Source organism: Brassica rapa, chromosome A06, assembly GCF_000309985.2.
Source record: "Brassica rapa cultivar Chiifu-401-42 chromosome A06, CAAS_Brap_v3.01, whole genome shotgun sequence".
NCBI lineage: Eukaryota > Viridiplantae > Streptophyta > Magnoliopsida > Brassicales > Brassicaceae > Brassica > Brassica rapa.
Genome location: NC_024800.2, coordinates 5,484,228 through 5,718,482, shown reverse-complemented (window position 1 = coordinate 5,718,482; position 234,255 = coordinate 5,484,228). Strand labels below are relative to the sequence as shown.

The 234,255-nt window shown below is 33.6% G+C and overlaps 32 protein-coding genes, 3 long non-coding RNA genes, 1 other non-coding gene and 1 pseudogene across 62 annotated transcripts; 13 read left to right on the top strand and 24 right to left on the bottom strand.

The window, feature by feature from the left end:
- The first annotated feature begins 13,079 nt into the window (after positions 1 to 13,079).
- On the top strand, positions 13,080 to 16,256 carry LOC103872135 (protein IQ-DOMAIN 31). Of its 5 annotated transcripts, none has more exons than XM_009150481.3 (6): positions 13,080 to 13,341; positions 13,774 to 14,105; positions 14,217 to 14,408; positions 14,492 to 14,572; positions 14,653 to 15,916; positions 16,003 to 16,256. In XM_009150481.3, exons 2-6 carry the CDS (start codon positions 13,833 to 13,835, stop codon positions 16,032 to 16,034), a joined length of 1,842 nt encoding a protein of 613 aa, XP_009148729.2. In that variant the 5' UTR covers positions 13,080 to 13,341; positions 13,774 to 13,832; the 3' UTR covers positions 16,035 to 16,256. The 5 variants fall into 5 exon arrangements, with proteins under 5 accessions (XP_009148729.2, XP_009148730.2, XP_009148733.2 ...); XM_009150482.3 differs by having other exon boundaries at positions 13,080 to 13,510; XM_009150485.3 differs by having other exon boundaries at positions 13,091 to 13,311.
- LOC103872137 (probable serine/threonine-protein kinase PBL2) lies at positions 16,228 to 21,221 on the bottom strand. Of its 2 annotated transcripts, none has more exons than XM_018659762.2 (6): positions 17,912 to 21,221; positions 17,489 to 17,826; positions 17,263 to 17,398; positions 17,039 to 17,175; positions 16,829 to 16,952; positions 16,228 to 16,765 (listed from the first exon to the last, which is right to left on the bottom strand). In XM_018659762.2, the coding sequence occupies exons 1-6, from the start codon at positions 17,964 to 17,966 to the stop codon at positions 16,302 to 16,304; spliced, it is 1,254 nt and encodes a 417-aa protein (XP_018515278.1). In that variant the 5' UTR covers positions 17,967 to 21,221; the 3' UTR covers positions 16,228 to 16,301. The 2 variants fall into 2 exon arrangements, with proteins under 2 accessions (XP_018515278.1, XP_009148734.1); XM_009150486.3 differs by having other exon boundaries at positions 17,489 to 17,835; positions 17,912 to 21,219.
- A 1,696-nt stretch (positions 21,222 to 22,917) lies between these two features.
- Positions 22,918 to 24,868, bottom strand: LOC103872134 (probable serine/threonine-protein kinase PBL2). Of its 3 annotated transcripts, none has more exons than XM_033273196.1 (6): positions 24,714 to 24,868; positions 24,282 to 24,607; positions 24,054 to 24,189; positions 23,830 to 23,966; positions 23,614 to 23,740; positions 22,918 to 23,505 (listed from the first exon to the last, which is right to left on the bottom strand). In XM_033273196.1, the coding sequence occupies exons 1-6, from the start codon at positions 24,769 to 24,771 to the stop codon at positions 23,156 to 23,158; spliced, it is 1,134 nt and encodes a 377-aa protein (XP_033129087.1). In that variant the 5' UTR covers positions 24,772 to 24,868; the 3' UTR covers positions 22,918 to 23,155. The 3 variants fall into 3 exon arrangements, with proteins under 3 accessions (XP_033129087.1, XP_033129088.1, XP_033129089.1); XM_033273197.1 differs by having other exon boundaries at positions 24,282 to 24,562; positions 24,714 to 24,864; XM_033273198.1 differs by having other exon boundaries at positions 24,282 to 24,418; positions 24,714 to 24,862.
- Positions 24,869 to 29,773: 4,905 nt separating this feature from the next.
- On the top strand, positions 29,774 to 31,818 carry LOC103872132 (UDP-galactose/UDP-glucose transporter 3). The gene is made up of 7 exons (XM_009150476.3): positions 29,774 to 30,217; positions 30,336 to 30,433; positions 30,523 to 30,653; positions 30,731 to 30,761; positions 30,865 to 30,968; positions 31,047 to 31,168; positions 31,244 to 31,818. The coding sequence occupies exons 1-7, from the start codon at positions 30,114 to 30,116 to the stop codon at positions 31,647 to 31,649; spliced, it is 996 nt and encodes a 331-aa protein (XP_009148724.1). The 5' UTR covers positions 29,774 to 30,113; the 3' UTR covers positions 31,650 to 31,818.
- On the bottom strand, positions 31,784 to 34,978 carry LOC103872133 (transcription factor MYB124). The gene is made up of 10 exons (XM_009150478.3): positions 34,590 to 34,978; positions 34,449 to 34,495; positions 34,213 to 34,269; positions 34,001 to 34,073; positions 33,843 to 33,898; positions 33,596 to 33,754; positions 33,220 to 33,514; positions 33,000 to 33,142; positions 32,625 to 32,910; positions 31,784 to 32,531 (listed from the first exon to the last, which is right to left on the bottom strand). Exons 1-10 carry the CDS (start codon positions 34,677 to 34,679, stop codon positions 32,421 to 32,423), a joined length of 1,317 nt encoding a protein of 438 aa, XP_009148726.1. The 5' UTR covers positions 34,680 to 34,978; the 3' UTR covers positions 31,784 to 32,420.
- A 21,073-nt stretch (positions 34,979 to 56,051) lies between these two features.
- LOC103872129 lies at positions 56,052 to 56,857 on the bottom strand. The gene has a single exon (XM_009150474.3). It carries the CDS (start codon positions 56,799 to 56,801, stop codon positions 56,211 to 56,213), a length of 591 nt encoding a protein of 196 aa, XP_009148722.1. The 5' UTR covers positions 56,802 to 56,857; the 3' UTR covers positions 56,052 to 56,210.
- On the bottom strand, positions 56,837 to 58,364 carry LOC103872127 (binding partner of ACD11 1). Of its 2 annotated transcripts, none has more exons than XM_009150471.3 (5): positions 58,260 to 58,364; positions 57,900 to 58,040; positions 57,749 to 57,824; positions 57,567 to 57,680; positions 56,837 to 57,496 (listed from the first exon to the last, which is right to left on the bottom strand). In XM_009150471.3, exons 2-5 carry the CDS (start codon positions 58,016 to 58,018, stop codon positions 57,071 to 57,073), a joined length of 735 nt encoding a protein of 244 aa, XP_009148719.1. In that variant the 5' UTR covers positions 58,019 to 58,040; positions 58,260 to 58,364; the 3' UTR covers positions 56,837 to 57,070. The 2 variants fall into 2 exon arrangements, with proteins under 2 accessions (XP_009148719.1, XP_009148720.1); XM_009150472.3 differs by having other exon boundaries at positions 57,900 to 58,034; positions 58,260 to 58,353.
- Positions 58,365 to 64,245: 5,881 nt separating this feature from the next.
- Positions 64,246 to 67,097, top strand: LOC103872126 (F-box/kelch-repeat protein SKIP11). 2 transcript variants are annotated; one of them, XM_009150469.3, is made up of 3 exons: positions 64,246 to 64,311; positions 64,978 to 65,078; positions 65,401 to 67,097. In XM_009150469.3, exon 3 carries the CDS (start codon positions 65,401 to 65,403, stop codon positions 66,670 to 66,672), a length of 1,272 nt encoding a protein of 423 aa, XP_009148717.1. In that variant the 5' UTR covers positions 64,246 to 64,311; positions 64,978 to 65,078; the 3' UTR covers positions 66,673 to 67,097. The 2 variants fall into 2 exon arrangements, with proteins under 2 accessions (XP_009148717.1, XP_009148718.1); XM_009150470.2 differs by lacking the exon at positions 64,246 to 64,311 and having other exon boundaries at positions 64,980 to 65,194.
- A 1,066-nt stretch (positions 67,098 to 68,163) lies between these two features.
- On the bottom strand, positions 68,164 to 69,496 carry LOC103872125 (60S ribosomal protein L10-1). The gene is made up of 4 exons (XM_009150468.3): positions 69,352 to 69,496; positions 68,651 to 69,152; positions 68,508 to 68,589; positions 68,164 to 68,401 (listed from the first exon to the last, which is right to left on the bottom strand). The coding sequence occupies exons 1-4, from the start codon at positions 69,359 to 69,361 to the stop codon at positions 68,333 to 68,335; spliced, it is 663 nt and encodes a 220-aa protein (XP_009148716.1). The 5' UTR covers positions 69,362 to 69,496; the 3' UTR covers positions 68,164 to 68,332.
- A 445-nt stretch (positions 69,497 to 69,941) lies between these two features.
- LOC103872124 (haloacid dehalogenase-like hydrolase domain-containing protein 3) lies at positions 69,942 to 71,752 on the bottom strand. Of its 2 annotated transcripts, none has more exons than XM_009150467.3 (8): positions 71,522 to 71,752; positions 71,251 to 71,364; positions 71,008 to 71,174; positions 70,841 to 70,916; positions 70,681 to 70,753; positions 70,516 to 70,589; positions 70,341 to 70,434; positions 69,942 to 70,249 (listed from the first exon to the last, which is right to left on the bottom strand). In XM_009150467.3, the coding sequence occupies exons 1-8, from the start codon at positions 71,640 to 71,642 to the stop codon at positions 70,183 to 70,185; spliced, it is 786 nt and encodes a 261-aa protein (XP_009148715.1). In that variant the 5' UTR covers positions 71,643 to 71,752; the 3' UTR covers positions 69,942 to 70,182. The 2 variants fall into 2 exon arrangements, with proteins under 2 accessions (XP_009148715.1, XP_018515009.1); XM_018659493.2 differs by having other exon boundaries at positions 71,251 to 71,361; positions 71,522 to 71,694.
- A 21-nt stretch (positions 71,753 to 71,773) lies between these two features.
- LOC103872123 (protein HGH1 homolog) lies at positions 71,774 to 74,255 on the top strand. The gene is made up of 9 exons (XM_009150466.3): positions 71,774 to 71,996; positions 72,086 to 72,208; positions 72,286 to 72,483; positions 72,627 to 72,705; positions 73,018 to 73,163; positions 73,262 to 73,375; positions 73,455 to 73,586; positions 73,675 to 73,788; positions 73,894 to 74,255. Exons 1-9 carry the CDS (start codon positions 71,943 to 71,945, stop codon positions 73,954 to 73,956), a joined length of 1,023 nt encoding a protein of 340 aa, XP_009148714.1. The 5' UTR covers positions 71,774 to 71,942; the 3' UTR covers positions 73,957 to 74,255.
- A 400-nt stretch (positions 74,256 to 74,655) lies between these two features.
- LOC103872122 (sphinganine C4-monooxygenase 2) lies at positions 74,656 to 76,214 on the top strand. The gene is made up of 2 exons (XM_009150465.3): positions 74,656 to 75,084; positions 75,420 to 76,214. Exons 1-2 carry the CDS (start codon positions 74,857 to 74,859, stop codon positions 75,975 to 75,977), a joined length of 786 nt encoding a protein of 261 aa, XP_009148713.1. The 5' UTR covers positions 74,656 to 74,856; the 3' UTR covers positions 75,978 to 76,214.
- Positions 76,215 to 77,143: 929 nt separating this feature from the next.
- LOC103872121 (protein PHYTOCHROME KINASE SUBSTRATE 2) lies at positions 77,144 to 78,666 on the bottom strand. Its single transcript, XM_009150464.3, has one exon. It carries the CDS (start codon positions 78,576 to 78,578, stop codon positions 77,271 to 77,273), a length of 1,308 nt encoding a protein of 435 aa, XP_009148712.1. The 5' UTR covers positions 78,579 to 78,666; the 3' UTR covers positions 77,144 to 77,270.
- A 401-nt stretch (positions 78,667 to 79,067) lies between these two features.
- Positions 79,068 to 81,173, top strand: LOC103872119 (membrane-embedded CAAX protease MroQ). 2 transcript variants are annotated; one of them, XM_009150461.3, is made up of 10 exons: positions 79,068 to 79,356; positions 79,427 to 79,515; positions 79,660 to 79,767; positions 79,863 to 79,945; positions 80,021 to 80,154; positions 80,237 to 80,286; positions 80,369 to 80,461; positions 80,549 to 80,640; positions 80,730 to 80,836; positions 80,931 to 81,173. In XM_009150461.3, the coding sequence occupies exons 1-10, from the start codon at positions 79,141 to 79,143 to the stop codon at positions 80,973 to 80,975; spliced, it is 1,017 nt and encodes a 338-aa protein (XP_009148709.1). In that variant the 5' UTR covers positions 79,068 to 79,140; the 3' UTR covers positions 80,976 to 81,173. The 2 variants fall into 2 exon arrangements, with proteins under 2 accessions (XP_009148709.1, XP_009148710.1); XM_009150462.3 differs by having other exon boundaries at positions 79,071 to 79,356; positions 79,656 to 79,767.
- LOC103872120 lies at positions 81,036 to 83,887 on the bottom strand. The gene is made up of 7 exons (XM_009150463.3): positions 82,884 to 83,887; positions 82,577 to 82,648; positions 82,269 to 82,336; positions 82,045 to 82,195; positions 81,875 to 81,958; positions 81,706 to 81,795; positions 81,036 to 81,486 (listed from the first exon to the last, which is right to left on the bottom strand). Exons 1-7 carry the CDS (start codon positions 83,094 to 83,096, stop codon positions 81,397 to 81,399), a joined length of 768 nt encoding a protein of 255 aa, XP_009148711.1. The 5' UTR covers positions 83,097 to 83,887; the 3' UTR covers positions 81,036 to 81,396.
- A 245-nt stretch (positions 83,888 to 84,132) lies between these two features.
- On the bottom strand, positions 84,133 to 87,153 carry LOC103872118 (probable apyrase 5). Of its 3 annotated transcripts, none has more exons than XM_009150460.3 (9): positions 86,859 to 87,153; positions 86,069 to 86,684; positions 85,831 to 85,943; positions 85,627 to 85,734; positions 85,294 to 85,336; positions 85,035 to 85,169; positions 84,828 to 84,925; positions 84,536 to 84,732; positions 84,133 to 84,448 (listed from the first exon to the last, which is right to left on the bottom strand). In XM_009150460.3, exons 2-9 carry the CDS (start codon positions 86,664 to 86,666, stop codon positions 84,322 to 84,324), a joined length of 1,419 nt encoding a protein of 472 aa, XP_009148708.1. In that variant the 5' UTR covers positions 86,667 to 86,684; positions 86,859 to 87,153; the 3' UTR covers positions 84,133 to 84,321. The 3 variants fall into 3 exon arrangements, with proteins under 3 accessions (XP_009148708.1, XP_033129085.1, XP_033129086.1); XM_033273194.1 differs by having other exon boundaries at positions 84,185 to 84,448; positions 86,787 to 87,153; XM_033273195.1 differs by having other exon boundaries at positions 84,185 to 84,448; positions 85,035 to 85,157.
- A 274-nt stretch (positions 87,154 to 87,427) lies between these two features.
- On the bottom strand, positions 87,428 to 90,491 carry LOC103872117 (probable apyrase 4). Its single transcript, XM_009150458.3, has 8 exons — positions 89,518 to 90,491; positions 89,115 to 89,227; positions 88,900 to 89,007; positions 88,646 to 88,688; positions 88,312 to 88,500; positions 88,132 to 88,229; positions 87,848 to 88,044; positions 87,428 to 87,771 (listed from the first exon to the last, which is right to left on the bottom strand). The coding sequence occupies exons 1-8, from the start codon at positions 90,110 to 90,112 to the stop codon at positions 87,642 to 87,644; spliced, it is 1,473 nt and encodes a 490-aa protein (XP_009148706.1). The 5' UTR covers positions 90,113 to 90,491; the 3' UTR covers positions 87,428 to 87,641.
- Positions 90,492 to 93,197: 2,706 nt separating this feature from the next.
- On the bottom strand, positions 93,198 to 99,118 carry LOC103872116 (homeobox-leucine zipper protein HAT7-like). 2 transcript variants are annotated; one of them, XM_033273200.1, is made up of 10 exons: positions 96,084 to 96,628; positions 95,846 to 95,932; positions 95,717 to 95,764; positions 95,576 to 95,643; positions 95,394 to 95,484; positions 95,137 to 95,234; positions 94,069 to 94,940; positions 93,882 to 93,974; positions 93,635 to 93,803; positions 93,198 to 93,564 (listed from the first exon to the last, which is right to left on the bottom strand). In XM_033273200.1, exons 2-7 carry the CDS (start codon positions 95,930 to 95,932, stop codon positions 94,466 to 94,468), a joined length of 867 nt encoding a protein of 288 aa, XP_033129091.1. In that variant the 5' UTR covers positions 96,084 to 96,628; the 3' UTR covers positions 93,198 to 93,564; positions 93,635 to 93,803; positions 93,882 to 93,974; positions 94,069 to 94,465. The 2 variants fall into 2 exon arrangements, with proteins under 2 accessions (XP_033129091.1, XP_033129092.1); XM_033273201.1 differs by lacking the exon at positions 95,717 to 95,764 and having other exon boundaries at positions 95,576 to 95,662; positions 96,084 to 99,118.
- Positions 99,119 to 99,578: 460 nt separating this feature from the next.
- Positions 99,579 to 100,445, top strand: LOC103872115 (E3 ubiquitin-protein ligase MPSR1-like). The gene has a single exon (XM_033273202.1). It carries the CDS (start codon positions 99,754 to 99,756, stop codon positions 100,351 to 100,353), a length of 600 nt encoding a protein of 199 aa, XP_033129093.1. The 5' UTR covers positions 99,579 to 99,753; the 3' UTR covers positions 100,354 to 100,445.
- Positions 100,446 to 101,538: 1,093 nt separating this feature from the next.
- On the bottom strand, positions 101,539 to 103,812 carry LOC103872114. 4 transcript variants are annotated; one of them, XM_033273199.1, is made up of 5 exons: positions 103,605 to 103,812; positions 103,439 to 103,561; positions 103,038 to 103,280; positions 102,924 to 102,963; positions 101,541 to 102,845 (listed from the first exon to the last, which is right to left on the bottom strand). In XM_033273199.1, the coding sequence occupies exons 3-5, from the start codon at positions 103,038 to 103,040 to the stop codon at positions 102,094 to 102,096; spliced, it is 795 nt and encodes a 264-aa protein (XP_033129090.1). In that variant the 5' UTR covers positions 103,041 to 103,280; positions 103,439 to 103,561; positions 103,605 to 103,812; the 3' UTR covers positions 101,541 to 102,093. The 4 variants fall into 4 exon arrangements, with proteins under 4 accessions (XP_009148701.1, XP_033129090.1, XP_009148699.1 ...); XM_009150451.3 differs by having other exon boundaries at positions 102,924 to 103,280; positions 103,360 to 103,812; XM_009150450.3 differs by having other exon boundaries at positions 102,924 to 103,280; positions 103,439 to 103,812.
- A 6,066-nt stretch (positions 103,813 to 109,878) lies between these two features.
- On the top strand, positions 109,879 to 113,957 carry LOC103872112 (annotated as a pseudogene).
- A 408-nt stretch (positions 113,958 to 114,365) lies between these two features.
- Positions 114,366 to 115,443, bottom strand: LOC103872111 (photosynthetic NDH subunit of lumenal location 2, chloroplastic). The gene is made up of 2 exons (XM_009150449.3): positions 114,866 to 115,443; positions 114,366 to 114,613 (listed from the first exon to the last, which is right to left on the bottom strand). Exons 1-2 carry the CDS (start codon positions 115,331 to 115,333, stop codon positions 114,515 to 114,517), a joined length of 567 nt encoding a protein of 188 aa, XP_009148697.1. The 5' UTR covers positions 115,334 to 115,443; the 3' UTR covers positions 114,366 to 114,514.
- Positions 115,444 to 115,790: 347 nt separating this feature from the next.
- LOC103872110 (2-oxoglutarate-dependent dioxygenase DAO-like) lies at positions 115,791 to 117,572 on the top strand. The gene is made up of 2 exons (XM_009150448.3): positions 115,791 to 116,680; positions 116,837 to 117,572. Exons 1-2 carry the CDS (start codon positions 116,331 to 116,333, stop codon positions 117,399 to 117,401), a joined length of 915 nt encoding a protein of 304 aa, XP_009148696.1. The 5' UTR covers positions 115,791 to 116,330; the 3' UTR covers positions 117,402 to 117,572.
- Positions 117,573 to 118,490: 918 nt separating this feature from the next.
- LOC117125882 lies at positions 118,491 to 122,265 on the bottom strand. The gene is made up of 2 exons (XR_004448343.1): positions 119,904 to 122,265; positions 118,491 to 119,781 (listed from the first exon to the last, which is right to left on the bottom strand). It is a non-coding gene; the product is annotated as an uncharacterized LOC117125882 (long non-coding RNA).
- Positions 122,266 to 122,484: 219 nt separating this feature from the next.
- Positions 122,485 to 124,319, top strand: LOC103872109 (2-oxoglutarate-dependent dioxygenase DAO). Its single transcript, XM_009150447.3, has 3 exons — positions 122,485 to 122,931; positions 123,374 to 123,695; positions 123,796 to 124,319. The coding sequence occupies exons 1-3, from the start codon at positions 122,528 to 122,530 to the stop codon at positions 124,039 to 124,041; spliced, it is 972 nt and encodes a 323-aa protein (XP_009148695.2). The 5' UTR covers positions 122,485 to 122,527; the 3' UTR covers positions 124,042 to 124,319.
- A 3,429-nt stretch (positions 124,320 to 127,748) lies between these two features.
- LOC117125881 lies at positions 127,749 to 139,436 on the top strand. The gene is made up of 3 exons (XR_004448342.1): positions 127,749 to 127,759; positions 134,566 to 134,571; positions 139,186 to 139,436. It is a non-coding gene; the product is annotated as an uncharacterized LOC117125881 (long non-coding RNA).
- LOC103872108 (2-oxoglutarate-dependent dioxygenase DAO) lies at positions 130,286 to 133,782 on the top strand. 2 transcript variants are annotated; one of them, XR_004448341.1, is made up of 4 exons: positions 130,286 to 130,831; positions 132,837 to 133,158; positions 133,258 to 133,578; positions 133,660 to 133,782. XR_004448341.1 is itself a non-coding variant. In XM_009150446.3 (3 exons), the coding sequence occupies exons 1-3, from the start codon at positions 130,488 to 130,490 to the stop codon at positions 133,501 to 133,503; spliced, it is 912 nt and encodes a 303-aa protein (XP_009148694.2). In that variant the 5' UTR covers positions 130,286 to 130,487; the 3' UTR covers positions 133,504 to 133,781. The 2 variants fall into 2 exon arrangements, 1 of the variants encoding a protein (XP_009148694.2); XM_009150446.3 differs by having other exon boundaries at positions 133,258 to 133,781.
- On the bottom strand, positions 134,548 to 136,329 carry LOC103872107 (probable fucosyltransferase 8). 2 transcript variants are annotated; one of them, XM_009150445.3, is made up of 2 exons: positions 136,183 to 136,329; positions 134,548 to 136,106 (listed from the first exon to the last, which is right to left on the bottom strand). In XM_009150445.3, the coding sequence occupies exons 1-2, from the start codon at positions 136,301 to 136,303 to the stop codon at positions 134,650 to 134,652; spliced, it is 1,578 nt and encodes a 525-aa protein (XP_009148693.1). In that variant the 5' UTR covers positions 136,304 to 136,329; the 3' UTR covers positions 134,548 to 134,649. The 2 variants fall into 2 exon arrangements, with proteins under 2 accessions (XP_009148693.1, XP_033128583.1); XM_033272692.1 differs by having other exon boundaries at positions 134,548 to 136,139; positions 136,219 to 136,329.
- On the bottom strand, positions 136,762 to 139,092 carry LOC103872105 (probable fucosyltransferase 8). 2 transcript variants are annotated; one of them, XM_033272691.1, is made up of 3 exons: positions 138,551 to 139,092; positions 138,073 to 138,477; positions 136,762 to 137,964 (listed from the first exon to the last, which is right to left on the bottom strand). In XM_033272691.1, the coding sequence occupies exons 1-3, from the start codon at positions 138,879 to 138,881 to the stop codon at positions 137,048 to 137,050; spliced, it is 1,653 nt and encodes a 550-aa protein (XP_033128582.1). In that variant the 5' UTR covers positions 138,882 to 139,092; the 3' UTR covers positions 136,762 to 137,047. The 2 variants fall into 2 exon arrangements, with proteins under 2 accessions (XP_033128582.1, XP_009148690.2); XM_009150442.3 differs by having other exon boundaries at positions 136,762 to 138,477; positions 138,551 to 139,085.
- Positions 139,437 to 143,404: 3,968 nt separating the features above from the next.
- Positions 143,405 to 147,381, bottom strand: LOC103872106 (probable fucosyltransferase 8). The gene is made up of 2 exons (XM_009150444.3): positions 145,843 to 147,381; positions 143,405 to 145,776 (listed from the first exon to the last, which is right to left on the bottom strand). The coding sequence occupies exons 1-2, from the start codon at positions 145,949 to 145,951 to the stop codon at positions 144,374 to 144,376; spliced, it is 1,512 nt and encodes a 503-aa protein (XP_009148692.1). The 5' UTR covers positions 145,952 to 147,381; the 3' UTR covers positions 143,405 to 144,373.
- A 4,551-nt stretch (positions 147,382 to 151,932) lies between these two features.
- On the top strand, positions 151,933 to 152,039 carry LOC117126368. Its single transcript, XR_004448936.1, has one exon. It is a non-coding gene; the product is annotated as a small nucleolar RNA R71 (small nucleolar RNA).
- An 18,436-nt stretch (positions 152,040 to 170,475) lies between these two features.
- On the bottom strand, positions 170,476 to 171,917 carry LOC103872219. The gene is made up of 2 exons (XM_033272867.1): positions 170,573 to 171,917; positions 170,476 to 170,516 (listed from the first exon to the last, which is right to left on the bottom strand). The coding sequence occupies exons 1-2, from the start codon at positions 171,915 to 171,917 to the stop codon at positions 170,476 to 170,478; spliced, it is 1,386 nt and encodes a 461-aa protein (XP_033128758.1).
- A 2,607-nt stretch (positions 171,918 to 174,524) lies between these two features.
- On the bottom strand, positions 174,525 to 179,772 carry LOC103872099 (probable fucosyltransferase 7). The gene is made up of 2 exons (XM_009150439.2): positions 177,827 to 179,772; positions 174,525 to 177,749 (listed from the first exon to the last, which is right to left on the bottom strand). Exons 1-2 carry the CDS (start codon positions 177,996 to 177,998, stop codon positions 176,284 to 176,286), a joined length of 1,638 nt encoding a protein of 545 aa, XP_009148687.1. The 5' UTR covers positions 177,999 to 179,772; the 3' UTR covers positions 174,525 to 176,283.
- A 240-nt stretch (positions 179,773 to 180,012) lies between these two features.
- Positions 180,013 to 188,163, bottom strand: LOC103872097 (phosphate transporter PHO1 homolog 3). The gene is made up of 12 exons (XM_009150438.3): positions 186,906 to 188,163; positions 182,566 to 182,920; positions 182,443 to 182,491; positions 182,310 to 182,381; positions 182,079 to 182,208; positions 181,877 to 181,997; positions 181,553 to 181,811; positions 181,352 to 181,456; positions 181,046 to 181,240; positions 180,685 to 180,966; positions 180,466 to 180,602; positions 180,013 to 180,357 (listed from the first exon to the last, which is right to left on the bottom strand). The coding sequence occupies exons 1-12, from the start codon at positions 187,534 to 187,536 to the stop codon at positions 180,258 to 180,260; spliced, it is 2,436 nt and encodes an 811-aa protein (XP_009148686.1). The 5' UTR covers positions 187,537 to 188,163; the 3' UTR covers positions 180,013 to 180,257.
- A 10,473-nt stretch (positions 188,164 to 198,636) lies between these two features.
- LOC117125789 lies at positions 198,637 to 210,466 on the bottom strand. Its single transcript, XR_004448185.1, has 2 exons — positions 204,478 to 210,466; positions 198,637 to 203,744 (listed from the first exon to the last, which is right to left on the bottom strand). It is a non-coding gene; the product is annotated as an uncharacterized LOC117125789 (long non-coding RNA).
- Positions 210,467 to 212,266: 1,800 nt separating this feature from the next.
- On the bottom strand, positions 212,267 to 216,410 carry LOC103872096 (phosphate transporter PHO1 homolog 3). Of its 2 annotated transcripts, XM_033272188.1 has the most exons (12): positions 216,168 to 216,406; positions 215,629 to 216,116; positions 214,723 to 215,086; positions 214,583 to 214,631; positions 214,387 to 214,458; positions 214,167 to 214,296; positions 213,968 to 214,088; positions 213,604 to 213,862; positions 213,216 to 213,515; positions 212,859 to 213,140; positions 212,638 to 212,774; positions 212,306 to 212,526 (listed from the first exon to the last, which is right to left on the bottom strand). In XM_033272188.1, exons 1-12 carry the CDS (start codon positions 216,257 to 216,259, stop codon positions 212,427 to 212,429), a joined length of 2,394 nt encoding a protein of 797 aa, XP_033128079.1. In that variant the 5' UTR covers positions 216,260 to 216,406; the 3' UTR covers positions 212,306 to 212,426. The 2 variants fall into 2 exon arrangements, with proteins under 2 accessions (XP_018508167.2, XP_033128079.1); XM_018652651.2 differs by having other exon boundaries at positions 212,267 to 212,526; positions 215,629 to 216,410.
- Positions 216,411 to 217,647: 1,237 nt separating this feature from the next.
- Positions 217,648 to 233,306, bottom strand: LOC103872215 (phosphate transporter PHO1 homolog 3). 6 transcript variants are annotated; one of them, XM_033272189.1, is made up of 12 exons: positions 232,346 to 233,208; positions 231,444 to 231,807; positions 231,304 to 231,352; positions 231,109 to 231,180; positions 219,623 to 219,752; positions 219,425 to 219,545; positions 219,079 to 219,337; positions 218,869 to 218,973; positions 218,568 to 218,762; positions 218,201 to 218,488; positions 217,986 to 218,125; positions 217,648 to 217,872 (listed from the first exon to the last, which is right to left on the bottom strand). In XM_033272189.1, exons 1-12 carry the CDS (start codon positions 232,974 to 232,976, stop codon positions 217,800 to 217,802), a joined length of 2,427 nt encoding a protein of 808 aa, XP_033128080.1. In that variant the 5' UTR covers positions 232,977 to 233,208; the 3' UTR covers positions 217,648 to 217,799. The 6 variants fall into 6 exon arrangements, with proteins under 6 accessions (XP_033128080.1, XP_018508126.1, XP_033128081.1 ...); XM_018652610.2 differs by lacking the exons at positions 231,109 to 231,180; positions 231,304 to 231,352; positions 231,444 to 231,807; positions 232,346 to 233,208 and adding exons at positions 219,858 to 219,929; positions 220,007 to 220,055; positions 220,144 to 220,381; positions 221,512 to 222,139; XM_033272193.1 differs by lacking the exons at positions 217,648 to 217,872; positions 217,986 to 218,125; positions 218,201 to 218,488; ... (3 more) ...; positions 219,425 to 219,545; positions 219,623 to 219,752 and adding exons at positions 228,880 to 229,242; positions 229,351 to 229,487; positions 229,578 to 229,859; ... (2 more) ...; positions 230,690 to 230,810; positions 230,889 to 231,018 and having other exon boundaries at positions 232,346 to 232,833; positions 232,885 to 233,300.
- Between the last annotated feature and the right edge of the window lie 949 nt (positions 233,307 to 234,255).

Below are 234,255 nucleotides of genomic sequence, written 5' to 3'. Positions count from 1 at the left end.
TTTTAAAACAACACTAAAGATTATAGGCTTCAGTATATAAAGTATTTCAAAAAACTCAATATTTTGTAGGGGTTAGCCCATAGATTTTGAGAAAATTTCAAAAAATATATGACAATATTGTTTTAATGCTCTCGTTGCATCCTGCACTACATATGATGATGTTCAAGAGGTTTGGAGCCTTTGTCGTCTCCGTTTATCAAGAAAATAATAATTTATAGTGGTTATTCCATCGATTTAGGGAGTATATTATGAAGTTTTACTAAATTAATTGATAAAAACAATTGAACGATGCTCATTTACCATGAAAAAGAGTTTAGCATACATTAATACAAATGTAGAATATATGGTAGAAATTTTAAAAACAACACTAAAGATTATAGGCTTCAGTATATAAAGTATTTACCAAAAACTCAATATTTTTGTAGGGGTTAGCCCATAGATTTTGAGAAAATTTCAAAAAATATGACAATATTGTTTTAATGCCTAGTTGCATCCTGCACTAACATATGATGATGTTCAAAGAGGTTTGGAGCCTTTGTGCTCTCCGTTTATCAAGAAAATAATAATTTTTATGGTTATTCCATCGATTTAGGGGGTATTTTATGAAGTTTTACTAAATTAATTGATAAAAACAATTGAAACGATGCTCATTTACCATGAAAAAGAGTTTAGCATACATTAATACACATGTAGAATATGTAGTAGAAATTTTAAAACAACACTAAAGATTATAGGCTTCAGTATATAAAGTATTTACCAAAAACTCAATATTTTTGTAGGGGTTAGCCCATAGATTTTGAGAAAATTTCAAAAAATATGACAATATTGTTTTAATGCCTAGTTGCATCCTGCACTAACATATGATGATGTTCAAAGAGGTTTGAGCCTTTGTCGTCTCCGTTATCAAGAAAATAATAACTTTATAGTGGTTATTCCATCGATTTAGGGAGTATTATTATGAAGTTTTATTAAATTATTTGATAAAAAACAATTGAAAGATGCTCATTTCCATGAAAAAGAGTTTAGCATACATTAATACAATGTAGAATATGGTAGAAATTTAAAAACACTAAACACTAAAGATTATAGGCTTCAGTATATAAATATTTACCAAAAACTCAATATTTTTGTAGGGGTTAGCCCATAGATTTTGAGAAAATTTCAAAAAATATGACAATATTGTTTTAATGCCTAGTTGCATCCTGCACTAACATATGATGATGTTCAAAGAGGTTTGGAGCCTTTGTCGTCTCCGTTTATCAAGAAAATAATAATTTTATAGTGGTTATTCCATCGATTTAGGGAATATTATGAAGTTTTATTAAATTAATTGATAAAAACAATTGAACGATGCTCATTTACCATGAAAAAGAGTTTAGCATACATTAATACAAATGTAGAATATGGTAGAAATTTTAAAACAACACTAAAGATTATAGGCTTCAGTATATAAAGTATTTACCAAAAACTCAATATTTTTGTAGGGGTTAGCCCATAGATTTTGAGAAAATTTCAAAAAATATGACAATATTGTTTTAATGCCTAGTTGCATCCTGCACTAACATATGATGATGTTCAAAGAGGTTTGGAGCTTTTGTGCTCTCCGTTTATCAAGAAAATAATAATTTTATAGTGGTTATTCCATCGATTTATTTAGGAGTATTATGAAGTTTTACTAAATTAATTGATAAAAACCATTGAACGATGCTCATTTACCATGAAAAAGAGTTTAGCATACATTAATACAATGTAGAATATGGTGGTAGAAATTTTAAAACAACACTAAAGATTATAGGCTTCAGTATATAAAGTATTTACCAAAAACTCAATATTTTTGTAGGGGTTAGCCCATAGATTTTGAGAAAATTTCAAAAAATATGACAATATTGTTTTAATGCCTAGTTGCATCCTGCACTAACATATGATGATGTTCAAAGAGGTTTGGAGCCTTTGTCGTCTCCGTTTATCAAGAAAATAATAACTTTATAGTGGTTATTCCATCGATTTAGGAGTATTATGAATTTATTAAATTAATTGATAAAAACAATTGAAAGATGCTCATTTACCATGAAAAAGAGTTTAGCATACATTAATACAAATGTAGAATATGGTAGAAATTTTAAAACAACACTAAAGATTATAGGCTTCAGTATATAAAGTATTTACCAAAAACTCAATATTTTTGTAGGGGTTAGCCCATAGATTTTGAGAAAATTTCAAAAAATATGACAATATTGTTTAATGCCTAGTTGCATCCTGCACTAACATATGATGATGTTCAAAGAGGTTTGGAGCCTTTGTGTCTCCGTTTATCAAGAAAATAATAATTTATAGTGGTTATTCCATCGATTTAGGGGGTATTATGAAGTTTTACTAAATTAATTGATAAAAACAATTGAACGATGCTCATTTACCATGAAAAAGAGTTTAGCATACATTAATACAAATGTAGAATATGGTAGAAATTTTTAAAACAACACTAAAGATTATAGGCTTCAGTATATAAAGTATTTACCAAAAACTCAATATTTTTGTAGGGGTTAGCCCATAGATTTTGAGAAAATTTCAAAAAATATGACAATATTGTTTTAATGCCTAGTTGCATCCTGCACTAACATATGATGATGTTCAAAGAGGTTTGGAGCCTTTGTCGTCTCCGTTTATCAAGAAAATAATAATTTTATAGTGGTTATTCCATCGATTTAGGGAGTATTATGAAGTTTTACTAAATTAATTGATAAAAACAATTGAACGATGCTCATTTACCATGAAAAGAGTTTATCATACATTAATACAAATGTAGAATATGGTAGAAATTTTAAAACAACACTAAAGATTATAGGCTTCAGTATATAAAGTATTTACCAAAAACTCAATATTTTTGTAGGGGTTAGCCCATAGATTTTGAGAAAATTTCAAAAAATATGACAATATTGTTTTAATGCCTAGTTGCATCCTGCACTAACATATGATGATGTTCAAAGAGGTTTGGAGCCTTTGTGCTCTCCGTTTATCAAGAAAATAATAATTTTATAGTGGTTATTCCATCGATTTAGGGGTATTATGAAGTTTTATTAAATTATTTGATAAAAACAATTGAAAGATGCTCATTTACCATGAAAAAGAGTTTAGCATACATTAATACAAATGTAGAATATGGTAGAAATTTTAAAACAACACTAAAGATTATAGGCTTCAGTATATAAAGTATTTACCAAAAACTCAATATTTTTGTAGGGGTTAGCCCATAGATTTTGAGAAAATTTCAAAAAATATGACAATATTGTTTTAATGCCTAGTTGCATCCTGCACTAACATATGATGATGTTCAAAGAGGTTTGGAGCCTTTGTGCTCTCCGTTTATCAAGAAAATAATAATTTTATAGTGGTTATTCCATCGATTTAGGAGGTATTATGAAGTTTTACTAAATTAATTGATAAAAACCATTGAACGATGCTCATTTACCATGAAAAAGAGTTTAGCATACATTAATACAAATGTAGAATATGGTAGAAATTTTAAAACAACACTAAAGATTATAGGCTTCAGTATATAAAGTATTTACCAAAAACTCAATATTTTTGTAGGGGTTAGCCCATAGATTTTGAGAAAATTTCAAAAAATATGACAATATTGTTTTAATGCCTAGTTGCATCCTGCACTAACATATGATGATGTTCAAAGAGGTTTGGAGCCTTTGTGTCTCCGTTTATCAAGAAAATAATAATTTTTAGTGGTTATTCCATCGATTTAGGGGTATTATGAAGTTTTACTAAATTAATTGATAAAAACAATTGAACGATGCTCATTTACCATGAAAAAGAGTTTAGCATACATTAATACAAATGTAGAATATGGTAAAAATTTAAAACAACACTAAAGATTATAGGCTTCAGTATATAAAGTATTTACCAAAAACTCAATATTTTTGTAGGGGTTAGCCCATAGATTTTGAGAAAATTTCAAAAAATATGACAATATTGTTTTAATGCCTAGTTGCATCCTGCACTAACATATGATGATGTTCAAAGAGGTTTGGAGCCTTTGTGCTCTCCGTTTATCAAGAAAATAATAATTTTATAGTGGTTATTCCATCGATTTAGGGGGTATTATGAAGTTTTACTAAATTAATTGATAAAAACAATTGAAAGATGCTCATTTACCATGAAAAAGAGTTTAGCATACATTAATACAAATGTAGAATATGGTAGAAATTTTAAAACAACACTAAAGATTATAGGCTTCAGTATATAAAGTATTTACCAAAAACTCAATATTTTTGTAGGGGTTAGCCCATAGATTTTGAGAAAATTTCAAAAAATATGACAATATTGTTTTAATGCCTAGTTGCATCCTGCACTAACATATGATGATGTTCAAAGAGGTTTGGAGCCTTTGTCGTCTCCGTTTATCAAGAAAATAATAATTTTATAGTGGTTATTCCATCGATTTAGGGAGTATTATGAAGTTTTATTAAATTATTTGATAAAAACAATTGAACGATGCTCATTTACCATGAAAAAGAGTTTAGCATACATTAATACAAATGTAGAATATGGTAGAAATTTTAAAACAACACTAAAGATTATAGGCTTCAGTATATAAAGTATTTACCAAAAACTCAATATTTTTGTAGGGGTTAGCCCATAGATTTTGAGAAAATTTCAAAAAATATGACAATATTGTTTTAATGCCTAGTTGCATCCTGCACTAACATATGATGATGTTCAAAGAGGTTTGGAGCCTTTGTGCTCTCCGTTTATCAAGAAAATAATAATTTTATAGTGGTTATTCCATCGATTTAGGGGGTATTATGAAGTTTTACTAAATTAATTGATAAAAACCATTGAACGATGCTCATTTACCATGAAAAAGAGTTTAGCATACATTAATACAAATGTAGAATATGGTAGAAATTTTAAAACAACACTAAAGATTATAGGCTTCAGTATATAAAGTATTTACCAAAAACTCAATATTTTTGTAGGGGTTAGCCCATAGATTTTGAGAAAATTTCAAAAAATATGACAATATTGTTTTAATGCCTAGTTGCATCCTGCACTAACATATGATGATGTTCAAAGAGGTTTGGAGCCTTTGTCGTCTCCGTTTATCAAGAAAATAATAACTTTATAGTGGTTATTCCATCGATTTAGGGAGTATTATGAAGTTTTATTAAATTATTTGATAAAAACAATTGAAAGATGCTCATTTACCATGAAAAAGAGTTTAGCATACATTAATACAAATGTAGAATATGGTAGAAATTTTAAAACAACACTAAAGATTATAGGCTTCAGTATATAAAGTATTTACCAAAAACTCAATATTTTTGTAGGGGTTAGCCCATAGATTTTGAGAAAATTTCAAAAAATATGACAATATTGTTTTAATGCCTAGTTGCATCCTGCACTAACATATGATGATGTTCAAAGAGGTTTGGAGCCTTTGTGCTCTCCGTTTATCAAGAAAATAATAATTTTATAGTGGTTATTCCATCGATTTAGGAGGTATTATGAAGTTTTACTAAATTAATTGATAAAAACATTGAACGATGCTCATTTTGCATGAAAAAGAGTTTAGCATACATTAATACAAATGTAGAATATGGTAGAAATTTTAAAACAACACTAAAGATTATAGGCTTCAGTATATAAAGTATTTACCAAAAACTCAATATTTTTGTAGGGGTTAGCCCATAGATTTTGAGAAAATTTCAAAAAATATGACAATATTGTTTTAATGCCTAGTTGCATCCTGCACTAACATATGATGATGTTCAAAGAGGTTTGGAGCCTTTGTGCTCTCCGTTTATCAAGAAAATAATAATTTTATAGTGGTTATTCCATCGATTTAGGAGGTATTATGAAGTTTTACTAAACTAATTGATAAAACCATTGAACGATGCTCATTTACCATGAAAAATAGTTTAGCATACATTAATACAAATGTAGAATATGGTAGAAATTTTAAAACAACACTAAAGATTATAGGCTTCAGTATATAAAGTATTTACCAAAAACTCAATATTTTGTAGGGGTTAGCCCATAGATTTTGAGAAAATTTCAAAAAATATGACAATATTGTTTTAATGCCTAGTTGCATCCTGCACTAACATATGATGATGTTCAAAGAGGTTTGGAGCCTTTGTCGTCTCCGTTTATCAAGAAAATAATAATTTTATAGTGGTTATTCCATCGATTTAGGGAGTATTATGAAGTTTTACTAAATTAATTGATAAAAACAATTGAACGATGCTCATTTACCATGAAAAAGAGTTTAGCATACATTAATACAAATGTAGAATATGGTAAAATTTTAAAACAACACTAAAGATTATAGGCTTCAGTATATAAAGTATTTACCAAAAACTCAATATTTTTGTAGGGGTTAGCCCATAGATTTTGAGAAAATTTCAAAAAATATGACAATATTGTTTTAATGCCTAGTTGCATCCTGCACTAACATATGATGATGTTCAAAGAGGTTTGGAGCCTTTGTGCTCTCCGTTTATCAAGAAAATAATAATTTTATAGTGGTTATTCCATCGATTTAGGGGTATTATGAAGTTTTACTAAATTAATTGATAAAAACAATTGAACGATGCTCATTTACCATGAAAAAGAGTTTAGCATACATTAATACAAATGTAGAATATGGTATAAATTTTAAAACAACACTAAAGATTATAGGCTTCAGTATATAAAGTATTTACCAAAAACTCAATATTTTTGTAGGGGTTAGCCCACAGATTTTGAGAAAATTTCAAAAAATATGACAATATTGTTTTAATGCCTAGTTGCATTCTGAACTAACATATGATGATGTTCAAAGAGGTTTGGAGCCTTTGTCATCTCCGTTTATTAAGAAAATAATAACTTTATAGTGGTTATTCCATCGATTTAGGGAGTATTATGAAGTTTTATTAAATTTATGTATAAAAACAATTGAACGATGCTTATTTACCGTGAAAAAGAGTTTAGCATACATTAATACAAATGTAGAATATGGTAGAAATTTTAAAACAACACTAAAGATTATAGGCTTCAGTATATAAAGTATTTACCAAAAACTCAATATTTTTGTAGGGGTTAGCCCATAGATTTTGAGAAAATTTCAAAAAATATGACAACATTGTTTTAATGCTTAGTTGCATCCTGCACTAACATATGATGATGTTCAAAGAGGTTTGGAGCCTTTGTGCTCTCCGTTTATCAAGAAAATAATAATTTTATAGTGGTTATTCCATCGATTTAGGGGTATTATGAAGTTTTACTAAATTAATTGATAAAAACAATTGAACGATGCTCATTTACCATGAAAAAGAGTTTAGCATACATTAATACAAATGTAGAATATGGTAGAAATTTTAAAACAACACTAAAGATTATAGGCTTCAGTATATAAAGTATTTACCAAAAACTCAATATTTTTGTAGGGGTTAGCCCATAGATTTTGAGAAAATTTCAAAAAATATGACAATATTGTTTTAATGCCTAGTTGCATCCTGCACTAACATATGATGATGTTCAAAGAGGTTTGGAGCCTTTGTCGTCTCCGTTTATCAAGAAAATAATAACTTTATAGTGGTTATTCCATCGATTTAGGGAGTATTATGAAGTTTTATTAAATTATTTGATAAAAACAATTGAAAGATGCTCATTTACCATGAAAAAGAGTTTAGCATACATTAATACAAATGTAGAATATGGTAGAAATTTTAAAACAACACTAAAGATTATAGGCTTCAGTATATAAAGTATTTACCAAAAACTCAATATTTTTGTAGGGTTAGCCCATAGATTTTGAGAAAATTTCAAAAAATATGACAATATTGTTTTAATGCCTAGTTGCATCCTGCACTAACATATGATGATGTTCAAAGAGGTTTGGAGCCTTTGTGCTCTCCGTTTATCAAGAAAATAATAATTTTATAGTGGTTATTCCATCGATTTAGGAGGTATTATGAAGTTTTACTAAATTAATTGATAAAAACCATTGAACGATGCTCATTTACCATGAAAAAGAGTTTAGCATACATTAATACAAATGTAGAATATGGTAGAAATTTTAAAACAACACTAAAGATTATAGGCTTCAGTATATAAAGTATTTACCAAAAACTCAATATTTTTGTAGGGGTTAGCCCATAGATTTTGAGAAAATTTCAAAAAATATGACAATATTGTTTAATGCCTAGTTGCATCCTGCACTAACATATGATGATGTTCAAAGAGGTTTGGAGCCTTTGTTGTCTCCGTTTATCAAGAAAATAATAATTTTATAGTGGTTATTCCATCGATTTAAGGAGTATTATGAAGTTTTACTAAATTAATTGATAAAAACAATTGAACAATGCTCATTTACCATGAAAAAGAGTTTAGCATACATTAATACAAATGTAGAATATGGTAGAAATTTTAAAACAACACTAAAGATTATAGGCTTCAGTATATAAAGTATTTACCAAAAACTCAATATTTTTGTAGGGGTTAGCCCATAGATTTTGAGAAAATTTCAAAAAATATGACAATATTGTTTTAATGCCTAGTTGCATCCTGCACTAACATATGATGATGTTCAAAGAGGTTTGGAGCCTTTGTGCTCTCCGTTTATCAAGAAAATAATAATTTTATAGTGGTTATTCCATCGATTTAGGGGGTATTATGAAGTTTTACTAAATTAATTGATAAAAACAATTGAAAGATGCTCATTTACCATGAAAAATAGTTTAGCATACATTAATACAAATGTAAAATATGGTGGAAATTTTAAAACAACACTAAAGATAATAGGCTTCGGTATATAAAGTATTTACCAAAAACTCAATATATAAAATATGGTGGAAACTGCTCATGCCCATAGATTTTGAGAAAATTTCAAAAAATATGACAATATTGTTTTAATGCCTAGTTGCATCTTGCACTAACATATGATGATGTTCAAAGAGATTTGGAGCATTTATCGTCTTTGTTTATCAACAAAATAATAATTTTATAGTTGTTATCATAAGCTGTAGCTGCTCATGAAACTCAAAACAACTCTTTTTTTTTTTCTTTCGTCGCAGTTTCCAAGTTTTCTTGAGAAGTACTATAAGTAATCATGATTGAACGATTTCTATTTTATTCTTAACAAAAGAAGGGGATGGGGGAGCAAATGCGAGTAAGCACATCACATGCAACTGCCTTGTAAATAAGCGACACTGCCAAAAGTATCAACTAATATCATATTCCAAATATGTTTTTGATTTTTCATTTTGCTCTAGTATAATTTACTTTTTTGTTGGGCTTATGGGTTGTGAGAGGACAATGTTTAAACCCAGTACATATCCAACTTAGTTAGGCCCCCATATATCCATCTTTATGGTCCATATAATTAGGTTATTTAAAAAATAATCATCAATACTATTAAAACATAAGCAATTTTTATCTACTTACAAATAGTCTAGGTTGGACAATTATATTTAATTACATTTTCTATTATTCTACTCATATCTAATTTAATTGTTAAATATACATTATACCTAAAATTAAGGAACTAACTAACTAATCTATTATTTTTTAAACAAATGAATTTAATTTATATTAATTCAAAATTCAAATAACTAATCAATTATGTTTTAGTTATTAATGTGATAAATAATTATATATATATATATATATTCATTCGTATATATACAACTATATATTAATCCAAATGCAAAAAAAAAATTGTTCAAAACCCTCACCAAATACATAAAAATATAATTCTTATAGTAGAGTACTAAAATATATATAAATACATATTATAAAATAAATATTAACAGTAATTATATGATGAAACATGTTACTATTGATAGTTTTATGAATATATTTTTTACGGATTACTCAAACAGACATAAAATATATATATCAAATATATACTAATTGAACAAATATATTAACACAAATATATCATAAAACATTACATTAACATAAATCGAAGCCAGAGAGTAAGAGTCAATATTTTAATTGTTTAAAAATAAAATTATATATATAAATTATAAAAAAATTAAGAACTAAATATATTAAAATATATATCAAAATTAAAATTATAAATATTTACATTTCTAATGCGAATAATGAAATTAAATTTTAAATTTAAAATAAGCCATAGACAAAACATCAAAAAGTATCTAATAACTAAATAAACAATTATACTTTTTTTTGAAAACGTAAATCATTAATTTGTAATAGACGTATACACATTATTGCTCAAATCTATTTTATTTTTAACATGCATCCACTAAAATATTAATCCATTAACAAGATGGAATTTTAGTTGGACTAAAATTGTATTAAAATTAGAATATCAATTTCATAATATATTCACTATTCTTCTGAACGTTCATGAATATATATTACAATACTCAAAATATAATAATAAATCAAACCGGATTATATATTGGGTCATCTATCAGTTCAACCGATAACCAGATCTCGGGTTTTAGCGGTTGTTACGGGTTTTATAGAATTTTTAAATAACAGTTTTTTTTAAACTAAAATGGATTACTTATGAACTACCGAATTTGGCAATTTAACTGCGGATCGGATCGGGTTTCAAAACATTGAATATAATGTTTCATTCGTAATATCTAAGTGTAGATACAATTAAAATACAAATTTATATCAAATAAATTTGGAATGTTTCGAAAATAATCCCGCGCTTTGAAAGCGCGGATCAAAATCTAGTCTTATATATTAAAACAGAAGTCACAACCTTGATTCATGTGTGATTTTTTTTTAAAATGGACCTAATGGACCTATTACTAGAAATTTATTTTATATCTTTCAAATTAATTTTGGACTATCTATTAGGAATTGATCACATTTAAATCATGTCCACATCTATACATTGAAACACCACAAACGTCACAATTATTACTCTTCCTTAACACACGATTAACTAACCTAAACCATCTACTTTCAAAACCCAAACCTCTCTGCAAACGAAACATGAAAGGAATGCTTCAGGTTTGTTTCATAGTGTATCTCCATACGAAACTGGAAAAGGATTGTTGCTACGTACGTAAATGCAGTCATATACGTCAATCAAAAGTAGCAGAAATCAATTGACCACCATGATATTACGCTATCAAATGCTTTTGTGTGAGAATTCACACACAACATTCCAACCATAGATTTTAAATTGACAATCGAATAAGCTTATATTGTTTAAAATGAAAATATGAGCACTTGAACATGTTTCTTCCATTATCTGTTACGTTATTTGATTGTTAGTCTTGAACATGAACATTTGTTAATAATTTTATTACTTAATAACCTAAACACAGTAAGCATTTGGAGAAGATGAACATGGTATAGCTATTAATTTAAATATTAAGATATGATAAAAATAATTCATCTTATATATTAAAACAGAAGTCATGACTTATTTTCATGTGTAATTTTTTTTAGTTTGGACGATTCCTAAAAAATATCATATTTTATAAGTTCATTATTATATCTTTTGATATCTTTATCTTTTTATTTGAAATACAAATGAATATATTTAAAATTTTCTAATAAAATCTTTTTAAAATCTTCTTAGAATCTTTTTTAAATTTACCTTCGAAAATTGTTAGTTTTAATTTATCATAAAATAATAGAAATTAAAATTGAATATATTTTTGGTTTATAAACGAAAATTTAAATAAAATGAAATTAATTAATTTCAAAAATACATTTACTAATAATTTTTAAAGATTTTGTTAGAAATAAATATTTATTTCTATTTTAATTTTTTCAAATTTTTTTTCTAATAAAATAAAAATCATGATTTTTTGATGAGTGATATTTTTATTTGAACCATCATTTAAATTTTCTATTAAATTTATATCACTAATGCTAATATATATATAATATTTTTAACTACTTTAATCATAATATCTTTTATATCTTTTATTTATATGAAAAAAAATTCTAACAAATCTCTTGAAAATGATTATAATAAGATCTTAATTGTCATAAATTGAATATAAATATTTTCAACTAATTTTGTAATTAGTAATGAAATGTTACTAAAAGAATAAAATTATATCCTATTTTATCAATTTTATAATAATATCTATCATTTTAAAATAAAAACGTTATATTGAACAAAATATGATAAAATTATTTTAAATTGATAAGTTAACAATTTTATTTTCATAAATATAAAATATTTATGCTAAAAATATAATATGTTGGTAGAACAGGTTAATATTAGTAAACTATATAATACATGTATAAAAATTTAACTTATTTTAAACTTTTTAATATACAATAATTTATTTTATGAAATTAATAAACATTAAAAATTACTAAAAAAATCTAGCGATTTGAACTACGGATCATGATTATAATAAATTAAATACAAAATTGTTTTCATATATGTTGTTTCATACATTAAAAAAATTTAGTTTAGTAATCAAACGCAAATTCAATAGGACAAATATATAATAAGCAATATATATATGTGAAGATTTTAATTTACAGCATGAAAACTATAAAATTATTATATTTGACATAATTATACAAATATTTAAATATGTGAGTAACATTAAAAATATATAATAATTGTGTAAAATAAATATATATATATATATATATATATAAATGTGAAAATATATACCCGCACGGTTGTGCGGGTGGAAATCTAGTAATAATTAAGATGCAGCTATTTTCAACAATCATATAGCTTTATTTTAAATAAATCCATTCATCAAAACTGAAAATAAAAGAACATACATTTTCTACGTACATGTTCTATGAAATAGTTCAAAATCAAATAGAACAATTATAAACTTTATTTTCTTTATGGACCAGTAAAACTATACATCAATTAACTTACAGGTTAGAATAGACTAGTACATCGTTATCAAGAACTGGTTTAACCATCTAAACAATGGATACTTAAGTACTAGACGTCTGAATTTAGGGGACTAACCACTTGGATAATGACACTCGATTTAAAAGAAAAAGAAAAGTTATCAATTATCATCATTCATCAACAGTATGATCCAAGAAAAGTGAGGGTACTTCTGTAAATCCAACTCCATTAACTCCTTTAATTGGGCCCAGAAAGGCCTAGTTTTAAACTTTGCCAACACATAGATCCCAACGACGGCGTTTTCAACCGAAAACTTAATTAATTAGATTCTCTCTCCTTCTTCATCTCAGGCTAATGGGTATCACTGTCAGTGGAACCGTTGAGGAGTCTAATATCCACTGTGACCTACTCTGCTTTTCAGCCTCTTTGGTCATTGATCTTGTTCGAAGACTTTAAAGGACAACCCTCGTAGAACAACAAGAGTAGGTTCGGTACTGATCGTTCATTTTGAGGTTGACGTTTATTTTTCCTTTTTCTTACTCCATTTATTTTGATTTAAAAAAAAAATGTCTGCTTTTGATTTTTGTAGTTAGATCTGGCTACTCGCTCTTGCTCACCATCTTCCATCTCTGATCGCTGATTTTTTTTTTACCACTTTCCTCAACTTAATTGCTTTCAAAGGTTGAGACTTTTTTTTTTTTTTTGCTTTGGTATCTGTTTTCATCAGAACTTTACCTGCTCTGTTTTTTCTTCTTGATTTGGCTCTGCTTTGTTCAAGATCTCTGCTTTTGTTCCACTTTATTTAATGGGCTTTTCCTAGTTTTGGAATTAATACATGATGAATTGGTTTCAGCCTCTACTGTGTTGTTAATTTGCTGTGTAAGGCTTAGCATGTTACTTTGCTTGTGGAAAGTCACAGACTTTGGCTGGTTCTCTCTCTGCAGGTGTCTATATTTAGCAACTTACTTACTTCAAGTTTAGACGCTTCTTGCTCTCTTAAGACATGGGAAAGACACCTGGTAAATGGATCAAGACTTTGCTTCTCGGGAAGAAGTCACCAAAGTCTAATCTTGTTGTGTCGGCGGTGAAGGATGATTTTTCAAACTTATCCCTTGACCCTCCTGTGGCTTCATCACAACCGGATGCAGCAGCTTCAACTGCTCAACATGTTGTTGCCCCAAGCAACGGTGATGATCTTGAGTCAATGAATGAGTTGGATGAACTCAAGCTTGGTCAAGCTGCAAGTAAGATTCAGGCCGTTTTCAGAGCTCGTCAGGTACTTTAATTCTTCACTGTAATGAAGACAAATCTTACTTAATTAGTTGAAACATATAAGGTTCTGGTACTGATGAATTGATGATGATGTATTGGTAAACTTGTAATGAAGGCACGTAGAGCGATTCGGACCCTTAAAGGTATCATCAGGCTGCAAGCAGTTATCCGTGGTCACCTGGTCAGAAGACAAGCCGTTGCTACTTATTCATGTATTTGGGGTATCGTGAAGTTCCAGGCGCTTGTTCGTGGCCGCATAGCTAGATCTTCTTCACAGAATGTGATTCACTGTCAGAAACCACTTAAGGTAGAATCTCTTCATCACTCCTTAGTGTTACTTTAGTTGCCTTATTTGATAATCATCTCATGTAATGTTCTTTCTTCTATTAGGAAGTTAATGATTCTGAACCTTTGCAAGTGAGCATGCATAGCTGGATGAATGATCCTTCAAAATTCATCATTGTCAATAAGGTATTTTTAATCCCTAAACTCTTGATAAACTTGGAGTTATTACCATGCCTGGCATCACACACATTGGCTGTTTGTTTCAGCTTCTGGCTTCATCACCAAACGCATTGCCTCTGAAGATCCAGTATGGTCCTGAGGAACCTAACTCAGCTAACGTTTGGCTTGAACGCTGGACACAGCTGCATGTTTGGTCTCCTCCTCCACGAGCAGCTAAGATTCTTGTTCCACAAACTAAGACGAAGAAGCGAAACTATCAAGCAGTGGTTGATTCAGAAAAGGCAAGGCCAAAGCACGGTGTGAAGAAACAATCAGTCCCAGCTAGTGGAAAGGTCTCTAACCGTTCTTCTACAACTGAAAGTGAGAAACCTAAACGAAGTTCTGTGAGGAAGGCTTCCGCTCTTAGTAAAGATTCCGTGAGAACTGAGAGTGACAAGGCGAAGCACAAGCCAAGAAAGAGTAGAAGCGCCGCCTCAAAGGAGGAGGTTAAAGAAGAAAAGCCTAGGCCTAGTCTCAAAAGGACTTCTCTTTCGAACACGTCATTGAAAGTCACACGTAAATCTGCTGAGAAGAAAAAGGATCCTGTGGATTCTGTTCAGATAGAGCCTGAAGTGAAGGTTTCAGATGTTGTTGAAGTAGGAGACGCTGTTGAGTCTGCTGAAAAGGAGAAAGATGCTGCAGATTCTGTTCAGATGGAGCCTGGAGAGAAAGTTTTAGATGTTCTTGAAGGAGGAGGAGACGCTATTGAGTCATCTGTAAAGGAGATAGAAACGGTAGAATCTGTTCAGATAGAGCCTGAAGTGAAGGTTTCAGATGTTCTTGGAGGAGGAGACGCTGTTGAATCAGCTGAAAAGGAGAAAGATTCTGCAGATTCTGTTCAAATGGAGCCTGAAGTGAAGGTTTCAGATGATCTTCAAGGAGGAGAAAAGGAGAAAGATACCACAGATGAAGTTCCTAAGGAGCTTGATGTCGAAGAAGAAGAGAAATCACCGGAGGAAGATGAACTCAGAACTTCAGAGACCATTGATAAAGGTGAAGAAGACCTCAAATGCTCAGATGTGAAGGTAAGCTCTGAGAATGGTAATATTGCTTCTGATAACTCAAAGCCAAGTGAAAGACGAGTGTCACCGCACAATCAAGATGAAGGGCGTACACATAGCGGGAGGAAAATCCCCAGCTACATGGCCCCAACTGCATCTACATTGCGGCGCCATTCTCTGCCTTCTCCAGCCAATGGTAAGCCGGGTGTTACTACTACTATCTCTCCAAGGGCTCACAAGCTTCTCCTAGCCTCGGCCAAAGGATCTATGAACGGCGACAAATCTGCTTCTTCTTTGAAGAACAAAAGTGGTATGCAAGACCACAAGTCTCTTTAAAGCTAAAAGTTTACTCATATCAATAGCCTTTTTAACTCGTTTTGTTCTTGATTGTTTCAGATAAGTCAAACAAAACCGAGTGGAAACGGTGAAGGTTCAGGCAAAGAGATTTCATCTCATTGTCATATACAATCAAGCTTAATTACTTAGTGTGCTCTTTCTCTTTCGCTGCGTTTTGGTTTGGTTTGGTGAGTTTAGAGAGTGTTTTACTCATTAGTTCATGTTCATTTCATCCTTTTCATATGTTACTTCAGTTTACTCTATGTTTGACAGACACATAAAAGGTTTGAGTAAATAGTTCTTCTCTGTATAAATCTTTTCTTTTACATACACTACACATACAATGCAAAGATACACTTTCATCTCACACGCGGAGATCGACTGTAAGAAGGCAAAGGCGACGCTCCAGGAGTTACGTTCAGCAGAGGCCGATCTTGACTATATCTAACCGGAGATTTCTGCACAGCAGAGGAACAACGAGCTCTTGGAGATTCCGTGTGCTTGGTTCCAGGTTTAGCAGCGGATTCTAGCTGTTCTAATATGGATAAAACCACTGACATTTTCGGTCTTAGCTTCGCCTCGGGGTTTAAGCACTGCAACGCGAGGGTAGCAGCTGCATAAGCTCCCTTTTGTGGATACTGCCCGCCTAGTTTGGTGTCCATTATTCGAAAAAGCTTCCGCTTATCGTCAAGGTACGGTTTAGCCCAGTCCACGAGGCTATACTCCACTCCACCATTTGAAATGTCCATGGCACGTCGTCCTGATATTAGTTCCAGTAGTACCACGCCGAAGCTGTACACATCACTCTTTGCCGTCAATCTACCTGTAGATGATGAAAATGAGCTTTCCGAAAATGTCTCAAGGAACAAAAACACTCGGAACAAACCTGTGGCGACATATTCAGGAGCTGCATAGCCCTGAGTACCCATGACATTTGTGGACACATGTGTAGCATCACCAGTAGGACCTGCTTTCGCCAAACCGAAATCCGAAAGCTTGGCATTGAACTCCTGCATTTTAGACACAAAAACGGTCAAGAGAGTCAAAGAGAATCAATCCCAAGAAGTGGTTGAAGAGAGAGTCTTGGTCTATTTACAGCGTCAAGTAGAATGTTAGCAGCTTTGAAGTCTCTATATATCACTTGTGACTTTGCTTCATGAAGGAAAGTTAGTCCTTTAGCTGCACCTACTGCCACTTTCATCCTTATTGCCCATGTAAGTGGCTGCGCACCACCTGCAAGAAACCATTGACCACGACGGATTAAAGCATATATACTTCAAATCAAACTAAAGATTAGTTTATATTACATTAAAAACATACGTCTAAAAAGATGATTCTCCAAGCTTCCTTTAGGCATGAACTCATATACAAGAAGCCGGTTTTCGCCTTCTGAGCAGTATCCAATCAGTAATACAAGATTTGGGTGAATAAGTTGACCAAGATAGTTCACTTCAGTCTGAAAAAAACAGCAACAAAACCTCAACAGTCAGCATGAGAAAAAAACACACATCAATCACAGCAATGGAGAAGATGAACCGGGGCTTACCAACCACTCTTTATGACCTTGAAAGCCTTCAGGCTTAAGCTTCTTAACAGCAACAACGATACCAGAACCAGGTCGTGAAGCAGCGAGAGTTGTTTCATCAATCCATCCTTTGAATACGCAACCAAAACCTCCTTCTCCTAGTAGACTATCAGGACGAAAGTTCTTAGTTGCGTTCTTTAGTTCGTTGAAAGAGAAATCCTTTAGATTTGGCGATGAAAGTATCTCTCCTTCTGTCCTATGCTGCGTTGGTAATGATCCTAAACTACTGTTCCCCGTGCTGTAAGAACTTGTGCTTAAAGGAACTGTGGAACGGCTTGTATTGCTCGAAACTTTTGAGGCTGAGGAAGCTATAACAATGATCGATGAAACATCAATACAAGTCATAACAGAGAAAATCAAAAAGGCTTTAGAGGAAGTATTTACCAGAATTATGGCTGCTGTTATCCACTTTAGCTGATGAATCTAAGCAATTACCCATTTCAGATTTTTCTTTTAGAAAAAAAACTAGTTTAGAGAAATAAAAGCTGCTTGAAATTCTAGGGCAGACAAAGCTCGTGTTCTTGTGGAACAAGGAAACAGATGATTAGGACAAGAACAGAGCGTCAAAGTAGCAATTACAGAGAGTTTCGCCGGTGTAATGTCTGCTAATATAACGAAAATATTAAACAACTATAAAAGGGAGAGAGGAAGGACGAAGGAAGGGGGAAGAAGAATATAGGAGTCATAAGCAAAACAAATCAATAATACAAAGTCTCCGTGTGCTTTTGTTTTATACTCACGATAATAATTTAGTCAAGTTTCTTATTTTCGAATGTGAGTGAGTCCCAGATTCGCTTTTTTAATTTATGACCTAGCAGCCATGGGACAGAAGACTTTATTAGTTCGGGTTGCCTCATGCTCACGCCACTACGTCCACGACCGTTATTAATATTGTATGAAGAATTATTTTCCAGTAACTGAGTGGTAATTATTACAAGAAGAGAAAGTGGCGGTGGTGGTCGCCGGCAAAGAAAAGTCTTGTTCCCATCTCATTATCTAGTTATTTTCTTCCGTTTTTAGCAGTCAGGATTAATTAGAACATGACAACAATGTTTAAAATTGCGCTTGCGAGTGGTGGATATACTAAAAAATGAATTTTGAGATATACATATATATATACTAAATGAAAATACAAAATAAAATCAATAAGCTAAAAACTATTTAAAATATCACTCAGATTTTTCTAACTATTTATTTGAAATTTTATACTACAAGAGGTTATCCTTGACTCATTAAATCGTGTACTACAGTTACATATTGTTCTGTATATGATTTTCATTAATCTCAACTTATAGGAGTTATGGAATAAACAGAAAAGGAAAGTTCTTTTTTTACTTTGTTGACGTAACAAAATCGGAATTTGTCTGTTTTGCTTGTTGTTTATTGTTTTTTCAGCCAAATACGGTCTTCCTTGACGACCAAAATATTATTTTTATTGGGGGACAATAAAGGCGGCGGACTGCCTATATCGTTGAAATTCTGATGGCTAACTTTTTTTAATAATAACTCTAATGGAGATTTTACAATAATACTTACGGTTTGTCACCGTCGATAATCAGTGGGATTCCCCTCTTTAGATTTTATGTTTTCGAAAAACAAATTAATTATGTTTCAGAAGTTTTGACGTACATTTTCAAATCATGAAATATCAAAACAATAAGTGGGTTAGACTTTTGTTGCATGTGTCTCATTTACTAAAGTGTTGTGCATATAGCACAAGATTATCGTCGTCATTATTCAACAAAATAAGAGGTTAGTTTGAGTAGCAATTTATGAGTAATAAAAGAAAAGTTTTTTTTTTTGCCATCTATATTATTAAAAAGGCAAAAGCCCAAACAAACCATACAACATGGCCCAAACCATAAGTTTAAAAGTAAACGGGCCAAACAAAAACAAAACCCTTTAACGACAAGGCCTCCGGCCCAAACTACCAGTCGGATAAAACACACCATAAGACGCGTGTTAATTAACCGAAAACAGGAGAACATGTGTCATCATCTCAACAATAAGGAAAGACATGCATCGCCTGAACATCTAACCGTCACCGATCTTGATCCAAACAGCGAGGTTACCGCCGGCGAAAACAGAAAGAGACCGCGAAATTCGCCGGACCACGCCGGAATCATCACCCCAACACCAGAATTAACCGGGACCTTTAACAGAACCACCGAAACCACCTCCAACAACTGTATTGGAAGTTACATGGATTCAGTTTCTTCAATCGCACACGATGAAGAGAATCAATCGAAAGAATCGAGATCTCATCCAAGCTCAGGTTCCCATCACCATAACGAACCATTGATAGACCTCGGCCACTCCCGAGGAAACCAAACAAACCACCCCATCTCAGATTTCTCGGCGATCTCCGTCAAAGACGATCGCAATACCATCAGAATCTCTTCACCAGATCCAGACGTCGGATGGTTCCGTCGAAGGAGACGCGAACTACTAGAAGCAAGGCGGGCTACACGCCGTCGAGAAGACCGCCGTGTACCAGAAACGATAATCATAACACGGTGAAGGAACCACCACAACTTTCATCTCTCAAAATTCTCGGAGAGAGAAGAGAGAGAAAGTCTACCATTCTCTTTGTATGGATAACAAAAGAAGTTATCTCGTATAAAGAAATATCATATTATCATCAACGCATGAATAACCAAACTCGCAGTTAACGGTCTTGCAAAAATTACTAGTGTTTTCTTAAATCTTAAATGTGGATATCCATGGCCATGCATTGACCCAAGAAACGACTCGATCTATATTCACATTACTGTTGACCGGAAAACTGAAAGACGTGTGAATATTGAATATTCTTAATTTATCAGGCGCATGTGGACATCACCAATTTGACATTTTTTTCCAGAATTCGCTATAGAAAGTAACCTTGTAAAGTTGACAAAAGTAACCATGTAAAATATCATATTATCATCAACGCATGAATAACCAAACTCGCAGTTAACGGGTCTTGCAAAAATTACTAGTGTTTTTTTAAATCTTAAATGTGGATATCCATGGCCATGCATTGACCCAAGAAACTACTCGATCTATATTCACATTGTTGACCGGAGAACTGAAAGACGTGTGAATATTGAATATTGTTAATTTATTAGACGCAATGTGGACATCACCAATTTGACATTTTTTTTTTCAGAATTCGCTATATAAAGTAACCTTGTAAAGTTGACAAAAGTAACCATGTAATTTTCTTATTATAGTACTCCATCGGGAATGTTGTTATATTTGATATATTAGAGAATGTGACCAAGATACTTGTATCCAGTAATATCACGAAATCTCTTATATCCGCTCAATAGAAGTCAGCTTATACTATACATGTGTAAAATGAGTAATAATCACTCTTTTGACTTTTCAACCAGAAGTGGTTTCCGAAAGGATTATGTTTATCATATAAATTAATTCTTATCCTCCTCCTTTATGAGTTCACTAGATTCTAACCCGCACACTCGTGCGGGTAACATTTCATTTATAGATATAAAATTTTATATTATTTTGTATCTAATAATTTATAATAATATATTACTGTCATTTTAAAAGTAACTTAATAGATTATATATAGTTCTAAATATTAAAATTTAACATATGTTAACAATTTTATTTTTTGTAAAAATTATTACTTAATTTATGAATATTAATCATTTTAAAAGGTGAATGATATTTTAGTCACTTTAAACGGTGAATGATATTTTATTTATATATTTTAATGAAAGTATTTTTCAAAATATATTGGTTTACCAATTCAACATAATTTTAATATTTTTGCACAAAAAACATAATTTTAATATGTAATTCATTAATTACTTCTATTTTAATATAATGTAGAATATACTTATAAAATTTATAAAATTAGCATATAATTTCATTATTTTGTTTATAATAAATTTTTTTAATTAATATTAACTTATAATAATATTATACTACTAATTGCAAAATTAATCAGTGCATTAGTGAAAAGAATATTTAAATTTTTAAAAAGATTTTGTTAGATTTTTTCTCAACAGATTTGGTTATTCCTAAAACTAAAATTTAAATTTATAGTTAAAATGAGAATTTGTTATTAATATCTTTATAATTATTTAGAAATGTTATACATTAAATTAACTAATGTAAACAATTAAAAAATTATTTGAATATATGGACCTAGACTTTTAGTATGACTATTTTGTAGTAGATAAAAATTGTACTTCTCTTTTAATATAGAAGATTATGTATATTTCGAGATCTAGTTTTCGAGATCATATTTGGTGTAGTAAAACTTGTAGATTATGTATAAACTTTGAAATAAATATACTAATGAAGACAAGAGTAATAATAGAAGTGCTTTTCGGAGAAATATCTCGCCAAATCTAGATTTATTTGGCAAGATACTTACTATGTTCACAGATCAAGAGTTATTTGGAATAATTTTGCAAGTATATTTTCGTATGTCATTTTCTTATGTTTTGTACTATATCTCTTTGATGGTATGTAAAAGAATACCGTATGACAATATGAACTTTCTTATGTTTTCTAATATATGTCTTTTTGAAATGTCTATCAAACTCCAAATCACATGTTGTAGTTAATAATATAAAAATAAAACAGATTCCACTAAGGATGTATATAGCAATTGGTGAATAAGATAAATGTAAATGTTTTTTAATATGTTATGGTACCAAACATGTGGTTAGTAAATTAAAATGTAAATCCTTTTAATAAGTGAATCATTCACGTGAATGTGACAAAAACAAAATATAAATCATGCGGAGGATAAATGTTTAAATATGTTGTTACCAAATGGTTAGTAAATGAAAGGGTTAATTAAAAGGTTTAATTAGATGATCTTACTATGATTTTTTTATGGTAAATAAAAGTGGTACTTCTATTTTAACAGAGAAGATGACTTCTATGTTAATTAATTTTACTAGCATTCATAGTATACAAGAATTAAATTACTCAATAGCTTAGGGTATTTATTCAACCAAGTGTTTGGAATCATTTGATTTTTAATGAGCTTTAGATGAATTTACATAAATTTGATATGATTTGTTCAACTATTCTAGAATCTTATATAAAATCATGAGATTTATATTATTTTTTATAACTATGAAACTCTCTTTTTTTTAGTGAATAAATTTAACATTCTTCAAAAAAAAAAAAAAATATGAAACTCTCAAACACTCTAGAATCAGATTTGTAATTGAAACTTTTACCTCTATTTTAGGTCGATTTTATAAAACTTGAATTTAAAATATAAAAAAAGGAGTTATGGAATAAACAAAACGAAGATTTTATTTTTATTTTGTTGACATATGAAAACCAGGAGTTTCTTGGTTTTGTTTGTTGTTTATTCCCTTTTCAACCCATTATGGTCTTCTTTGTTGAAACTGTGATGGCTAATTTTTCTTGATGATAAATTTGATGGAGATTTTACAATAGTCCATATATATAATGTCTGAGTCACGATACGATCGATAACCAGTGGGATTCCCTTCTATTCAAAATTCGAAAATGTTTATTATTTACTCTAAGAAGGCAAAAAGGGAATGCACAAGGAGTTATGACAGCAGAAGTCGATCTTGAGTTGACTATATCTTACAGGAGATTCTGTATAGCAGAGGAAAGACGAGCTCATAGAGATTCCGTTTCAGTGTACTTTGTTCCAGGTTTAGCAGCGGATTCTAGCTTTTCTAATGTGACTAAAACCGCTGACATTTTAGGCCTGACCTTTGCCTCGGGGTTTAAGCACAGCAAAGCGAGGGTAGCAACTGTGTAAGCTCCCTTCTGTGGATATTGCCCGCCTAGTTTCGTGTCCATTATGCTAAAAAGTTTCCGCTTATTGCCAAGGTACGGTTTAGCCCAGTCCACAAGACTACATCTGACTCCATTATTTGAATAGTAGTCCATGGCACGTCGTCCTGATATTAGTTCCAGCAGTACCACGCCGAAACTGTACACATCACTCTTTGCCGTCAGTTCACCTGTGGATGATGAAAAATGAGATTTCAGAAAGTGATAGAAAACTAGAGATTTGGGTTCTTGGTTTAGTCTAGTTTAGTACCATGTAAAGTGAGTTTACAGGAACAAACCTGTGGAGATATATTCAGGAGCTGCATATCCCTGACCACCCATGAAAACTGTAGCTACATGTGTATCATCATCTCGAGTAGGACCTGCATTCGCCAGACCGATATACGAAAGCTTGGCATTGTAGTCCTGCATTCAGACACAATCTCAAACTGTTAAGAGTCAAAGAGAACCAATCCCAAAAAATAGTGGTTGAATAGAGAGTCTGGTCTAATTACAGCGTCGAGTAGAATCTTAGCAGATCTGAAGTCTCCATATATGACTTGTGACTTTGCTTCATGAAGACAAGTAAGCCCTTTAGCTGCACCTACTGCCACTTTCATCCTTATTTCCCATGTAAGTGCCTGCGGACCACCTGCAAGAAACCATTGACCCGAATCATATTGAACAGTCCATATGCTTCAAAACAAACTAAATATTTGTTATATTACACAGAACATACGTCTAAAAAGATGGCTCTCCAAGCTTCCTCTAGGCATGAACTCATGTACAAGAAACCGGTTTTCGCCTTCGGTGCAGTATCCAATTAGTAATACAAGATTCGGGTGACTAAGTTGACCAAGATTGTTTACTTCAGTCTGAAAATAAATAAAAAATCTCAACGTCAGCAAGCAAAAAAGACACATTAATCAATCAGGGCAAGGGAGAATATGAACCGGGGCTTACTTACCAACCAATCTTTACGACCTTGAAAACCGTCAGGCTTAAGATTCTTAATAGCAACAGCGATACCTGAACCAGGTCGTGAAGCAGTGAGAGTTGTTTCATCAATCCATCCTTTGAATACACAACCAAAATCTCCTTCTCCTAGTAGAGTATCAGGACGAAAGTTCTTAGTTGCGTTCTTTAGTTCGTTGAAAGAGAAAGCCTTTAGATTTGGAGATGAAAGTATCTCTCCTTCTGTCCTATGATGCGTTGGTAATGATCCTAAACTACTGATCCCTGAAGGAACTGTGGAATGGGTTGTGTTGTTCGAAACGTTAGACGCCAAGGAAGCTATATATAATAAATGATTGGTCAAACTCAAACAGAGAGTTGCTAAGAACATCAATACAAGTAAATATAACAGAGCATATTGAAAGGCTTGAGGGGAAGTATTTACCTGAATTAGCATGTCGGGTGTTATCCACTTTAGATGATGAATCTAAGCAATTACCCATTTCAGATATTTTAAAAACCTAATTTGGAGAGATAATGCAGACAAAAGCTCGTGCTTCTTGTGGAACAAGCAAACAGATGATCAGGACAGGAACAGAGCTGCAGAGTAATGTCTGCTTAGCCGAATATAGACGCTAATATAATGAAAAGGTTAAACAGTAAGAACAGAGGATCATAAGCAAAACAAATCAATAAAACAAAGACGCCGTGTGCTTTTTGTCAGTGAGTCTTTTTAAAAATATTTTTTTGTCAGCAAGTCTTTTTAAAGAATTTTTTTTTTGTGGGTGAGTCTTTTTTTACATTTTATGATCTAGCAGCCTAGGACAGGAGACTTGTGGAAATTCGAGTTATATCCGGTTGCGTCATGCTCACGCCAGTACATCCACAGGAAGGGACGGTGGTGGGCAAAAAGTCGTGTTCCCATCTCATTTTTCCTTTTGTAGCTGTCAGGTTTAATTAGAACAATCAAACGTTCAAAATTTTGCATGCGAATAAGTTCTTGAGTAAATATTAGATTCAAAATAAATATAAATTAAATCAATAAGCTAAAAACTATATTTAGATATCTAAGAGACTAAGAGAAAGCATTCATGGCTTTTTTACCATTTGTTTTCGTTTTAATTAGAAATTTTATATTCACAATTGTGACGTGAGGGACAAGATGGTTTCGATTGCTCACGTTATACAATTATGTAAATATATATAGCTTATTGGTCTAAATACTTTGATATACAATTATGTAAATAACCTTATATTACTCCATTGCTAATGTTAGGGAATGAGACGAGACCAAGTGACTTGTATCCAGTAATTACGTACTCAAGAGAAGTGAAGCTTAGGAGGAGGATCCTCCCCCTAATCCTTCCCTATGAGTGTTAAACTCTTTTTTTGGAACGTCCGTGGCCTAAATGACCCGGATAAGCACACCCCTTTTGTAGATTGGTTAAATGTTCAAAAGCCCCTTTTTGGTGCCCTGCTAGAAACTCATATTAAAGAACCATCCCTTAGTCCTATTCTTGCTAAGATTTGCCCTCGTTGGAAGTTCTTATCGAACCATCTCTCTGATCCTGATGGTCGTATTGTCCTAATCTGGAAAGATCCTCTCATTGTTCAACCCTTATCCCAGTCTAGACAGCACCTAACCTGTGTGATAACTATCCCCAATCTCCCACCGTTATACTATACTGCTGTCTACGCCTCCAATCTAAGTGAAGAAAGAGCAGACCTTTGGAATGAACTTCTCCAAAATCAGTCCACTTATGATCTGGAAAGCAGAAACTGGGTTGTAGGAGGAGATCTGAATCAGATTCTCTTCCCTGTTGAACACTCCCACCCGGCTGTTGATTTTACAGACAATCTCATGTATCAAGCTCAAGACTGCTTCCTTCAAGCTGGTCTATTCGATCTTCGCTATCTAGGGCCTTGTCACACCTGGACAAACAATCAGCCTGATAGCCCTATAGCGAAGAAACTTGATCGTCTCCTAGTAAACAACAACACCCTTTCTGCTTATCCTCATGCTGTAGCTTCGTTCCTTCCCCAAGACTTCTCGGACCACACCCCATGCCTTCTAAATCTCGCCCTATCCCTCCCTAAAACCGGTACCTACCCATACAAATTCCAAAATTACCTTACCAAACACCCGGGGTTCGCTCAGTTGATCAAAGACGCATGGATTCATGCTGGAAGCGTGTGTCAAACGATCTCTCAGTTGTGTTGGAAGCTGAAACAAATAAAGAGTGAATTAAAGACAATAAACAGAGAGAACTACTCAAAAATTCAAGAGAGAGTCACTGAAACTCACAGTTTACTACAACTTGTGCAGGTACAGGCATTGCAAGACCCGAGCTCCACAAACTTCCAAGCGGAGAGAGACCTACACCAAAAATGGAACTTCCTAAGAGAGATTGAAGAGCTCTATTTTAGACAGAAATCGAGAATAAATTGGCTGAGGGAGGGAGATCTAAATACCACTTACTTTCACAGGATTTGTCTGGTCCGGTCAAGTTACAATGCAATCAGAGCTTTCCTCACAAGCTCAGGAGTATGGATTACTGATCCTGTGGAAATGAGTGATCATGCAGTATCCCACTTTCGCTCTGTGTTAGGCCCAGTCTACTTGCCTCCAGTCATAGCCTCCTCTCCGGAATGGTTTGGAAACTTGCTCAATCATGCGGTTACCCCTGAGCAGTGCACCCAAATGATGATGATCCCAACTCCTGCAGAGATAAAAAAGATGATGTTCAGACTCAATGCAAATAAGGCGCCAGGGCCAGATGGTTTAACCTCGGGGTTCTTTAAGGCAGCGTGGGACTCTGTTGGTGTTGATGTAGTAAATGCAGTTACTCACTTCTTTAACTCGGGATTCCTGCCTTTTTCAGCAAATGCTACAATCCTCTCCATGGTCCCCAAGTTTCCTGGAGCGTCACAAGTAACAGAGTTCAGACCTATCTCTTGTTTAAATACTATCTACAAGGTTATCTCACGGCTGATGGTGAAAAGATTAAAGCCTATGCTACCCAGTCTCATCCTGCCATGTCAAACCGCATTTGTTGAAGGGAGACTGCTCCTGGAGAACACTATCCTAGCTAGTGAGCTCATCAACGGCTATCACAAGAACAAAGGCGCAAAAAAGATTACCATCAAAGTCGACATTGCAAAGGCGTTTGATACTCTTTCCTGGGACTTCCTCTTCTCATGTCTTCAGGGCTTGGGCGTTCCGCAGAAGTTTCTGCACTGGCTTAGTTCCTGCATCTGCACAACAAATTTTATGGTGGGTTACAATGGAACGGTTAATGGCTATTTCAAAGGATCGAGGGGTTTAAGGCAAGGAGATCCCTTATCCCCTTACCTTTTTGTCATTGCCATGAACTGTTTATCTCATATGCTCAATGCGGTTGCTTCCCAATCAAAACTCAAGTATCACTCAAACTGTAAAAAAATCAAACTCACGCACCTGTCTTTTGCTGATGATCTTCTGATCTTCATAGAGGGTAACATAGAATCAGTTCAGTGTGTACTCCAAGTCTTGAAAGAATTTGAGTCTCGATCGGGATTGGCTGTAAGTATGCAAAAGACAAGCTTTTATGCATCAGGTTTATCTGAAGATGAAATAAATAGGATACAAGCATCAACGGGTATGGCTTGTGGGAACTTGCCTTTCAGATATCTTGGCGTGCCAATGAATTCGAGAAAGCTGTCCTTGGCAAGTAGTGAGCCTCTACTGCATCAGATAAAAGCTCGGTTCTCCTCCTGGTCAACAAAAACTTTATCATTTGCGGGAAGATTATTGCTCATCAAAACTGTTATATCAGGAATTACCAATTTTTGGTGCTCCTCTTTCGTTCTTCCTAAAGCTTGTGTGGCAAAAATCAACTCGATGTGCAGTATCTTCTTATGGAGGGGGAACTTAGATGCGCAGAACACTGCAAGGGTCGCTTGGGCCACAGTAACCAAACCGAAGGAGGAAGGTGGATTAGGTGTGAAGGATCTCCTGTTATGGAACAAAGCGTGCTGCCTGCGCTTGGTTTGGCTTCTCTTCTTCAGACCAGAATCGGTGTGGGTCTCCTGGTTCAAGGAAGTTATTCTTAAAGGATCAGTGTCAAACTACTGGACTACAAATCCCTCTCAGAGTTTCTCTTGGCTGACAAATAAACTATTGAAACTTATAGATGTTGCTTACCCTCTTATCAAGTTGCACATTCGCAATGGTCAAAGCTGTAGGTTCTGGATTGATAATTGGAGTCCTTTTGGAAAGCTTCAGGACTACCTGGAAGGTGGGAGATCACGGCTTGGGATCCCAAACAGTGCGACTTTGGCCTCACTACATCGCAATGGAGCCTGGCTTCTTCCTGCCGCGAGAACAGAGCACCAACTTCAAGTCCTCTCCTTCATCACTACAATTCAGTTCACAGGAGAAGAGGATGACTATGAGTGGCATATCTTGGGGAGGCTTTCCAACAAATATAGTACTGGGGATGTTTATAGTCACCTGCGAGGAAATGGTGAGGCTGAAGAGTGGACCAAAGCAATCTGGACCTCACGGAGCATTCCAAGGCAGAGCTTTCATGGATGGTTGGTGGCGCTCAATAGGCTCCCGACGCGAGATAGGCTAAATAGCTGGGGCTTACAGGTTCCTTCTCTTTGCCTTCTCTGTAATAACTGTGATGAATCCAGGGATCATCTTTATTGGGACTGCCCATTCTCTTTTGCACTATGGACTCTAGTAGCTAATAGATGCCGAACTACTCCGCTGCGAAGTTGGGTCTCCTCGCTACATCAGATGTCGACCCTACCTCCTCCGTCAACTGCTCGATCTCTAACTCTCCTTGGATGGCAAGCTACACTATACTGGATTTGGAACGAGCGAAATAAACGGTTGCATCAATCTCAATTTCGATCGGTGGATTCTCTGTTCTCCATCATTGATCACCAATTGAGGAACAAAATCAATAGCTTCAGAGAGAACAACCCTAGACGCTCCTCAGCGATGTTACAACTATGGTTTCGTTGATCTATCACATGCTCCACATCGTCTCTCCTCCCACCATTGATCGTCTCTCTGTTCTTCTACCCGACAAATCTGTCGGCTCACCATCTCCATCTTACTAAAGGGCTCAATCTTTTGGGCTTCCTACTGTGCAAATATCTAAGGTTAATGGGTTCTAAAATATGAGTTTATATTGGGCTGTTGGGCTACTTCTACTAGAACATTAGTGCTTTTGTAAAACGTTTTTATTTTTTCTGCAATTTTAATATGAAGCCAGTTATAAAAAAAAAAAGAGAAGTGAAGCTTATACGTACTATACATGTGTAAAATGAGTAACAATCACTCGTTTCTCTCTTCAAATCAGAAATGGTTCTCTCAAAGGATTGTTAGTAATGTTTATCATATAACTTAAATTCTTATTCTCCTCCTCCTCTATGACTTCATGACTTCGATGTTCATTAATTTTATTAGAATTCATAGTATACAGAAATCAAATTACTCAACAACTTAATTTGAGTAACATGGTGAAATATAATATCAATTAATAGTTACAAAAAAAAACATGTTTTTACTGCATGGAGTTTCATTAGGCATGGGTACTACGAGCTAACTGCGTGATGTTTTTTGGGTAGAGAAACACGTCACGTAGTTCAAGCTTTTATCGCAGATATGGAATACAAGTGTGTGACCTGAGTCACCACGTCAGTTTATCCATCCAATGACATAGTCACACGTGGATGATCTACGTGTTTCTCGCGCCACCGATACTAATAACTTCTGTTTCAGATTGATCTCAAATTAAACCGAAACTACGATTCGTTGCCGGAGTATAGCCGGAGAATTAAAAAAAAAACGATGGAAGGTCAAGGTTCCGGTCTCCGGCGAGTTCTGCTGCTGTCATTCTGCGTCGCCGGGATCTGGGCTGCGTACATTTACCAAGGCGTTCTTCAGGAAACCTTGTAAGTAAATTTTCTCAAAAATTCGAATCGATCACGGTGGTGATGCGTTTCCTTGATTGGATTTGGAACTTATTCTTTGATCCAAAAGGACTCAAAACTTTTATGGTTTGTTTGTTAGGTCGACGAAGAAGTTTGGTGAAGATGGGAAGAGATTCGAGCACCTTGCGTTTCTGAACTTGGCTCAGAATGTTGTTTGCTTGGTTTGGTCTTATATAAGTTAGTTTTAACCAAATGCTTCTACTTTTGTTGTGTATATAGCTAAAAGAATTGGATGATGAAGCTGAAGTATTTATTTTTATGAGTAGTGATTAAGCTGTGGTCCAATGGAGGTAGTGGTGGAGCTCCATGGTGGACTTACTGGAGTGCTGGTATTACTAATACCATTGGTCCTGCCATGGGCATTGAAGCTTTGAAGTATATTAGCTACCCGGCTCAGGTAACTTTATTCCTCTTTAGGTTTATATTTTGATTCTCTGGGGAAATTATATTTGATGGCGACCTTGCTTTATGTAGGTTCTGGCAAAATCTTCTAAAATGATTCCAGGTGACGTGTCTATAAAGAGTGTCAAATACCATTTAATACTTTTAAACATAATTGCTCCTCCACAGCTGTTTAGAGTCAGGACTTGTTTTTTTCTTTCATGTAGTTATGCTTATGGGTTCCTTAGTTTATGGCATAAGATACACTTTGCCTGAGTATCTTTGCACCTTTCTCGTTGCGGGAGGAGTCTCCATGTTTGCTCTGCTTAAGGTAAGCAGCTCTATAATTAGGATCATTAGTTAGGAGTTGTCTCGGGAACATACTAAGCTGTCTTTTGAATGGCTTTAGACAAGCTCGAAGACCATCAGCAAGCTAGCAAATCCAAACGCCCCTCTTGGTTACGGACTTTGCTTCTTGAACCTCGCCTTTGACGGATTCACAAACGCCACCCAGGATTCCATTACCGCAAGGTTTGATTCCTGACATGATGTAGCTCTCTTTTTATTTTTCAAACTCAATGTAAATGTCGCCGTACATTGATATAGGTACCCCAAAACCAACGCATGGGACATAATGCTGGGAATGAATTTGTGGGGAACCATATACAACATGGTCTACATGTTTGGATTGCCACACGGGAGCGGATTCGAAGCTGTGCAGTTCTGCAAGCAACACCCTGAGGCAGCATGGGACATTCTCATGTACTGTCTATGCGGAGCAGTGGGACAGAACTTCATCTTCTTGACAATTAGCAGATTCGGGTCTCTAGCTAACACGACCATAACCACAACCCGGAAGTTTGTAAGCATCGTGGTATCCTCTGTTCTAAGCGGGAATCCATTATCCTCAAAACAATGGGGATGTGTGTCAATGGTGTTTGGTGGTTTGTCTTACCAAATTTACCTGAAATGGAGGAAGCTGCAGAGAGTGCAGAAGAAGAAAAAGACTTGATGCAAAATCTAGAATTTTCTTCAAAAATTTTGTTTTTGGTTTGAGAACTTTTTACTTATATATAATATAACACAAAAGAGGTAGTCAGTCACATTAGCAATATGTAAACCAGTGCACTAGAAGAAACTTATATATATGTCAATCCAAAATCAAAGCATGATTCCACTCATTATGTCTTTACAATAAGTTTTAACATTCTATTCTCTTCTTTCACAGCTGTGAGAGAACAACAACAGAGACAAACAGGTAATAACACTCTGAAAGACTTCTTTTATATCATATGTTGATAGAGAGATTATGTACAGAGATGATGAAGAAAACAAATCAAGAAATCATGGGAAACTGCCTCAGATGATGTATCTGAGTATGACCCTTAAGAGACAAACCAAAGAATTTTTTTTTCTTAGGACAAACTGGTGGTGCCTTCCTTTGTGGATATGGCTTCCTTATGTTTTTAGTAAGAGAAGAAAAAAAAGAAATCTGAAGAATCTGAGTATATGGCAGATTCTTGAGAGCCTTTCTTTGTTGGGGGTTAGAAATGTTACCGTTAACATTCTAGGAACCAACAAAGAAATTTATATAAATAAAAAACCGTTGAGGAGGAAGGAATGCAGATCATGGCATGCCCGCTTCACAAAAAACTTCCAGGCCGATATGGCTGCAGACACCTAAAGCAAAAGTGAGAAAGAAAAAACTACGTCTTCATAGAGACAAAACCGCGGTTTTAGGGATGATGATGGATCAGAGAGATGGTTGGTTGGTTGGTTGGTTCTACAAGCTATGTAGAAGGACTCTTTTGCAAGGGGGTGGTTGTGAAGGATTAGCACTTGGACATGGAGATGAGGACTCGATCCCAAGTGTTTTTAGCAGGAAGCTCCTCTCCTGCAAAAGCAATCAGTCTTTTTAAGACTCAAAATGTCTGATCATATCCTACGTACTCTTTGAATGATGAGTGTGTGTGTGTGTGAGGCTTACACTTTCAGAGAACTGTGGACTTGGGATGCCATCTGCTAGAGACCTGAACAGTGGTGTGACCTGAATAGGGGAGCTGAAGTTTTCTTCTTCGCCCGAGATGGGCATATTCTCTTCAGGATTTTTCAGGACATCACACGTTGAGAGAAACTCCTCTCCACTTTCCTTATGTTCTGTCTGAGGAGGATCAGGCAATGATGGTTGTGTTTTGTCACCAGACTGGTCCAGCATGATGGTTGATCCTGAACTATACTCAGAGCTAGCTGGTGAATCATGGAGATCAGGTTGCCTAAACAAACATCAAAATGAAAATGTTACACAATCAAAACCTTGAGTATGAACATAAACATGATGTGGTAATTGAAAGCTAATATTCACCTCAAAGATGGGTCATTGTCTTCATAAGTACTCCTCAAATCCCCTATAAGGTCCCTAAACTCCTCCAGTTGAAAATCAATGTCAGGGAATCCATATCTCAACAGATCATTTTCCTTGCCTTTATTCAGAAAATCCTGAAGGACCTAAACATATATAACAAGAGCTCAGAACATTTAGCTATTTTCATATTTGTTGAGAAGTTGTGGTTTCTTGGTTTTACCTTCCAAGCATTCTCCATGCTTTGTTCTGTGTTTTCTGCATTCACTTTCTGCGCCAAGGAGCTTAAGAGTTCAGCTTGTTGCATCAAAGCTGTGACTTTAGGATCATCTTTCTTAAGAAACATCCCTTCACCATCACTCTCCTTCACATTGCTTGTTTGATACTGTTCTTCCAAGTTATCAATACCAGTGGCATTGCGCGCCAATACCGAGAATGGAGATCTTGTCTGCTGATTCAGACAAGCCTCAACGTTTCCGTAGTTATTAATCTCTGTAAGCTCTAGAATGTGACTTCTCCTGTATAGAGTAGCCAACAAGAACATGAATTTGTGATTGAAAAGACTTATGTTTTACTAGATCAAAAGGAAACAAACTTACCTTGTTCTCTTGGCAATAGGAGCTTCATTATCGGCTTTTTGGGGTGTACTAATACCGTCTAAGAACAACATTCTCTTGTTGTTTGAGTTGGCCATAGCTTCATGTTTGGCTCTCTTCTTACAAAGTGTTGTAAACCTGTTCTTGACAGCATTATCCGTTCTACAAACACACAGAAGTACATAACATTAAATGAATCACTCTGGTCTTATTATGATGACTTCAAGCACCATTTGAGCGGTTATTCTACCTGCCTGAAACCACCTTTGCTATCTCAGTCCATCTATTCCCAAACACTCTTTGTGCCTAAAAAAATAAACACAAGAGCATCAAGATCAGATATAAAAAACCAAACACCAAATCTGGAATATTATCACATGTAAAATGAAGTTTGTAACTGAATCCTACCTCACACAAAAGCATATCTTCTTCAGGAGACCAACCTCCTCTCTTGAAATCAGAGTTTAAATATGTATACCATCTGCAAACAAAAGATCCATAGCTGTATTTTAAAAAGTAAAAAAAAAACTCGTGTGTAACACTAAAGGAAACAGATTATAATTTTTTTTTTTTTGATAAATAAAAAAGAAGTTAAGCAGACTATAATCTTTTTCACCAACCTTCTTCTGCATTGTCTTGTGCTTTTATCCTTAAACTTTGATGCGATGATCGCCCAACTAATATCATTAAAAACACAATGGAAGCAACAACCCAACATCAGTTACAAAAAAAAAAAAAAAAAAAAAATAACAACAACAACCTAACATTCTTTTTTAGAATCTCTCTTTTTAAAAACCAAAACTTTCTCAGGGAAAAAAAACAGAGGAGTCAAGTGAATAAAAGAGAAAGCTCTCACTTTTCAGTTCCATGAAGAGTAATCTGGTCTCTTAGTATGACATCCTCCTGCAACTCCAGAAACCCATTTCAGAAAACAGAGCACAAAAACAGAGAGATTCAGGACAGACATGTATGTATATATGTATTCATAATCACACACCTCTGGTGTCCAAGTAACAATATGACGTTCCTTCTTCTTCGAATCTTCGTTATTAATATTCTTCTTCTTTTTCTTCTTCGTATCTTCCATTTTTATTCTTCTCTTTCTCTCTGTAAGTTTAGTGTTTTCTTCGACGCTCCGTTGCCTTTTTATAAAAATCCAAGTCCTTCTTCCAATCACACACCCACAAAGACTTTTTCCTTAGAAAAATAAAAAAAATAAAAAGAAAGAAAAAAACAAAACCTAATGAAAGACAAACTCTGAAAAGGAACTCACTCAAAGACTCTCTCTACTATATATCTGCTTTATTTATTATTCTCCACTGGTGAATCTGTGACTAAACTCCTCTGATGCGAAATGTTTTACAGAGATGGAGGTACGTTAAAAAGGAAAATGGGTTCTTCCTATATATATAAGAAAACAAAAATCTCAAGACATGTGTTTGTTTGAAAAAGATTTTTTTTCTTTTGAAGTCATTCACGGTCCATGAACACATCGGTTTTACGTTTTATCAAATTCAAAATGCTAGTAAAAACAAAATATATTAAATTAAAAGAAGTCTTGGTTTTAAGATATTTAAAGAAAAGACTTAAAATAAAAATGAAAACCAACGGATGGGTGAGTAAGTGCGCGGGTATGAAGGAAAGTTTGAAAAAATGAACGCTGAAACCCATGACCTTGTTCTCCATTACTGCCACCCCCTCTTCACCATTTATGATCCATTGTCTCTCTTTTGATTACACTATTTGTTTAAAAATGTTTAAATTTGTAGGCAGCTATTCATTTTCTGAAGTACTATAAAACAAAGAAACACTTGCCATTATGTTACGGTAGTAGTGTCTAGAGTTTTGTGGAGAACATGATTGCTTTTATGGGTTTTCCTACATTGAATTATGATGTTATGTGGTTCAATATGATTGATTTTAAATCATAGGTGTAAACAAGATTATGTATACCAGGAAGGACATTATTTGTTTTAATAAAAGTATGTTAACGTTCTGTAAAAAGAAAAATGGGATGTATGATAACGTTTTAGTTTCAAGTACGATTTTATGGAAAGTAATCTTTAAGTTGTTTGAAGGCCTTTACTCTAATGCTTTCTCGTAATTTCATCAAAAAACTATGTTTATTTTACATTTTTTATTTATAAAAATTAGATTCCAGTTAGTAGAAGAAAAAGCTTTTGACAATAGAAATTAGTCAAGTGGATAGTAACACGAAATGCTATATATACAGAATATACATTTTTGGTTTAAGCTGTGAAAACTATGAGTATGGGTTTGGGGAAAAGAGACAATAACATGTAAAAAAAGAAAATATTTTGGATTTGGAAAAGAAATATAAATCATGATCGAGATTGGCAACACGTCGTTGGTGTTTTGTTAAAAAAGGGTACATGACAACTTACGTGACTCAACGGCCATTATTCATTTGGATCGATTCTTATAATTTCAAATTTTTAAAATTTCAGAATTAATTTCTGTTTAATCTCAATGCATAAAAAGTCATGTACAATGAGCTGTTTCAATTTAATTTAGACCCCGAACAGAAGCGCCCACCAGTCACGACGAATGCAATTAATTTTGGTAACTACTTGCTACTCTCTAGTCTTTGGTCATTTAGTGTGTGTGTGTGTGTCTGTGTATAATTGAAATAAATAAATATAATTCAAATGATTATTCTTTCAAGTCACCACTTTCTCCTGGATTTATCATTATATCTACTCTTTCGAGAAAATAGATTAATTTATTTTAATAGAAATAGATTAGTTATAATATAATGAGCATATTTCATAATTTTATTAGTATACAATAGTATAAAGGAAATCGATTATCACAGTTTCACTAACTGTTCCAGTAGTACTTTAACGAAGATGATCTCTTCCAGTATTTTTTCGAAAAATCATTTTTTGACAGAAAACAGTATACTTAATGATTTATGAACTGTCGATTTTTAATTGGAAAATGAGGGCCAAGCAACACCGTCGGCGCGTGGTGCCTATTTGAGTCAGACAGCGAAGCATTTCTGACATATCACATTTTATGAACAGTGGCTGTAAGAAAAAATGTATATATTTTTCTTACTGTTGCTTAAATTCTCTTTTGTCCACACCCTTTGTGTATTTATATTCGCATTTAGTCGATTCTCCTAACTCTATAGTTTATGGTATCTTCTCAGTGTCTGTTTTGTATTTTACTTTAACAACCAGTGCAATTAAACGACGTATAGTATCGACATACGAGATAAAAAGAGGGGACTTCTTAAAAAGGGTTTATCCAAAGTTAAACATTCTCTTTTGCTGTTAATGGAAATCACTTTTTATAAGATTGATGTGGGTTTTTCTTGTCATAATATATAGTACAGACGTTTAATTTTGGCAAGGGTTATGTTCTTTTTCCACTCCACCTAGTGTATTTTTTTGGGCTAAAAGAAGCTGAAAATATTGACAATTTTTTAAAGGGCTGCTCTTCTTCCTTCCAAGGTGGCTCTGTGTAATCCATGCTGTATATTTAGATGTTTGTCTGTGCATGTATATGTACGAACGTACGTACGCGTTGTATCATTCGGCCATGAAAACAGATCAAAGTACGTCTGTAGAATATAAATATTTCTTTTTTTAGAATATAAATATTTCATTAAAATGAATTACATTTAAAATTAACGTAACTATATCAACGGGACCTATTTATATTAATTAGTTGTTTTAAATCACTACATAGGACATACATAGTATTTGTTATAGAATATGACAGTGAATGATGATAATGTATCGTATGTGTATTATAGAGACGGTTGTAACAAATAAATACACATGTCAATTATATGTCCATTCTCCAAGATTGAATCACATGAGCATTTTTCTCGGTAATTGACATTGCATATCAAGGAAAATTCTTAGGTTTAAATTTTAGAACATAATAAAAGTCTGTCTACAATTAGCTTAAAAGAAGTGTTGTTTTAGCTTATAATACTATTATATCCAAATTTGTAGCATATATTTGGAGAAATTACTAATTATTTAACGTCCGGAGGTCATCATTTCTGAGCTCGACGTCTGTTTCCAGTATGTGGGTTATACTTTCATCTGCCTGCTTGCTCTAATAAATTAAAAGATTTGTCAATGGATCATGCAAATCGCTTTGAAAAAAATTCCTTATTTTATTTTTATTCACATGTAAATGTTTTCAAAACATATTATATTAATCTTAAATTACTGCAAGCCAAATGCAAAGACATTTCTAACTATGACAGTCATTCATCTTGAAAATCACTTCACTCTAGTGACTGACTGCTTCATCCTGTTCACTCCACTACTATGATAATGACTTGATGTACATGCATCATCCACCACATTTCAAAATGCATAATCATAATCATCATCACCATCATACCAATCAAATAAAATTATGTTTACGCGTAAAGGTGGATGACTAGTTAGTTGCATAAAATCGTCAAATATTTTGAAAATGAGGGATAAACATTGATGCATGTCAACGAATACACAACGTACCTTACGTATAAGTTTGCTCGTGATATCGAGATTATATGTTGTTGAATCCATACGACGATGTATAATTTGTTATTATATTCATGGAGATCATCATTTACGTTGCGTGCGAAATGCATGCAACTAATTAGGTTAACAACGTTTGTAGAACGTAGTTTGAACATCCTGTAAAAATCAGCAAAAAAACTAGTCTCAAATAAATATTGCTGTATACATAAATGTTACGGAAAATGGGTCGGTGGTATGAGAATGCACACAAGTACACAAACGATAAGAGTTACAAGAAGCCAGAAAAGGACTAAAGTCTATGATAAATAATGGAACCTTATGCAAAAGCTTCCCTTTCTATTTCACATTTTACACTACAAACCCCATTCACTTTTTTCCCTTTATATTAATCCTACAAAGTTTAATTAAGTCTTTATAATATTCGATGACTTTTTAATTTTCTTTTACTGTTGATTTTTTTGTAATATTTATATTTAAAAAGACGAAACACATTAAGTAATCGGATGCTGATTTTGTATTTGTTTGAATGTGTCTCGATTCTAAGGTGTAACGCGTCATTTGTTCTTTCGTGTTTACAGCATTTTTTTCTTTTGTAATAAATATTCTATATCAAATCAAAGTTTATGTGACAACGTTTGACATGACGGAAATAAAAATAATATGTTTTTTTGGTAACAATAAAAATAATAAGTTAAACCAAGAACTTAACGTTAAGACACAGTAAAAGCATGATTATTGTTGGTCCTTGTTCTTAGTACTTAATACACATATATTTGTATGTATATATTATATAAGCGTATATAATTGCGGTCTAAGAACTTTACGGAAACCCAAACCGAAAGTTCTTTAATTATACAAATATATGTGTATTAAGGACCTAAGAGCAAGGACCACCAATAATCATGCTCTAAGGAGTTTCAATAATGTAAAACTAGCGAAACAAACTGCATCGATTAAAATAAAAAGTGCGTGTACATAAAATCAAGATAGTCATGTTGTAAGTTTGTGTGAAATACTCATATGATAAATGTATACATTATGATGTTAGTAATATGAAAGTCGAGATCAGCTTAAATGTTGTAATTATCAGCTTAAATGTTGTAATTAATGTATACATTATATACCTATTAAGGTTTGATTTGCCTTGAATATATTCAAATATATGGCTTTTAAAAGGGGATAAAGAAAAGTATTCCCTCCACAACACGGGTCGTTCTCAGTTCTTTATGCCATTTTGTGTGGCTTTTTGGATCTACTGTGATTGCGAGTGAACATACATCTTCCATCAGCATCTACAGTCTTATTGGATCAACACCTAATGATTTTGTGTACCACCTATTATCTCTAATATATATAGCTCAGTGACTCAGTGTTATACCCAAGCTAATGCAACTTGACCAAATCTTTCATGTAGCCACATATATAAATATAGCTTGGCATCTCTTTTACTTTTTATTTTCCTTCTTCAATGTTTAATTAATGTACTTAAAATAAAAGTCAGTTATATTTCTTACATCATATATTTATTAGTTCGTTTGAAAAGACAAGACAAAGTCACAAAGTTTTTAGTGTGGCATGTGTACCGGTCTAGAACCGAATCGGACTTGCCAACACTTCTCTCAACTTTGTAATTTACTTTAGACAATAAATCGCTGAATCATTTCGTTTTATTGTAGCCTCCCAAAATTTATGTATCTGATTAACATATATGCCTTTGTATCACGAGCATAAGCATCACTAAGAAGTTAAATTTGAATTTCATATTCTAAACAGTTATATAAGAAAAAGAGAGATAACTTTCTAATACATACAAACCTTTAAAGTACGTTCAAATAAGTGATTGATCACTTATGGGTCCATTATAGTACAATAATACAATTAAATGAGCTAGAGACATTGAAATTAATAAAATAATATAAACACATTATCGCTTCCAAATTATAGTATATTTAGATTGAAGGTATTTTATACTCTATTGGAAAGATTTTATCAAAATTTTATTTAAATTTTTTATCAAAAAAAAGAGCATGGAAATGGGTCCAGTTAGAAAAAACGAGATTGAATGAAAGAAAATTTTCAGTGTTTCAAAAAAAAAAAAAAAAAAAAAGAATGAAAGAAAATTTTCAAGGCTATGGCCAACCCTATGCGGACTTTGCAGCAAATATTTTTGACTAAGTCCCTGACAATATCGCCAGTGGAAAAGATATATTTACAGATACAAGATATATATCATATAAGTATACACAGTAGGTTCACATATATTATTTAGCTTTGTTTCCAAAGCGTAGATCCATCCTTATCCCCATCATGAAAGCAACATTACAATGTATGGTCTACTTAGCATGCATCAAAAGAAAAAGAATTGAGCAGTGGTATCTCATTTTCCAAGTTCTTACTAGCTTAAATATAAAGTTATTTATTTTTGCTTCTTTACGTGAATTAGGCCATTGTGTCTTGGTACCATCGACTTGTTGAGGCAGTTTTACTAGCTAATGTATTACGTAATTATTTAAACGTTAGTTTGTTTTTCCTCAAACATTGTATATTCTATATAAAACGTGAAAGTGTTACAAAAAAAAACGTGAAATTTTCGCTAGCAGATAGGCCACAAAATTGGCTTCTCTTTTTTTTGGGTCAAAGCCACAACATTGGCTTTATATATCTAATTGTGTAAGATATATTGAATGAGTCTATAGCTCTCTATGCAAAGCTACTCAACCTCGAAGAAGACCTTTATTCGCTATTCTCTGTGTTGACACAAAATTAATGATCTTAGCTTAGGGTATGGTTTAAATTACTTGGTTCAACTGCTGTTTCATAAGAGCACCCCCATTGAGAGTTTATGGGAGGAGTTCACACAGAAATCAAGAAAAAAAATAAAAAAATAATACAATCCCATGAACCCCTCTCTTCTAAAGCTCTCTTGGCTGAACCCCTCTCTCCTAAAGTTCATCACTGTAGCGCGGGCCCCACATGTCGTGGCGGCCCGCGATTGGTCTAGTTTTTTTTTTTTTTAAAGGAAAAACCAAAAAGAAAAAGAAAAAAATTTTAATAATAAAAAACTGAAAAGATGAACCCCAAGAGAGGGTTCATTGATGTGGATGCTCTAAGTTTCTTACCTGGAAGGTTAGGTACACGTGCCTCTTATTAGTTACAATTTCGCAATTTAATGGAAAACAGGATATAAACTATTTTCAATATATATATATATATATAAACAAAAAAACTATCTTCAATATATTTTACTGTATTCTTTTTTTTTATAAATTTTTTTTCATATTTAATGTATAAAAAATACATGTACAAAATTTCACTCATAAGTTTTTAGAAAGTTTGGAACAAGAAAGAGAGTAAACACAACTTTAACGAATGATTCAGTTAAGAATCATAATCATCAAGAAATTTGAAGACATTAATCAGTGGTTGTGGTTCCCTCGGCCACGATGGCCTTTACCTCTTCCACCAAACTTCGTTTATCCCATATCTTGAATATTTTGTGTAGGTTTTATTGATCTTCCTTCTCTAGTCAAGTAACTATAAGTCTTTCCAACCACATCTCTCTTTCCCATAAGAAATCGGAAGCTCCGGCTCAGTGTGAATTTGTTGATGGTTGTGAGCAAGAGGAGTGTAAGGACCAATAGGTTGCTCCCTTTTAGAAGTGTAAGAACTTTCCAAAATGATAATTTGTGATGGAATTTCTTCCATAATCTGAGACTGAGATGGCGCAACATTTGCAGCTACCAACATAGGCAAAATGTTTTCATTCTTTGAGCAAGGGACAATATTTACCTCATGCGAATGTGTGAGTAAACCAGCGAAAGCAACCTCGGACGGTGTAGTGTCATGAGACTCAGTAGGAGGCTCTTGTATAATTGGCGGGTGGGGGAGACTGCGATCCTGGTTCGAGAAGGTCAATACGTGCACTTGGAGTGTTTTTGCAGCACTTTATCTATGTCTACGATTGGGATCTCTTCATTGGCAACCTCAGTTTCTTTTGCAGTATGATATTCTAGTGGGTTAGGAGGAAGTAAACATCTCTTCTCTTTATGGCCAAGAGCTCCGCATCTTCCACAAGCACTAGGGATCTAAGAATACTCCACATCGACGAAGAAGATATTGCATTGCTTATCATCAAGCACAATCATGAGCTTCGGGAACTGTTTTGTCTAATTCAACTTCGACTAAATTTTTTGTTTTTCCCATATTTTTGGGTCTAATTGAGGCTTGTGTGTAAGCATTACCTCTCCCAAACCTGAAGCTATACGATTGATGCCTAATCTAGAAAAGCAAGAATTCAGTATATTCTTAAGGGTCACCCAAACCGGTAATGTAGATATCTCAAGGTTTTTTAAAGAATTGACAGGACTCCAAGGGGCCACAAAAAAAGAGACAGTCATCGACATGCCACACACCCTGTTGAACAACCCATTTACGAGTATTTTCATGAGGGATATAGAATAAAAACAATGAATCTCCTAATTTTCAGCAAAATATCTTACACTCCCGTCCCATAACCTATTCAAGACATCATGAATAAGATCCCACATGCGGACTTGAGCACCTATGGAACTGTCCTATTATGTATTGCTCGTTATTCTCCGGTTCTAGCTTAAAAACCTTAGAAGGAATAGTCACCGGAGGAGTGTCATATAGTCGGTAGGTTGGTTCAGCCGCACGATAGAAGTTTCTCGAGGATTGATTCATTCGGGCAGCCCATGGAAACCGAAGGCTTCCATCATCTTTGAGAGTCGGAGGTAGAATTTTTTCTACAGGCAGTTGAGGTGCTGCTTGAACGGAAAACAACTTCCCCTTCTGTTGCTTCTCGCCAATTTTAATTGTTTCACCTAGCTAAGGCCAGAAGGAAGCAATTTGGATTTTTACAGCTTCAGGGATGCCGAGCCTTGGAGTGGCTGGTTCAGAAGGAGTATGTGGGGGGGGGGGAGCGTAGTGGCTTCGATCAAGCACCTATATAACAGACAAAGGTGGTATCTTTTTCGGATTCAACATCATTGTCTTCTTTTTCACAAATCACATCGATAACAGAATCTATTGTGGTAATGTTTTCTCGGAAACTACATTGAGCTTGTAGGTGAAAGAACCAGAAGGAAGATAAAATTTGGTGGTTGCAACGACTAATATTGCAGGAGGTTGAAAAGGTGATGGTTTGAGGAGGAGTGGGGGTGGTTTTAGTTGCAAAAGGGAGTACGGCAGTGGTATCAGTAGCATGAGGAGTAGCGGTGTCAGAAACCGGTGGAACATCAGATTATGTTTCTTTCACCAACGAAGGTGGATTAGCAGGAATGATAGGTTTCAGACTTGCTGACCAGCGTCCTAGATATGGCCATCGAGGGTCCGGGTTAGGAGTCTGTGGCAGCGCAGCTTCGCCTTCAGCGGCTACACCGAAGGACTTTGGTTGAGCTTCAATAATTCGAGAGGGAGGGTCTTGCGGATTCTCGTTGTTTGAATCCATCAGAGAACGAGAGAGAGGACTATGCAGAAGAGGATAGGTGACTCTGGTATCCAGAGAGACCCAGTAGCGGCGACTCTCGACGGAGAACGCCGATGAAACGAGCGGATCTGAATTTTTAGGTTTTCTCTTTGTGAGTTGCGGGTTGGGAGCGCGTACAAGACGCGTGTTATCCAACCGCGGGTTGGGGGCACCGATAAATCTATATTATTGTATTCTCTAAAATAAATAATTCCTTAATAGTTAATAGAGTTAGAATCTATTCTCTTCTTTTTTAGCAACAATTAAAATCTATTCTGATTTCTTTTAATAAAATTTTACAAATTTTGGAATAAAAATAAAGAAATTGTATATAATATAAAGATTTATTTTAGAAAAAAGAAATAAAGATTGAATGAAATAGATTTACTTCTATATACTATTATAAAATTAATATAGAGATGAGTTGAAATTTTTCTAAAGATAAATTAAATTTCACTCTCATAAGTTTTTCAGATTTATATTTTTGGTATTTTTTCTTGATTTATATTTTGTTCTTACTTCTACAAAATTTTCGATTATGTACAAGCATAAGTGCAATATAGTAAGTGAATATGGTGACTACAAATATGTAACTAACTCGATTATGTGGAAAACAATACTAGCATGTATCTTGATTAAAAACACGTAATAAAAAGATTAATCCACCATATATTACTAATTTAGAAACTAAACTAAACTAAGAATAAAGTGGCATTGATGGTGTTAGTTGTTGGAGGGAATGGCTCAAGTTCCCAAAGAGATTAATTATACTTCTAATGAGATGAACGTTCGTGGGGCTTTTCCTTTTATGATCTCATCATGCCAAGTGGGAGCGACCTCCAAATCACATACCATTATACCACTAAGGCAATAACCTCCACGTGGCTACCAACATATATATACATGTAAAACAGATTTACGAGGACAGAAATAAAATTATTAAAACTCAGGGAAACCTACCAACTTTTATACTCTTCCTATCCACTTGATCAAGTTTTTACTTGTTTAGTGTGAATTGGTTTAAGCTAAGCAACTTCTAAGTCTAAGTATATTTGAGTGTAAAACAAATGTCATAAACTAGACTTTGTTATTTTTGTCTTGTTTTTTTTCTGCTTTATAAAGCCACTCGTTCCTATTTATATAATTAAGTTAGTCCTCATCTCCCCTATTTAATAAGGAAAAAGAGCTTTGCTCTAAGCATATAAAATTATTTCAGCATATATATGTGTGTTGATTGGTAACTAAGAATATATATAATTGATATCTGGATGTGAGATTTCAAAGTCGGGAAATGATAATTCGTACTCTATAGCTAGTAGTGTGGTTCGATTGTGACGGTTGAAGACTGACATATCGATATAAAATTGTGTCGTAATTGTATAGTAGATAAAAAGTATGAAATTTGGTACTAGCTATCACTACAAGAAAACGTAGCAGTAACAACGGTGTTTTACGAGGAAATAATTTCCTCGTAAATTTACATACGCTTTACAACGCAATTACGACGAGACATAACTTCGTCGTAAACTCCATGGTAATTTACGACGAAACGTTTTCATCGTAAAGTCAATGTAAGTTTACGACGAAAGTACGTGGAATGCGAAATAGTTGTAAACGTTACATCGACATTACGACGAATCGTGTTACCGTTAAATAAAGGTGAAAACGTGTATTCAATGTGCTTTAACTTACCTAAATTCGTTGTAAACGCGTTGTAAATTTTCTATGTAAAATCCATGTAAAACTTACCATATTTCTCTATATATATGTCATTTCCCACAACTCTCTTCCTCACAACACACAACTCTCTTCCTCACAACACACAACTCCTCATTCAGCCACCAATTACTATTTCGAAGATAACGATAACGAACATGAGTCATTCGTCTGTCTGCCAATTCAGTGGAGCGACAAGGAGAAAATGGAGGGAAGTGCAGTTGGTTTATACTTGAGTGGAACCTCCGATCATCGTCAAAGGTTCCTCTCAAGTACAAACCAGCTGCACTTCCGTCCACTTTCTCCTTGTCGTTCCACTGAATTGGCAGACAGACGAACGACACAGGTTCCTTATCGTTGTCTTAAAAATAGTAAATGGTGGGTTAACAACGCAATTACGACGAAACCAACGAAACCAAATTTCGTCGTAAACCCCATGTAATATTACGACGTAAGTACGTCGAAAAGAAAACTTTACATCAATATTACAACGAATCATGTTACCGTTATATTTAGGTGAAAAACTTATCGAAGTTCGTTGTAAAGTCGTTGTAAAAAAACTATGTAAAATCCATGTAAAAGTTTCCTTGTAAAATCGTTGTTATATTTCAACTACCCAACTCGAAAATTTCTCTATATATATGTCATTTCCCACAACTCTCTTCCTCACAACACACAACTCTCTTCCTCACAAGACCCAAACGGAAAAAAAAATTTAAAAAAAAAATAGAAGAAAAAATGGTCGGTGGCGGTAGTATTTACGAGTTACGAAGTTGGATGTATTTGCACAAAGATTCCGACGGGAGAGTGACGAATGCATTTCTGAACGGGCTAGAGACATTCATGCACCAGGCGGGCTGTACACCGATCACGCAGGAAAGCGGTAAGATGTTCTGCCCCTGTTCAAAATGCAAGAATTCAAAATTTGCACGTAGTGAAACTGTATGGAATCATTTAGTAAACAGAGGATTTACACCACAATACTACATTTGGTATCAACATGGAGAGGGTTATGGGGGAAATGAAGCTAGTAGTAGTAATGCTAATTTTGAGGATGCTCATCATAATGAAGAACTGAATCATGTGCATAATGAACATAATTATCATCAAGAGGAGCAGATGGTAGATCATGATAGGGTTCAAGATATGATTAGTGATGCATTTTTAGAAACAACTACAACAATAGCAGATGGAACTGGAAATGTAGAAGAACCTAATTTGGATGCAAAAAGGTTTGTATCAAATGTTGGATTTCTCTATTGTAACATTTTCTAAAAGAAAGAGTGATGATATATTTGTATCAAATGTTGGATTTCTCTATTGTAACATTTTCTAAAAGAAAGAGTAAGAAGTAGTATGAAATAAGATATGATGTTAGATGATATGTGACTTTGGGGTTTAGGGATTTCATTCTCGGTGTTTAGGGTTAAGCGTCGTAATTTCGTCGTAAATGGAAAAACGCGGGCCTGGTAATTTCGTCGTAAAACGAAAAACACGGGCCTGGTAATTTCGTCGTAAAAGAAAAAACGCGGGCCTGGTAAATTCGTCGTAAATGGAAAAACGCGGGCCTGGTAAATTCGTCGTAAAATTACGTCGCTTTTACGACGAATCCTAATCTATATAAGGAGACGCCGAGAGCGAGGCTGCCTCGCTCATTCCTCCCAAATTCCTTTGCTCTCTCTAAGGTAAACTCTCTCTTCTCTCTTTTTTTTTTTTTTTAAATTAGTTTAGGTGATTAGTTAGGTAACGGAATTAGTTTAGGTGATTAGTTAGGTAATTAGTTTAGGTGATTAGTTAGGTAACGGAATAATATTTTTATTATGTCGTAATTGATTAAATTTATTTTAGTTTTTTTAGATGGCTCCTAGAAGAAAATCCAGAGCACCTAGCTATAGAGATTTGTTTGGCGACGATGGTTCCGGTACATCTTCTTCCGGTCCATCGTCTTCCGGTCCATCATCCTCCACCGCAGTTCCAGACTCTCAGCCTTCTCAGAGAGTTGCTTGGAGTCCTCCTCCACCGCATATGCCTCCACCGCAAATGCCTCCACCGCATATGCCTCCACCTCCTCCTCCAGCGGCTGCACCTGAGCCTGTCCCAGAAGGTGCAGTTCATCCGGATTTGCGTGTGCCTTCATATGCCCCATTCGCGAGATATACGGTAGAGGATTTGCTTGCCCAGCCTGGACGGGAGGGTTTGGATGTTCTAGACCCCGATAGACCCCGAGGAACTTATTGGTAAGTTATTAATTTTTATTACATTAAAATTTAAATTATTTTTATTTTTTAACGGTTAAATTGTTTTCCTTTCCGGTTTGGGGCTAACAACCGTGTTGGCCGGAGCGTTTCGAAAACGATTAAGGGTTACTACGACGGGGCATATCCGAACTGGAGCAAGACTCCAAATCACGTTAAGATCACTTGGTTTAAAATGTTTGCGGTAAGATTTTTAAATTTAATTAAATTTTCACTTTTAAATATGTATATATTTTTTAAATATTATTATTAATTGTAATTTTTCAAATTTTTTGTGTTTCAGCAAAAGTGGCATTGGTCTTTGGGAATCACCGAGATGGTGAAGGCGGAATTCGTTGCAAAAGCAAAGATCCGCCTCTGCAACACAGTCTCCGATTGGAAGGACAAGTGGGAGCTCGACGGGTATGAGGGAAAGCCCACTGAGCTCACGAAGGATGTGTGGGATGGCCTCATCGCCTACTGGAAGCACCCCTCTTCGATCAAAAAGGCCAATTCGTGCTCGGCTTCTCGAAGAACGAAGGATAAAGATGGTAATTTGCCCATGCTTCACAGAACCGGCCAAAAACCACATGCAGGCATCCGTCTAGAAGTTGTAAGTTTTGTTTTTAAATATTTATTTTAAAATATTCAATTAATATAATTTTTAATATTTTTTTTTTGTAGTTGGAGAAGACGGGAGTCTTACCATCTCTGTCTGACCTATTCAAGATGACTCACGCCACATCCGACGGAGTTTTTGTGGATCCTGCATCTGAGAAACTCGCTCAAGCAGTGGCTACTCGGATTGAAGAACGGGAGACGCAACTAACTCAGGAGTCTCCCGATGGATTACCCGTCACATTGTCCACCGAAGAAGCCGACAGAATCTTCGAAGAGGTAGTACAACTAAAAATTTTTGTTTACATTATTTTTAATAACTATATTAATATATGTTTTAATTTTATAGCTGGCTCCTAGAAAGAAGGGACGAATAGTCGGTATAGGCTCTGTTAACCAAGTTGCAAGGGCAACTTCGTCATACACTTCGAGACGGGATGAAGAGACTTCTCAGATGAAAGCTCGAATGGATAGCCAGCAGGTTCGTTTAGACTCTCTTGAGGATTTGCTAGACGTGATGGCCGTGGGAAACCCGGTTATGCAGAGAATGTTGAGTCAGAGACGAGCCGCTCTTGGGTTGCCAGTACGAGATCCCCAAGAGTCCGATCCAACCCGTCAACAGCCGAGCAACCCCACCGACTACTTCGATGATATGTAGTTTTTTTAATATTTTGGTTTGTATTATGAATTTAAATATTATGACTTTTAAATGCTTTTTTATAAATATTTTTTATTTTCATATTTCGTTTTAAAATTAAAATTATTTAAAATTCAGAATTTTAAATAAATTCAAATTTATATATATATATATTTGAGGTTAAAAATAATATTCAAAATATATTATAAAACGAAACGTCGATGTAGGCTCGACGTAAACATTTACAACTGATTACCGTCGAAAATAATTACGAGTCTTTTACATCGAAGATTTTACGTGGTCTTTACATCAAAATGTTACGTGGAGTTTACATCGAAACATTTACGAGGGTGTTACAACGAAAATGTTTACGTGTGCTTTACATCGAATCCATTACGTGGAGTTTACCACGAAATTTTACGTGTCGTTTACGACGAATCTCTGCCCTGCGCTTTACGAGGAATATATTTCGTCGTAAACTTAACAAGTCATTTACGACGAAACGTCGGTTACGACGGGCGTTTTACGACGAAACGTGTTTCGCGGTTCATTCGTCGTAACACCCCGTTTACGACGAAGTTACAACGTATATTGCCCTCGTAAAAAATATGTTTTCTTGTAGTGTATAAATTTAATAAAAGGAAATAAATATTACTGGTTATACATTTATACTAATATATCTATTTGAATATATCTATACCATTATATGTGGAGCCATTTTAAGTTTTCAATTTTCACGTTAAAAATTAGAGTGGTTAAATTATTTGCTATAAATGATTGTAAGTTAATATAATAAAATTAGCCAAAAAATATTTTAAATTTTATTAGATTAGATAATTGATATAAAGCTAATATAAGAAAAGTTTGACAAAAACTTAAAAAACATATTTCAAATAATAAAAGATAACTTATGTATATACTTTGTTGTTATCTGAAAAAAATCAAAATTAAGTAATATAAATATGCATAAATAAATATAATTAAATCAAATGCATTTTATATAAACAAAAGAGAATATTGAGCGGTTTTAAATATTTATTTATTATTAATAAAAGTATATTTACTTATTATTAATAATAAAAAAAATAAAATATCTGTAAATATTCAGTTTAAACGTTTTGAGAATATAAAAACAATTTATCATATGTTGATCTTTTAATTAATAATATATATATTAATAAATATCTGTAAAAAAGTATGATTTTATGTACGAACGAAATACTTGGTAAGTATTACAAAGGGCGCAGAAGTTTGATACAAGTAAGTATTAAAATAGAATCCTACTTTTTATCTATTTAAAAAGTTATCATTTTAAGTTTTGGATCTATTTACCATTCATTAGAAATTAATTAAAGTTAATATCCCTTATAATTTGGTTATACAATATTTATCTCAAACAGTTTCCTAACATTAAACTATAATAATGTTAACAAAAACAGAAATGATTCTTTGATATCTTTCCAAAGTTTAAAAAACTTCTGAATAATAATATGACAAGATAACATTCTTTTGTTTCGTACACAAACAATATTACAAAATAAAAATATATATTTCTAACATATGCTTTACCCTAAATTATTTACTGAACATATTTTAATAATATAAAACACAGTAATCAATTATTTCAATTAAATGAACAAAAAAAAAAAAACATTTCCACCATATCTTAATTAAGCGGAGTATATTACAATTATACCATAATATCTAACCAAACATAACTTAATCTAATTTATTCAAAATAGCAAAATTTATAAAATACCATTGAATCATGAATTCTTAAGTTAAAAGTAACTTATCTAAATGTTCTTATTTACTCAAAAACAATGAAATTTTAAAATTTATAAAATACCTTTAAATAATAAAATGTTAATTTAAGAACATAAAACATGAATATAAATGTATATAAATCCGCGCATAGCACTGATTAAAATCTAGTTTGTTATAATTATTTCATGGCTCTTAAATTTGATACAAGTAATATCGATATTATAATTACAAGGTTCTTATCTACTGCACATATCAGTGAGCACAAAATAGGTCATATTCTCTCTAATAACAATGTTCTAACTTTTTTTTTGTGTGTGCAAAAACAATGTTCTAACTTTTGACCAATTCCAAGTCTAACAATTAATATTTTTTAATTTAATCTCTAAACACCAGCTTCTATATACTACGATTAGGTCGTGCTCGTGGTATTGGGTATCATGCCGCTCCATTGTCATCATTACGCTGCCTTTAATCTTTCACTCGCCACATCGTATCGTATGGAACTCGTGTTTTACTTAACAAAATATAAGTTAAGAAAAAAATCATACCAAAAAACTTTTAAAGAATCTCGGTATGAAAGAAGACGAAGACTTAAACTTTTGAAGACTAATATCAAAAAAAAAACTTTTGAAGACAAATGCTTTACGTGAATCCTTATTGCGTACACCATTAATGGGAGTATGGGACTTACCTAGATTACTACTCCCTCCGTTTTTTTATATAATTCGTTTTACATCTATGCACGTAGATTAAAAAAACCATTAATTTTTTATATTTTCTAAACAAAAACATCATTAATTATTTACCTAATCACAATTCAACCAATAGAAAAATAAAAATATATTACCATTGGTCATACAACATTAATTACTAATAAATTTTACATAGAAAACCGAAAATGACATATAATTTAGAACAAAAAAATTTCTCTACAACGACTTATATTAAAAAACGGAGGGAGTATCATAAACTTAGTAATAAATCTATGGGGCTTTTTTGGTGGAAACACAAAAATATTAATGCGTTTGTCTATTTTCATTAATGTGAACTTATATTTATCCCCATATGTAAACATGAGAGATAAATAATTATATAAATTCGCCACACGTGTGCAAGCAAAAAGCGATTGAGATTTTTTGGGAGGTTTTATTCGGAATTACTGTTAACATATGTAGTTGAAAATATTTACGTTTAGTAGAGGTTAAGTTGCATGGGATTCCTACAATCGCATGGGGCCTCACTTCAGAAATTTGAACCAGCTTTTCTAGAACCCTAAAACTACTCCTCTTGTTCTTTTAAAATATTTTATTCATGTGTCTACAAGGCTACAACGAAAAGCTTCAAGGAATCCGATGTCCATTTTAAATTCTACTTAGGTCTCCGTAATTTAATTTAATTATACTTAGGCCTTAATAATATACTAATGTTTCTTATTTTCATATGTTACTCTAGCTCCATTGCCTCTCCTAAATTATCTTTGTTTTTACTGCCATTTATATATTTTCTTCTTATTTAGCTAAGAGCTAGCATATACGTAGACCGATAGACTCCTTCCGAAATTCGTTAGAGATCTACTATGTAAACCGCTATAGATATCAATTTTTTTAATTTTATACTGGGAAAATAAACTATAGAAAACAAGACATTCTTGCACACTTTAAGGATGCCTGTTAGGATGAGATTTGACTAAAATTCTACTATGCGCCGGCCATTTTCTGTTTACTTTTTCAAAAGACTGACCAATTCAGATTTAACCACTTTCCTTTTCTGGATAAAGTTTTCTTTGATTTGGTTAAAGTTTAACCAGTTACATGGTATGTGCATTCAACGTAAATGAAAAAGATACAGATGTGCACGTATATGTATGTGCAGGCTATTCCCATGCATGTGAAAAAAATGTGACTTAAAGCTTCGGGAGAAACTAGAAAGAGAGGAATCTTGCGTCTTTATTGAAAGTTGAAAGTTGATACAGCCATCTATTTTATAGTGTATTCATAATGCAATACACAATTTCCAACTTTCTATAAACTCACATTGTGACCACCTTTGAAGAATTTTATTGGTGCGCTGTCCCGTATTTGAACTTGGATATCTAGCTAGTCAGATTCAAGCATTTCTGCCATTGTTTGAATAGAGAGTGGTAAATTTAATCTATTGAAGTTAACCATGATATTAGCAAACACTGAAGCACTTGAAGAAAATTATATGATTCTTATTTCAACAGATTACTTGAAATATTTGAATTGCATCCCATTATTAGACATGAATAACTTGTTTCTTATATTTAATATTTCATGGAATATACGTAAAATAATTTATCTTATTACTGAGCTTCACCATATCAGTGATACACATAATTAAATATCTCAATGTAAATCGTCATAATTAAGGAGTTACTGAAAACAATGTATATATAAATTAACCAATAAAATAAAGTATAAACAAGTATTTCATTTGTTTCATAATAAACCTCATTTTAACATTTTTTTCTTGTTACACAAAAAGTATTATTTTAGAATTATAATGCAAATTATATTTTATTTTCATTTTGAAATCAATTGTAAATTGAACTGATTTTATAAATATTTTATTTATTTCAAATATTATTGATCAATTTATAAAAAAAAGATCAAATGACAGTATTAAAAAATGGAGTGAGGAATTAAAAATAAGAATGATACGGTCAAAGTTGGAAATTGTGTACGACTACCTAAGATTTGATGAGAATGTGTCAGACATCAAAGTGAAGGTAAAGTTCTAACTCATCTCTATCAACCTAGCTCATCCACTCACAATCCTATTTAGTATAATCCATTTATTTCTCCAATGTAGGAGTATACTTTAATTACTAACAAATTAATTGGAATCTAATGGAGATAATATATGGTCAAAGAGACTGCATCTGGATTCTCATGTTATGTAAAAACAATTCGAGTGATATTGCCATACAACGAGCAACTGGTCCGACTCATCTCGGTAAGTTCATCAAGATAAATTGATCTGGTTACTGGTGAGAAATAAGGATGAGAATGTTTGAACAAAAAAAAAGAGAGGAGAAAACAGTCATAAAAAACTTAAACTTTTAAACTAAAGCCAAAAAACTTTGAACTCATGTTTGAACCGAAAAATACTTCAAGTTTTAAATATTGGTCATTTTTACTCTTATTTTTGTTGAATAGACCATTTTAAAAACCAAAAAAGTCAACTGTTAAACTTGTAAACGTCTGTTAATTTGCTAAATGACGTTGTTTTAAGAACTGATTAAATATTAATGAAATGATGTGGTTTTATATCTGTAAACATTTAAATCATCCTCTCTTTCGCGAAACCTAAATTTTCTAATTCTCTAATCTCTTAATTTTCTAATCTCCAAAATCCAGAGCCATTGATAATGCAAGGATGGCTAGGACGATAGAGTTACTTTGGTACGTCGTAGTGAATTTGGAAAACTACGATTGAACAACAGAATCAAGTCGGTACTAATGAGAATGATAATGAGGCTGATAATAATGATACTGATGTCGAAGAAATTTTTTTTAAGTAGTATTTAAAACGACGTCGTTTAATAAGTTAACAGACTTTTGCCGTTTAATAGTTGACTTTACGAGTTTCTAAAATGGCCGAGCTAACAAAAAATGAGAGTTAAAAGTTTTTTGGCTTTAATTTGAAAGTTTGGGATTTTATAGGCAGTTTTTTCAAAAGAAAAAAAAGGATGGGAACGTAGAATCAGATCAGCCAATGGATACACGACCAATCTATACTATTATTTGAGAAATTAATTTGCTTATGTGTCATGTTCACCATGATTTTAGGTATTTGGCTTATTATATAATTAAAACGAATTTTATATTAATAATATTATATTGTATTTCATATTACCTAATTGATTATAAATTAATATGATAAATGATCAAAAAATAAAAGTCTATACTATAAATCTTATACATATTATTTTGTTGTTATCTGAAATAATATTTTTATTATAAAACATTAAGATATAAAGAAATTATAATAAATATTAATCAATCAAAAATATTTTTATAAAATATTTCAAATATATAAGTGCTTTTAATTGTATAATTAAAATGAATTATTATTTTAATAATATTGGATTATATTTTATATTACTAAATTGATTATAAATTAATATGATAGATTATGAAAAATAAAAAAAAATATTTTTAAAAAAGATAATTCTTATATATATATTTTGTTGTTATCTGGAAAATAAAATTTTATTATTATAAGAGATTAAGATATAGAATAATTTCTAATTAAATATTAATCAATTAAAAGCTGATTTTGTTTGTGTGTCGTATTCTCCATGATTTTAGGTATTTTAGCTTAATATATAATTTAAAAGAATTGTATATTAATAATAATAGATTATAAGTTATATTAGCTAATTGATTATAAACTAATATGAATAATATATGTTTATATATATATATTGTTGTTATGTGGAAATATTTTTTTATTATAAAACATGGGGAAATTACATGTTTACCACTTTCATGGTATCACTTTTCATTTTTACCACCACTAATGAGATATTTTCAAAAATATCTTTTTTATTAATTGGCAAAAGACTCTTATGCTCTTGTTATTTATATATATAATAAATCATTATTTAAATAAAAATAATAATAAAAATAAAAAATAAAATAAAAATTACATTTTTATTTATGTTTTTGAATTATACTTTTTTCAAATTCGAACTTTTCTATAAATTTTTTTTTTGAATTTTTTTATTTTGAATTTCGTTTTTATTTTTTTTCAAATTTCTTTTTGAAAAACGAAAATTATGTTTGAAACTATTTTTAAAAAAATTTTATATATTTTTTAAGTATTTATATATTTATTAGAATCATAAATTTCACATTCCAAAAACTCTAACCCACCCCTTAACTCTAAATCCTAAGTCTAGATTAGTTAACCCTAAGGGTATAATTGTATTTTACCTTTCATTAAAAGTGAGGGTAAAAGTGGTTAGTGTAAACATGAAAAGTGGTACTATGAATGTGGTATTTGTGGTAATTTCCCATAAAAACATTAAGATATAGAACCATTTATAATTAAATATTAATATATCAAAAATATTGCTAATATATAAGTGCTTTAAAAATTAGCACAATAATAAACATATATATTTTGATTGAAATATTTATCATATATATATATATATATTTGATGTTTGATTTAAACTTTTTGTTAAATCATTAATAATTATTTATTATATTAGTTTTTGAATTAATAAGACATAAATCAAAAATTATTCGTAAGAAGATAATGAAACACCTAGTATAGTATAAATATGAATTAGTTACACGATCTTAATAGTTTGACTAGTTTTTGGTCAAACAAAAAAGTTGCTAGCTTCATTATGCGTGTATACTCCTATAGATTCTTAAAATGCACGGCAGTAAGAAATATCCATGCCGTTTCTCTTTACCCAAACGAAAACTACTCGCTGTTTCAATATGCCTAAAGTAAAAGCGCGCCTATATCGTAAACACGTAGTTCTCCCACATAGAGATAACTAAGATAGAAAGATACAGAGAACATGAAAACGGCTCGAATTCTACTGAACAATCAATAATCACAAAAGATTTAAAACTTTGTTTATCATTTTGCCAAACATTTTTCAGAAGCCTTTAGCACCAGATTCTTTGACAACGGCAGGTTGATCAGCCATGGCTAAGCAGTACTTAGCGATCTCTCTGAACTTAGGAACGCTTCTCAGATCCACCTTCGTCCCGTCTCTCAGCGTGATGATGATGTCACCCCATTCTCCTATGAACCTCGGCACAACCTGGACGTCCTTGATCACCTTGTACGAGAAGTCGCTCCGGTCTTCCCCGGTGAGCCCCGATATCACCGTCACGCGGAGGTTGGTGAACCTGTAACGGAGGTTAAACGCTCGAGACACGGCGGCTAGCGTTAGTGGGAGCCAGAGGATGGTTAGGCCTAAGACGAGGTTGGCCAGTAGATCCCCGTAGTGAGCTCCGCCGTCGAAATAGACAGTTTCTTTCTTCGCTGCGGGTTTGGAATCGGAAGGAACGGCGGCGGAGGAGGAGGAAGCTAGGAGGAGTCTTCTGTGAGTGTGTTTTTGAGGTAATTTGATGGAGGGAGACAAGGAAGAAGCGGGGAAGGAGAAAGTGGTTGTGGAGAGGAAGAGCGATTTGCGAACGACGGAGGTTGCGGCGGTTAACGGCGGGATTGAGGAAGCAGCCATGATAAAGCCTTATTGTTCGTTGTGGAGTGAGCGAGAGAGGATAAGTTCTGTGTTTTTTGCATCCTATCATTGGTACATATTGCGCCACTTGGCCAAAGCTCTATCGAAAGACATAATCCATCCGTATGAATCCACGTGGCACGTCTTTGTCTATAGTAATCGTTTTGATACACAGTTTATAACCAAGCCAGTAAGTTTATTCATTATCACCTTTGCATCACATGCATATTCACAGATGAATACGGTTCTGATCAGTTTGTCGGGTCTATTCACTGCCTTGGTCCGCGGCTACCGAGATCAGAGGCAGCCTTAGCCGCCCGCTCTAACGCACCGGACAGCCAAAGAGCTCCGCTGGAGAAGTAACTGCTATTAACAACGCTACTTGCAGCTGCAGCTGCGGTTCTTCCCGTGGCGGAGACGGCTGATTTGGCTTTGTCTGAGACATGGTACTTCTGGTCGGTCAATCTGACAGCTTCAACCCCAGCGAAGATTTTGTCAGCGAGACCGAACCTCTGGTCTAGTTGAGATACTCTAGCAACTGCCGCAGCTGATACACCGTGGGATTCGTCAAAGGCTTTAGCTTTGGTTAAAGCGTCTTTGCCTAACACAAACCCTGTAGCCAGCATTGATTTCACCACTTCTTGAGCTTTTGTCACTGCTTCTCCCGCGTTGAACTCACCTCGTTGAGGATGAGGCTACATGATTCAAGAACAAATATGAACATGAATTGTTTAGAGGAAAAATGTAAAAAGAGATTGATCATACATGTGAGTTAGCTTCATCTTCAAAGCTCCGCGGAGCCGCGTTCCAGAAGTCGAACTCCTGGTGATGCTGTCCCCAACGAGTGATGCAAACGCGCTGATCCAATATCGTTGCTCCCTAAAGGTATCCAAAGAAATGAGTCCAAAAACAAACAAAAAGTGAATCAAATTCTAAACCACACTCACAGTGAGTAAAACAGCAGTTTCTTGAGAATAAGAATCCTTGAACATCACATAAGCAGTGCACGCTTGCTCACCAGACCTTATAACAAACACAACAGAGATTCATCGTTCTGAATCAAGAAACCAAAAAAATAGAATATCAAATTCGACTCACTTGACAATATCAATATGTTCAATTGCACCAGAGAAGGAGAAGAAGTCCACGAGATCTTTCTCAGTGACAGCTGGTGATAAACCAGTAACTTCCACACCGTATCCATTTTGATGATCCATCTCCTTCTTCACTATCCTGCAACTAAAAGCCCTAAAAATTCATATATAATCCAAGACTGCTACAGATTCATCAAACCTATGGAGCTAGAAGAAATCGAAACGAGTGATAACCACACATAACGACTAAGCTTTTACATGATTTGAAATTTTCAATTCGGTATTGCAAATTCGCATCGAGAACATGAAATCGTAGATTCGAACATCGTATTACTATAGATCTAGAGAAGAACGACGAACTTACCTATTGTTTGACCAACTCGCACGCAGAGAAGCTTGAAAGAGAGAGAGAGAGACGATAGTGATGATCTAACTGATTGATGATGGGAGGGACTAAAAGTGTGAACGCGGTTTGAAATGTTCGAAAGATCTTAATGGGCCGTATTATCTTGTATGGGCTTAGATAATAAACTAGTTTTAATGTATACAGTTACATGTACGGTAGGCCCAAAAAGGGTTGAGATTATTTCCCGAGTCCAGTCCAGCAGTAACCAATCAGCTCATCATCACGAATTGTTAAGTTAACACCCATAATCACAAATTGTTATTAGAAAATTTTAAATGTTAAAATATTCTTTTGTGATATTAATCATACTATAGTCCATATTCTAGCACATAAAAAGAATTCATGAATAAGAGGGCAATTTTCTTATAGCCACTTTTAAGTTTTTATCATAAAAATATTCATAAAAAAAATTAAAATAGTCATTTTTTATTTTGAATTTTTTATTTTTTTTTTCATTTGAAACCATATCCCCAAAACTCTACCATTTAACTCTAAAGCCTAAATATAGATTAGTTAAACCAAAGATAAAAATTTTAAAAGATATATCATAGAAAATTTCTCGTAATAATAAGAGATAATACATTGTAGATGATTGGTTGAACTGTAGATGTAGGAATGTAGTTGTAAGATTTAGGTTGTAGTTTTTATTGTTGTAGCTTTATATTTTTTGTTGTAAAAGAATACTACAGTTCTTAAAGCATTATAAGAGTTGTTTTAATAAAAAAAAAAGTAAAACATGAACAAAAAAAAAGATTGTAAATGCTGTAGCTTACATCATGATTGGTCAGAATTAGTATTTTAAAAATAAATAAAGCTAAAGTCTTAAGTTAAATTTCAACCAATCATCACGATTGTTAGTTTCTACTTATTCTTCTTGAAACTTTGCTTTTCATGTACATGATGGATAAACCTTGGATGTTATCCTTCCAACCGTCCAAACATGTAAAAGTTTTCTCGTGATAATGTTCTTTTTGTATATTGACTTATGTAGCCTACAGATAATTATAAAATTATTCATGTATATGAGAATTACAAAGGAAAAGAAAGTTCACTAAAGGAGAACGAAATCAAAAAGGAAAGGACGTCCGCCTAACATTTGTCTCTGATGTATTGGTAAAAAAACGCAAAGAACATTATTATTCTTGCGTGTGGTATGAGCCGTTGGCTAAATCGATACTTACGTCTCTCTTTCTCCATCTCTCGTTGTTCTCTCCATGGCCACGTGTGTCATATACTTAGCTAGTAAACATTTAAGATTAACTTGAATATATATATACTCAGAAACATTCTTTACGTATGGACCGGATCGTAGATGATTCACGGTTGTATCTTTTGACCAAGCTGTTATGTAGTTTCATGCAAAACAAAAGTTCATGGTTAGAAATACAAAATTATAGTTTGAAAAATTGGAAAGAAACATGAAGAAGGCCAGACTACAAGAAATAGGTGAATATATATGAGTCCAGTAACCATTATCCATCCTTACCATATTTGGTTAAGAACAGAAAATAAAAAGGTTTGACTATACATGGTCAATATACTGATGTATATCCATTCTATTGCTTAGTTTTCGGTGGAATTTTAATTTCATAGTGAGGATCGTCAAATAAAGATTTTGATATTGAGTTGACGTCAATTCGGAGTTCTACAACGTGTTTTATCAATCCTACCTAATTTTCTTAAGTCGTAATTTTAGTTTTGTCCTTAATTGACTCCGTTTAAATTGGTCTATTCAAAGAATCCCAATTCGAGTTGATATCTCCCCTCTTTCCTCAACCATGATTAATATTATAACTTAGTTATACTGTTATCTTGAATGTGATTCTCAGTTCTTTTAAGCTTAGTCGTTGATAACACTTGCCATGTTTCACTAATGTATTTATAACATAAATGTATTTATTGGGGTTAATTTTCTGAATATTAGTTTGTCTGTACATGTTTTCTGGCCGAAACAAGAACAAAATATTATTGTATGTTAATCATGTATTGTTTTTACACGTCTTAACCAAATGGCCACAGATTTAGAGTTAACCAAGAGTACTGCAACTTACAATAACGACAATAAGTGTTTTCTTATGGCGATCCAAAAAATTGACTACGTTGATCAAAGCGCGTTTACTATATAAGAGTCATAAGACATACTATTATTTTACATTATCCAAATAAATGGCATAAATAGAAAAATAGAAGACTATTAAATTACTCGGTTGCATTCATTCTTGCATAAACTTTGGTTTTACGAACAGCTAGCACGTGTTGGAATTATACTTTGATTTGGATGATAAGGCATTGCCAAATGAGGAGAAAATAAAGGTATTAGAAGCTGCCACGTCATATTATACGAAACGAAATCATTCTAAAATAAATTGCTAATACTACTTTTAGATTTTTTTTCTTCCTTTGGCAAATGAGAAGAAACGATATATTTGTTAGCCTAAAATTGTTGGCAATTTTGTCTTTTTTTCCTATAATAGTGATTACAGATGTAGCGTGGGCTGTCCTTGGGATGGCACTCATCAAGTAATTAAATGAGAAAGTAAGTAAATTATTCAATTTTTTTAGTGATTCTCTTTAACGATGTTATATTTATACCCTAACGAAACACAATACTCAGAATTTGGATAACACTTTCACATACATAATTTAGGAATGTTATGTAATCCATCGATTAAGACTTAAATCTTTTCCTCTGTAACATTAAGAATCTTAATACTAATGTGGAAGTGAAAGGAATGTGAACACACGATACAAACAGGTCACGTGGACAGCTCTTCGAACTTCACTTTCAGACGCAAGTCACCGAAGATACGCCCAAAAATACAGTCACCTATTAGATCATTTTTGCAAGAAAATTAAAAAGCAACAAATATCCTTTTTCCAACCAATGTTCATTAAAAACGGAAAGAGAACAGAAAAGCTATGTGAAGATAGATATGATTCATTATGTATCATACAATTTCACTTTTAAGCTAGGTTGCATGGAAATTCGGATGAAAATCTGTTTCACGTTTTAGAAATGTTTTGAAATCAGGATCTCTCGGAAACTTGTGAAAACTCATTAGATATTTGTTTTTTGAAAATCTCATTTTGGAAATTCAATGGAAACTTGCGTTTCCACTTTAAAAACTTGTGATTCTGTTTTAGAAACGTGAAGAAAACTTTTAAAAATAAGTTTTGTAACTTATATCTTTATTTTGAATTAAACTACTTAATATTTAAGTATTGAATTTTAAAATTTTTTATTGTGATTTATGTGTTTAACTATTACTTATTTCATTTTCGTGTACTTCGCATAAAATTGTTATTTGTTGATTTATATTATTAGATAGACTAAACAGAAGAAAATAATTGTACTCGCATGTTAATCATTTATATATATACATATATGTATATGTATACATATGTATATATTTATAAACGTTTTCAAAACGTTTCCATTTCTTAGAGTTTTAAAAATCATGTTTCCACGTTTCGAAACGTTTCGTTTCCGCATATCCTTTTCTGCAACCTATAGCTTTTAAGGTTAAATGCATTTCTGCGATATTGGTTGACCAGATCGAAATATTAAAACTCATAGTTATGGACCTGTGATTCTCACACTTGGTCAACTTTTGAAATTTCAATAGAAAACACGTCCACAAAATTTATGGAATTAGTGCCTATTCTGCATCTTAAATGTCTCTAGACTAGTGATGACAAAAAAAAATGTCTCTAGAGTACTTTTTATTGTGTTTATTAAATCACATAATTCTAAGTGGGTTTCATGAGATTTGTGTAAACACCCAAAAAATTATTTTTTATCACAACCCAAACACATTCTTATTTCATTTTTGGTCAGTAAAGTTCATGCATTTGAACCCTTGGCCTTATGAAACAAACAAAAGAGCATGGACAATAAACACATAATCAGTAGAAGAAGAAATTAAGAGGAAAAGAGGTTCGATTAGATTAGTCATAAGACATGAGTACTCTTTAGTCTATACTCTTTAGTCTTTACCAAGTGATAAAGCACTTTTGCTACCGTCCAAATAATGTTTTAAGATGGCTGCTCACACACGTGGTAGTTAATGAGTGGATTAAAGCTGGCAAGATCCACAAAGTCACAGCTCAGAATAAATTATACTCAATAATCCTTTAGTTGCACGCTATAATCTTTCGGCGCGACTCAAGGTTTGATTTATAAAAAATATATAATAAGTGGGTAAAAATATGAAATATATGCGTCGTACCATATGAGCTTCTAGTAATAATAACAAATGGAATATTTGGTACAATTTGCTGGTCCGTACTCCGTGTTTAACGAAGGTGATAAAAATGATCGACTCTTCATTTATAAAATCCTCAGCCCAATTCTAGGAAACTGTTGGTGCAATTTTTGAAACGTCACTAAAGATCATGCAGAATAGTCCACTGTTAATCCGGGAAAATCATCGTCATTGTTGACGTAATTAATTCTAATGGTAAATACTAGTATATCATTTCTTAACTTGAGGCTAATCTATATCTCTATAATATGCTTTGGAAAATGCCTTGTTTTCAACAATGAAATAAGACTTGTAGCTGAAGAAAATAAGATAAAACACATGTCAAAGAAAAGGGACGACGCATAATATAAGATAAAAGAGCCCACCATATAAGTTTTTCATAGGGGTCAATGGATTAACGCCCACCACATAAGTTAAAGTAACGGCAGTAAATCTCGGTAATATTTGTAATAATAAATAGATAACATAAGTATTAAATTAAACAAGACACTAATTTCATGGTTTATGCGCAGAAACATACTCCCACGTGCTCCGTGAACCTAGATTTACTTTGTCGACAGCTTTCTCGTATTCCTAATTTCTCTGTTCAGCTCTTCTGTTATACTATTACATACTTTCTCGTACAGTTTTTATTGTAATATATACTATTATTCTTTTATTTTTAACGTACTAAAGCTGATGACAGAAAAAAAAAAACGTACTGAAGCTATATAGTATATATATTCGAAAACATAAAAAAGATTATTATATTCGGTGAAAAAGAAGCAATATATTCCTAACAAAAAAACTGCTCGGAATGCATATAATAAAGTCCTTTATTTGCCCTCCAATCCAAGTTGATAAAAAAAGTTTTCCTTCAATCCATATACCACTACTATATTCCACTGAAAATAAAATCAGACGAAACTAATATATCTGGCCTAGAATAGTGTGGGTGAGATAGTTCAAAAGACTTTTTTTTTCTGTGATAGTACAAATGGAATTGTTTGAAAGAGAATTTAAGTGTAGAGTACAGTGGTACTCTGTTAGGATGGAAAATTGAAAATGTACCTTATATAAATAAATCGTATATAAAAATTGTGAGATGACAATAAAGTATTTATTTGAAATAATATAAAACTGAGCAATTCTTTGGCTTCGAATGTTACGAACCGCCCCGTCCCGCACCGCAGTTAACAGTAACAAAAATCTCTACATATCTATATATCTATATGTTTTTATAACCGTTAAAACCGCATCGCAATTAAATCGTTTGTCCCGTACCGTTCAAACGGTAGTTATTACTAAGAGTTTTATTTGTAGAGAAACAGAATATGGAGAAGCTTATGCATATTTATATTACAATTTTTTTTTAAAAATATGACGTGCATATTACAAAGCAATTTAACATCCTTTGACCAGATGAAAAAAAACAGGTAAAGTACTGAAACTTTTAGAACATTTATACTGAACACTAGAAAACAAAACTAGAAACAGTTTCAGTTTATTGATTTTAAATTTTTAATACGTTAACAAGTGTGGAAAAAAGAGAGAAAACTTATCTAAAATTATTTGAACTATATAACGCGTGTAGAAAGAAAAAAACTTATTTTTTTGACATCGGAAAAAGCTTTATTTAAATTAGTGAATTAACTAATACATTTTCATCACTCTAACCCAAAGAATTTAATTTAAACAAAGAAGAGAGAAAAACGTTAAACAGAGAGATAAAGAGAGAAAGTTGAATTTGAGCTCCAAAAAGACTCATACCGCTTAGAGATGGCATTTGGTACCACCCGCCCCGCATTGGCCCGCCCCGCTGCGGTCTCTCTCTCCGGCGGTTCTTTGCGGGTAAGCCCGCCGTGACCCGCGGTACTTAAACCTCTGCCCAAACCCGCCCCGCTTACTACATAGGACATTGCGGGCTGGCCCGCGGGTATGCAAAACATGATGTTTCATTGGGGTGAGCTTGAGAAGATGTTGTTGTTGTTGTTGTTGCACGGTGCAACTTGCTTCGGACGAGGAGATGGAGAGTTCCAGTGGAAGCTCGAGGAAGGAGAGAAGCTCCAGTGGTGGTGGAAAGAAGATGGAGAGAAGCTCTGATGGTGGTCTTAGTCGAGGAGAAGAAGAATCGGTTGGTGGTGCTGCTCCTCTGGTGCTCGTTGGTGGAGTCGTGCTGTAGAGAACCCTGATCGCCATTTTCGTCTCTTGACTCTTTTTTTTCAGGTGTAAAGACAGCAAATGAGGAAGTGGTCGCGGGTTATGTCGACCCCGCAAGACCCGCTGAGCCTAGACCGCAAAAGCCCAAACCCGCATGACACTTACCCGCGAGACCCGCTTTTAAATGGGCTTCGATTACCTTTACCCAAATCCGCCCCGCATGGGTCTTGTACGGGCCAGGCCCGCGGGCTGCGGTCAAAATGCCATCTCTAATACCGCTTCTTCACTCCGATTCGCCGAGAGAGAGACGACAGAAACGGAAACAGAAAATTTATAAACTTTCTTCTTTCGTTAATCCAATCAAATTCAATCCGTAAGTACCTTTCCCTTGTTCATATATAATAATCTCTTCTCTTTCTCTTCCCTTTTTTTTTTCCTCTTCTTCTCCGCTGAGGAATCTTACCCAGATCGAGATCAGCCATCCCCACGGTTTGATTTTATTTAATTTCTGGGTGAATTGGGTTTCGAAATTGGAAAAGTCTGACTATTGAAAGCTGACATTTTTATTTCTGGGTTTGTTATTTGGTGGTTGGATCGGTGATTCTGAATCCATTTAATCGTTATTTAATCGAAAAGGAGAACACTTTGAATCGAATCTGATTACTCTGTTTCTCTCTGCATTGGTGTGATTGAAGATGGTGGAAGATCGGACGTATCTGTTAGCGAGAGTTTTCTCATCATCTCGTCTCTCAGAATCCAAGTGGCTTTACATGCATCCATCTGAAGAACAAGAAGATTCCTCTGCCTCTAACCTCAGAAACGGCGGCAAAAGAGCTTTCGATGACGATGATGATAAGCTCAGACAAAGCAAATCTCTCAAACTCACGAGATTGTCAATTCACGGAAACGCTTCAGACCAACAACAACATGGCGATGGTGATTCCCTTATCAACGACATCGGCAGGGATAACTCCATAAGCTGTCTGCTCCGTTGCTCCCGGTCTGATTACTCCTCAATCGCCTCCCTAAACCGGAGTTTCCGGTCTCTGGTTAAGTCCGGCGACATATACCGACTCAGGAGACAGAACATGATAGTAGAACACTGGGTTTACTTCTCCTGCCAGCTCTTGGAGTGGGTCGCTTTCGACCCCGTCGAAAGACGTTGGATGAATCTCCCGACGATGCCTTCGGGTGTCACCTTCATGTGCGCGGACAAAGAGTCACTCGCTGTCGGAACAGACTTGCTCGTCTTAGGCAAAGATGATGACTCTTCCCACGTTGTGTATAGATACAGTCTCTTGACCAACTCTTGGTCTCCCGGTGAGAGGATGAACTCTCCGAGGTGTTTGTTTGGTTCCGCGAGTCTAGGAGAGATTGCTATTTTTGCTGGTGGGTGTGACTCTTTAGGAAAGATCAGTGACGTTGCGGAGATGTATAACTCCGAGCTTCAGACGTGGACTACGCTTCCTAAGATGAACAAGCCTAGGAAGATGTGTTCCGGCGTCTTCATGGATGGGAAGTTCTATGTGATTGGAGGGGTCGGTGGCGGCGAGGAGTACGATTTAGCGACCAAGAAATGGACTGAGATACCGGAGATGTCGCCTCCGAGGAGCAGGGAGACGCCGGCGTCGGCGGAAGCGCCGCCTCTTGTCGCGGTTGTGAACAACCAGCTGTATGCTGCGGATCATGCTGGTATGGAAGTGAGGAAGTATGATAAAGAGAGTAAGAGATGGTTTACGTTAGGGAGGTTGCCTGAGAGAGCTGGTTCGGTTAACGGCTGGGGTTTAGCGTTTAGGGCGTGCGGCGAGAGGTTGATAGTGATTGGTGGACCTAGGAGTTCAGGTGGAGGGTTCATTGAGCTGAACTCTTGGGTTCCAAGTAACGATAGAAGCCCTCCTGTGTGGACATTGCTTGATAGGAAACATTCATCGAATTTTGTTTACAATTGTGCAGTGATGGGTTGCTGACAAAGTTGAGGTTATTTTTTTGGTTTTGCAAAGTGGAATCAAGATCCTTGGCTGCTTAGGAAGGTTGGAAGTTGCAGTCTTTTCTTATTCATCTGGCTATAAAAGATTTAATTCAAGTTCAATACAAGTGTCTTGGTTTGGTGGTTAAACAGGTTTTACAATAACTTGGTGGAGAAAGTTCAGAATCTTAGAGTCTTTCAGTTTTGTTCTTGTTGTTTAATTTGTGTTTCTAAATACAGTGTATTTTTTTCTCGAAATATTTATTACACAACATTCATTTTTCGGCGAAAGAAATTGTATCCTGTATTATTTCTTGCAAGTAAAATACTCTTTTATTTATTTTTGTTCTCTGTTTTGTAAGTTCTGGACCTGTTGTTGGTTCTTTCTTGGAAAAAAATGTTATGAATATGATTTTGACATGTAAAGGACTTTTGTCAATCTCTATGTAATTAGTGAGATATTAAATCATAAATGTTAAAAATGACATCCAGCTAACATTATGTGTAGCTAGGCTTTACTAATTTCAAATCAATGCACTCTTTATACATGCTAGCTAAAGAGATGTCAAAAGAAAAAGGGGAAATTCCATGTTTATAAATGTTATAAATGAAAGAAGATTTTTTTTTTTTTTTATTAGAACAACTCCATCCAAAAATATGAGGTTTATTGGATGGATATCTAAACTTTTAAGAACTTCAACCAAGATATCCAACATGTCTGGACGAACAGAGAATCAAATGCCTGTGCTAACAAGCAAATTCCAAATGCGGATTCCTATTTTTTTTTCATGGTTATATCCCGAATGTAATACATGATACCATGACTTCTGATTATTATGATTACTAGATAATAATCCGTGTGCATGCTCAGATGAATTTTTTTTATATTTATATTTGTTCGTTAAATAGTTTTAAGATTTTGTAATATTATTTTAATATAGTTTTAACACTAAATATAAATCATTCTCCAACTACAATACTAAGTTTTACATTAAAAATGATTTTATAATATTATATAAATTTATGTTTTTATTTGTCATTTATTTAATTATCTATTTTATTAATAAATAAATAAATAATATTTTTAATAAAATAAATAGTGTTTAGTGTGATGAATAGTAACACACCAAATTTGACATTGAAAATAGTATTGCAAAATGTTAAAACTATTTAATGTGTTGAATAGTACCATACCAAATTTAATGATATTAGTGTGTAATTTTTAGTGTTGGGTTGAAAAAATTCCAATGATCTTAGATCAGAAAAGTTATTCCATAATAATTATACATATAATTAATAAACAAAAAGTTTATTTCTATCAAAGTGTGCAAATAAAACTACTACGCGTGGATGTTGATGGTTTGCGGTGAAGCAAGTTAGGTTATTACTGTTGACAAGTATACATTCCATTTTACTTGACCAATATTAGTTAGTTATCAAATCCTTTAATTTCATTATTTCTGCGGTAAGTACGAATGAAAGGGGATCGCAATGAGAGAAAAAAACTTGCAAAAGAAGGAAACTGGCCAACACAGAAAGAGCAAAATATCATTTCAGAAAGGTTCAGAATATTTAATGTGTCCAACTAAAAACTCTTAAAGAAAATGCTTTTAAGGATAAATAAGAAGTTTAAAGGATGAGCAGATAACAGTTCTGAAACTTCAATAGGTGGCTGGCAAAAATGCAGTTCCTGGCTGACGGAGAGCCAAAGGTCCATGGCATGAGAAGAACTGCAAAAAAAAGAACAAAGACATTGTCAAAACTCAAAAAGAAAAGACGTTTCGATAGTCAAATAATCATTAATGTGACAATAATTTAATGCATCAGTGAAGATACCTTAGCATTAACACCATCAGGAACAACACGCTTCTCTTGCCTCAACTTCGTGAAGTCTGCTCTGTTAAACTTCGTGAAACCCCTGAAAACAAAAAAAGTCACAATACTCTCAAACACAAATGTGAAATGATCAATCTACATACCATTTCCTGCTGACAATAATCTTCTGACGACCAGGGAACTTAAACTTAGCCCTCCTCAGAGCCTCCTGAGCATGGTGACCATGAGCATCCTTACACCTCACAGACAAAAGCACCTGCCCAATCGCAACCCTAGCACACGTCCCCAAAGCCTTCCCGAAAGCGCCTCTCATACCGGTCTGAAGCCTATCAGCTCCAGCACACGAAAGCATCTTGTTGATCCTCAGAACATGGAACGGGTGCACCCTAATCCTCAAATGAAAAGCATCTTTCCCCGCGGACTTCACCATGTACTTGTTGCAAGCGATACGCGCAGCTTCGAGAGCTTCGCTCGAGACGTTCTCCTTCTCCCACGAGACCAAGTGGACGCAGAATGGGAACTCGTCGACGCCTTTCTTCTTCATCCCGACATCGTAGATCCTGATCTTGGGATCGGGGACACCACGGCAGTAGCGTGATTTAGGGTAGGGTTTGCCCTTGATCTGACGGTAACACCTAGCCGGTCCTACAACGATTCAACATTTTAATCAGCTACAGTGTTTGTCGGAATTACGACAGGACATGAAGAATCAACTCGTGTCGGAAGAAAAATCTATTAAGCTAATTAGATATTTGGAGACGTTGGCTTGATAAACAATTAACGTAGCTGAAATGAATAGACAGACATTTTAACATGAACGAATGAGAGAGATTGAGAAACTTACTTCTTCCCATGGCGACTCTCCTCAACTTGAACACAGTGGCTGGCTGGCTGCTGCTCTCGGGAAAATGGCTTTTGATTTATACCATCTGGTATTTTCTAGGTCAACTAGAAGGTTTTATTTTGGGCTTCATGGAAAGCCCATATAAAATATAATAGAGACTTTTACGGCCCATATAACGAAGTTATACTGGAAAGCCCATATAAAATCATATAACTTCGTTATATGATTTTTTTTATCCCTCTCTCAGAAAGAATCAAACGTGGTTTTACTGGATTGAACATTTTACTTGATTGGTGGAAATCTGAAAGAAAATTATGACATTTTTTTATGAAATAAAAACTAGTTTGACGCTTCTTTAGTCTCGTACAATTTGTTCTCCCTGGGATAATTGTAAAATACCGAAAAAATAATAACTATTAGTTTTTATTTCATAAAAAACTTTTGTCTGTGACACTTTCCAGAGTGTCAAATTGATGTTTTGAGTTGTTATGAAATTGTATTGAGACTAAAGAAGCGTATTGATGTTTTTGAGTTGTTATAAAAGTGTTCTGTTCCCCCCTGGGATAATTGTATTGTAACATGCGATTGTAAAGACGGTGGGAAAATGATTTGGTTTTGGTTTGAATACTAATCAAGACGGACGATGTTTTTCTTTTTATTATCCCATTACATTATCAATGCCTAAAATGCACAAGTTTCCTAAGGTGGGTAACTAAAAATACTTTCATGGCAGGACCAATCGCATTAGTAATGCCAGACACTCCATTGGTGCTCCACCACTACCTCCATTGGACCAGAGCTAAACAACATTGGGCATAGGCTCTTTGAAGCTTAGTGTTCTGAAACCAAAATCCGATCTTGTATGTCTGAAAATGTCTGCACATCTTTTCCCCATAACCTGATTATAAAAAGAAAGAAAGAATAGAGATCATGAAAGATTTAAAAATCACCGAGAAGAACAAGAACTTGAAAAGGTATTTGTCCCGTACCAACAATCAATTCCAACAGCGTTTGCACCGCCTTTATCTGCTCCCTCGTCATCTCCAACATGCACTGCTCTGTTTGCATCTACGCTTATTTGCTCTGCGACATGACACATAATATTCAATGTAAGTGTACAAGACAACTCAAAGGAAACAACACTTTCAGTTTAGGATACAGAACCTAAAGCGCATTTGAAGATGCGGCCATCAGGCTTCTCGTATCCGACTTCTGAGGACACAATCACAGCGTCAAACCTGTAACAGTACAACAATCACCATTGTATGGTGTTTTACTATAGCATTCTCAGTTTTCAGGTTTAAGAAACAGAAGATGGCAAGGCTTTACATGTCTATGACATTAAGATCCTTCAATAGCTTTCTAAGGCGGGTATCGAAATTGGAGACAACAGCCATCTTAACTGCAACCACCTTAGCCCCAAATTATCAGAAATAAGCAAAAACGAAACAAGGAGAGAGTTCTACTGCTTCAATGTAAATAATATAACCTCCAGCATTTTTCAGTAGCGACATTGTCTCATAAGCTCCATCTGGGAGATGCCACGCCTCACCATTCGCGTAATACTAAGAGAACAACATAAGCCAAAGAAAGCAACTGTTAATGGAAGATGAAGCCTATTTAGAAAGTGTAGAGCTCAGCTTCGATAATACTCACTTGGTAGACTTCTTCAAAGTAGTCATTATCAGAACAACCAGTAGCTTCCGAAACAACGAGCTTCCAAAACGGTCTCCCATCTCCCTGGTAACGCAACTTCTCAGGCCAAGAAGAAGCAAAAGCTCTCTTGAAACCTTGCTTGATCTCAGCTGGAGTTGTCTTGAGACCTGAACTAGTAGATACAACAACTCAGAGATCATCCGAGACAGCAAAGAAGAAACGAACAAGTCTAAAGAAAGTGACCGTATTTTAGGCCCAAGGAAGCGTAAGTTTCATGGACAGGTTCCGACAACTGCAAAAGAGTTCCTCCAGCGTCAAGTAACAAACCATCATAAGCTCTTTTGACCGGCTTGTCTTCTTCACAGAGACCCAATCAAATAAATAAATTTTTGTGCATCAAGTTGACATTTTGATTATCGTTAATAAGAACCCTTATTGACATAATACACAATCTCAAATTCACTAGAATAAAAAAAATGCATCTCACTGGAACAGAGGAGACTCAGAAACTAACCGGTGCTGAAAGAGAGAGAGGAAGAAGAAGAAGAGCGGAGAGAACCGGAGAATTTGCTGATTGGTCTCAACGCTTCAATTAGATTGCTTCCTCCTCGTGAACATCTCAAACAAGCTTCCATCTTTTCTTCAACCCCAAATGTGAAAGTTTTATTTCTACAGAGATGGTCTATGGGAATGGGAGATAAAAATTCTCCGGTTTGTGTTTGGTTCGCGATCCCGGTTTAATGTTTGGACCGGTTTTCATTTTTCATTTTTCCTTTTCGGTTCTAGGAACCTTCTGGCTCAGTTAGGGGTGTTTGTATTCGTCACAGAAACAAAAACCCTGAGGATTTTTCGCGTTCGCCGGCGGAGACATTGCGCGCACAACGTGAATACTCTCTCTCTCTCAACGGCGAAACTCTTCTTCGGAGACGAGAGATATGGCGACGGAGCTAGAAGAGCTTGTGGAGTTTCTATCGTCTCCTTCTCCTCCTGTAAGCTCCTTTTTTTACACCTGTTACTGAGATGCACCAATTCTAGGGTTTCTGTTGGATTCTGATTATATGAAGAAACAAACGTGCAGGTGAAGAAAGCTGCGGTGGAGATTGTTAGTGGATTAACTGGCTCGGAGGAAGGTTTACAATCTCTATCAAAATATTCCGAGATTCTACTTCCATCACTGTCTCGCCTCCTTAGTGAAAGCAAGGTCCTTTGATTACATAACACTAATTTTTGTAGATTTGGATTAGTATTATTGATAAAGATTGAAACTTTATGAATCAGGAGGTCTCAGAGCCATCAGCTCAGGCTCTTGTTAATCTTTCCCAGAACTCTGAATTGGCTAGGAAGATGATTCAGATGGGTTTGATCAGAGTGGCCATGGACATGTTGTACAAGCCTGAGTCTTGTATCACCAGATTGCTTGTTATGCTTCTAGTGAATCTCACTCAGTTGGATGATGGCGTTGCGTCCTTGCTTCAGGTTATTCATTTATCTTTGTAGTTTATCAGCAGATCTTATTTACATCATTAAGCGAACTTTGTGTAAGAGTGTGTGGGGTTTTGTCTTTTGGTAGTTTAACGGAGAGGTAGCTAATTATGTTAAAACGTTATGACTTTTGTTAGATTGAGGATGAGAAGATGCGTGGACTACATATCATGAAGCTTGTTAGGTCGTTTTGCAGGTCTTCTGGAGAAACTGCTGGTATGCTCTGAGCTCTTTAGTCTTTCAGTTTGTTATGTAATACGATATTCTGGAGTTCTCTCTTTTTGTTTAATATTGATATATCTAATCCCCAGTAAGACCCAAAGGTCTACAAGTCCAATAGTTTACTAATTATAAGTTGGTCCACTTATATTTGTGATTCTGACTCGTTTTATATTTGCACTTAAATCATTTAAGTAGTTTCCAGCGCTCATGAGAAAAGGTTATGTTAGTTGCTTACTGTTAATGTTTATTGCCACATTGTTTAGGAATAATATGTTGTTTTATTCTTTTTCTTTTTCTATGCACTAGATGATCAGTTTGAGCATGTTGGCTCAATCCTAGTGAACATATCGAAAACAGAAGATGGGAGGAAAATGTTGCTGGAGCCCAAGAGAGGACTACTAAAACAGATCATTAGGCAGTTTGATTCAACAAACCAATTGCGTAAGAAAGGGGTACGTTTATAAAAGAGTTTGTCCTCTTTGATGAACATGTTGCTTAGCCTACACTTTGGACAATTTAAACAAGGCTTGTTATGCTTAATGGTTTTCAGGTTGCTGGGACTATCCGTAACTGCTCTTTTGAAGCCAAGAACCAGCTGGAGAATATTCTCCTGATATCAGAGTTTCTCTGGCCTGCTCTGCTCCTACCAGTTGCAGGCAGTAAGGTTTGTTGATTTCGTTTTATAGCTATCTTCTTTATGCAAGGCAACAGCTTCTGACTATTCGGTTTTTACCCTTGCTTAGATATACAGTGAGGAAGACATTTCAAAAATGCCACCTGAGCTTGGAAGTGCGCTTGCCATTGAGCGAGAGCCAGTTACTGATGCTGACATTCGTGTTCAGACACTCGAAGCTATATATTTGATCATCTTACAGGTATAACAATTCTCTACCTCGCCTTCTTTTTTTTTTCTAAAGAAATGTCCGCTGATATTGTCAAAACTTCTTTGGGTTGATGTTGCAGGAGGCAGGACGAAGGGCATTTTGGTCAGTGAACGGGCCAAGGATTCTACAAGTGGGATATGAATACGAGGAAGATTCAAAAGTAATGAGAGCCTATGAGCAAGTCGGTTCTTTGGTATGTTCCACTCTCTACCTCTCTATTTCACTCAATCACTGGCTGACTCTACTCGACTTAAGAAAGATAACATTGCTTGTTCTTGGCTGTCTAATCTTAAACCAGCTTGTTGAAGAATCTGGAGGTCCGGAAGAATCACCATCGGAGCCAACAAAAGCAGATTCTTAAAGGTTAGACTACATGTGTTGTCTCTTTGTTCTTGTCCCCATTGTTTTTGGCTCTCGCAAAGGAAGTGACTTTGTCATGTTTTGCTAACAAAGTTGCCTTCTTTGCTGTGGCACATGAGTCATGACAAGTTCATCTTGTGCACTAGGCTTGTTGTACCCAATAGATTCGTTATTTACTTGTTTTATTTAGTGTTTCATTTTCTCTTGTTTTTGGTGTGATTTTATTTGGTATTAGACATTATATCTTACTTTCGTAAGACTATTTGTTGGTAGTATTATTATTCAACATTTTGCTATATTTTTTTTTACTATTTAATCAATAATATACTCTAATTAAAATATTCAATTTAGAAACTGTAAGTACTCCTTGACAAAAAAAAAAGAAAGAAAAGAAACTGTAAGTACTAAAATAAACTAAAATTAAAAAAAAAAAACAAATTATTACCACCCCACGAGGGCACGAGGGAGCCACCGAATTAGACAGAGAGGCAAGTCAATGATTATGTTCTTCTTTTAGACTTTTATACATAAATCAATATCGTATCTTATAATTTTAATCAGATTATTTATTAATATTAAGATGAGCGCGCATTAAACTCAAAACCAGTTGGCACCTTGACCATTCCTCTTGGGCCACGTGGACAATCCAGAATAGACGGGTCCCACAAATTGAAAAGTCATAATAATATTAGATCTTCCGAGTCTTCTTCCTTCGTCTTCCTTCCTCTCGACGCAGGCAGAAAGAAGAGAGATAAAGAAAAAACACCGTGCGGCGGACGAAGAAGATTCCTGAATCTCTTCGTGTTAGTTTTAGCTGGGAGGAATAATTAGCGAAGACTGATTCGGTTTTCTTCTTCAGGCGGTGTTATCGATTTGTTTAGGAGAACATATATATACATAGATGACGATGGGTTTCGAGATTTCGGATGAGTTTCTGGGGACGTTCGTGCCGATTCTGGTGTATTGGGTGTATTCAGGGATGTACATTTGCTTAGGATCCTTGGAGAGGTATCGATTGCATTCCAAGGTGGACGAGGACGAGAAGAATCTCGTTACCAAATCCGCCGTCGTCAAGGGCGTTCTTCTTCAGCAGACTCTTCAGGCCATCATCTCCGTTATCCTCTTCAAGGTCTCTCTCTCTCTCTTTACCTGTGCCTCTCTTTAATGAAAGGTTGAAACTTTGTGGATGGGTTAGGGATCTATTTATTTAATTGTCCAGAAGCTGATGAATCGTCGTTTTAGATGATCTGATGAATCAGAACTCAGATCTCTTGTTTCTTGCTGTTTTAGATTAAGATCGTTTTGTTATCATTTTTCTTTTGTTCATGACCTTGTGAATGATGTTTCTCTTTATTGGAGATACTATTAGAGGTTCATGATTCTCTTGTTATGGTACAATTTAGATATGTACAAGTTCCTATATTAGCATTCTTTTTACCTGCATTTTTTTTTTTTGGTCTTTAGATAACAGGAAGTGATGATCCAGATGCTTCCACGACGCAGCAATTCTCCCTTCTACTCCTCGCTAGGCAGTTAATCATCGCCATGTTCGTAATCGACACTTGGCAGTACTTCATTCACCGCTACATGCACATCAACAAGTTCTTATACAAGCACATCCATTCCCAACACCACCGCCTCATCGTGCCGTATTCGTATGGAGCTTTATACAACCATCCTTTAGAAGGCCTTCTCTTGGACACCATCGGCGGTGCTTTGTCTTTCCTCTTCTCCGGTATGTCCCCAAGAACGGCTATCTTTTTCTTCTCCTTCGCTACCATCAAGACGGTGGATGATCACTGTGGACTATGGCTCCCCGGGAACCCGTTTCACATCTTCTTCAGTAACAACTCTGCTTACCATGATGTTCATCATCAGCTCTATGGGAGTAAATACAATTTCTCGCAGCCGTTCTTTGTCTTGTGGGATAGGATTCTCGGTACTTACTTGCCTTATTCGCTTGAGAAGAGAGCCACTGGTGGATTTGAGACACGGCCTATCAAAGCGTCCAAAGATGAGTAACTTTTCTTTTTCTTTTTGGGGTTTCTTTATCACTGCTACGTTACTTCATCATTTGCTCGCTAGAGAACTACTGTAACCTCTCTGTGTACTTGTAACTGTGTACATACGATTCCAATCTCTCCTTTTCCATCTGCGGATGTATGTCTCTGTGTAAGCTAGCAGTAACATTCATTTTGTAATATCCAAAACTTCAGATATTCTCTATTGAATCTGCTTACAGTTTCAGTTTATGAGACTTGTGAGGGTCTCATTTATCTCCTTTATTAGTTAACTTCATACGCACACAGTCATTGCTTCTTGCTGTTGTTCTTCTTATCCCTTATACATGAATACTTGGTGACTTTTCTCTATCTGGTTGGTTTCATAGACCAATGAGGTGGTTGTTCAATAATTGATAAAATGTGGACCTTTGAAAACGATACAATACTTATCTTCAGGATCCAATAATACTTTAGGACAGGGTTGAATGTTTTCTTGACAAATCTGAGTTCATCTATGTATGCCAATCAAGTACCTTGTTGTGTTCACTGTGTTGGTTTAAAGATCAAAAGTTTGTTTCATGGTGAGATCTGAATCGTGGATTTGAACTTTAAGCTGTGTTACAATCAATCATCTTCCCAAAACCTAACATTCCCCATGAGTAGGTTACCGAGACATATCATCATCAATGATACAGTTAAGGTTTCTTGTCTTCTTCTTACTTTATCTCATTATCAACCACATGGTCTTGAGATGAGTTCTGGACCAGAAGATTCTGGATTGGCGTCTAAGACATGTTAGGTGAAATGGACACTGTCATTGATTAATTGAGACTCCTCATTATTGGCTCTTTTAGGCAAACTCGTACGGAGTTTCATTAAACCGTTAAATCTAAACCCCTAATCAGGTATATTTCTATTCTTGAGACGGGCACATGAAAATGAGGTGGACCATTGTGTGTTTGTGACCAGTCTCTGTGCTGCATTAAGACATGTCTCTTGAGTCAACAAAAGGCTATAGCTACACATTCAAAGGTCACATGGGATTGCATTCTTTGGTTATGTCTTTTTTTGCAGATTAGAAACAAGTGTCTAGTGTTCACATGGTGCAAGCGATAATTGATGAGTTCTTGGACTCATTTGTTGTCAGTAAAACTTGTGTGTATTTGATTTGAAGTTCTCTATTGATTGAAGATAAATGAGTTCTTGGATCACAAGACAATAAATTTAAATATGGTATTAACAAAACAAATCTTTTTTCACTCGATAAACATTACATGTAAAGAGAAAGGACCTCAGGTTTTTTAGGGCGTCACTAAATATACAGAAAAGGCGATTGCGTGCGAGAAACGGAACTACTGCTTGCTCTCCTCCTTGTCTCGATACTTGTTGGATTAGCTTCTGCAGGGAACCTTGGAACATAACTCGGTGTTCTGTTCATGTTTGTGTACGAATCACCTGAAACTCTGACAGCTTTATGACTCTTGCATCCCAACAATAAACCACCACCACTTCTCGGTTTCTGTCTATGAGGCTCGTTCTCTCGGTTTGATTTGGCGGTTATAGGGATTCGAGGAATCTGGAATGACCGGTGCTTGACAGGACTCGTAGCACATTCAGACATAACAGAGTAATCCGCAACACTAGCCGTTACTACACTCCAAGCTATGCTTACCTCACTTGGCGCATAACAATCCGGTGACTCTGCATCGCTGCTTTCTTGCCTCGCAAGATAGGGTTTGTTCTTCCCTGTTACACTCTCAATCTCAAAGAGATCTGAGCTTAAATCACTCACACTCCCATCTTCTCCTTCTTCTTCTTGCTTAGCAGAGGTTGAGTATTCCCATGGTAAGTTCTTTGAAATGATTCTCTTCTCAATAAGAGGAGATCCAAATATTTCAAGAGACTTCCTCTGCTCTAACATTGCTTCTTGATGTTGCTTATGAAGCTTCATCTCCGCGCTTAGATCTCCAGAGAAACTCAATTGCGTCTTGATCTTCTTCAGACCAGAGGTTCTTCTCTTCTCGTCGACGTCGACGACATCCACTGCGTTCCAGTTAGAACAAACACCTTTGCAGCCAAGATTCAGGAGAAAGCTCTTCTTGTTACTCACCTTTTGGTTGCTAGTACTAGCATCCTTGTCCTGCAAGTAACTGTTGCAGCTAGGGCTGTTGTTGTGGTTCTTCTTTTTCTTGTTCTGAAGCAACAAGCTCTGGCTATTCCAGCTGGATTCAGACCGAAGACTCGGAGTTTCGGAGGATTTCTTGGAGCTTTTCTTCGGACCCGCGAAGATTCTCTCGATTGAAGGAGACACAAGTGAAGAACTGTGTTCGGAATCCATATCTCCGTTGAAGTACTTCTCAGCTCCAAACACACCAATCTCAATATCTTCAGAAGCTTTCTTGCTAACTCCAAGAACATCTTGATCCTCCTCTGGATTGGTGTCCATGTTCATACCAATCTTTAGATTCTTCTGCGTGAGAGCATCTTCCTTGCTTCTCAAGTAGGAGAAAGAAGTAGAAGAGGAAGAGAAAGGACCGTGGAGAGTGTTACTATTATTGCTCCTCGTGAAATCAGAAGATGTGTTTGGTGTTGAAGAAGAAGATGAGCTTAAAGTAACCATTTCTCTTTTTTTTCTTTTTTCTATTGTTATTTTGTATTACTATTTCTTGTGGATGATTTAGATTTGAGTATAAATAGAGGAAACATGATGAAGTTACTGGCTGTCTCTAAAGCTAAGTGTCATTTGTTCAATGGATGTGGGTCAACAACATTAACCATGACAATAGGGCCAATTTGCAAGTGATTTTGTACTAATGTTTGAAATAATATTAAGTATTCTTTTGTCTTGGTTATAAATTAAATTTGAATTTTTTATTAAATGAATAGAAAAATGAGTGGATATCATTCTCCTAAAGAACAAAATTACAAATTAGAAATCACGAGGGATGTATCTATTTCGCTACATACTGACAAAGAAAAAAGAAACATACTGACAAAGAAGCTTTGGAGTTGGTCGTGTAAGCGTTTGGGCCTATATTGACATAATGGGCTTAGGCCCATATTTACATACGGGTTTTTACTACCCGACTTATTTAATCGGACCTTATCCTCTTCCTGATCACTCTTACCAATCTTAGTTGCTTTGGTCGGAAAAAAACAAAAGTTTCGATCAAACAATTCAGATGGTTTCGCAGATGATCTCGTGTTTATCTAAATCTTCGTCTCTTTTCTGCATCTCCGGTTCCCGGAGTTTAATCCCGCCGAAGACTTACAACCGCGGCGGTTTGTGCCGGTTTCCTCCGGGATTTGCAAGCCGCCGGTTATCTACGGTTTACCGTAGGAAATGGAGATCAGCGTGCATTTCCAACTCTGGGAAAGAAACTGGAGGAGAGGGAAAGGTAGCTATTTCTCCGACAAGCTTCCTGTCTGGTTTCAGAAAATATAATAAAAAGTTTGTTGCTTTGTTAGTTACAAGGAGAGTGGCGGATACTTGAGAGATGGGAAGTGCCATGGGAATGGCAGACAGTTTCGTTAACTTCGCTTGCTTGTGGTTTAAGGTACTCTCCCATCAAAACCTTACCTTTGGGAAAAATTAGGTTTTTTTTTAAAGTTTGATAAAAAAAAAACATACAACTCGACAAGTATGGTTGAGTATGAACAACAGATCATCATCTCAGTTTATTAACTATTATCCCAGGCAGTTTTGTGTTGACAGGGTTAACTGAGATGGTAGCCTTACCGTATCTAGGGATCGACGTTCAGAAGCTGAGCTTGGACGACAAGGCGGAGATCTTATTCCTGGATCAAGGGTATTTTTGCCAACAAGCTACTCTTTTGTTTTAAGATAATGTCAACATGAATATGCTTTTATGCTGAAGAACTTTATTTTTAAATACTTTTGTAGTTTAACAACTCTAGCAGTACTTGCTGTTATATTCACCGTTGCTAAAACATTCGAGCCGCTTCCTGAAGACATTTTGCGCTATGGTACTTTCCTTCTTCACTGTTTTCACTTTTTATTTGGCCTTTGATTTTTTTTTTTGTTTTTGTTTTGATATTCAGATTTGAAACAGCCCTTTAACTTGCAAAAAGGATGGCTGGTGTGGAGTGGGATAGGTCTGGTTGGAGCTGTTGGGGCTATTGCGTTAACAGGTGTTGCTTTATCCTTGTTTAGGACAGAGACACCAGAAAGAGAGGTTAGGAGAATTTTCACTATCATAGTTTCTTTCTTCTTTATGAAAATGTCTGATGGATAATTAATAGTAATGAGGTTTTCAGGTGGACTCTTTGATGAAGCTTCTCCCATTAATCGGATCCTCAAACATAAGGTATATTCCGCAAAAGAAACAGCATTTGCGATGTTGTATCAATACTAGAGTTTGATCACAGTTGCATGTAATGAGTGTGCAGCACGTTAAGCTTAGTGGGGATAACTGGAGTCCTTGCTCCACTTCTTGAGGAGACGGTGTTTCGCGGATTCTTCATGGTCTCTCTTACCAAATGGTAAAAAGGTCTTTGTCTTCTTGTCGTTTTGCTTCTGAACAAAAAAAAAAAAAGCTAACTACATTGTTTTGTTGCTCATTTTTTTAGGGTGCCGACTCCAATAGCGATCATCATCAGCTCAGCTGCGTTTGCGCTTGCGCACCTCACACCCGGTGAATTCCCGCAGCTGTTTATACTAGGTGAAAACACACAACTAAAAACAATAGCACTAGCATCTTTCTCGTGTTTATAAAACACCTCTCTGACTGCAAATTTTTCTCTGGTTTAGGATCGGTTTTGGGGTTATCGTATGCGCAAACCCGCAATCTTATTACCCCGATGGTCATACACGGTTTCTGGAACTCGGGAGTTATCTTGCTGCTCACTTTCCTTCAGGTAGAGAACACATTACTATGATGATCACTACAATGTTAAAAGAACAGATCAACTCTTTAAACTTATGTTTTGATTTGTCTTTTGTTTTTGTCAGGTCCAAGGGTATGACATTAAGGAACTGTTATTGCAGGGAAACTAGCTTTGCTCTTCCTTTCTGTCCGCAGTTAACATGTAAAAGCTTCTTGTACGATGCTCGATCTTAGTAAGTTTTGTTTGTATTCGACCAAAGAATTCAAAAATTGATGCAAGAGTTTGAGTATTGAGCAACAGAATGTCACTGAAAAGCTCAATGCTAAAATTACAAAAGAAAAGAAGCAAAAAAAAAATGACATTTACAGTTTGTACATTGCACAAGATCCGAAACTCTGAACTATACTTACACATAATGTTTATTAGATTCGTTTACTTAAGAAAAGAAGAAGCTCTGCACTAAGCTAGGACACTCCTTCCTTGAGCTTTTAACTTGTGATAAAGCCGATTCAGAAGGAACTTCATGTAGACCTAGTGGTTGTCTTGTAGTTAACAAAGTTTGAATTCAATAGTTTCCATCAAAAAGTTAATCAAGGCTCCATGGACAAGTAATTAATCATGGCTCTAGGCTGACGTGAGCTGAGCACCAATGCAAACCTGGTTGCCAAAGCCACTGCTTCCTGTTCAATCAATTTTTGTTTAAAGTAAACCATTGGCTCTGATTGGTAACTTTGCGGAATGGCAATGCGGTTCCGCAAGTATTTGCTAATCAACAAAAAAAAATTGGGAAATGGAAAAAAAAACATGATAACGCAAATTTACTTTTTTGCTTACCAAAAAAAAATCCTGTGTCGAAATGATAAGAAAAGTTTTGTTGCAAGTGTGTCTAAAAAGCTAACCTGTCTTTGCCTTCGCCGATGTAAGATACTAATGGCTGATGCCATGATGTAGCAAGGAAGAAGAAAAGTGGCAGCTCGGAGTAAGAAAAGCTACAAAGAGATTTTTAGTTTTGTGGTTTTGGAGTTGAAACTTGCATAGTCTACTATAGAAACTTGAGATTCAACTTACAGAAAGTATTGAAGAAGTGTCCTCATCTTCACCATCTGCATAATCTGGTATAGTCAATGCGCACCGTAATAGAAGAGTCATCAACTGCAAAAAAAAAAAAAAGCAAGAAAGGGATGTTATTATAGAGTTTACAAGTCAGTAAATAATTGAAACTTGTGGAGAAGGCTTACAATTAGGGCAGATATGCGGAAAAATGCAGCAAGACTGGTATCAGGAGCTGTATGATCATCATACTCAGACTCTAAAATCTGACGTTCAGCTTCTGCTATTGCCATGAGGTGTGGATCATCTAAATCCAAACCTGAGATTGTCCATCCTCCACTACAAACAAACACATTATGAAGTCAGACCAATTATAAGACATATACAATAGTGTTATGAGACTGATCATTACCCAATGTCAATAGTAGTCTCTTCAGACCTGAGTGGAGGTGGAGGAGAGGTATATCCAGCTTGGTATGACTGGATAATACAAAGTTAAAAGGGCGTTAGATTTTAAACTTTACATAGTATCTTTCCAGTTAATGCATTAATTTTGAGTTGAATTCAGGTTTAAAAAAAAACTAAAGAAAAATAGTTGTAATCTGAATATATCTGCAATGTCCTATCTAATGTACCTAAGATTTATTTTCTGGTATAGATTCATCAGGTCTCAGTCTACTCCTCAAAGATAAAAACAGAGGAGAAAATCGTATAAAATACCTGATTACAAATCTCGCATATAGTGTTTCCCTTTTCATTGCACCAACGTTGAACACATTTTCTGTGAGCATACTGTTAAAAACCTACATTCTTTTTAGCTCTTTCATGGATAATCATAGTTTCATAGTAAGGTCTCTCCAACCCAAACTAATTCTCTCTAAAATAGCGTAATTCTATTATACAGTAATTTTTATAGAATATTTTTGCTCCAATGGATTATCTTATAATGGAGTTACTTATAGAAACAAAAGTAGGTTTAAGTTGGAGATGGTCTAAGAACATGAACAAAAGAAAGTGAACAAAGTACCTTGAGGCTGCCATTACAAGCACACGGGCTCTCGAGATTCATAATAGCGGATTCCTCCTGGCAAATACGACACTCCGCCGACCACATCTCCGTAGCAAAAGTATCTCCATCGTAGACATAAACTGCATTATCCTCCTTCACCGTGAGGCTAGACGGCTCCGCGAGAACTGGCCGCATCACTCGATCGACATATACCAACATGTGTTCACTCATATCTTAGTTTTTTTTACAACAAATAAACTGGACAAAAATCGGGAAAAGGTGTGTTTATAGCGTGAAGGGTAAGCTATCTCGTCCTTGATTTAAGAGCAGAAAAATCGGGAGGAAAGTTAGCAGAGACGCCAAGGACTTGTGGGGAAGACAGAATGTTTTATAAAGATTTTTCCCATGAAATAAGCAAATGGAGAACAGCTTTTTTTTATAGCAAGACATGGAGAAGGACAGAAAGAGAGATCACGATGTCTGAACGGCTCATAGACCTTAGTTTTTGTTTAATGAATCATTAACAGTATATATCACGATTTAGGTAGGAAATAGAGAATATACAAGAACATACATACAAATACAAGTTGTTTTATTCAAAGTAGAAAAAACTCAGTCAAATAACTCGAAGCATACATCATATAATCATTTTCTTATTTTAATCCGAAGATGAGTTCATAACAAAACCTTTCACTGTCATCATTTTATGTCTTTTCGATTTTATTTTGCTTGAACAAAATGCATTTTTAAAATATAATTTAGAACTTTTGTTTGATTAGCTATTTTTTACATTGTGTTCATCTTTTTTTCTTTTTATTTAAAAGTATACATGTTGAATATTATTTTAGTAGAATAATAATCTGTTGTTTCAGTAGTCTAGTAAACATTTTTAAATGATAGCTGTATTAGAATGGATAAGGTTAAAGGCAAGATACAAGTTCAACTCAACTACCAAGAATAAGTATTAGATGATTCATTAAAATAAGTAAAACATTTTTTGTTTTACTAAGTAACACTTGGTTTGAAGAATATTATAAAACTCGCATCTTTCTTTTTTAAAACATATTAACGTCCGTGACTGTAAATGTTCAGCTACAAACTTGTCGAGTATATTTATTGTATAGTCCTACTTGCATGTTTTGAAAATTATTGAATGTTTTGTTATAGAAATAGTCAAGTCTTCAATCAGGAAAGATTCAATAAGGTAAAGACATGGTCACGTCTACTATTTCTACATATTATAATCTGACACGGTCCACAAGGATGCTGAATGAAAACAGACGCTCTTAACGTAAAAGCTTTGAAAATCCCATACACAATTATAAGGAGTAGCTAAACTTATTTCACAAAAAGAAACAACAACAAACAGCTTAACGTTAAATACACATAACTTGCATGTTTTATTGGAACACATGAAAATATCTTACATAGTATTATGTATTTGATATACGTAACTTCAGCCAAGCATTTTTCTAGATCTACCATTGTAAGCAGAAATGGTTGTGTCAGTGTTTAGTATAAATGCTCCCAATGCCCAATCTAGTGCTATTCCTTTTTCTCCTGCTTTATTGGCAAACTCGATTCTGCACACAAAACAAACATAGTTTTTGATGATCAAAACCAGAATGATCTAACTGTTCTTGATGAGTTTGTGCAGTTACATATAGTACCTTTCATCATCAAGAGCAAAACCAAGGCTGTCGTGAAGCAATGAGATGATATATGCAGATGAGAAGCAATATCCATCCAAATATTTTTCTTTAGTTGTTGGGTACTTCTCTTTCAACTTCGACCATTCTTCTCCACAGAAACTCTTTCCAGCTGAAATCATTTCAGACAGCCAATCCTTCTCGTCCAACCCAAAGAACTGTTTCAGATAGAAACATAATGTCTTTATGTTCAAATATATTCTCCACAAATTTTGATGTGGACCAATATGAATTTAGGGGATAATATCATTACCTTGGAGGTGTGATAGAAATTTTCTGTAGCTAAAAACTTTCCTTGGAGATCAGGTGTGAATGTTGAGCCAATGGAACAATGCGCATAAGCACAATTCTCTGTACACAACAAAAAAAAACACAGACACGGCAAAGGTGAATCCGTAAGAGATGAAGAAGACAGTTGACACCGAGCAGCAATATGTAGCTATATATATAATGCTCTTACCCTTTCCGTCTTGCAACTTTACCAATGTAGCGGATCTACATGCTGAGTAATTACCAGCAGCTTGAACTGAGTTGTTGTCGTAAATGTATCCTTTTGGAGTACAAGGATCAGTAACTATTCCATCTTTGCTTGCAGCTGCAAAGGATTGAAACAATGTATTGAGTTTTGGGGGGGGGGGGGGGGGGGGGAAGAAGCTTACTTAACAAAATCTTCAAGTTCTGTAGACAACTCATCACTTTTAGGTTTATCAACAACTAACCTGAGTTCTGGAGTGATTTCAATATCTCTTCCTGTGCTTCATCCTGAAAAGGCAACAAAACTTTTAACTTTTTTTTTTGATATGCCATGTCGGTTGATTCGTTGGCCCTAGGAAAAACGCACTTATTGCTACAGAGTGCACTATCTCAAAAGCACTACACTGCCTGATCCGAGTTTGGAATACCTTCCGACTAATACCAGAGGTGGACCGATAAGCCCACGCCCACCAAGTAGTGATAACTTCTTGAAAATTAATAAAGGAAAGGATACTAATCCTTTTTCTTATAGATACCCTTATCAACAAGTTGTAATATTCTCGGCTCTCAGAAGCTACCTGTCCATAGTGGAGGAAGCTGTGACTGTAGATTTTGTAAGAAACGCCTCCATAGGATATCGTACGCGAGAACCCAGGAGGTGCAGTCTCACTTGACACAAATGTCACCTAAACAAATGCACAAACAATTATCATTGTTGACCATTTACCACACATATGATTGATGTCTCACTAATACCAAATCTGAGAGGGCAGAGAATAAACCTGAGCAGAAGCCCCACCGAGTTCAACGATCCCCGTTGTATGCAACGGATCACCTCCTAGAGAACCGAGTGCATAGTTCGCAACCACCCAAGCATACATCCCTTCATCAAATCCTGCATAAATTTTCCAATATATATCGATTAACTAAGCTAATATATTAAAAAAAAAACCTCAAAACATAGATCTAAACAATACCAACAACAACAGTTACACTCTCCTATATTCCAAAAACACTAACCGGAGATAACCGAAGCCCATTCGTCTTGAAACTTAAACCCAGAGGATCTAAGAACACATCTCGTAACTTCAAGAATCTGTTCCTGAACGCTAACATCAAGCAATCTCATTCCAGCCGTAGCCATCAACCTAATCTCACTCTTCTTCAACACATCTTTAGGAACTCTCCCTTTCGCGAACTCCACAAGCTCCTTCACCGACACGCTCGCTCCTTGCGGGTTATCAGCGTACGAAGACAAACCAGGACTCAGCTTCAAGCTTGCGTAGTTCTCCTCACCAAAGTCGAAAACCGGTTTACCAGATTCGAACCAGTACCGGAACACATGAGCTCGTGACCCGGAGCTCCCGGCGTCGATGACTACGCTGTAACGGAACGAGCTTCTCAGATTCCATCCGGAGAAGACAATCATATAAAGAACAAATAGAAACGCCAGCGTGATGGCGACGGAAAGGAAGAGGCCGAGGACTAGCAGGAGAATCGGTTTCGTGGGCTTTGACTCGGACTTAGTGGTGAAAACGTAGGTCGTCGAAGATTTGTGGTGGACAGGTAGCATCTGAACCCTGAGAGTATCCTTGATCTCCTTTATCTCCGGTTTCATTATTTTTTGTTTTCGAACCTGAAAACGGTAATGAGATTGTTTTGTAACAACGTTTAAAGTAGTCGTAACGAAAACTGATGAGCTGATAATGAGATCTTAGCGTATGCAAAAAAACGTAACGCAATAAGCATAATTCGTTTTTTTTCTTTTTCTTTTGTGAATACGACTTTTCTTCGTGCTAGATTTTATAACCTGAGTTAATTATAATCGGTGAGAAACCGGAGTTCGAAAACGGCCGTTTGAAGACAGCCGCCGATGAAGCTCGTCTCGTAGCTACTCTCAGTCTACAGTTTTTTTTTGTCGTAGTGGAGAAGAAGTTGGTCATTGGAGCTACTATTTAAAAACTCTCAAAAAGTACAACTAACATTACTTACTCAGGTCGGGTTAGCTTGTCGGGTCATTTAAAAAAAAAAACGTGAGTAAACACCGAACCGCATACGTCTACATTCACACGTGGTCCAGATCTATTTCTAACGAACAAATGCCTATTTCCATTTTGGCTTTATTTACAGGAAATACCTATGGACAAACTCTGGTATAGAGGAAATATCTATTACAACTTACAAGATAGGGCATGAATGGACGATATTAGTTATCACGTTTCATTGATTACAGTAACACATCAAGATTATTTGTAGACACTTATCTGCAGAGTACTGATTCACCATTTTTCTTCATGTGTTTAGTTATGAATCTGTTCACAGATGTGTTTTTAGTGAGATCTACCTTGAAAGGAAATGAGTTGTCATTTATGTAAAAAATGTTGAAAACTCATACAATACATTGAAAAAAACCTCCCACTCTGAATCAACTTGGTTTCCAATATTTTAACATGTACCTAACTTAAAAAGAGAACAATGAAGACTTGTAATGTTAAAAGACGAGTAAACGTGAATACAAATATATGATTATCATTTACTTTTGAAACAATATTTTTCATTGTAACTAATATCATATATTTTGTATTTGGCTACGTTACTCAAGAAGAATTTTTCTAGATTTACCACTGTTATCAGAAATGGCTGTTGCAGTGTTTAGTATAAACGCTCCTAATGCCCAATCTAGTGGTATGCCTTTCTCTCCTGCTTCACTTGCAAACTCGACTCTGCAGACAAAAAAACATAACATAGTTTATTTAACGAAACCCAAAGCCAAAATAATTGTGTAGTAAGTTTTTTAACCTTTGATCATCAAGAGCAACACCAAGACTGTCGTGAAGCATTGAGACTATATATGCTGATGAGAAACAATACCGAAGCAAACTCTCGTCTTTGAATGTTGGATGCTTCACTTTCAACTTCGACCAATCATCTCCACAAAAACTCTCTCCAGCTGAAATCATTGCAGATAGCCAATCTTTTTCTCTCAACCCAAAAAACTGATTCAGCCAAGAAAAATATTATCAACATTAAATAAATCTCCACAAACACAGATAAAATACTGACGTTCACAAACAATTGTATACCTTTGAGGTGTGGAAGAAATTCTCTGTAGCCAAAAAACTTCCTCGAAGATTAGGTGTGAATGTTGATCCAATAGAGCAATGCTTAAAATGACATTTCTCTGTACTCAAAAGTAAACTCGTTAGATATAAAGAAAACTGACACGAGGAATGATATTCAGCTGTGCCAATAACGCTCTTTACCTTTTCCTTCCTGTAAGATGTTGAATGCAGCTGATCGGCACTTTGAGAAATTACCAGCAGCTTGAAGTGAGTCTGTAAATTTGCTTTCTTCGGGTAAGACTATTCCTTCCACTGTAGAGTTTTTGTCGAGGATGTATCCTTTTGGAGTACAAGGATCAGTCACTATTCCTTTTTCTGTAGAGTTTGCAGCTGCAAGAATTCAAACACAGTGTGAACTTTGAGGGGGAAAGAAGCTAATTTCAACTGCCAAAACTCAAAGCTGCAATGATTAACTCTACAAAAGTTTCAAGTGCAGTCAAGCAGTGATTACTTGACAGAGTTATCAATAACCAACCTAAGTTGTTGAGTGATTCCCATAGTTTCTCATGTGCTGCATCCTACAAGGCAAAACAAGTTATTAGCACCGTCAAACAAGAAAAAGGGATAAAATCATTTGTTAATGTTGCATGTTCTACAACTTGAAGAAATGTATACTCTTAGATCAACAAGCAACAAATAGGAACACAATTACATACTGTTTCCAAACACAAGACTCTAAAAAAGCATGTAAAGTGCTCAAAAGACAAACGGTCTGCTCTAAGAAGTTACCTGTCCAAGGTTGAGGAAGCTGTGGCTGTAGATTCTGTATGAAACGTTACCATAAGTTATCGTACGCAAGAACTCAGAAGGCACATGCTCACTTGACACAAATGTCACCTAAACAAATGCACAAAACAGTCATCATCCCTTACAATCAACTATCTTACAACACAGTTGCTCTATATTCTAAGTTCTCACAAATCTGAAGGGAAGGAGACTAAAACCTGAGTAGAAGCCCCACCAAGTTCAACAATCCCCGTTGTTTGCAACGGATCACCTCCTAGAGAACCAAGTGCATGATTCGCAACAACCCAAGCATATATACCTTCATCAGATCCTACACAAAAAAATATCCCCAGCATCAGCACTTATTCAAACAAGTCCAATACTAATAACAACAACACCTCAACCAAACACTCGAACAGTGCAGCATTGGATCAATCTAGCTCTAATCTTAAGCATCAAAACCAGAACGAGTCAGCTCTGGTGGTAAAAAGGTTGCGGCTGTAACTTCCACCATTGGGATTCAATTCGTGCTAGAGATTATTTACAACGCTTAGGTTCCCTTCAAATAAATGAAAAACACCTTTTTTTTTTTTTTTTAATCTTAAGCATCAAAACACTAACCGGAGATAACCGAGGCCGATTCGTCTCGGAACTTAAACCCAGAAGATCTAAGAACTCTTCTAGTAACTTCAAGAATCCGTTCCTGAACACTAACATCAAGCAACCTCATCCCAGCGGTAGCCATCAACCTAATCTCACACTCCTTCAACTTCCCCTTCGGAACTCTACCTTTCGCGAACTCCACAAGCTCCGCCACCGACACGCTCGCTCCCTCCGGATCACCAGCGTACGAAGACAAACCAGGACTCAGCTTCAAGCTAGCGTAACCGTCATCTCCGATAAAATCGAAAACCGGGTTTCCGGAGTCAATCCGGTACCCGAACACGTGGACTCGGGTCCCCGAGCTCCCGCCGTCGATCACGACGCTGTAACGGAGCGAAACTCTCCGATTCCTCCCGGAGAGTAAAAATGCATAGCAAACGAAGAATATGATTAAACCGATTGCGGCTGAACCGACGGTTATGAGGATAATCGATTTCTTCGGTTTACACTTGGATTTGGCGAGGGGTGATCGTTGGCCAGGTTGAGTATGAAGGTGGAGAGGATCCATATCGGATTTGATTTTCAACCTGGAACGAGCATGAGGTCGTTGCATCAAGGTTTACGGAACCGCCACGAGATCGGACGATGAATCATGAGATCTGGACGTGATGGTTGAAGAAAGACGCACGAAGTTTGGAATACACACACGATAGCGATTTTTTTTTTGTTTCCTGTGGATTTTCGAAGATTTTTTTTATTATTATTATTGTGGATTCGAGTTTGGCGATCGGAGATCGATAGGGCCGTTGAAGATCGCCGCCGATGCCCTTCGTCTCCGTTTTCGAACTGTGAGAGAAGAAAACAATTGGTCAGTGGGGCGCCTTTTTTTATGAAAATTTACACTTTGGGATTAGGTGAGCCTTTAGAAAATCATTACACCTTTTTTTATCACCCAATCAGTTTTTTTTTTGGAAAATTACACTCTATATACATGAAAAAAACTTAAATACACTAACTAACCAAAATTTCTCCCTCTCTCCTACTTTCTCTTCCTATCTCTCTCAACTCTCTCTCCTAAAATCTAATTTTCATTTTTTTTTGGTTATTTGGCAAATAAACCTTTTTTTTTTCTTAGGAAAAACTTGGAATTGGAAAAGAAATTAGAAACCTTTATAACATTAACTTTTAAAATATCTAAAACTTTTAAATGATTGTAAAATGTATTAGATTGTTTAATAATATAAATATTAAGTGCATATGTTAAAATAAATTTCACTTTCTTAAATTAAGATTTACAGTTAATTAAAAACTACTAAATATAATTATATACAAAGAAATATTTTCACCAAAAATATGAAAATTATTCAAAGAATATAAATTATAAACATAAAAGTTTTATTTCAAGAAGTAGATTTTTTTTATGAAAGATGATTATGTGTTGTCATGTTTTTGTTGACTGATGTATTTGAGTCTCCCCAACAAGGAGAAAGCTTAATGAAAGGATACCACACTTGTTAATACTCCTTCTGTTCCTGAAAGAAAGATTTTATATAGTATTTACGCATATTAAGAATATAATTAATGTTTACAATTAAATTAATTATTTATTTCATTATACATTTTCCAATAACTATCAACCAATAGTATTTAATCAATTCAAATATTTTCAATTAGTTTTTCTTAAAAACATACATTTTATCAACATTAACTACTAAAAGTACGTTAAAATTCTAGAAAATCTATCATTTTGGAACAAAAAATAACTCTAGAAAATCTTACTTTTAGAAAGAGAGAGAGTATCAAGTTTTGAACATAACTTAATTAAGAAGGATTCGATTTCCTCACCCATTGGAAATTAGAGAAACATCACACACACTCTCATTCATTAAAATATAGGAACAGACAGAACCGTTGGAAACTACATGTTTGAGGAACAAAATCATCCCAGCACTTTAATCCCAATGAATAAGTAGGAGACGTAAGAGACAAAGAATCATAGAATAGATTAGTTGAAGATCTTCAAATTGGAGTAAAGCCAAAATTGTTTTTCTTTCGCTATGCTACGTATAGGATGAGCACGTTCTATATATTTCTAAATTGTTTTCAGAAAAACCTTCCAGTATCCAAATATATTTTCCCTCCCTCATGAGTCATGCAAGATAAATGTATGGTTCACTTTTAAGTAGACAATGTAAAGTTTTACTAAAATAACTGTTTCATTTTTTAACCAACTAGATATGCGATTTTGAAATTGTTTCACATGGTGTAAGTTTCTTTCCAAGAAATATATATATAAATCAAACCTGAAGCAGTCGTCCAAAGTCGACATACAAACTGGACTCAACCAAAATTATCTAGATCACATGTTTACAAACTAGCTTCGTATCAACTACCCATCCGATGTGTTCCGCTAGCTTACTCGAAACTACCAAGTACCGTTCTCAATTGTCAACTCAATATACATATATATGTTGAGTCGACCGTCGACAAACATCGTTCTCTGTGACGTACACTCAAAATATATATATATATATATATTATTTTTGACTAAAGATTTACATTCAATATATTTCTTCCCAGATTTTATGATTAATTAAGCATATTAGAAATATCCCTAAGAAATATTTTAAGTTTAATATTGTTTACTCTTCAATTGGATCGACTTCCCACCATGGACAAGTACTGCTGTCATTTACAGTAAATCACTAAAAACAATGACCAGAATCATCGGTAAACACGTATCAACGGGAAGTGGGTTGGTAGTGGTTTGATCTCATTATAGTTCCTCGTGCATTTTGATAAACTTTATATGTTCGGCATGTTGCTTTCTTTTCTTTAAGGGTTTTAATTGTACTAGATCATTTGTCCGCGCTACGCGCGGAAAATTGTGTTTGATATGTTACTTTTGATTTTGTTGTGTGGACTAAAAATATAAAGAATAAACATGTTTTAAAGTATTAGAAGTGTAAGATTGAGTATAAGTGGAGTTCGATGCATTGATTTATGTTGTTTGAATGTTGTATGTAGTTTTTCTATGTCATATTGTTATGTAATATTTTTGTTATATTAGTTTGGCTAAATAGCAAGATTGACTTTGGAATACATAAATAGGTTAGAAGATGATGAGATGTTTTTTTTATTAGTTGTGGTTTGTTGATGATGATCTAATTTGTTGTCGAGAGTTTTTCCTCAAACTCATGCATTGAACTGAAATCTTATCCTGGAAACATGATAATAAATTATTCTAATAATTTAAATTTTATTTTAATAGTTTTTATTTGTCATTGTTTTCCATATATAATTAAATATTCCAATAGAAATAACTCAATATCTGAAAACAACTAACAATTTATAGAAATAAAATCGGGCGTAGCCCGGAAAAGTGTAAAATGTAAGCAATAATAAAAACACACATATTATATTATTCAAAATATTATTACAGCAGAAAAAATCAGGTTTAAACTCAAAATCATTTTAAGTTTTGATTTCCTAACTTATTTATTAATTCTATCTTTTGGAGTTGTATTATTCAATTATTGACTAACATTTTTTTTAAAGTGTTAGTAAGAAACTAATCCTTCTAGAAGTATAGAAGTATGCATGAAAAATAAAATTGTTGAAAAAAAGTTTCTAACTTCAAAAAGGTTGAACCTAATTTTTTTTAAAAAAAATCTATTCTATTAAATTAGGAACATGACTTATTGATATATGTTTAGTCCAACAATTAAGAGAAACAAAAATCCAAAAAAAAAACATTAAAGAAAACAATGGTTTTTATAGGTTGTCTATTACTTAGGGGGAAAACAATTATTTGGTATTAATGTGTATAGACTTTGACAACATTCCTGCTAAGAACATGATAGAGGGTTTAGAGTACAGAACTATCCTCTTACTTGGGTAACTACTGATCACCTGCACAGCAAATACTTACTGGAGTTAACATGCAAACACTATCTGTTTTTTGTTTCTCACGGTTGGCGAGTTGAGGTTTGTTTTCTTGGTGATAAAGCTCATTGCTCGTCCTGGATATCCTCCAACCAAGGTCTCTCCCAAACCCTTCACAATCTGAGAAACACAAGTTCTTGATTATTTTACTCAGAAAAGCATAAAAAGGAAGAAAGGTCTTTTAATTTACCTCTTGTGTGTATTTTTGAAGGATCACCAGTGACAGGATTGTTTGTGTGAATGACGAAAGCATAATCACCACATGATTCTTGAACCAGCACCGACATGCAGACGGCATCATGGGTCAACTCTAGTTTTCTACTGACGTAAGCTCTCACGTTCCACTTTGAAGCCCAGAGCTACATGTTGATGTTCAGAAGATCAGTAAAGTACTTGGTTCCTTTCTTACACACAACAAACTCTTAAGAGATTGTTACCTTCTAAATTGCCACCCATGATCGGTTCCAGCTTGATTCATCTCCATGATACGACATTCTTTCACTTCTCAGTTTGTGAATCAGTTCATTTCTCTACCAAAGAGTTCAAAAACTCATCATGTGATGCATCTAGAAAAGCATGAGCAGAGGATGGGAAGAAAAAAATAATTATATGTCTAGTTATTACCAGAGCCTTTAGTGCGCTCATTTGTAAGACAGCTTCTTGAATCTCCTTAAGTCTTGCCATGTCTCCCCTGTTAAGAAAAACTTTAAGGGCAGAGACCTTGTGTGCTACATCCTGAAAAGCGATGGATCCAACAAAAAAAATATTTCTTGCTGCCCCATCTGTTCCAACCACTCTCCAACAGAGTTGTGCAAGAAAGAAATAGTTAAACTCTGATCAGTAACTCGATAAATATCTTGCTTTTTCCGAAGCGTAAAAAATTAGAAGGCTGTATAAAAAAACAGAGCAAAGCTGCGATTTTAAAAACAGAGCAAAGCTGCGAACTTTGTAATCTCCAAAACAGAGCAAAACTGAAAAGAAAATTACATTTCCGTTGTGTTGGTATCTTGCTGAAATGGAGTCATGAGCATCGGTCCAAGCGACGACCCTCTGTTCTGATAAACCCCAGATTCGAGCTTTGACATCTATGGAATCCATCATGGAGTTTCTTATTGTGTGCTAGAAGAGAATCATTATCCGATTTCAAAACATCGAGCTGTTTCTTCAGAGTATCATAGTCTCTTTCAAGCTGCTTTGTCTTCAACCTAGATTTCATGTTCTGAAACCAATTCGCAATCTGCCTAGGCTGCAACCCTAAGGCCTTACCTAGCTGCATCTTCCTCTCAGGCTCCAACTTGTTCCCTAGCTCGAAGATCTTCTCTAATGCCCTAACTTGCTCTAAATTCAGCCTCTTCTTCGTCCCTCCTAACATCATATGGGACCCATCATCTGATAGATTGTCTTCGTCATGGTCAGGCTTCTTTGAGTAAGATGGTGGTGGTCTGATACTCCCGTGAACGTCATTGATCTGTTGATCATGTAGTTTCCTCCTCCTCCTACACCAAAAAAAAGGTTTAACACTTCAAATCATGATTTGGTAGTCTTAAACCCTTTTCATATTGTTATATACATGTGTAATTGTGTGTATATACAGAGAGAGAGAGAGAGAGAGAGAGAGAGAGAGAGAGAGAGAGAGAGAGAGAGAGAGAGAGAGAGAGAGAGAGAGAGAGAGAGAGAGAGAGAGAGAGAGACTTTCCATAGAAGAGATGAGGAGGGCAAGAAGGGGGAGAGGTATGAGAAGGTAAGTGATGAGCATTGTCTTCATGAAGTTGCTGAAACATGAGTCCATGCTGTGGAAAGGCCAACTTTAATCTCAGTCCTTGACTATTAATAATATTGCTCTTTTTCCTCCTCATACATATACATATATAAACATATATGTCACACAAGCACAGAGGATTGAGCTGCTTTTTTTCCTTTTTAACTGAGTTAAGAGTTCAAAAAGTTACTGTAGTTGTTATTATGGAAGATATGAAGACACTCATCACAACCAACTCTCCATAGCCGAACTGTCTTGTCTTTAGAAGCTGAAAGAAGCAACTGCAAAAACCAATACCCAATTCATACGAAAAATGGATCAAGAAATCTCAAAAAAAAAAAAAAACAAACAAAGAAAAGATTTAAAACTCACATTTGAGTCTGACCATGCCAAGTCCAAGACATCTCCAGTATGACCATGGAGTACTTGAAACGGTGTTTCTTCAGTATAAAAAGCTTTCTGAGGGAACAGAAACAATCGGCAATAGTAATGAAGTCAGCAATAAAATCTTACCATTCTTTCATCTTTCCATTTAGTGACGGTAGCCGGATCTGAAAATTTCTGTAAATAAAATTTGATTTGGTATTTATGAGTTCTTGTTAAACTTTTTGAACTTAAAATCTATTGAAGAAGAAAAATAACCTTATTTTTGAAATTGTGTCGCCCATTTGCTGTTTCAAGGTCCACTCCATTGCCTGCTTTAAGCTTTTTGGGGATTATAAAGATCATCTGAGACAATAGTTTGAAGTCTGCAAGTTACAATCAATATAGACTCGATCTTGGTTCGAGATTAGCACAAGCATATGTGTCCAGTACTACAGTATTTATAAATGAAAAGGCAGGAGTAACTAAGCTAATAAGGGGATGAAGGAATAAGAACCTGGGGAACATGTTGTTCTTGACCGCTTTTTGGCCATATTTTCTCCAACGATAGCCACCATCAATAATATCAACTTGGCTCCATAGAAATCAAAAAGTTGACTTTGTGTTTCTTAGAGGAGTCTGAATCGCCGGAGACAGAGTTGGTGGAGGAGACACCGGTTTAGCCGGTATGTCTGATCGGTGGGGATGTGCCATTCAATTTCATGTGGATTTGGCTTCCTGAGAGGATTCTCTGGATTTTGATTGGAACCAGGAAATGGTGAAAAGGTTTATAAGAAATAGATGGAGAGGGAGGTGAAACGAAAGACATTAAAGATGAGAGTAAAGAGAAAGTTTGATTGTCAGTGGTGATGAAGATCGCAAAAAGGGGAAACGGAGAAGATGAAGCGAGTGAAATCGGGTTCACCAGAACCGTGATATTGCTTTGTCACAAGCAGAGGTGACGTGGCGGAGAGCTCTTCTCCTATTGGCTGATTTAATTGTCCTACGTGGACACACTCACTACTCCTCATATAACCCTTTTAGTATAGGTTAGATTAAGACAAAATTAATTGTATGACACGTTTAACGCTGATCGTGGCCAGATCCTCAGTTACTAATTAATTATGATCAACACTTTTGAGTCTTTGACCCTTTCTTACAAAGCATTCATTAGCGAATTATTAAATGTTAGTATGTACATTAGTAGCTAGATATATATACCTGTGAATTGTTTGAACTTGGTTCGCTTGTGCTTGATATTGTTCCTTTCCAATTTTTTATTAAGTAGCATACTAGAAATGAATTTTGTTATAATATTGCACATTGTTAAATATATAAATAGCGGCAATTGCATGCATAATGAAAGGGATACATGTTTTTTTTTAAATAGCTCGTTCCTAATTTATACCAAGAGATATATTATGTTAAAAACCTAAATATTTTTGCATTCTTTTTCAAAACAATAATAAGATGATTAAAGATAGAACGTGCGAGAATTTTAATAGATCACGAGGGCACTAATAAACACCTAATTAATGAAAATGTATTAAGGACAAGCTATTTGTCTTTATTAATTTGAAGCCAAAATGTTTCATTTGTGCATTATTACAAAAACGAAGAGTATACAAAATGGGAGTAAAAAGTTGGTTTACCCTCAAGTTTCTAATGTTTTCATGTTACCTCCTAAAGCTGCAGACTTTGATTTCTTCTACTTAGCTCTTCAGATACGTAATCTGCTTTATCTCAAGTTCATCACTGTTTTTTACAAATATGTACCCCATGAAATTCTAATTTTGATGTTAATATAAGTCAGAAATAAACAGCCAAAGTTAATTTGTTTTGAAACATTTGCGTAGTGGGCAGGTTACAATGATGGTTCGCATCCATCAAACTGCAATCCCGACAGTGAATTTGATCGATCTAAGGTACATGTAATAGTAATATTACTATGTGATTGTGTAAATATTCCTTTTTTTCTTTCAGTTTATTTTGTTTACGTTGTATATATCAAATTCATATTTGAATGTATAGATATCGGATATTGTAGTAGTTTGCGAGCGAAGTGGCTAACACTATCGTGTGCGAGCAACGATGGTTTCAAGTTTTGGAAACACGAGTGGAAAAAACACGGCACGTGTTCCGAGTCCACAATGGATCTACATGACTACTTTGAGAATACTCTTCACTTAGAGATAATTAAGGCCAATCTTCTTCACATCCTCGCAAACTCTGGTCTACATACACACTAATTAATCTAAAAAGTCACTATATCTAATCAATGTATTAATTTACGTATGCTTAATTAGACTCTATATATAATTTTCCTTTTTTTCTGAATGTGTGGTGTAACTATAGGAATCATACCAGACGAGGGATTCTATGATCTTCGAGAGATTAAAGACGCGAAAAAGATGCCATTGGGTTTACTCCAGGCATCGAATGTAACAAATATCCGGAGCTTAACAATCAACTTCACCAGATCTGCCTTTGCATCGATACATCAGGAACTGAGTTTATTCGATTATGACCATATTTGAGTGATTTGTTGTATTATTTTCTAATTTATCTTCTCTTTCCAAACTCCAAATTCATGTGGAGAGTACAATGGAGTAATGTTTTACATGCTACTTAATTTACTTAAAATTTGATAGGATGAGCTATGATATAATAATTGTATGCCTATAAATTACGGTATTATATTCTAAAGCAATATATGTTTCATGAAACCTAATTCAGATTACAGAACAACTTTTGACAGTTAAAAGAGAGCTACTTCCTGTCAAAAGAGAGCTACCTCCTGAACCGGTCTCGGTAGTTTTATAAAATTGTAAGTGTTGAAAGTTAATGAGATGATCCGGATGGTATATACTCTCTTTTGACAGTTACCTTCTTCCTGCTCCTCCAATTTCAGGTATTCGGACTCTTTTTTTTTTTTTTGATCAAATAGGTATTCGGACTCTCCACTTGGGAATTGCCTCTTGCTTCAGTGACAAACGGTTTAAAGGACGTATCTGAGACAAGGGTCCAAAATTGTGAAGGAACATGGAAGAAGAATAGAGTAAGAAGAACGATACCATTTACGCACTATTCGAATTGGAAAGAGAGGGCACGAGGTTTTAGACGAGTTCCAAGACACTGAACTGAAGTAAAGAGATAAAAGTCAACGCAACCATGGAAGATACCAATTCGCGAAGTATCGAAAGTCAAACAGCTGTGCAGAGATATGAAACTTTAGTACATTTTTTTTTTTTGTCAACATGAAACTTTAGTACATATATTAAACAAACATAGAAAATGGAAAATTGGGAAATTTATGGGCAAGTTTTAAAATAGCACTTTTAAAAATATTCTAAAAATATCTAAATACTGTATTATTTTTTCAAAGTAAGACTAATTTGATTTAAGAAAAAAGCTAAGCTACTTTAATTCTTAAATTCTATTACATTTTCACTTTTAAATTACCAAGCCACAAACACAAATCATTAAAACTCGAAATCCAAATATAAATTTTTTTTGAGTAAATGTTATTATTATATTTTGAGTTGATTACAAAGTGTCTTAGAGAGTAAAAAATTCTTTAATTATATATTAGTTTTGTCATAAGATATGATTTACTGATATGCAAAAGTATATCTCAAGCCACAAACACAAATCATTAAAACTCGAAATCCAAATATAAATTTTTTTTGAGTAAATGTTATTATTATATTTTGAGTTGATTACAAAGTGTCTTAGAGAGTAAAAAATTCTTTAATTATATATTAGTTTTGTCATAAGATATGATTTACTGATATGCAAAAGTATATCTCTAAGTTTAATTATATTCCCAGCGAATTTATGTTGACCAAACTTGTAACGTAGATGAGAGCCGTTGTAAAAATATCTAGTCTTTGTTTCGTGTCCCTGTAATGAAAGAGGATAAGATTTGGGATAACAAAAAAATTAAATATTTAAACACTGATTGATTGAACAAAAGTGGTTTCTAGATTCTTCTGTAACCTTCGTATATTTCCTTTTTGCCAGCTTCCTCGTGAACACGGTAAAACCTTTCGCTAACATATATAAATCTCTAAGCCTTTCTTCGTCTGTTTGCATCTAAATTCTTTTCAGCTTCCTTCTCTTTCGTCTTCTTCTCAGTTAAAGATCCTTTGTTTCACTCTTACGATCTTTGTTTAGGTGTTTACGTGATGTCTTCGGAGGCGGAGGAGTTTGCAGAGTTTTCGGCTTTGTTCGAGAGGATGATCCGACGAGGCGAAGGTCTCTCTCGATTCTTACCTCTGATCTTAGCTCTAGCCGGTGAAGCCGACGAGGATACCGATCAGACGGCGACTCACAGAGAGATCGTCATCGATCCGGTGAACAGGAGAGTGGTGATGATCAGATCGGCTTTGGGGGAGTTCTTGAACGGCGACTTTTCAGAGAAACAAGGGAGGTCGCCGGCGTCGAAATCGTCGGTGGAGAGCTTGCCACGTGTCGTGATCGGGAAAGATGAGGAGAGAAGAGGCTCGTGTCCGATCTGTCTCGACGAGTGGTCGGAAGGTGACGTGGCGGCGGAGATGCCGTGTAAGCACAGGTTCCACTCGAAGTGCGTGGAGGAGTGGCTAGGGAGACAGGCCACGTGTCCGCTGTGTAGGTACGAGATGCCTGTTGAAGAAGTGGAGGAAGAGAAGAAAGTAGGGGTTTGGATTGGGTTCTCTGTTGGTGCCGGCGGAAGGAGAAACGGAGAAGAAGACGGAGGAGGAAGAAGCGAGGGTGGCTCGAACACTCGAGATGAAACAGAGGCTTAGGTTTTAGTTTTAGAAAGGAACTTGTGTATATTCTTTTCGTTTTTTTATGTCTTTCCAATTTCAATAAAATGATTGGTTGATGAACTTGAATATCCAAGCGTATGATTCGTTTCAAGAAACTTGATTCATTGCGACAAAGAAACAAAACAAAACAGAGATTGCATTCAATGTATAGGCTTAGATGTTGGTTGCTTTTCTTGGGAAGCATCATTATTGGGGTTCTTAGAATCAAGTTACTATTTCTTAATTTTTAACTAAAAAGTTAAAAAACTGTTTTTTAAATTAATACTAATGATGCTCTAAGAAGATTCTTTGATATGTTTCCAGCATTAAAACCGTAGCTTGTAGGCTTTGTTCCTTGCGATTCTTTAAACGTTGAGCTATCCACAGCTCTTCACCGCTTCACGCCATTCACTTTATAATCCTCATCCAAGACAGATCCCACAACGCAACCCCCCATAACAATGATTATAAGTTCTTCCGTTGAATTTACAGAAGCTGCAGGCTTTGTTCCTTGCTTTTAAAGTAATTAAATTTGACTGAAGGATTCTCTCTAGGATTAATGATGTTGAGCTTGAGCCTCCCTTTGGATTTAGGGAACACTGAGATCCTTGTTGTGGTACTGTTAGTTGGAATAACATAACAGTACTTTTAGTTTCCTCAATATAACAGTAATCTAAATTACTATTTTGTCTATCTAGTTGACTTTGCTCCACCTTTCATTTTCACATTTATTTTCATTTTTCCAATAATTTATTTTGAACAACTAATTTTATCCTAACTTGATTATAGTATAGTGTTTACAAAAGAGAGATATTTTTTTTACGATATTAGAGAAAAAAACTACTCCCTCCGTTTCATAATAGATGAAGTTTTAGTACTTTGCACACATATTAAGAAATTATATTTTCTAAACATAAAATCATTAAAATATAATTTTAAACTAATTTATTTAATTATAAATAAAAATAATAAAAACACAATTGGTTACACAGTTTTTGATAAAGTTAAAATTACATAGATATGTGAAAACATCATCTATTATGAAACAAAAATAATCACCTAAAACATCATCTATATTGAAACAGATGGAGTATTAAGTTTATTCAAGTCACAAAATAACATTTTCATTCATGAAATCAATTACTTTGTTTATGGTTTTGATGTTCCTCATTCTGCACCATATGAAAGGTAATTTTAATCTTCATCAGTTAATTTATCAAAATTTATTTCGCTACAATTGTTGACAAAAAAAAATCCACTACAATTTAACAATCTCTTGCGGTCGGTATACACAGCAATAGAGTTGGATGCTGGTCCGGAAAGGGGAGGAGTGTGATTTTACCGGTCAATTCCTCGGAAAATGTGGCAATGACGAACCCAATATGTGCGTAAAAAGGATGAACACATATGCACATGTCGATATGATTTGCTAGGAAACTGTAACCACCACAGTCGAGTTTACCCAGCTGTCTAAATATATTGGTTTGGCAAAATCCTACACAGCTGTGCATACAAACCGTATTAAAGAAACTTAACGATTGGATAATAAACCGGTTAATTAAGATGGTCGCCACTAGCCAGCAAGTAGATGATTACAAGAAACAAAACAATCAAAGCTCTAAACAAATTTGCTTACAGTTCTCCAAAATGAATACTTTACAATCCTTTTGTGATGATACTTGTCAAAAGGTCAAAGAATCAACCTTTTGATTTCTCTGCTTCTTTTGCCAGCTACCATTAAACCTTCTCTTTCCCTCTAGAATGCACAAACGAAACTTGATTAGTAAAATTTTCCATAAATGAGCCCCTTCTCTTGACTTTTCTCGGAGAATCTTTGCTCGAGCTTCCTCTCAACGAGAGGCTTTTCCTCATCCTGTTCCTGTTTATCATTATCATGGTGTTTCTAGGCGGCACATTAACAGCACTTTCAACACAGTCACCAACTTGAGCACAGGCCCACTGTCTTGTAGATGATGGCCCATCTTCACAAAACGGTTTAAGCCTAAACACAACGTTGTGTGACTTGTCCTGCTCTCCTTCCTGTTTGGTGCATACTGGACAAGGTGGATCATTCCGGTGAGCCTTTGGAGTTGATTGGTCAAGACATTCAGCGTGAAAGACGTGTTGACACGGAAGCACTCCTGTGACTGGCATGTCTTGGTTTCTTACGATGGACCGTGAACCACAAGGAGGTTTCTGCGAGATGTATCTGTTACACAAACCGCATACAAATGTACTTGAAGCTGCTCGTTGCGCTTTGGTAGAGTTATGATTATCCCAAGCAAGAACAACATCCATAGAATCAATGCTGCTTGTTCTCCCGCTGCTCCAACTGCAAGCATCCGCAGAGTCAGATGTTGTTCCTCTAGCATTACCAGAATGTATAGGATGAACCGGTTTAGACAAGAAAAATCGCCGGTTTGAGAAGTTGCGGTTAGGTTCAGAGTCACCAATGTCAGAACAAGACGGTAGTTGCTTAAGAGCTTGATCTGCAGAGATAAATTAGAAGCAAAAAGTTAACAAAAAAGATACACATAACGTGAGTTTTAGTGAAGCAAAAAACGAACCTCTTCTTGTAGCAGACTCAAAATCATTCCAATGAAGAGTCTGAGAAAGGTTGGGAGTAGGAAGAAGATTAGCGTTTGATGATGTGGAAGAAGAAGAACCATATAAGCTAATACCATCGGTTAAGCCAGGGACATCCCATCTCGATGAAGGTGGGGAGAAACTTGTATTAGTCCTCCAATAAGGCTCATGAGCGCCAAAAGAAACGTCACGACTTGCAGAAGAATCTGACTTATCTGATTTGGCAGCCACACAACAGAGCGAACCCATCTTAACCAAACGCCTCTAACTCCATAAACTAAGAGACTGTTTTATGCTGACTCAGATTTTTGTTTCTTGTCCTTTAGCTTAGCACAGCTCTGAAATCAAATAGCACCAAAAGTTTCAAACTTTCAATCATCAAAACAAAAACTCTAACAGAGAATGAATCTACCAAACCTTGCAATCTCTCAATCATCCTAGGACTAGTAAAGATCTGGTCTTTAGTATTCGAGTGACAGTAAATAAAAGGGCTTACTGCTTCGAAACTCGGAGAGACATATCTGGAAAGAAGACCACTGTTGTCGGAAGAAAATGAGGCTACTTGCCGCGAATTCGATCGAAAAAACCCTGATTCTTGGAAAGGGGGAGATTTTTGATACTGCTTCTTCTTTACTGTACTGTTTGTAACTTTTTAGTTTTACCTTTTTTTTTGTTTTATCTATTTAAATTCAATTATGAAGCAAATGTTAAAATGAAATAAAAGTCTCCCAGCTGTATATATAGCAAATCAGTAATTAATGTGATTCAAAAGTTGAATGCATTTTGGTTGACATAGGAAAATTCGGAATGTAATTAATTTTTGGAGGAAAAAATGAATTCGTTGGCGTTTTAGTCAAGGAAAAATTAATACTTCTTCTACATTTAAATACGCATATGGTATTGAAATAACATATTCTTATAATTATCGAGGGACATGCATGCATTTCAAATGGTCAGCCAATTTTCTGACTGGAATTGATGAAATAAGGATAAGAGAGATTCACATTGCAGCTTGTTTGATTCTCTTTGACTAAAAAAAATTAGGTAAATTAGGCCTAGCTTTAGTCTCTCTCGATATTTTGAACAGCCACTTTTACATTATTTCTCAGCCGGTTATATATTTTGAAGATATTTGGACGAGACTACCTATATGTAGTATGTGTGATGTTTATGTTCTGTAAATGCATTACTATAATCTTTTAAAATTTTATAAAAGCTTTCGTATAACAACATACACTTTATAAGTTTTTTTTTTTCTGAGAAAGGGTTTACACTTTATACGTTTATAAGATGTTTAAAGAAAACTTATAAGTTGATATTTAAAAAAAAAAGATTCAAAATTTAAGGAATTATTTAGATGGTTTCAAGAAAATATTTAAGTGTTTAAGAGACTAAAAAAGCCGTCAACTTGATGAATAGTAAGGAATGAACATTTTTTTTACCCCAGAACAATAATTGAGATGTCGAATATTTAGCAAATTGTGAAAGACCACAACAAGTACTACACATCTCTCTAACTACCTTTACACCAAAAAAACCACAAGAAGTAGTAAGTAACCTCTCTCTAACTCTCTGAAAGTCCGTCTCGATACATGCATAGGCTGCTTCAGAAAGTATGATGGGGCCTGTTGCCTGTATGGAGTGAACGTCGATTCCATTACGTGACGTTGACTATCAAATTTCTACGCATATTTGGTCCCACTAGTTTATACAGCCTATCAACTGGATTACAGAATAATTTAGATACACTAGCTAGTTTGTCTCTATTTGTATATAAACAGATATATGTTATACTGTTATTCTTTATAATTAGATATGAAAATATTCAATCTAGCACATGCTCAACAAAGACTAATTCAAACTAGCTGGAAATTATATTTCGAGAAATATATAATACACATTACACAATAATCCTGTGGAAAGTGGAATAAGCAAACTATGTCATAATAATTTAGTTATTTAAATGGTTGATTAATATTTAGTGGTACTTGATCAAACAAGTGTTCATATAAATCGACAATGATATGTGCAAGACCAGAAAAGCTAGTTTACGCAAAAAAGGCCAGAAAAGCTAAAATAAAAAAATTACTACGTTAATGTCGTCGCTAGCAATGCAAAAGCAAACTATAATGCAAGTTGGACATTAAAGTCCAATGTAGTTGGTGATAATAATAGTTTCGTTAGGAAATACACTTATGTATCAACCTAATCAGTAGTACCATCACTAACCTTTGAAGAACAAATAAAAGATTAAAAATATCATATTGTTTTATAAAACTCATACTAATAATCAACCTAATCAGTAGTACCATCACCAATGAGTATGAGCTGGTTTAGTATTAAGTCCGGTTCTAAATATCGGACGTTTAGCCGCCTAAAACGTCATTTATCCGTCTTGATTTATACCAAATCAGTCAAAAAAAATCGGTTGTCCGATTTTTATCCGCCTAGACCGCCTAACCGCATAGGCGGCCACCTAATCTATTTTTTTTTTATTTTTAATAATATTTTGTATCTATTTATTTGATTTAAATTTTGATAAATATAATTTATATTCATAATTTTGATGAAATTGCACTATATTAAGTTTATATATTCTATTTGTGTGTTTATACAGTCCTAAACATAAAAATGTATTATGTTATACACAATTAAAGATTAACATGTTTTATAACATATTAAACAATCTAAAAATTCTGCCGCGTATAATTTCCGCTTAATCTCCGATTTTCTTTTTAGGCGATAGGTCCAACCGGCCGCCCGACTAGCGTTCCCGAACAAGGGTATTAAGCAATGTAATTGTACTTGGTACGGTTAACAGTAATATATTAATACTATGTTTTATATTGTTAGACTATGAATATATACGTGCCGTCACGTCCCGAAGAAGGGTTAAAAGAGATTAAAGTAAAAAAAAAAAGGGAAATCTGTTTTTTTAGAGCAAAAAAAAGGTAACTATGTCCCTTTAGACTAATCTGTACTACTTTATGTCCTATTAGACTAATTTTTTCGAAAATGGCAGTAATGCCCTTAAAATTGTAATTTTTTGAAAAAGATAAATAATGAGTTCGACAAGCGGGATCGATCGATCCAGATTTACAAGTTACAGTGGATCGCTCGATCCCGATAATTATTCAGAACAAAAAAAAACGCGAAATATATACTGATCGACCTGGTCCATTTCACTCGATCGGCGAAGGTCGATTCCTTACAGATCGACCGATCCACTAAGAATAGATCGATCGATCCCGTGCCCAGGAAAGAATCCCAAATCGATTTTTTTGGTTTTGTATGATTATATCCGGGTTGATTCCCACTTGATTTGAACCGACCAAGCATGATTTCAACTTTTTAAGCTCGATTTCTCTGGGACAAAACCCTTAATTTCCCATTCACGAACAAAGGGAGAGAAAATCAAATTCTCACCCAAAGTTCATTAACCCTAACTCACTCAATTCTCTGATTTGGACGATTATTTGGCCTAACTCATACAATTTCGTGAGCTTTTTACGAATCTATCACTCTTTAGTTCGTTCTGCAAAGGTATGAAACTCTATCTCCACTTCTTTTTAGAGTTTGAAATTAGAAAGGTAAAAGGTAGATTTTTGAGTTAGTTAAGATATTTAGACTTCAATCATGTGTTAAGGTGATGATTAGAGAAGATTTTGTACACAATCATGGTTTAAATCATATTTTCGGGATAGATTTAGGGATTTTAGGTTTTTGTTATTAATAGATATATGTTGTATTGTTTTCAAATTTCAGGTATGGAGTTGGAGTTGCCTAATCGTTTATACGGTGAGGGATTGGAACCTCAGGTTAAGAAGATTAATAACAGCTGCCGACTAAAACTTCTCGAGTTGCTAAAAGAAAAAATGGAACCAGAATTCGATGAAGTTATGAAAGATCCCATTTTTTCACAGATTATGGTTATCCAGAAGAATGATCTGAAGTTTTCGGCGAGGTTGGTACACTCTTTTTTGTGTAAGGAGTTGATGACAAGCAAGAGACATGAGAAGTGGTTCACTTTCGCTAGGAGACCTCTGCGTTTTGGATTGCAAGAGTATCATGCTGTCACTGGTCTGAAAGTGAAGCGAGAGAATAACAGTGGGCTAGTGACATGGAAAGACGATAATGGTTTTTGGAGCAAGCAGATAAAGACAAATGGAAAAATAAATTTGCAGATCATAAAAAAGAAGCATTTGGAAGAGAGCAATACCTGGACTTGGGTTGATAGGGTGAGACTGATATATCTTTGCGTTATTATGGGTGTGGTGATGGGAAAGGATGAGAAGGTGAATATCCCGCATCTGTACATGAAGTTGGCGATGGATTTGGAGAAGCTTCGGAATTATCCATGGGGTCTGTATTCGTTTGATTTCCTTCTGAAGCAAATTGATAAAACAAGGCATAAATTAGAGCAGAAAGAGGGGTATCTGATGGAAGGATTCTTGTTTGGTTTCCAAATTTGGATAATGGAAGCTGTTCCTGCTTTAGGAGAGATTTGTGGCACAAAAGTCAGTAAAGATTTTACAGGTCCACTGTGTGGTAATTGGAGAGGATGTGCAAAATGTTCTTATGAAGATATCATTGGCGTTGAGAACTTATTCCCAGAAAACGTATGCAAATTTATTCAACAAATGATATCACATTATTCAACAAATGATGAATACAGATACCGTGTCTCGCTAGGGGATACACTTTCTCCACTGCCTTCGCTATTGACACTTGTCTATCCGAAATAAAAGCCAAACCATTATCATCAGCAACAACAACTTTTAATTCTCTCATAAACCATTCCCAAGACTGCTCATTCTCAGAGTCTACTATCCCAAATGCAATAGGATATAAATTTGAATTTCCATCTATAGCAGTTGCAACCAGTAGCACCCCTTTGAATTTACTCTTCAAGAATGTTCCATCGACAACAATGACACGCCTCATGACTGTGTTAAAGCCTCTGATCGATTGACCAAACGCTATAAACAGATATCGAAATCTACCATCGACGTCAGTCTTGTAAGAGGAATGTGTACCCGGATTGGCCTCTCGCAGCATGTGCAAATATTTTGGTATTTTCCCATAACTTTCCTCTGGAATACCTCTAACAGCGTTGACTGCATATTCACGGGAATCCCATGCTAAAGATTCAGAGATCTCACATCCATAATCATTGCGCATAATCTGAACAATATCTTTCGCTTTAGGCCCTTCCTTGATACCTTCATATTTATGCATTATCAGATTGCCTATCGTTTTCGCTGAAGCTGTCCTTCCGGCACTGGTTTTGTTTGAAGGTGCGCAGGAATGTACACCGACATACTTCTTAATAATAAAATATGTGGAGCCCTTCAAACACTCAGCTCGAGCACCCCAAAAGCACACCTTATCAGCGCATCTAATACACCAAACTGATTTATTGGAGTTGGTAACTGTGTAGTGAAAGTTATGCTTCATTGCACATAACTCAAACCTCGCTTTCAAAACTGTTTTGTTGAGGAAAAGATCTCCCGTCTTAACCAATTCGACCACCTGACTCTTTGCCAATTTTTCTCTGTTTTCTTTTTCAGCATTGATCTTCTCAGCATCATCATCATCTCTTTCAACCTCGTCTTGCTTCATTTTTCCTTTCTTCTTCTCGTTATGCTTGTCAGCATCATAATCATCTCCATCAACTTCACTTTGCTTCATCTTCCCTTTCTTCTTCTCGTTATGCTTAGCCCCCTTAACAGTATTTGAAGCGGTCCCAATGTCACAAGGATTTCGCTTGTTCTCTTCACTAGTGCTTGCATCAGTTGGCATCTTATTAAGATCAATGTCGATCTTATTTGGATTTCCTTGCTTTGCTTTATAGCTGACACACAATTGAGTTGACTGATGCTTCTTACAAAACCCTAGAAAATTTTGAACTTGCCTTGAGTTTCCAATGATCACTGGTGGACAATTTGATGAATTGATCAATCCAATAGGAAGGTAACTCAACTCCAAATCAGCATCTGTTTCTTCAAAACCAAAATCCTCTATAACAATTTTCTGTAACTCTTCCAGAGAAGACTTCAATTCCAAAGCAAGTAACCTTCCCCCTTTCTTTTTATCAACATTAAAACTCCAACCTGAAGATACAACCAATTCCCAAACACCACATGAAGCATAGACATGAATCATGGTAGAAATAATGTGAAAATTTTGTGAAAATTTTGTGAACAATCAATGGAATATAGAAGACGGCTAAGAAGGTTGCCAAGGTATTTTTTGTCGTTTTTTTTTTGTTCTTTTTCGTTTTTTTTTTTTTTTTTTTTAAAAATCGATTTTTTTTAAAAAAATAAAAGTGAATATTCTCAAATATTTTGTTTCCATATTTTTAGGAACTGATTTCTTATCCGTAGAATACAACTAATATGTAGAAATCAATTTCTACAGTTTTTTAGAATTATAGTAATGTTTAGAATTTGATTTCTACATGTTTTAGATTTATAGTAAATCTGTAGAAGTCGGTTTCTACATGTTTTAGAATTAGATTAATGTGTAGATTTTGATTTCTAAGAATTGTAGAATGCTAGGTTAAGCGCGGAATGTGTATTCTACATATTTGTAGAATACTCCTATTTACGTAGATCACGTATTCTAAATATTGTAGATTCAATGAAAAAAGTAGATTTCGTTTTCTACTTCGTAGAATGTCATTTCTACTTTTTTTAGAACATAATCTGAAATTTATAATTATAACTTTTTTATAACTGGAAAATATACCATTAAGTTCATATATGTATTTTAACAAATGTTACTATTTTTCCAAATTTTTTTTGTTTGTAAAACTATTTATTAAAATTATTTTCATAAATATTAAAGGGTATTATAGGAAAATATGACACAAAATATAGATTAGTCTAAAGGGACATAGTTACTATTTTTTTGCTCTAAAAAAACAGTTTTCCCAAAAAAAAACAACCTGTTACGCTTAGCCTTCCAGATGTTTATATTAATAGACGTTAGCCCCAGTTCTTGTACCTCTCAGCTTTCAAACCCCAAGAACCACCATAGAATCACAAGAGAGAATCAGCTACATTCTCCGGCGAGTTGGACGGATAGATCGCCGATCACTGACCAATTCTTCTGCGGTAAGTATCTGCATGTTCAAATTTATTCTCATTCGGATGAATGTCGGTAGAATCGAATTCATCATGTAAACTGGTTAGTTTTGGTCTGGTGATGTGTCATGGATCTTCATCTGTTGGGTTCGTAATGGTTCTCGTGAGCTCAATTCTCGTAAAAAACTAGTTTCTTGGTATAGATTCAATCTAATGCTATGTTTTGTGAGTTCTTGCATAGTTGACCGCCAAAAGTCAAGCTGTTGTCTTAATCTAAATATACTTGAGTGGCCAAGATCTGATCAATTATACGTCTCTCTTCTTGTATTAATATGAACATTGATAGCATCGATTCTTTTTTTTTCAGTTTCCTGTCACTTGTTGAAATGGCTAGTAGTACTGTAAGGAACGTGCATGGTAAGAGATCTAGTTTCCAATCTGAGTTTAACGGAAACGGAGCAAGCAAGAGAAGAAACCTTCACGATGAGACAGATCGCAATGTCATTGGTTCTGAAGACACCGTGTACCGTTACTTGTGCCCTGTTAAGAAAACTGGGAGCATTATCGGCAAGGGCGGTGAGATCGCGAAGCAGATAAGGTCCGAGACGAAGTCAAACATGAGGATCAACGAGGCTTTGCCAGGTTGCGAGGAGCGCGTTGTTACCATTTATTCCACTAGTGATGAGTTGAATCATTTTGGGGACGATGGGGAGATCGTTTGTCCTGCTTTGGATGCTCTTTTCAAGGTTCATGACATGATTGTAGCCGAGGTTAATGAAGAAGAAGATGATGATGATCTTGGCGATAAACAAACGGTTACTGTGAGGATGCTTGTGCCTTCGGACCAGATAGGTTGTGTTATAGGGAAAGGAGGGCAAGTGATTCAGAATCTTCGTAACGAAACCAATGCTCAGATTCGTGTTATTAAAGATAATCTACCTGCTTGTGCTTTGACTTTGAGCCATGATGAGCTTCTTCAGGTGATAGATACACTCTCACAAGTATTTTTTATTTTATTTTAATTATAATATCAGCTCATGTATTTGTTGGTTATTTTTTCAGATAATTGGAGAACCTTTGATTGTAAGAGAGGCTCTTTATCAAGTTGCTTCACTGCTTCATGATAATCCGTCACGGTTTCAGCACTCTCTTCTTTCTTCTCCAAGCACATTAATGCATCAGCCATTAATAAGCTCTCACAGAAACCATGCTGCTGCACGTAGAGATTTAGCGGATGCAACGGAGTTTTGTGTTTGTTTCATCTGTCCAGCTGAAAACGTCGGAGGTGTGATAGGAAAAGGAGGTGGTTTCATCAATCAGATCAGGCAAGAAACTGGTGCAACCATTAGAGTCACTACCTCAGAAAGTGAAGAAGATGATAGCATCATTTTCATATCATCAAAAGAGGTAACCAAAATCTCTTTGCATATATCTCATACAAATATCTCATTACTGACTTTTTGTTGTGTGTGGTATAGTTCTACGAAGATCAGTCTCCAACGGTGAATGCAGCCATACTTTTACAAGAGCGTTGCAGTGAGAAAGTTGGTAAAGATACAAATGATTCAACAATCTCCACTCGTCTACTTGTGTCGAGTTCCAATATCGGATGCCTCATTGGGAAAGGTGGTGCTGTTATATCCGAGATGAGGAGTGTGACACGCGCTAATATCCGTATTCTTCAAAAGGAAAATGTACCAAAGATTGCTCGTCAAGATGAGGAGATGGTTCAGGTAACTAAACACACACACACAATCCCTTATATATTAATTGAGGAACATTTGAAAAGATGTAACCTCAATTTTGTATTAATTAAAAGAGGCCCCAATGCATAGGTGGCACTCAATTAGGTAGTCAATTACATTCAATTGAAAAATAAGTAGGTCCACATTCGATTTTTATATGTTGTTAGATACATAATTTGGTCAAACTATATGATATAATGATATGATATGATATTTTCTTGCCTTAAATAAAACCTACGGAATTACCATAAATGACTAATATATATATGACAATTAATGAGTTTAATAATAAAGATTTGATAACAATGAATATCTCCTCCATCATTTTTTGTTTAATTTTATATTATTAAAATAAATTAAACAATCAAATTAGCTATAAAAATAAAATTTAGTTTTTTTCGTATATGTTATATTTTGAATTTTTAAAAACGACAATAAATGACTAAAACTATTAAAATTATTATGTTAAAAATTAATGATCAATGGTTTAACATTTTTATTATAAGAAGATACACATGATTTTAAAACCATATGAATAAAAAATATCATTTAATAATAAAATAAATATATATATTAAACACTATATACCATAAGATTACATAAATATTTTAATATTAAAACTTTCAATGAATTTTCAAGAACATTTATAAATTATAAACTTATTAAAGATTTCAGATTGAAAATTTTGTTATCGATGATTTAAATATTTTGTTATAAAACGATATGAACGATCATAGAACCGTATGATTATAAATTCTGATTTAATAAATAACTATACAAAATATACTATTCCTAGAAAAATAGGTTGGTCCATCTTAACTTATATTACACTTTTTATTAAACTAACTATCGAATTGATAAATAACGTACCAAAAAATGTTTTGCACTTTCCTTAAATAAAAGCTACGAAATTACCTAATATGATTAACGTATATGTGAAAATTAATTATAATGAATAATAAATATTTGATAACAATTTTTGTATCTTAGTTCTTTTTTTAATTTTATATTATTAAAATATATTTAAAAATCACATTAAATATATAATAAAAACATTTATAATTTTTCTTATATGTTATATTTTGAATTTTTCAAAACGTCTATAAATTATTAGAAATTTGAAGATCCCCACTCTGAAAATTTTGTGATCAATAGATTATTTTTTTGTCATAATAAGTTACAAATGATCATAAAATTATATTAATATGAACTTTTATTTAATATTATAAGAAGATACACATTATTTTAAAACCATATGAGTAAAAAATATCATTTAAAAATAATAATATATATATATACACACTAATGATTTAAAGCAACAAGATTGGCTGATCAATTTAGTCATCCAGTTAAAATCTTTCAAAAGTATGTGAAAGACTAAAGTCAAAGTAAATATGGATTTATAATAGTAGTTATATTTTACTAACCAAATACCGAAAAAAACCGAACTGAACCGAAACCAACCCGATATCCGGGTTGAACACCCGTAATCCAAATGAATCCAAACTATTGTTTCATTCTCTAAAATATAATAAAAATAATAACTTAATCCCGCGCAAGGCGCGGGTCTTATTCTAGTTCATATTAAATGTAAAGCTAAGCCATTAATAGTCCATTTGTTGGTGGTCAGATTACAGGAAATCCTGATGCAGCTATGAAAGCTCTTACGCAAGTAATCTTACGGTTAAGAGCTAACGCTTTCGATATGAATCATGGACTTGTCTTGCTACCCACATCTTTTCCATACATCTCTCAAGTATCCGGAAGTTCAAAAAAAACCCAAATACGCAAGGGGGGATGGTTCCAAAGATCAAGACTACAGTAGACTGGTATTTAGTGGTAACAAATGTTATGCATTGATCCATATATCAAGATATTCTACTTAAAATTGTATATGATATGTTGTTGCAGAATTTGAATTCCAAGAGAAGAAACCATGTTTCTTAAATCAAGAAAACCCATCTTAGAAAGGTAATGCTTTGGAGATTATTCAGAAGACAAAAGAAGACTGAGAGGGTTACACAGTTTCAGGGAACTTATACGTTGATGCAATTTTTTATTACTTGTTATAATAAAAAGTAAAAAATGGTTGTCTATTGAAATAAAATAAAAAATGTAAACACATCTTTTCGTTTCCTTTTTCTTGTTTACTTTGTTATACTATTCGAGTGTTTTTCATTTCTCTTGTTTGCAAACAAACATTTAACACTTAAACGTAGTCTATAGCTTATATTAAAGGGCTACGGATATGCATATATATAAGGGAATTGCATCCTATATACAACAACAAAAACATAAATACACTTACTAACTAAAAAATCCTCTCCTCCATCATTTCTACTTTTTCTTTCTATCTCTTACTACTTTTTCTCCCAAAATTTAATTTTTCATCTTTTTGGGTTATTTAGCAAATAAACCCTATATATAATGCCAAGCAGAGAATTTTCTATTGGGTGATGTTTTTTTTTGGTAAAAAAAAGATTAAATCTATTGGGTGATGTTGGGTGTACAAAATTACAAATTCATCCTTCCTCATTGTATGTCCTCAGCAAAAAGCTAATTTATGTGTCTTTATATGAATATACTACACTTTTGCTTTACAATTTTATTATACACTATTCAAAGTCCTAAACCGCTTCTTCAGTTTCTTCACGCTTATATATAATGTACTGTAGTATAACGTAATGTAATGAGTACAGAGATTTCATGTGAAGAGAGAGATATACAATACACATACAATTAAGCAAGAAGCTCCACCACGTCGTCTATCGATTTCAATGTCTTCTCGTAGTAGAGATACGACTCGTACACCTTTGGCGTCCGTACGTAAAAATCCAACTAAAACATTTTACAAAACTATTATTGATAACAAAAATATGAAATATCATATGCTTTTAAGTTTGATTTCCACTTGCTTGTTTAGTATTGAATCAATTTTTGTAAATCAACGTTAAATGTGAAACTATTAGTATATCGTTTGATTTACAATTATATAGCTAGTCAATATTATTAAATTTTCAGAAGAAATAATATTTTGTCAACGTTGAACATTATATAAAACGCATTAATCATTAATTAATTAACTTATACCTCACTCATGTTTTCGACTAGCTGGTTTGCCGCTTGAACGTAATCATTCCGGCGACTCTCCGACAAGATGTTCATGGCGTTGGTCAGATCCTGAGACAGATAAGCCTGTTTTAATCTTATGTAGAAGATGACGTACCTCCACGACATATGGTCCAACATCTCCCTCATGTCTCTTAATCCTTCAGCCGTCTGTTTTATACGAGCCGCCGCGTCCTCCGGCGATAAACCTGGCTGGAAATATTTCTCCTTTATGAATGACCTCGTCCCCCATTTCTCCTGTGCTAATGCTGATGAAGTGGGGACGATGACCGTGAGTGTTATAAGCGATGTCAGGGTTCTCCGGCGAGTAAAGCTGTCTTGTTGGGATTCTCCGAGGCAACAAATGACAGGGAATAATGGGTTAACGCGGCGATGGTGATTTGGCCGGCGTAGATAAGGTGGCGGAGTTTTGGTGGTGAAGGAGCTCATTTGTTTTTTCTCTTGTTTTTTTTTTTAAAAAAATATGTAAGGATAGGAAATGGACGGAGCTAAAAATGTTATTTACAACATTGCATGCTATCCCTATATTTTTATTTTTTCAAAATGAGTGAACATGAGCACGTGAAGACTAAAAGCTCAGCTAGGTTGCCTCATGCGTTTTAGTAATGAAACAGCACCGTTAAATATTTCAACACTTAAGAAGTTGGATATTTCAAATACATTTTAAGAACTTTGTGGATTTTGCATATATATGTATGTATGTTAAATGGAATAGTATCTACATTTTGTGTATATTTAAGATTTATTAGGACGTAAAACATACATATACTATTGAGTAACCCCCATGTGTTAACCAGAAAAGAAAATGAATTTCACATCAGGTTATATCCAGCTAGACTTGGATACCGAATTCATGCATTTTGAAGATTTTTATAGAACTAGTTGCTCAAGAAAAGAAAGAAGATTTCTTTAGAACTAGGTGCGTGAAAATCGTTCTTTGTTTTATTGTACGCGTGGAGACATCGGTTACTAACTTTCATTCTTCTAAAGTTGTATAAAGAAGAAAGTCACATTGAGACGTAACTGATGGTTTACCCAAAATAAATCAAAATCATATTGTGTTTTATTTCTTTCAGCCTAATTCATTACTGAGTTTTCTTCAGTTTCAGACATAACTGATGATGTGTAATTAGAAGTAGCAAAAGGGATACGTGTTGTTTATTTAGCCTTATCGTAACGCAAATTGATGTTCAGCTGTCAGAATCGTCACGTTTTAGATCATTAGTCAGTTGAAGATTATGAAAAAAGCCTTTTCTTCTGATTCATTGCACTTGTTTATCGAATTCAGACTACTTTAGTGATTTGATCAAAAAAAATATCTTTTGGTAAAATAATTATCTAATTATTTTCTTTATATAAACACTAGACCTTCGGTTGGTGTTGGGTAGAGAAAATACATCTTTTCAAATTCTCCATATTGAAGAGAATGATGGCGGAGACCGGTGGAGTTATTCCGACGATAGACTTGGAAGAGGTCGTTTCAGATAAGATCCTGAATCAGAAAATCCGTGAAGCGAGCGAGAGATGGGGATGCTTTAGGGTGATGAACCATGGAGTTTCATTGTCTTTGATGTCTGATATGAAGAAGACCATTATGGATCTCTTCGAACGTCCACACGAGGTGAAAGTGCGCAACACTGACGTGTTACTAGGGATTGGTTACAGGGCTCCATATGATATCAATCCTTACTATGAAACATTTGGTCTCTATGACATGGCTTCTCCTCAAGCTGTCAACACTTTTTGTGACCAGCTTGACGCTTCCGCGGATCAAAGGTTTCTCTTTATTTTGCTGGTCTTAAAAGGGTTCATGTATCAACTCGTAGTTGACCTAGATTATTTAGTAAGTGTTTAAAGGGGTTATAGGTTCGAGTCTCGTTGGAAAGGGTTTGTTCTTCTAAATTTATTTACTGATGGGATTTGAGGTTTCAGGGAGATTATGGTGAAGTATGCCAAATCTACTGATATACTTGCAAAGGATTTAGCAAGGAGGTTAGCAGAGAGTTACGGTTTGGCTGAGACTGACTTCTTCAAAGGATGGCCGAGCCAGTTGCGGATTAACAAATATCATTTTAAACCCGAAGCAGTCGGGAAACTGGGGTTTCACCTACACACAGATTCTGGTTTCTTGACGATTCTTCAAGCCGATGAGAATGTTGGTGGACTTGAAGCCATGGACAATGCTTCAGGAAAGTTCTTTCCCATAAGCCCGATGCCAAACACGCTTGCTATCATCCTTGGGGACATGGCTACAATCTGGAGCAACGGACGATTGTGTAATGTGAAGCATAGAGTGCAATGCAATGAAGCAACCGAGAGGTTTTCTATCGCCTCGTTTTTATTAGGACCAACGACTGATTTGGAACCACCAAGTGAGTTTGTGGATGCTGAACATCCGCGACTATACAAGCCTATTAGTCACGAAGGGATACGAAACATTAGAACGATCAAGAAGTTGGTTGATGGAGAAGCTCTCAAGCTTATAACCTATGAATGATAAAAACTTAAATGACAGATTATGATGGTTGTGATAACCGGAAAACTTGAGTATTCTTGTTATGTTTACCTAAGATTGAGAAATAAAAATGTATCTTTGCCCTATCGATTTTCGTAATATATAAAAATGAATAAGTTCACATTGGTATCTTTGTGGACGCAATGTAATACAGCCAATACTTCTATTGATTCTCTGTTTTTGGTCTACTCATTCTTTCCAATTAGACGCTACATGTATTATTAACCCATGCATTGTCCATTATTTCAACGTATCGCATGGCATTAACAAGACAACGCTTTTTATAATTTATATATTCAGGATGGTGGAAGTGTTTCAAATATGATGTTAAGTTTGTATATACTAATATTTTTTGATAATATAACAAATTATACGTATATCAAATGGCCCGTCAAAATCAAGAAAATCTTTGACTCTCTATTGATGATTTTGGTGAAAACGAAATGCGTGTATTGTTTCAGACCCTTTCCAGAAAAATGATTATATAAATTAGAGTGAGTTACTCTCAAAGACACATTTGTCTTTTTTCTTTCATAAAAGGACACATTATGTCTGAAGCACACAATTCATGAAACTAAGATCTTTTTTTGACCATTATGCCCTTTAGCTTTACGTGTAGTTAGCAAAAAAAAAAAGAATTAGTTACTTTCTTCTAGTTAGTTAAGTTAGGAAAATAGTTGGATTATTAATGTTTTTTTCCAAACTGAAATATCTTCTGTCTCTGTCGCAAGCTTCACTTGATTCATTTTCTTCGTGGATCTTCTCACCTTCGACTGCAACTCGTGGCAACCAAGCTTGGCGGCTTCTCTCCCATTACAATCTCCAGCCACTGTACTCCAACCAACAGTTCTCAACCGCAAACCTCCTTTGTTGCGTATGCTTCATATCCTCCGTGATTCACCTGTCTTGAGCTCTCTCTTTTCCGCCGCAGCTCGTCGCGTCTGTCTCAGGCCACCAGACCATCTCCGTCGTCTTGCTCTGCCGACGGTGTCATGCTCGGATTCAAGCCTCGTCGTGCTCATCATCGCTGTCTCTGTCTCGTCACATAAGAGATCAAGCAACAATGGTGGATTTTCAATAATTTTCAGATTTGGTCCTTCACTTTTTGATTTCTTTCGATTGTTTTGCAGAAATGTCCTCTTAAATTAACACCAAACTTTCAGTTGTGCAGTTTAGACCCCAATAAATTTTATTTCTCTACTTCTGCTTCACAATCCTCAAATTATAGTTTTCTACCAATAAAAGGACAACAACTATGTTCTTATACTTGATGTCTCTCTCTTTTATCAATCATGAATAAAATAAAGAAGTTGTAGCATGGATTGGAGACAGGTTTTTGTAACATTTTTTTATGGATACGTCTTTGTGGACGAGTGTTATGTGGACAGATGAATTGTGGACGAGTGTTATATGGATAGACGAATTGTGGACGAGTGTTAACATTGTGGACAGTTTTCTGGTGGATATATATGTTGTGGACAAGAGTCATGTGAATGTGTTCTTATAAACAAGTTTGTAGTGGACCTGTTCTTATGGACAAGCTCTTACAATTATAGTTGTGTAACTATGACTGTTTGTGAACATGTTATTGTAGACAAAGATCGTGTTTGAAGTTTAATCTATCTAGGGTTTGTGTTGTTTGTTTGAAGATAATCCATCTAGAGAACATATTGTATTGTGACGTTTTGAAAGAGAGAAAGGGATTAAGCTTTTTGTGTGGACGCAATTCAATGGACGCAATTTATGTAGACAAGCTTCTGTGGACAAGCTTCTGTGGACATAATTTATGTGGACACAAAAATGTTATAATGTTTTTGTGGACAAGTTTCTATGGACAAAATATATTTGTATCCATATATATATTTTTGATATTTTATAAATTTTTATTTTATTAAATAATATTTAATGGACATAGCAAGTGTGGATATGAGTTGATAAGAAAATTATTCTTACGTAAAGTACATAATTAAAAGTTTGAGACGAAATCAAGAGGATCTATAAGTAAATTAAAGAATGTTGGGGTCAAATTGCAAAAATCCAAAAATGGGAGGACTATATGTGTAAAATAGAGTAATTTGACCATTGTTTCTTTTAGAGCTTTCTCTCTGCAACAGAAGCCACCATGAAGAGATAAAAAACTTAGATCCAAGGCAACTACCTCGAGTTCATCCACGTCGAATCCCAAGTTCATCCACGGAAAATCACGAGCTAATCCACTGAAAAGGATGAGCGACATGTGAATCAAACTTAGATCCAAGACAGCTTTGTGGATAGTTCATTTGTGGACAAGGAAATTGATGGACATGAAAAGGATGGGCGACATGTGAATCAAATGTTGCAGGAGATACATCGGTTTTGCTGTCTGCTTAAGAAGAAAATCAAAACTTTATTTATTTCTTATCTTCTTGTATATCAATTAGAAACAAGGATGAAAGAGAAAAAAAATTTGTAGATGAAATTCTCATAGTTCAATTAGAAGCAAACCTTGGATGTATTCGTCGGCGAAGATCTAGAATCACCCAAGCTGAAATTTCAGAATCGACTTTCCTTAGCTCCCAATCTGAGGTTTCCATGAATTCGAGATTTAAAAAATAAAGTGGTGAAAGATAAAGATTCGACAACAAAAATTAGTAATTTAGAATTATAAAAAAAAAAATCTACAAATTTAGTAAAGTAGAAGAATATTTAGAAGGATACGAAAGATGAGAGATGAAGATGATGATAGATGGAGGCATGATTAAGTTTAGGGAATTAAAAAATATGAAACTAAAAGGTGAAAGTTAAATGGAATTATATTGAAAATAATTTTGACACATGTTATGACATCTTCTTTTTAGTTGAAGGGCAATTCAGACAAATGAACATAAGAAAGTGTTCTCTTAACTCAATATGTCTTTATGTGTAATTGATAACTCATAATGTGTCTTGGAGGGTAAATGTTTCTATAAATTATTCCTCTATGATGTGTTGATGACTCCCATTTTTAATTCTTTGAACCATTTCACGCGATTCACGTTTAGATCATTAGCCACGTAGACTTCAAGCCACGGATAGTTCTTCGAGAATGCTCTTTCCCATTAACACATATTGAAACACAGCTGCTATCAAACAACTACAATGTAAAGCATTGGGAGGCTGTGCAACGTGAGGAATAATTGCAATGCAAAGAAACAACAACGAGGACGTGGATGCTAGCTGAACACCCGCGGTTATACAAGCCTGTCACAGCAGAACCGTGCTTATAGGCTTTTGAAAAAAGCACTTGCCTACGGCCTCCAAATTTTGTAAAAAATTTAGGGCTCTAAATTACAAAAAAATACTTTTACATGGTAGTTAACATATTTTCTTAGTTGGATTTTTATTTTTATTTGAATTTAAATTGGACTTCTGTTCAAAGTAACTAGGTTTGTGATCATTTTTGCTATATTAAAAAAAACTATAAAAATTCTACTTCTAAAAAAATTGTAAATATTTGATTACATTGCTCTTTTCTTTTATATGCTATGAGCTAGATTTATTTTATATATTTATGAGAATTTGGTAAAGAAAATATAATATTTTCAATATATAGTTTATTATAGTTATTTTTTTTTGACAGCAACAACCTACAGACTCATATAGACTCTGTAAATCAAGGCGGCAACTCTGCATCCATGTATATGACGAAAGACGACTGAATCCGAGCACTACGTGCCAAACGATCCGCCTTTGTGTTTTCCGTCCTGGGGACATGAACGATGCTTGAGTTGGTGAACCTTCTTTTCAGAAGCATAATATCTTCTAAGTAGTTTATTATAGTTAATTTAAATGCTAAGATTTACATTTTTTTTTGACAGCTACCAATATTTCAATCAAAAAATTTATATCTTTGTATTTATATTACAAATTCATACTTTTTGTTCATGATTTAAAAATTTTATTTTATAAAATTTTGGTGAAAAAAATTTAGAAAACGTTTATGTAATAATTCAAAACTTTTGAGTGTTATATATATATATATTATTGAAAATATATCATGTAAAATATATTTTTGAACTCGTCTCGGGCCTCCGAAAACCTTCGCACGGCACTGCTGTCACCTATGAAAAAACTAAGAAAGCTTAGGATCACTTTGAAGTTGCATAATGAAGAAGCTCTCAAGCTTACATAGCTCATGAAAGACTGAAATGACCTAACGACAGTATGTTAGGATTTCTCAAAGAATGTAAAACAAAGATGTGTCTTTTTCTCAGCACAAGTGCATGTCTATTCGATTTTTGTAATATATATGTGTGAATAATATTGCATTTGAGTTCTTTGTGGACACGATACTTATCCTGGGTGTCTCCCTTACAGGCTCGTTTTCGAACTCTTTGACTTAGTTAATTGGTTTACTTGGACTCCATAGGCTTTTGCTTTTCTCTTATAAGTTACAAACTAGACGGAATTAGGGACGTTGATCGAGTTTATTATTACAATTTTAATTATTATTCATATATTTTATATTATTTCAAAATTTAAATATTAATAAAAGTTAGATTATAAAATATATACCATTATTTTAAAAATATAAGGTCACATTTGAAAACATGCTTTAATAAAGCCACTAAATTAAATAGGACGGTGGCACTCACCTACCAACCACATGCGATTATGTTAAATGATAGTAACTCTGTGTTGACCAACACGAATGTGCCAACTCGTGCACTTAACATCGATGATGGGTTATTGGCTTCGAACGGTGATCATCGTTCCGCCCCGCCCTGCAGTTAACAGTAATAAAAATCTCTATATATATTATATATTTATACATTTTTATAACTGTTAAAACCGCACCGCAGTTGAACCGCTTGTCCCGCACCACTCAAACTGCAGTCACCATTATCTGTCCAAGTCACGTGAACCACGTTCTTCCTTTTTTGGACACTTCATCATTTAGTTACGATCATAAAGTTTTATAAACATTTTCCCTCTGATTTGCTGAAAGTCCCATCACGAATCCAACTACCTCATTGATTTGATTAGGGAAAAGATCAGTCAGAAAAATCTTTTTGGTGCAGAAGGCAAATCCTGTACATCATTAGTTACGTCATTCTCGCGGAGGATGGTCTTCTATATAAGTTTGTGCAATGGTTGTCCTGAAGACAAAGAAAACAAAACCTATCATATACTTACTGAGAGAAAACATAATGGCTGATCTCAACGAAGTCATTCCGACAATAGACTTGAAAGGGGTTCCGGATGAGAAGCTGAACCAGCAGATACGTGAGGCGAGTGAGAGATGGGGATGTTTCAAGGTGATCAACCATGGAGTTTCTTCGTCTTTGTTGTCTGAGATGAAGAAGACTGTCACAGATCTCCATGAACGTCCACACGAGGTGAAAATACGAAACACTGATGTGATACTAGCAAGTGGTTACAAGCCTAGAAGTGAGTTAAATCCTCTTTATGAATCATTTGGTCTTTTTGACGTCGCCTCTCCACAAGCGATTAACACTTTTTGTGACAAACTTGAGGCCTCTGCTGAACAAAGGTTCGTTTGCTTTTCACTCTTAATTATATGACTGTCGTTTAGAACATTTCTAGTGCATCTCTATATTTAACTATATAATAAATCTACTTCAAACCATTTTTTTACAAAATTTCTCTATATTTAAATAGCAAATAATATTTCTCTATTTTTCAATTTAAATATTAAAATATATTAATACACTATATATAATATATGTTAGAGATCTCTATTATAAAATTACTTTGTTTATATATATATATATATATGAGATGGTCTTAGTCTCTGTTCTTGTTTGTTTGTTTTTATTCTTTTTGCCTCCAAGAATTCTTGTAATCTGTACCTAATCCGCTTTTCGGTTCAATGGTTTTGTTAAATAAATATCCGCGGTTTATGATGGATCATTGATCCTATATGTCTTGATGGTTCTCGGATTTTTGTTTTCTTTTTTTTTTTTTGGTTGTAGAGAGATCATGGTGAAGTATGGCAATGCTATGGATGGTCTTGCAAAATATTTAACAAGGATGTTAGCAAAGAGTTATGAATTAGCGGATCACGATATATGCAAAGAATGGCCGAGCCAGTTTCGGATTAGCAAATATCATTTCAATCCTGAAACAGTTGGTAAAAATGGTTTGATAACACACACGGATCCTGGATTTTTAACAATTGTTCACGGTGATGACAATGTTGGTGGACTTGAGGCCATGGACCATTCTTCAGGAACCTATTTTCCTATAAACACTTCGCCAAACACACTTACTGTCAACCTTGGTGACATGGCTAAGGTAAGAGAGAAAAAAATCATCACTAATAGTTCAATAATGTTTTGACTTTAAACCACAAAAACTCGGTTTTTAATGTTTGTTTTTGAAACTTTCTTAAAAGATATGGAGCAATGGGAGGCTGTGCAATGTGAAGCATAGAGTGCAATGCAAAGAAGCAAAAATGAGGATTACCATCTCCACCTTCCTATTAATACCAATGGATGAAGTTGTTGAGCCTCCAAGTGAATTTGTGGATGCTGAACATCCACGTCTATACAAGCCTATCAGCGATGGAGAACTAAGGAAGATTAGGCTAAGCAACAACATGCATGACGGCGAATCTTTCCAGTTTATAACCCTCAAATAATTATAAGACCTTTATACAGTAAGGCGGTTGTCATTCAAATCAAAATCTATATGGGTGGTGGCTCCAAGAACATGTGTCATACAAATCCAAATCACGAAGATGTTTTGTTTTCCCCTAATAAGAGTTTTTTTTTATCAGAGTTTTTTTTTGTTTGCCAAATTGTATTCCCCTAATAAGAGTTACAAATAAAGATCGATGAATCTCTTATGATTATTATTGTATAATATAATGATTGTATGAGATATCTTTTTAAAAAATTGGAAGCAATATTTTGAGTCTGCATTTTTTTTTAAATAAAAGGTTAAACCCGAGTTTATTAAAGACACAGAGCTAACTCCCGGATGGAGGTACAGCCAACAGATAGACCCTTTTTTAGGCATTTAAATGAGCCGAAAGCAAAGCAATAGTCCATATCCGTGTGGCCAGCGGGATTCTAACCATGGTTTGCCGTATTGGATTTATTTCTCTCAAACACCACTGGACTACCACCGCTGGTTATTCTGAGTCTGCATTTTTTCTTTTAAATGTGAGTCTGTCAAATTTCAGAACGTTGTCAAGTATCATGCATAAACATAGACAAATCGCAAAATATAAGATTTTAATTACAACTAGATTCTTAACCCGCACTAAGCGCGGATTTAAAAGAAGTTAGTGTTTTTGAATGGTTATGCTTCTTATTTTTGGTCTACTATACCTACCATATATGAGTCTTGTTTTTCTTGAGGTTTACTGAATTCTAAATCATCTATTTCTAATGTTTGATTTCTCAACAAAAACAAAATTGAAGGTTTGTATAAACTTTCCTCCAGATTATTATTATTGTTTATTTACTCATTTAAACTCATAAAATACATGATTCAAGTTTATAGATTCATCTTTTTTTTCTTAATAATGTAAAGAGTGTGAGTTTCAAATATCGTTTTAATTAGACCAGTAATCAAGATTGAGTTCATAGTTACATCATTTTCTCTTAGTAATGTAAAAAGTGTGAGCTTCAAATTTTTTTGGTCAACTATGGCCAAGAAAATATGAATTAACAGTGTGCAATAATGGATTAGAGATGCCATGTCCCACACGAGCAAATAAATTAAATATAAATAAAAATGTTTTTAGGAAACACTATTGCTAAAACATTTTGTTAAAAGAATGCATTATCTTAATTAAAAAATATATTCAGATTTGGAACCAAGTTTCAAAGAATATATAGGGAGAATATTCTAATAAATTATTATTTGTCAACCAAAAATATTTTCAATTTTTTTTTTTTTGAATACATTGTTAAGATTTAGTAAAAATAATTTCTTGTTACTAAATATATTATTGGCATCCTATTTTAAAAATGATTTGGATTGATGGATATATATTTATCTGGATAAAATTAGTATAAATATATATTAATTAATAGATGACATTTCACATCATAAACAAAGATCTAGAACATATGAAATATTTAATAAAAATATCATTTTTTTACATTATAAACAAAGCCCATGATTGTTTGCATATGAGCATTGGTCATATTTATTTTGATTACAAGTATATAAGATAGTTTATTTCTCATAAAAGCTAACTTGCAACTGTAGTTTATACATAATGGTTGTTTTTGTTTTGATCATGAGAATGTCCACAAGTAATCTAAACAATTAAAACCATGTTTAAAAGGATTAATAAAAGGATTTTCGTTAGTATAGGTTTAGTCCCATCATGAAAAATGGTTAGACTAGACGTTGTTAATAAAACTGATTTTTTTGTTTGATGTGAGATATTAGAAGTTGAAAAATGAAACGAGAGGAATGACCAGCTTTTGCAAGTTATTTGGAGGATATCAAGAATTTGCAAGAGAATTTCATATGCTCAGAGATTATTCATGTCCCAAGAACGCAAAATACGAAGGCGGATAGCCTAGCACGCAGTGTCAGGATTCAGCCATCTTTCGTCGTTCACATAGATCAACATCTCCCAGCTTGGTTTACAGGGTCAATATGAGTCTGTAATGTTGTCGACAAAAAAAACACTTAATTTTTTTTCTTGAGACTTATATAACAGTTTGATCCCAAATAAGTTTCTATATATATATATTAGATAATGCATAAATGAAATATATATTGTATAACTAAATTATAAGGGATGTTATATCTATTGCTAATGAAATGTGAATAAGTCCAAATTTAAATGACAATATTTTTAAGTAGATAAAAAGTAGGACTTTAAATTAATAGAGTAGATTATTTATACTAATTTTTCGAGCTACAAAAATATGGATATGCTTTTCAAAATTACATGATTGTTTTATGGTTTCCATATTGGCTCATGTTATAAAGTACAAAGTTATTTTTCAATTGTACCCTACTTTATATTCTAAAAACTTGGCAATTAATCATCCCGTGTGGTAGTTGAATACTATAATTGTATCATGGGGGAACATAATCAAATCTAATCAATAGTTGAAGGGCTTAATTATAAAGATAAAGTATTAAATTTTCCACGTGCTAGTCACGTGCTCATCTTCTCTAGATTACCGAGTTTCCTAATTACGACTCGCGAGTTGACTCATCGGTACCATCAGCTAATTCGTCTCTCTGACGAGCATCGACTAGTGACAATCGATCGTAACCGCACCGACGATATTTACCGGAGAATTCTCCGAGCTCAGATAGATTTCAAAAGGTTAAAGAGTAAAGTTTTCGCTTTTACACTTTAGTTAATGGAAGAAAGGGAACTATATAAATCATCCCATATATATTAAAAGAGAAGTCACTTTAGTAATTTATGGTGATGTGTCGCTCATAGGTGAAGTTTCAATTTAATTGTTATAATTTGATTGGTCGATTGTTCTTAATTTTTATTTATTTAATTTAGATTTAAAAATTTAAGGTAAGTCTAAAATCATTTAACATCACTTGCCATATAATATAAAGAATATTACAAATAACAATTTATGGAAACTAATTCTCGAAATTGTATAAAGATTAATAATGTTTTATTTATCACTTTCAATATTTATAAACTATAAAATATAATGAACGAAATTTTATATAAGATAATTATAATAGTTTTATACTCTACTTGATAAATTGTATTCAAATATAATTATATAATAACTATTTTAAATATAATAAAATCCAAACATGTTTATTAATATTATTTTTAAATTATTTATCGTTGTTTAAAGAATAAATTTATCAGAATTTTAAAATAACTTATGAATAGTTAAAAGGTAAGTTACCTTATTTATTTTGCAAAGTAACTTATGAATAATTTTTTTTTCTTGCGCAAGTTGCAAAGTAACTTATGAATAGTTTAAATGTAAGTTACTTTATTTATTTTAAACATTTCATGCCCAAGTTATTATCACATTTATTAAAATTTTAAATGCCAATTTACCTTAATGTTTCTAAATTCTTAATTCGTTTGTAATGACTTACCTTATTACAATATAAAATTCCCTGTGAAATAGTTAATAGGGGGATAACTTTCTTTAATCTATTTCAATATTTATTGTGAAAAATAAATATAGCAACGTCATTTATTTTTATTGTTTACAGATAAAGTTGAACAAAATATTCATAAATTTTGATTCGATTCATTATTCGTTTTGATTTGAACAAAAAAATATAGATATTTGTACGAAACAAATCAAATACTAAAATACAATATCCAAAAAAATAAGCAAAACACAAATACCAATATTTTTAGGAACACATATCTAATTCGATCTGTTAAATGCATATATATATATATGTAAGGAATTATATATATATATATATACGTTATATATATTATTCTTTATATCAGTTTTACAATATTTTTGTGAATTAAATTTATTATATTAGTACTAGAATTTAGAAAATTAAATAATGTTTTATTTTTGTAATAAAATGTTATTATTAAATTTTTCAATTATTTTTAAAATTTTATTTTATTTATGGATCAAATCGATATTCTAAAACATTTCGGATATCCGACTCACCGAATATCTAGGTGGCTAAGGATCGAATCGACCTGAATGCTTCCAAATACCCATATATTCGATCTGTGCCCATCCCTATTTATGAATACAATTTTATTTTCTTTATATGAAAAATGACTAATGTCAAGGCCTTTTTATTTTAAATTAATTTTAATTTTATCTTTCATGTATTATTTTGAACAAAAATGGTATATAATATTAATTAACAATATCTTTATATATTTGTCAACTATTTTTATAAACTTTTTACATACACATGCATGTGCACCTTGATGTGAGCATCTTGTAACTAAGTATTCACCACAACTGAAGTATCTAGTTTTTTGAAAGTTGAAATATTTTTTCTTAATGCTTCTTTCACTATCGACCAAATTGTAGTGACATGATTTGTCTTAATAATTTTTTTTTTAATTAAATTAGTATCTGTTTAGAAACTATAATATGAAACTATTGGTTCCACATGACGACTATCTAAAATTCATAACATGAAAATAAATAAATAATATTAGTTTTTAGTTTTTACCCGAAAAAACCAAAAAATTAAACATTTTAATAGAATAAACTAAAATAAATAGTAATTTAAAATAATAGTTATATTTTAGAAGATTAAAAACGAGAAAAAAAATTAAAACCGAACCAATATCCAGATTAAACAGATTTAATGTTTTTTTATTAAAAATAACGAAACTAATAATCACATTCTGTGCAAGGCGTGAATTATTACCTAGTATATATTAAAAGAAAAGCATTGTAATAAATGCATTCACACTATAATAAACATGTGATACTTCACAATGATTTGATAATAAGTATGCTAACGCTTACACACTATATTCATAAATATGTTCACACTATGTATTTTGCACTTTTATAGTATAAAACTCACATACATGGTTCTAATAGAACTCTGGATGTTTCGGTTCGAATAAAAATAGATAATGAATCAAAAGCCAAATTATATATATATTATTTTTATTTGTTTACGAATAAAGTTGAGCAGAATATTCATAAATTTTGATTCGATTCGTTATCCGTTTTGCTTTGAACAAAAAAAATCTGGATATCCGTAAATCTACGAAACAAATAAATACTAAAATATAATAACCAAAAAAGAAGCAAATCACAAATACCAATATTTTTAAGAACATATATTTAATTCGATCTGATATATGCATATATATACATATATGTAAAGAATTATATATATATATATATGTTATATATATTATACTTTTTATCAAATTTACAATATTTGTATGAATTAAATATATTATATTAGGTACTAGAATTAAAAAAATTAAATAATGCTTTATTTTGTAAGAAATTGTTATTATTAAAATTTTCAATTATTTTAAAATTTTGTTTTATTTGCGGATCAAATCGGATATTCCTTAAAATTCTAAAACATTTCGTATATTCGAGTCACCGAATATCTAGGTGGCTAAAGATCGAATCAACACGAATGTTTTCAAATACCCAGATATTCGATATGTGCTCACCCCTATTTACGAATACAATTTTATTTTCTTTATATGAAAAATGACAAATGTCAAGGCCTTTTTTATTTTAAATTAATTTTAATTTTATCTTTCATGTATTATTTTGAACAAAAATATCATTTAATATTAATTAACAATATATTTATATATTTGTCAACTATTTTTATATACTTTTTACATACACATACATGTACTTTTTGATGTGAGCATCTTGTAACTAAGTATTCACCACAACTGAAGTATCTAGTTTTTCGAAAGTTGAAATATTTTTTTTAATGCTTCTTTCACTATCGACCAAATTGTAGTGAAATGATTTGTCTTAATAGTTTTTTTTTTAATTAAATTAGTATCTGTTTAAAAACTATAATATGAAACTATTGGTTCGACATGATGACTATCTAAAATTCATAACATGAAAATAAAAAATAATATTAATTTTTGGTTTTTATTAGAAAATACCAAAAAATCAAACATTTTAACCGAATAAACTAAAATGAATATTAATTAAAAATAATAGTTATATTTTAAAAATTGAAAACCAAAAAAAAAAAATTTTTAAACCGAACCAATATCCAAATTAAATAGATTTAATATTTTTTTATTAAAAATAAAAAAACTAATAATCACAGTCTGCACAAAGCACGGTTATTATCTAGTGGGATATTATTATCTGTAACGTGTTTCACGTTCTTCCCTTTTTTGGACACTTATTCATCATTTAGTTACGATCATACAGATTTATAAACATTTTTCCTCTGATTTGCTGAAAGTCCCATCACGAATCCAACTACCTCACTGATTAGATTAGGAAAGAGATCAGACAAATAAATCTTTTTGGTGCAGAAGGCAAATCCTGTACATCATTAATTACGTCCTTCTCGCGGAGGATGGTCTTCTATTTAAGTTTGTGCAATGGCTTGTCCTGAAGACAAAGAAAACAATACCTATCATATATATACTTACTGAGAGAAAACATAATGGCTGATCTCAATGAAGTCATTCCGACAATAGACTTGAAAGGGGTTCCGGATGAGAAGCTGAACCAGCGGATACGTGAGGCGAGTGAGAGATGGGGATGTTTCAAGGTGATCAACCATGGAGTTTCTTCGTCTTTGTTGTCTGAGATGAAGAAGACTGTTACAGATCTCCATGAACGTCCACACGAGGTGAAAATACGAAACACTGATGTGATACTATCAAGTGGTTACAAGCCTAGAAGTGAGTTAAATCCTCTTTATGAATCGTTCGGTCTTTTTGACGTCGCCTCTCCACAAGCGATTAACACTTTTTGTGACAAACTTGAGGCATCTGCTGAACAAAGGTTCGTTTGCTTTTCACTCTTATATGACTGTCGTTTATAACATTCTAGTGCATCTCTATATTTAACTATATAATAACTCTACTTCAAAGCATTTTTTTTTTACAAAAATAGTAATCTCTATTTTCTCTATATTTAAATAGCAAATAGTATTTCTCTGTTCCTATATGTTTGGGGAAAATCGCATAAAAAACCTTCAAGGTGGCAGTCACTTACACTTTAAACCCTGATAGTATTTCACAAGCACTTTAAACATTCAAAGTGACACTTTTATCAAAAGAAATCTCCAACCTGACTTACTTAAACATCAAGTCGAAACGGTAACCGGTACTGTTCAAAAACGATGACGTGTCGGTTTTATTTTTTTTATTTTTTTAAAAAAATTATTTTATTAATAAAATAAATATTAAAAAAAGAAAATATAAAAATCATAAAAATTCAAAAAAATCATAAAAATCACTAAAAATTCACAAAAAATCAAATTATTCACCAAAATTTTTTAAATTATTTTATTAATAAAATAAATATAAAAATACAATAATATAAAAAATTCATAAAAAATTCAAAACAAATCATAAAAAGTCAATAAAATTCACAAAAATTCATAAAATTCACAAAAAAATTTAATAAAATAATTTAATAATAATCATAAAATTTTACAAAAATATAAGATTCACAACAATATTTATATTATTTTATTAATAAAATAAGTATAAAATACACAAAATATAAATAATCATTAAAAAATTGGGACAAATCACAAAAATTCACAAAAATCAAGAATAAAATTATATGTGGTTTTATAAAAGTGACTAAGGAATAACGTGCATTGAGTGCTATAAACTGGCTACCCTCAAGCTATCATTAGTATACATTTTTCCCTTTAACAATCCTGAACTTTTCCAAATCCAACCAACACACATAGAACATAACATATTAAAAAATATCCAAAATAGTAGTATGGGTTATGATTACTCTGATTTAGATTAGAAAAATTCAGTCAGTCTCTGGGTTATGATTAATAAAATAAATATAAAATAATGAGTTTTTCTAATCTGAATTAGAGTAATCATAACCCGGAGACTGACTGCTATTTTGGTTTTTTAATCTGTTATGTTCTATGTGTGTGTTGGTTGGATTTGAAAAAGTTCAGGATTGTTAAAGGGAAGAATGTATACTAATGATAGCTTGAGGGTAGCCAGTTTATAGCACTCAATGCACGTTATTCCTTAGTCGCTTTTATAAAACCACATATAATTTTATTCTTGATTTTTGTGAATTTTTGTGATTTGTTTCAAATTTTTAATGATTTTTTATATTTTCTGTATTTTATACTTACTTTATTAATAAAATAATATAAATATTGTTGTGAATCTTTTATTTTTGTAAAAGTTTATGATTATTTTTATATTTAATTTAAAATATTTTTTGTGAATTTTATGAAGTTTTGTGAATTTTATTGACTTTTTATGATTTATTTTCAATTTTTTTATGAATTTTTGTATACTTTTGTATTTTTATATTAATTTTATGAATAACAGAATTTAAATTTTTTTTGGTGAATATTTTGATTTTTTTGTGAATTTTTAGTGATTTTTATGATTTGTTTTGAATTTTTTTATGAATTTTTATATTTTCTTTATTTTAATATTTATTTTATTAATGAAATAATTTTTTTAAAAAAAGATAAAAAATAAAACCGACACATCATCGTTTTTGAACAGTACCGGTTACCATTTTGACTTGATGTACAAGTAAGCCAGATTGGAAGTTTCTTTTGATAAAAGTGTCACTTTGAAGATTTAAAGTGCTTGTGAAATACTTTCAAAGTTTAAAGTGCAAGTGGCTGCCACCTTGAAGGTTTTTTATGCGATTTTCCTGTTTGTTTTTATTCTTTTTGCCTCCAAGGATTCTTGTTATGTGTGTACCTAATCCGCTTTTCGGTTCAATGTTTTTGTTAAATAAATATCCGGTTTAGGATGGGATTTTTTTTTTTTTTTGGTTGTAGAGAGATCATGGTGAAGTATGGCAAAGCTATGGATGGTCTTGCAAAAGATTTAACAAGGATGTTAGCAAGGAGTTATGAGTTAGCGGATCCCGATATATGCAAAGAATGGCCGAGCCAGTTTCGGATTAGCAAATATCATTTCAATCCTGAAAAAGTTGGTAAAAATGGTTTGATAACACACACGGATCCTGGATTTTTAACAATTGTTCACGGTGATGACAATGTTGGTGGACTTGAGGCCATGGACCATTCTTCAGGAACCTATTACCCCATAAACACGTCACCAAACACACTTACTGTCAACCTTGGTGACATGGCTAAGGTAAGAGAAAAAAATCATCACTAATAGTTCAATAATGTTTTTGACTTTAAACCACAAAAACTCGGTTTTAGCTGTTGGTTTTTGAAACTTTGTTAATAGATATGGAGCAATGGGAGGATGTGCAATGTGAAGCATAGAGTGCAATGCAAAGAAGCAAAAATGAGGATTACCACCTCCACCTTCCTATTAACACCAATGGATGAAGTTGTTGAGCCTCCAAGTGAATTTGTGGATGCTGAACATCCACGTCTATACAAGCCTATCAGCGATGGAGAACTAAGAAAGATTAGGCTAAGCAACAACATGCATGACGGCGAATCTTTCCAGTTTATAACCCTCAAATAGTTATAAGACCTTTATACAGTAAGGCGGTTGTCATTCAAATCAAAATCTATATGGGTGGTGGCTACAAGAAAATGTGTCATACAAATCCAAATCACGAAGATGTTTTGTTTTCCCCTAATAAGAGTTTTTTTTATCAGAGTGTTTTTTGTTTGCCAAATTGTATTCCCCTAATAAGAGTTACAAATAAAGATCGATGAATCTCTTATGATTATTATTGTATAATATAATGATTGTATGAGATATCTTTTTAAAAAATTGGAAGCAATATTCTGAGTCTGCATTTTTTTTTTTAAATAAAGGATTAAACCCGAGTTTATTAAAGACACAGAGCTAACTCCCGGATGGAGGTACAGCCAACGGATAGACCTTTTTTTAGGCATTTAAATGAGCCGAAAGCAAAGCAATAATCCATATCCGTGTGGCCAGCGGGATTCTAACCATGGTTTGCCGTATTGGATTTATTTTTTTCAAACACCACTGGATTACCACCGCTGGTTATTCTGAGTCTGCATCTTTTCTTTTAAATGTGAGTCTGTGAAATTTCAGAACGTTGTCACGTGTCATGCATAAACATGGACAAATCTCAAAATATAAGATTTTAGTTACAATTATTTATACTAATTTTTTCGAGCTATAAAAATTGGGATATGCTTTTCAAAATTACATGATTGTTTTATGGTTTCCATATTGGCTCATGTTATAAAGTACAAAGTTATTTTTCAATTGTACCCTACTTTATATTCTAAAAACTTGGCAATTAATCATCCTGTAGTAGTTGAATACAGAATACTATAATTGTATGATGGGGAACATAATCAAATCTAATCAATAGTTGAAGTGCTTAAATATAAAGATAAAGTATTAAATTTTCCACGTGCTAGTCACGTGCTCATCTTCTCCAGATTACCGAGTTTCCTAATTACGACTCGCGAGTTGACTCATCGGTACCATCAGCTAATTCGTCTCTCTGACGAGCATCGACTAGTGACAATCGATCGTAACCGCACCGGCGATATTTACCGGAGAATTCTCCGAGCTCAGATAGATTTCAAAAGGTTAAAGAGTAATGTTTTCGCTTTTACACTTTAGTTAATGGAAGAAAGGAAACTATATAAATATATATTAAAAAAAAAAACTCATTTAAGTCTATAACTCTTGTGGGTGATCAAATAGCTTAATCCCAGAAACGCGATCTTCACAACGCCTAACGAAAGGCGAAGCTATTTTAAGGGAATCATCAGTTCCTCCTGTGTCGGCTTCACAACCATACAACGGAGGAGAATGGAAACAAGGCTCCATCGACGTGGCACGACCGCATGGTGGATCAGGAACCGTGTAGTTCTCTGGCTTGTACAGTATCCACGGCTTCATTCCTCCTAGACCCTGAGCAACGTATCCAAACGTAGACCACGCGCTCGTGACAATGTTATCAGCCAAGCTAAGTAGATACATCTCCGCGAGGGCCTTTTGGTTGTGAAGCTTCTTGTTTCTTTGCTGGTGCATTTCTTGGCTTGCCTGATAAACTCCGACGATCACGTCTCCTGTGGAACTCACGCGCTCCCAGTACACTCTCTTCAGGTTGTTAGAGTACTCTGGGTTCAGAGACGTGACTAGCACCGCTCTAAGTTTCGGGGTGGTTTTTTTCGATATATTGACTTCTTCTTCTTGTGCTTCGGGTAATAGTTTCTCTCTTTGTGTGCATGATACGACCTGGTCGAGTACGAGCTGGAGAAACCCTGCGTGATGGAAAACCCGTATCTGAATCCCGAGCCTCTCGTCTGCTCTTGACAAGTAAGCATTGTAGAATCTGGTGACCAAACCCCAAACTTGGTTTGTCGGGTGGATAAGGTACCGTCCTAAATGGTGGAAGACGGTGTCTTTCTTTGGGAACAGCTTGGTTAGCTCAGACTGGAAGCTAGGGAGAGACCATAGAGACGGGACGAAGTAGTTGTCTGATTTAACGATCAGCCAAGGGACTTTGCGGATCAGCGATTGATCTCCTTGGCAGAAAAACATCTGGTCGTACTCCCCGTAGTTGTGAACAAGGTGGAGGTAAAGATATGATGTTTGGAAGCTTTTTATTGAGGAGTTATTAATCAAACGATGATGCTTCAACATGTTACCGAAAGAACGTGGTGACCGCCAGTTAAACCTGTCTATCTGATTTGTCAATGGAAACTCGAGAGGGAGTAACCAGGAAGCATCCGGAAACGGCTCGCAGAAGAGATCGTTTATATCGTTCCGTTGGTCGACAAGGATGACTCTCTCCGTCAAGAGAGCATAGAGAAAGACGGAGACCAGAGAGAGTATTCTGTTTCCGAGTCCAGACAATGGAACCCACACAATGTATTGGCATTGCTCACCGGAGCCGTGTGAAAGTTTGTGGAGGTTCTCTGTTGCCCTCTTGTAAGATTCTGTGCCTGGAGCGCAACGCTTGTGAAGCTTCTCGTAGCTTCTAAGCTTGGAGATGAGGGCTATAGAAGGCTTGTATGGTGAAGGTTTCCGATATAACGAAGACTGGTACCTACTTAGACAAGATTTTTGATCAAATGATTTAGCAAGAAGCCCTCCTTGGAGTGTATCCCTTGGATTTTCATGATTACCTATTACAAGAAAATGAAGGACAGAGGTCAAGAAGCAAACGAGCGGACCCAGAGATGGATAAATGATCGATCGTACCGGTGGTAGTAACATTAGGTGGATCAAGGTCCGAGGGATGGCGACTGAAGATGTTAGAAAATGCAAGTAGAAGCATGGAGCAGACTACAAAGCAAGTGATGAATGTTCTGGTGGACTTCATTCTTGTAAAGAGGTGATGTTTTCTCTGTTTTTTTCTTTTTGTCTGTATGCATGTGTATATATATTATGGTTTCAGTTTGAAAGCAAAGGACATGGACTCACGCTCTGATCTGAAACTAGTTTTTTTGCTGTATTTTAAAGTAGATAATAAAATTAGTTATGGGTTTACAATAAAGTTCTGTCTTTGTAGTGACGAGTTTGGAGAAAGAGGGCCATCAAAAGGTGAAGTCAAAACATCTTGAAAAAGTATTGTTTTGGTTTTATCTTCTTTCCATGTTTAGACTAGCAAACTAATACTTTTAGAAGCACTACGATACTGAAATCTCAACCTTAGAAAACCTCTAATAATAATAACTTATATCTTTTTCAGAAGTACAAAACGCATGGGGTTTTATAACCCTTAGATTTGGAATCACTTTGGTCCCACGTAGTTTCCTCATAAACAAATAATCCAAAGTGTGAAATGTAACATCTCTAGCGGTTTGGGGATAAATCAGAATAGAACGAGCGTCATTTAGAGCGAGGGTTCACAAATTTTAGTGATCAGAGTACTCTAGATACAGAGATGTGACAAGAACAGCCTTAAGTTTCTGACTTTCTGATATATTGACTTTGGATACTTCTTGTGAGACTACATGACGTAATAGTTTCTCTCATAATGTAAGGTTAACAATCTTTGGTGATTATTTTTAAATTTTAGGCAATAATGATGAACTTTGTAAGAATATGCATGAGAGCTTACCAATCAAAACACATCTGTGGAATCAACTAGCTTAATCCCCGTGGTCCACTCCTCACAACGCCTAACAAAACGGGTGCTATTCACAGTCGTCTTAGCTTGACAACCATTGATTGGAGGAGGTCTATGGAAACATGGCTCCATCGACACGGCTCTAACGCAAGGTGGGTCTGGAGTTGTGTGGTTCGTTGGCCTGTAGAGTATCCATGCTTTCAATCCTCCGAGACCTTGAGCAACGTAGCCGAACGTAGACAGGCCGCTTGTGACAAGTTTATCAGTTAGGCTTAACAGGTACATCTCAGCGAGTGCCTTTTGGTCGTGAAGCTTCTCGTCTGTCTGCTGAAACATCTCTTGGCTAGGTTGGTAAACTTGTACCATGTCTCCTCTCGAACTTGGGCTTTCCCAGTACATTGCCCTTAGCTTCTCCGAGTACTCCGGGTAAAGTGACGTGACAAGAACAGCTTTGAGCTTCGGGCTTGTTGATTTATTAGTGACTTGTGATTCAAGTGTAGTCAGCTCAGGTAATAGTTTCTCTCTTTGTGTGCATGATAGGATCTGGTTTATGACATGCTCCAAGTATCCGTCGGGGTTGCTATAAACTCGTACTTGAACACCGAGTGTCTCGTCTGCTCTTGATAAATAGGCATTGTAGAACCTAGTGATCAAACCCCAAACTTGGTTTGTAGGGTGGAGAAGATAGCGACCTAAATGGTGGAAGACGGTGTCTTTCTGTGGGAACAGCTTGATGAGTTCAATTTGGAAACTAGGGATCAACCAGAGAGATGGAACAAAGTATTGGTTTGAGTTGGAGACCAACCAAGGGACTTGTCTGATGAGATTTTGTTCTCTTTCACAGAAGAACATCTTATCATGATCCTCATAATCGTGAATAAGATATAGATAGAGGTAGGAGGGGATGGTTCCTGTTGTAGTCGAGTTAATGGCATCAGTCCTCAGCATTGTTCCGTAACAACGTGAACTATCTAACTGATCCATCAAAGGAAAATCATGAGGGAGTAACCAGGAAGTACCCGGAAAAGGCTCACAGAAGAGATGTCTCATGTCTGTGCCTTGGTCAAGGAGAAGGACTCTCTCTGTCAAGAGAGCATAGAGGAATGCAGAAACTAGAGATACTATTCTGTTTCCAAGCCCGTGAACAGCAACCCACACAATGTATCTGCATTCACCACAAGATCTAGTGTCATGACCAAGTTGTTCTGTTGCTCTCTTGAAGGCTTCTGTGCCTGGGCCGCAACGCTTGTGAAGCATCTCGTAGCTTTTAAGCTTGGAGACAAGATATTCAGAAGGCTCGTAAGGTGATGGCTTGCGGTACAATGAAGACTGGTACCTACTCAAGCAAGAACCTTCATCAAACTCTTCACTAAGCAGTCCTCCTAACAGTTTATCCTCCCTTGGTTTCCCTGAATAACTTGGACCTATACAAGAAAATAGAACATAAACTCAATGGAGCATTACTGGTTAACAAAACCAAAATATGAATGATTTTACTGTTGACGGTCATAGCATCAAGAAGCCGGTGGTTGAAGATGATGAATAATGATAGCAACATGAGTGACCAAAGTAGCAAGCAAGTGACAAATAATGTCCTTAGTTTCATCTTGAAAACACAGAGCTCAGAAAATTTTCCTAGAGATTTTAAGTAGTGCTTGCAGTTCTTATTAAGCGCTATCAAAGGGTTCAAGTGTGACTTAAAAACACTAGTTCTGGTTATGGTAGAAGGTTCTTGTACCTCTTTTATAAATGTGATGATAAACGTGTGGTTGAAGGTGATGGTGACGCTTCTTGTCTTTTTTGTTGGTACAGTCTCTATCCTTCCCATGCCTTTTTAATGTTGGTCCTGCCACTTCCTCATCTAAATTTGAACCACAAGTCTCTTCCCATTGATAATTAAGTAAGCATTGTAGATTTTGATTATACCAAACCTTAAACTTACTTATTAGGCAGGAGGAATCCTCATCAATATTACGATTTTTTTTAGTAAAACGAATGGAGTAACCAAATCTCAAATGAAAAAAACAAATAAAAAACATTTGTGACAACTAAATCTTTATATATATAAATATGTTGGTTTCTCTCCTGTTGAGACACCTCATCTGCCACGTCAGAAAGTCATTCCTCCAGAGATTGCCACGTGTCCAGTTCTCTAAACGCACCTTATCAATTACTCGGTGGGATCATGGGCTTTGACTGCGTGTTATGCGATTGGGCCATGCAAAACTATCATTTCTGCTTTCCTTTCAAGTTCAGTTCTCATTTCGAGTTATCATTACCTGTTGCAAGTTTTCAGTTTTTTCGTTGTTTCTAACAATAATTATCTTTGTTCTAGATTTACCTTATATAAATAAAATAGATATATTTGTTTTGAAAAACACCATTAGGACAGACTATGCATATCACGTTACATCATACTGAAAAAGAGAAACAGATACCATATATACAAAACACTGCATATTAGATAACTGTAAGATAATTAAAACAGCTTACAAATATACAAAAATCATGTATCTATACCATTATTTGCAAAGTAAATTTTTGGAATCGAGCTCTCACGTTAAAAGTTAGAGTGATTAATACCGCTTATATCCTTAATGAATAAAATTTATAAATAAATTAAAAAATAAAAACAAAATTTTAATTTATTTGATTAGATAATTCATTAAAATTAATAATAGTAATAATTATGCAAAATCTGAAAATATAATTTAAAAAGAGATAATTTATGTATATATTGTATTGTTATCTGAAAAGGTCTTTTAGTAAAAAGTTAAAACATAAATTATATAACTAAATATTATCAAATAAAATTCTTGATTATAAGATTAAAAATAGAATATTTAATGTATAAATAAATTAAAAAATAAAAACGAAATTTTAATTTATTTGATTAGATAATTGATTAAAATTAATAATAGTAATAATTATCAAAAATCTGAAAAAATATAATTTAAAAAGAGATAATTTGTGTATATATTGTATTGTTATCTGAAAAATCTTTTAGTAAAAAGTTAAAAACATAAATTATATAACTAAATATTAATCAAATAAAATTCTTGATTATAAAATTAAAAATAGAATATTGAATTATCCAAAATCTAAAAATATAATTAAAAAAAAGACAATTTCTATATATATATTGTATTGTTATCTGAAAAAGTATTTTAGTAAAAGTTAAAAACATAAATTATATAATTGAATAATTAACCCCTGATCTAATTTAAAAATTAATATTGAGTTATTTTAAAATTTATTTTAGTATAATGAATATAGTGTATAAAGAACTTTTCAAAAATTTATGAAAATGTTTAAGTCTGCATGGCGGGCAAAACACCTAGTAGCAATTTATACATAATAAAAATCATTATTTCAGTAAAAAAATAATTTAAAATGAACTGTATTTAGATTGTAAAATATTGTGACGGTTTGTATTATGGAAAATTATACATTAATACATAGTAATGTTATGACCAAACCAATATAGATCAACAGCATCGATTTATATATACAGAATATATGATACCATAATCACTACACTAATAATATACGAAAACGTTAACCATAACAAATAATTATCAATAATTAAACTACATAATACAATAATACCTCTCAAACACACGAAACGGATACCATTACACTTAACTTAATGGAATATAATTTAAGTAGATACGTTCTAAACCTGAGAAGCCATGCAAACATTTAAGACGTTTTAATATATATATTTACTTTTAGATTAGTAAAAAGCCAAATTATTTATTTATATCAAAAAGATCATCATAAATTTAGGAACTTTGCAAGTTTAAATTCCATTAGATTTCAATAACCATATAAACATTTGCGCAGACCGACTACTTCAGATAAATAAAATACATCAACATATATGGAGGACGAGGAGGGAAATAAACAAAAGATAAATGTTCTAATACTCTCTTAAAAGTTATAATTTAATGGTCCTAAAGCCAAACCAAAATTTAAACGGATTATTCATTAAAATATATTTTAACTAAACTTAAATAAGTATGATAAAAATATTCAGATTAAGCTAAGCTTAATTTATTTTTTATGTTTTTTCATAACATGATATATAATTTACAATAATAAAAATAATAAATTTTGAATACTAAAAAAACAAAATCTGGTAGACCAAAAAATTAAAAATTTCATTTTTAGAAAACTGTCTATATTTTAATAATAAATGTATATATACATAATATTGAAATAGTGTAAAATGATTAAAATGATAGAATTTAAAATAAAAATTATTGAAAATTTTGGGCTTAACCCGGGTCGACAATGAATAAAGTGAAACACGATCTATATATATTTAAATAGCTTATCTTGGTTGTTTTATATTGTTTTGTTCTAAGAGAAAAATCTCAGTTAGATATTCTGATTTGGAGCATTATCGTTTGACGTAACAACTACGATATAAATAAAAACCACAACACAAAATTTGTTATACTCTGGTGTTAATATTTTTAATCAACAGCAATTTTTGAGATGAAAATAGGATTATAATCATTGTTCAAAATTGATTATATATATATATATATATATAAATGGTGCATTTACATCAAAACAGCTTTGGAAGAAGTGGAACAAAAATTCAAAAAGGCATATTTTCAAACATCTGTGAAAATAAGATAAATAATATTTAGATAACGGATCCGATTAGTTGGGTTGTAAATGCATAAATTTTGTTGTGAGAACTCAGTTTGTAATTTTTAGTGAAATAGTTGTAAGTTATTTGATCTTGAAAATAATACAATTTTGAACCGCTGATTTAAGAAAAAAACAGTAAAATATATAGGATTATAAATTTAAGCGGGGAGAGAATCCATTAATTACGTAGAGACTAATTGGGAACAAACGTTATAGATGGTTTTAAGTGAAATGAAACATGTCTATAATTTAACCAAATAAATACCATAACTAAAATTTAATTAATTTTTGTTCATTGTGTCTTTCACCTTATATATAATTTCATATAACAAAAAATTAGATACTAAAATTTTTGAATTGCGTAAGAAAGAAGCAAAGAATGATTTAAAATTATTTTATATTTGTTTATTGCTACTTATATTTTTATAATAGATTCTGAAATTTATATATATTAAAATAAATGTACTAAATATATAATCAAAATTAAAATTTAAACAGAAAATCCGGGCGTAGCCCGGGCCGACCCTAGTTATTTATATGCCTTAACATATTATTAATACAGAGGAAACACTTGTAAACTCTAAAGTGTAAGACTCTTAAGCACATGAAACATTATTATAGAGGAAGATCAAAAGAAAAATCTTTTTTTTTTTCAAAAGAAAAATCATGTGTTTTGAAAACCAACCAAGGGACTTTATCGATCATGGTTTGGTCCTTTGGGCAGAAGAACATCTTATCTTCATCCCTTGAATCATGTAATATATCAAGATATATATGCCGAGGGGTTGAGTTTGCGCTGATGGTATGTTTATTCAACATTGTTCTTTAACAATGAGAGTATCCTCTTACGTAACCATCAAATTGCTTCACTAATGGGAAGTCATTAGAGAGTAACCATGAAGTACCTGGAAACGGCTCGCAGAAGAGATCGCTAATGTCTTTACTTTGATCAACAAGAACGACTCTCTCTGTCAAGAGCGCGTAGAGGAAGACAGAAAGCGCTGTTTGATGAGCCTGCTTCCGTATCCTTTTTCGAAAAAACTTTAGGCTCTATCCGTGCGCTCGGGTTGCACAAATCGGGATTTAATTGCGTATTTTTCAGAAATTAATTTTGAGTTTATTCTTTATTTTTAAATAAACTTATATATAATTAATAAGTTTTGTGTAAGTTACATTGGTGTGGTCTGGCGTTACGTATTCTGTTTAGATTGTGAATGTTAACCAAAATGTTGGGCGTTTTTCATGTTCGTGTGTGCAGAATTATATGTGAATTACCAATCAGACAAAAAGATAATTAGCGGTGCCGTTTTAAATGCAACTAGATCGTGGCGCGGGTGTTGGATTTAACTTGCGTTCAATGTAAATTTATAAATCATTGGACGTAAAAAAAAACAAAATTATAAACCATTGATTTTATAAAATGTCCATTTATATTTTTATGTTTTGTAAAATATATTTAGTGTAGAATATATTATATTATAATATAGATATTTGATAATAATTTTTATATGTACGTAAAATTATATTAATAATTTTATAACTTGATGCAATTTGATGTAATTGTTATATTCATATATTAACCTATTTTTTGTCTATTTATTTAAAAATGATTTAATTTTTTACAATAGGTTTTTATGAATTATTATTAATTTTATGATATTTGGTTTTCTTGAAAATTGTATTGTAGCAGATTAATATATATTATATATTACAGTTTGTGTTTTTATTTTCAGCAAAAAGAAATAACAATTCATTGTAATTAATTAATTTAAATTTTTGATTTTAAGTGAAGTGGCAGATTTGTAAATAAGAAAGAAATGTAATGACTAAATGTGTAAATAAAAAAAAAATATTTAATCTGCTATCTGCTATACAAGTTTCCAAACGACAGAATTTGTAAATGAAAAAGAAATACAGTGACTAAATATGTAAATAAAAAAATATTTAATCTGCTATCCTCATTTCCAAACAACTTTCATTTAATCTATTATTTAAGTTTCCAAACAGTACCAAAATGTACTTCAGTTTTAATAATATAGATAACGCACTTGTCTACAGTTAATTTTTTTTTTTTGTTCTGTATTTTGAACAAAACCACACCTTTTACCTTGAACCGCAGTTGCTATCATTTAACCAGCGGATTTTGAAAATTCCGCCGCACACAAGTCAATAAATATTCTTTTTAAAATTAATTAATAATTTGATTGGTTGTTAAAAATTTCATATATGGTAAATTTTCTAATATAAATAATTATTTTTAGTTTTAACTAATCAAACATAATTTTAATTATATATAATAAAACAAAATTTTACTGCTTTAGTGAATAAAATTTTAAATGAAATATTCACTAATTTCTAATCAGATATTCACTTATTTCTATATTTGATATTTATTCAACTAATATTCATACTTAAATGTTAGTTATAATTAATTGTAATCATTGTTACTAACCGAAAAATACTTCAGTTTGAATAATATAGATACAACATTTTAACTTAATAATGTATATCAAAATCGATTAAATATTTTTACTAACCGAAAATTTCAACTTCTTGTAACAAGACAAACCTGACAATGAAGGTTAACAATCTTTGGTGATTATTTTCATATTTTAGGCAACAATAATGAACGTGTAACAAAATGAGAGCTTACAATCAAAACACATGTGCGGAATCAACTATCTTAATCCCCGTGGTCCACTCCTCACAACGCCTAACAAAACGGGTGCTATTCACTGCCTTAGCTTGAGAACCATAGAGCGGAGGTCTATGGAAACATGGCTCCATCGACACGGCTTTAAAGCATGGTGGGTCGGGAGTTGAGTGGTTCGTTGGACTGTAGAGCATCCATGCTTTTAATCCTCCGAGACCTTGAGCAACGTATCCGAACGTAGACAGGCCGCTTGTGACAAGTTTATCAGTTAGGCTTAACAGGTACATCTCAGCGAGTGCCTTTTGGTCGTGAAGCTTCTCGTCTGTCTGCTGAAACATCTCTTGGCTAGGTTGGTAAACTTGTACCATGTCTCCTGTCGAACTCGGGCTTTCCCAGTACATTGCCCTTAGCTTCTCCGAGTACTCCGGGTAAAGTGACGTGACAAGAACAGCTTTGAGCTTCGGGCTTGTTGATTTATTAGTGACTTGTGATTCAAGTGTAGTCAGCTCAGGTAATAGTTTCTCTCGTTGTGTGCATGATAGGATCTGGTTCATGACATGCTCCAAGTATCCGTCGGGGTTGCTAAAAACTCGTACTTGAACACCGAGTGTCTCGTCTGCTCTTGATAAGTAGGCATTGTAGAACCTAGTGATCAAACCCCAAACTTGGTTTGTCGGGTGGAGAAGATAGCGACCTAAATGGTGGAAGACGGTGTCTTTCTCTGGGAACAGCTTGATGAGTTCGGTTTGGAAGCTAGGGATCAACCAGAGAGATGGAGCAAAGTATTTGTTTGAGTTGAAGACAACCCAAGGGACTTGTCTGATGAGATTTTGATCTCTTTCACAGAAGAACATCTTATCATGATCCTCATAATCGTGCATAAAATATAGAGAGAGGTGGGACGGGATGTTTCTAGTCCAGTTAATGGCTCTGTAACAACGTGAACTATCTAACTGACCCATCAAAGGAAAATCAAGAGGGAGTGACCAGGAAGTACCCGGAAAAGGCTCACAGAAGAGATGTGTTATGTCTGTGCTGCGTTGGTCAACGAGAAGGACTCTCTCTGTCAAGAGAGCATAGAGGAATGCAGAAACTAGAGATATTATTCTGTTTCCAAGCCCGGAAACAGCAATCCACACAATGTATCTGCATTCACCAACAGATCTACTGTCATGACCAAGCTGCTCTGTTGCTCTCTTGTAGGCTTCTGTGCCTGGACCGCAACGCTTGTGAAGCATCTCATAGCTTCTTAGCTTGGAGACAAGATATTGAGAAGGCTCGTACCGTGATGGCTTGCGGTACAATGAAGACTGGCACCTACTCAAACACGAACCTTCATTAAACTCTTCACTAAGCAGTCCTCTTAACAGTTTATCCTCCCTTGGTTTTTGGGAATCCTTTGGAACTGTACAAGAAAATAGAGGTCAAAGGAGCATTACTGGTTAACAAACCAAAAGATGAATGATTTTACCGTTGATGGTCATAGCATCAAGAAGCTGGTGGTTGAAGATGATGAATAATGATAGTAACATGAGTGACAACAGTAGTAAGCAAGTGAAAAATAATGTCCTTAGCTTCATCTTCAAACCCAGAGCTCAGAAAATTTTCGTAGAGATTTTTAAGTAGTAGTTTGCAGTTATTATTAAGAGCTATCAAAGGGTTCAAGTGTGACTTAAAAACACTACTTCTGATTATGGTAGAAGGTTCTTGTACTTCTTTTATAAATGTGATGATAAATGTGTGGTTGAAGGTGATGGTGACGTTTCTTGTCTTTTTTTTTGTTGGTACAGTCTCTATCCTTCCCATGCCTTTTTAATGATTGAAGGGACCTCCTGCCACTTCCTCATCTAAACTTGAACCACAAGTCTCTTATCTCCCATTGATAATTAAGTAAGCATTGTAGATTTTGATTATACCAAACCTTAAACTTACCTATTAGGCAGGATGAATCCTCATCAATATTATGAATTTTTTGGTAAAACGAATGGAGGAACCAAATCTCAAATGAACAAACAAACAAAAAAACATTTGTGACAAGTAAATTATTTATATGCCTTAACATATTATTAATACACAGGAAACACTTATAAACTCTAAAGTGTAAGATCTTCTCTTAAGATCTATTAATTTAGAATCCTATTTTTATCTAATGATAAAAGGTTGTCGTTTAAATTTTGGACTTATATAGTTTTCCATTAATAAATTATATTAGATATTAAATTTATAAATCTGAATATTCTGTTACAGTAATTCATTTTGCTTACCAATTATTCGGAAATCAATAAACATAACCGATACTTTTACCCAATGATATTTAATTACGACATACAAAATATCTATCTATAAATATGACATACACAATACAATACTGTATATCTGAAATCATTTCATCATGTGTTATGTCGTTTTGTATTTACCAAATCATCATCTAATGGGAATTATGAATACATCATTTTAGACAACTTACGAATAACATAAACATCAAAAAGAAACTCTTATACAATTTATTGCTACGTATTATCAAGATTTCAATATGTGTTGGTAATTAATAACCGGTGCTCTAAAGAATTGGTTTAACTGAGCCATTGTCTATTTTTGGTACATATAAATTGTCAAATAATTAGAGAAACTAAACTAAATCGGTTAATTGTGAATTTCCTATATTGTAATGAATAATATTATACTCATGTATGTAATTAATTGAATTACCATCACATGTTATTTCTAACCCAGCATATAATCCATATATTGTTACTAAAAATGATAATAGCCGCAAATTATGGTCGATATTTATATTATGTAGTGATGTTAGGAGTTTTCAAGGCTCCTAAGACAAATGTTGTAGTATAAAAGATTGTCGAACCAGTTCTGAAGGATATCAAAGCACTGAGAATGCAAGTACTCACTTAATCTAAGTGCAACCAATGATTTAGATGGGTTTTAAGCTATGACTAAAACTAAAAAGCAATAACAGAATGATACTTTCTTAACTAAGGGAAAAGAGAACTCATGGGCATAGGGATTAGACCTTGGGTGATCAAGTATCGAACTAAGGATGGCAAATGATCAATCAAACTATCAACCTTAAGCCTAGACACAATTCTAAGCAAGCTCTATGTCTAGATGAATGCTCATTTGCTAACATATCTCAAACATCAAATGTCTTTGGTTGAATAATATGAAAGCAATCATTAATAACAAGTCTATTAGCTATCTTAGCATCTTTAACAACAAATGTCTTTGGCAAAGTATACTAAAAGCCTAGGAGAGTTGTCTCGGGCATTTCATCGAACACCTTTCGGGTGAGAAATGCCTAAGGATCAACTTTTGAGTGGCCAACTCAGAAGATGCATTATGATTACTCTACTAGCAAGGAAATATGAATGATCTACACTAAAACATCCTAGCTCTAACCTAATCACCCTTAATCTCCCTAACCCATGAATTCAAAAGATGATTACTCACTAATCTCCATGATTCCTCTTAAACCCATATTGGATTTTAGATTAACCATGTAGAGAAATAGATAAGAAATCAACAAGAACACAAGATGAAAGCAATGAAATCTGAATCAAAAGAGGTTTTTTACTAGTTCTTCTCTAGAAAAGAGATTATCTTGCCTCCCATGGCTTACAAAGTACTTAACTTAGGTTTAGAAAGTGTAAAACATCAAAACAAATGACCAAAAGGCCCCTGAAATAACATAAAAATCGTCCAAGCAAAACACCCGGAGCGACCTAGCATAGTCGCTCCAGGAGGTCGCTCCCGACGCGTTTTTTTGTGTCTCGACGCGTCAAAACGCGAGTGACTTGAGCTGGTCGCTCTGGCTGGTCGCTCTGGCTGGGAGTGACTTGAGGTAGTCGCTCTGGACTGGTCGCTCTGGCTGGGAGCGACCTCGGTAGGTCGCTCTGAGAGGTCACTCTGCGATACTCGACCAGGATGGATATGCCTCTAGTAAATTGATCATAACTCCTTCATTACATCTCCAAATGACTTGAAACCACTTCCATTAGAAAGCTAACTCAATTTTCTGTGTCTCCACAAAATCTTAGCAACAGAAGATTTCTCTAAAGGCTCCATCCATGCTCATCTTTCACCCCCTTTTGGATCATAATGCTCCCAAACATCTCAAATCACTCCATGGCACACTCCAGCACCTAATAAGGACAATGAATGCAAAATGCAACCTAGACATGGCTAAATCCTAATCTATATGATGAAAATGCTCATGGATGAATGGATAAAACAATGTAAATATGCAAGATATCAACTCCCCCAAACTTGTTCTTTTACTTGTCCACAAGTGAACTTTCTAGAACTCATAGGGAGAGAGGTTGAAGGTGGGAGCACATAGCCAAAAGAAACACAACTAGCACACTCTCTTATTACACTCTAGCTTCTCTAGGCCTATCTTAACTCTTTTTGTTCTTACACTCATCATCAAGCATCCACACATTCAAATCAACCAACTCTCACATTCATTAAGCACAAAACATCAGGTGAATTCTTGCAAATGGTCAGTTGGTCCAAGTCATTTGGTTGGGTAAGGGAAGGCTTTTATTCAAGTGATTCAAGAGATTCAAAACATATGATCTTTAAGGTGGTTTACTCTCGAAACAAGTAGCCTTGACATTGCACATAATATATCTAAGAAAGGGATCAACTAATGCATACAATGCTCAATCTCCATTGTTCTACCCTTTTCTCAAACATACAATTACACAATCATTCCCAAATGTCAAACCCAACTCACATCTCTCACCAAAAGATCCTAAGAACTTTAACTCATTCTCTTTGAAATCTACAAGAGATTTTTCAGAACCTCAAAATATTTCTTAGCTCCTAACAACTTTGCTAGCCCCTTTTTCTTTTTTTTTTTTTTTTTTTTTCTTTTTTTTTTTTTTTTTTTTTTTTTTTGGTTGGGGGCCAAGACTTTCAAAACTTGAGCTAGAGGATTCTCTACTTATCCCAACAAAACAATTCACTTAAGCACAAAGAGTCTATTCTTTTTCTTTTTCATTTCTCCCAAATCATAATCACAACACTCACCCCCCACCTATAGCTAGACAATAGAGTGCCCAATCTAGCAAGAATGAAGATCAAGCATTGTCGTTCCCGATACTCTCAACATTATGCACATGTAAGACTTTCCGAAAAAGGCCTCACTCATCAAACAATGAAAGCTTAAAAGGAGGAAAAGGTTTTGGGAGTGGTCTACCACTAGAGTTTGTCAAAAAAGATTGGCATAAAAGATGTGACAACTCAAGTGTGTATAGCCATGACTCAGTACACAAGGGACCATGAGCAAGAAACATTAAGTTCGTTCAGTTCAAATAAGATTGTAGTTGGCTTCAAAGACTGAGTTTCAGCAATCAACAAGTTTCAGGAAGAGTTTTCAAGGCTCGAAACATACAAGTCTTTTTGAGAGGTGCAAAAGCTACTCAGGTGCAACGTAGTGTTCTTTACAAGGCATTTAAAATCATTGCTCCCAATGCAAGTGAATGCAACCTATATGCTCTAGACTCTCCTAGAAATGCAAATGATGCAAACTAAATGATTGTTTTTTTTTTTTTAATATGCAAATAGGTATGCAATGCATGACTCAATGAAACAACATCAAAGCAAACATGATCAAATACTTGGTACCTCCCCCAAACTTGAGTTACACAGTCTCTGTGTTGTCAAGTAGAGAGAGATACCGAAAAGAAGACTAATATGCAAAAATGAAATGGTATATACAAGGGAGTGTGGTGGTTTACCTTCTATAGGGAATGAGTAGAGGGAGATGCTCCCTCCTCGTCGTCCTCAGGTGGTAACTCTTCAAGATGCTCATCAGCAGGAGTGGCCATCTCTTCAATGTAGAAGGCTTGCCCGAACACAGTTGGTTTCCTCATTTTCTCCTTAATGTCAAAGTGGAGGATGTTCTCTTTACCCAAATGGAGATCAATCGTGCCTTCCTTCACATTAACAATAGCTCCTGCTGTAGCTAAGAATGGCCTTCCTAGAATCAATGGGTCTTGAGCCTCCTCACCCATCTCAAGCACCACAAAATCTGTAGGTATCTCATACCTTCCAATCTTCACAGGGAGGTCCTCTAAGATGCCCACAGGGTACTTCACTGAACGATCAGCTAACACCAGAGAGAGTCTACACTTCTTGTACTGAGTGAATCCAAGCTTCTTTGCAACAGACAAAGGCATCAAGCTGACACTAGCTCCCAAATCGCAGAGACTTTTCTCAAATACCATAGGTCCAAGAGCACAAGGTAGTGTGAAGCTTCCTGGATCCTCTAATTTCTCTGGAACATCAAGCCTCTGGATGATGGCATTGCACTCATGGGTAAGAGTCATCATGCCTTCCATCTCCTTCTTCTTTGCAGCTACAACATCTTTCAGGAAATTGTTGTATTGAGGAATCAACATGAAAGCATCGATGATGGGCATTGCAACCTGAGCTTCACTCATTTGCTTCTCAAACAGAGCCTTGTACTTCTCTAGCAGCTGCTTCTTGAATCTACCAGGGAATGGAAGTTTGGGTTCATAGGGAGGAGGAACAAAAGAACTTTCACTTGCTGGAGTTACAACTTCACCATCTTTTACTGTCTTCTTCTCTTCCCCAACCTTTCCTTTACCTTTGGCTTCCACTATCTTCTCCAAGATCTCGTCATTGATCTTCTCATCAACAATCACCACTTCATCATCTATGTTGATGGCAACCCCCTCACCTAGTTTCTCAGCATCCTTGGTGAGGGTTCTAGGAGGCAACTGTTTACCACTCCTAAGGGTGATAGCTTTGGCCTCCTTGGGGTTTTGGTCAGACTTTCCAGGTAGAGATCCTTGCTGGCGATTCTGGTGAGTGTTCATGGAAGCAAACTGATTCTCTAAATTCCTGACTGTAGAAGCAAGGTGTGAGAATTTGTTGTTGAGCTCATTGTAGCTCCCATCAATCTTGGTATGAAGGTTCTTCAACTCATAACCAACATGCTTCTCACTTCTAGTCTGAGACTCCAAGATTTGTTTCAGTAAGGTATCAGTGCTGCTCTCTTGGGGAGCAGAGGAACCAGACGAGGTTGCTGAGACTGATAGTTGCCTTGCTGGTTGTTTCTTGGCGGATAGCCACTCTGTTGGTTGTTTGGATAGGATTTCTGTTGGTAGTTGTTGTACTGAAAGTTGGGCTCCTTTTTGTACCAGCTACCATTGTTGTTAATGAAACACAACTCCTCTTGACCTTCCAAACCCTCAACCTCATTGACAGCAAGTGGATCTTCCTGCTTGGAGTTACCAACAAACTTCAGCTGCTCTTGGGTGGCTTTTTCAGCAATGAGTAGGTCGATTTGTCTTCCAAAGCTTTGATCTCTTTCCTCGTCTGCTTATCATCTGTTCTACTGCCTCTGTCGTGGTCTCCACTGTAGACTGCATCACTCTTTACCATGTTGTCAACCAGCTCTTCTGCATCCTCCTCAGTTCTCCCCAAGAAGAACCCATTGCTAGCTGTATCCAGTCTGGCTCTGTACTTAGGAAGAGCACCACGGTAGAATGTGCTCAGCAAGCTCTCCTTAGAAAAGCCATGGTGTGGGCATTGAGCTTGGTAGCCCTTGAACCTCTCCCAGGCTTCACTGAAGCCTTCCAAGTTCTTCTGTTGAAAGCTGGAGATCTCATTTCTCAGCTTAGCAGTTCTTGAAGTAGAGAAGAACTTCTCCAAGAATGCTTTCTTGCAGTCATCCCAAGTGGTGATGGAGTCGCTTGGCAGAGACTTCTCCCACTGACGTGCTTTATCCCCCAAAGAGAAAGGGAATAGCTTGAGCTTTAAGGCATCTTCGGACACACCATTGGTTTTTGACAACCCACAGTAGCTGTCGAACCTGTCCAAGTGATCAAATGGATCCTCTAGAGCCAAGCCATGATACTTGTTGTTCTCGATCACATTGAGGAGTCCTGATTTGATCTCAAAGTTGTTGGCTGCTACAGCTGGTGCTCGGATTCCCAATCTATGACCATGAATGTTGGGGCGGTCATAAGTGCCAATGGGTCGAGCTGCTCGCTGTTGGTTTTGAGGTATGTCTCCCATATCAGTATCCAATCTCTGCAAGTGAGCCTGTTGCTCTTCTTCTCTTCTCTTTCTAGCACACTCTCTCTCTAAAGCTCTGATATCTGCAGCTCTTGGAACTAGGTTTGATGGACCCCTGCTCCTCAAGTGCATACACCTGTAGATTAAAGGGAGGTGAAGAAGAATCAGTAACAAAAAAAAATAAAAAAATAAAAATGACTTAGTCTCAAGCAAGTGACTAAATCTCAATGTTGAAATCTACTCAGAATTTGGCAACGGCGCCAATTTGATGTTAGGAGTTTTCAAGGCTCCTAAGACAAATGTTGTAGTATAAAAGATTGTCGAACCAGTTCTGAGGGATATCAAAGCACTGAGAATGCAAGTACTCACTTAATCTAAGTGCAACCAATGATTTAGATGGGTTTTAAGCTATGACTAAAACTAAAAAGCAATAACAGAATGATACTTTCTTACTAAGGGAAAAGAGAACTCATGGGCATAGGGATTAGACCTTGGGTGATCAAGTATCGAACTAAGGATGGCAAATGATCAATCAAACTATCAACCTTAAGCCTAGACACAATTCTAAGCAAGCTCTATGTCTAGATGAATGCTCATTTGCTAACATATCTCAAACATCAAATGTCTTTGGTTGAATAATATGAAAGCAATCATTAATAACAAGTCTATTAGCTATCTTAGCATCTTTAACAACAAATGTCTTTGGCAAAGTATACTAAAAGCCTAGGAGAGTTGTCTCGGGCATTTCATCGAACACCTTTCGGGTGAGAAATGCCTAAGGATCAACTTTTGAGTGGCCAACTCAGAAGATGCATTATGATTACTCTACTAGCAAGGAAATATGAATGATCTACACTAAAACATCCTAGCTCTAACCTAATCACCCTTAATCTCCCTAACCCATGAATTCAAAAGGTGATTACTCACTAATCTCCATGATTCCTCTTAAACCCATATTGGATTTTAGATTAACCATGTAGAGAAATAGATAAGAAATCAACAAGAACACAAGATGAAAGCAATGAAATCTGAATCAAAAGAGGTTTTTTACTAGTTCTTCTCTAGAAAAGAGATTATCTTGCCTCCCATGGCTTACAAAGTACTTAACTTAGGTTTAGAAAGTGTAAAACATCAAAACAAATGACCAAAAGGCCCCTGAAATAACATAAAAATCGTCCAAGCAAAACACCCGGAGCGACCTAGCATAGTCGCTCCAGGAGGTCGCTCCCGACGCGTTTTTTTGTGTCTCGACGCGTCAAAACGCGAGTGACTTGAGCTGGTCGCTCTGGCTGGTCGCTCTGGCTGAGAGTGACTTGAGGTAGTCGCTCTGGACTGGTCGCTCTGGCTGGGAGCGACCTCGGTAGGTCGCTCTGAGAGGTCACTCTGCGATACTCGACCAGGATGGATATGCCTCTAGTAAATTGATCATAACTCCTTCATTACATCTCCAAATGACTTGAAACCACTTCCATTAGAAAGCTAACTCAATTTTCTGTGTCTCCACAAAATCTTAGCAACAGAAGATTTCTCTAAAGGCTCCATCCATGCTCATCTTTCACCCCCTTTTGGATCATAATGCTCCCAAACATCTCAAATCACTCCATGGCACACTCCAGCACCTAATAAGGACAATGAATGCAAAATGCAACCTAGACATGGCTAAATCCTAATCTATATGATGAAAATGCTCATGGATGAATGGATAAAACAATGTAAATATGCAAGATATCATGTAGTTCTCTTTGTTTTTTCCCTATTAATAGTTTATCAAACATAAAACTAATCAAACAAAGATCCTAATAATAATTTATTGCTATCATATAAGATGACATTTTAAAATATTCAAGATTGTTAGCATGAAATGTTTAAATTATGTTTTTGACATATACTGGAACACATTCATCCTAATATTTATATGGGCCCTATTTATACATTTAAAAAATAAGATTTATTAAGAAAACAAACAAGTAACCAAACTATAAGTCACACATTATATATTGAATCAAATTTAAATTTAATGAAATTCTAAGAACACTTCTAAGACCATTTTATAAAAATCAACTAGGTGTTTTCTCCGCGATGCGGGTTTAAACATTTTCATAAATTTTTTGAAAAATTCTTTGTATACTTTACTAGTTATATTGTGTTTTCCAAAAAGAATTCTTGCGATCAATTTAGTATCATCTATGCATTGTCTACTCTCGAATATATAAATATATATATTTCTGAACAATTAAATATTAAAATATTTTAGTGGTATAATTTAAACTTGGGTCTCTAGTCAAAAAACAAAACTTGTTTCCAATTTATGTAAAAAATATTTTTTTTTTTGAATGAGCAAAGTTTTAAGGATGATTATTGTTTTAAGAACATTAACTTGTTATTTCGGAACAATTAAATATTATAATATTTTAGTGGTATAATTTAAACTTGGGTCTCTAGTCAAAAAACAAAACCTGATTCCAAATTATGTAAAGAATATTATTTTTCTGAATGAGCAAAGATTTAAGGATGGTTATTGGCAAATAAATGTTTGAGAACTTTAATTTTTTTTTTTGAGATTCTAGTGCTATAATAGTTTAAGGGTTTTTGAAATATTACTAATTAATTGCTATTGATTCGAAGATTTTCAAATTTCATCAAAATTCTTTATTTATTTATGATAATAATTTTTCATTCTATTTTAACAAAATTTAACGTTATTAAAATATAATTTACCTTTTTTATTCATAAGATACAACTTTCAAAATATTTTGGCAATTAAAATAATGGATGTAAGATTTAAAATCCGCTATGCAATTTGGTATTTGAATATCACAACAACAAATTCCATAGCGGTAAGAGTTTCGGTTTTTTTAGCTTCAAGTTTTGAGATTATTTTTTAGTGTTTAGAATTGGTAGAGTTTAGGTAAGGTTTACGGGTTAGGTTTAGGAAGGGTTTAGGGTTAGGAAGGGTTTAGGGTTAGAAAGGGTTTAGGGTTAGGTAGGGTTTAGGGCTAGAAAGAGTTTAGGGTTAGGTAGGGTTTTTAGGGTTAGGAAGGGTTTAGGGTTAGAAAGGGTATAGGGTTAGGTAGGGTTTAGGGTTAAACATTGTTTAGGGTAGGTAGGGTTTAGGGTTAGGTAGAGTTTAGGGTTAGGTTTAGGTAGGGTTTTAGGGTTAGCCTTAGGAAGGGTTTAGGGTTAGCTAGGTTTAGGGTTTAGGGTTAGGTAGGGTTTTTAGGGTTAGGCATGGTTTAGGGTTAGTAAGGATTTAGGGTTAGAAAGGGTTTAGGGTTAGGTAGGGTTTAGGGTTAAATAGGGTTTAGGGTTAGATAGAGTTTAGGGTTAGGTAGGATTTAGGGTTGGTAGGGTTTAGGGTTAGGTAGGGTTTAGGGTTTAGGGTTGGTAGGGTTTAGGGTTAGGTAGGGTTTAGGGTTAGGCAGGGTTTAGGATTAGGTAGGGTTTAGGGTTAGGCAGGGTTTAGGGTTAGGAAGGGTTTAGGGTTAGAAAGGGTTTAGGGTTAGGTAGGGTTTAGGGTAGGTAGGGTTTAGGGTTAGGTAGAGTTTAGGGTTAGGTTTAGGTAGGGTTTTAGGGTTAGCCTTAGGAAGGGTTTAGGATTAGCAGGGTTTAGGGTTAGGTAGGGTTTTTAGGGTTAGGCAGGGTTTAGGGTTAGAAAGGGTTTAGGGTTATGTAGGGTTTAGGGTTAAATAGGGTTTAGGGTTAGGTAAAGTTTAGGGTTAGGTAGGGTATAGGGTTGGTAGGGTTTAGGGTTAGGTAGGGTTTAGGGTTAGTAGGGTTTAGGGTTAGGTAGGGTTTAGGGTAGGTAGGGTTTAAGGTTAGGAAGGGTTTAGTGTGAGGTAGGGTTTAGAATTAGGTAGGGTTTAGGGTTGGTAGGGTTTAGGGTTAGATAGGTTTTAGGGTTAGGTAGGGTTTAGGGTTATGTAGGGTTAGGGTTAGGTAGGGTTTAGGGTTAGAAAATGTTTAGGGTTATGTAGGGTTTGGGTTAAGTAGGGTTTAGAATTAGGTAGGGTTTAGGGTTAGCAGGGTTTAGGGTTAGAAAGGGTTTAGGGTTAGGTAGGAATTAGGGTTAGGTCAGGTTCAGGGTAGGTAGGGTTTAGGGTTAGGTTGGGTTAGGGTTAGAAGTGGTTTAGAAATAGGTAGGGTTTAGGGTTAGGTAGGGTTTAGGGTTTAGGGTTAGGTAGGGTTTAGGGATAGAAAGAGTTTAGGATTAGGTAGGGTTTAGGGTTAGATAGGTTTAGAATTAGGTAGGGTTTAGGGTTAGTAGGGTTTAGGATTATGTAGGGTTTAGGGTTAGTAGAATTTAGGGTTTGGTTTAGAATAATGTTTAGGATTGTAGGGTTTAGGATTTGTTTGTTTTTTTGTTTACGCATTTAGTACTGAGTTTTTCGGATAAAATTTTATATTAATATTATGGATTCATAATTTTTCTTAAAATGTTAAAAATTTTAACGTGATTTTTAATGTTCTTAAAACATAGTATGTATTTTTTTATTAATTTTTTTGTGACAATAAGTTGAATATATCTTAGACCACAAATCATTAATATTCTGAGTCTTACACATTTTGTTTTTCAAGTTATTGTTACTTTTTTTTTTATACAATTCTCTTAATATTTATGTATGCATCCATAATATTTTTTAAAAATGATTTTTCATTAACTAATGTATTTATTGTTTTAAATATATTATGGTTTTCGTGCACTTGATTAAATTTTTTTGGCGTTGGTGGTATTTGAAGTGGTTGAGAACGTGAATGGATATTTACTTTCATAAAGTTTTTGGTGTGTGTTTAAAAATAAAAATTTGTAAAGGCTTTTAAATCATATGAATATAATATTCAACACACTTATATACTTAAAATTCTGAAGTAGGTAATTGCAAATTTGCTGAACTCATAGATTCGTTGCTACTTTATAAATTATCACACGATGAGGTACATATGGTAAAGATCGTTTTGATGATAATGTAACGTCTATATTGTAATGTGTGTTTTTTTGTTTTATCTACTATGTATTAAGAAATGATTAACACATTCAATAATATTAAAGAGTAAAAAGCATGTCAATTGTTCATAGTATAAACCCAAAGTTAAACTCAAGTCCAGCCAAATAAATAAAGCCCAGAGACACGTGTCGGCCTGTCAGATAATGACTTTCGACGTGGATAGCTTAGGAGAGAGGCAAACATATTTTTATATATATAGATTCATTACTAAAATAAATTTTAAAATAACTCAATATTATATTTTTAATTATATAATTAAAAAAAATTATTTGATTAATATAATTATATAATTTATGTTTTTAACGTTTTACTAAAATACTTTTTCAGATAACAATACAATATATATATATAGAAATTATCTTTTTAATTATAATTTTTAGATTTTGGATAATTCAATATTCATTTTTAATTATATAATTAATAATTTTATTTAATTAATATTTAGTTATAGAATTTATATTTTTAACTTTTTACTTAAAGATTTTTTCAGATAACAATACAATATATACATAAGTTATCTCTTTTTTAAATTATATTTTCAGATTTTGGATAATTCTTACTATTCTTAATATTAATCAATTATCTAATCAAAATCAATTAAAATTTCATTTTTATTTTTTAATTTATTTATACATTTTATTCATTAAGGGTTAAACGATATTAACCACTCTAACTTTCAACGCGAGAGCTCCATTGCGAAAATTTACTTCGCAAATAATAGTTTTTAATTATATAATTAAAAAAATTGTTTGATTGATATTTAGTTATATAATTTATGTTTTTAACGTTTTACTAAAATACTTTTTCAGATAACAATACAATACATATATATAGAAATTATCTTTTTTAATTCAAGTTGTAGATTTTGGATAATTCAATATTCAATTTTTAATTATATAATTAATAATTTTATTAATTAATATTTAGTTATAGAATTTATGTTTTTAACTTTTTACTTAAAGACTTTTTCAGATAACAATACAATATATACAGAAGTTATCTCTTTTTTAAATTATATTTTCAGATTTTGGATAATTCTTATATTCTTAATATTAATCAATTATCTAATCAAAATCAATTAAAATTTCATTTTTATTTTTTGATTTATGTATACATTTTATTTATTAAGGATATAAACGATATTAACCACTCTTACTTTCAACGTGAAAGCTCTATTGCGAAAATTTACTTTGCAAATAATAGTATAGATCCCGCGTTCTAACGCGGGTCAGAATCTAGTGAAACATTATTATAGAGGAAGGCATCAAAAGAAAAATAAACTTGATCCGGTGTTTCATTAACCCAATAGTCCGATAAAATCAACTAAGATAAAATAAGAACTATTACAACTCATCAAAAAGCTTAATCCCATCATGCTCACGATCCTCACATTCCCTTACAAAAGGAACAACATTCCCCGAGTAAGTTCCCCAATCAGCATCACATCCATGAGAAGGAGGAGTAAGGTGACAAGGGTCAACAGACGTGGACCGAATACACGGAGGATCAGGAGCTGTGAGATCCTTTGGCTGATAAAGTAACCATGGCTTTAACCCTCCAAGACTATGAGCAACATATCCGAACGTGGACCTTGCGCTCGTGACAATGTTATCCGTTAAACTCAGAAGATACATCTCCGCGAGGGCCTTTTGGTCGTGAATCTTCTTATCCGTTTGTTGAACTCTTTCCCCACTTGGCTGATAAACTTCGATGATCTCTCCTGTCGAGCTAGGTCGCTCCCAAAACATGCTTTTTAAGCGGTCAGCGTACTCTGGATACAGAGAAGTGACAAGAACAGCTTTAAGTTTCTGGTTTGTCGATGCGTTGACTTTTGACTCTTCTTGTGCAACGACTTGAGGTAACAGTTTCTCTCTTTGCGTGCATGACAAGATTTGATCCATGACGTGCTGGAAATAGCCTGCGTCATCGGCGAAAACACGTATTTGAATCCCTAGTCTCTCGTCTGCTCTGGCTAAGTGAGCTTTGTAGTACCTAGTGACCATACCCCAAACTTGATTCGTCGGGTGAAAAAGATACCTAGCCAAGTGATGAAACACTGCTTCTTTCTGCGGGAACAGCTTCATCAGTTCTGGTCGGAACGTTGGACTAAACCACAGAGATGGAACGAAGTAGACGTTGGTTTTGAAAACCAACCAAGGGACTTTATCGATCATAGTTTGGTCCTTTGGGCAGAAGAACATCTTATCTTCATCCCTTGAATCATGTAATATATCAAGATATATATGCCGAGGGGTTGAGTTTGCGCTGATGGCATGATTATTCAACATTGTTCCGTAACAATGAGAGTCTCCTCTGCCGTAGCCATCAAATTGCTTCACTAATGGGAAGTCATTAGGGAGTAACCATGAAGTACCTGGAAACGGCTCGCAGAAGAGATCGTTAATGTCTTTGCTTTGATCAACAAGAACGACTCTCTCTGTCAAGAGCGCGTAGAGGAAGACAGAGGCAAGAGTTAGTATTCTGTTTCCAAGGCCGTAGACCGCAACCCACACAGCGTATTTGCATTCACCGACCGACTTGTTTGCATAATTATCATCATCATGACCAAGATTCTTTGTTGCTTCCTTGTAAGCTTCTGTGCCTGGACCGCAGCGCTTATGAAGCTTCTCATAGCTTCTTAGCTTAGAGACAAGGTATTCAGAAGGCTTGTGAGGAGATGGCTTGCTGTACAAGGAAGACTGATAATACCTACTCACACAAGAAGGTTCATCGAAGTCAGCTGTTAAAAGCCCTCCTATTAATTTATCATGGGGTGTTTCGGATTTACGTGAACCTAGTAATCACAAGAAAATGAAACTATTGAAGTAAAAAATATACCTAAAAGATTAATGATTTTATTGTGTTTTGTTGTTAATTTACCGTTGATTGTTGCAGCAAGAAGTTGGTCGTTGCTTGTTGCATCAAGAAGTTGGTCATTGAAGTTGTGTGAGAATGATAGTAAGATTACAGACCCAATGAGTAAGCCACCAAAGATGACTGTCATCAGAATCTTCATCTTTAAACCCAAAGCCCTGATAACATCTCCGGAAATCTGAAACATGTGGTACATGATTACTTTAGTTTACTGCACGGTTATACTTTTTTTATTGTGATCCAATTAATGGATGGAACTTGATATTTATAAATAAAGATTTTGAATATTCTAATGTGTCAGTGTTAGGTTTGTGTCTATAAACGAGCTCCCTACGTGACTCTACATTTGTTAACGTATAAAAAGTCTTAATTTTTCGATTTATCGATTATCAAGCTGTATTTTAGATTTTAATTAACGTAAGAAATGGCGAGTGAGAGACTTGTTTTGAATTATCAACAAACGATTTTATGTTGAAAACTTGGACTCTATACAATAGCATCAAATGTCATGTACTATATCTATAGTTTACAGGCCGAACACGAGCTTCCTAGAACGGCCAAACTCGAGCCTCTAAAATCAACTAAAATACAGTAGTTTTTTCTTGAATGCTTTTAGCATATGACAACTTGTATATCAATATGACGACTTCGATAGATTTATAGAAAAAACATTATTCGACTAATTCTACATCAAATATTCCAAGTCACGTTGGAATTTTTTGAAGCATCGATGATATAATCAACATTTAGACCCAAAAAAATATTGATATAGTCTTGATCTATCATTTTGTATCAACTGATTTGTTTATTCATGTTTTGGATATACATATAATGAGATGTAAGCTTAAATATGAACAGAAAACGAATAAAAAGTAATAAATACTGTATAAATCATAACGTACATACCTTTTTCCATTGATCTGCTTTTGGTTGAATTGATCTTTCATAATATGTTTGTTCTTCATCGTCTGAATCAAGTGGTTGCTTGGTATCCATAGTGTTCATCAGGAAACAAACAAAAAGCAAGTGTTTTTTTTTAATTGCTTAAAACAAATAGAATTTAAGAAATTTCATGAAGACCATAAACCAAAAACAGAGATTTATTTTTCAAGAAAGAGAGCTTCTTGGTATTAAACGTTCGTATCTATATAAAATCAGTAAATACACGCATTGAATTTATATTAATTAGATATCAATCTGCTAATTACTAAATAAGGAAAACAGGTAAAGGTAATATTGACTTTTTTAACGAAAAGTCTGACAAATTGTTTCCAGATTTGTAACGGATTAAATACTAATAAGTATTCATAGAAAGAAAGCTTAACGGATTACATTCAAAGTTTAAGATATATTTTAATTTAATTTAGTGATATTTATTGACACTTTTATAGGTAAGTTATATTTGATTCCTGGCAAGAGAAAACAAAAAAAGAAGGTAATATCAACAATGCCATTCCACATTTGACCCTTTATTTTGAAAAAATGTTAAATTAATTAAAAAAACAGTTGGTACATCAAGTGCAGCAGTGTTTGAATGTGAAAACTATACAAAATTTTTATCTACTCCCAAGCCAAAAAAGACAGAATGTTTCTAAAGCGCTTTGGATCGGATTGCTGGAGCAGAAACAACTGATTCCTAATGCTCTTGTCTATGCTTTTGTCAAAAGTGGTATAAGGAGTCAGAGACTCCCCAAGCTGGGGCTGATTCCTTTCCCTCCAGATGGTGTGTACAGCAGTTTGAAACGTGTATCTGAGTGCAGAACTGCAGGTTTTTCTCGGTTGATCCATCAGATATGATCAAGACCTATGTCGGTCAGCTCTGGGTGTAGCGTCTCTGCAGCATTCCCAGCAAGTTTTCCCCAAATTTGAAAGGTATAAGAGCATTCAAAGAATAAATGATCTCGAGTTTCCATTCTTGACTATTTACTAAAGAAACTGTTTCATTTAATCAACTAGGGAGAGAGCCCCCGCGCAAGCGCGGGGTCGTGGATGTTATTGTTGTTCTTTACAAAAAAATCTGTAGGTGATGCTGTGTTATGTTGTGGTTTGTGATTGTGTTATGTTGTGGTTTGTGATTGGGTAAGATTTGTATTTTTAGCTAACATAAAACATGAAGAGGGGACCAAATAAGGTTGGAAAGCTGTGGATGTTCAGGACACCACAGTGATACTATTTTTCTAATGTTTCGATGTGATCATGTCATATTGGAATGAGATAACAACATCTTGATCTGCGAGAATCATGTCATAATAATAAAAAATCAAAGTAGAAACTCTTTTCCTATGAGCTATAGTTTGCAGGATAAATAAAAACACAACCATGTTTCAAACAACAAAACACATGATAGAAAATTCAACATTCACTCACTACTGCGTTTGCGGCTTTTTCCAACATTCTCAAGTCCTGGTATTGTAAACATTATCTTCAAGGAAATCATGTAGACACAAAGCATCAATCACACAGATATACATGTTGTATTAAAAATAAAGTCAAGAATGGCACTCCCAAGGTTCTTCTTTTCTTTATAGCAACATATATAATATAAGCTGGAAGAAAAATATACATGTTAAGAGAAAAGCTAAAGAAGTAAATCTATTTGGCAAGATTCAGCATCTGAAAATACCTTCAATTTAAACATTCTTGAGAAATCTTCGGCTGAGCCAGAATTCTGAAAATAATCGGTTTTGGTAAAGATCATAACCTAACCAAGGAAGAAAAAACAAAAGAAGGATTATATTATAACCGGGGAATAATATAATCGAAAGTGAGAGAAGATACAAACTGATATGACAAAAACTTATAACATGAAGCTTAACATGACTAAAGTTACGCCTGGAAACATTCTAATAATTTAACAAAAGATGTAATGTTAGCTGTAAACACAATCAAGCTAATAAGACATACCTCACCAGGAGCTATATTAACTATATGCGGAGTATAGCTTTTCCCAGTTTTCCCTGCTATATGTCAATGTGTTCAAGTATTTTTGTTGCTATATGTCAATGTGTTCATGTGATGCCGCATTTGCGGCATTTGGCGTTTTTCTGTGGTCACTGATTTATATTGTAATTGGAGAACCTTTGTTATTTATATTTGACTATGAGAAGTTGTGTTTTTTTTCTTCTGTTTGTTACGTGGATTTATTAATTGTCTTGGTGGCCTATTAGTGGCGCAAATTTAAACATTTCGATTTTGCTAATAATATTTAATGTTTGGTTGGTTGCCAGTTAAGTAAATACCACGTATGGCCCAAATGAGGTTACAAGTAACATCATGTGGATTTTTAAGGTTACAATTAGAAATTGTGACTTGAATGTAGTATTACTACGGTTTCAGATCACGATGGATCAAAGTTCAGAACATTATCAATATGCAAAGTCCTGGTGTAGGTTCTCTTTTACAGTTTGAGTTGATACTTTATTTCATATCGTGTGAGATAGTTGGGGGTAAATAGAAAGCATAACAAAAGTTTAAAGTTTGAGTTGATACTTTATTTTCTTATAGTCTCTATCATACTATACATTAAGTTCACCATCTATACTTTGTCTTCAAGTATTTGACTAAATCATACAAAGCATTGTATGAGGAGCCTCCACTTGTCAAAGACGCTTTCTTCATCTCTGCACCTTCTTTATTCAGATCTCTCGACGTTTTCCTCTTTCTACTTCACTTCCAGCTGAGTTCCATCCACAATGGCTCCAGAAGCCTCCAACTGCAGGATGTCTTAATTAGTACTTCTATCTGCTGTGCACGTTTCACAATATATCCTCTTTCTGAGACAATTGTACTGACTTCACTCTCTATCCGTCTGATCCAATGATAGAGCCTGGTCGAACGACCCACATAAAAGCTTGGTTATTACACATCCCAAAAGCCATCTCCACAACTTCCTCTTGCTTTCCATTTGAGCTACGATTCCCACACTTAGGGATTTCTAAAGTCTATCAATGACTGACCTCGATTACACATGGACAATTTTTTTTTTAAAATATGATAGAGCTACCCTGACCTGGTGAGCTGGACAGGTAGGTATGAAAATCACCAATTGTCACACGTTCTTTCTTTTTAATGCCCCCATGGTTTCAACACGTGTAAAATCCTCTCTCGCTGCACCCAAGCCAGGTATTGTTTCTAATGCTAAACGGACCTCTCTGTGAATGTTTCAATGGCGGGGATGGTGGTGTCAACGTAGAACTTGGTCCTGAGGGGAGTTTAGATAGAGGTTACCTGAAAAAGAGCAAGTATGTCTTAGTTTAGGTTATAAATGGGGGATGCGTATTGAGAGGACTATATTTTGAGCAGCAGATTTAGCATAAATATATATTCTAGTCAAAATTTGTTTATTTAAAAAAAAAGTATGACGAATAAGTGAAAATCAAAGCTACAAAATGTTTGATGAGGGCTTACGGGTCAAGGAGAAAACAGACCACAACTCGAGTAGTTGCGGTGACGTTAACAGCGGAACCTTGGACACCGTGGTGGTGGGGATGAAACGGATAACAAAAGGATGGTCCGTAGTCTTGTATACATGGTGCATTGCCCAACTTCAAACCGATCAACTTTGATGATCGTACCGTTCGTAGAGAAGCACCGATCAACCGTACTGATTGGCACGAGCAGCAGTGATAAACCCATGATTGACGGAATTCTGCACAGCCATACATGAGGGTCAAGTCGTTAGAAGATCACAAACAGACGAAGGTTTTTTTGGTTATTATAAATTTTCAGTCGAGATCCAGAAACTCCTAGGAAAAGGAAAAGCAATGAGTTATTTATTTTTTCATTATGAAAGCAAAACATTACTGAAACCGTAGAATAACAGAGATATACATATTAACTCCCCCACTCACCTTGTGTACATGGTGAAGAATGGAGCTCTCATGACGTACAAAGTCCATAGTAGCTTCAACCTCCCAAGCTGAAAACAAAATAAGGAAGTTCGTCAAAAATGGTTCACAATCAGTGCTGCATCACAGAACCAGATTAAACTATCGTGTAGCTCGCTTACTGAAACACAAATTCTCCATCAAATAATTCCCATCACGATATAGAAACCAAATCATAAGCGAATTGTTTTCTAAAAATTAATCCAACAGCTAAAGGATTCCATCAGCACAGCAAAGGCTTCAGCTTTTTGATACATGACTTGAAATTTCAAGGAATTATGTTCATATTTTTGCTTAATCATGCAACTTTTACAATAAATTGGAACTTTGTTTTGGTAAGGCAAATGTAACAATTGACAAACGAACGATCAGTTTTTTTTTTTATTTCTTTGGTTCATGAACAGATCTGACCAAGCGGATTTTATCAAATCAAAACACTCATCACAAAACAATCACTACACAGAAGCGTTTTCTTATTTGTCAGTCAATGATTCAAACGTGTATTCAGTGGGAAAAGGTACCTGAGAGATAAGCCTAGAGCTTCGAAGCTGATCGTTCTTATCTTGAATCGGCAGCATCAGCTTCTATCTTCCTCTTCTTATCAACAGCATCTCAAGACCAATTAGGGGGCCTTCCAGATTCGGTCTTCTTCAGCTCGCCTCCGGGAAGAATAGCCGGAGCCGTTGCGGAATATCTAGCAATTCTTTGCCATGCAATCATTTCAGCTTCTCTTTTGGGTATGGGTCAAGAGGGAGAAGCCTCTGAAATATATAGGAGAAAGGAGGGGAATTGAAGAGACGAAATGCCTTTTGATTGTTACAGTAATGTAAAACTTTGATGAAACATGGTGGTGGAAGGCAACAGTTACATCTGAGAACTGAAACGGCAGCGAATGTGAGGGTTTCATTGTGGATGAGGAGTGAGCTAAAAGGATGGCGTATAACACTGATTCCGTAACGACTCAATATACTACTGATTACTTTTTATTGGACTCACATGCCATAATCAAACTTTTTTTTTGATCAACTGTACTTTTATAAACAAGGAACCAGAGTTTAACAAGAAGTATCAAAAGATCAACCCAAAAGCCTCAAACAGATGAGGAGACTAAATATGGGTAACGCAGTACCCCAATATAAACCAGTTACGAGAAAGCAACATCATGTTCAAAAGTTTCTTTGAGCCAAAAAGGATAACTTCTGGCCACATAAGAATGCAACCTAGCTCCAAAAGAAGCACTTTGAGCGATGAGCTTTGCACCTTGATTAGTATCAGATACCTCAGAATGCAGACTCCAGTTATCAATATCAGCCAATGCAATTCTGATCTACGAAGCTTGATATGCAAAAGATGGCCACGCTTTTGGACGAGTCACTGAGCCTATCAAGTCAGTGGCCTCAGAGCCAAAAACAACACGCGATAGTTTTAGACTGGCCATATTGTTAATAGCCCATAGAAAACATTGAAGTTTAGCCTCATCAATATTATCTATGTGAGCTATAGAGTGGCGACTATGCAAGAGGACAACACCTCTATGATTTCTCAGAACCCATGAAATTCCAGCAATCTTCTTTTGTTTAGCCCAAGAGTAAGCAAAATTACATTTTACCCACAAAGGAGGAGGAGGTAACCATTTTTTAGTACCAAATCTCTTTGACAAAGGTTGACATTCCTCAATCTCAACTTCTACCCTCTGAGCTAAAAACCATAGGTCTACATCTTCCTTAATTTTTTTAAGAGATTGTAAGGGACAAAAACCTTTACCTTCAAAAACTAGAGCATTTCTTCCTTTCCAGATATGCCACAGAATCCAAGGAAACATTCGAGCAATTTCTGAAGGCAAGGATTTTGATTTGCTTGCTTTTAGAAGATGATAAAAATTTGAGAACACAGACCTTGAAGAAACTTCTGCAAGCGGTTGAGGGAAAAGCGAGAGCGCCCATATTTGACGTGCAACATCACACGAGAAGAGGACATGATTGATTGACTCTCCCTCATTACCACAAACCTGGCACCTTGAATCCACTTTCATCCCCCTGGAAATAATTTTATCAGCAACAGGGAGGGCCTCAGAGAGCATTTTCCAAATAAAAGTCTTGATTTTTGGAGAAGTTTTTAAGGACCAAACCTCTGTTTTTAGATGATTTAAAGAGGGCATCGCAGAAGCTTCAAACTTAATCCGAGAGTTGGTAATTTGATTTTGCAACCAATAGCCTGATTTCACAGAATACTCTCCACTTCTGTTATGTCCCCAAACCCAGAAATCATCTTTGAAAACAACTGGTCTTGTTTGCAGAATGCACTTGATATCCGCAGGATAAAAAAGATTTTCCAGTTTTTCTCTGTTCCAATCTCTTTTTTGGAAGTCGATCAGATCACTTACCAAGAGATCAATATCAATGACTGGATTCTTTATCAACGGTGCTTTCATATTTCCATCCCTAATCCAAGGCTCAGTCCAAACTTTAATAGAAGAGCCGTTGCCAACCATTCTATACAGACCTTTTTTTAGGAGATCACGGCCGTGAAGTATACTTCGCCAAGCATAGGAAGGCTTCGAAGTGAGAGGAGCTGAGAGAAATTGATCATTTTCAAAATACTTGCTCTTCATCACCTGAGAGAATAAGCTTTGAGGGTTTTGTAGAATAATCCATGCTCGCTTGGCCAAAAGTGCCTGGTTAAAAACTTCAATGTCTCGAAACCCTAGTCCTCCCTCTTGTTTTGATAGGCACATTCTGTCCCAACCAATCCAATGTACCTTTCTTTTATCTTCTGGGAGCTCCACCAAAAATTTGCCATAGCACTGTTCAAGGCTTCACATGTGGACTTAGGAAATCTGAAGCAAGACATCGCATGGATAGGCGATGCTAATGCTACTGATTTGATAAGAGTTTCTTTACCACCTTGAGAAAGTAGTCTAGCAAACCAACCAGAGAATCTGCTCTTAAGAGAATCATGAATATAGGAAAGCATTTTGACTTTAGAGCCTGTGAAACACTCAGGAAGTCCCAAATACGAACCCATACCACCCTCAGTATCGATGCCTAGAGATTGCTTAACCACTTCCTTATCACTATCTTTAACCTTAGTTCCAAAGAAGATGGAAGACTTACAAGGATTAACCAGTTGCCCAGTTGCACCTCCGTAGATAGACAAAATCTTCTTGAGCTCCTCACACTGATCTAAGGTTGCTTTGCAAATAAACAGGCTATCATCTGCAAACAAAATATGATGAAGAGAAGGTCCAGAAGCAGAGAATTGCATCCCTGTGATTTTATGAGAAGCAGAAGATCGATTCAGAAGATGAATAAGAGCTTCAGTACATAGTACAAAAAGAAAGGGAGATAAGGGATCTCCCTGTCTTAAGCCTCTCTGTGGGACAATGAAACCATGAGATTTGTCATTGATCAAGACCGAATATGTGACTGAAGAAACACAAGCCATAATCCAGATGATCCACTGATGATGAAATCCCATGGCTTTTAACAACGCTTCCAAAAACTTCCATTCAACCCTATCAAAAGCCTTAGACATATCCGACTTAATAGCCATATATTCTGATGATAAGGAAGGATGAGTAGATAGGCTATGCGTCACCTCATGGGCCATAATTATGTTGTCAAAGATGATTCTCTCTGACACAAAAGCAGACTGCGAAGGAGAGACAATAAGAGGCAATAGAGGTCGCAGTCTTTGAGCAATGATCTTAGCTATGATCTTGTAGAGAACAGAACATAAGCTAATAGGTCTAAGGTCAGACATGGAGCTTGAGTTAACCTTCTTGGGTATTAAGCATAAATGAGTATAATTCCAATCAGAAGGCAACGAACCGGTCTGAAAGAAGTTACAGACCTCTGCAGTTACCTGATTGCCTATCACATCCCAGAATTGTTGATAGAATAAACTTGACATGCCGTCAGCTCCTGGTGCCTTAGATGGATTGATCGAAAAGACCGCATTCTTAACTTCTGCTGCAGTTACTTCTTTTATCAACTCCATATTCATTGAATGAGAAACCTTCGGTTGAAATCCTTGAAAGATGTCCTGAAAATCTGAAGGATTTGTCGAAGTAAATAGAGACTGAAAATATTCCGCTGCAACAGCTCCTTTAGAAGCTTCAGATCTTTGTTCTCTACCATTCTCATCCACCAGCTTTTCAATACCTTTTTTTGATTGATTTGCTTTAACTGAAGCATGAAAGAATTTGGTATTTTTATCCCCCACTTTTGCCCAGTTTTCTCTGCATTTTTGGCTCCAAAAAGACTGCTCATCGTTATAAGCTCTCATCATTTTTGTCTTCAATTGTTGTAACCGATGGGTATCAGGAGCATCAGATGAATGTTCTGCCTCCAACTGTTTCTGTATATCCAGAATCTTGCATCTTGAGTTGAGGCAATTCTCCTTTTTTAACTTGCTTAAAGCCTTACGACAAAGGCGAATCCGTTGAGATACTGATGCACCAGCCAAAGGGTGAGGACTGTTCCATGCCTGGGAGATAGCTTGTTTAATCATCGGTTGATGAAGAAATCTGCTATCAAATCTGAACTGACCTCTGTAAGAGTTTTGGGAAGCAGCCAAACTCACCAAAACTGGTCTATGATCAGAACCTCTTTTTTCCATAAAAGCTTGATTAGAAGCAGGAAACATTGAATGCCAATCTTTATTTCCAAAACACCTATCAAGCTTACACTGAATCCATTTATTGTTCCTTTTTCCTCCCCAAGTGAAAGCATTTCCAGAGCTTGATAACTCGGACATTTGACAAGCTTTTATCATGTCGTTGAAGGGAACAAAGGTCGAATCATTTCTAACAGGACCACCAGACTTTTCTCCATTGTGTAGGATATCATTAAAGTCCCCTAGCATACACCAACTCCCTTTTCTACAAACTCCAATCCTTGAAAGACGTTCCCATATCTCAGAACGATTTACACCAGAAGGATCTCCGTATACACAGGACATAAAGAACTTGAAAGCATCAAACTGTACCCAAACATCAATCAAGTTCTTATCTACAAACTTTAACTCCACAGCCACGTTTTTCTTACAAAATAACGCCAAACCACCACTTCTACCCAGAGGTTCTACTGTATATACTCTTTCATAACCCAACCATTCTTGAATATCTACCAAAACATCTCTACTGTGCATTGTCTCCATCAAAAACAAAATCTCAGGAAAATAAGTAGACCTAATTTCCCTGAGACGTGAAATCACCAAGTCTTGAGACCGTCCCAAGCCTTGGCAATTCCAACTCATTAGGCTCATAAAAAGTTAGGCAGTCCCTCCAGTGGGACCGCCGTACCAAGCTTCCGCTTAGCCAAAGAAACTCCTCCAACTTGCTCATCTGCCTTTCTTTTATTATTTGAGCCTTCTTTTGAGATGCGTTGCTGAAGCATAGAATCCTTGTCAACGATTTGTCTTTTGTTTCTGGAAGGTCTTCTTCTTGCTTTTCCAGCTCTAAAACCCACTGCAGTGCCTGATGAGCCAGCTTCACCAGCCATAGCTGCATTAACTGATGAGAATTCTGAATAGGCCATCATATCATCAAAAGAGTTATTAGCTGATCCTTCAGAGCGATAATATTGAGGAACAAAGGATTCCTTCCTAATACCTCCCGCTTGAATTGCTGAAGCTAATAATTTGGTATGATAACCTGGAACTTGAGGGTAGCTATTGATGTTATCATGTTTTTCAAAGTCAAACACAGGACCCTTTCCTTTATCAACTTCACTGGTAACACTCGGAATAGCTTCCAAACTAAGAAAAGATTTCTGAGCTACAGGATCATTCCCGATATCTGCTAAAGAAGCCTTAACTCTTTGTTCTCGGATAATTTTTTCTGGACCGGAAGCAGATAGGAGATAAAGCCTCATACCATCAAGAACCTCTTTAGCTATTCTAGGTCTTCCTGTTGAAGGATTAATACCCACTTGATTTTCTTCCAGAACACCAAAGAGAGGATCAGGCTCTTTTAAAACCAACTCCTTAAGCGAGTCAGATATTTTGCTTGAAGAAGGTAGCTGATCGGAGGCTCTCTGGAGAGAACGAAGTTTTATAGGGCATACAGTTTGCTCATGAGTCAATCTTTGACAGTGGAAACATCTCTTGTGAATCCTCTCGTATTCATATAGGATTGAAGTTTGTCCACCACTTGGGAGATTGACTACCTTAGATTTGCGAAGCGGTTTGGAGACATTAAAGCGAATCTTTACTCTGACATAATCGTTTATCTGGGGTTTCGAAGGATCAAAGGCAACTTCCACCACTTCTCCAACCAAATCACCTAAGGCAGCAATAGCTTTAAGCGTATAATGGTTAACAGGAATATTGCGAAGTCGAACCCAGATAAAAACATAGTTGAGGTAGTCTTCTGGAGGTTTTTCAACCCATCTTTCCATCGCCAAGGACCAATCATTAAGACAATGAACGCCCTTTTCATACACCTCAACGAGATCGTGCTCATGCTTGAAGATGAATTGAAATCTCTCCGACGAAAGCGCAACTCCACGGACACGATCGAATTTCTGCCATTTTCGGGGCATTTCTCGTATCAAATTCGACATCTTCTGGCAGTCAGGATTTAAGAACCTTCCAATCAAACTGATCGAATTATTTTGACATGAGCTGTACTGAGGCAGATCAGGAAGATCAAAAGGTTCATCATCTTCATCTAACGTCATCGCTAGGAGAGCTCTATCCAAAGAAGAAGACATGGCCGGTTGAACCGTAGCCTATGTGTTCTTAATTTCTGGGGAAGTAAGAACAAGATAGAAGACCCAACGAGGAAGAAAGGTTTTTTTGTTTTGGATAAGAAGAAAAAAGATCTAAAAACTTTAGATCGGGAAAGAGGAAAAGTTTGTCCTAATCAAAAGCTCCAATCTTTTGAAGAGTCAAAGACTCTGGAAGAGACAGAGAGTCAGATGCTCGAAAGGGAGGATTTTAGAAAGAGAAAACTTCTCTCTAAAACTTTTTTTTGCCATAATCAAACTTATGGCCCAAAAACAACACAAACGATTTCGTAATCAAATAAAAATTAAGTGGGTCCCACAATAAATGAGAAGGTGATGACGTGGATGGGCTCAGGAGAGAGCACAAACTCCCTCATTATAATATAGATTAACTGTAGTTGTAGAATATTTTTTTGTATAAAATAAGTGTCGTTTGTATGATTTTAATGTAACTTATGTTGTTCTTTACATAAGTTAAAAAATAGAATCTATACTATTAAAAGGGAATCATTCCCAAAAATCTACTTATAAAAGGTTGTTACACCCTTTTGTTAACTAATTAGGTTAAGATCTGCGCCTTGCAAGGAATGAAAATTATATATTATATATTTTTACATATTATGAAATAATGAATAATTAAAAATTAAGTAACTATTACGTATATAATTAAATTGGTAGAAATACTTAAATAAATTTTATTTATCCAGACAAACACTTTTTTCTATTTTATATGTTATAAAATTAAGTTTAAATGATATTAACATAGATATATAGTACATTTTTAATATTGACATCTGTTAAAAAATATTTTATACTCATATTATTTTTGATCATTTGTATTTCTTTATAACAAAAATTTTAAATCAATGATAACAATATAAAATTTATGGGATGTTTAATAGTTTTAGTAATTTATAATTTTAAAAACATTCAATGCAAAATTTAAAATCTAAATATTAAGTTGTCAATAATTGTTCAAAATGTTTATCAAAAAATTTCAAATCAAATTCTAAATTAAAATACTTATGTATTTTACATGGTATATAATTGATTTTTTAAAAATATTAATATGCATATATATAATATTTATTAAATGAGACTTCCTACTTTTGTAATTTTGTAATCATTTGTATCTTGTTATAACATAAATTTTAAACCATGGATCACAAAAATTTCAGTGTGAGATTTTTAACAACTTTAGTCATTTATCTTCTTTTTTAAATTCAAAATATAACATATACGAAAAAATCTAAATTTTTATTATATAGTTAATGTGGTTGTTTAATTTATTTTAAAATGAATTAAAAATGATAGAGAATAGACAGATTTTTATCAAATCTTTATTATTCAAAATCATTAATTGTCATATATACTTTAGCCACATTAGGTAATTATGTGATTTATATTTAAGGAACAATGAATAATATTTATGATTAATTTATAGTTAGTTTAATAAAAAATTTATTACATATTTATATGGACCAACATATTTTTTTAAGGATTCTGAGAATGATTGTGGTGATGACATGTGGCTACAAAATATGTTGTAATGTTTCTCTTTTAATATATAGGAGATTATTTTTTGTCCTGCTTTATATTTTTCTAACTATATAACATTCAATGTGTTTAATTAATCCTAACCACTTTTAATTAGTACTCGAGTAACTTCGGTGGACCAAGTTTATAAATCATGTTTTTGGACGTATACTAAGTGGCCCAAAGAATTATACATATGTATAAATCCAATATACTAAAATATCATCATCTATAAACCTTTCTCATGATGTATCTTAATATATCAAAACTATATTGTTCATTTTATCGAACTTTGCCTCTTAAAATCAAAAAGCTTCGAAAGTATATAATAATAACATACAAGCTTTAATTCGGATATTCGAGTATATATTTTGGTATTTTCAAAAATTAAGATTCAGAAAAGACCCAAACTAGATCCGAAAGCTCGAAAATACCTAAAAATATTCAATTATCTAAAATTTTATCTAAAATCTGATCTAAGGACTTGAAACTACAAAAAAATTGCCCAAATTATATTTCTAAAAAATGAAATTTTACCCTAAACTCGAAACCATAACAACAAACTCTAACCCAAAACATAAAAAATATTTGTAATACAAAAATATACTATAATACTCAAATATAACTAATATATACAAGAAATTTCGGGTATTTCAAATATCTGATGGGATCTCGGGTAGGACATAGACCCGAAACAGGATCCATAGGTCAAGTTTTTTTTACCTAATAGGTATTTTAGCCTAGACTTGGCTGAATCGAACCTGTAGTTTTTTTTTCTGTTCTGATTTAGGTTTTGTGAGAGTAAAAACCTCAAACCTATGAAAAACTAACATGTATTTATATATTTTTAATTATACTAGGTGATTTTCTCGTGCTCATGCACATGTATAAATATATTATAATAATTGATTGCTATTTATTTTAAATTTTAAATTAATTTATAATTTGTATTCATAATTTATATGAATATATTATATTACTTTAATTAGACATATTATTTTAGATATGTTATATCTACTCTTTTTTTTTTTTGTTATTACAGTTGATTTAGTTATCATTTGAGTATATTGGATTACATCTATTTCTCTGAAATCAACTATAATTTTTTTTATTCTAAATATAAAAAAATGATTAATTTTCTTATTTGCATTTAGGTTGGTTGATGTCTTAGATATGTAAATATATTTTAGAAAAATTATGTATAACTTAAGATATATTGTGCTTAGAGTGAAATAAAAAATAAACTAAAGTGTCTGATTCCAAATTACATAAATTGATATAACGATAATCTATGAAGTCTCATGCATATATAATTTTTTTACAAAATTACTAATTTGTAACAGTTGGTTAATATTTTATTGAATTTGTTAATATGTTTTGAGTCATTCTATAATTTATATTTTATAAAATAAATTCTTATTATCTTAAATTTATATTCTTATTGTAGTTAAATCTATTATTTAGATATAAGTTGGATTAGTCGAGCTACTCATGTCGTGAGTATATTGAATTTCATATATTCTTTCAAACTTAAACTGAAGTATAATTATTTTTATTATAATTAAATCAAATAAAATTAATATTATTTATCATTTAAGTGTGCATGAAATTTCATAATATTTATCAACATGTTGATTTTTTTAAATAAAAATATTAGAAAATAAAGCGATGATCGATAGAAAGTTACATTTATAAGTGACTGATATATTTTTGCAAGCTCATAATAACATATCAATATTTAGAATAATTAAACTATTTTATAAATTCTAAATAATTTATGCCTTAAATTTATTGAATTGTAAACTGAAATTTATTTTTAATAATATTAAAAACGAGAATTTAGATTTTCTTTTGGTATTTTGATTCTGGTTATATTAATTTCCACAAATATAAAAACATAAAACTTAAAAAAAAATTAATATTAAGAAAGCATATAATTTTAATAATGAAAGAATATAATATATCTACCTCGTTAAATTATATTGTAATGATTTGATCAAAAGATGTTTATTGTTAAAAAAAAATCTTTTTCAATATCTCTTAAAAATAAGCAGCAAAAAAATTATGATTGTATTTGAGATTCATATTATATAAGTAAAATATAATTTATAGATATTTTTTTGCTCTAACTGAAAGATATTATAGTCAACTTAAATATATGAAAAATAAATAAAAATATCAATAATTTTAATTATAAAATATTTTTAGTCAATTAAACATATATCAGTTTATGTTACTTAAAATTATGTTTTAGAAGAAATAAGATTTCTTTTTCAAATATCAAGATTATCTGGTTGATTTGTTTTTATGAAATCACATTATATACAAATGTATATTTTTCATATATGAAAATATAGATATAAAGAAAGTATTTTATTACTTGAAAAGTATTATGTTATTTAAAAATATTTTTTTTAAATAGAATATTACTATTTTGTGAACTTTTCTTTTTAATGAAATCATATTATAAAATGTAATATTTTAGATTCATTAATAGTATCAGTGTAATCAACCATGATGAGAATTAACGTGAGTGCGACATATAGAAAACTGATTTTTCAAATAATATTATACAGATTTTTAAAGAATAAAACTGCGCTTTCAAGCGCGGCTCAAAATCTAGCTCTAATAGTTAAATAAGAACAGAAATCAACATTTAACATTTTTCTTAATTAAAGTGAAAAATCTAGAACTACATCTGTTTTTTAACAGACAGAGCACTTTTTAAGGCATTGTACTATATATACAAAAATTCAGTTGCCCTTACGTACAATATAATTTCATTTAAGCTTCTCTGTTTTCAGTGGAATAACATCTATAACTCATTTTTAGGATCATCAAATAGTTTAAGCCCGTCATGCCTAAGATCCTCACAATGTCTAACAAAAGGAACGACTTTGGCGGAGTTAACTCTCTTTTTAGCTCCACATCCATGAGTGGGAGGGGTAAGGAAACAAGGCTCCATGGATACAGCACGAACACATGGTGGATCAGGAGTTTTACCTCTCGTTGGTTGATAGAGTAACCATGGCTTTAACCCTCCAAGACTATGAGCAACATATCCAAACGTAGACCTTGCGCTTGTGACAATGTTATCAGTTAAACTCAAAAGATACATCTCAGCTAGCGCCTTTTGGTCGTGAAGCTTCTTGTCTGTTTGCTGAAACCTTTCTCCACTTGGCTGATACACTTCTATTATGTCTCCTGTCGAAGTTGGCCGTTCCCAATACATATTCTTGAGGTTATTGGAGTACTCTGGATAGAGAGATGTGACAAGAACAGCTTTAAGTTTCTTGCTTCTTGTTCTTGATGTATTGGTGACTTGTGATTCATGTGTAGCAAGTCCAGGCAACAGTTTCTCCCTTTGTGTACATGCTACAATCTGGTTCATGACGTGCTGCAAATAACCAGCGCGTCTGCTGAAAACCCTTACTTGTATCCCAAGTGTTTCGTCTGCTCTTGATAAGTAAGCATCGTAGGATCTTGTGACCATACCCCAAACTTGATTCGTCGGGTGAAAAAGATAACCAGCCAGGTGGTAGAAGACGGTTTCTTTCTGCGGGAATAGCTTGATTAGTTCGGTTTGGAATGTTGGATTAAACCATAGAGATGGAACAAAGTAGACATTGGCTTTGACAATCAACCAAGGGACTTTATCGATTATGGTTTGATCCTTTTGGCAGAAGAACATCTTGTCCTCATCTCTTGAATCATGTAGGATGTGAAGATAGAGATGAGGCGGGATTGAAGTCGAGTTAATGGTTTGATTCTTCAACATTGTTCCGTAACAGCGAGAGTATCCTTTGTCGTAGCCATCAATCTGCTTCATTAATGGAAAGTCACTAGGGAGTAACCATGACGTACCTGGAAACGGCTCGCAGAAGAGATCACTTATGTCTTTGCTTTGATCAACAAGGACAACTCTCTCTGTCAAGAGCGCGTAGAGGAAGACTGAGGCAAGAGTTAGTATTCTGTTTCCAAGACCGTAAACCGCGACCCACACAATGTATTTGCATTCACCAACGGACTTGTTTGCATAATTCTCATCATCATAACCAAGATTCTTTGTTGCTTGCTTGTAAGCTTCTGTGTCTGGACCGCAACGCTGGTGAAGCTTCTCATAGCTTCTAAGCTTAGAGACAAGATATTGAGAAGGCTTGTAAGCAGATGACTTGCGATACAAGGAAGACTGATACCTACTTAAGCAAAAAGGTTCATCGAAATCTGCTGTTAAGAGACCTTCTAACAGTTTATCCCTAGGTTTGTCGGAATCATTTGAACCTATAACAAAAATAAAATACTAAGTCCAAAGGATGATTAATTCTGAATATGAAAATCCAAAAAAGAACTGATCGTACCGTTGACTATAGCGCCAAGAAGGTGGTGTTTGAAGACGTTTGAAAAAGATACTAACATCACCGACCAAAGTACTAAGCAAGTGCCGACTGTTAACAAAAGCTTCCTCTTCATACTCAAATCCCACAAAAACTTAATTGGAGACTTGAAATAGTTGATGATATACACTGACATGTTGTATCAATTATTGTTAGGAGTTATAAAGAGTTTAGAACTCTTATTGTGACCAAGTCAATGTAAAACTTGTATGTTTATAAATAATATAAATTTGTTATGCTGTGAAATTGGACAAACTCTGAAAGCGACTCCAATAATTTTCTAATGATTATTGATTTATTTCATATATTTATTACAAGAAAAAAAATTGATGTAGGTGACGATATTCCGTGTATTTACAATCAAATTATTAAATTAACGAAGAATTGACAAATAAGAAAGGTTTGTTTAATCAACAAAATATTGCGATGTCAAGATCTCAACAATATATTGATTATTTGTCAATCAGTTTTTTTCTTAATTGTCTTGTGGACAAATCACATTCAGTTTTAGTGTGTTTTTTCCAAGGTTAAGTTTCATGTTATTAAATTCCGGGTGTTGAGATGTTTGTCATATGACTCATACCAAATGGCAAATAGTCACAATAGTATATAAGGTCAATGATTTGTACTTTATTTAGACATAAATAGTGATACAAGTTTATGAAAACCTGGTATTTTGGTTAACCTGCTAACTAAGTTAGTTTACTTAACCAAGCGACTCCCAAACCGTCAAAATGAGAAAACAAAGGGACAACATAATTCTAGAAAAAAATTGCAACTACCATCCAATAAAATTGAGAAAACAAAGAGAAACTTGTAGATCTTTGTGAGACTTGTTGTATGAACATAGCACCATATAAACTTAGGCCTAAAATTGAGTATTTATAAACCAATTAACAACTAAAAACATTTCAATATTCTAGAATATATTTTTATTTAGTGTGAAATCAAGTTTTATATCTCTTATATTAATCCAAAGAGTTTATTTTGCACCCCCATAAAAAAGGTTCAAATACAGTATATGTAACGCTACATATTTTTTTTGTCACGACTCGCTACATATTTTTATGGAAGTCGTCTCCAAATGTATGGAAGTCACTGCAACACTGAAGAAATGCATGATTGTCCATTCCTATTATTACCAGCCGATTCTCCCGCCGGAGAGAGCTGCTGAAGAAGGATCTTGCAGCCGAAGAGGAAAAGTAAGTGGCGAATAAGCAGGCTGAGGGTTGATTAATTATGTACAATTTTCACAAGCAACAGAGAAAATTATTCAAAAACTTGTAAGAGCCATTGATTGTCGAGTTTAATTTGTTCCTTAATTAAAGACTGTTACTTTGTGTGTCTCAGATTGACTGAGATCAATTCTTTTTACTTAAATGAGTCACTCTTCTTTTTGGTTTGCTAAGGCCAATTTAGACAACTCCGTAGCTTTTAAAAGCCTCCCTAGAATGATTCTTCGTATCATTAGTAAAGAGATGGACAACGATGTGTATATGAGTTGGCTGCTAGCCGCCGAGAAGGACTGAATTTTTCTTTCCCGTTTTTGGTCACTTATTTGGTTTGATCTGGAGTTTCTGTGATTTAAGTGAGAATTCAGAGGCCAGTATTGTCTCTGGTTGATCTTAATTAGTGTATTGTGGATCGGTGTGATTGAGAGTCTAATTCAACACAAATCTGCAACTATTCTCATCATTTTTTTGGTTGCAAACTAGGATCAGAGTCCCTTCAGATATGATCATAATCTTAGAAGTTCTATCTTAGAAGTTTGAATTATTCACGAAAATGGTTATTAATTTTTTTTCTTTCCGAAAATGAGTGTTTTATTCATTCATCTTTATTTCAATATTGTCATTGTCATCAAAACACCAACCACCATGAAATCTCTAAATGTATCTAAAATCAACATGTACATCATCATATCCTCATTTTTACACACAAACGATTTCACTTACACTTTCTCTTATTTCATCCAAAAATCTTTTTTATTTCAAAAACTATAAGCTTATTAGACTTATTCAAGTTCATGATTCATGGTCAAGAACGAGTGAGTAACTTCTATTAAGAAGTTATGTGTGTTTGTAAAAGTTAAAGATGAATTTTACCGGATCTAAAAATAAATTAATGAGAAGACATTAAAAAATGAGAAATGGATTAAAGTTTGGTGTTTTTATGTTGAAAGAGATTGAATAGACATAATCATATACAACTGAAGTGAAGAGTTTGAAAATACTATATTTTCTCTACACAATTTAACACTAGAGATCGAACCTTATATTTATGATCCTCCCTTACATTTTTCATGTGACACAAAATAAAAAGTGAAGAACAGAAAAGATAAGACAGCGTAAACAGTTTTGGTAATTAAAGAGTAGATTGACTTCTTCTGAAACTACTAATCGTCTTTATCTTCATCTTTATCGTAGTTGAATGGTAATGGAACGGACTTGAAGGCTCGGTATTTCCCGACATTGTTCAAATGCTCGTTCTCTAACCTGTTTTTCACCAGACCAAGAACAAAACAAAAACAAAAACAAAGAGTTATTAACGGTACAAAACAGATTGTGGAATGATTGATATAAGTTTTGAGGGTTCTTTTCCACCTGAAGAAATTCCATATACCACGACGAATGATCTCAAGACTAGCAACAACAGCAACCATCGTCTGTTTATGCATGAATGAGAAGTTGAAGTCCATAACCGTTTGAATCCATGCAAATCTCAGCAGGACATTCAAAATCTGATACATGTTCTAAACATCAGTTGCAATGAAACATGTCACGATGGAATCAATATACTTTGTTGTTGGTTCTCGGACTCACCATGGCGATGAAGTATACTTTCTTTTGAGGAATGAGGAGTTTATCTCGAAGCCAACGGTTTTTGGATGTCCGCTTTAGAAGACCCCAATCATGGATAAAGTCCCAGTAAGTGCAGAATATGGCAGCTGCAGCTGAAGAGATAGCTGCTAAAACTCTCCAAGCGATTTGACCTTGCTGAATACTGTAAGCAGTTCTCAAGCAAATTGCCACTATAGTCAAGAAGTACTTGAGCCCGTTCCATCCTTGCTCCGGGTTTTCCTCTTCAAACAGCCGTCTCAGGCACTGTATTGCGTACATGTTTATTTAACAAACGAATGAATGCTAGAGTTGATTTTTATTTTAGAGAAAATAAGCTATGTACCTGAAGGAGGCGAGAGACATAAGGGATGACAGCAACAATGAAGAAGAAACCTTTGTACGCACCAGACTTGTTACAAGTGTTGTTTCGGTGTCTGAAGTCGCCCCAACCATAGTAACAGATGTAGAACTCGATGCTTCGTAAAGCTTGAACCTGGCTAGTTAATTGATCTCCCAGGAAGAAATCAGGCAATGTTACCTGCAGGAAGCATAATTGGGGAAAAATGGACGGTTAAAAAGACTTACTAATATTATAATTTGGAATTTACAAGATTTATTTCTCTTTGGTCAATGATCTTATTTGGTTTACTTTGTAAAGAGGAGCGGCCATGCAATGAAACAGACAAGTGAGGAAGAATATGCGATTGGACCGGTAAAAGAAGTTGAATGGCATGACTAAAACCGCAAATATACCCTGCACATGTGGAAAACAAAATAGAAAATAGTTATTACAGTTGCCTGTGTGTTTATGGCTGGTTTGTTTTAGGAAACATAAAAACTCCAAACTTACAAGAAGTAGGATCAGAGGAAGAAGTTCGGTGAATGCTTGATAGTCTTTTGTTACAGGATCTACCTCCATGTCAAGATTTGCAAGAACGCAAAGCAATGCAAGGACGCCAGTGCTGAACGCCACAAGGAGGACTTGTCTGTAACCCAGTTCAGTTCCTTCCTTGAACCCAAATATGAAGGAATAGTTTACTTTGTATCGCCTCCAATAGTATATATTCCCCGCAAACATGATGATGTGCAACACAATAAAACCGAACAAGCTGCAAGAAACGGCATTAGCAATTTAAATGAAAGAAAAAAAAAGACAAGATTACTATCTTCTTACCTATAAAGTGGGAACATAGTATCCATGTATTGCGCCTGGCCTTCCTCCTGCAAGAGATTTCGCGTGCGAATGATCGCAGCAAGAGCCACTATAAGAGAGAATATGCATCCAGCCGAGAAACCTGAAACCAATATCCTCTTCATAATAAGAACCACAAAGTTTGAACTTTAAAAAACCAGTTGATGCAAGTTTCTGAGTTTACCTGTGGAGAATGTAAGTCTGTGTCTCTCTCGTTTTGCTTTAGGCCGTAAAATGTTCATTCCTTTGGTTCGATTAGCATTTGCAAAATGTTTTATGAATGTAGCTTCAACATGCTCCATGAGTCGTACAACCTGTTATAACAAATGATCCAGAGAAGATAAAATAAAAACAGTGGACTCAACAAGGATATATATACTTTTCCTGTTGGTTGAGAATCTCATAAACATCTTACTTCATCAGAGCTTCCCAGGTATGAACTATCAACCATTTTCATGTAAGGCTTTGTTGCATCCCTCGAAGTTATCTATAAAACACAGTTTCAGTCATATTATATATAACCCCAAGTCAAAAGTCTCAAATATTACCTTATCGTACTTCTTCAATATCTTCGAGACCGCCTTTACATTCAAAAAGCTTCATATACATGATTTAAAACCCATCAATTATAGACAAAAAAAGATTATAGAAGTCACCAGTCCCGTGCGCACCTGTAGCTTTTGAGAAGCCGAAGCTTTTGATAAAACACGCTGAAAGCTTCTATGAGCATCTGCTCGGCTTTCTTCAGATTTTCTCTGTTATATATTAACTCGGTCGGCTTTGGTACTTTGAGAATTCCTCTAAACGTGGAACGAGGTGTCTCTACGGTGTTGTTGATCCTCACTCCATCCAGAATATCTAACCGCGCTGGTCTCGCTGCTCTCGTCCTGCTCTTATTCACTTCATCGGGCTCTTCTCTAGCTCCATTATCTTCTGCTTCTTCATCATCTTTTAGTTTCCCAGTCCCAGCTCTGCTCGACTCTCCTTCCTCTATTGTCTCCATATGAGCTTGACTTCCAACTTCCTCTACAAATTTAAATTTTGGTTTGGTAACCATAAAAATGAATGAAATGAATATAAAAAAATCTAACAAAATTTGATTTAAGGAACTGAATTGAAAAAAAAAATTAAATATGGAGGAACAAACGTTCCTTATCAAATTTGTAAGAGAAAAATACTCTTCATTAATTCATCAACTAGATTTTAACCTGCATGTTCGTGCGGATAATTTTTCATTTTATAAAATGTATTTGATATTATTAAAAATATTTTAAATATATAATTTCCATTTTAATATTATATATTGTGTAACCCTATAATACTAGTGTTTATATTTCTTATTCGGCATTATTAATATATAGTGGCTTATTTAATACATTTTACTTTGTTATTAATTTTTATTACTTACTAATATATTTTTGAGTTAGGTACAATAAAATAACAATATGAAATAATCAAATAGATAACCTCTTTCAAAACATGTTTTTTTCTTTAATTTGTACATTTCACTATAATACATTTTTAAAATTTATTTATTTATATTATAGAAAATAAATATGTTTAAGATAATTTATATTTACATGTTGTGTTTAAAAATATCTTTAATATGTATTATTTTAGTATTTTACGGGATTTAAGTAAAATCACTGTTTTGTTTAAATAATATAGCCCTATATTATAGTAAATTTTATATATAGTAGCATTTATCATACTATTTTAGTAAGTTTTATTGATATATGATATTTTTGAATGTTATGATATTAAGTTTTCTTTTTATTATTAATTAAGATTTCTAAATATTAGATTGTTATAATTTACAAAAAATATTTTATTTTTTTGCAATATTTTCTAAAATTATTTTAACAGATTTTGTTATAATTAAAAAATATAATTAAAATTTGATTTGTTATTAATATTTTAAATGAATTATTAAAATTTCATAGTTTTTTAATAACATATTTTTTAAATAGTATATGAACGAAAGGTTATTGTATCTGTTATATTTTTATATATAAACATTTTAAAAAATTTATTATTCAGAGTTTCAAAATAAATAAAAGGATAATATATAGTTGTAGATATAAAAGTTTAGCTCATGTTAATAAATTTATTTTTGTATAAACATATTATATAGTTTATGAATTTTAACACATTTTAGTGATAAGTGATAATTTATTTAAATGAAATTTTTTTAAAAAAATAAAATTTGTTAATTAATTAATTAAATTTAATTTTCTCATATTTAATTCATATAGTACTTCTGTTTTTATATAATACAGAATATAGTTATAGAATTTATAAAAAAATAATATATAATTTTTATTTTCTTGTTTTATAATAAAATTTTAGTTAATATAGATTTATAACAATATTATATTAATAATTATGAAATTAATTAATATGTTATTTTATAAAAATTATTTAAATTTTTAGGTAAGATTTTGTTAGATTATTTTTCAACAGATTTTTTATAATTAAAATTTTTAAATTTACTGGATGTTTATTATTAATGTAAATAATCAAATATGTTATATTAACTATTTTTTAGGATCCTAAATTAATATATTAGATATATTAGGAACGTAGAGGAATGTGGTGAAGTCTATATGTTCTTAATTTGACAAAAAATCAATTTAATTGGTATCAGACTATCAGTTTTGAGAAACAACAAATTTATCATCATTTTTTTCTCTAAAATGTGGTCACCAATTGAACTCTAATACTACATACATTATTTATATTTTTTGTGATTATGATTTTTAATTATTTATATAACTTTTGTTGTTTAAAAAAATATTATTTATTTCTTTTCATTTTACATCTATAATCGCAAAAACTGAAGGAATTAACTTTTGATTTTAAAATGGTATGTAACAGTAAAAATCATTTATCGTGATTGTTACTGTACGCTATCAATCACTACCACACACTACCACAAGCAAACACATTGTTTGCGATAACATATAACTAATCAAATCTCTAGAAGTGTTAAACAAGTTTTTTGCTCAAAACATTGTTTGCGATCAGAGCCATACTTATAGTGTAATCAAAGAGGTATTTGCCTTAAACCTCCTAAAGAATATATAAGTTCTTTTAAGGTCATTAAGAGCATCTTCAGCCACCTATGTTTTGTATATCTTTATTATAAAGTTAAAAATAGAAATATGGTTTCTATTCCAATATATATATATAGAATAGTGCTATTTTTCTCTATAACTTTTAGGGTTTCTAAGGACATCTTCGGTCCATTTTTATTTTAAAGATTTCTATGGTGGAGGTAATATTGTATAAATAGAAATAGGGTTTTTACTCTAATTTGTTCCTCATAAAAGAAATAAATATAACATTTTTTTATTATAGATGAAAACATCAGAGTATAAATTTTGTCTACAAATTTTCTTTATAACAAAGATATTTTAAATAAGTATGGGTTTAAGATGGTTTAAGTATTTTTTTTTTTTTTTGACAGCAAAAAATTTACAGACTCATGTCAAAAAGTATATTCTAGATACACAAAATATCAAATAATAAAAAAATAATACACAACTAAAAGTACAGATGGTCTAAGTATAACAACTAAAAGTATTCTATTTATGAACTAGATCTGCTTTGTTAACAGATACACAATACAGATGGTCTAAGTATAACAACTAAAAGTATTCTATACCATATATTCTGGATACACAAAATATCAAATAATAAAAAAATAAAACTGTGGTGCCTGATAAAACGTTAAGACAATCATTCTTTTTATTTTAAAATATTTTTTTTATTAAAAATAATAAAATTTCTAATTATATAAATTAATTAAAAATCATGATATCATTAATTTATTAAAAAAATTATATGAGTATAACAAAGCAGATCTAGTTCATAAATATAAAATCGTGAAGAAACAAATCCATTTCAAAACTTACAGGAATATTAAAAGTTTGATTTAAGGTGTTGATTTAAATAGACAAACGGGGAATTTTAATTCTGTTGCTCAAAACATTGTTTTCGATCAGAGCCATACTTATAGTGTAATCAAAGAGGTATTTGCCTTAAACCTCCTAAAGAATATATAAGTTCTTTTAAGGTCATTAAGAGCATCTTCAGCCACCTATGTTTTGTATATCTTTATTATAAAGTTAAAAATAGAAATATGGTTTCTATTCCAATATATATATATATAGAATAGTGCTATTTTTCTCTATAACTTTTAGGGTTTCTAAGGACATCTTCGGTCCATTTTTATTTTAAAGATTTCTATGGTGGAGGTAATATTGTATAAATAGAAATAGGGTTTTTACTCTAATTTGTTCCTCATAAAAGAAATAAATATAACATTTTTTTATTATAGATGAAAACATCAGAGTATAAATTTTGTCTACAAATTTTCTTTATAACAAAGATATTTTAAATAAGTATGGGTTTAAGATGGTCTAAGTATAACAACTAAAAGTATTCTATACCATATATTCTGGATACACAAAATATCAAATAATAAAAAAATAAAACTGTGGTGCCTGATAAAACGTTAAGACAATCATTCTTTTTATTTTAAAATATTTTTTTATTAAAAATAATAAAATTTCTAATTATATAAATTAATTAAAAATCATGATATCATTAATTTATTAAAAAAATTATATGAGTATAACAAAGCAGATCTAGTTCATAAATATAAAATCGTGAAGAAACAAATCCATTTCAAAACTTACAGGAATATTAAAAGTTTGATTTAAGGTGTTGATTTAAATAGACAAACGGTGGAATTTTAATTCTGTTGAAAATGGCAGTTGAGTTCTACAGAGATCATGACCTAACTAACAACTTTCAAATATCACAAACTACTTTGTTTATCATTTAAACCGGGGGGGGGGGGGGGGGGGGGGGTCTCAAAGTAATTCTAATCCGGTTCAGGAACTGTCAAAGTTAATTAAACCGTACAGAAAAATGGGACCTCTCGTTGTTTGCTGTCAGAAAAAGTGATGCCAAACTAGACAGGTGTGTGTGTATTAAAGCTTACTGGACTTAGCACCCGCGGGAGAAGAAGCATAGATAGCCGCTGCGGAAGTAGCGATGTTGGAAGTCAATCGAGTGAACTCAACCCCACGTTCCTGCAATCGCCATCTACTCCCTTCTTGATTCTCAACTTTAGCACGAAATGCTATCAAAGCTTCCATCTGTTTGTTAAGCTCCTTCTCCTCTTTCGACACTTTATCAACTTCCTCTTTGTAAAACTTACTCACTTTATTGAACTCCTCATCCAGTCTCCGGAAAAACACCAACTCGTACTCTCCTCCTTTCTCATTCAACATCAGGAACGTAGTTTCATAGCTGCCGTCAGCGTTGGTCTCCACCAGAATCGGCCCAGTGGTCGCCGTCATTTGTAACCCTTCCTCCACGTCGTGAGAATGTCCGTGTCTTTGTCTTCCCTGAATAGAGAGTAAACCGCTAAACGTCTTGTACAAAGTCATTCTCCGGTGTAATCCTCCGCCGTGATGATTATTGGCGCCACTACGAGTAGGTGCATCGGCTGGTTGTCCGAGTTTGAACCCGATGATTTCTTTGAGAGATTTTTTGAGAGAACCGTAATCCATGTAAGCTTGTTGCCACTCTGGCACCATCTGAGATGAAAACTCCTTACCGAACTTCATTTTGACTCTGTCTTAGTTTTTTTTTTGTTTAAGTCTATATTTTTTTCTTTCTGATGAGGACTGAGGAGCAGAGTAATGGTCTATATATATACACCTATTCGTGGGTAGAGAGTGTCAAATTTAGGATTATCATATATTTTGTAATTTTTTTTTGTTTTTTGAAACACTCGCATATTTTGTAATTTAAAACTAAATGGTAATGAACTAATTGAATTTTACATCTAGTATATTATAACTTCAATATTTATTCAACTAGATGTGAAACTTTAATGTCATTTATAGTCTCTTATACTCAAACATGAACAATATTTTAACTTTTAACCGGTCCAAAATATTTGTTTTTCAAGATACAACAATTTGCAATATTTAATTTTACTACAACTATGATTTATACAGTTACCACCACTATATATGGTGATCATTTCAGAATCTGAAACAAATAATTAGACGTTTCCGTATTTTTTCTTTGAGAAAAGGCTTTTTAGACGTTTCAGTATTTACAGTAGCATACATACTTTTAATACATATAAAATGATATAACACTTTTCATGATTTAGAAAGCAAATTATTTATTGCAAAATGTCTATTAACCACGTTGGTCTATACTCCATTAACCAGCGTCGTCTATTTATTATATTCGAGTGGACGACCCTAGTCGCATTTTGTGAAGACACATATCATATGGCAGAGGTCGATAGTATTGTTGTCATTTCATCTGGGAACCAAAATTGAATAGTTAAGACCATCCGCAACGGTCGAAATGGCCATTATCTTAGCGCGAATTCTTAAGCAAAACATAATATAATAATCGTTATATTTTTACTCTAGCTAAGAAAGAGTCCTTAGGCAAGGAGGTTTAAGGATTAATCCTTAAGTGTGTGGCATCACGTGATAGGCTAGCGGAGGGGTGTGTTTCGCGTGGGGGAAAAAGAATCATTTGCTTTCTCTATCACGAAAAAAAAGAGGTCTCACGATATCAAAAGCGATTCGGCGACTGGAGAAGGGTGAAGGTAAATCGGATCTTTCACGTTTTTTTTTTGCATTTGGAGTTGTTGCATGTTGATTCATCTGGTATTAGGGTTCTATCGAGGGGTTTTAATCGATTTCGGATCTCAAATCGAGTTGGGGATTTTTTCGAATTAGGGTTTTCGTTTGGGTTTGCTATTTTGTTCATCTCGCGTCGGTTATTTGTTGTTTTCGTCGTTATTAAGGGTCGGGATAGAGTTATTAAGGAGTGGATTGAGTTCTTTATCGATTTAAGTCTCGGGTATAGGTTTCTAAATCGATTAGTTTTTATTCTTGCAGGTGTTGAAATGGAGGAAGAATTAAGAGATATGAAAGCCCACAAAGATTACTACAACATGCTTCATGCCGTTTCAGATGCGCAACAAGGTATTCCTCAATTCTGCCCCTGTGGAGCACTGACGAAGGAAGTCGTTGATGAAGACGATACATATGATTACCTCCCTGGGAAGAGATACTTCATCTGCTGTGAGTTCGAGGTATTAAGTGTTCTCTCTTACTAAATTTCTTCTTCTTTGAAATGAATGTGCAGTTTGATAATGGTAATTATGTTTTGGCAGAATGACGGGATGCATTTCAGGCAACCATGGGTTACGGGTATGCAACAAGAGGTTGAGAGGTTCAAAAAAGTATTCAACGAGCAGGAAAAGCTGAAGAGAGAATGCGAGGCGCTTAAGGTGAGTGGAAATATAAATTGTAACATGTTTGTGCTGGTTTGTAACGCAACCTGTGTAACAAAAAGATTGGTTTGTCTGATATATGTTCAGGAGCAGGTGAAGATGCTGCATTTGCGTCTGAATGAACTTGAGAGCAGCCATTCGGAGGTTAGTGTTTAAACCTATTTGCGTAACTTTAGCTAGATAGTTTAGCTAGATAGTTTTTAAAACTCTAGGTAGATAGTTTTCAAAACTTTATAGTTGAAACTTTATAGTTGAAACTTTATAGTTCAACTTTATAGTTCAAACTAGTATAACTTTTTGTTGTGATTTCGAAAGTGAATTGATATGTTATAAATGAAAAGTAAACCCGCCATTAATTGTGACTAACTGCTTATTTCGGGGGAAAGCTTCATTTAATTGTCTTTAGCTGTAATGAGAAGACAGTTTCCTACTAGAAGTAAATTCTTTTTCGTAAATAATCCCCTATTTAGAGCCGTTCCCTTTGCTTAGAGTCCAGTAAAACATAGTCTTCTTCCTAAATGGCAAACTCCTCCACAAGTTTTATTAACCTTTTAGCGAGCCAAGGGGTTATTGACCTTGACTCATCGGAACCTCTGTGCGTTAGCAGTGAAGGGGTAGCCAGCCAATGTTCCGATGAGTCTACGGTCAAAGAGAGGAGAAAATGGTCACCAAAGGAGGATATAATCCTCATTGGTGCTTGGCTCAACACGAGCAAAGACCCAATAGTTAGTAACGAACATAAAGGCCTTGCGTTCTGGAAGAGGATAGTAGAGAACTACAACTCCAGTCCTTTACTGGTTGGAACAATCCCCCGCGAACTTGGGCAAGTCAAGCAACGATGGGCCAGGATCAACGATTTGGTGTGTAAGTTTTCTGGTAGCTACGAGATGGCACTGAGGGAGCAGAGAAGCGGGCAAAATGACAACGATGTGATGAAGGCTGCATTGGAGATCTTCTTCAATGACAAGGGCTTTAAGTTCAACTTGGAACATGCCTGGAGAGAGCTTAGGCATGATGTCAAATGGTGCTCCACCTTTCTCGGGAAGGACAGTGGAAAAGACAAGCGCAAAACAGGTGCTTCTGATGCGGGAGGGTCAGTGACAGAGCCACAAGAGAGACCCATAGGAGTGAAGGCAGCTAAGGCTGCTGGTAAGAGGAAGAAAATTGGGAAAGAAGAAGAATTAGGACAACTTAAAGATTTGATGGAGACCAAAAGGCAAATCTCAAATCAGAGTTTGCTTGCAAGTTTGTTTGCTAAAACCGACCCACTGACTGAAATGGAATTAGCTCTGAAAATGAAATTAATGTCTGAGATGTTGTGATGGTTTGTTAACGCTTACTTACTGTTGTTTACTTGTCTTTTTACTCATGCTTACGAATCTCTACTATTGTAAGCTCTCTGTTTCTTGAACTTGAAGTTGTTTTCGGTTTAAAACTATACTGCTCTTCTTCTATCTCGTGTTTCTTATTGCTCTCTGCTCTTCTTCTATCTCATCACTTGATATTTATTTTTGAATGAACTTGATCATCACTTGATCGTTTTCTTATAGCATCACTTGTTTTTTTTTAAAGAACTTGATCATCACTTGATATTTATTTTTGAATGAACTTGATCATCCTTTGATCATTTTTGTTAAAATAACTTGATCATCACTTGATTAGTATTTATTTTTTAAAGAAAACACGTAATATATATAGTTTTATATACCATGCCACTATATGGGTTCGATGATGATAAAAAGTTCTTAAAGAAAACACGTAATATATATAGTTTTATATACCATGCCACTATATTTTTTTATAATTGCACAAGTTTCATTACTTGATTTTTTTTAAGGAGTACCAAATATGGAAGATGAAGTCGATCGCAGATTGAATGCGGCTTTGGATGAAGCTGTCGATGAATATTTTGAAGATACATACAACAACATTGCGAACAACCAAACAAAGAAACAGAGCAAACGTGCATATGTCGAACGCAACCGCGAAGAGGGCCATACCCGACTATGGAATGACTACTAAACAGTGAAAATCCGACATTTCCCCCTAATTTATTCAGACGGCGTTTCCGCACGAACAAGGCAGTTTTCATGCGTATAGTCGATCGCCTCTCGGAAAATTTTCAATTCTTTCAACAAAGAAGAGATGCAACAGGGAGGTTAGGTCTATCTCCACTACAAAAGTGTACGGCGGCAATTCGCATGCTTGCTTATGGCTGTGCTGCTGACGCCGTTGACGAATATCTCCGACTTAGAGAAAGCACAGCACTTTCATGTTTAAGCAATTTCACAGAAGGCGTAATACAATTATTTGGAGATGAGTATCTACGAAGGCCCACTCCAGAGGATCTCCAACGACTACTCGATATTGGAGAGATTCGCGGCTTTCCTGGGATGGTAGGAAGCATCGACTGTATGCATTGGGAGTGGAAAAATTGCCCAACCGCCTGGAAAGGACAGTACACAAGTGGATCAGGAAAGCCAACAATTGTCTTGGAGGCCGTAGCTTCACAAGATCTTTGGATATGGCATGCTTTTTTTGGTCCTCCAGGTACATTAAACGATATTAACGTTCTCGATCGGTCTCCTGTTTTTGATGATATTTTACAAGGTCGAGCTCCAAGGGTACAATATGTGGTCAACGGACACCAGTACGATTTGGCGTACTACCTCACAGATGGCATATATCCAAAATAGTCAACATTTATCCAATCTATATCAAACCCTCAAGGGCCTGAAGCAGAGTTATTTGCAAAAGTTCAGGAATCAACCAGAAAAGATGTGGAGCGTGCCTTTGGAGTATTGCAAGCTCGATTTGCAATAGTGAAAAACCCGGCTATTTTGTGGGATAAGACACAAATAGGGATGGTAATGCGAACATGTATCATACTACACAATATGATAGTAGAAAATGAACGCAATGGATACACTCAGTATGATACATCAGAGTTTGAAGAAGGAGCCTTGAGTAGAAGTTCACAGGTGGATATGCCATATTCTCCCACGCCTTCAAATCTCCGTACTATGCTTGACATACGGCGGCGTGTTCGTGACCCGCACATACATGCACAATTGAAATATGATTTGATTCAAAATATTTGGAACAAGTTTGGTAATGATGAAGATGTTTAGTTATTGTATGTTTACATTTAGTCTTTCAATAAATGAAAAATTTTAATTTAATATTAAATAATTTTAATATTTCAAAGATTCAAATAAAAAAAAAATTCCTAAAGACTCCATATCGAATAACACCATTAGACCTACATTAATGCTTAGAGTCCTTAACTATTTAAAAAAAAGTTATATTATTATAATGCTAAAGATTCCAATGGTGATAATACCATTGGAGTTGCTCTTAACTAGTTAATGAAGATGATTACATGCAACTATGCAAGTAATATATGGTAACTAACGTTGCATGGATTTATTCAACGTAAACCACGTACGTACGTGAAGAATGAATGAAAAAAATAAAATAATAAAAAACACAAGACTGATAGATTATTGATTACTACCGCAATAGTTGTTCAAGTACGTCAAATAGTTTTTTTACCAAAAAAAAAAAAAAGTACGTCGAACTTAAAGTATCATATATATTCTGGATATTTTTATATATATTAAATCTAAAAATAATTAATATATATATAAGTATATAAATCTATTTTGGATACCCAAAATACTTCGGTTCAGATCAGATTAGGTTCCAGTTCTTCAAATACCAAAATTTTAAATAATTCGGATATTTAATCAATTCCGGTTCGGATTTAGTACTACTTATTCGGATTAGGATCGGTTCGATTCTTCGAATTCGAGTTTTTTGCTCAACTCTAAATAGTAACATAAAAAGCAAATAGCATCATATTTTTTTAAAAAATACGTCCGTGCGGGTCAAAATCTAGTTATCCTTATAACATATAAATTAATTGTTATTCACAGATTTAAATTCTGTAACTAAAATTTATAACTCATCTAGTGTTTCGTGAGTATATATCGAAGGTAAATAGAAAAAAATATATAAATTTTGAGAAAACGAGTACAAACTAGCCAATTTTAAGAACACATAATAAGTATCCAAAATTAATATCATGGATCACAATATCGAACATCTTAATACCAAATAGATCAAACTGAAGGAAAATCATCTAAAAGTAAACAAATTCAAGATAAAAATTAAATGTCACCAATGATCAAGAAGATTGAATTTCGTATTATAATTAGTTGGACGGAGGTAAAAATTATTTTTATTTTTTTTTGATAAAACGGAGGTAAAAATTATTTCTCAGACTATTAGATTTTTGTTTAAGTTTATCTTATGCCTTCAAAATTATATTTTTTGTATCCATGTTTCTGTTTTTAGTGTTTATTTGCGTAATTTGTTGTATTTTAAATCAGTTCTATAGGTTTTAAAACTTTTATATTTTCCATTAACTAATAATTTATATTAACTTAAATTTAGAAAAGTGTTCAAAAAACTAAATTTAGAAAACATATAAAATTTTATGATAAATAAATTTAAGAACATAATTACACAAAATACAATTTATTTTTATTTTTGTGAAAACAAATATATTTAATTAAACTACTTAAACACTAATTAAATTAATTCAAAAAGGTGTTTCGTAGTTATAGCATCACACTATGTTAAATGTAACTGTTTCACACTATAACCTATGAATGTCTTAAGTGGACTATGTATACGCAATACAGCGGGATACATTTTGATCTCCATTCATACATAAGTTTTAGGATATTAGTGTTTATAGCGCCTCAAGTGCATAATGAAAAAAGTACAAATGTATCCCTTTAAACAGATAAAACAAATATGCGGGACTGTCAAATCATTAGAACCACGCTGTTTGTTATTTATATCTTAAACGCACATACCTTAATAATGGTGTGGTTAGAAGATATTTTTGATTTTGTATAGTATATACATGATTTACTCATATACATACATATATATATATATATAACTTTAATTTAGAAAATTTTGAAACTATAGAAGTATTAATTTTATTTGCGAATATAACTATGTTTACAATAAATTTATCTTAATAACTATTTATCATTATACAGCTAAATAATTATTATACTTTTGTTGTATTTTAAATTAATGTATTATAATCCATACTATTTATAATTTTTATCATTCAAATATTTGTTCCACAGGGCATATCACTTTATTATCATTCAAACTTTAATAACAACTTGTGTGTCCTATAAAACCACACTACCATATTATCCGCTTAGTATGCATCGTCTGATCCGTTTTTACCAATTTTTTTTGTTTTCTACAAAAAATAATAAAACAACAGTGAGTGCTGTTCAAAATTATGCAAAACTTTTAGACTATTGACTGAATCAAAAAGCCTTTCACATCATCTTAATTTATTCATTTATACTGATAATATATACCACTGATTCCAGTATATATGTATACATATGGACAATATGATAAGACTGAGATGTTAAGGGATCCAAAATTTCTAACAATATCTACTTCTTAATAATAATAATAATAATAATAATAATAATAATAATAAAGCGATAGTGAAAAGAAATCTTAAGTAGATATTTTTAGATAATAAGAAAGTGATATTCAAAACTAGGATTTAATGACATCTCCGATTCCACTCTATTTTTCACTCTAAAATAAAGTTTAGAGTAAAAATGTTCTAATAGTATCCTATTTTTCACTCTATAAAAGAGTAAAAAACAGGTCTACTCTAAATATAGAGTAATTTGTTTTTTTTGTTCATCACTCTATTTTATACTCTAAAATATAATACCATTGGAATAAACTCAAATTCTATTATAAAGCTATTCTATTTTTGAGTAAAAAATGGAGTAAACCATTGGAAATGATCTAAGAAGATGATTTAACGAAGAACTGTAGACTAGCGTCTTTCCAAGGACATTAGATAAAATTAAAACGCTACAGAAAAGATAATATTAGTATGATTCATGCGCAAAAATTACTTTTGTTTAAAAAAATGTAGACTATTAACATATGATTGGAACTTTATAAATTAGAATTTCATTGAATATTTAAAATGTATACGTTTATCAAAAAAAATTTGAATAATAAACAAAAGTTCAAAGATTTTGGTGAGAATATTAATTGAATGGTACGTAGTTACATCGTTTACTCCTTCAATAAGCATGACCACAGTGTTATTATTTAATGTACTCCTTTTTTCTAAAAAGATACACGTTCTAAAAAATTTATTTTAAAAATATATATTTTGTATTTCTAATATATTTTTTGTCAATTAATAATAAAAAATTATAAATTTCAAAAACCTTAATTATATTTCTTGAAGTCTTATTGTTTTAGAAGTATAAGAAATATAAAATGATAAAACATAGTATTTATAACTAAGTTTAATACCTATCATATTAAAATAAAAGTACAAATAAAATATCAACAATTTAATAATTTAAATATTTTTATCCCTTCATAATTTAATAATTAATTTCTTAAATTGATCCTAAACTAAAACTTATTTAATTACACTTCAATGTCACTGAGAAATTACCTAATCATGAGTTTTAGTATTTTTATTTATTTTCTGTCAAAATAAAAAAGCGCAAAACATACATACTTAAATTGATTATCAAATTAATTAATGTTAAAACATAAATTTAAAATAACTAATTATTAAACATGAAAAACAAATAATGATGTATTGATTGCGGAAACAACCTTAAAACCATGACAAAAATTAATTTAGATATATTAATGTTATATCATTAATAGCTAATTAATAAAAATAACAAAATAATTCATATTCTACCACCTAAATCTATTTAGATATCCATTTACTAAATTTAGAATACAATATTGTTTTAAAGCTATATAGGTAAATTTTCATTACTTATTAGTAATAACTAAAAGATAAAAGTCATAAAATGAATGTATTTATATAAGATAAAAATAAAATATAAATTAATATAAAATATAATATTTTACGTAAATTTTCATATAAATAATATCTAAATATATTATTTTATGTATACTTTCATATGGATAATATATAAGTTCAATATGATAAATGTTTGAAGAGTAGAAAGTATATAGCACCAGATTTTAGATAGTTTATAAAATAATTTTATTAAACATTATCATAAATTTTGATCAACAAAAAAAAATAAAAAAAAATTGTGAGGATGTACGGTACATTCTAAAAATGTGGGTGATTCGGATTATAAGAAAAAAACAAGATTAATTAATATAAATTATAAAATTATTCTGTTTATAAATATCATATTAGGCATTTATTTAATGCGGTAAATTTTTAAAATAGGGAATTTTTCTTTAAAATATACATTATTACTTAGACGAATAAATATTTATTTATAAAAAGTAAAACAAATTTTCACGCAGATGCTTGAATCAAACTCTAATATTTTATTAATAAGCTTAAGATTTTTATATGTATTATTTTAAAACACAAAGAATATTTACTAATCAATCAATACCCGGTATAATGACGGAAAGCTAAGGGCTTTTCCCGATAAAAGTATACATTTTGACTTGAACTCGAATCTTATACAACTAAACTAGGCTAGCTAAAGAAAAGTAATAAAATAACCAATTGAAAACTTAGAATTTGGTTGGTCAAATCCTCAAGCAGTGTAGTTCCTAGTGAGCCGTGCAAACATTTTTGGTTCCCAGAAGCGAATCGTAAAATTTCTAGAATAAAAATAATAATACATATACATTATAATAGGGAAGAAAATATAGATAACTAAACTAACAAACAAAATATCAATTATACAACAATATTCTTCTGTGTTTCAAATTTCAAAATTTCAAAATTTTAATGCAAATTTCAAAATTAAAATAATAAGGTTTCAATACTTTTTCAATACAAATTAGAAATTATCATATTTAAGTATTTTTCTATGTTATATAGTTTAATTTAAAAATATTAATATATAATATGAATATCTGGTAAATAAGACTTCATATTCATACGATTTATGATCATTTGTATCTTGTTATTACCAAAAAAAAGTTAAACAATTGATCACAAAATTTTATTTTGAGACATTTAACATTTTTAGTAATTTATAGTTGTTTTAAAAATTCAAAATATGACATATAAGAAAATTTTAATTTTTTTATTATATGATTAATGTTGTTGTTTAATATCTTTTAATAATATAAAATTAAACAAAAAGAGCTAAGATAAAAAAATTATTATCAAATATTTATTATTCTTAATCATTGGTTGTCATATATACGTTAATCATATTAGGTAATTTCGTAGCTTTTATTTAAGAAAAGTGCAAGAATATTCCTTTGTATACTATTGATCAATTTAATAGTTTATTTAATACAAAATATAATATAAGTTAAGATGGACCAACATATTTCTTTAAAAATTCTGAATTTTATTATCATAATGACATGTAGTTACAAAACAATGTTGTAATGTTTTTCAATTAGTATATAAGGATGCCCACAATTTTTAAAAATATTTTGCTGCCATACGCGAAGGTTTCTTTTTTCCACACTGTGGCACGGCATCCTACCACCACGTCATGGAATCCAATTTTTGGTTATTAAAACTGGGACCACGTTATTTTTTTTATTAAGAAAATTTAAAATAAAAGTTCAAAAAAAAAACTTTAAGAAATTTAATAAAATTATTAATTAACTTACAATAATTTAAGGGAAAAGAAAAGGATACTCTAACGTCTTCCCCGTAACGTCGTCACCCATAACACTAAGGATTTCGTGAGAAAAGCATTTTTCTCTGTCGTCATTACCATGTTCCTACGTGACCGTCGGGCACGACATATATATTTAGGAATTTTGTTCTTGACTTACGACTAATCTCTAAGTCTACTGTATATATTTTAAATAAGCGGCAAAATATATAAGAGTCTTATTTGCACTTTAATTCTTAGAGCATTATTATTAAGGGATAATTTGGAAAAATACATTTATATGAGATTTTAATTTGAAATTTACACCATTATTTTTTTATATATGTAAATTGACTAAATTGCCCAATATGGATATTTAAAAGTATTGTAATATAATTATTTTTCTCATAATTTTATTTAAATATGTAAACTAACAATTTCATGACCGGGAGCTTGTGGTCAAGTGGCAAGAGAAAAGATTTGGGATGTCACCACATTTCAGGTTCGATGCACCTGTCATGCGAAACTAAGTTACATTTTCTTGGTCACCTTACACGGATATGAGCTATTGCATTTCGGTCCATTCGAATACCTGGGAGAGGGTCTATCTGTGGGCTGCACCTCACACCCGGGGGTTAGGTCTGTGTCTTTAATAGATCCGGATTTAACCTTTTTTTTTCAAAAAAAAACAATTTCACAAGAATGTGATTTTTATTTTGAAACAATACTACTAGATCTAGTGTTTTTTGAAATAAACAAAATAAGCGTCTTTTTCCTCGTTTATTCTTCCTATTTCTTTTAGTCTCCATTTATGTAAAACATCTTTTATATACTAAATCACAAGTCACCTAGCCAATTAAATTCTGACACATAAGATATGTTTACAATTTTTTAAAAACAAAATAATGTTGAAAAAAAACTGCAGGCGAGGGAAAAAAATTGTAGCAACGGCTTCTATAAACAAAATCCACTAAGAGCACTACACTACACACGATCATCCTTCTTCCACAGTTTTTGTCTTCTCAGTTCCTATAAATTCGACACACACTTGGATATAGCCTGTAATTACTCAAAAGAGACGCTTCCGTGATAGGTATAATATATTAATCATTCAAAAGGAGTAAAGGACATAGCCTGTAATCAAGTAAATTCGATAAGTATTTGAATCTTATCAAATGTTTGCAATCTCTAAATGGAGGCGTGATGTTTGTTAAAAAAATTGTAACTTGAAACAACAATGTCAAATTGTAACTTTTTGCTTTGTTCATATCAAATAATTTTTGTTGGTTTTGGAAAAGAGAAATCAACTTTTTCCATTTCAATAAGTTTATCACTAATAACCTTCAAAATAATGTGCATCCATATATATTATATTTCTAAGAAAATAAAATACTCCCATGCTTCGCATGGGTCAATACTAGTATCTTCTATTTTAGTATCTTCCCTTGGTTTTCCATTTTTATGTCGTATATCCTTTTCTTCTTCTAGTTCTCTATTATATGCATATTTGTTACTCATCTTAATGAAATTTTAATTTTAGGAGGGATATCCTGAAGTCATCGCAGATGCAAGCATAGAAAACGCAAACTAAAAAAATAGGAATAATCATCAAAAATCAGAAACTGCCACTGAAAAACGGCATGAACATGGAGCATAACATTGTTCTTACAATATTAGGAAGTACGAAAACATTCTTCATACGAATGATCTGTCATACACCACAACATCCAAGTATACAAATATGATATCAATTTGTTCATGTGTTTTACAGTATGATCTACGTAAATATGTTGGAAAACATCCAATAAACTAATACCTATTAAAAATAACACTCACTAACAGTTCGTATTGTACTTCAGAAGAAGAAATAAAACACAGTCGGTCTTCATGAATGCCACAAGAACATCGTGACAAATTGTAATTAAAGATGATTATAGTTATATAAAAATCTTAGTGACTTCTTTGGAATCGTGAGTTTTTTGTTTTATTAACTTCGTAAACATCAGTTTCTTAGTCGTGACATGTATTTTTCTCAAATATATAATTATTTCAAACATAAATAATTTCGATTAAACTTATTTAGTTTTTTATTTTATATTAAATTAGGGTTAAACTGTCTTTTCATATATAAGAAAGTGTAATTTTCAAATATAAAAAATAAGGGTGCAATTTTCAAAATTCAAATCACAAATAAGGTATTTTCAAATTCTCACTATTATTAATTACTGCGTTATCATGTTTTTTTACAAAAAAAAAGTTGTTCACCATATCTTTTTGCTAAAATTTTATGTTCTTGTCTTTCTAAATTTCTGAGTCAATTATAACTTATAAATAATAATTAATGGCTGTAATAGTCGCATTGACTAATTTTGACATTTTCATGTAAAAAACAAAATGTTGATTTTTTTCCTCTTAAAAACATTTAAAATATTGTTTAGAGAGTTTTTCAGTTTTTAAAAGCTAAATTTCATACAAAACAAATCTATAATAAAAACAGGATCGACATTTTAATTCCGACTCCGAGATGAAGATATAGTTTGATGGGATGTTCTATATCAGTTCGTAAATTATTAAGATGAAGTAGTTCATGCATGTGTCATGAAGATGGACTATGTTGGAGTTTATGTTTCGTGATGAATGTGGGTTTTCTGAACTAGCAAAAATAAAGATAATATATGTTTGAAGACAAATAGATATTTTCCAAAAAACAAAAAAAAAAACAGTTTGTTTGAAGATAGAATTTTCCATTAAAGAAATGAAAAGTTCCATTAAGTGCATTTGGAAAACTTGGAGAGCAAATTCTGGTCTTGAAGAGCAAGTTATGTGTTGAATGCTATGGTATGACGAAGTGGTTCCTAATAGAGTCTGATGTGGATTTAGTTTAGTAGCGTGAGAGTTGACGATTTGTATGGTAGAGTTAGCCATTACTTGGAGCTCATGGTGAGTTGTGTGTACTTGGGTGATCAAGCGTTTTATGTCACTCGTGTGCGTTGGATGTTGACATACTTGGTGAAGTATTTTTAGAGATATGATGAATTTATTAAAGTCGAGCTTAAAAGAGCGAATATAATCAAGTTCTTTTTGTCACCAAACTCAAATTTAGAAAAATTTAAATTTAAGGACATCCACAACCAAAAGTTAATATATATAATTGAAACTAAGATTTTAGAATTTAAAAAATAAACAACTAAAATTTAGTGCAATACATATTAAACCAAAAAAATATATAAAAGTTTCAAAATTTTCAAAATAAAAAAAAATTCATAAGAATTAAAAATTAAAAGGATCCATGGTGGATTTTGCTTATAAGCAAAATATTAAGGTAATTTTATTTATATAAATGTGAAATTTTGTTTTTTGTTTTTAATTTACATCATGAATTCCTAAAACAATTAAGTATTCAATACTGATACGGATTTAAAAAGTATATATTTGTACAAATATAGAGACATAAAGAAAAAATAACATGGAAAATAAAATATAAGTGCATAAATAAAACATATGTCATAAAATAAAACAAATCAAAAGATTTACACTGCTAAAATAAAGTAAAACAAAAATTCACTAAAATAATCCCAACGAATGAATTATGGAAAATTTCAACATAATAGAATTCAAATATTCTAACATCAAACACTGTTAATCGATCAAACTAATGATTCACATATAAAGCATAACCAAAAAAATTCTAATTAAAAACATAAGTTATTCAAAATACACACTCTTGGTATGGAATACATACTGACCCCTATCCCTTCATTATTAAAAGTGAAACAATTTTTAAGAATAACTTAGCTTTGGTATTTTAATTTTAATTTTTTTTGGAACAAACTTTGGTATTTTAATTACAAGCATGTTATTAGGATGATTTCATAATGTGCCAATTTCACACTTCTCAGCCAACTTTTACAATTACCCTTAATTAACTAAACTTATTACATATAATGTCATTGGTGCTACTCATATTTGACTTCCTGACTGATTCAAACACACCAGTTGTGGTTGCGGGAGTTTGCGGAAGTGGGTGCTGTGACTAACACAACGTTTAAAAATTATTGCGTTTGTGGGTTATTCTGACTGGTTTACCCATAAATGCAATAAAAAATTATTTAAAAATTACATAAATATGTTAATTTTGAAATTTGCATTTAAAATATCACATCAAAATTTTGTGATTAATGATTTAATTTTTTTGTTACAGGAAATACACAAATGTTAATAAAACGATATGATAATAAATATTTATATTAAAATATACTATATATTTATGTCAATATCATTGAAATTTAATTATATACCATATACAATAAATAAAATAATTATTTTGATTTATTTATCATAAAAATATTGTAAATAAATAAGAGGTATATTTTTTTTAATTTATGTGATTACTCTAATCCCATATATATTAGTTGGGAAACAATTGATTACTATAGCAACTGTAAGATGTTATTAATTAGTATTTTCAAAAATCTTACAAGAAATCAATACATCCAAGATTTATTTAGAAGCTATTGAAAACACCTAACGAAAACATGGATTGCACAACAAATTTGCTTTCCTAATCCTACTCCATTTTTCTCTTCGTCATAACACCAACATAGAATAATTTAAAAGTGTCGATTTTGACAATCTAAAACGGTAACGTTTTTTAGTTCTACCCATCGCTTTCCTTAAATGGGCTTACAACCATTTTAAATGATTAACTAAATGGACCACATACATAGTAGATGTGTTTTGGTTTAAAAATTGTTGCATACCAAAAATCAATATGAACCATCATCACTTTCGTTTAAAAGTTTGTTACAATAAAAAATATAAGGTTGAACAAAATAACCTGAATCCAAAAAATCGAACTAAATCCAATCCGAAAACGTAGTATTGAACTTTAACCAAAATTTGGCCAGATATCTAAAGAGAGGCCTATTATGCCTAGCGAAAGTAAGCGGGACAGGTTAAAAAAATTTGGTATCTAGAGAACCAGAACCGAACCCGAACCGAAACGAAATATTTCGGATATCCAAGTATATTTGGATCACATTTATATACTTAAATATATTAATTTTTTAAAATTTAATATCTGAAAGAACATACAAAAAATATAAGATGTTTTCAAGTTGTCCAAAATATTGGGAAATATATACGAATAGTTAAAAATTCATGTTTAAAATAGCCAAACGATGCACAAAATACCAAAAACGCTTAAAATATCTATTGATTTCAAATCCAAATATTTACCTAAACCAATTTTTATGTTAAGTTTAAGTATTTTGGCATACATTATTCAAATTTATATGTTATATATTGTTTTTGTTTTTAGATTTTAAAAAATTTAAAGTATATAAACTTTAATTTTCTTAAAAAAAGTTAATGGTTATCCAAACCAGCAAAGATCCTTACCGAACCGAATCCGCAAGGATCCAAAATAAACTGAACGAAATGGTATCCGAATGTCCACCCCTAATCAAATGTAAAAAAAGAGTTATTGATAATAAAATGTGTATTGTTTATAATATTAAATATAACATATTTAAAATAAAATTCACTCCGCGTCTACGTGAACTTTTTTTTTTCAAGTTAAGAACAAGAAATACAAGAGTAGAAATTATTTACTACGAAGAGAATTTTGTTATTTTAAAAGATAGTATCATTTGGTCAAGTAGGTCAAATAGCCTGGTTTCTAAAAGAACAGCAAAACAAAAGGTGTGATTATTAAAGGGAAATTGGCTGTATGACCACCAAAAAAAATTTATCATTAGGTAACTAACTAAAAAAAGTTTTACTAAGATATTCAACTTATTTTCTAAAATATATATCAAACTATTCTTGAACACAATCGGTTAACCTAGGCCTGGGCGTTCGGGTCTTCGGGTCGGGTTCGGACCGGTTCCTTTCGGGTCCGGGTCTTTTGGGTCCTAAATATTTAGATCCAATAGGTACTTAGAAATTTTCGGTTCGGGTTCGGGTCGGTTCTTCTCGGGTCCAGGTCGGTTCGGGTCTATAATTAAAATACCCATAAAATACCCATAATTTTTCGGGTCCATATCGGGTCCGGGTCGGGTTCGGGTATTTAGGATCTGAAAAAGACATGACATACCTAATTCCATCAAATTTAGTTGATATTTGTCATATATATCTAAAATCTTACAAAATAACCTAAATGAAACTATTAATAATTAAAATAAAATATTTTTAAACTCTAAATTTTATATTTTAAAGCTTCATATTACTTAAACAATATTACAAAATAATAACAAATGTTGTTAACAAAAGATATTTTAACTAAATCATAAAATAATATATATAAAATAGAACACAAAAACATTATAGTTTTAGATATACATGTTTTTAAGTCGGGTACAAATCGGTTCTTATCGGGTCGGGTCTATTCGGGTCGGTTCTTTTCGGGTCCGGGTCTATTCGGGTCGGTTCCTTTCGGTTCCGGGTCCATTCGAGTAAAAAAATTTTAGCCCCAAAAGATACTTGTAAATTTCCGGTCCGGCTCCGGTCGGGTATTTTTGGGTCGGTTCCGGTTCGGGTCGTCGGATCCAGGTTAAAATGTCCAGGCCTAGGTTAACCTCTTATCCTTTCTTCTTTATTCTTATCTATGCAATTAACATTTACGTAAGTTTATTATTTTGTTTTATTCTCATCATTCATTTATCTCTTTTAATATTTTTTTCCAGTTGTGTAAATATTATAAATATATATATTATTGTTTATATTTGGGTCTAAGTTTAGTGATTGGGATTTAGGGTTCAGTAGTATTAGGGGTTGTGGGTGGATTATAATCTTAGCTAATTCGGCCATATGAAATAAATCATTCAATGTACATGTGTGTGGTCAATAAACGTGTGACGTGTATGGCTTCCCCTTCTTTCCTATCTATTTATATAGTATAATATTACAAAATAATATATCCTATTTTCAGATTTTTTTTTGTTGTAAAAATATTATAAATATATAAATAGTTTATATTTGAGTTTGGATTTAGTGATCGAGATTTAAGATTTTTTATTTATGGAATATAACACTCAGTGCGTATGTATGTGGCCAATAAACATGTGATGTGGATGACTCTTCCTTCTTTCCTATTATACACGTTGACTGAAAACTTATTAAAAAAACGGTAGAACCGGCTGGAAAATGACGTAAATGCCTGACATTACATTATGTCAAAATTAATGCTACTTACATAATTTATACTTCATATATGGGTATTACACAAATAAGCACATTATTAAATAGGTTTAATTTTCTGAATAACCATATTGTGAATGAAAATTAAGAAAATATCATTGATTTTGACATAATTATCAAACTAACATTTATCCCACTATTGAATCGGTTATACCTTCTTCATTTGCAGATACCCGGTGAATGAGAGGGAAAGTTTTGACATCAGTGAAGGGAGAAATGGACAAGAGTTAACGAGCATTAGTGACAATGAAAGCACGTAAACTCACCTACGTCACACATTTAGTTACCACATATGTATGTGTTGTAAAAAAAGTGGATGAAAATATAACATTGTTTTAATAAATGGAGTATTTCATTTATTACACAATGTAAGTTCATTTCCATAACAACCATCTAGTAAAAACAGTGAATTCAAAAAATAATTAAATAATATAAAATGAGTGAATCAAAACAGATTTTTAATAAATATAGTATTTCATATTGGAGAAGTAGTATAGGATACTAATCCCACCCATTACGAAGTGTTCTATTCCATATCACAAAAATAGAATAGGACGGCAGCACCTTCCCAACATCTAAATAATAAACCATATCCTAACCCCCACCCCCAACCCTTAAATACTACACCCTAAACCATAATCAATAAACCCTAAATCCAAACAAAAACCCTAAATCCAAATATAAAACATAAACCCAAATAGAATTGAACAAAACAAGTAGCATAGTACATATTAATGAAATTATGAAATATCTATAATTACATGAAAGAAGTTAATGCTGACTCAACGTCAACTCCCACCTTCCAAATGCTAAACCTTAAACTCTAATCACTAAATCCTAAACCCAAATATAAAACTTAAACCCAAATATCAATATTTGAAAATAGTACATAATATTATGTAATATTAAACTATAATATGTAATATTAAACTATACAATATAGAGCATTCATTGTAATAATCTTCTTTTAAATGTAAAATATAATCATTATAAACATAATAATATAAATTTGTGTGAAATTTACATTTGTATGAATGTGGTTAACTAAATACAAAAATTGAGTTAACTAAATGCTAATAAAGTTTACACTTGTATGAGTGCGGTTAACGAAAATGATAATATGATATTCCATTTCGCATGTATGACATTTCCTTTACATGTCCATGATCTGTTTAATCTATATACACATTGCATCATTACATGTAAATGAGAATATATACATTGCACCATCACATGTGTGATCTTTCCTATACAAGAGTCCAAATATCTGTTATGTTTACATGAGTTATGTCTATTTTACATATGATCAAATATTATCCGGAATTCCAGAAATTTCCCCTTTCTGTCACCGACGAACATTAACTTGAATTCGCTTACAAAGGCTGATCGGTGGGAGAAATACCATGTGAAAGATGAATCTATACAACACACGACATATTCCATGAAAAAAAAAAACAGTGTCTATACTATGCAGACATAAATCTGTACTATTTATGTTACTATATATATAGTATATTCCATTTACAAATATATCCCACACATATTTACGTTGATGTACATTTACAATTACGTTGATGCACATTTACAAATCTATTCCATGTTGATACTCATTCATATAGACTGCCTTAAACACTGGAATAGAAACAAACCTTTCATAGAAACAAAAAGCCACAAACTTGTGGTTAGTTTACTTTTGCAATGACATATGGTGCAGATTTAATCTAAACCAGTCTCTTATATTTTCAAGTTGTTTGTGTTTCGAATAACCCAGACTAAAAGATTTGAGATATCTTAAAGTGAAGTTATTTTCCGTTACATGTGAGATTTGCTATTTCTGATTCGATTTCGATGGGGTAGTAAAACTACTGAATCCCAAATCAAGACTTACATGATTTCACATACCGTCTTCACTCACTGGAAAATATGGAATCGGGAAGATTTATTCACTGAGCCACTATGCCGTCGTTGCGATTGTCGATTTTTGAATTGGCGAATCTTTTTCCGACAGAGACGTCACAACCAGTCTGCTCCTCCAATCATCGATGTGTTTTCAATGTCGAACAAAACTCAAAAGTGAGAAAGAAACTATTCAGTTTTCTCAATTTTATCATATACAAATTTACTTGGATTAATTGTTTGTGGCAAAAGAAGAACCACATTTACATTGTTCAGTAAATACTAACTAACTTATATTTATTTTTTTTCGCAGGTTGCATCGGTCGAGTGGAAGGGTAAAACTACATTATACATATAATACATCATATATCGATGAAATTTAAAGTAATTGATTAGAAGATGAATTATAATTTTTTGGTGGTCATACGATAAAATTTCCTATTAAATATTAGTTATCTAAGCATGGGTGTGTTCATACAAAAAAGTTAACTAAGAAATTAATGATACAGCCGGGCGAACACATATCATTCATAGTAGTGAAGCGAATAACAAATGCCACAAAATACACTAATATGGGCAATGGAGAATATGAGCCAACACACATCATGCCAGAACTTCGGAATAGACTGTAAGGACATAATCTCGATGATCAACGACCCCAGAGCATGGCCAAGTTTCTCCATGGAGTTATCAGAGGTAGCAGCTATTCAAGGACGCTTTCCAAACTTCAAGATATTTCATGTACCAAGGACGCAGAACAAGACAGCAGACGCATTAGCAAAGACCGCTCGAGGTTTTCATAGAAAATCTAGTTTTTGTTGATTGTTCTATTCCGGTCTGGATTCCCAGACCACCTCTAGCTTGAGTAATAGAACAGCCTTTCGATGTATAAAAAAATGCCTGTCTAAAATCAACATTGATAGCAGGACCTCGAGTTATATTCATAGACAGCTGTGAAGTTTAAAGTATATTTACAATGTCCCACATCATCAAATATATTTCTACATATATATATATACCTTAAATATTCAAAATTTTGTTGTAGGACCTACTATATTCACAATGTCACAATTATAATTATTATTATCCATATATATATATATATATATATATATATACTGAAACCAAAGGCCCCCTGACACTATTGACAAGAAGAAAAGCAAGAAAACAAGCAAGTGAATATTCAAAATTTTGTTGACCAATCCTTCAGCTCTGTAGATCCGACCACCACGTCGTCCAAAGGCGGATCCAAACAAAATTTCAGCTAGAGCTATAGTATTAAAAATAATAAAAACAAATTTGATTGGGGACAATATGTTTTTTCTTCTTCTTATTTTAATAAAAAAACAATAACAAATAGGTGTTTTAGGTTATTTCCAATAGTAAAACATCATTTAGTGTAACTCTTTTTTCATAACTTGTTTTAGTGTAACTTTTGCACTAAGATATCTTCAACAATCCAACTCTAAAACCTACACGATTTTAGTATAAAATTACACGATTGCATTAAGCTTAAATTTGAGTATTACTCGCAACACTAAACTCTATTCACAAATTTTATTAACAAAATATTAGTTAAATAAACTTCAGTAACAAAAGAAATACATATAAAATAGAACTAAATATATAATTAATATATTACATATATCAAAATATTTTTTTAATTAATTATTTTATCATTATTATTAATAAAATAGTAAATATTTATTTTAAAAACAAATATTTTAGTGTGATAATTTATGTGCAATATAGTTATATAAAAAAAATTAGTTATTATATATATTGAAAAATAAAAATGTAGTTTAATAATATAAATATGAAATATAATTTTGGTGTTGTAGTTGGAAAAATAAAAAAATTTAGTAGTGTAATTTTTATATGAAAATGGTTTTACGAATTGGTGATGCACATGCACTTACGTGTGCCCATGACGTCATCCATAGTATTGGCTAGATTTTATGATTTTATTTTTCTCAGTCTTTCATTGGATGAGCGGATTCCTTAAGTTATCGTGTAATTATCATGTCACTGTTGAGCACGAAAGATGTTTTTAGGATTTTTGTTCTTGACTTACGACTAATATAAGTCACCTGTTTGTTAAAAGTGAGCTGCAAAATATGTAAGAGTTCTTTTTCAAAAAAATATGTAAAGAGTTCTATTTGCATTTTATTTTGAGAGAATGAGTGCATCACTGAGTTATCATGTTTTATAAAGAAAATTGCTCGAATTGGTGATGCACATGCACTTACGTGTGCCCATGACGTCATCCATAGTATTGGCTAGATTTTATGATTTTATGATTTTATTTTTCTCAGTCTTTCATTGGATGAGCGGATTCCTTAAGTTATCGTGTAATTATCATGTCACTGTTGAGCACGAAAAATGTTTTTAGGATTTTTGTTCTTGACTTACGACTAATATAAGTCACCTGTTTGTTAAAAGTGAGCTGCAAAATATGTAAGAGTTCTTTTTCAAAAAAATATGTAAGAGTTCTATTTGCATTTTATTTTGAGAGAATGAGTGCATCATTGAGTTATCATGTTTTATAAAGAAAATTGCTCATATCTTTTATCGCTAAAATTTATGCTCTTGACTTTCTAAATTTCTAAGTCAATTTTAATTTTTTTTTAAACAAACTGATTAATAGCTGTAACAGTCACATTGCCTAAGTTTGATATTTTAAAAACTTTTATAGATTTTTCTCTTATTTTTAGCGGTTAATATATATTGTATAGAAAATACATATTTTAAAAAGCAAAGTTTCATGCACAAGGAATAGACACGTAAAATATGATAGAAAAATATCTTTTAATCTATTCGGCATTTAAATCAGTAACAGTCCAAAGAAACCAACGAAATTGTGACAACCTGTCCCGTGGACCATCTGTCCAATAGACTCCAGCCTCTCCATTATGAGTTCTCACTAACTCCATAATTAGCTTGTTGATGCACCTCGAACCTAATGACCTCACCTTTTAACAGAATTCCCACAGGACAAACTGTCATCAGAGACAAATGTCTCGTAGACAATACGGTTAATGTGGTTGTTTAATATCTTTCAATAATATAAAATTAAACAAAAAAGAGCTAAGAGCCTAAGATACAAAAAATATTATCAAATATTTATAATTCATAATCATTAATTATCATATATACGTTAATCATATAAGGCAATTCCGTAGTTTTTATTTAAGGAAAGTGCAAAAATATTTTTTTGTACACTATTTATCATTTTAATAGTTAGTTTAATAAAAAGTATAATATAAGTTAAGATGGACCAACATATTTCTCTTAAAATTCTGAATTTCATTCTTATATTGACACGTGGATACAAAACAATATTGTAATGTTTTTCAATTAATATATAAGGATAGCACTCGCTCGAATATTCATAATCAATCCGTCGAATAATACTAAGCAAATACCGTTAAGAGATTTGTTTAAATTAATTAAACTTTGAAGTCGAAGGAAGGGGAAGGGAAAACGGCTTATTCAGGCCCGAACTAGGGATCGCTGAGAAAATACATACCTCAACTTTTACTGCATGTCAAAACATAGCTTCACTAATCAAAAATTTGAAATTCATGCCTAAACTAGGGATCGATGAAAAATACATACCCCAACTCTTATTGCATGCCAAAACATACTTTATCTAATCAAAAATTTTGAAATTTATGCCTAGTCTTTAGAAGTCAACCCTAATTCGAATTTATACTATTATTTGCGAAGTAATTTTTCGCAACAAAGCTCTCACGTTAAAAATTAGAGTGGCTAAAGTCTATGTTACCCCTAATGAACTTTTATACATATAATAAAATGAATTTTATTTGTGAATTAATTTTTCGCAACGGAGCTTTCACGTTAAAAATTAGAGTGGGAAAAGTCTATGTTACCCTTACTGAATTTATATATATATATATATTCTATTATATAATAAAATGAATTTTATGTTAAAAATGTTATATATATATATATTTAAAATAATTATGATGATTCTTATATATTATGTTGTTATCTAAAAATAATATTTTACTATTATAAAAGTAAAAAAATTAAAAGAAGTGATTTTTTACAATATTATATTTTTTAAAAAAAAAGATAATTCTTATATATTGTGTTGTTATCTTGATGTAAATATTATTTACTTATAATATTTACTAAATATTATTTACTTATAATACTTACTTATACAAATATATCTTAAAATCACTTCTTAGAAAATATCCTTATACAAATATATTGCTTCATTAATATTTACTTAGATATTATTTTTATCTTAAAATTTAACTTTCGTAATAGTAAAATATTATTTGAAGATAACAACACAATATATAAAAATTATCCTATATTTAAAAAAATATAATATTGCAAAAAATCACTTCCTTAATTTTTTACTTTTATAATAGTAAACTATTATTTTAAGATAGCAACACAAAATATATGAATCATCATAATTATTTTTTTAAAAAATATATAAGATTTTCAATATAATATTTTTTTATTATATAATAAAAATATATAAAAATTCATTAAGGATAACATATACTTTAGCCACTCTAATTTTTAAAGTGAGAGCTCCGTTGCGAAAAAAATATTTCGCAAATAATAGTATAGATTGAGATTAGCGTTGACTTATAAAGACTAGGCCTAAATTTCTAATTTTTGATTAGGTAAGGTATGTTTTGGCATGCAATAAGAGTTGGGGTATGCATTTTTTATTGATCCCTAGTTCAGGTATGAATTTTAAATTTTTGATTAGTGAAAGTATGTTTTGACATGCAGTAAAAGTTGGGGTATGTATTTTCTCATCAACCCCTAGTTTGGGCATGAATAAGCCGTTTTCCCGGAAGGAGAATACGAATTAATTCAATGTGCGGTATGGGGGAGTTCATAAAAAGAAGTGGTTGCAAAGAATTATCCATGGCTTATATGGATTGCTTTGAGGAAGCCGAGAAGAAGATGATCTCTAAAGAAGAGGAAGTAGTTGAGGTCAGGGCCGGTCTTGGGTCATGCTAGGTGAAACATTCGCAACAGATTCCAAAAGTTTTTGAAAAAATTACATACAAATAAGCTTTCAAAAAGAAAATTTAAACCCTCAAATTTATATAAAAAAGAATTTACATAGACACAGCTCCAAAATTTCAGGCCGGCCTGGCTTGAGGGTTGGTTGACTAATATTTGGGTATTGGAACCGACTTGAAGGCTCGGTAAAAGATATTGTCGATTCAAATTAGGTACCAGTTGAATATAAGGAATCATATAAAACTGAAATGAAGAGTTTCAAGAATACTATATTTTCTTTACATGATATACCACTAGAGATCGAGCCTTATGTTTATATGCATTTGATACATAAAAATGAAGAACAAAAAAGATAAGACAGCGTAACAGTTTGGTAGCTAAAGAGTATATTCACCAATTTCTGAAACTACTAATCGTCTTTATCTTCATCTTCATCGTAGTTGAACGGTAGTGGAACCGACTTGAAAGCTCGGTATTTTCCGACATTGTTCAAATGCTCGTTCTCTAACCTGTAAACCAAACCAAGAACAAAAAAAGAAAACAGAGAGTTACTAACTGAATATTAATGGAACAAAACATATTTTGGAATCATTGATATGAGTTTTGAAGGGGTTTTTCACCTGAAGAAATTCCATATACCACGACGAATGATCTCAAGACTAGCAACAACAGTAACCATTGTCTGTCTGTGCATGAAGGAGAAGTTGAAATCCAGAATCGTTTGGATCCATGCAAATCTCAGCAGGACATTCAAAATCTGATGAGATACATGTGCCAAACATCAGTTGCTGTGAAACATGTTTTGTTAGAATAAAAAATATTTGTTGGTTTTGAGACTCACCATGGCGATGAAGTATACTTTCTTTTGGGGAATGAGGAGTTTATCACGAAGCCAGCGGTTTTTTGATGTCCGATTTAGAAGACCCCAATCATGGATAAAGTCCCAGTAAGTACTGAATACTGCAGCTGCAGCTGAGGAGATAGCGGCTAAAACCCTCCAAGCGATTTGACCTTTCTGGATACTATAAGCAGTTCTCAAGCAAACTGCCACTATAGTCAAGAAGTACTTGAGTCCATTCCACCCTTGCTCGGGGTTTTTCTCTTCGAACAAACGTCTCAGGCACTGCATTTGAGTACATGTTTAGATATTAAATGAATGGTAGAGATTTTTTTCTTTTGGAGAATAGAAGGTATGTACCTGAAGGAGGCGAGAGGCATAAGGGATGACAGCAACAATGAATAAGAAAGTGTTGTACACACCAGATTTGTTACACGTGTTTTTTCTGTGTCTGAAGTCTCCCCAACCATAGTAACATATGTAGAACTCGATGCTTCTAAGAGCTTGAACCTGGCTAGTCAATTGATCTCCCAAGAAGAAATCAGGCAGTGTTACCTTGTAAAGAGGAGCGGCGAGGCAATGAAACAGACAAGTGAGGAAGAAAAAGCGACTCGACCGGTAAAAGAAGTTGAATGGCAGGATTAGAACCACAAACATGGCCTGTAAAAAGTGGAAAACAAAACATCATCATAGAGTTATTATGATGCCATTGTTTTAATTGCTGATTTTTATCACAAAACTAACTTACAAGAAGTAGGAAAAGAGGAAGAAGTTCGGTGAATGTTTTATAGTCTTTAGTTTTGGGATTAGCCTCCATGTCAAGATTGGCAAGAACGCAAAGCAACGCAAAGACTCCAATGCTGAAACCCACAAGCAGGACTTGTCTGTATCCAAGTTCAGTTCCTTGCTTGAACCCAAATATGAAGGAATAGTTTACTTTGTATCGCCTCCAGTAGTATACATTAGCAGCATACATTATAATATGCAGCACGATAAATCCGAAAAAGCTGCAAAAAAAAAAAAATAGCAGAGAAGACAACAACATCTAAGCAAAATCATTCCAACTCGAACGGTCGATATAAATACTTGGCCAAGTTTACTAAGCTTCTTACCTATAAAGAGGGAACATAGTATTCATGTACTGCTTCTGGCCTTCCTCCTGCAAGAGATTTCGCGTGCGAATGATAGCCGCAAGAGCTACTATAAGAGAGAAAACGCATCCTGCAGTGAAACCTAAAACCAATATCCTCATAATAAGCACCACAAAGTTTGGACTTTCAAAAACAATTGATGCAAACTTTCTGATTCTACCTGTGGAGAATGTAAGTCTGTGTCTTTCTCGTTTCGCTTTAGGCCGTAAAATGTTCATTCCTTTGGTTCGGTTAGCATTTGCAAAATGCTTTATGAATGTAGCTTCAACACGCTCCATGAGTCGCACAACCTATCATAACAAAGTAATCACAAAAATAAAAACAGAGGACTTGACGGTGATACTTTCCCAATTGGTTCAAAAACTCATAAAAACTCTTACTTCATCAGAGCTTCCGAGGTATGAACTATCAACCACTTTCATGTAAGGCTTCGTTGCATCCCTCGAAGTTATCTATAGCACACACACATTTCAGTCACATAAGTCATTAACATATATAATTTTATTAAAAAAAAGTCATAACATATAAAACTCCTTAACAAAAAAAAAAACTCCAAATAAAAGTCTCAAATCTTACCTTATCATACTTCTTCAACACCTTAGAGAACGCCAATACATTCAAAAAGCTGTATATACATGATTTAAAACGCATCCATTATTAAAACTCACAATAAATAAATACAAAAACTCATTATACTCTACCAAATTTATACGCACCTATAGCTCTTGAGAAGCCTAAGCTTCTGATAAAACACGATGAAAGCGCTCCTCAGTTTCTCCTCGACTTTCATCAAGTTTTCTCTGCTGAATTTCAAGTCGGTCTGCTTCGAGACCTGGAGAACTCTCTTGATGGTGGAACGAGGCGTCTCTTTGGTGTTGTTGATCGTCACTCGATCTAGTACATCTAACGGAGCTGGTCTCGCCGCTCTCATCCTGGTCGTGCTAGCTCCGGTAGACACCGAGGCTACAATTTCTGCTTGCGCTTCTTCTTCTTCTTCCTCTTCATCATCTTCTAATTGACCAGCTTTGCTCGACCCTCCTTCCTGTATTGCCTCCATGTGAGCTTGACTTCGAACTTTCACTACAAAATTTGAAATGTCGGTTTGGTAAGTTGGCGGTACAATCACAATACGATTTGAATAAACCGGAACTTAGTTCCAACCACTTTTAAATCGGTTTGGTACAGTACAGTACAGTGCGCAATGATTTGATTGCAACGTGGACGGGTACAAACCAAACTTTTAAAATATGTATGAATTTTTTTTTGGTCAATATTTATGAAAATTTTGCTGTGAAAGCGTTATATATTTATATCTACGAATATAGCATCGCGAGAAAATGGAATTTTAATTCTGAAAAATCACAAGTAATAGAGATTATTAAAGTAACAAAATTCAAATATCATACTTTGCTATTGTTTAAACCGGGGGAATTGAATTAATTTATAATCCGGTTATCTAGCCGGGAATAAATTTGAACGAAACTAAACGTACGGTTTTGGAACTATCAGACTTGATTAAAACCGGACATAAAAAACGGGACCAACTTTTAAACTCCTGTTGATTGCTGTCAGAAAGTCAGTGAGTTAGGTGGAAAGGTAGATAAGTGTCTATGATTGCTTACTGGATTTAGCTCCGGCGGGAGTAGAAGCGGAGATAGCCGCCGCGGAAGTAGCGATGTCGGAAGCCAAGCGAGTGATCTCCACCGCTCGTTCATCCCATCCCCACCCTTCTGGATTCTCAACTTTAACACGAAACGCGATCAAAGCGTCCATCTGTTTGTTAAGCACCACAGCTTCTTTCAACACTTCGTCCACTTTCTCTTTGTAAAACTTATTCACTTTATTGAACTCGTCGTCTAGTCTCCGGAAAAACACCAGCTCGTACTCTCCTCCTTCCTCCGCCGCCATCAGAAACGTCGTCTCGTAGCCGCGGTCCGCAGTGTTGTTCACAAGAATCGGCCCTGACGTCGTCGTCGTCCCTGTCAGCTGTATCCCTTCCTCTACGTCGTGAGGATTGCCGCGTCTATGTCTTCCCGGAGTCGAGACTAAACCGCTAAACGCTCGGTAAAGAGTCATCTTCCGGTTTAATCCTCCGCCTTGATGATTCTTGGCGCCACCACGAGTAGGTGCATTGTTGGTTCTGAGTTTGAAGCGGATGATTTCTTTGAGAAGGGTTTTGAGATAATCGTAGTCCATGTAAGCTTGTTGCCACTCCGGTACCATCTGAGACGAAAACTCCTTCCCGAACTTCATTTCGATTTTTGTTTTGAATCCAACTTAGTTTTTTTTATTGAATCTATATTTTATGTTTCTTGAGTATTGAGGAGCAGAGGAATCGTGTATATATACACACCTAACACTGGAGAGAGAGAGATATTTGTTATGACTTTCTTTTTTACATTTGTATAAGGTTTACTATTTAGGAGGTTTATTCTAATAAGAATGGTTCAACTTTATAGCTTTTTGATCATCTTTGTTGAATTCTTTTAAACCTTTATTCAATGAGGGCAACTAGACCGCGTGGTGGCGACTCATATGTTCGTATATAGAATTTCAAACCCATTTTAATAATATGTAATCAGTCATTATATATACTAGTGGTATTCCGGTGTGTTCAAGGTGTGTATGGTTGCAAACTAGGATCATATACAGTCGATAGGCCTGTCAGTTGGGTTGGACCACACCCAAATGGGTATGTTCAAGTGGACGTTTTTTTTTCTGGGTTCAAAACACCCACACCCATATTCAGCCAACACCCAACAGCACCCATACCCAATAACACCCATCACCCAACTGGACACACAAATCCGCCCATTTATAAGCAATTTAAGTATTAGTCCAAATCTGTTTTTTTTTTCTGAACACCTATCCAAATCTGTTTAAATTCAAATGGAAAACTTCTTTATAAGCAGCAGGGAAGAAAACCTTCAATCAAAAACGAGATAAATATGAGTTTTATAATCTAAACAATTCATCATCATCATCAGATTCAGAGCAAGAGTAAAACGAGATAGATTCAGAGCAAGAATAGAACGATTCATCACAGATTCACAAAACTGGATCGAAGCTAAAAGCCTAAAACCCACAACATAGAAACGAGATGGATGATCGAATCATGAAGCATACCTGAAATCGCGAGAAGAAGAAGTAGAGAATGGAGAAATCTTGTTCGGATTAAAAGAATCAAAGCCGGAGAAGACGAATCGAGAAGCAAATATCGATTTTGCCAGACCAATCGAGAAGAAAAGTCGAAAAGAATCGCAAAATAATTTTTTTCCAAATTGACTAAACCCTAGAAATCAAGTGTTTTGGGCCAACCCAACACCCATTTGGTTTGGACCAGTTAACCCATGGGCAAAGTGGGTCTTTAGCCCAGTTAGACCATAAGTTATTTGGGTATGACCATCACCCACCCATATTTGTTTTGAATGGGTGAACCCATGGGTGGCCAACCAATTGACACCCCTAACAGTCGATTCAAATTAGGTACCAATGACCAAGTTTTTTTAATCAGTGACCAAGCTAGAATCATCTAAACTGAAAAGACGAGTTTGAACCTTGTATTTTACCAGGACAGGTGTTCATGCTTGGACATAGCTAAATGAAACAGTGTTCTTGAATCCCTCCCAATTTTTTTTTTTAAAAATATAACATATATAAATTATACAATCTCTGAAATGTTGAAAATGGAATTTTATTATAGCTCCCAAACATACAGGAATAAAACAGATAGGAAGTTTGATGTATCCAAAGAGTATAAAATACATAATACATTCACGGTCTTCTTATACTACTAAGCGCGTTTATCTCCACCGTTGATTGTTGATAATTCTTCCCTGACATTGTTCAAATGCTTGTTCTCTAATCTGTTTTCCACGAACCAGACCAATAACGAAAAAAAGAGTTATTAACTGAAAATATTAAGGGAACAAAACAGATTGTGGAATCATTGATATGAGTTTTGAAGGTTCTTTTTCACCTGAAGAAATTCCATATACCACGGCGAATTATCTCAAGACTAGCTACAACAGCAAGCATCGTCTGTGTACTATGCTTGAAGGGGAGCTTGAAATCCAGAACCGTTTGGATCCATGCAAATCTCAGCAGGACATTCAAAATCTGTTACATGCTCTAAACATAAGTTGCTGTGAAACATGTTTTTATGGAGTCAATATTTCTTTTTTTGAAACTCACCATTGCTATGAAGTATACTTTCTTCTGAGGAATGAGGAGTTTATCCCGAAGCCAGGGGTTTTCGGATGTCCGGTTAAGAAGACCCCAATCATGGACAAAGTCCCAGTAAGTACCGAATATTGCAGCTACAACTGAGAAGATAATGGCTATAACTCTCCAAGCGTTTTGACCTGGCTGGATACTGTAAGCAGTTCTAAAGCAAACCGCCACTATAGTCAAGAAGTGCTTAACTCCGTTCCACCTGTGATCCGTGTTTTTATGTTTTTCATCAACCAACCGTCGCAGGCACTGCATTGAGTATAAGTTTAGTTATTGAATGAAGGCTAGAGATGTTAGGTTTTTCTTTTGGAGAAAATAAGATATGTACCTGAAGGAGGCAAGTGACGAAAGGGATGACAGCAACTATGAAGAAGAAGCTTTTGTACGCATTTGACTCGGCACAAGTGTTCTTTCTGTGTTTGAAGTCTCCCCAACCATAGTAGCATATGTAGAACGCGAAGCTTCGAAGAGCTTGAACCTGGCTAGTGAATTGAGCGCAGAAGAAGCTATCCGAAAATGATACCTGCATGAGAAATGTGAAAACAATGGACGGTTCAAGACCTACTATAATTGAAATTTTACAAGATTCTCTCTCTCTGCTCAACAAGCTTATTCTATCTCTGGTTTACCTCATAAAGAGGAGCGGCGATGCAATGAAACAAACATGTAAGGTAGAATATGCGGTTCGAATAATAAAATAATTTGAATGGCAGAAATAGAACCCCAAATATACCCTGCAAAAGTGGAAAACAAAACATAAAGGAGTTGTTTTGATGCTAGTGTGTAAGCTGATTTTTATAACAAAACTGAAACGCCAATTCCCGGATTTTGGAACTCACAATAAGTACGAAAAGAGGAAGAAGTTCGGTGACTGCTTGATAGTCTTTCGTTTCAGGATCTACCTCCATGTCAAGATTTGCAAGAACACAAAGCAATGCAAAGACGCCAATGCTGAAAGCCACAAGCAGGACTTGTCTGTGTCCTAGTTCAGTTCCTTGCTTGAAATTAAATATTTTGGAATAGTTTACTTTGTATCGCCTCCAGAAGTATAAATTCGCAGCATACATGATGATATGCAGCATGACAAAACCGAACCAGCTGCAAGAAACAGCAGAGAAGACATCAACATCTAAGCAAAACTGATATAAATATTTAATAAGAGGGACAAGTTTACTATCATCTTACCTATAAAGTGGGAACATAGTATTCATGTATACATCCTGGCCAGGGTTCTGCAAGATATTTCGGGTGCGGATGATTGCGACAAGAGCCACTATAAGAGAGAAAACGCATCCAGCCGAGAAACCTGAAACCAACATCCTCATTATAAGCACCCACAAAGATATAGCTTCAAATCCAATTGATGCAACTTTCTGATTTTACCTGTGGAAAATGTAAGTCTGTGCCTCTCTCGTGTCACTTTCGGCCGTAAAATTTTCTTTCCTTCGGTTCGATTAGATTTTGCAAAATGTTTTATGAAATTGTCTTCAACACGCTTTTTGAGTTGCACGACCTGTCATAAAAGAGGAGAGGACCCAGAGAAGATGAAAATAAAAACAGAGGATTTGACGAACGAAAATACTCTACCAATTGGTTCAGAAACCCATAAACCTCTTACAGCATCAGTTCTTCCAAGGTCTGAAGCATCAACAAATTTCATGAAAGGCTTCCTTGTACCCCGCAAAGTTATCTATAAACATACATTTGGTCGAACACAGTCATATAATAATATTATATATAACCCTAACTCAAAGTCTCAAACCTTACCTTATCAAACTTCTTCAATATCTTCGAGAACGCCATTACATTCGAAGAGCTTCGTATACAATATCGAAAATAACACTCAATCATAGACAAATACAAAAAGATTCAAAGTTTTGCATTACTACTAAACTTATACGCACCTGTAGGTTTTGAGGTCCAGAAGATCCCGATAAAGGTTGATGTAATCTTCCTTCAGTTTCTTCCTTCCTTTCCTATTACTATTATTCTTAATGCTTAATATTAACTTCATCCACCAGCTCGTATTCACTTGATCGAACGATTCCATCGCTCCATTGTCTTCTGCTTCTTCTTCCTCTTCATTTAATTGCCCAGCTCTGCTCGATTCTCCTTCCTCTATCATCTGACTTTCAACTTCCACTACAAATTTGAAATGTCGGTTTGGTTTCGCCACGATTTGTATCAACCAGAATTTAATTTTTTTTTTTTTTTTGCAAAAGAGTGCAGTGTCTTTTCCCTTTCTTTAAACTTTTTTTTAGTCTTTTTGAGTTTGTTCTCTTTCGGATGGTTCATGAAAGTGTTTTATCTTATATAGCTTTCGTCTCCCTTATATTATCGGGCTTTGGCTACTCGTCAAACTTTGGGACTTTATTTTCCATGCATGTCCAGTTTTATATCTTCATAATTTAATACTAATAGTGGCAGAGCTAACGTTTTGTGTGGGTCATACGACCCATATGAATTTATATTAACAAAAAAAATCCTTGTATTTTCCAAAAAATACTGCAAATTTAATTTATTTGACCCATATAACATACTTCTTCCGTTTCAATTTAAATGTCGTTGTAAAGGAAAATTTTAATTTCAAAATAATTGTCATTTTATAATTTTAATACAAAATTTATTGACTTTATATTTTAATCTATTTTTTTTGTTGGTTGAAATATGGTCAGATGTATTGATAATGATGATTTTATTTGAAAAATATGTAAAATTAAGTATTTTCTTAATTTGTGTATCCAAATCTAAAATGACAATTAAAATGAAACGAAATGAGTATTTGATACGCAGTTGACCCCGGTAAAAAAGTTGAGCTGCTTCTATTGAATATAAGTATTCTAATGTAAAAAAATACATTAGATACAACTTGTTTTAAAAAAAGGGTTCATTACGGAAACATACATGCATGAAAAGTTAAATTTACAAAGTTAAAGCAAAAAAAATGAAAAGTTAAATTTAAGTAGACCAGAAAGTGGAATTTAATTCTACGAAAATCACAATTTGAGTTGACAGAGATTATTGAACGAACAACAATCAAATATAAAAAAAACTACAGTGCTTTGTTAATCTTATAAACCGGGTAATTTTTTTGGGCTAACTGTAATCCGGTTTGGTAGCCGGAAACCACGAAACTGAAAAAAACGGCTTTTGAACTGTCAAAGTTGATTAAACCGGACATAAAAATGGGACATTTTAAATTCATATAGTTTACTCAATGTGAGATAGTCAGTGATGGGTGGAAAAGTAGTTATGTGTCTATTGTTGCTTACTGTATTTACCACCGGCGTGAGTATAAGGAGAGATACCCTCCGTGGAAGAAGCGATACCAGAAGCGAATGGAGTCATCTCTTCTTCCGTTCCCGACCCTGAACTCTTAATCAAATTAGCTTCAATCTCTTTAGTGAGCTCCGCCTCTTTTGCCAACATTTCCTTAACTTTCTCTCCGTAAAACTTACTGACTTTACTAAATTCTTTGTCTAGACTCCGAAAAAACTCCACCTCGTAGGCTCCTCCTCCTTTCTCATCCAGAAACGTGGTCTCGCAACCGCCATCCACGGTGGCCTTCACTAGAATCGGCTCCGTCGTCGCCGTCATTTGTAATCCTTCCTCGACGTCGTGAGAATTACCGAGTCTTTGACTTCCCTGAGTCAAGAGTGGTAAACCGCTAAACGAAGTCGTTTTTCGGTTTAGTCCTCCCTCGTGGTGATTTTTGGCTACTCTACAAGTAGGTTCATTGGCGTATTTTTTCAGAGAACGGTAATCCATGTAAGCGTCTTGGTGTTGCCACTCTGGCCTCATCTGAGACGAAAACTCCTTCCCGAACGTCATTTCGATTCTCTTAGACTTTTTTGTTAAGTCTGTATTTTTCGTTTCTCTGGTGATGAATGAGGAGTAGAGTAATGATGTATATATACACATATACACCTAATCAATGTAATCAACTGTAAAGAAAATGTTAAATTTAGATTAGATTCGAACCCGCACATCCATACACATATATTTTTATTTTTAAAATAACATTTAAAATACAAAATAAGTTATGAAAATATATTTTTAATATCAATTTTTATGTATATAATATTATTTTAAAAATCTTATATTTTTTGAAATTTGTTTTTGATGAAATTGTATAAATCGTATATTAATGTAGTATTTTTATTTATTTATTTAAAAATCCAACATCATATTAATAGTTTGATTTTAAATATTAGTTTTATATGAGTTAATACAAATTTCATTAACTTTTTTTGGTTCAGAAATTTTTATTCTCGAAATATTTGTTTGTGACTAAATTAAATTATTTAATATTATATTTTTAAAATAATATTTTATTGTGATATATAAAAATAGGATCTTAAATTAATAAATTAGATTCGTAACGAATTACAGGTTGTTATATAATAAACTATTACTTAACTATCAGTGTGGAAATTTTATTACATTAAGTTACAAAAAAGACTTTTATTTCATTAACACTCTCTCACACTTACGCATGGACAATATTTTATAAATTTGTAATTGGTCAAAACAATTTTTTAAAATACAACAATCTGTGATACTTATTTTACTGTCAATGTGAAATTTACAATTAATTTTTAGGAAGCCAAACCTATCATTTTGTTTTACTACTTTTTTTTATTAATTTTGTATCTCGGATCTATGGAAAAATTCAAATTAATTCCAAAAAAAGTAGTTCACAATAAACTTTTTTGTGGGTATTTAAATAAACCGTAAGCAATAGAATGTATTGGGATGCATTCAAATCTAAGTTGCTTAGGAATGTTCGCACACAGTTAGTCCAGCATCTGGTTCTGGTTTTTCATTCGAGAAAAAAAATCTGGTTCTGGTTAATACAAATCTAGTTCTTATAATAGATTTGTATCATCGTATTTTGGTTTTAAAACCACATTGATCTGTTGTAAATAACTGAAATATGTCAAGACATTCGATTTTAACTAATTCATTAATCATTATCGTCTCGCGCGAGTGTATTTCATATCCGTAGTGGGCTACCCTAATTAATCGCATTGTACCAAAATATATTACTCCGTCTTTTCCTAAAAGATCCATATTCTAGTTTTTCACACAGTAAATTTACATAATTTTTTGCGTTTATCTTATTTCCATAATTTTAACCCAATAAAAAATAAATTAGTGCAATTAAGATTTTTGAAGTGTAGAATTAATTAATAAAACATGTATTGAAAATGTAAAGAATGAATCTTTTAAAAACATATTTTTTCTCTAAAATATGTATCTTAAGGAACAGAGGGAGTATATTGTAAAAACTATAGTAAAACAAAATGTTCTGTATCTCCACTTTATGAAAAAACAAAGAAATGTATAAAACCACGTTATTTGTAGCTCTAACTTAACTAATAAAAGAAGAACAATTCTCTTAAATATATTTTTTAAGTTTTATCACAAAAATAATTTTTAAAATAACCATTTTTGTTTTGAAAATTTTTATTATTATTTTTTATTTTTAAAATTTTGAATCCATCTCTAAAACCCAACCTCTTAACTCTAAACCTTAAATATTAGATTATTAACCCTAAGAATATAAATGCATATTTACCTTTCAATAAAATCTCTTGAACATTTTTTTGGGGTCTATTTTTGTAAAAATAAATTAAAAAAACTATCTAAGAAAATTTCTCATAAAAGAATAGATGGAATGAAAGAATAATTATTACTCCAGTAGATTAAAAGAGTGAAATTAGTATTCCATAGTTTTCTCAGCGTGAAATAATGTTTGCATTTTTTCATTTATAATATACAATTGTATGGAATATAATTGAATTTTCTGTTTATTCATTTTAACAGGTAAATATTAAAATGTAAATGAGCTAAGCATTTAGAAAGATTTTATTCCACAAATTCATTCTGATTACAGACTGCATGTTGTAAAAGAGTAGCTGAAAAAATGTTTGACATGGTCGATTTTGATCAATCCATTAATCGGTGTCCTCTATTTATTATATTCGAGTTGACGACCCTGGTCGCATTGTATGACCCATGTCAAACTGAATATTCAGAATAACATTTTCAAATGGTTGATGAAACTTTAATTTGTAACATTCCAATCATATGATTTTACAGAATACATCTTTAAATTTACATTTTTAAATTATAAATTTACATTCTTTAAATTTATAATTGGTTCACATGATTACAACTTTACATTTTTAAATTCATCCTTAAACTCTAATTTTTTCAGAATTACCTCTGGTTGATGAAACTCTAATGTAACATTCCAATCGTATGATTTTACTCCAGAAATTACCAATCAGACTAAGCCTTTCTAGAAAAAAGATTACCAATCAAACTGAAGAATTTTGCTGACCAATCCCTGAGATGTGTAGATCCGACCACCACGTTATCCAAAGGCGATTCCATAAAAAATTGTATTTTATTTAAAAAAACAAATTAGGATTGGGGCCACTTTTGTGTGTTTCTTCTTCTTCACCAAATTAAAAACATTTTTATCAAATTAGCTTAAAACAAAAGTAATTCTGTCATACCTACGTCTTCCCCTGACGTCACCTATAGTATTATTGACTGTATTTTGCGGCGTTCGTGACAAAAGTATTTTTCTGTCATTTACCCAAAAAATTATTGGATGCGGATTTAGGATTTTTGCTCTTGACTTTCGAGTTTCGACTATTCTAAGTCAACTGTATATTTAACATTAAATGCCAAATTTAGATGCCAAATATATTTAACAGTAGTATCGTTTACGGGTTTTGCACATGAATTAAAAAATTATGAAATTTATTGTTTTATCCCTATTTAAATATAATTTTTGTTTGAACTTTATTAATTAATGAATTAAACATAAATGAAAAAATTAGAAAATTTATGTAAATTATGCCTTGAAAATATAAAATGATACTTATAATGAAATAAAAATTAAAAGTTAAAGCGATACTCCTTCCGTTCCTTAATGATAGACTTTTTAGAAAAAAATTTGTTTCAGAAAGATGTATTTTTTGTGTTTTCTATGAAAAAATTGTAAACTTCAAGAAAATTAATTGACTTTATTAAATTACTATTGGTTAAAAGTTATTGAAAATTGAAAATTACAGAGAACGATACATTTATTATGGCAGTTTATTGTGTTTTCTTAATATGTGTGAAAATACTAAAAAGTCTATTTTTGTGGAACAGAGCGAGTATTTAATACTCCCTCTGTTTTTTATTGTAAGTAGTTTTAGATGAATGCACAAATATTAAGAAAGTTATTAATTTTTTCAAAAGTAGCATTTGATATATAAATTAGGTATAGTTAAACCAATCATAAATAAGCATATATTATTTGATTGGTATCACTATACCCGATAAAGGTAAAAGTTACTTAAAATTATGAAAACTACTTATATTTTGAAACAAACAAATTTTGCTTAAACTACTTACAATAAAAAACAGAGGGAGCATGAAACAGAGAAAGTATCATGTTTTCTAAAAAAAATTATTCATGCTTTTCTGGTGCTTAAATTAAGTTCTTGACTTTCTAAATTTCTAAGTCAATTATAATTTTTAAAAACTAAATAATAGCTGTAAGAGTCACATTGCCGAGCTGGCATTTAAAAAGAAAATAAATGAAGAAAGAATATTTAGATTTTTCATGGAAAACGAATAAACACGTAGAAACTAAAATATAATAGAAAAAAATATTTTCGTTCTCTTCAACGTTTGAACACCCCAAGTGTCGGAATATAGGAGAAAAGAAATGAGAATGGTTTAAATCTCTACAATTTGTTCGAAAGAATGATGGATCTATCGTTGTTGTATGGCGATGTTGGTATAATCGTTGAAAATTGGCAACCTCAGTTTCTATTTTGTTCAAAAGAATCAGTATTTTGGATTTCTATCGAAATTTATGGTTAGATCTAAACTGGGAGTTGGCCAATGTTATACAACAAAAGGAATTGATGTTTACAATGTTTATGCTACGATATGTGCGTTGGAGTTTCATCTCAAAGATGATAGCCAAATGTGAAAATCGTAAAAGGTCGAACGTGAATGTGGAGAAGACAACCGACAAACTTGATACTTTGTATGAAGCTTGGATATCAAAAGAAGCTTCTTGCACAAAGACGTCTTCAAATGTTATTTTCTATGAGTTGTTCTTGCATAATATGTATGTAACTCAATGTATCTCTTATTATAGTTTGTACTTCTTATGTAATGTTTACATTGTATGAATTAATAAAGATAGTTGTTAAAAAAAAAAAAAAGAATGATGGATCTACCCAATGTTAACTTCCTAGAGATGATATTAGATTAGGCATGGGCATATTTTCCGGATCCGAAGATCCGAACCGGTAATTACTCGAAAAATCAGGTTTTGGATCGGATTCGGATACAGAAAAATATCCGATTAGATAAAGTTTAAAATTTGGTCGGATACCGCGTCGGATACGGATAATATCTGGGATCCGTATGGGTATCAGAAAGACCCGAAATTAAGATAACCTTAGTAATCTATTATGATTGTTTTCATTTTGGAAATTAAATTTTGCTTTGGTTATATTAAAATAGTTATGTTATGTTATTGTATTGTAATTTTAGTTATTTTGTTTATTTTTTTCGGGAATATCTTTCGTTCTTTTGGATTATATTCAGTTCTATCGGGTTAAATGGTTTGGTATATACTAAGAACCGGACCAAATTCATCATTTTTTTGTTACTTTGGATGTAACCGGATCCGAACCGGATCTGACAGGTGCTGAACCGTATCCGAACCGAAATTTTAAATTATTCGGTCAGTACTAATTTCTCTAGTTCTAAAATATCTGAAATCTGAAAAATCCGACCCATATCCAAACCGGTTATCTGAATGTCCAGGCCTATATTATATGTAGGAAAACAAGCGAAGATAATTTAAGATTGAGATGATAAAAAGAGTTAAGAAAATGGATCAGAATCTCATAACCGACTATTAAGTAAAACATAATAATTTTACCAAAAAAGTAAAGCATAATAAAAATAAGAACAAGATAAATTCTTAACAAAAAGAAAAAGAACGAGAGAAATCTGCTATATAAAAACTGTTCTAATTGTTTTGAAGAAATACATGTGTTACGAAATTATCTTTCATGAAACTATATTACTAAAAATCTATAGTTTATTTATAAGTTTGGTTGCAATAAAATTACCAAAATTTTGATTTTTACTCTTCATATATCATTACTTATGTACACAAACTACATCTTTTTCACTTTTTTTCTATATTCATCAAAAAAATCCCAAGATTTTGATTCTAAACTTTGTAAGGTTCAAACTCATGATTCTTGGTCATTAACAAGTGAGTCTGTTTCATGTGAAGTTATGTGTGATAGGAGAAGCTAATCAAGTTATCTCACTGTTTGAAAGTATGAAATTGATATTTTTTCAAATATGTTCGTCAGATTCCAGTCGTAGAAAACTTTTACGAAAGTTTTCTAGTCAATACATAAGTTAGTTTAGCAATTGACTTTATGTGTGTTCTTAGAGACGATTTTTCTGGAAGTCTTCCAACTTTTCTTTGTTAATAAAAAAATCTCAAAAATACCATAGAAGATTTCCTGGTAAGTTTTTAAGGATACACAAATTAGTTTTGCAATTGACCGGATTGTATCAGAAGTTTGACTTTCTCTAGATGATTTACACGGAAGATCCACCTACCTCTTCAATCACCATGTTTTATTGATGTCTTTTTCACCTATTCATGTGAAAATAAGTTATGTTTGGGTATTTAACTTTTTGGTGCTAAATCTTAAGAGATCGTCATAATCAAATATCCAAATAACGAAAAGTAACCTCAAATCTCCAAGAATATCATTTGTCTCATGGGTGAAACTATAATACACTAGTACATTCTAAAAACCGGCCATATTCTCTCTCGATAGATTCAATTTGAATCTCCAAAAACCGGCCATCTTCTATCTCGATAGATTCAAATTGCATGTATATACATTCTAAATAACATGACACATAGATGTGTGTTAGGTGAAGTGGTTTCGCTGGTTGAACAGTTGAACTTCAACTATTCAATCATCTGATCACTTAGTCTTAAAGTAATTATGAATCCATTGGTGTCGTGGCCACTTTGCTAGACTTCAAAGAGTGAGAGCCAAATAACTTCACTCATTTTGTTATTAAGACCATTATAGCACTTGCTCAAATATTCATAGTCAATCCGTTGAATTATACTAAGCAAATACTTTAAGAGATTTGTTTAAATTAATTACACTTTGAAGTCGAAGGAAGGGGAAGATAAATCCAGTATTCGGTATGGGGAGTTCATAAAAGGAGGTGGTTGCAAAGAATAATTATCTGTTTATATGAATTTCTTTGAAGAAGACGAGAATAAGATCCTTGAAGAAGAGGAAGTAGCTGCGAGGTAGCAAGCCGAGGGTTGACTTCCTGAATAAGAGGATTTAGTAAAAAAAAATCAAGGCTCGTTGGTTTTGGTGCATTTATTGGCTTTGATCTGGAGTTTCTATTGTTTTGAATGACAATTCAATGGCCAGCATTGTCTCTGTATAATTTTCTGGTTACACATGAAATCTCAAATTCTTAAATCTTGATCGCATGCTTTTAACAAAGTCTTTTTTCAACTACTCTTGTTCAAGGTGTATACGGTTGCAAACTAGGACAATATATAGTCGATTCATAGTAGGTACCCAAGTTGAATAGAAAGAATCATATACAACTAAAATGAAGAGTTTGAAGAATACTATATGTTCTCTACATGATTTACTACTAGAGGGTAGAGATCGAAGCATGTTTATATGCATTTGATGCATCCCTTAATTTATCATCTGACAACAAAATAAAAATGAAGAGTAGGAAAGATAAGGCAGTGTAAACAGTTCGGTAGCTAAAGAGTAGTATTCACCGTCTTCTGAAACTACTAGTCGTCTTTATCTTCATCTTCATCATAGTTGAATGGTAATGGAACGGATTTGAAGGCTCGGTATTTGCCAACATTGTTCAAATGCTCGTTCTCTAATCTGTTTTCCATGAACCAGACCAAGAACAAACAAAACAGAGAGTTATTATTAAAGGAACAACACAGATTGTGGGAATCATTGATATGAGTTTTGAGGGTTCTTTTTCACCTGAAGAAATTCCATATACCACGACGGATAATCTCAAGACTAGCAACAAGAGTAACCATCGTTTGTCTATGCATGAAGGAGAAGTTGAAATCCAGAATCGTTTGGATCCATGCAAATCTCAGCAGGACATTCAAAATCTGAGATACATGTTATAAACATCAGTGCTGTGGAACATCTCGTTGATGGAATCAATATTTCTTTTTTTTCGGGTTGGTTTTGAGACTCACCATGGCGATGAAGTATACTTTCTTTTGGGGAATGAGGAGTTTATCACGAAGCCAGCGGTTTTTAGAAGTTCGGTTTAGAAGACCCCAATCATGGATGAAGTCCCAGTAAGTACTGAATATTGCAGCTGCAGCTGAGGAGATAGCTGCTAAAACCCTCCAAGCGATTTGACCTTTCTGGATACTATAAGCAGTTCTCAAGCAAACCGCCACTATAGTCAAGAAGTACTTGAGTCCATTCCACCCTTGCTCCGGGTTTTTCTCCTCGAACAAACGTCTCAGGCACTGCATTTGAGTACATGATGTTTAGATATTAAATGAATGGTAGAGATTTTTTTCTTTTGGAGAATAGAAGGTATGTACCTGAAGGAGGCGAGAGGCGTAAGGGATGACAGCAACAATGAATAAGAACGTGTTGTACACACCAGATTTGTTACACGTGTTTTTTCTGTGTCTGAAGTCTCCCCAACCATAGTAACATATGTAGAACTCGATGCTTCTAAGAGCTTGAACCTGGCTAGTCAATTGATCTCCCAAGAAGAAATCAGGCAGTGTTACCTTGTAAAGAGGAGCGGCGAGGCAATGAAACAGACAAGTGAGGAAGAAAAAGCGACTCGACCGGTAAAAGAAGTTGAATGGCAGGATTAGAACCACAAACATGGCCTGTAAAAAGTGGAAAACAAAACATCATCATAGAGTTATTATGATGCCATTGTTTTAATTGCTGATTTTTATCACAAAACTAACTTACAAGAAGTAGGAAAAGAGGAAGAAGTTCGGTGAATGTTTTATAGTCTTTAGTTTTGGGATTAGCCTCCATGTCAAGATTGGCAAGAACGCAAAGCAACGCAAAGACTCCAATGCTGAAACCCACAAGCAGGACTTGTCTGTATCCAAGTTCAGTTCCTTGCTTGAACCCAAATATGAAGGAATAGTTTACTTTGTATCGCCTCCAGTAGTATACATTAGCAGCATACATTATAATATGCAGCACGATAAATCCGAAAAAGCTGCAAAAAAAAAAAAATAGCAGAGAAGACAACAACATCTAAGCAAAATCATTCCAACTCGAACGGTCGATATAAATACTTGGCCAAGTTTACTAAGCTTCTTACCTATAAAGAGGGAACATAGTATTCATGTACTGCTTCTGGCCTTCCTCCTGCAAGAGATTTCGCGTGCGAATGATAGCCGCAAGAGCTACTATAAGAGAGAAAACGCATCCTGCAGTGAAACCTAAAACCAATATCCTCATAATAAGCACCACAAAGTTTGGACTTTCAAAAACAATTGATGCAAACTTTCTGATTCTACCTGTGGAGAATGTAAGTCTGTGTCTTTCTCGTTTCGCTTTAGGCCGTAAAATGTTCATTCCTTTGGTTCGGTTAGCATTTGCAAAATGCTTTATGAATGTAGCTTCAACACGCTCCATGAGTCGCACAACCTATCATAACAAAGTAATCACAAAAATAAAAACAGAGGACTTGACGGTGATACTTTCCCAATTGGTTCAAAAACTCATAAAAACTCTTACTTCATCAGAGCTTCCGAGGTATGAACTATCAACCACTTTCATGTAAGGCTTCGTTGCATCCCTCGAAGTTATCTATAGCACACACACATTTCAGTCACATAAGTCATTAACATATATAATTTTATTAAAAAAAGTCATAACATATAAAACTCCTTAACAAAAAAAAAAACTCCAAATAAAAGTCTCAAATCTTACCTTATCATACTTCTTCAACACCTTAGAGAACGCCAATACATTCAAAAAGCTGTATATACATGATTTAAAACGCATCCATTATTAAAACTCACAATAAATAAATACAAAAACTCATTATACTCTACCAAATTTATACGCACCTATAGCTCTTGAGAAGCCTAAGCTTCTGATAAAACACGATGAAAGCGCTCCTCAGTTTCTCCTCGACTTTCATCAAGTTTTCTCTGCTGAATTTCAAGTCGGTCTGCTTCGAGACCTGGAGAACTCTCTTGATGGTGGAACGAGGCGTCTCTTTGGTGTTGTTGATCGTCACTCGATCTAGTACATCTAACGGAGCTGGTCTCGCCGCTCTCATCCTGGTCGTGCTAGCTCCGGTAGACACCGAGGCTACAATTTCTGCTTGCGCTTCTTCTTCTTCTTCCTCTTCATCATCTTCTAATTGACCAGCTTTGCTCGACCCTCCTTCCTGTATTGCCTCCATGTGAGCTTGACTTCGAACTTTCACTACAAAATTTGAAATGTCGGTTTGGTAAGTTGGCGGTACAATCACAATACGATTTGAATAAACCGGAACTTAGTTCCAACCACTTTTAAATCGGTTTGTACAGTACAGTACAGCGCAACGATTTGATTGCAACGTGGACGGGTACAAACCAAACTTTTAAAATATGTATGAATTTTTTTTTGGTCAATATTTATGAAAATTTTGCTGTGAAAGCGTTATATATTTATATCTACGAAGATAGCATCGCGAGAAAATGGAATTTTAATTCTGAAAAATCACAAGTAATAGAGATTATTAAACTAACAAAATTCAAATATCATACTTTGTGATTGTTTAAACCGGGGGAATTGAATTAATTTATAATCCGGTTATCTGGCCGGGAATAAATTTGAACGAAACTAAACGTACGGTTTTGGAACTATCAGACTTGATTCAAACCGGACATAAAAACGGGACCAACTTTTAAACTCCTGTTGATTGCTGTCAGAAAGTCAGTGAGTTAGGTGGAAAGGTAGATAAGTATCTATGATTGCTTACTGGATTTAGCTCCGGCGGGAGTAGAAGCGGAGATAGCCGCCGCGGAAGTAGCGATGTCGGAAGCCAAGCGAGTGATCTCCACCGCTCGTTCATCCCATCCCCACCCTTCTGGATTCTCAACTTTAACACGAAACGCGATCAAAGCGTCCATCTGTTTGTTAAGCACCACAGCTTCTTTCAACACTTCGTCCACTTTCTCTTTGTAAAACTTATTTACTTTATTGAACTCGTCGTCTAGTCTCCGGAAAAACACCAGCTCGTACTCTCCTCCTTCCTCCGCCGCCATAAGGAACGTGGTCTCGTAGCCGCGGTCCGCGGTGTTGTTAACAAGAATAGGCCCTGACGTCGTCGTCGTCCCTGTCAGCTGTATCCCTTCCTCTACGTCGTGAGGGTTACCGCGTCTATGTCTTCCCGGAGTTGAGACTAAACCGCTAAACGCTCGGTAAAGAGTCATCTTCCGGTTTAATCCTCCGCCTTGATGATTCTTGGCGCCACCACGAGTAGGTGCATTGTTGGTTCTGAGTTTGAAGCGGATGATTTCTTTGAGAAGGGTTTTGAGATAATCGTAGTCCATGTAAGCTTGTTGCCACTCCGGTACCATCTGAGACGAAAACTCCTTCCCGAACTTCATTTCGATTTTTGTTTTGAATCCAACTTAGTTTTTTTTATTGAATCTATATTTTATGTTTCTTGAATATTGAGGAGCAGAGGAATCGTGTATATATACACACCTAACACTGGAGAGAGAGAGATATTTGTTATGACTTTCTTTTTTACATTTGTATAAGGTTTACTATTTAGGAGGTTTATTCTAATAAGAATGGTTCAACTTTATAGCTTTTCGATCATCTTTGAATTCTTTTAAACGGTTATTCAATGAGGGCAACTAGACCGCGTGGTGTGGACTCATATGTTCATATATAGAATTTCGAACCCATTTTAATAATATGTAATCAGTCAATATATATAGGATAACATTTAACAAATATAGTGTTCTTATTTTATTTTTTTACCATGACTATGATTTATACATTTAAGTTTTCATGAAGCCAAATCGAACATCTTGTTTTACTAGTTCAATTCTTACCACAAATTTATATCATTGTACTTTCGTTTAGAAACCACAATGATCTAAAAAGCTGTAAGTGCTACAAAATTAGCTGAAAATGTTCTACATCGATTTGACCTAATCCATTAGTCATTATCGCCTGGCGCGAGAGTTTTTTTATATTCGTAGTGGACGGCCCGCTTTTTAAAAAAAAAAGTTGTGGCCGACCCTAATTAATTGCACGGTAGGCTAAGTTGTAGCAAGATATATAGTAAACCAAAAATGTTTAGTATATCTTTCCGAAAACTTAAATGTATATAAGAGCCACGTTGATCTATATGTTGTAGAAGAGTAGCTCAAAGGTCTGACATATTCGATTTTAATATGTTTTTTTATATTCGAGTGCACGACCCTAGTCGCATTTTATCAACACCCCTTTATATGGCGGCTCAAGGTCGATGGTATTATTGTCATTTCAGAGAACCAAATTGAGTAAGTAGTTGATGGAAATGATTACATGATTCAGTCAAAAAAAAATGATTTCATGCAAATAATTAATCGTAGAACTATATATATATAATCCCTTTGTTGTATATATCGTAATCAACGTTGCATGGATCTATACAACGTAAACCACGTACGTACGCGAAAAAAATGAAAGAAAACTTTCTTTTTTGAAACTAAAATGAAACAAAACTTAAGAAAAAGGAAATACAAGATTGACAAGTTTGAGCAAGCCTTGTGGTCCAGTGGTAGTAGACGGTCTTGGATAGAAATATATTCTGGGATCGATTTTCTTGCTCTGGAAATTAAATAACATTGTTTTGTTTATCACGGCTATGGATAAGTCCGTATAAATATC

What these genes read in the sequence shown, in the direction of transcription:
- LOC103872120 (XM_009150463.3), bottom strand. Translation starts at nt 83,096, where the DNA reads ATGAGTGAACACATGTTGGTATATGTCGATCGAGTGATGCGGCCAGTT. An exon ending in GAGACTACTATTGACATTGG is followed by an intron (nt 82,196 to 82,268) that starts GTAATGATCAGT and finishes GTTTGTTTGTAG; the next exon opens with TGGAGGATGGACAATCTCAG. An exon ending in TCCGCATATCTGCCCTAATT is followed by an intron (nt 81,959 to 82,044) that starts GTAAGCCTTCTC and finishes TTTTTTTTGCAG; the next exon opens with TTGATGACTCTTCTATTACG.
- LOC103872133 (XM_009150478.3), bottom strand. Translation starts at nt 34,679, where the DNA reads ATGGAAGATACGAAGAAGAAAAAGAAGAAGAATATTAATAACGAAGAT. An exon ending in GACAATGACCCATCTTTGAG is followed by an intron (nt 32,911 to 32,999) that starts GTGAATATTAGC and finishes ATGTTTGTTTAG; the next exon opens with GCAACCTGATCTCCATGATT. An exon ending in GTCCACAGTTCTCTGAAAGT is followed by an intron (nt 32,532 to 32,624) that starts GTAAGCCTCACA and finishes TTGCTTTTGCAG; the next exon opens with GAGAGGAGCTTCCTGCTAAA.
- LOC103872219 (XM_033272867.1), bottom strand. Translation starts at nt 171,917, where the DNA reads ATGTCTTCTTCTTTGGATAGAGCTCTCCTAGCGATGACGTTAGATGAA. An exon ending in GCAACGCATCTCAAAAGAAG is followed by an intron (nt 170,517 to 170,572) that starts GCTCAAATAATA and finishes TCTTTGGCTAAG; the next exon opens with CGGAAGCTTGGTACGGCGGT.
- LOC103872118 (XM_009150460.3), bottom strand. Translation starts at nt 86,666, where the DNA reads ATGAAACCGGAGATAAAGGAGATCAAGGATACTCTCAGGGTTCAGATG. An exon ending in ATGGGCTTCGGTTATCTCCG is followed by an intron (nt 85,944 to 86,068) that starts GTTAGTGTTTTT and finishes AAATTTATGCAG; the next exon opens with GATTTGATGAAGGGATGTAT. An exon ending in ATTTCTATCACACCTCCAAG is followed by an intron (nt 84,733 to 84,827) that starts GTAATGATATTA and finishes TATCTGAAACAG; the next exon opens with TTCTTTGGGTTGGACGAGAA.
- LOC103872119 (XM_009150461.3), top strand. Translation starts at nt 79,141, where the DNA reads ATGGTTTCGCAGATGATCTCGTGTTTATCTAAATCTTCGTCTCTTTTC. An exon ending in ATCTTATTCCTGGATCAAGG is followed by an intron (nt 79,768 to 79,862) that starts GTATTTTTGCCA and finishes ATACTTTTGTAG; the next exon opens with TTTAACAACTCTAGCAGTAC. An exon ending in CCCGCAGCTGTTTATACTAG is followed by an intron (nt 80,641 to 80,729) that starts GTGAAAACACAC and finishes TCTCTGGTTTAG; the next exon opens with GATCGGTTTTGGGGTTATCG.
- LOC103872125 (XM_009150468.3), bottom strand. An exon ending in ATTATTGTCAGCAGGAAATG is followed by an intron (nt 68,590 to 68,650) that starts GTATGTAGATTG and finishes TTTTGTTTTCAG; the next exon opens with GGGTTTCACGAAGTTTAACA. An exon ending in CTGATGGTGTTAATGCTAAG is followed by an intron (nt 68,402 to 68,507) that starts GTATCTTCACTG and finishes TTTTTTTTGCAG; the next exon opens with TTCTTCTCATGCCATGGACC.
- LOC103872124 (XM_009150467.3), bottom strand. Translation starts at nt 71,642, where the DNA reads ATGGAAGCTTGTTTGAGATGTTCACGAGGAGGAAGCAATCTAATTGAA. An exon ending in ACTTTGAAGAAGTCTACCAA is followed by an intron (nt 70,917 to 71,007) that starts GTGAGTATTATC and finishes TTGTTCTCTTAG; the next exon opens with TATTACGCGAATGGTGAGGC. An exon ending in CATCTTCAAATGCGCTTTAG is followed by an intron (nt 70,435 to 70,515) that starts GTTCTGTATCCT and finishes GTCATGTCGCAG; the next exon opens with AGCAAATAAGCGTAGATGCA.
- LOC103872108 (XM_009150446.3), top strand. Translation starts at nt 130,488, where the DNA reads ATGGCTGATCTCAATGAAGTCATTCCGACAATAGACTTGAAAGGGGTT. An exon ending in GAGGCATCTGCTGAACAAAG is followed by an intron (nt 130,832 to 132,836) that starts GTTCGTTTGCTT and finishes TTTTGGTTGTAG; the next exon opens with AGAGATCATGGTGAAGTATG. An exon ending in ACCTTGGTGACATGGCTAAG is followed by an intron (nt 133,159 to 133,257) that starts GTAAGAGAAAAA and finishes CTTTGTTAATAG; the next exon opens with ATATGGAGCAATGGGAGGAT.
- LOC103872110 (XM_009150448.3), top strand. Translation starts at nt 116,331, where the DNA reads ATGATGGCGGAGACCGGTGGAGTTATTCCGACGATAGACTTGGAAGAG. An exon ending in GACGCTTCCGCGGATCAAAG is followed by an intron (nt 116,681 to 116,836) that starts GTTTCTCTTTAT and finishes TTGAGGTTTCAG; the next exon opens with GGAGATTATGGTGAAGTATG.
- LOC103872135 (XM_009150481.3), top strand. Translation starts at nt 13,833, where the DNA reads ATGGGAAAGACACCTGGTAAATGGATCAAGACTTTGCTTCTCGGGAAG. An exon ending in CCGTTTTCAGAGCTCGTCAG is followed by an intron (nt 14,106 to 14,216) that starts GTACTTTAATTC and finishes CTTGTAATGAAG; the next exon opens with GCACGTAGAGCGATTCGGAC. An exon ending in TTCTTTGAAGAACAAAAGTG is followed by an intron (nt 15,917 to 16,002) that starts GTATGCAAGACC and finishes TGATTGTTTCAG; the next exon opens with ATAAGTCAAACAAAACCGAG.
- LOC103872137 (XM_009150486.3), bottom strand. Translation starts at nt 17,966, where the DNA reads ATGGGTAATTGCTTAGATTCATCAGCTAAAGTGGATAACAGCAGCCAT. An exon ending in AAGGTCATAAAGAGTGGTTG is followed by an intron (nt 17,399 to 17,488) that starts GTAAGCCCCGGT and finishes TGTTTTTTTCAG; the next exon opens with ACTGAAGTGAACTATCTTGG. An exon ending in TCCTGAATATGTCGCCACAG is followed by an intron (nt 16,766 to 16,828) that starts GTTTGTTCCGAG and finishes CATCATCTACAG; the next exon opens with GTAGATTGACGGCAAAGAGT.
- LOC103872106 (XM_009150444.3), bottom strand. Translation starts at nt 145,951, where the DNA reads ATGAAGCTAAGGACATTATTTTTCACTTGCTTACTACTGTTGTCACTC. An exon ending in TGATGCTATGACCATCAACG is followed by an intron (nt 145,777 to 145,842) that starts GTAAAATCATTC and finishes TTTCTTGTACAG; the next exon opens with TTCCAAAGGATTCCCAAAAA.
- LOC103872099 (XM_009150439.2), bottom strand. Translation starts at nt 177,998, where the DNA reads ATGTCAGTGTATATCATCAACTATTTCAAGTCTCCAATTAAGTTTTTG. An exon ending in TCTTGGCGCTATAGTCAACG is followed by an intron (nt 177,750 to 177,826) that starts GTACGATCAGTT and finishes TTTTTGTTATAG; the next exon opens with GTTCAAATGATTCCGACAAA.
- LOC103872129 (XM_009150474.3), bottom strand. Translation starts at nt 56,801, where the DNA reads ATGGCTGCTTCCTCAATCCCGCCGTTAACCGCCGCAACCTCCGTCGTT.
- LOC103872122 (XM_009150465.3), top strand. Translation starts at nt 74,857, where the DNA reads ATGACGATGGGTTTCGAGATTTCGGATGAGTTTCTGGGGACGTTCGTG. An exon ending in TCTCCGTTATCCTCTTCAAG is followed by an intron (nt 75,085 to 75,419) that starts GTCTCTCTCTCT and finishes TTTGGTCTTTAG; the next exon opens with ATAACAGGAAGTGATGATCC.
- LOC103872132 (XM_009150476.3), top strand. Translation starts at nt 30,114, where the DNA reads ATGGAAGGTCAAGGTTCCGGTCTCCGGCGAGTTCTGCTGCTGTCATTC. An exon ending in GGCGTTCTTCAGGAAACCTT is followed by an intron (nt 30,218 to 30,335) that starts GTAAGTAAATTT and finishes TTTGTTTGTTAG; the next exon opens with GTCGACGAAGAAGTTTGGTG. An exon ending in CAGGATTCCATTACCGCAAG is followed by an intron (nt 31,169 to 31,243) that starts GTTTGATTCCTG and finishes ACATTGATATAG; the next exon opens with GTACCCCAAAACCAACGCAT.
- LOC103872134 (XM_033273196.1), bottom strand. Translation starts at nt 24,771, where the DNA reads ATGGGTAATTGCTTAGATTCATCATCTAAAGTGGATAACACCCGACAT. An exon ending in AAGGTCGTAAAGATTGGTTG is followed by an intron (nt 24,190 to 24,281) that starts GTAAGTAAGCCC and finishes ATTTATTTTCAG; the next exon opens with ACTGAAGTAAACAATCTTGG. An exon ending in TCCTGAATATATCTCCACAG is followed by an intron (nt 23,506 to 23,613) that starts GTTTGTTCCTGT and finishes CATCATCCACAG; the next exon opens with GTGAACTGACGGCAAAGAGT.
- LOC103872105 (XM_009150442.3), bottom strand. Translation starts at nt 138,881, where the DNA reads ATGGGAAGGATAGAGACTGTACCAACAAAAAAGACAAGAAGCGTCACC. An exon ending in TGATGCTATGACCGTCAACA is followed by an intron (nt 138,478 to 138,550) that starts GTAAAATCATTC and finishes TTTCTTGTATAG; the next exon opens with GTCCAAGTTATTCAGGGAAA.
- LOC103872215 (XM_009150437.3), bottom strand. Translation starts at nt 232,976, where the DNA reads ATGAAGTTCGGGAAGGAGTTTTCGTCTCAGATGGTACCGGAGTGGCAA. An exon ending in TGTTGAAGAAGTATGATAAG is followed by an intron (nt 231,181 to 231,303) that starts GTAAGATTTGAG and finishes TGTGTGCTATAG; the next exon opens with ATAACTTCGAGGGATGCAAC. An exon ending in GGTATATGGAATTTCTTCAG is followed by an intron (nt 229,243 to 229,350) that starts GTGAAAAAGAAC and finishes CATGGAAAACAG; the next exon opens with ATTAGAGAACGAGCATTTGA.
- LOC103872117 (XM_009150458.3), bottom strand. Translation starts at nt 90,112, where the DNA reads ATGCAACGACCTCATGCTCGTTCCAGGTTGAAAATCAAATCCGATATG. An exon ending in ATCGGCCTCGGTTATCTCCG is followed by an intron (nt 89,228 to 89,517) that starts GTTAGTGTTTTG and finishes TTTTTTGTGTAG; the next exon opens with GATCTGATGAAGGTATATAT. An exon ending in ATTTCTTCCACACCTCAAAG is followed by an intron (nt 88,045 to 88,131) that starts GTATACAATTGT and finishes TGGCTGAATCAG; the next exon opens with TTTTTTGGGTTGAGAGAAAA.
- LOC103872114 (XM_009150451.3), bottom strand. Translation starts at nt 103,191, where the DNA reads ATGGGTTCGCTCTGTTGTGTGGCTGCCAAATCAGATAAGTCAGATTCT. An exon ending in TGAGTCTGCTACAAGAAGAG is followed by an intron (nt 102,846 to 102,923) that starts GTTCGTTTTTTG and finishes TTATCTCTGCAG; the next exon opens with ATCAAGCTCTTAAGCAACTA.
- LOC103872115 (XM_033273202.1), top strand. Translation starts at nt 99,754, where the DNA reads ATGTCTTCGGAGGCGGAGGAGTTTGCAGAGTTTTCGGCTTTGTTCGAG.
- LOC103872126 (XM_009150469.3), top strand. Translation starts at nt 65,401, where the DNA reads ATGGTGGAAGATCGGACGTATCTGTTAGCGAGAGTTTTCTCATCATCT.
- LOC103872127 (XM_009150471.3), bottom strand. Translation starts at nt 58,018, where the DNA reads ATGGATCATCAAAATGGATACGGTGTGGAAGTTACTGGTTTATCACCA. An exon ending in GAACATATTGATATTGTCAA is followed by an intron (nt 57,825 to 57,899) that starts GTGAGTCGAATT and finishes GTTTGTTATAAG; the next exon opens with GTCTGGTGAGCAAGCGTGCA. An exon ending in AAGATGAAGCTAACTCACAT is followed by an intron (nt 57,497 to 57,566) that starts GTATGATCAATC and finishes TGAATCATGTAG; the next exon opens with CCTCATCCTCAACGAGGTGA.
- LOC103872109 (XM_009150447.3), top strand. Translation starts at nt 122,528, where the DNA reads ATGGTTGTCCTGAAGACAAAGAAAACAAAACCTATCATATACTTACTG. An exon ending in GAGGCCTCTGCTGAACAAAG is followed by an intron (nt 122,932 to 123,373) that starts GTTCGTTTGCTT and finishes TTTTGGTTGTAG; the next exon opens with AGAGATCATGGTGAAGTATG. An exon ending in ACCTTGGTGACATGGCTAAG is followed by an intron (nt 123,696 to 123,795) that starts GTAAGAGAGAAA and finishes CTTTCTTAAAAG; the next exon opens with ATATGGAGCAATGGGAGGCT.
- LOC103872111 (XM_009150449.3), bottom strand. Translation starts at nt 115,333, where the DNA reads ATGAGCTCCTTCACCACCAAAACTCCGCCACCTTATCTACGCCGGCCA. An exon ending in TAGTCGAAAACATGAGTGAG is followed by an intron (nt 114,614 to 114,865) that starts GTATAAGTTAAT and finishes AAAATGTTTTAG; the next exon opens with TTGGATTTTTACGTACGGAC.
- LOC103872107 (XM_009150445.3), bottom strand. Translation starts at nt 136,303, where the DNA reads ATGAAGTCCACCAGAACATTCATCACTTGCTTTGTAGTCTGCTCCATG. An exon ending in ACCTAATGTTACTACCACCG is followed by an intron (nt 136,107 to 136,182) that starts GTACGATCGATC and finishes TTCTTGTAATAG; the next exon opens with GTAATCATGAAAATCCAAGG.
- LOC103872116 (XM_033273200.1), bottom strand. Translation starts at nt 95,932, where the DNA reads ATGATCTTTATAATCCCCAAAAAGCTTAAAGCAGGCAATGGAGTGGAC. An exon ending in AATGGAAAGATGAAAGAATG is followed by an intron (nt 95,644 to 95,716) that starts GTAAGATTTTAT and finishes TTTATACTGAAG; the next exon opens with AAACACCGTTTCAAGTACTC. An exon ending in CTTCCATAATAACAACTACA is followed by an intron (nt 95,235 to 95,393) that starts GTAACTTTTTGA and finishes GCCTTTCCACAG; the next exon opens with CATGGACTCATGTTTCAGCA.
- LOC103872121 (XM_009150464.3), bottom strand. Translation starts at nt 78,578, where the DNA reads ATGGTTACTTTAAGCTCATCTTCTTCTTCAACACCAAACACATCTTCT.
- LOC103872097 (XM_009150438.3), bottom strand. Translation starts at nt 187,536, where the DNA reads ATGAAGTTCGGTAAGGAGTTTTCATCTCAGATGGTGCCAGAGTGGCAA. An exon ending in TATTGAAGAAGTACGATAAG is followed by an intron (nt 182,382 to 182,442) that starts GTAATATTTGAG and finishes TGTGTTTTATAG; the next exon opens with ATAACTTCGAGGGATGCAAC. An exon ending in ACCTGGGAAGCTCTGATGAA is followed by an intron (nt 182,209 to 182,309) that starts GTAAGATGTTTA and finishes TTGTTATAACAG; the next exon opens with GTTGTACGACTCATGGAGCA.
- LOC103872096 (XM_018652651.2), bottom strand. Translation starts at nt 216,259, where the DNA reads ATGAAGTTCGGGAAGGAGTTTTCGTCTCAGATGGTACCGGAGTGGCAA. An exon ending in AGGCTTCTCAAGAGCTATAG is followed by an intron (nt 214,632 to 214,722) that starts GTGCGTATAAAT and finishes ATGTATATACAG; the next exon opens with CTTTTTGAATGTATTGGCGT. An exon ending in ATGCCTCTCGCCTCCTTCAG is followed by an intron (nt 213,141 to 213,215) that starts GTACATACCTTC and finishes ACTCAAATGCAG; the next exon opens with TGCCTGAGACGTTTGTTCGA.
- LOC103872123 (XM_009150466.3), top strand. Translation starts at nt 71,943, where the DNA reads ATGGCGACGGAGCTAGAAGAGCTTGTGGAGTTTCTATCGTCTCCTTCT. An exon ending in GCCTCCTTAGTGAAAGCAAG is followed by an intron (nt 72,209 to 72,285) that starts GTCCTTTGATTA and finishes TTTATGAATCAG; the next exon opens with GAGGTCTCAGAGCCATCAGC. An exon ending in TATATTTGATCATCTTACAG is followed by an intron (nt 73,587 to 73,674) that starts GTATAACAATTC and finishes TTGATGTTGCAG; the next exon opens with GAGGCAGGACGAAGGGCATT.